The 269,680-nt window shown below is 41.5% G+C and overlaps 5 protein-coding genes across 9 annotated transcripts; 3 read left to right on the top strand and 2 right to left on the bottom strand.

Annotated features, from left to right (window-relative positions):
* Positions 1-9,363: 9,363 nt before the first annotated feature.
* Positions 9,364-18,848, bottom strand: BLOC1S6 (biogenesis of lysosomal organelles complex 1 subunit 6). Of its 4 annotated transcripts, XR_011364550.1 has the most exons (6): positions 18,387-18,838; positions 16,379-16,526; positions 15,549-15,636; positions 14,690-14,776; positions 9,934-10,368; positions 9,364-9,528 (listed from the first exon to the last, which is right to left on the bottom strand). XR_011364550.1 is itself a non-coding variant. In XM_069983349.1 (5 exons), exons 1-5 carry the CDS (start codon positions 18,457-18,459, stop codon positions 10,249-10,251), a joined length of 513 nt encoding a protein of 170 aa, XP_069839450.1. In that variant the 5' UTR covers positions 18,460-18,842; the 3' UTR covers positions 9,541-10,248. The 4 variants fall into 4 exon arrangements, 3 of the variants coding, with proteins under 3 accessions (XP_069839450.1, XP_069839437.1, XP_069839458.1); XM_069983349.1 differs by lacking the exon at positions 9,364-9,528 and having other exon boundaries at positions 9,541-10,368; positions 16,379-16,523; positions 18,387-18,842; XM_069983336.1 differs by lacking the exon at positions 9,364-9,528 and having other exon boundaries at positions 9,541-10,368.
* A 149-nt stretch (positions 18,849-18,997) lies between these two features.
* On the top strand, positions 18,998-40,923 carry SLC30A4 (solute carrier family 30 member 4). The gene is made up of 7 exons (XM_069983297.1): positions 18,998-19,450; positions 25,964-26,110; positions 32,304-32,457; positions 32,854-33,061; positions 35,211-35,316; positions 35,614-35,748; positions 38,166-40,923. The coding sequence occupies exons 1-7, from the start codon at positions 19,087-19,089 to the stop codon at positions 38,312-38,314; spliced, it is 1,263 nt and encodes a 420-aa protein (XP_069839398.1). The 5' UTR covers positions 18,998-19,086; the 3' UTR covers positions 38,315-40,923.
* On the bottom strand, positions 40,882-54,053 carry AFG2B (AFG2 AAA ATPase homolog B). The gene is made up of 9 exons (XM_069983309.1): positions 53,962-54,053; positions 51,418-52,482; positions 50,483-50,668; positions 49,180-49,338; positions 47,482-47,691; positions 47,089-47,313; positions 42,356-42,484; positions 41,234-41,359; positions 40,882-41,098 (listed from the first exon to the last, which is right to left on the bottom strand). Exons 2-9 carry the CDS (start codon positions 52,480-52,482, stop codon positions 40,940-40,942), a joined length of 2,259 nt encoding a protein of 752 aa, XP_069839410.1. The 5' UTR covers positions 53,962-54,053; the 3' UTR covers positions 40,882-40,939.
* Positions 54,054-81,359: 27,306 nt separating this feature from the next.
* Positions 81,360-267,346, top strand: ATP8B4 (ATPase phospholipid transporting 8B4 (putative)). Of its 2 annotated transcripts, none has more exons than XM_069983371.1 (29): positions 81,360-81,672; positions 89,024-89,093; positions 104,387-104,454; positions 129,313-129,371; positions 146,177-146,290; positions 147,113-147,211; positions 153,783-153,844; positions 180,230-180,302; positions 183,174-183,244; positions 187,219-187,301; positions 208,076-208,234; positions 209,169-209,257; positions 209,384-209,580; positions 225,088-225,296; positions 227,843-227,886; positions 230,027-230,192; positions 234,409-234,597; positions 241,501-241,616; positions 243,443-243,607; positions 245,970-246,081; positions 250,283-250,388; positions 250,472-250,619; positions 254,681-254,864; positions 258,293-258,516; positions 261,079-261,162; positions 261,914-262,159; positions 263,100-263,238; positions 263,825-263,955; positions 264,911-267,346. In XM_069983371.1, the coding sequence occupies exons 3-29, from the start codon at positions 104,427-104,429 to the stop codon at positions 265,190-265,192; spliced, it is 3,579 nt and encodes a 1,192-aa protein (XP_069839472.1). In that variant the 5' UTR covers positions 81,360-81,672; positions 89,024-89,093; positions 104,387-104,426; the 3' UTR covers positions 265,193-267,346. The 2 variants fall into 2 exon arrangements, with proteins under 2 accessions (XP_069839472.1, XP_069839483.1); XM_069983382.1 differs by lacking the exon at positions 81,360-81,672 and adding an exon at positions 86,491-86,519.
* LOC138783605 (piggyBac transposable element-derived protein 4-like) lies at positions 99,445-101,007 on the top strand. Its single transcript, XM_069958504.1, has one exon. The coding sequence runs from the start codon at positions 99,445-99,447 to the stop codon at positions 101,005-101,007; it is 1,563 nt and encodes a 520-aa protein (XP_069814605.1).
* Positions 267,347-269,680: the final 2,334 nt, after the last annotated feature.

Here is a 269,680-nt window from a genome sequence, read left to right as displayed (position 1 = left end):
ATACTATACTGTGTGTCAGCCATACTACTGATACCCCCAACATACTATACTGTGTGTGTCAGCCATACTACTGCTACCCCCAACATACTATACTGTGTGTGTCAGCCATACTACTGCTACCCCCAACATACTATACTGTGTGTCCACCATACTACTGCTACCCCAACATACTATACTGTGTGTGTGAGCCATACTACTGCTACCCCCAACATACTATACTGTGTGTCAGCTATACTACTGCTACCCCCAACATACTATACTGTGTGTCCGCCATACTACTGCAACCCCCAACATACTATACTGTGTGTCTGCCATACTACTGCTACCCCCAACATACTATACTGTGTGTCAGCTATACTACTGATACCCCCAACATACTATACTGTGTGTCCACCATACTACTGCTACCCCAACATACTATACTGTGTGTGTGAGCCATACTACTGCTACCCCCAACATACTATACTGTGTGTCAGCTATACTACTGCTACCCCCAACATACTATACTGTGTGTCCACCATACTACTGCAACCCCCAACATACTATACTGTGTGTCTGCCATACTACTGCTACCCCCAACATACTATACTGTGTGTCAGCTATACTACTGATACCCCCAACATACTATACTGTGTGACCGCCATACTACTGATACCCCCAACATACTATACTGTGTGTCAGCTATACTACTGCTACCCCCAACATACTATACTGTGTGTCCACCATACTACTGCAACCCCCAACATACTATACTGTGTGTCTGCCATACTACTGCTACCCCCAACATACTATACTGTGTGTCAGCCATACTACTGCTACCCCCAACATACTATACTGTGTGTCAGCCATACTACTGATACCCCCAACATACTATACTGTGTGTGTCAGCCATACTACTGCTACCCCCAACATACTATACTGTGTGTCAGCCATACTACTGCTACCCCCAACATACTATACTGTGTGTGTGAGCCATACTACTGCTACCCCCAACATACTATACTGTGTGTCCACCATACTACTGCTACCCCCAACATACTATACTGTGTGTCAGCCATACTACTGCTACCCCCAACATACTATACTGTGTGTCCACCATACTACTGCTACCCCCAACATACTATACTGTGTGTCAGCTATACTACTGCTACCCCCAACATACTATACTGTGTGTGTCAGCCATACTACTGCTACCCCCAACATACTATACTGTGTGTCCGCCATACTACTGCTACCCCCAACATACTATACTGTGTGTCAGCTATACTACTGCTACCCCCAACATACTATACTGTGTGTCCACCATACTACTGCAACCCCCAACATACTATACTGTGTGTCTGCCATACTACTGCTACCCCCAACATACTATACTGTGTGTCAGCCATACTACTGCTACCCCCAACATACTATACTGTGTGTCAGCTATACTACTGATACCCCCAACATACTATACTGTGTGACCGCCATACTTCTGCTACCCCCAACATACTATACTGTGTGTCAGCTATACTACTGATACCCCCAACATACTATACTGTGTGTGTCAGCCATACTACTGCTACCCCCAACATACTATACTGTGTGTGTCAGCCATACTACTGCTACCCCCAACATACTATACTGTGTGTCCACCATACTACTGCTACCCCAACATACTATACTGTGTGTGTGAGCCATACTACTGCTACCCCCAACATACTATACTGTGTGTCAGCCATACTACTGCTACCCCCAACATACTATACTGTGTGTCCACCATACTACTGCTACCCCCAACATACTATACTGTGTGTCCACCATACTACTGCTACCCCCAACATACTATACTGTGTGTGTGAGCCATACTACTACTTACTCTAACTACTTTAATAAAAACAAAAAAAGGGGAAAAATTGGCATCATCGCATGTGTAATTGCACTATTAAATTATCACCTTCCTAAACTCGCATGGTATACAGTGTTTGCAAAAAAAACAAAAAAAAAAAACAAGTAATGCAGTGGTACCTTGGTTTAAGAGTAACTTGGTTTAGGAGCGTTTTGGTTTAAGAGCTCACAGTTTTTCAAAATTGTGACTTGGTGTAAGAGCTCCCTGTACTGGGTGGGAGGGGGAGTGGGGGAGGGACATGGTCTGCATAGCGGGGTCTACAGCACTGTACTCTGACCCAGGAAGTCTCCCTCACCTTCCAATCATAGCAGATCCACCTCAGGCTGGGGCTTACATCAGGGGACAGGACTGTGGAGGTAATCTCTTCATAGCTGTAACCCCTCTCTCCCCGGACAGAGAGCGCTGCATGTATATGCCTACATCTCCCTGCTCATTCCATCATGCTCCCTGCAGTCTCTGTCCGCCCTTGAGTTTCCCATCCTCTCCATTACTGTACAGTAACTTATAATATCACATATCCTGCTGTTTCTGAATGTTTGTTTCATCTGTTTTACATGTTATTCAGAATAATAAATCATTATTTTGGGGGTGTGGAACCAATTGTCTGCATTTCTATGATTTCTTATGGGAAAATTTGCTTTGGTATAAAAGAGTGGATTTGGAATACAAGCGCGGTCCTGGAACGAATTATGCTCGTAATCCAAGGCACCACTGTACATGCAAACACGGTACCGAAAAGCTGCAGACCATGGTGCACAAAAATAACTCTCAGACAGCCCTACAGGTTGAAAGATTAAAAAAGTTATGGCAATCAGAATACAGCAATTTTGAACAGTCTTAAAATTGGGGAGCATTATATCTGCAGTCGGGGGGGGGGGGGGGGGGGGGGGGAGGGGGGGCAGCATTATATTGAATTATTATGGGGGTTATATGCTAAGTACCGAAATGGTATCAAGTATCAAAATAAAAAAGTTGGTATTGGTATTAAACTCAAAAATCTGGTTTCGTGACATCACTAATGTATATAATGGCATGCACTGTGTGATGTGTGTGCGTATATATATATATATGTGTGTGTGTGTGTGTGGGGTGGGTGTATATATGATGTCATGCTTTTTGTGCATTAGGTCCTCCTGTTCACATGAAAAAAATGTTCTAAGGGTGCCTTAACACACACTGGATCTGCAGCGGATGATTTGATTTGGAGCCTCTTCATAGAGGGCAGGGAATTCCCACCCACTGGGGGCGGGCCGGTTGACCTCCAGTGCTTCAGCACGGCCTGGTACCGCTGGATAGAATGGCGCCATACACAGGAACCGGGCCGCGGTTCCTCATGACGGCGCCGTTCTATCGGTGTGTTAAATTCAAGAGGATGTTCCTGGTGGTACATCCTCTTTAAAGGGGTGTTCTCACCTGCTAACATGCAGCACACAGCAGTGAACTGAATTTCTGTAGACGAGAAATTTCCTTTAAAAAAAAAAAACATTCTAAACATTCTATGCTGTTTGCATATGGTGCCACTAAACGATTGCATATGTGACTGGCAATGTGCATGCATCGTTGGTAACATACACGGGTTTATGCAAAGTCGCTGTACTAATGTTAAAGGTTTGGCGCTGGTTGTGTCTTTGTATGTAGGGTGGGCCCCTAGAATCAGTTTCCCTGGTGGGCCCAAGGTACCCAGTCCGACACTGATTGGGTCTGATGCATAGCGCTCTCCTTCATGGCTGCCATCATTTCAGCTCAGTGTGAACCAACCTCTATTAGTGAGATCCCACTGATCCTTGTCCAGCATAGGAGAGCTCTATGTGTATCAGCCAATGTGGCCTTGTGCAAGTGGTGTTACAGTGTGTGTAGGTGTTATTAGTCACTATAGATCTTCCTATGAAGTTTGGCCACTAGGTGTCACTACCTTTAGCTCCACTGCCGGTTTTGTCAATGAATGAGTGTCAATAATTATTGCAATTGTGACAGTGACTGGGAAGTGAGGGCCAGAGTATCAAAGCTCTGCTCCCATGCTGCCACAGCGCAGGCGGCAACAGACATCAAGAGATACAGAGGCTGAACCAATCCTATATACTTTGGGGGCCATTTATGAAGGTTATGGCCGGGCGTACACCAGGTAGAAGATGCAGATTCGCCCCCACTCCCTGATGGGCGGGCGGTGGGGTGACAAGGCGGCGAGGAGGCATGGCCTCCTCAGCACCTCATTTATCATGCTTTACACCTGCCCGTAAATCATTATCCAAATCTACACCTGATGGAAGCAAGTGCAGATTTGGTACACCACATGGCTTAGTGAATTTGGCCTGGAAAAAGGGGACCCTCAGATTCCCCCTCCCTGTGGATTAAGGCCACAGAGCATGCTCAGACACACGTATCATACAAAGCATAGGGCCTGGAGAGGTTCATTGTATCTATGACCAAGGCTTGCTGTAAATCATGGTACTCAAAATGCCTTGGAGGCAAGGTGGCAACCCCATAATAATGTACTGTAAATAAAATCAAAGAAAAAAAAACTAAGAAAATAAAAGTAGATTCCTCTACAGCAGGGGTACTCAACAACTTTTACTGAAGGTCCACTTACCGGGGTCTATTGTCAGGTGAAGGTCCGAGCTGAGCATCAGTAGGAAACGCGTTTTGTTACTTTTCACTAACATTGTTGAACTATTTACATACACTTGCTTATTAGTGGGAAAACTGGCATTTTGTTCTCTTTCACCAGCCCTTATAAATTAGGCACAATGGGGGTGACTGCCCCAATAGTATATAGCCCCCCTGTGCGCTCTCCCCCAGTAGTATATACCCCCCCCTGTGCGCTCTCCCCCAGTAGTATATAGCCCCCCTGTGCGCTCTCCCCAGTAGTATATAGCACCCCAGTGCGCTCTCCCCAGTAGTATATAGCCCCGCATGCGCTCTCCCCCTGTAGTATATTGCCCCCCCATGCACTCTCCCCCTGTAGTATATAGCTCCCCCGTACGCTCTCCCCAGTAGTATATAGCACCCCCGTGCGCTCTCCCCCGGTAGTATATAGCCCCCCCCCCCCCCGTGCGCTCTCCCCCGGTAGTATATAGCCCCCCCCGTGCGCTCTCCCCCGGTAGTATATAGCCCCCCCGTGCGCTCTCCCCCTGTAGTATATAGCCCCCCCGTATGCTCTCCCACATAGCCCCCCTGTGCACTCTCCTCCTCCCACATAGCCCCCCTGTTTGCTCTTCCCCTTGGATACAGCATGTGACATTAAAAAAACACACACACTTTTACTCACCCTGGTCTGGCGTTTCCTCTTCTCTTCCCTCTTGTGGCTACACTGCAGCGGTCACAAGAGGCTGTTTTCCCCTGTCCTGGTGCCAGCGCAGTAACGTCGCTCGAGCGTCGACACCAGAAGGGGAGTGCAGCCTCTTGTGACTGCTGCAGCCACAAGAGAGACTGATAGGGAGGGAGCTAATGGCTCTCTCTGTCAGTGCTGCCGCCGCACGGTAAATATGAACGCTCGTTACAAGCGCTCATAATTACTGTGCAGGGAGCAGAGCTGCAGCAGGGGTCCGGACAGCTGGCCGCGGTCCGTCAGTTGAGGGCTCCTGCTGTACAGCAAGGGTGCACTACAGTCTGTGACCCATTATATTGCTGTATATAGCCCCTAAACAGACATTTCTATTCATTGTCTCAATAGTTCACAAACAGGTGGCTGTCATTAGACAGATGTATGCTCCTGATTGACTGGATGCAGATTTTTTTATTCTTGGATTGGACATATAAAATACTGTACATGCCAGGCCCCTCTGCTGGTTGTTCAAATGTATTGTTATTAGAAGAGGAGCAACATGCAGCTCTGGAGCATGGGAAGCTAAGGCTGTGTTAGGCTAATCAGGGCTGTGAAGTCCGAGTGGGAGCTAGTTTTGTACTAACTCTTACTCCAGCTTTAAAATAAAAATAGCATTTAAAACAATAAAGATGTTAGGCTTAATGCTCCACGCTCCCTCTGTGTCACCAGTGTCCCACATTGACTGCAGAGTCTCGTCTTGGGGGTCACAAGATTATCTTGGAAGTGGAAGATTTGCAGTCAGCAGGGGACACCTGTGAAACCAGAGGATGACACCAGGGCAGTGCAGAGAGGGAAGCATAGGAGGATTATTGTTTTATATACACCAGCAGCAATATATGTTAAAAAAAAAAAAAAAAAAAAAAAAAAAAAGACTGACCGCCAGACAACCCCTTTAACTCAATGAAAGAGAACATGGTGTCTTTATTACTTCTCTTGCACCAGTTTCTGCCAGTTTAATGCAAAGAGTCGAGTGAATAATAGCACAGTAAATTTTTCTATTCTGTTACAATGCTACGATGTGCATGCACTGGTGTGCTGTCAGGTATCTCCTCTCTACAGTATAGTGTGATACTACATGTCCTGTACTGCTGTGTGTGTCTAGTATCTACTACCTACAGTACAGTGTGATACTACATGTCCTGTACTCCTGTGTGTCTAGTATCTCCTCTATACAGTACAGTGTGATACTACATGTCCTGTACTGCTGTGTGTGTCTAGTATCTCCTCCCTACAGTATAGTGTGATACTACATGTCCTGTACTGCTGTGTGTGTCTAGTATCTCCTCCCTACAGTATAGTGTGATACTACATGTCCTGTACTCCTGTGTGTCTAGTATCTCCTCTATACAGTACAGTGTGATACTACATGTCCTGTACTGCTGTGTGTGTCTGGTATTTCCTCTCTACAGTACAGTGTGATACTACATGTCCTGTACTGCTGTGTGTGCCTAGTATCTCCTCTATACAGTACATAGTGATACTACATGTAATGTACTGCTGTGTGTGTCTTGTAGTATCACACAAGACACACACAGCAGTACATTACATGTAGTATCATACTGTACTGTATAGAGGAGATACTAGGCACACACAGCAGTACAGGACATGTAGTATCACACTGTACTGAATAGAGGAGATACTAGGCACACACAGCAGTACAGGACATGTAGTATCACACCGTACTGTAGGGAGGAGATACCAGACACACACAGCAGTAGAGGACATGTAGTATCACACTGTACTGTAGGGAGGAGATACTAGACACAAACAGCAGTACAGGCATGTAGTATCACACTATACTGTAGGGAGGAGATACTAGACACACACAGCAGTACAGCACATGTAGTATCACACTGTACTGTATAGAGGAGATACTAGACACACAGGAGTACAGGACATGTAGTATCACACTGTACTGTAGGGAGGAGATACTAGACACACACAGCAGTACAGGACATGTAGTATCACACTGTACTGTAGGGAGGAGATACTAGACACACACAGCAGTACAGGCATGTAGTATCACACTGTACTGTAGGGAGGAGATACTAGACACACACAGCAGTATAGGACATGTAGTATCACACTGTACTGTAGAGAGGAGATACTAGACACACACAGCAGTACAGGCATGTAGTATCACACTATACTGTAGGGAGGAGATACTAGACACACACAGCAGTACAGCACATGTAGTATCACACTGTACTGTAGGGAGGAGATACATGTGCTGTACTGCTGTGTGTGTCTAGTATCTCCTCTCTACAGTATAGTGTGATACTACATGTCCTGTACTGCTGTGTGTCTTGTATCTCCTCCCTACAGTACAGTGTGATACTACATGTGCTGCTCTGTACCTGTGCCAAAATGAGTTGCTCCTTTGGGCACCAGGTGAGGGCCTCTTCATTTTATTTATTTGGGACCCTGTGTGATCTTCACAGGACCTGAAAATGCTCCAGTCATCTACATAGAAAGAAATTTAGAGTCTCTTGTAGCTTTATCTGACTGTTGTATGTAAGGAGTTGCTGTATCCTTATTAGTTCGCTGCCTATTTTCCTTTAAATTAATTTTTTTTTTCATTTTGGGGAATTCAGAACCAATTACCAGTTTTCCTATAGAGTTTTGGTCTCAACATACAATGGTTTCAACATACAATGGTCTTACCAGAACCAATTAAAATCTTATGTTGAGGGTCCACTGTATATATTTATTTAGGGTGCGTTCACACCTACAGGATCTGCAGCAGATCTGCAGCAGATCCTGTAGGTGTGAACGCACCATTAAAAAAAAAATTATATATATATTTTTTTTAACTGCCAGATTTATACGACAGTCTGTTAGACAACTGTTCAAATTTTGCCTGCTGATGTTAAAAAAAAACCCTATCATACTGAGATTGTTTAGTTATTCATAATCAATAGCTGCCAAAGTCCATTCCAATTAGATTCTACCTTTCATTTTCCAAGGAGTCTGTGAAGAATGAAAAATAGAATTTGATTGGTTGCTAGGGGCAACTGAGACAGTTCTACTTTCCACCACTTTGATAAATCTTCCTCCATAAATCGTAGTTTACTCTCTATGCAAATGAGGCGGTTTAGTGCACCTGGGATGGAATCGCCACCCCCAGTGCACCAATGAACCACGTCCAGCTTGTCCCTTCTAATAAATATTGAAGCAGCGCTCTGCAGTGGCATCACTGCCTGCCTCTGTGAATGAATATTCATCCAGCGCTCATCACTGTATAGTGCAGGATGAATATTCATTAAAAGAGGCAGGCAGTAACATCACTTCAGAGCATCGCTCCAATATTTTTTAGAAGGGGTGAACCGGCTGAGGGTGGTAGGGACTTCCCGGTTGAAAGGTAAGGAAACTATCAACACCCTCGGTGCACCAAGCACTATAGGGACATAACTGCAGGTTAGCCTCCTGTTAGTTTCTCTTTAAGTCATTGGTCAATATCGTCATATTTGCCAGGCCTATAATATATATATATATATATATATATATATATATATATATATATATATATATAGGTATCTCGGTTTTCGAACTTAATTGGTTCTGGAAGGCAGTTTGAGAACCAAGCCATAGGAAATAATGTAATGTGTTTAATTGGTTCCAGCACCCAACAATAATTAGTACAGTACCCATATACTACATTGTACAGTGCCCAGTATAATCCCTACAGGACAGAACAGCACTATACTGTACAGGACATTACAGAGCAGCACTATATACAGTACAGGACATTATACACAAGAAACATTCAACAAAACAATTATATTACAGTATTAGCCAACTCTTCACTCATCCTTTACTGTATACCAGCACTGTAACATATATGAGATGGTGGTGCACTGACTGTACTACTACTGTACTGTATATGCACTCCAGCAGTCTTATATAGTACTGTACTGTATGTGAAGCCTCACCAGTGCTAAACTCACCAGGTATAACCCTCCCTCCACGCTCGCAAAAATGTTCAGATACCGAGTACTTTAAGACTGGGCGCCCGAAAAGTGTTTGAGAACAGAGGTACCACTGTGTGTATATTATATATATACACACACAAACATACATATTTTTAACCTGCAATCCTGCATTTTACATACACCTTCAAAAAAGATACAGAGACATGCTGGCACACACTGAATAATGGCATTAATATAAAGCAATGTTTATTTTAGGCTTAGCATTTACATACTAAAATGGATTGTTCCATATCCACCTGACAGACAAGCAGATGGAATATATTATTGAACTAGAAAGATGAAGCTGTAACAGTGTAAGTGCAAATGACTGCATCCAGGGTAAAGGCCTGTATAAAAAAAACAAAACAACATCTGGTGTTCAAGCAGGGAAACACAAGTCCTAGACGGTAACTGCTGATGGTGTCTGATTAAGTCAGTGTGCCACAAATAAAGAGAAAAAACTAAATTGTGTTCTTAATATCAGCAGAGATATTAATTGTCCAGAGACATATATATGTATATATATATATATATATATATATATATATATATATATATATCTTAACCATGAATTCTGTATAAAATAGGACATTCCCACTCATTCACATGATTACGTACCTTGGCACAACTTCACCTCTGCTAAGCAAATATCTGAAAAGCAGTCTAAGGCTCAGAAAAGACATTAGCACTGTCACAAGCAGACGATCTCAAGGAGCTTGTGTCTGTAGAACAATATATTCTGAGAAACTCACCATCACAAGAGTAGACCTTTCGCCAATAACTTTCTAATACAGACTGTAGTCCCACAGTGGAGTAAATGCTAACAGGACGCTAAGCGGTGCAAACTAAAGATGAAAAAAATTACATAATAAAATACATAATCATGAGAAAACAAAAAATACTAAAATCTTACACACTCATCTATAAACATAATATAACACACAATGTAGAAGGAAAGACTGAGCCGATTTCATTCTTCTGTAGGGTCTGAGCAGTCTATATAAGCTGATTGAGATGTGGCTTGACTGGTGCAGTTCTAAGCAGACTGAGGCCTGTGCTGCTATATTTCATGTCCTTTTTGCCGGTTTAGCAGTCAACTGTTTTTCTCTTTCCAGCTCCCGCTCTCGCTGCTGTTCTTGTTTTAGATTTTCCTCCTGCTTTTTCTGCTGGAGCTTCAATGCTCGCTTCTGTAATAAAGTATGACTATTATCAGCAACATCACCTTGTAAGGCTGGGTTCACACTAACATTTTTCTTATTTGCTAACAGATCCGTCCATACTAATTGAATGGATGCTGAGCATACTGATGCAAACTGATTGCAAAATGTTCACTTTTTTTCATTGTCCATTTGCATTTTGACTTAAAAAAAAAAAACCTAACTTTTGTCCATTAGTCAGCATCAGTTTGCATATCAGTTTATTTTTTTTCTTCGGTTTCTCCCTTCTGCGCATGCTCTGTGAAATAACTGATGAAAACTGATAACTTGCAAACGGATGTAAACAGAAATACCTTCTGTTTAGATCTGTCCTCATTGACTATAATGTAAAAAAAAAACAACAAAAAAAAACAAAACGGAAGTGCACTTTCCAATTGTGTTTCGTTTTTTCAAACGGAGGGAAAAAAGCTGCATGCAAGATTATTTTTTTTTTTGGTCACAATAATGGAACCCTGACAAACGGAGCACAATAAAAATACTGTGTCATTTGCAGGGGAAATATTCGGTTAGCTGCAGCTTCTCCAAACAATACTAGTTCACCAGAGACAATGCAGTGTTGTCTGTGGTGAGGATAGTCTAAAGTTACTTTGACATTTCTAATTTATGTTTTATAAAAATTCTATAGTAAGAAACATCAACTGGGACTCACAATCTAAATTAAAGAGGAAGTCCGGCAAAAAATTTTATTACGGTATTGTATTGCTCCTCAAAAGTTATACAAATCACCAATATACACTTATTACAGGAAATACACATAAAGGGGGACATTTATTAAGTCTGGCGTTTTCTGCGCCAGACTTAAAAATGTCCCCGCAGCTCCGAAGGTACAGAGATTTATATAGAGGCGGACTGTCTCTGCCAGAGCTGGAGTAGGTCTCCTGCTTGTTTCTACGCCAAAAGATTGATGAATGAAGTGGACCTTGAGTCCCCGCCCCCCTCCTCGCCCACTCCACACACCCTCCCCGCCCCCATGGCGTACAGGTCGGAAATGGGCCTGATCCAAAAAATTTATTTGCAAAACAGCCATTTGCGAATAAATTTATTCGCATCGGGTCCATTTCCGACAAAAAATACGCATTTTCCCGTTGATACATCTCCCCCAAAGTATACTACTGCATAAAGGCTTCAATTCCTGGATAAAATGGTGATGTCACGACCCAACTCCCAGAGCTGTGCGGGCTGTGGCTGCTGGAGAGGATGATGGCATAGGGACACTGAGCATCCCTCTGCCATCATCCTCTCCAGCAGCCACAGCCCGCACAGCTCTGGGAGTTGGGTCGTGACATCACCATTTTATCCAGGAAGTGAAGCCTTGATGCAGTAGTATACTTTGGGGGAGATGTATCAACGGGAAAATGCGTATTTTTTGTTAGAAATGGGCCCGATGCGAATAAATTTATTATCATCGGGCCTATTTCCGACCGGGAAAGTGCAGGGACAAAAAGCACTTTATAAGCATTTCCAGTAATAAGTGTATATTGGTGATTTGGTGATTCCAGGGGAAGGTCGGCAGCGGCAGGGGGCAGAGGGATGTCCCTATATGTACATACAAGCTCTGCTGAATTACAGCATCTTCCTGATGATGTAGCAGAGCAGAGTTCCACTGCGGAGCTGCCATGTTCCTGGAGCAAAATTACCTCCAGGAACATGGCAGCACTGTAGTGAAACTGAGCTCTGCTACATGCTACATCATCAGTAAGACGCTGTAATCCAGCAGAGCTTGATTGCAGTACAGACATTACAGTGGCAGTCAGCTATTCTACATGGGCTAGAATCTGGCTGAGGCTTATACAAGTCTACAAGACCAATAGGAATTTATACGCCCACATATTTAAATTAGCCCTGGGAAAGGAGACCAATTAGGAAACACTTTATCACTGCCAGAACTGCCCAGTGACATTAAACCTTCTCTGACGTATTGGCACAAAATGGAGGACAGAGAAATGAATGTGATGACAGTCAGAGAGATTTTTAGGACTACAGAACTTCCTGTGCAGCTGGAGAAGGGGTGAAAGTCAGGGAAAATGACCATTCTGGTACTGGAAGCATATGGGGGATATGAATAACTTTGGCAAAAGGGTCAGAATGGGAGAAAATGTTTAAAACTGTACAACCCCTTTAAGTTATGTTTATTCCCAAGTCAATTTCGTACAGAAAACAGCAAAACCGCACTGTATATATCCAACAGATTCTCACTTCGGGACCTCCACTCTGTCCCATTCAATCCAACATATCAGAAATAATAGTGAGAAAAAACTTGGTGTGTATACACCGGTACCTTAGCACCTCCGGACAGCTGTCCTACATATATCCGGACTCTTTAGGAAAAGGAATCCCCGAACTCTGGTCACAGATCCATATGTACTTTATTCAGGGTGCTGGTACAAGCTGGATCTGTCACCAGAGTTCGGGGATTCCTTTTCCTAAAGAGTCCGGATATATGTAGGACAGCTGTCCGGAGGTGCTAAGGTACCGGTGTATACACACCAAGTTTTTTCTCACTATTATTTCTGATATATTCCCAAGTCAATATAACGTCTAATGTGATCTGTTTCAGCTCTATCCAGCCTTTTTCAAACAATGTATTATGTCGCTTGGGAATACACATGACTTCTTCCGGAGTGCAAGTGAGTGCCAGTTTGCGATTTTTATATTGAAATGTTGCTGCCCGAAACGTACACCACATCACAAGTAAAGTACCGACCAAACTACTGTATAAAGTCCTATTAGTCAGCATGGTCATCAATAACTCAATGCCTCTTAACTGCACCTGCCAGGAAAGACTCAGGAGCCATTCACATGTCTGCAATATACGGTCCGTGCATGGACTGTATACTGCGGACCAGACCTCAGAACACACTGTGTTGGAACAGTAGCACAAATATTAAAACAGTTTCAGGACTTCCGACACTATAATGAGAGTTCCGAGGTCCAGTTCAGTCCGTACACAGACCGTATATTGTGGACGTGTGCTAACATATACACTCACCGGCCACTTTATTAGGTACGCCATGCTAGTAACGGGTTGGACCCCCTTTTGCCTTCAGAACTGCCTCAATTCTTCGTGGCATAGATACAACAAGGTGCTGGAAGCATTCCTCAGAGATTTTGGTCCATATTGACATGATGACATCACACAGTTGCCGCAGATTTGTCGGCTGCACATCCATGATGCGAATCTCCCGTTCCACCACATCCCAAAGATGCTCTATTGGATTGAGATCTGATGACTGTGGAGGCCATTTGAGTACAGTGAACTCATTGTCATGTTCAAGAAACCAGTCTGAGATGATTCTAGCTTTATGACATGGCACATTATCCTGCTGAAAGTAGCCATCAGATGTTGGGTACATTGTGGTCATAAAGGGATGGACATGGTCAGCAACAATACTCAGGTAGGCTGTGGCGTTGCAACGATGCTCAATTGGTACCAAGGGGCCCAAAGAGTGCCAAGAAAATATTCCCCACACCATGACACCACCACCACCAGCCTGAACCATTGATACAAGGCAGGATGGATCCATGCTTTCATGCTGTTGACGCCAAATTCTGACCCTACCATCCGAATGTCGCAGCAGAAATCGAGACTCATCAGACCAGGCAACGTTTTTCCAATCTTCTACTGTCCAATTTCGATGAGCTTGTGCAAATTGTAGCCTCAGTTTCCTGTTCTTAGCTGAAAGGAGTGGCACCCGGTGTGGTCTTCTGCTGCTGTAGCCCATCTGCCTCAAAGTTGGAGGTACTGTGCGTTCAGAGATGCTCTTCTGCCTACCTTGGTTGTAACGGTTGGCTATTTGAGTCACTGTTGCCTTTCTATCAGCTCGAACCAGTCTGCCCATTCTCCTCTGACCTCTGGCATCAACAAGGCATTTCCGCCCACAGAACTGCCACTCACTGGATGTTTTTTCTTTTTCGGACCATTCTCTGTAAACCCTAGAGATGGTTGTGCATGAAAATCCCAGTAGATCAGCAGTTCTGAAATACTCAGACCAGCCCTTCTGGCACCAACAACCATGCCATGTTCTAAGGCACTCAAATCACCTTTCTTCCCCATACTGTTGCTCGGTTTGAACTGCAGGAGATTGTCTTGACCATGTCTACATGCACTGAGTTGCCGCCATGTGATTGGCTGATTAGAAATTAAGTGGTAACGTGCAGTTGGACCGGTGTACCTAATAAAGTGGCCGGTGAGTGTATGTCAATCTGCTTTGAATACAGAAGGTCCACCATCTTATTTGTGTTTATAATGGTTCGACTGATTTGGTAGGTGTTAGGATAAAGTCTTGCTTACTTTTAGCTTAGATGTCTTTTCATGCAGCAGAATCATTTCCTTCCTAATGTTCACTAACTTATTGTGGTAATACTTGGCTTCTGAAAACTAAACAAATGAAACAGAAAAACTTTTTACAAATCTAACAGAGGAATTTACATTTTTTCCCCTTAGCTTTCCCCCTCTCAGCCGACATAGCCCTCACCCACCCTCCGCCGGTAACCTCCCAGATCTGGCCCCCATCACCAACCCCCCAGCCTCCCCCACTGCTGCACATCCAACTCACTTCCCTGCCGTTCTGGTCTGGGCTGCCAGCTCACTGCCGCCCCCATGTCCTACCGACTCGGTCCCGGATGACGAGAGCTGCTGGGGGTGACATCCGGGACCGAATCGGCAGGACGCGGGAGCGGCAGCGAGCCGGCAGTCCGGGACGCCAGAGAAGTGAGTTGGACATGCAGCAGTGTCCTTGGTCCCCAAATTTTTCCATAAACAAAGTCTATCAATAAAGTGTAGTTTTTACTTAACATTGCATCTTCCATACACTGCAATACAATCAATAGGCTTCTACATATACTACGCCCCCTGCTGAACACGCCATAGGAATTACACCTGATTCGTGATGTCATGTCACGAAAATTTGAACACTCCATGATCTACCAAATTAAGGGAAATAGCCTTATATGTGTATTTACCATAATTAATGTATATAGTAATTTGTCTATTTTTCCATAAGAAATAACATATTAAAAATACTTTTGGCCAAACTTCTCCTTTAATATGAACTTCCTCAGTTACAATCACAAGTAATCCCCTGCTGAAGCATATTTCAGGAAATTTCTACATCCCTACAAGCACTTTAAGAACAGTTATGTGAACTTACCAGAGCATTGATGTCAAGAACGGAATTGCACTCTCTAAATTTGGAAATTTCCTGCTCAAGTGTGTCTAATAATACCACTTGATTCTGCCTGCAACAAAAGATATAGGTCATGGCTGTGCCACTTCAAAGCTTCACATTATACTATAAAATATTATTATTTTTGCTACTACTTTTTCATGTATAAGCTGCATTCTAACGCATTCTTCATAGAAGTTTAAAAAACACATGCAAATTTAAAAAACTTACATACTTCAGAAGATTTTCTACTCTGAAATACATACATGTTGTCAAAAACTCTTAGGGCCCTATTACACGGCCCAATCCACAGGAGGAAGAGAGCACAGACCTGTAAAATCAGCACTCGCTTCCTCCTTGATCCCCCTCGCTGTCTGTGCTATTACACACACAGACATCGAGTGGGGAAGGGAGCACGGTGGGGGGTGATGGAGTCTGGGCTATTTTTTAAATTGATTTAAATGTTTTTATTCAACTTTTTTTACAATGTAAAACAGACATACAAGGGTCCTCCAACGTGGAAAAACATCCCCCACTCCACCTAACTCGGAACAATAGTCATCCATTGATGATTCAAGGGGAATCAATAGGAGAGTGCACAAAGAACTTTTATTTCAAAGATGTCGGCATATATGTCGGTGTTTTTCTATAAGACACCAGCTTGGCTGTGCAGTAAAAAAAAAAAAAAAAAGACCCATCAATCTCCCTAAAACTGTGCCCAAAAAAGCTTTAAAATAAAAGAAAAAGCCCTAAAAAATGAAAAAGAAGATTGAGTTTTTTGGATAGTGTGAACAGGCAGACTGTCTCATACATACGTGAGCTCCTGTAGGGCTAGCTTTGAGTTTTGAAGGTTGGGCAAGTAGTGGGAGATGAGGCCTTCGCTCAGCTGTTCCACAGCACTTGAGTCCAGAGAAGGCAGATCGTCTGGTAATCCTTCATCAATGACCTCAATACTTTCTCCTGCTGAAATTGAAGACAAAGACTAATGGTGCGTTTACACAGAGAGATTTATCTGGCAGATCTTTGAAGCAAAAGCCAGGAATGGATTTCAGAAGAGGAGAAATCTCAGTCTTTCCTTTATGACCTGTTCTCTGCTTATAGTCCATTCCTGGCTTTGGCTTCAAAGATCTGGCAGATAAATGTCTCTGTGTAAATGCATCATTAGAAACAGCATCATGTTGAAAGCATACCCAGTCCTACTAATACATATCAGGACTTACTCATTTACTAAAGTGGAAATTCCTGCAATTATGTTCTGGTATTTACCACAAAAGAGACACCCAGTAATAAATCCAACAACACTTATAAAGCACAAAACTGATCATTATTAGTGTTATTTAAGGAGATTCATGCTATTTGAAAGCCTAATAAAGAACTGAACAAAAAAAATCCTTAAAAGCGAAACTCCACTTCTGCACTGGAATATGGGCACGCTTCACTGTCACAATAGAGGGATTATGTAAGAAGACACAGCACATTCTTCTCCCATGTGACTTCGGCACAAAGTGTTAGCCCACATGACAAAATTAGCAGTCTTAATAAAGAACACATTTTACTGATTATAGTTGCCTACGAGATCACTGGCAATGCCCTAAGAAAATGCAACAGCTAAAGAACCAGCAGTTGGGTAAAACTATGTATACTAGTGTTGAGCGTTTCTGTCAAAACGTTCAGGATTGGCAATGTTTGGCGGATTTCTATGTCCATTATGCTCTATAGAGAGGGGAGGGGCAGAGGATGGCGTGAGCACAGAGAGAAGAAAAAGCAGCCCAGCACAGCGCATCATCCTGCAAACTTATCTTATCAAGTTTTCAGATAAGCAGTGACCCTTCTGACCTGCGAATCCAGAGTTTTATCTGCCCAGTCTCCAAACTACAGGGCTCGTTCTCTACTCTTCCTGCTCACTCATTGTTCAGGATTGTTCAGCGGGGGACACAGAAACCCATAGGAGGACACCATGGAAGATGGAGAGGTAAGCATTAGAGATGAGCGAACCTGGAGCATGCTCGAGTCCATCCGAACCTGAGCGTTCAGCATTTGATTAGCGGTGGCTGCTGAAGTTGGATAAAGCCCTAAGACTATGTGGAAATCATGTATATAGTCATTGGCTGTATCCATGTTTTCCAGACAACCTTAGAGCTTTATCCAAGTTCAGCAGCCACCGCTAATCAAATGCCGAACGATCGGGTTCGGATGGACTCGAACCCGAACCCGGTTCGCTCATCTCTAGTAAGCATAGCTTCTTGATTGTTTACTTTATACTTGCAACAGTATATAAAGACTTTTCCTTCCCAGATAGCCCCTTTAAGTAATATGTCTCTCCCTTCAGTCTCCAGCAGTTGGTATCCTTCATAAAGGATATGCGACTCAATTAACCATAATTCTAAACTGGGTTGTGAAATTTATACGAAAATGTTATCATTTAAAGTGTACCTGTGAAGCTGCTCTCCTGCCGCTTCTTCAGATTCAGTATGGAGATACACCGGTCCACCATGAGCGTTCAGGTTGCCGAGGCAACTGAAAGGTGCCCAGCGAGTTCTGTGCATTTATAAATAATAGGGCCAGGGGGGCCATATAATTACCATGGTTACCTAACCATCCTGGACTCACTATGCCAAAGGCAAAGAACAGGCAGATCTGCTTTACAGGTAATCCTCAGTGGTTTACAGCAAATCCTCTGAGGTCAGTGGTCAGCTGCATATATATATATATATATATATATATATATAGGCACAGTATGGCTGCAGACATATAAACACAGACAAAGGCTGACATGGCATTGTGGGGGGACACTGGTCACATGACAGGTCACTCTGCACCTACCTGCAGCATTGTGCCCTGGGGAGGAGGTGCTGCCATCTACCGCCGGAGCATCACTTTGCCCTTCTTCCTCCATGAAATCCGGCCCTTGCTTCCTCGGAGGGGACACATACAGCTGACTTCAGCCGCAGCCTGCCTGTGACACGTGATCCACAGGACGAAAAACCCGGAAACAGCTCGCTCACTTTCTCCTAGTTTTGTTCATTTAAAGTTATTTTTAATAAAGTTTAGACGAAAAAAAAAATGGAAGTGAACATAAAACTCTGTACATACACCCACCCACCACTAGAGGTCTCTAATACATAAAATTGATATACAGTATACTAGTGTAGTGGTGTATGTAAGGAGTTATATGACGACATGGGGCTGCCCAGCTGTAATGGAACTACAGGGCTCATCCGGCTTCTCCATACGGTTGGCTTTAGCAACGAATTGTGATATGCGCGCCGCTTTTTAGGGTCAGTCACGTGATAGAGTTTAAATGCGCGTGCACAAACCAGTGACTCCAGTGTGTTTCCGCGAACCATGTGACCTGCGTAGTTTTAATGGAGTCACGTGATCACCTCTGGGGGGGGGTGGGGCGGGTCTCCTGAGCTGTCATGTGATGCGTTGTTGTAGCGGAAACCCGGAAGTGGTAGAGTACTGTACCTGGGCGAGAGAGAGGGACGGGTCTCGAGTTGGCAGAGAGCAGAAGGCGACTGCCATGTGGCGGCCGCAGGCCTGGTGGAGCGCTGTACGGTTGAAGCTCCGCAGAGGAGACCAGCCCCCGTACCTGAGCGATGATGCGGGCTTTGACTACCCGGATGAGGTGGCCGCGGAGGACGAGTTACCCCGCTTCAATAAGCTGCGGGTGCTGGTGGCGGATGACACCCCGGCTATAAATGGCGGCCCTCTGACCGCGTCCTCGGATGATGACTCCCTGCTGGAACGGGAGGCCCCGCAGCCCCGGACAGAGCCCTGTGACGGCTGCCGGCAGGAGCGGGAGAAGAGGAGGCAGAGTATGGTGAAGAAGAGGCTGGGGCTGGCGGCGGTGCTCTACCTGCTCTTCATGGTGGCCGAGCTGGTCGGTGAGTGACCTGTGCCCTCCGCCCTATACCAGGGATCAGCAACCTGTAATGTGCCACCCTGTGCCCACCGCCCTATACCAGGGATCAGCAACCTGTAATGTGCCACCCTGTACAGCCCTGTGCCCACCACCCTATACCAGGGATCAGAAACCTGTAATGTGCCACCCTGTACAGCCCTGTGCCCACCACCCTATACCAGGGATCAGCAACCTGTAATGTGCCACCCTGTACAGCCCTGTGCCCACCACCCTATACCAGGGATCAGCAACCTGTAATGTGCCACCCTGTACAGCCCTGTGCCCACTGCCCTATACCAGGGATCAGAAACCTGTAATGTGCCACCCTGTGCCCACCGCCCTATACCAGATAGCCGCAATCTGTAATGTGCCATCCTGTGCCCACCGCCCTATACCAGGGATCAGCAACCTGTAATGTGCCACCCAGTGCCCACTGCCGTATACCAGGGATCAGCAACCTGTAATGTGCCATCCTGTACAGCCCTGTGCCCACTGCCCTATACCAGAGATCAGCAACCTGTAATGTGCCACCCTGTACAGCCCTGTGCCCACTGCCCTATATCAGGGATCAGCAACCTGTAATGTGCCACCCTGTACAGCCCTGTGCCAACTGCCGTATACCAGGGATCAGCAACCTGTAATGTGCCACCTTGTACAGCCCTGTGCCCACTGCCGTATACCAGGGATCAGCAACCTGTAATATGCCACCCTGTACAGCCCTGTGCCCACCGCCCTATACCAGGGATCAGCAACCTGTAATGTGCCTCCCTGTGCCCACTGCCCTATACCAGGGATCAGCAACCTGTAATGTGCCGCCCTGTGCCCACTGCCCTATACCAGGTATCAGCAACCTGTAATGTGCCGCCCTGTGCCCACTGCCATATACCAGGTATCAGCAACCTGTAATGTGCCGCCCTGTGCCCACTGCCCTATAGCAGGTATCGGCAACCTGTAATGTGCCGTCCTGTGCCCACCGCCCTATACCAGGTATCAGCAACCTGTAATGTGCCACCCTGTGCCCACCGCCCTATACCAGGGAGCCACAACCTGTAATGTGCCACTGTGTACAGCCCTGTGCCCACCGCCCTATACTAGGGATCAGCAACCTGTAATGTGCCACCCTGTACAGCCCTGTGCCCACTGCCCTATACCAGGGATTTGCAACCTGTAATGTGCCACCCTGTGCCCACCGCCCTATATCAGGGATCAGCAACCTGTAATGTGCCACTGATTACAGCCCTGTGCTCTTCGCCCTATACCAGGGAGCCGCAATCTGTAAGTGCCACTCTGTACAGCCCTGTGCACACCGCCCTCTACCAAGGATCAGCAACCTGTAATGTGCCACCCTGTACAGCCCTGTGCCCTCCGCCCTATACCAGGGATCTACAACCCGTTACCTGCCACCCTGTACAGCCCTGTGCCCACCGCCCTATACCAGGGATCCACAACCTGTAATGTGTCACCCTGTACAGCCCTGTGCCCTTCGCCTTATACCAGGGATCTACAACCTGTTACCTGCCACCCTGTTCAGCCCTGTGCCCACTGCCCTATACCAGGGATCCACAACCTGTAATGTGCCACCCTGTACAGCCCTGTGCCCACCACCCTATACCAGGGATCAGCAACCTGTAATGTGCCACCCTGTACAGCCCTGTGCCCACCGCCCTATACCAGGGATCCACAACCTGTAATGTGTCACCCTGTACAGCCCTGTGCCCTTCGCCTTATACCAGGGATCTACAACCTGTTACCTGCCACCCTGTTCAGCCCTGTGCCCACTGCCCTATACCAGGGATCCACAACCTGTAATGTGCCACCCTGTACAGCCCTGTGCCCACCGCCCTATACCAGGGATCAGCAACCTGTAATGTGCCTCCCTGTGCCCACTGCCCTATACCAGGGATCAGCAACCTGTAATGTGCCGCCCTGTGCCCACTGCCCTATACCAGGTATCAGCAACCTGTAATGTGCCGCCCTGTGCCCACTGCCCTATACCAGGTATCAGCAACCTGTAATGTGCCGCCCTGTGCCCACTGCCCTATACCAGGTATCGGCAACCTGTAATGTGCCGTCCTGTGCCCACCGCCCTATACCAGGTATCAGCAACCTGTAATGTGCCACCCTGTGCCCACCGCCCTATACCAGGGAGCCACAACCTGTAATGTGCCACTGTGTACAGCCCTGTGCCCACCGCCCTATACTAGGGATCAGCAACCTGTAATGTGCCACCCTGTACAGCCCTGTGCCCTCTGCCCTATACCAGGGATTTGCAACCTGTAATGTGCCACCCTGTGCCCACCGCCCTATATCAGGGATCAGCAACCTGTAATGTGCCACTGATTACAGCCCTGTGCTCTTCGCCCTATACCAGGGAGCCGCAATCTGTAAGTGCCACTCTGTACAGCCCTGTGCACACCGCCCTCTACCAAGGATCAGCAACCTGTAATGTGCCACCCTGTACAGCCCTGTGCCCTCCGCCCTATACCAGGGATCTACAACCCGTTACCTGCCACCCTGTACAGCCCTGTGCCCACCGCCCTATACCAGGGATCCACAACCTGTAATGTGCCACCCTGTACAGCCCTGTGCCCACCACCCTATACCAGGGATCAGCAACCTGTAATGTGCCACCCTGTACAGCCCTGTGCTCTTCGCCCTATACCAGGGATCTACAACCTGTTACCTGCCACCCTGTACAGCCCTGTGCCCACTGCCCTATACCAGGGATCCACAACCTGTAATGTGCCACCCTGTACAGCCCTGTGCTTGCCGCCCTATGCCAGTGATAGGTGCCCTGCATATCCCAGTGCTCACTGCCTTATACCAGGGATCACCTGCTGCTCCCATGGTGGCTGTCAGGGTATGATAGGAGTTGCAGTTATGCTACAGGTGGAGAGAACCACAGGCTGGGGAACACAGTCTCAGACCTGGGGGGAGGCTTTGGCTTTGGTTAGTATGGCCTTCAGTACAGGCGGGCTACAAGTCTGGAGACATCTGGAATTACAAAGTCTCAAATTAATCCAGACTCGGAGAGTAATGGTCCCTTTACATGGAGCGATAATTTACGCAATCAAACGATTAACGATTTTGAAGTAACAATGTGTTTTTTATAACGATCAGTGTTTAGATGGAGCGATAAATAGTTCATAAAGTCTTGTTTTAAGATCGCTTAAGCTCATCTCACACATACGGTAAGTCGGTGAAAGACTATTTAGATAATTTTAGAACATGTTGAAAGATCAAGATGAACAATTTATTGCTCGACGCTTGATCGTACGCTGTGTTTACACAAGCCAATTATCGGTCAAATGTGATCTTTATTGCAAAAATTTGAACGGTATTCGCTCCGTGTAAAGGGACCATAAGAGTGCCTTTACACAGAGATTTATCCAACAGATTTTTGAAGCCAAAGCCAGGAAAGGATGTGAAGAGAGGAGAAATCTCAACCTTCCCTTCATGACCTGTTCTCTGTTTATAGTCTGTTCCTGGCTTTGGCTTCTATGATCTGTCAGATAAATCTCTCTGTGTTAAGGCACACTTAATTAATGACCAATTTATTTTATTTGGGTTGATTCTCTTAACTAATGCTACGTTTACACGGAACTATAATTCGCCCGATCGTACGATTAACGATTCGCCCGATAATCGTTCCGTGTAAACGCAGCATAAGGGTTCATTTACACAGAAAGATTATCTGACAGATTATCTGCCAAAGATTTGAAGCCAAAGCCAGGAATGGATTTAAAAAGAGAAGAAATCTCAGGCTTTCCTTTATGACCTGATCTCTGTTTATAGTCTGTTTCTGGCTTTGGCTTCAAATCCTTGGCAGATAATCTGTCCGATAATCTTTCCGTGTAAACGGACCCTTATCTGAGACTATGTTGTGTGCCTGTGTAGATCATTGTTCCCCATCTGTGAGATGCCACATGCCAGCTTTTGGCTTTTAGGGCATGATGGCATTTGTAGTCTTACAAAAGCTGGACAGCCACTGGCTGGGGCACACTACTAAGTGGGACATCTGACAGTCATGAGCACAATTGCATGTATCCCATTCAAGTTAGAATTCCCTGAACTCCAATTGAATGAATCAAACATTGTTTTGTCTAGTCTTATAAAAAGTTGTTCTGCTTCCCAGGGAAGTCTGGGATAAGATAATCCAGTGTCATCTCAGACTTGGAAATCAGAGCACATTAATGGCCTATTCATTAGATTCGGTTTTAGGTAATTGTGCCCCACCCGAATGGCATATAATCATACATTGATGAGTGTAATGAAACACCCACTCTTTGCAGAGTGACTGGATCAGCTCTTAGGCCAGAGTAGTGTTCTCCAACCTGTGGCTGTTCAGATATGGCATTTAGCTGCAATTTCAGCAACCGTGCATCAAAAGGAGGAGATTTATCAAACTGGTGTAAAGTGAAACTGGCTCAGTTGCCCCTAGCAACCAATCAGATTCCACTTTTCATTCCTCACAGAGTCTTTGAAAAATGAAAGGTGGAATCTGATTGGTTGCTAGGGGCAATTAAGACAATTCTACTTTACACCAGTTTGCTAAATCCCTGAACACAGCCTAAGACTATGATGCTGCCAATGGGCTAGGGTTACATAGGCCTACAACACTAGCTCCTCACATGACCAAACGTTTCTGTGTTTTTATCTGCCGTCACATGACTGTTTAAGATTTTTGATTTGCCTATAAACCAAATCACAGACAGGTCACAAGCAGATCGCTGTCAGTCACGTCATACATTGCGCTGCAGATGGTAAACTTGTGTTTGCCCTGCAATAAGAAAATCCATCTGGTTTGGATTTTAGTGACTGCATTGAGAATTGTTAGATATTCTATCACAATGCAATGTTGCATTTATACATTGCATGACCTAAGTGACGTAAGTAGCACTAGCCCTAGGGATGAGTATATCTTGTAATAGGAAGCAAAAATAATTTTCTGGCTACTCCCTGGGAAAATACAGGTTAAGCCTATATTCTGATCAGACTGGTTTTGCTGAATAGGAGCACATCAGACTCTTTACAGCAGGTTACATGCTCCGGATGTTGATTGAATTCAGTAAGATTCATGCTGATGTCTGAGAGCTGAGATACTCGCGTAATGCCTGACAGAGGGGGCTACATTTAGACCCCATTCAGTGATAAATAAGCTATTGTTTTCAGCGGGGTTGTTTCAAATTTGACCAGTTTTTGACAGTCAGATGTTCTGCTCTACACTGGCAATCATAGGGAGTCATCTGCAACATAAGTTGGTTTACACTGAGTAAATGGGGCAGTATTTACAGTGGAATCCCGCCTGTTCAGTGTCAGTAGGCTTCTCTGTGGGAGGGCTTACATGCCTCCGCTCTCTGCTCAATGAATTTATATGTCATCTGACACTGAAGCAGGCGGGATTCCACTGTCAAGAGTTCCGCCACGAAATTCTGCCCCATTTGCACAGTGTTAACATACCCTTATAGGCAATTTCCTTTTATGTCCACCTCACAGATGCTCTGGGGCACTGTCGGCACTGACTGAACATATGGGTAAAAAGAACTATACCAGTATTCTCACCTGGGCAGTTATGGCATATCCACTGGCTTTGCCTTTAAATGTCTGATGGATGCATATATGGGACCCACACCAAGATGGAGGGACCCCGCTGACCTGGTTGTGGCCTCTAGAGATGGTTGGGAAGCTGAAAAGAGCTGAGTTGGCAATTTCACATAGCTTGTAAAGTCCTGTTTTGAGGATAATGGGAGTTGCACAAACCACTTAGTGCCATTAGCTATGATAACTCCTGAGTTCTGGAAACTTTGTAGCTCACTATGCTGTTTACGTAACTACCATGACAGTGGTGCTGTCATTTGCAAAACTTTACCCATGTCCTGTTGCAGTGGGTCTCATTTTGATAGGGGGGAACTTCATCTCTAAATAAGGCATAAAATAGATGTTTATGCACCTATGACAGATACCACATAGTGGTATATGCTAACAAATGTATACCGTTATTCCTTATGCCAAACCCCTGCGTATAAAGCCTCTGCCAGGTCATTGGGGCTCTATGCACTCAGGACTATCCCAGCATCTGTTTTAAAGGGGCAATCCAGCTCTACGAAAACATGGCCACTTTCTTCCAGTAACAGCACCACTCTTGTCTCTAGTTTAGGTGTGGTTTGCAATTAAGCTCCATTGACTTCACTAGAACTGAGTTACAAAATCCCACCCAACCTGGAGACAAGAGTGGTGCTGTATCTGGAAGAAAGTGCCCATGGTTTTGTAGCACTGGATAACCCCTTTAAATGCAGGCTTCCAGATCACTGCTAAACGTTGCGTGAACCAGCCCTAACTTTTCAGTTTGTTGTAGAAGTACCCATGTACTGTTGCTAGTTTCCTTACAGCGAGCTTTTCCATATTTTCTGCACTGGTTACATAAGCGTCCTGCCTAATAAAGTCTTATTAAAGAATTCTTTTAAACCTACTTAACTTTTTAATCCTTTTATAACAGGTGGTTATATTGCCAACAGCCTTGCGATCATGACCGATGCCCTTCATATGCTTACTGACCTCAGCAGTATTATTTTGACCCTACTTGCTCTGTGGTTGTCGGCAAAGTCTCCAAACAAGCGCTTTACCTTTGGATTCCATCGCTTAGGTATGTATAACGTTAACTAGTTTAATGCAGTAAAATACATGTCAGATTTACAGCCACAATAAATGTTATAAGTTGCTCATGTGTAACTTTGACGCCACATTCTCATGTATCTCGGAACACATTTTGACAAATCCACAGCCCATGCATTCACTAATAGCGCTGCAATGTTAATAATCGGTCCTGACAACATCTTATAGCTAATGGCGCATGGTTTTGGCCACATGTGTCCCTAGGTATGTTAGAGCATGGCTTTCCTTAATTTGAAGTAGCGAGTGAATGGGGTTTTCTGGGATAAAACACTTTTGGTATATGTCACATCTAATACCAGGAACTTCTCACTGGTCAAATTAGTACCAATGCCTGTGCTTTGCTCTGCCCTCTGACCTTAAAGGGAATCAGTCACCATGAAAATGCCTTCTAAGCTATTAGCATGATATTATAGAGCAGGAGGAGCTGAGCAGATTGATTTATAACTTTATGGGAAAATATTCTGTTTAACTTGTAATTTATTGATTGAAATCTCTGATGTTTTCATGCCAAGGAGTCCAGTGAGTGATCCGAGTTACACTGTAACTGGACTCCTTAACACAAAATGAGCAGGGATTTTAATCAACAAGTTACAAGTTAAGGTGGTAATACACAGCCTGTCAGGTCACCTCTGGCTTCCCCCTGGTTCTCCGCTCACTGCCTGCGCTATTACACACACAGACAGTTACACTAGGTTATCGGCCTAATAGGTTAGTAATTGGCTGATAAGGCTGATAATCATTCAATGTAATAGGGCTTTTATACGGACTCCTTTCCTACAAAGATTCCTATCAGTTTACTTAGTTCTTCCTGCTCTATACCATGATGCTCTATAATAACATAACAAGATAGCATTATCTTGGTCACAGGTTCCCTTTAAGGGGTGATGAGCTATAGTAGCAGACAGCCATGCAGACATGGACAGGACTGTGTTCATTAGTAGACTAAAGTGATAAGTTGTCACGTTGGGATGACCTCTTTATCTACAAAATCAGGATTTGTTCCTGAAAGGATTATACAGAAAAAGCCCTGCAGCAGGGCATACTTAGGGTACTATTACACCAAGCGGTTTTTTTTTTTACGATTAACGATAAACTATCTCAAACAAACACTATGGAAAACGAATGAAAATCGTTTGCCCAATTACATGGAACGATGATAGTTACTTATGATCGTTCTTACGTACGTTATGTTGTCGCTATTGCGTATGTTTTAGCTATGACTTATTACACAAAACGATGCGCGAATGATCAAACGATAAAAATAGGTCCGAATTCTATCAAACGACCAGCGATTTCTCATTGGTTGTTAAATCGTTGTCTGCTGTTACACAAAACGATTATTGTTTAAATCCAAATAATTTAACCATTTTTGAACGATAATCATTCCGTTTAATACCACCCTTACCTAGTGCGCTGCCGCGGTCATCTGGCATTCTTTTCTCCATTTCTCCTGTCCAGCCACTGTGTCTTCAGGCCCCGCCACCTCTAGCTTTCAGCCACTCTGGAAGAGGCGGCAGCTTAAAGATGCATCGGCTGGGCAGGAGAGCCAGAGAGGAGGATGTCGGATGATGGCAACAGCGCACAAGGTAAGTACGCACTGCAGGAAGATACCAACAACGGTAATTTTTAAAGCATGTTTTGAAGACACGATCAGCTGAGGATTGGGCATTTTGCCTGTCCTCAGCTGATCACTGTTACTTTTATTCAAGCCCATTATCGGTCACAGACAACGCTCCTGGCTGAAAATCACCCCATGTAAAAGGCCCTTTAGATCTAATGACACAGCTTATTTAGTTACATCATTCTGTAATAAATAGGAGTCCCTTCCTCTGGCTTCCTAGTTACCGCAACCCGATTGTGAGTCAGTGAATGGCCTGCCTACTTCATTAAAGGAGAAGTCCGGCTAAAATTTTTATTAAAGTATTGTATTGCCCTCCCAAAAGTTATACAAATCGCCAATATACACCTATTACGTCAAATACTTATAAAGTGCTTTTTTCCCTGCACTTACTACTGCATCAAGGCTTCACTTCCTGGATAAAATGGTGATGACACGACCCGACTCCCAGAGCTGTGCGGGCTGTGCCTGCTGGAGAGGATGATGGCAGAGTAATGCTCAGGGTCCCTCCAGAGCCCTGCGTGCCCCATTGTCCCCCTGCCATCATTCTCTCCAGCAGCCACAGCCCGCACAGCTCTGGGAGTCGGGTCGTGACATCACCATTTTATCCAGGAAGTGAAGCCTTGATGCAGTAGTAAGTGCAGGGAAAAAAGCACTTTATGAGCATTTACCAAAATAAGTGTATATTGGGGATTTGTATCATTTTTGAGGAGTAATACAATACTTCAATAAAAAATTTCACCGGACTTCTCCTTTAAGTCTCTTCTGCCTGCTGATACATAGTTTTTTTTTTTTTTTTTTTTTTTTTTTTTTTTTTATTTCTTAAATTTATTACAAAAACCACAGTATTACCAAGAGAAAAGACAAAAACATCTTACTTATTTAAACCCTGTGCATACTTATTAATCCTTAAATAATCCCCCCCCCCCTCCCCCCTCCCTTCCTTCCAGGTAGAGGTTGCTATCTAGACACCAGAGTTCTCATACTTATTATATAACTTAACCATTTGTTCCCATGCCTTAAGTTCCGGTGATACATCAGCCAACCAATTTCGAACAATTAATAGTCTCGCGACAAAAAGACGCTTATGTATGCGATACTTTCTTCTTTTATCTAGACCCACTAAATGAGAATCATCTCCTAAAATTATCAACCAGGGTTCCAGGGGGATCTTAACCTTTAGCTCTGTATTAATTAATTCAACTACCCCTTCCCAAAAAACTTGGATGTTAGTACATAGCCACATAATATGGGCCCAATCTGCCTCCCCCTCATTGCACCTTGGGCAACCAGATGTAATTCTCTTACCAATTTTTTTTAAGAAACGGGGTGTATAATACAATCTATGTAAAATATTGAATTGCACCACTTGATGATTTTGATTGGATGATACCGATCTCACATTTCTTAGGACTCCATCCCATTGGGAGTTCTTTATCAACCCAAATTCCCCTTCCCACTTCCCACGACTCCGACTAGTTATATCGCCATGATCCAAATCCCTCAATTTTTTATACAAAACCGAAGAACATCTCTGTATCTTGGCTCCCTGAATGATTTTACCAAGTAGTTCAGGGGTTTTACCCACCATAAATAAATTCTTATCATCAGATCTTCTATATGCATTCTGCAACTTAGCATACTCATACCATTCGCCACCTTTTAATTCAAATTCTATCCTCAATCTAGCCCATGTTTTTAACTTCCCTTCATAGAACGCATCACTCACTTTGACAATCCCAGCTTCTCTCAACCTCCCACCATCCACTATTTTACTAACTTCACCTAGTCTGCTGTTGTTCCATAGGGGGGTGATCTCTAATGCTGTTTTAATTCCCATATAGCTTTTAAACGCATTCCAGACTTTGGCCCAGGCTATCACTGTTGGAAAAGTTAACCATTTCCCCTCTAGTAATGTTCCTGACTCAAGGGCTTCTAATAAATCTGTATCTTGTCTCCTATTTTCTCTAAGTATATAGCTACTCAATTCTACATTCTCTCTATTCCAAATTAGACATAATTGTGAGGCTAAAAAATAAAGTCTCCCTCGAAGTAAGGGAGGATTTGCATTCCCAGACCTGCTGATACATAGTTATCTATGGTCTCTGTTCTTTCTTCCGTTGGATAGCTAATGTAATAAATAACATATTTGTAAATCACATCAATTAGCAAAAGTGACTCTTTATCCCTAAAAAAGGCCGTAAAGACATTTTCTTACTGCTCTGAAACTGCTGTCTACTACCTGTTAGGGGATTTCCATCCCTAGCAGCAGAGGGATCAGGATGGAACACAGGAAGAGGGGCAGGGCCTAGATAGTGCAAGCTGCTCCCCAGCATTTCTCTTCTTTATGTGAGCTTCTTCAGCCTGCGAACAGTATATGACAGGTAAATCAAAGCCTCCGTCTTATTTCGTATTAGGCAACTGTCCCTAATAGAACAAAGTCATTCTCTGCTCTTCTACCTCCCAAAGTTCCCACAATCTTTATAGTGCCACATTTCCGACATTTAATCCTCCTGTCATCTCATACATTGCGTCATCATCATCTGGATGCATCTGCCTACCACTCCTATTACTGGGGGGGTTCTCCACCTGCTGTTGTCTCCAAATGTTGTACTGTGTCAGTGCCAGATACAGAGGATAGAGGTAGTATCTGTATGAGTACTGAATGTCTGCAGCAAAGAACAGAGGATGATTAAAGGTCAGGAGTGTTGTATGTATTGCATGGTTGTTACTCACATCTTTGGGGGGTGGGGGGAGTGGACAACAATCGGTGGTGCACTATGAACCAGGCACAGGAGGCAGACTGACAGCAGTAAGATGACAGACACACCACGGTCATTCCTCCTTGTTGTTGTAGGGGTACGCTGAGGTGTTTTAAAGCGCACCTGTCACACTGCTCAGGTTGAAACTTTTGTGTGCACACAAAGCTGATGCCGGAAGTTTGTAAAGAACATCTCGTGCCCTGGTGATTTCCCCAGCATCCAAAACTGCTGACGTCAGCCTTGTCTGCATGCGGAATTTTCAGCCTAAGCTCCGTGACGGGTACGCTGTAATAATTAATTTCATGCAAGGACAGGTGTTACCCGTCAGCAGGAGTAGCAGGCTTGAACTGCCCGCAAGATATAATCAGTGTTTTAACATGATTATTCCTTTATATTTGTAAATGCCATACATTATCAGAATATAAATGTTTGAGTTTGAGAAACACATGTTTCAAGATATAAGATCATAGAAAAGATTTGACGAAAGAACAATATAGAACATGAAAGTCCATAACAGAAGCAATAGTACAATAGAAGTATGTAAGAAAAAAAAAACTTGAGGTCAACTGAAAAAGGATAAAAGATAATGCTGTGGGTAACAGAGATTGAGAAGGAAGAAGTTTCATTAATGTGAGGAAAAGAATAAAATATACAATGTTGCTGTGTTTTTTCAAAGCCCTGGATATGATCTGTTCTGAATGCATACAGCTTTGCAAAAAGCATAATTTACTAAATCCTTCATTAAATGCATCTGTACAGACTACCCTGTCCATAAGTAGTGTTTTTGCACGTAGGTTTATTTACCCTTCTTTTTGGATATATCAGAGTAGTATTTTGTTGGCTCTTTCCAATAAAAATTGATTGTCTGGCCTATTTTCCTTCTTTTCATCAGTGGTTTTAATAAGAAGGTCTCTAATAAGGCTGGGTTCACACTGCAGTTTTGCAATCCGTTTTTTGCAAAAAACGGATGAAAAAACGGATGCATTTGTGTGCATCCGTTTTGATCCGTTTTTTTTTCATTGACTTCCATTGTAAAAGAAACGGATCAAAACGGATCCATTTTTTTAGCGGACACAAAAATAGTGTCAGCTACGTTTTTGTGTCCGTCAAAAAAAAAAAAAGGATCCGTTTTTATCCGTTTTTTTTAACAATGGAAGTCAATGGAAAAACGGATCAAAACGGATGCACACAGATGCATGTTTTTTTGCAAAAAACAGATGAAAAGAACGGATTGCAAAAACGCAGTGTGAACCCTGCCTAAAAGCCTTATGTGCCAGCCAAACCATATTAGGGTTCAGCTTCCCAACAGCTGTTCAGTTTGATCTGGCAAGAGGGCCTCATTTCATCTCTAAACAAAAGGGGGTCATTGTAACTCTGACCAGTCTAAGGATGGGGTGATCTGACCAGAAACATGCTGTGTGTCCTGCATAAATTAAATGAGGTAGTAGGTTAGTAGACATCAGGATAAAATCTATAATGGATTAAGGGTTATCCAGGGCTACAAAAACATGGCCACTTTTCCCCTTCTCTTGTCTCCAGTTCAGGTGTGGTTTGCAATTAAGCTCCATTTACTTCAATGGAACTGAGTTTCCAACCCCACCCAATCTGGAGACAAGAGTGGGGGAAAAGTGGCCATGTTTTTGTAGCCCTGGATAACCCCTTTAATACAGAATACAAAGAAACCCTGCAGGATAACTCCCATGGAACCGAAAGCCATCAATTTTGTGAGATGTATTTCGCTGTCTGAAGTGTTTTGCTCTCACCATCTTTTGTTGTTCTTGCAGAGGTTCTGTCGGCCATCATCAGTGTATTACTGGTGTACGTCCTCACTGGATTCTTGCTGTATGAAGCAGTTCAGAGAACAATTCACATGGACTACAGCATTAATGGAGATGTCATGCTGATAACAGCCGCTGTCGGTGTTGCTGTGAATCTCATGTAAGTTGAACTTTTTTTTCATATTTCTCACAGTTTTTTCACGGTCAGAGAAGAAAATGAATCAGATTCTACATTTTTATAGAAACAAGGCTAGATAATAACATCTATATCAGGGATGGGGAATCTTCGGCCCTCCAGCTGTTGCAAAACTCAATTTCTCATCATGCCTGGATAGCTGAAGCTTTGGCTGTCCAGACATTTTGGGAGTTGTAGTTTTGCAACAGCTGGAGGGCCAAAGGTTTCATATCCCGGACCTATATAAATATAAGATCCATTGAAAGATCACTAAATACATAAAGGTTTTTATCTTTACAAATTGTTTTGTCTTCTAGCGGAACCCTAGGCCTGGTATAAGTTTTCCTTTGTGCAACTAACATTTTGCTTTCCTGTTTCCAGAATGGGATTTTTGTTGAATCAGGCGGGACATCCTCATTCACACTCTCACGGCAGTCCTGCTAACCCACCACCCAGTAGTCATGGACATAGCCATGGCCACGGTCACAGCCATGGTAGCCTGGCAGTACGAGCTGCGTTTGTACATGCGCTCGGAGATCTGGCCCAGAGTGTCGGTGTCCTCATAGCTGCATATATCATTCGTTTTAAGGTAAGATTCCCATTTGCAGTTTAACAATCAGTTTGGCCACATTGAGGAGAGCGTGCTCTATTGTATTATATTTGGCTGTGTAAGCAGGATCGTGTCTCATCCAAGGTTAATGGATTAGCTGTTTCCCAGGCATCAGTTGTGCAGATCAGTTTCAAGATTATTTATTATGTAACCATCGATGTGAAGGTCGCTGAGCCCTTTCATTCTGATGGGAGGTATTCCTTAAAGACATTAATGCCAGTTAACCCTTTTTTGATTGTTACAAAGAAATTTACGTTGGTGCAGAAGGGCACTTATTCTTTCCCTCCAGCGTCATGGAAATGATGTTTTAGATCAGCAGTGACTGATTTCTGCTGTGCTGTGATATGCCAGGGGGAGGCAATAGGCAAAGTTTAGGTTTTCAAAGGGGTCCTGCAGGAAGTGGTGTATTCTTTCCCGTCTGACACAGTGCTTTCTGCTGACACCTCTGTTCAATCGTCTCCTGCTTTGAACAGTTCCTGTCAGATAAAGAGGTTGCAGCAGGAACACTGTGTCAGACTTCTTTAAAGGGGTACTCTGACCAAGCTTACTTTGTATAGAGCTCAGCTGCCGGAAGTCTGACGTCAGTGCAGTATTCCAGTGCCGCCATACTGTGCCATGCCCCATCTGCAGAGGGCATCTCTTGCTTCAGGCTGTGCCGCCCTCCTCTTCAGACATGGCGCCGTGCCTTACTCTGTCAGCTGTACTCATGCTTGTCGCGAGAGTAAGTGACGGCGCTGTGTCTGAAGAGGAGGGCGGCACAGCCTGAAGCAAAAGATGTCTTCTGCAGCTGACGTCATGGCACAAAATGGCGGGTCTGGAACGCAGCCATGACATCAAACATCCGGTGGCTAAGCTTGGCCAGAGTACCCCTTTAAGGATTCATTACCTTAAAAATACAGACAATTAGTGTATTGCTAAGAATACAGTGCATCCAGAAGATATTTTATTTTCTGCCCCTTTCTGCTACTTTTTACTTGCATTGTACAGAAATGCTTTGGCATATCAAAAGTTTTGATCGGTTCATGCACAACTAATTTTGAGAATGATCGGGAAAAAGCGCACAGCTGTGTTCTTCACCATTGGCTTATTGCCATCTCTGATGGTGCGTCTACACAGGCAGATTTATCTGCCAGGTTTTGGAAGCCAAAGCCAGGAATGGCACCCTGTTTATAGTCTGTTCCTGGCTTTGGCTTAAAAAAATCTGTCAGATAAATCTGCTTGTGTAAACGCACCATAAGGGTCCATTTTTACAGAAAGATTATCTCACAAAGATTTAAAGCCAAAGCCAGGAACAAACTATAAACAGAGATTAAGTCATAATGGAAAGCCTGAGATTTCTACTCTTTTCAAATCCATTCCTGGCTTTGGCTTCAAATCTTTGGCAGATAATCTTTCTGTGTAAATGGACCCTAAGTTGTACTTTAAGGGCTGCATACACTTATAATGGAACTTGTCTCGTGCAACCAAAAAGAGATTGTAGGGACTCGGGGAGTCCACAGTCATGTGCTTCTCCCGGCATGGTCAGTGGAGGTCTAAACAATCAGATCTTGATCAATCAAAACTTTTGACAAACCCCTGTAACATCAAAATAAGGACAATTCAACAGCATCCAGTGGAAAGATGGACAAACAGCGACGCTTGGAGCAGCAGTTGCTTTATAAAGACCAGCTGCTGGTCGAAACGCTGCTGTTTGTCCTTGATATGCAATAAAAGCTCATTTGAAGATTAATCTCTCTACTGGATGCTGTTAAATTTTCCCTATTTTTGATGTCTACTTGTTGGTAAACTGGGAATATCAACCATACAGCGTGCATCGCCATCTCTAATGTCCAGGAGATGGATCTGATTCCTGGGTGCTGTCAAGCCTCTGCAACATGTTAAATGCCAGTGACACTTCTTACTGCATACTTTTAATGTATAAACCATTTTTCTACTGTAAGTGCATTATTACTGATTTAATATAAACTGTGTTGGTGCCCGTTTTGGCATAAGGATAGTGTTTTCATTGCTAAAAGGTCATAGTTATGTCCTACATGCTGATAGTTGAGAGATGTTACAGACAGGTACATGTCAGGCCAGAAGTCTCTTATAAATGAATAACCTATTTTGTTCAACTTTTATACTTCAGCCAGAATACAAAATTGCTGATCCCATCTGTACCTACATATTTTCTGTCCTTGTCCTTTTCACCACGGTGCGACTTGTAAGGGACACGGTACTTATTATACTTGAAGGTGAGTGGGAAATTTTAGCTTGGATATGTTTAGGCCATGTTCACACTGAACTGTTGTGTATTTGCAATATGATTTTACACTACAAATGTGCAGCATTTATAGTACATAGATTTTCCAAACCCCATCCCCATATAGCAGAAATACAAGCATACTGCAGTTTTCCAGAACAATACCATGCTTAGTCATGTGCAGAATAGTGGTGGATTTCACTCTTAAGTACACTGGCCCAAGTCTGTAGTTTTTAAGCATTGTATTAAGGTACTTGTGAAATCAGTTTGAATATCTTCTTTCTTTCAGGTGTTCCAAAACACGTAAATGTGGATCAAATCAAAGACGACTTGATGAAAATAGATGATGTGCATTCAGTAGAAGACCTTAATGTCTGGTCACTGACCACAGGAAAGTCCACTGCCATAATCCGTTTACAACTAAGTAAGTACAATTTTAACCCAGGACCATACTGCAGTATGCAGCTCAGTATACCCTGTAATGTATAGTCAAGTTCATCCTTTGGTCCAAGGTAAAGCAAAAAGTACAAATAAAACCTCTCCAATGTGAATCCTTCCCTTTCAGGGAACCTGTCGTCTTAAAAGGCAGCTTCACTGAGTAGATCTAAAACCGGGTCAAACTCAGGCTCTCCAGCTGTTGCAAAACTACATTTCTCATCATGCCTGGACAGCCAAAGCTTAATGCAGTTTTATTACAGCTGGAGGGCCTGAGTTTGACACCTGTGATCTAGAAGAACACAGCGTGCACCCATGAGTGTAAATGGAAACTCGCCAATATTTATGAATATCAGTGACTCTTCAGAATAGGCAGCAGACCACTCATACCTGTGTGTATGTAACTCTTTTTTGCCACCCTCAATTGGGACAGCATAACAAAACTGGCAGGTTCCCTTAAAAGTGTAACTTTTTTTTTTCCAGAAATTAGTAGTATAAGCGATTTTAAGAAACTCTATAATAGGTTTTATTAGGCAAAAAAAGCCTCTTTCTGTACTCAAAAAGCAATTTCCATGCCTCCCCCCTCACTTCTTATCTGTGCATTATCAGACAAACCAGTCTTCATTACAGAAAAGCCAGTGAAGACTGGTTCTGCTGTGTCCATTATATCCCTATGAAGGGGGGAGGGGCCAAGGGAGATGAGTGAGCAGGAAGAGGACACAAAGGTCAGCTGTTTGTAGACTGTCTGGGCACCTAAAACGCTGGATTCAGGGGTCAGAAAGGTCAGTGGTTATCTAGGAACTTGCTGAGAGAAGATTGCAGGGTGTTGTGCTGTGCTCAGTCACTCCTAACAGCCCCTCCCCTCTCCATAGACACATAATGGACACAGAAATCCTGCTTCTTCTGCAGTGAGGGGGGGTAGGAAAACAGCTTTTTCAGTACAGAAGGAAACTCTCTTGGTAAATAAAACCTATTACAGAGTTTCTTAAAATCGCTTGTACTATAGATATTTATTGTTTACAGGAAAATTACCCTGAAATGACAGTTACCCTTTAAGTGGTAGTTTAGATTTGGCAAACAAAGCTTATTTTATTGCTTAATTAAAAGCTGTGCAGTCTTATAATCCACTTAACGGGATCAGTTACTAACCTTTATCAACACTGTAGTCATGTATGAGAAGGCCAGATTTATTGTCTCTGGTAGTGCCACAGTGAAACTTTCCATTCCTAAAAGCAGAGCTCTTGAAAATTGTGAATATTCTAAATAAAATTGTCAAAGCATATTGAAAAGTTGCATTATTGGGTTGCTGTACCTGTAAAACTCCTTTAGTGTTGTACTGGGTAACAGAAAAGATCTGTATGGATTTGGGGAAAATCCATACAGAAAAGGAAAAGAAAACTTCCGATACAGTAACAATTCACTGCCCTGTGATGCTGTGTCTTCAGAGCCCCGCCAGCTGAGGAATTAGAGGTGCAATGTTAGAAATGGTCCCACAGTTAGGACTGAGTATATATAAATGATTTTCCTAATCATCCACAGAGAACGCATGCACCCTTATAGAGGGCAGCACATTTTATCATGCTAAACTAAACCAGTGTCGGAAAGTTGCTGGCAAATCTATTTCAACCATAAGCCTGCTGAAACGGATAGTCTGGTATGAGAAAAATGTTTTTAAAGGGCATCTTTCATGTTCTGGTAAAGACCTTACTTACTTATATGTTAAGGTACGTTCACACTTACCGGATCCGCAGCGTATTTTCTGCTGCGGATCCGCAGCAGATTTCATTTGAATAACTGAACACAGCATCAAATCTGCTGCAGATCCTGTAGGTGTGCACCGTAAATGAGGGTTTAAAGTGCATGGGGTTGGTCCTTTACTCCTCAGTGCATCAATCTGCCTGCAGGGTACCTGCTACCGAATATTCCTCAACTGGTCTGTGGTGGACAAAAGCGGCATAACTGTTCAACAAGGAAGAACACTGATTCTTTGACTTAGGACATATGACATTGGTCATTTGTCATTTCAAAACTGGGGCACACAGGAAAGCAATGCAGTATGCTTCAGCAGGTGTTGGAATAACACTTTGAGTCGCCATTTACTCACCTCCTTGTCATCCAAAATTAAAGGGTTCTCACAGCAGAGTACATGTTCAAACTCATGGCAACTCTGCAGTCCACTACTAAACTGAGCTGTGTATGGATTTGCCAGAGGTCTCAGACTTGCATCAGTTCTGTATACTGCTCAATTAAGCTGTAGACTGTGGAGCTGCCTAGAGTTTGACCTTGTATCCTGCCACATTAACAAAACTTTAATGTTTACCTACAGTATCCTATAAGACTTTAGTGGTAGAATATCAATGATTGGATGGGTTTGCATTCTTCCTGACTTGTCATCTTTCAATGTAGGTCCCGGGTCGTCATCAAAGTGGGAGGAAGTGCAAAACAAAGCCAGACAGATCCTGCTTAATACATATGGAATGTACAAGTGCTTTATACAGATGCAGAGTTACAGACAAGAAGAGAACATAATGTGTGCTAACTGCTCCAGTGCCTAACTCCTGCCTTACCACCCACCCTCCAGAATACAGCAATACTTCGGACCTTAGAACAGATCGGAGGAAGTGATGGTGTTTGTTGCAGTACACATCGTCGGTAGAAGCACACTTTTTCTATTGAAACATGATTCTTTAGCGTATGTCTGAAGAAAGGCTCCATTGCGGACTATCAGACCAATTTTAAAGTGCTGTTTACAGACTTAAGCAAGTTTGCACATTCCTTGGACCTCGGGTGACCAAACTGAAGCCCTGCCCTAAGGACACTAAGTACACTTATGTGGTAATCATATTCAGTTGCTAGTTTTACTGATACTGTGGTTTATTTAATCGATTTGGTTAAACTTAAGTAGCAGCATATATTGGTTAGTATATAGCAGCAAACCAGTTGACACATCAGCTCTGCCTCCTTTAATGTCATGTGCCTCTGCAAAGGGGAAATAAAGCTACAGCTTGTATATTACTCCATCCCAGAGCACACACACTGTCTCTATACACACCACCCAGAATAGGTTAATCATATACCTTTATAGCCTCAGGAGGACACAGTTTCCAGTCTTTACAAGACCTTTGGTCCTAGTTTTCTGCTAGTAATATAGCAGTATTACAACACTCCTGTATCTTACTGGACCTAGTAAAGAACCCTAACTCTGTAGATTCTTATGGGTGAACCAACTCAATGCTATTAAAAGAAGCTGGAATGTCTTCTTTATCAGTGTTTTTAAAATTTGCACTTATCCACTGCTGTTAATATACTATAATGACAGCAATACATGCAGAATAAGGTAAGCAAGGACATGGACAAAATGGGCCATGCAGATGCCCACCCTAAGATGCTGGGACTTTCTGCATAGGGTTGATTAAAAAAGGTAGTAAACCATTTTTATGTTTGCAGATTTCTTAATGCGAAACACTTGTTTATTTTGTATGGCTTGTCATGTGAACAGCAGCAAGGGTATTTCTTGTACCGAGTAGGAAGTTTATAATGATATTTTACTTGGCCACTAAGTGGCGCTGTTCTGCGTTAATGAATATTTCATTTTATCCTTCTAGAGCAAGTAACATGACTGCTCACACTCTTATTAGTACAGGAGAATATGCTGCAAACTAGTTACCATACAATAACTTATTTCCATTTCTCTCATCAAGCATGCACACTAGATAGGAAAGAAAAGCACATCAGTCTGCTCATGTGCAGTGACCACCATGTTTTTTTTACTACACTACATATGGACAGTGTTATACCCAGCTGGAAGGACTGGATTTTTTTTGTTTTGTGAGTGTTTGACAAAAGTTCTCTCCAGTAACTTTCATCATGGGAAACTGTAAGCCTCTTGATTTTTACATACATGATGTAAAGGGTGAAGACAAACATGCCAACATGAAAGGATTAGTATTTATTTTACCCAAGGTATTTTGGAGGATAGTATTAACATTGCGTTTGAACATCACATTAATACTGCAGGCTTCTCTTTTCTTAGGGCCTATTCCCACGTCCCATATTTTGCAGATCGTACTTACAGGGAGGCTCTGTAATGGAGTGTTCCCCTGCCCGGGCCTCTCCGTGGCACTGTAGTGACAGAGATTCAAACAATTTCCCAGCTCCTGGCATGATATTGATACTTCATTCCAGGCAGGAAAACACTTCATTACAGGGCTTCCCACTCTCTAGTGTCTGCAATACGGGACGTGGAAATAAGCCCCTTAAAGTGTACCCCATCTTATAAACTACTTTTCATAAATCAATGATACAAGCAAAGAAACCTAATAGAGAGAAAAAAAAGCCTCTTTCTGTACTTCACCCACACACTGATCACTTACTTCGTAGTCCCCGATTAAAGGAAAAAAAAAAAAAACATGATGCAGGCAGGAGACAAATATTCAGTTTCATTGAGGGATTACTTGCAGCTGCTACTCACAGGTCTATGGAGAGGGACTAGCTAGGAAGTTACACAGAGTGCTGCTACTTGTAACATTTTACTGTCTCCTCCCAGTGCTGGTTAGCAACACTGTTTGTTATAGCTGTATAATGTCCTCCATACTGCTGCTCCTATGTATGTGTCTTCCCCCTCTTCATAGACATCTATAGGCAGTATGTAACATGGTCTGTTAGTGATGCTGGATACCTGCCTTCTTTCTGCTTTCTTGGAAGGATTTTATCAATAAATTTAGAGTTGTTTTGTAATATAGCACACAGTTTCTTATATCTGGTTGTACTATTGATCTATTGGAAAGTGTTCATAATGGGGGATATACTTTTACTCCTATAGTATTCATCAAGCCATATTTTATAACTATTGTACTAAAAACTGCCGAGTTGCTACATGGGCGTTTTACTGCTGTATATAGATATACTGATCTGTACTTGTTTTCTAACCACATCTCTATATGCACTGAATGTGTGTATGAAGTCATTGGTGATGCAGATAAGACGTGATTTGTTTCTGATAATGGGTTGTATCAGTCATTACTGATTTTCTTCCTTTTGCAACAGATTTACAAGATAATTCTGAAATTTGTACTGAAGTTACTGACCTTATTTCTGTAATAATAAGGATGGTACTGAAGTTGCACAATAAAGTGTGTTATAATAAAATATTTATTACACAACATTCTTGGCGTTTACATTCATTTGTACAGGATTCCTGTATGACCACGTAGCTTCTGGAAGGCAAGGAGCTCACGGGCATTCAGGGATGGAGCATGGGATGATAAAGCCTGTTGAAAATGTTCTTTATTCAAACATGTAGCCTGCAATCCACTTGCATGTAATGCAACTAGGGCAGCCTGCAGATGGAAACATTTTACATTAGTTCTATACATGCAATGTGCAGGACTTCTGACAAAGGCTTAAGGATACTATAATTCTTGCTAGAGCACTGTGTGGGGCACAATAATGGAAATGGTTTTATACAATCTCACCTCTTTACAGAGATTCTGAAGGTCAGCCCCTGAGTAGAGGTGAGTAGAGGCAGCCAGGCTCTCCAGACTCACATCAGTAGCCAGCGGCATACTACGTGTACAGATTTTTAGTATGGATAGACGGGCCTGCAACACACAGGAAAGATGTTCAGAAGTGTTATGGTTCCGTACAATAAATACATTTTAAAAAGCCTGAAGTTGGCTATACACATTGGACTCATTGATCAATCACAGAATGTTCCCTTCAGTCACGTACCAAACTGGCATATGACTGTATATTATACAAAACACTGTGTGAGCTTAAGAAAAGTAGCAAATGATTGGCCAATCTCATTTTTGACAGACATTATTCTGCTGTCCACCAGTGAAAGTGTGGAAGAAATTTATTAACCACCTCTGGCCAAATCACAGCAGTCAGGCATTTCTTTTTTTAATCACAACCTAATGGGAGTTCTAAGCTATTTTAATTAGTAGCAACTACATTATTCCTCCTCACAGTAATATAAGGATTACTTAAATTGTTCAATAAGGCCCCCCCTTTACATGTCTGTGAAATTTACCCAAATTTTTTATCTGGAAATTCTGGGTTCTATTGGACACTGATACCCTTCCTGGGTATAAATACTTATCCTATCTAGCCCTGCTGCAGCTTGTCATTGTTTACAGCTATGTACTGTCAGACAATGAAGTAAACTATCCGTGTCACTGAGGTAAATTATTTTACTCTGCACAATTATTTTATTTTCAAAAGCAAAGTGCAAGTTGTGACACCCAATAATGCAATGCGAGTGCATGCCCCAGGAGAAGCGAATACCAGGTAGTTCCCAAAACCCACCGCACATAGATTTATCAAACATGTTGTAAAGTGAAACTGGCTCAGTTGCCCCTAGCAACCAATCAGATTCCACCTTTCATTCCTTACAGACTCTTTGGAAAATGTAAGATGGAAACTGATTGCTTGCTAGGGGCAACTGAGCCAGTTTCACTTTACACCATGTTTGATAAATCTCCCCCATAGTGTTTGATAATGTAAGGTTGTGACAAAGTACAGAATATTCTTTGATATGGCAATATGGTGCTATGTGCATAATTGCAATAACACTTAACATAGTGTTCTGATACCTTCTCATCAGGTGGTGGTATGTACAGGAGTTTGTCTAGTCGCCCAGGCCGCAGCAAAGCATCATCTAGGACATCCGGTCTGTTTGTTGCTGCCACAACCATTACTGATTTATTCAGAACCTCCTTAAACTTAGAAAGAGGAAGAATTACGATATCTAGTGAATAAGTAAAAAAATTGTTTAGAAAAAGGAAAAAGGGGGAGAAAAATTGTCTTCCTATATTCCCACTAATATAAGAGGGGCTCAAATATAGTTATAGTTTTTGGACTCAATATATTTGAAAATACATTCATTTGGCAAACTTGCTTCCCTCTAACATGCTGCTCTTTCCCTCCTATTGTTGACAGCAAGTCTAGGTTCCCAACCACCATTCTGCTCTAAAAGCAGTGGTGTGGCTGGTGTGTGATAGAAGTATATATTATATAGTGGTACCTTGGTTTAAGAGCATTGTTTTGGTTTAAGAGCTCCCTGTACTGAGTGGGGGAGAGGCATGGTCTGCATAGCGGGGTCTACAGCCCTGTACTCCCACCCAGGAAGTCTCCCTCACCTTCCAAATCATAGCAGATCCCCTTCAGGCTGGGGCTCACATCAGGGGACAGGACTGTGAAGGTAATCTCTCAATAGCTGTAACCCCTCTCTCCCCGTACAGAGAGCGCTGCTTGTATGTTTCTACATATGTCCTGCAGTCTCTGTCAGTCCTGATTGGTCCATACCCCTTCTCCATTGCTGTCTTGTGACCACACAGACCTCTGACAGCAGCAGGGCTGTGGAGTTGGTAAGCCGCAGCTCCGACTCCTGAATTTTATCAGGACCGACTCCTGCTCCTCCATAAATTCCCAGTCATATACCAGGGGAGTTATCACACTGGCTCAGCAGCTTCTCCCTAATGTCCTACATGATCCTGGGTCGACTTCTGAGTGAATAAAGCAATACTGTATACAAAGCAGATTCTCCTGTGTGTGCAGTGGATGCAGCCAGTCTCCAACCTCCATGTCCTGAACTACTCAGAACTAGACTAGATGGAGCAGGTGGTCTTTTCCTGCTGACAATCTTCTATGTTTCTAACTAAATATTCACCATACTTAAAGCGACTCTGTACCTACAATCTTTCCCGCCAAACCACTTGTACCTTCGGATAGCTGCTTTTAATCAAAGACCTGTCCTGGGGTCCGTTCGGCAGGGGATGCAGTTATTGTCCTAAAAACAACTTTTAAAGCTGCAGCGCTGTGTCTAACGGCCGGGGCTTACATTTATATATGCATTAGGCTGGCACCACCTCTCCGTCCTTCCTCCCCTCACAAAGTGATATAGGTCACTGTGGGGGCACGCAATAGCGCACATGCACACACACACACACACACACACACAGCCTGCTGCAGCCATAGCATATACACACAGCCTGCTGCAGTCATAGCGCACACACACACAACCTGCTGCAGCCATAGCGTGTGTGCACGCACACACACAAAGCAGCAGCCGTAGAACACTGATGAAAAACACACAATCTTCTTCCAGAGAGAAAAGAACACATTGAGGACAGAGGTTACTGCTACACTACTTAGGTCTTCTCCTCCTCTATATAATACAAGATATCTTCATATTACACTGATGCTCATATACAGTCATCCAGCATCCAGGAAGAGAACACCACAGATCTCCCCCCACACAATGGACTCTTCCAGCTCAGAAACAAACTTTTCCATAACCATCCTTATGTAATAGGGCCAGTGTCCTATTAGAATGTTGCTCACAATATATATTCATGAGTAAAATTCATATCAAAGTTCAATTCTACATTTTTTAAAGCTGGAGTCAGTACATTTTTTTCCGACTCACCGACTCCAAAACTAGCTCCAACTCCGACTCCACAGCCCTGGTAAGCAGCCCTGCTTCTCTATACTAGCCTGTTGTACTACACTACTGCATTATGGGGATCTGCAGTTCCATCCTCTATCTACAAACTGCAGCTGTTTTTCAGGTTTATGCAGTTACTATACATTATACTCCACATGCTGATTGCTATACTGTACAGTAACATATCACATATCCAGCTGTTTATAAATGTTTGTTTCATTTGTTTTACATGTTATTCAGAATATAAAGTCATTATTTTTGGGGTGTGGAACCAATTGTCTGCATACCAGTGATTTCTTATGGGAAAATTTGCTTTGGTTTAAGAGTGGATTTGGATTACAAGCACGGTCCCGGAACCAATTATGCTCGTAATCAAAGGCACTACTAACTATTGTATATATATATATATATATATACATACATACATACATACACACACTATATATATATATATATATATATATATATATATATATATATATATATACACACATATAGATACACTCACACTACACCTCTATATAATAGCTCCAGTTAAATGATAAATGAGATATAGATCCTCTCCCCTTCCTGATGGCTATATAGAGCTGTCAGCAATTTTGGTAGCTTATAACTGCTGATGGATTCCCTTAAATATATATATTATATATATATATATATATGAGAGAGAGAGAGAGAGAGAAAATACAGAAAAAGTGAAAACTGCACTGTATGCCGCTATATGACTGCCTGAAGTGACAGACCTAATATGAAACCACACTACTGACAGTACTGCCTTCAATACCTTGTGTGGATTACATTCACAAAACACATTACTGCCCCTGATTAATTCTGACATTAGTGTCACTATTCACATCAGAAAGGGAATAAGCATCATTGTACTGGTTTATGAAGACCCACACAGGTATTGTTTCCATCAGTTTCTCAGCAGTACAGCCTCCAGCTTTGGGTCTGTAAACATAAAGTTGACCTTATATACACAAAGGTTTTCATGATTGTAATGTACACTAAAGGGCGTACTATGTTCCATTTTACAATCAGTTCTGAAATGTTCTTACAGTTTTTCTACAGGAAACTGTGATCACTTTTTACATGCGGTTTTACCACCTTTTTTCTTTGTTCAATGACAAATACAGAAAAAAACACCATATAAATGCCACAAAGTCACAGCCTAGCTTAATAACTGAGAAGCTTACTGTCACAGTGTATGAACAGCTCGACTCCAGGGAAAACATGCCAATGGTAAACTTTGTCTTACTTAGAAACAGAGAAGATTGTCGGCTAAAAAAGACCACCTGGTCCATCTAGTCTGCCCTTTTAGTATTTCCCTTCTTATTATCTTAGGATAGATATAAGTTTATCCCAGGCAGGTTTACATTCAGGTACTGCATATTTACTAACCACTACTACTCTTTCAGTAAAGTAATATTTTCTCATGTTGTTTCTGATCTTTCACCCATCTAACCTCTCACTGTGTCCTCTTGTTCTTGTGCTCAGTTTTTTTTTAAATTAAAAACACTTCCCTCCTGAACCTTATCTTGTCCTTTAGCATGTTTAAAGGTATCAGTCATGTTCCCCCATTCTCTTCTTTCCTCCAGACTACACAGATTTAAAGCGTAACTGTCATTTCAGGGCCATTTTTCTGAAAACATTAAATACAACATTACAGTACAAGCGATTTTAAGAAACTCTGTAATAGGTTTTATGTACTAAAAGAGTTTCCTTCTGTACTAAAAAAGCAATCTCCCAGCCTCCCCCCTCACATCAGATGAAGCAGGATTTCTGTGTCCATTATGTGACTATGGAGAGAGGAGGGGCTGTTAGGAGTGACTGAGCACGGAGCAGTCCTGCACAGCACAACATCCTGCAATCTTCTCTCAGTAAGTTCATAGATAAGCACTGACCTTTCTGACACCTGAATTTAGCGTTTTAGGTGCCAGGAGAGTCTACAAACAGCTGACCTTCATGTCACCTCTTCCTGCTCCCTCATCTCCCTCGGCCCCTCCCCCCTCCATAAGGATAGAATGGAGAGAGCAGAACCCGTCTTCACTGGCTTCCCTGTAATGAAGACGTGTTTGCCTGATAATGCACAGATAAGAAGTCAGGGGGGGAGGCTGGGAGATTGCTTCTTGAGTACAGAAGGAGGCTTTTTTGGCTGATGAAACCTATTACAGAGTTTCTTAAAATCGTTTATACTACTGATTTCTGCAATAAAAAAAAAACGTGACAGTTACGCTTTAAATCCTTAATTCTTTCCTTCTTTGGGCCCATTCTATCTTATCTATTTTAGGTGCGGTCTCCAGAACTGGACACAGTATTCCAGATGATGTCTCGCTGGAGCTCTATACAGCGAGCTCGCAGTCTCCCTCTTCCTACTGTTTATACCTCTACTTATTCAGCCCAGCATATGAATGGCTTTACATACCGTCTGGTTGTATTGGTGACTCATTTTAAAGCCATCAAAAAACACTACCCCTAAATCCTTCCCTTCTAAAGTCTTTGCTAACACAGAACTGCTGTCTAAGGATTTATACGTCCTGTAAATTATGGACCCTATGGATGGAGAAGCCCTGTAGTGGAATGTTTCCCCAGTATAAATATCATGCTGGAAGCAGGGAAACTGAATCTTCATGGCACTGTAGTGACAGAGCTGAGCGGGGAAATATTCCATTAAAGGGCTTTCCCATCCATAGGGCCTCTAATTTATGGTACGTGTGAATAAGCCCTTACTTTTGTAAACAAAGCAAGCTGTACCAATATGATCTGGAAAGAAAGCTAATGCACATGAACACCAGCACAACAACTAAACTGTCAGAAAAGACTAGATAGTATAATAATATTTCCTCCCCCTTCCCAGACTAAGACTCTTTTAGAACTGACCTCTTCATCGTTGGGGCAATGCTCATGATCACCCTCCATCAGTAGTTGTCTGCCTCTGCGTTCAGTTACCTTGAGCCCGACACCATCAAGTTCATTTAGCAGAACAGAAAGAATTCTCTCTTGGACACCAGAACTTGTTCTGCTTTCTGAGCGACACCCCACAATTGCATCAATCTCATCCAGAAACACAATGGCTGGAGTACTTGCTCTTGCTTGCCGAAAAAGCTGTAAAGATAGAAGTAAACATGCTACAAGAGATAGATATAATATAGATACATAGTAACCATGCTACAGCAGATTGATATAATATAGATACAGATTATATATAAAATCTCAAATCAAGTAAAGAAATTAAAAGGCAAAAATGCTGCAGCAGATATCCTATATTCTTACCTGTGCCAAAGTCTTCTCCGAGTCTCCCACATAGGGCGAGAAAAGATCAGCACCGCTAATAGAGAAAAAGGAGCAATGGCAGCTGGTAGCCACAGCCTTCACCAGTGTGGTTTTGGCACATCCTGGAGGCCCATACAGTAGAACTCCTTTGGGCAGGGTTAGTCCCATCCTCATGAAAGCATCAGGATACTTCATGGGCCATTCAATGCTCTAGAAATAAAGACTAACTTTACTGTATACCCAGTTATCACTTTTAAGTCTCCTATAGATAGGAAAGCATAAGATATTATATGACTATATGGATGCAATAATTACAGAATGAAATAAAACAATAAATACAGTGCATTTAGAAAGTATTTTAACCCTTTAAAGTGTTACTGTCATTTAAAACTTTTTTGCAGAAAAAAAAAAAACACTCAAAAGCCCCCTCACTTCTTATCTGCGCATTATCAGGCAAAGTCATCTAAATTACAGAGGAACAAAGTAAAGAGTCCATTATGCTCTATGGAGGAGGAAGGGGTCGAGGGGGAGAACAGAACAGACAAGAAGTTGTACCGTTTGCAGACTGTCTGGGTACATAAAACGCTGGATTCACAGGTCAGAAAGGTCACTGCTTACCTGGGAGTTTGGTGAGAGAAGATTGCAGAATGTTGTGTTTTGCAGGGCTGCCTTTTCTACTCTCCTTGCTCACTCATCCCCCCCTCAGCCCCTCATCTCTACATAGAGCATAATGGACACAGAGATCCTACTTCTGAAGTGAAGAGGGGGAGGCTGCAAAACCTCTTTTTGAGTACAGAAGAAAACTCTTTTGCTTAATAAAACCAATTACAGAGTTTCTTAAAATCGCTTTTACTATTGCTATTAATTGTTTTTTTTTTAAAAATGACCTTTAAATTCCGTTTTGTAAAAGGACCATAAAAGCAGGTTAGATGCGCCTAACCTGTTAGTATCCCTTTAAAGGGAACCATTCACCCCGTGGCCCCCGGCAGAAACTGACATACAGTGACATAAAGGTCAATATACTTACCACATCGCTCCCGGTCCCGTCCCGGATCCCGTTGTTGACACGGAGAAATCGCCGATTCTTCTTCTCCCGCCCATTATGGTAATGAGCTGAGATGAGTCCAACGTCCATAGGAAACGACGGACGAGTCCAACTTATTCATGAGGTCCTCTTCTCGTCGCCGCCCATCCACGCCTCCTGGAACTTGATTGACGTCTTCAGTCTTCTGCCGAATTCCCGCGCAGGCGCCGCTGTGATGGTCTCGTCACCTCTTCTGCGCCTGCGCGGTAAACAGGATACGGTCTTCGAGCAAATCGGCGCACGCGCAGTAAACAGTGAAGCTGCGGAGCGGCTTCAATTGTGAACTGCACATGCGCCGAAAACGACTGTCACAGCGCCTGCGCGGGATCCGGCGAGAAGAAAGAAGACGAGGAGGAAGAGGACCTGGAGTCAATCAAGTGTCGGAGGCGGGGAGAAGGCTGGACTTCGGACCCGGCGGCGCTCATTACCATAATGGGCGCGAGAAGAAGAATCGCCGATTTCTCCGTGTCAACAATGGGCTTCGGGACGGGACCGGGAGCGATGTGGTAAGTATATTGAACTTTATGTCACTGTATGTCAGTTTCTGCCGGGGGCCACGGGGTGAATGGTTCCCTTTAAGGAAAAGACAACAATCTGAGAGAAAAGGATTTTACCTGTTTTAATACAAGTTTAATATCTTCCAGGCCACCGATCTGTTCCCAATACACTGGCTTAAATTCCACCTGGCCCACAGCACTCCGTGCAGAAGTGGGGCGTATCTTTTTGAAAGCTTCATAGAAATGTTCTCTTCTTATTGGATTTACTTGGCAGTCCTGAAAAAGGACACAGAACACAATTATCAAAACTGCTTTATTTCTGAATAATATTATTTAGCCAAACAATTAGGCAGACCATTATTCTGAAACACCTATGGTAGACAGCACCCTCTCGACACTGGGTGTTTCAATTACCATACCAAGTGTGACACAGCTAACCCATGCTAGGCTAGCTGCAACAGTAAGTTATTTGGGGGAAGGGGGATCCAGGTAAGTAGAGCTTCTTCATTATGTCCCCCTTCCACTGCCTGCAGGCACATTTTCGTGTTGGATGGACTTCTCTTAATTCTATTAATTTGATCGATTAGATCAGGAAACACACAACAATGTTTAAACCAGAATCAATTTAAACATATTTGTTTTACTTGTTATAGCACCTCCTGGTGTTCTTTTTATTTCCTCTTCGAACGTCCATCCTATGTGTCCAGTGGTCACACATATTCAATGGCTCTTTTCCACATTAGGTGGATGTTCCAGACACAGGGACATTTTTTTAAAATGATTCTAAATAGATTTTTAATGGAATTTTTGAAGTGAAAATTAAATGGAAAAACTTCTTACTCATAACATGCCGTATACATATTAGGGTATACAGACATAGGGAAGGGATGCTCTCCATGTAATAGCACTTTGTCTCCGTAGCAGCCACTTCAAAATGTGCTGATCAGAACAGTTGGCTGAACAAGTATTGGGCCGACAGTTCTCTCAGGACCACCCATCCATGGTGTACGTTTCTGCTTCTGTACACTCCCCATAGGGGGATATTTATAAAACAGGGTGTAAAGTGAAACTGGTCCATTTGCCCCTAGCAGCCAATCAGATTCCTCCTTTCATTTTCCAAAGAGTCTATGAGGAATGAAAGGTGGAATCTGATTGGTTGCTAGTGGCACCTAAGCCAGTTTCACTTTACACCATGTTTCATAAATCTTCCCTTATATGTCCAGGATCTTGCATGGAAGGACATGGTTATATAAGCAAACATAGTCATATGCTTAGTCACAGTCCCTAACAACGTCCCTCAGGGGCCATATTGACAAGTTGTGCTTTGCAAAATTTATGCCACGCTCAGTCTATTGGAATATTAAGAATAAACTTCTGCTTTAAAAACTATAAAAAAAAGAATCCACATGCTTCTTCTTACCTGCTGGGCCTGGAGTACCACCTGCATGGCAGAATCTCTACAGAGGGCAGTAAGATCGGCTCCAACATAGCCTACCGTCATATCAGCCAAAGCATCAATGTCCACGTCGCTGTGTATAGGGATGTTTGATGTCAGTACTTCAAGAATGGCTTTCCTTTGACTTTTAGTAGGGGTCCCTATAATGATCTGGATTAAATAAAGCATGTACATTATATCACATGGCAGAGAAGAAAATGGATGATGTAGATACAGGTTTATGGCAGTTATATTATTTTTAGTGGCTACAATTTGTTAATTCTGTTTCATGGTTGTGTGAAGGCTATAAAATCATGGCACATTCAAAACATGAGGAAAACGAAGATGCAGAGCAAGATCATCTAATCTTTTTGTAAGTGACCATTAAGCCTATACCAAGTGTTTTATTCCAAACTGGCACCTGGGTTCTCAGCATCCAGTGGGCTCTAAGTCTGTCTCTCTATTCCCTCTTGTAGGGACTGGCTGCTTTTCTTTATGAACCTAATCACATGTAGAAAACTAAGACAAGTCAGTCGGACTGGGTTTCTCCCCAAGGAATGGCGAGGTAATAAAGAGAAATCAATCATTGTAAGACATCCAAGGAGCAATAAAATGCTTAAAAACATACACTACATACCTAAGGTACAACCACATGCTGCAGATTTACCACTACAAAAAGTCTGGGATGTATATACTTTTATATAGCGTAGAAAGAAATACAGTGGGAGACAAAATAATAATAGTAGTAGTTAAGTGCATACCAAGGTCCCCAAAAGTGTACAGATTTTCATGTGTAAGATTAATCTGAAATTTGCATCAGGTCCAGACGGATTGTTTTTTTCCCAATACAAAACAGCTGCATCAAAATACAAACAGTACTTGTAACAAGGTTATGGGTGACATGTACAAGGGGTATTTACCTCTCTATCAAACCTTCCAGGTCGTCTGAGTGCCGGGTCTATGACATCTGGCTGGTTTGTAGCTGCAACAATAACCATCTTGTTGTCACTGTGAATCCCATCCATTAGTGTCAAAAGTTGGGCAACAATTCGGTTTTCAGGGGCATTATTGGAGTGTCCTCGCTTAGGACACAAAGAGTCCACCTCATCAATGAAGAGGATACAAGGACCACAACGAGAAACATTTCTGGCATTATCAAAAATCGTCCGCAAATTCTCCTCAGCTTCTCCAGGTCTTGATCCGTGAATTACTGGCCCATTCAGGCTTATAAGATAGGCGCCTACTTGTCTTGCGACAGCCTTTACCAAGAGCGTTTTACCAACCCCTGGCGGTCCAACTAAGAGCAGGCCTTTTGGACAAGCAAGGCCTAACTTACTAATGGTCTGTGGGTAAACGAAAGGTAAGCTAAGAATCTCCTTTAGTGCTGTACATGCCTCATCCATTCCAGCCACCTGAAATTGGGAAGTATTGTCCGCTGTTTTCTGGTACCACTCCAGGGTGGTGGTCTCTTTAATGTGCACACTTGTTTTTGCCGTTACTAATCCCGCTCCTTCTGATACTGGGTCTATATCTAAAATTTCTACATTCACAACAGGTGAGTCTTCTGGAAGGGTTATCACATATTTAGGCATGACATACACATTTCTTAATAAGTCTCTGACAACCTCGAGCAGAACTGTTCCAGATACTTTGATTTTTTCTTCCACGTTTTTCAATACAATTTTGACATTCACTTTTTTTAACTTGACAGAATTCAATCTTTTTAGTCGATTTAGGGAAACTGAATTCTTATAGTCTATCACGGGTTTAGGTGAGGTGGCACACATGAGGTCAGCTTGTAGGAAGCCATCAGACAGATCTCTTCTTGGCCAAGCAGTGCACAAGCAGCTGCCACTAGGTAAAGATATCAGAAGTGGGAACCCAACCTTAACTCCCAGATCAGACATTGCTTTGGGTCCCAGTCTGCATCTCTGCGTTCCTTGGTCTTCATGATTCAGAGGCAACAACCTGAGTACCGTTTCCATCTGTGATTAAACAAAACACACACAAAAATGACTTACAAAAAAACACATCTATATCACACCTCAAGACTTAAATATATCTTCTATAGTTCGTCTCACTTCTCTGCAATGTTTTAGTCAGTTCCTTTCACCACTTGTAATTCTCATGTACAATGCTAAAGAGCAGTCCGTAGAGCCTCATTAAAGAGTCTCAAAACACAGGACTAGCCATATGTCATGTACAATGCTGGAGAGGTCCCCTTTCACCATTCTGACTTATAAGTATGTGATGGTGATTGCACAGACACCTAAGCTATGCCAGAGGGATCACCCACTGGAGGATGCTCGTGATTGATGGCGTCAACTTACACTATAGACCTGATCCTGGCTGTAAAACCCTAAGGGAACTGTCAGATTGATATTGCCCTTAAAGGGGTTGTCCAGCAGAAATCCCCTTAATACTCTTTGAATGCTCAGAAGAGCTGGCTGCGCCCTTATACCTTCCAGCCAATCTTGACTGATCTCCTGAGTGCAGGGGATGTCATCCAAATCCAGGCACTTAGTGACATCAATGAAGCCTGGCTGGGAAAGAAAAGGGTGCCACCATTGTAACAAGAAACAGCCTTGTCTACATCTCCAAGACTATACACATCTAATACAACACGAGTGCTAATAAAAGTAGTTTCAATAAAAAATTGAGACATATATAGATTTTACCTGAAAATACCTCTAAGCGTCTATAATGTACTGGGGAGGCAAAATCAAGTTGTCAGGTTACAATTATTGGAACAAACAAAAAAAAAACCACCTAGGGTCTACAATGTAATAACAAATATTTTATTACAAGTTTAATGTGACCTTATGTGCTTATCAGATTTGGAAGGACCCGAGCGAAAGGCATTTGTTCACTGGTGACTAAAATTGTTGGAAAACATGGATACAGCCATACTCCTTAGGCCTGCATCCAACACTAATCAAATGCTACACACTCAGGTTTGGACAGACCCAATCATGCTCAAGATTCGCTTATCTCTGGTGCTGATCCAACTGCAAGATATGGTCTAACCAGCTGTCAGGGCATGATGGGAGATGTAGTTTTGCAACAGTCTGGGAACAGTGCACTTGAGGATTAGGATTACAAGTACTATATCATCATGTCCTAGTATATTTTCGCTATACGTTCCTTGTCACACACATTTTAGGTAAGAGGTATATAAGGACCCCAATAGACATGACTGTAAGTGACAAGCGGCCTCTCCAGAGGGAAGGCAAAGGTTTTAAAAGTCAGATAATGTCATCACTGGGAAATTGTGATGCTGCAATGTGTAATAATACCCTGGAAATCCCCTTCACAGCACACAGACTACAGGGCCAATATGTTACTGTATAATACATTGTACTGAACACAGCTCCATACACTGCAAGTATAATACAAGCACAAAGTACAAGAAACAGTCCTAGACAGGAACACCCTCGTCTCCTGCCGCCCTGGTTATTACTAACCTTACTACAGTGCAGACACACCACGAAAATCACATGGCTACACAGCACAGTAAAGAGCAAAAGCGTCTGTGTGTACGACAGTGAAGCCCACGTGTTCTACCGCTCAACTTCCGGCTGTCACAGACGTCACAGCAATGCAGGCCGGGAGATGTAGTTTTAAACTCTAATAAAGATTTCCATACTGTTAGGATTACTTCGCAGACTGTCTCTTGCGGGGAATCTGAACGGTACAGTGTATTTCTTATAGTTTCACCTCCTTATTATTCCTTCTCATTTATTTTTATGAACAAAATCGATTGACATTCTGTCAAATGACCACGAGGTGGCAGCAGTGTCCGCCTATTTCAAGTAAAGCAACGCTGTTGAACAGAAGATTGTAAAAGACAGATCCTGCCTCTTGATAATATAGAGAAATTGTAATTGCTCTATTGTTTAAAATCCACAATGGGAATAAGTCCCCAAATGTAATTACACTTACCTGGCTTATAGTAAGTGTCTATTTGTTGCACATAGCAGCATTTTACCAGAGCACTATGAGAGATGGTAGGTGAGCTCTGATTGGTTGCTTTGGACACCCATGTTTTATTGGGGTATTCCAGGAAAATCTTTTTACTTTTAAAACTGCTCAGGGTATAAGAAAAAAAAAAACAACAACATTTGAACAGGTAAAAAAAAGCGCCTGTATTTTGCAATTTTTGCAGGTTGTAATCAATTGCAACCATTATTCTATTTGGAGTACGCATTGCAGGCCAATTTCTATTGAATTCAGTGCATTATTTCACTGTGTGACAACTTTCATACATTTCGAGGGACAGTTACTATTGAGTCTAAAAGGATTTTTCTACAGAGTATTCATCTATTTTTTACCCAGCCAAATAGGACTAGTTTAACAAGATGTTCGTAAACATGTGAAAAAAATAGTCACATAAAAATCTCAAAAATATTAATCTGGTACCAACCAGATGTAGGCCTGCACCAGTTTGTGTGACCTTTTAAAAAGTCACAAATGATAAATTGGGCGCAAATCCCGGATTATGTGAATTTTGGGTGAATACTCAAAACAGGCAGATTTAAAAAAAGTGGCATTTAAAACAAATATTCTACAATTTCGTCAAATACTGGTTCATGAATAGAACCAATCATTCACCTAAAATTAGGCGCAAAGCCCTTGATAAATTTCCCCATTCTTTCCTAATAAACACTGAAAATATTCCGTTAGGATGCGTTCGCACGCTACGGATCCGCAGCGGATTTCTCGCTGCGACTTTGCAGCGAGATCTGCTGCGGATCCCTGCCCTTTACGCTCTATGGGCAGACAAACTCGCAACAAGATGCACATCCCGCTCTGAGTATGTCTGCAGCCCACCCTGTTAACCCCCCAGCCACCGGAGCATATACTTCACCTGCTTCCCGCTCCGACTTGCTTCGGGGCTCCTGGCATCTTAATGTCCCGCTCAGCCAATCAGTGCGCAAGCCGGAGCGGGGAGCAGGTGAAGTATACGCTTCGGTGGCCGGGGGGTTAACGGGGCAGGCTGCGGACAGAGTTTGTCTGCCCATAGAGTGTACAAGGCAGGGATCTGAAGTGGATATCTCTGCAAATTCGCAGCGAGAAATCCATTGCGCATCTGTTACGTGTGAATGCACCCTAAAGGATGCACAGGTTTTTTTTTTGTTTGTTTAAAGTGTCAAGATATTAAATGGCAGTCAATAGGAAAATATAATGCTGTACAGTAGAGATGAGTGCAACTCGAGCATCCTCAAGTCTGATCATGCAGCATTTGAATACCAGTGGCTGTATCCATGTTTTCCTGGACTCCCTAGGGCTGCATCCAACTTCTTCAGCCATCGGTGTTAAAATGCAGAAGGATCGTACCCGAGCATACTCGAGTTTTGCTCATCTTTACTCTACAAACAATGTTTTTTTTAATAGACTTCCACTGGTTTAAAAAAGTGTACGTATAAGGCTATGTTCACACACTTTCAAAATGACGGCCATTTTTATTAGATGTTAATTATTTGACTGCAAATAATATAGCCAAATAACATCCATCAATTATTAAAGAGTAACGCCCGTAATTTGCTGTTAAATGGCCGTCCAATTGAAACATTCATTTGTGTGTGTGATTTTATGGCTTTTTTTTTTATTAACAGATGTTCTTGAAGAATCCCATGACTTGTAATGCGCTAAAAAAGACACATGAGCTAATTTACATTTTATTAGGATAAACAAAAAAAAAAACACACAAACTGCTTAGTGGAGGACAAAGATATAAGCAGTTTCTGTGGTATTTAGGGTAAAAAAAAATGTTTACCGATATGAATGTGTAAAGGTTTTTTTTTAGTTTACTATTGGCTAAAATAATGCACTTCTTTTTTCACATGGTACCATAATGGTAGTTTTTAGAGATAAGCAAATTACAGAAATAACTGATGCCACTCAACGCCGCTCCTCCCCGGGTGCTGGGAAAAGCTGGGTCCAGTCCTGGGAAAAGCTTCCCAGGACAGTATTCAGCTTTTCCCAGCACCTGGAGTAGCATGGCACTGAGTTAAATGGCAGCTGGCTGATGAGCGGATTGCAAAGATGATGATGTGTTTAGCTTTTTATTATTATAAATTTGCTCATCTATAGTCATTTTCTATAGGCAGTCCTACTGTTGATTTATCCACTGTAGTCTAGAAACAAGGCACAGTCAGGCCTGAAGGTTTTTCATGTGCTGCTAAGAATCATCTTACAGCTCTATACCACCTATGTAGCCATTACAGAGCACTACTAGAGTTTCGTGGGGCCATAATGTACCTTCGCATGACTCTAATTCATATGTATATGGATACAATAGAAAATATAAACCATGGTAGGTTCCATCAGACACTATATCATTAGAATTAGAATTACTTCTCTACATTGAAGCCTAATAAAAAAAAATACAAATAAATGCAGCAACAGAATGAAAAAAACAAAAACACAAACACTATTATAAATGAACTCTTGTGTTCAGCCTTTGAACAGGTTAACTTGTGGTATTGAGAGCTTAATTCAGCACACCTCTGCCAACTCGAGTTGCCCGCCACATTCTTGCAAGATTAAAAATGGAATAGCGTTCCTTTGTTTCCAAAGCTTAACCCAAATATTAAACTCTTTGGATGTGGGAAATGAAGAGATTTACTTCAATACACATCCCCAAGTAGCCTGAGAAGGAGATGAATGTTCTGATCATTGCAAGGAGGAACATTTAGTATCTACATAAAAAAAAAAAAATCCCTATCCGAAGTCGCACTATGTGTAGAAGCAAATCTGGCTATTCCAGTAATAATGTTTAATATTGCAGTAAGCCTGATCCTAGCAGAGAGCATTCCAGGTCAGAGCGGACACGCAAATAAACATCACGTTCTTCAGAGCACTATTCATACTGTTTAGATGAGTCGGGATTAGAAAAGCTTTCACTTGGAGATGAAAAATTACACAAAAATACAGTTTAACATGAAAGTATTAGATGTTCTAAGATTTGTTACAATACTTTTGAGTTTTGAGACATCAAGGAGGAGTCTTAACAACATGGTGTAAAGTAAAACTGTCTCAGTTGCCCCTAGCAACCATTCAGTTTCCACCTTTCATACCTCAGAGATTCTTTGAAAAATGAAAGGTGGAATCTGATTAGTTGCTAGGGGCAACTGAGGCAGTTTCACTTTACACCATGGAGAGAAAGAAGCTGCTGCACCTCACACCTATGGCTGACACTGATGCCTCTTGGCTACATTTAAAAACCAACCCCAGGATGTTGGTAAATAATTTAATGAAACCATATTGCCTCATGTACCACGTGCAGGTCCCCTGGCCCACGTGAGTCCCTACACTAAATCAACACTGTCGGTCAGCGACCACCAACCCCGCAAGGCGAGCTGCAACCCCGAGAAAAGAGCTGCTGCACCTCACACCTATGGCTGACACTAATGCCTCTCGGCTACATTTAAAAACCTCCCTTCCCTGCTTGCACTCACTTTGAAGGGTTAGCAGTCACTGACCGACACAATGTTGATTTAGTGTAGGGACTCATGTGGGCCAGGGGACCTGCACGTGGTACATGAGGCAATATGGTTTAATCAAATTGTACACCAACATCCTGGCATTGGTTTTTAAATGTAGCCGACAGGCATTAGTGTCAGCCATAGGTGTGAGGTGCAGCAGCTCCTTTCTCTCTCCATGTCCATATTTCACTTTACACCATGTTTGATAAATCTCCCCCTAAGTGTGTTTGATGGAAGATGGTGCAGTAAATAGTAGAACTAGTCATGTCAGCATTTCTATGAGCAGGTAGGACATATCCAATAACTATGTACACTCAGTGGCGGTCTTTGGCACCAAGCACCCCAAGCGATCGCTCGGGGCCCCCAACATCCAGGGGGGCCCCCACGGCCCGCTGTTGTGCTCAAGACCGCAGGACAGGGCCACTGCCCCGCTCGCTGCTACCATCTGAACTGTAACTTTGAGCACTCGTAATAAGCGCTCATAGTTAAATGCAGCAGCACTAACAGGGCAGGAGCCATTGGCTCCCTTCCTGTCAGTCACTCTTGTGGTTGCAGAAAGTGTTTTCCCTGCGGTCACAAGTGGCCGCTTTGTCCTTGTGGTGCCGGTGCTCCAATGACATCACTGGAGCATCGGCGCCAGGACAAGGGGAGTGTGGCCTCTTGTGATTGCAGGGAAAACCCTTCCTGCAGCCACAAGAGTGAGGAGAAGAGGAGACGCCCGGACCCAGGTAAGTATAAGTTTGTTTTATTGTGTTATATACTATATTTTTTAAAGAATGAATTGTTTTTAATATTGTATTTAATAAAGATTATTATATTTTGGCTACATAAGTTCAGCATTTTCTCCTTTCTTTTTGGGCAATTATATGGGAGGGGGAGCACACAGGGGTCTGTTTAACTGGGGGAGCGCACATCGGGGGTCTATATAAATGGGGGGAGCACACAGGGGGCTATATAACAGGGGGAGCACACATGGGGATATATATAACTGGGGGAGCACACAGGGGGTTTATATACAACTGGGGGCAGCACACAGGGGGTTTATATACAACTGGGGGCAGCACACAGGGGGTTTATATACAACTGGGGGCAGCACACAGGAGGTCTATATACTTCAGGGGGAGCACACGGGGGGGGGGCTATATATAACCGGGGGAACACACAGGGGTCTATAAACTACTGGGGGAAGCACACAAGGGGTATATACTACTGGGGGCAGGACACAAGGGGTGTATACTATAGGGGGCAGCACACAAGGAGTATATATAACTGGCGGTAGCGCACAAGGGGTATATACTACTGGGGGCAGCACACAGCGGTCTATTGTGGAGCGCGTGTCGAGGGGGGGGGGGCAGACATAACTTCGCTTGGAGCCCCAGAAATGCCAAGACCGCCCCTGTGTACACTACAGAATACATTATTCTGACATATATCATTTTCCTTTCTTTAAATTGACGTTGGCAGATAGATAGTCACACATCTGTCAGCTGCATTTAATGCTAAGAGCTGCACACCTGCATTAGACAGCTGTAAGGGTCTCAAACTGTAATGGGTTAAGTGACACAGTCAGGCACTCCTCACTTTCTCTCACCTCCCAGACATTCTCTGATTGATATACAGAGACCTGTACATCATTTAAGGAAGAACTGAAAGGTGAGGAGGAATGAGGCTGTGTAACTTGAGCAGCTTGGCTCCGCCTCCTTGACACATTCATCTGAGAAATACAGAGGACATGTTATAAGCCTGGCACCACCCTCAGCTCCAGGAAATATAGTTTACTTTCATCCCGTAACAGTTATCCAAAGTGAAGTGACCTATACTACAGTAACCCAGTGTAACCACTACACAATCAACTGAGCCCGCTTTTTATGTATATGCTGGAGCTGCATCTCTGGTGAACAGCTGATCAGCAGCATGCTGTTGGAACCTTGACCAATCACACAGTCTGTCATTCACTTCGTTCACATCTACTGTGCTTGATTTTATGTTCTGATAAGTATTTTAACCCTTTATCATATGTATTGAGCTCCGGAAAAAAAGTGCTCTAAAATGATAATCCTACTCATCAGAAGCATGCTTGAAACTTAGAAATCACCCGCCTGAAAATCCCACCATAAAACCACACAGCACACTCAGGGGCGGTCTTGGCATTTCTGGGGCCCCAAGCGAAGTTATGTCTGGGCCCCCCCCCCCTCGACACGCGTTCCAAAACAATAGACTGCTGTGTGTTGCCCCCAGTAGTATATACCCCTTGTGCACTACCGCCAGTAATATATACTTTTTGTGTGCTGCCCCCAATAGTATATACCCCTTGTGTCCTGCACCCAGTAGTATATACGCCTTGTTTGCTTCCCCCAGTAGTATATAGACCCCTGTGTGTTCCCCCAGTTACATATAGCCCCCCCGTGTGCTCCCCCAGTTGTATATAGACCCCCTGTGTGCTGCCTCCAGTTGTATATACCCCCTGTGTGCTCCCCCACTAGTATATAGGCCCCCTGTGTGCTCCCTCAGGGGTATTTAGCCCCCCTGTGTGCTCCCCCACTTGGATATAGACCTCCTGTGTGCTCCCCCACTTGGATATAGACCCCTGTGTGCTCCTCCAGTAGTATATAAACCCCCTGTGTGGTTCCCCCAGTAGTATATAGACTCCCTGTGTGCCCCACCAGTATTATATAGACCCCTTGTGTGCTGCCCCAGTAGTATACAGACCCCTGTGTGCTCCCCCAGTTATATATAGACCACCTGTGTGCCTCACAAGTAGTATATAGACCCCCTGTATGTTTCACAGTAGAATATAGACCCCCTGTGTGCCCCACCAGTGGTATATAGACCCCTGTGTGCTCCCCCAGTAGTATATAGCCCCCCTGTGTGCTCCCCCACTTGAATATAGACCTCCTGTGTGCTCTCCAAGTTGTATATAGACCCCTCTGTGAAGCCTCAGTAGTCTATAGCCCCCCTGTGTGCTCCCCCTGTGTTCTCCCCCCATTTATATAGACCCCTGATGTGCGCTCTCCCAGTTAAACAGACCCCTGTATGCTCCCCCTCCCATATAGTATATAACACAGTAAAACAAACACTTATACTCACCTGGGTCCGGGCGTCTCCTCTTCTCTTCACTCTTATGGCCGCAGGAAGGGTTTTCCCTGCGATCACAAGAGGCCGCACTCCACTTGTCCTGGCGCCGATGCTTCAGTGATGTCAGTGATGTCAGTGATGCAGTGGACTGTAGCGTCGGCACCACAAGGACAAAGCTGCCACTTGTGACCGCAGGGAAAACCCTTCCTGCCGCCACAAAAGTGACTGACAGGAAGGGGGCCAATGTCTCCCGCCCTGTCAGTGCTGCTGCATGTAACTATGAGCGCTCATTACGAGTGCTCATAGTTATAGTTCAAATGGCAGCAGCGAGTGGGGCAGCGGCCCTGTCCAGCGGTCTTGAGCACAAGAAAGGGGAGTGGGGGCCCCCCTGGATGTTGGGGGCCCCAAGCGATCGCTTGGGGTGCTTGGTGCCAGAGACCGCCACTGAGCACACTCTCCACACGAGAACCCAGCCTAGAACTATGCTGCAGGCAGTGCTTAACTGAACTCTTTATATACTGTACCTCTATCTGTTTAGGCATTGGTGTTGTGGAGATGGTGGTCACCACCTAGTGCTACTTCATTTAAGTTCGGGACCCACAAATCAGAAAAATGTATACTAACTCCTGATGTTAGTTTTGATTGTTCTGAGCAGTTGATCATTGTGTATAGTGTGTGGATGTGCATCTGTATATTGTGCCTGACACTAATACACTGTAACAAACTGGTATGACTTGCAGAACAATCTTGACTAGTTCCTTGACTATTCACCTTTGCCTTCTGCCCCTGCAGTGGATTGTTCAGAATCTCCTTTCTCTTCAGGACCTTTCTTCCTGCTGTTGCACTTAATAATGTCTATTATTGGCCGTTGTCTGCTCTATGGTCTTTCTCAAAGTGTACCACCCGGCCCTGGCTGAAGCACTGGAGGTGGACCGAACCACCCCCAATGGGTGGAAACCCCCGTCACTCTATGATACAGCTCCACTAATTCTAATGGAGCCGCATCACAGAGAGGAGGGGTTTCCTCCCACTGGGGGTGGGTTGGCCCACCTCCAGTGCTTCAGCCCAGGTCTGATGGTACATTCCCTTTAATATTCACTTTTTATAAGTGAAGCAGTATCTGGCTGCTGTTATTTTGGCACACCAGGTGTATGGAAATTATACCCTCAAACCACTGATTACAGGTTCACTGAGAGAAAGGAATCTAACCTGACTGAATATGCTCTTTATAGTAAAATAGTTCTGTGTACTCTATCCGTAGGTGTATCCACTGTGCTTACTGGAAGCTGCTCTTGTGGCACTGATCTCAGTCTATCCGACTGCCGTCCTGCTCTTTATGCTGAATGGAGATTCCATTCATAAGATGGCGGAGCATGGAGGAGCATGTGACCAAGCACCTCCCTTGCTGTCCATAATAGGCATACACAGGCTCAGGCGAGGACGTGGAGGGTGGAGCATGGTGATGTGCTCCTCCATGCTTGGCCAGCTTAGGACTGGATCACTGTTAAACATACAGATCAGGATGGCTAATTCCTTTAACTACTTCATGTCAGCCTTTAGGCTATATACGTTGGCTGGAGCTGCAATGTGCAGAAAGGCCCGCTATAGGTGACTGATACCAGTCAATTCTCTTATCGTTTATGTTACGCTTTCATTGCCAAAAGGTGTTAAACATTTACAGAATTGAAATAGCTAGATGATAGGTGCCACACCTGTTGGGTGTCCGATTAGTTTTGCAGCAGTTGGAGACCTAACCTCAGTTGCTTCCAAAGTGACTGTGCTAATAGAGTCTGGCACAGGCAGACTCTATAAGCAGAGCACCATTCTCTCTGATCTATACAATGGTAAACCATTGGAGAATTCAGGGTAGGCAATCTAACCAATGCTTATGAAAAGTCCCTAGAGGGACTTAAAAGGGACTTAAAAAAAACAACTCCCATAATAAAAGCTCAAATCACTAATCTTTTGCCATTTTTCAAAAACAAAATATAAAATATAATGTTATTGATCCTGCATGGTAAATGGCATATGCCAGAACTGCAGATTTTTGTTCACATCATACATACGTGAACAAACTGTAAACTATAGGTCATGGTGCAAAAAATACGATGTCTCCTGTTGCTGTTATGACTTTTAGTCTAGTGGGAAAAAAATTAAAACTTAAAGGCGAAAGTAAACCTGGTCACAAAGGGATTCATTTTAATATGCTCTGTACATTATTGTGTGCCATTGTACTTTAAAGAAAAAAAATAACATTTCACCAATGCAACAACGGCTGTGATCTATACAAAACATATGTTGTATGTGTATGAATGGAATCCCGACCGGAGTATATGCACATAGTATACTCTCTGGCTGCATGAAAAACTGACATGTCAGTGTTCTACAGCAGCTATACATTGAATAGCGGCTGCAGAGAACATGTCAGTTCACATAATGGAGTGCGCTCCATTCTGTGCAGCAGTGAATTGGGATGCGGGCGCACAGGGGAGTGCCCACACTTGAATTCACCAGCAATGAAGATCATCTGGTCGGTACTGCAGTACCGGCCAGGATGATCTCCAGTAACACAGAACGTCCGGTGTTATATGTAGTGTGAACCCGGCCTAAAATAGTATGTCACATGGTATATGTTATTTGTGCTGGTCTGCTGTATAGGAAACCACAGTCTGCACTACCTTCTTACAGTATATGGCTATGTTCACACTACGTATATTTGAGGCTGTATGTTTGAGGCTGTATAGCAACCAAAACAAGGAGTGGATTGAAAACACAGAAAGGCTCTGTCCACATAATGTTGTAATTGAGTGGATGGCCGTCATTTAATGGCAAATATTTGCTGTTATTTTAAAACAAAGGCTGTTGTATTGAAATAATGGAAGTTATTTACCGTTATATGGCGGCCATCCACTCAAATTACAACATTATGTGAACAGAGCCTTTCTGTGTTTTCAATCCACTCCTGGTTTTGGTTGCTATGAGGACCTGACATGAGGACCAGATATAGCCTCAATTATACATAGTGTGAACCCAGCCTAAAAGAAAGTATAGTGACTCTGTTGGCCTCCATTGTGTCAGTAGGTATATGGCCTATGGCTATATTTGGTGTATGCATACACAGAACATGTTCTCCTGAACTTGGTGTGAACATAACTTTATATGTGAGCCCAATTTATTAGACTAAAGTACTATACAATTACAGAGAAATATATTTTGTAGAATTCAGGATACTCATTTTTTATTCAAGTGAAGTGAATACATAAGTCATATTCCATAATGCAGGCTTCTTTAATTATTACACATTCAAGTGTTTTATGGATATTCCCTTTAGAACTGTAGTTCCCATCACTGATAAATTATTTATAGAGTAGATGTTACCCCATCTCTTGACAGTTATATATCAAGAACTAAACAGCGAGGCTCTTTCACAAAGGATCCATTAAGTCAGACTATTAAGTATGTGATTACTTTATTAATTTCTCCCAAGAGAACTCATCTGATTTTACATTGTTGAATTAAACCTATAAAATATGTTATTTCCATCTAACATGCTTTTAGAAGCATCAACCCTAAATTAGACCATTCTGGTGAAACAATATACGACATATAGATGATTTACATGTTGACGTACATGTAACATGGAACCTTTTGTAAACTTCCTCCATAAACATTGTAAAGTAGTGCTACATAATAATGTATCTTTTGTAACATTTTAAACAGTCCCTCAGATGGTAAATCCTAGTGTATACATATAGCATATTGGCAATAGGGCCCAGGACCTAGTTACATCTAGCGTCTATGAGACCTAGTGATTTTATTAGATTGCATCATAACTAGCTTCACTGTACATATACTTATTACTTGTCAACGTTAGCATTTAACAAGACCCAGACGTGTAACTTGACATCATTAAAAGCTTCTCAACTTGTGTTCCCTGTACTCCAAGTAATACACACCAAATCTCAGGGGGGTATTCACACTGTCCTAATGCAAGGCCTTTAATGTGCATCGCTCTTTATAAGCATAGCCTCTGGGGTCATTTGATGTGATTTATTTAAACAGAATGTATTGGCAAGATTTTTTTTACTGGTTAAAGCCCTCGCTTTAATCAGCTGTCGGCAGTGCATCTCTTGGGCCAACCAACGTAAATTTTTGGACATGTTGAGAGAAAAAGTCTCTATTACACGGGAAGATATCTGCCTTATTTGGCTGATTTGAGCTCAGCTAAGAAACTACAAGCAATACAAGACTATGGAGGGGGAGGATGATGGGAGGAGTGGTGCTTGGAGACAGACACATAGTGCAGGCAGAGAGAAAGACAACACTATATCCTTGCAGAGCATAGCACCACTAGACCACACTGATAGCAATATACATACACTATACTATTTTATACAGGGACACAAATTCAGGTATACATATACACACATTCATATATACTTGTAGACACACAGTGCAAGCAATTTAAACTGTACCTGTCATTATAACTTTCAAAACCGAAAATCAACAGTAGATAAAGCAGGTTTGCAATTTACATTAATTTTTTTTAGTAAGTTTTCATGGAAAACACTGCACTTCCTGTGTTAGTCTCTTTTTTCCCCCCAAAGAGTCTAAATACAGGAAGTCCCATGTTTCCCAGGCCACCTGAGCGCTCACAGAGAGAAGGCAGTCATGTGACTAATGGACACATTGAGCCGTGACTCTCTGTACTGGCCGGAATTCCTGTGTTTATTTTGTTTTTTTTAACCAGCACAAGCCAGAAAATCTGCCTGCAGAATGCTGGACCTGGATTTCTGGTTAGTTCAGCTTTGTTTTACAGCATGATAACAACAAAAATAATAAATGTAAATTGCAAACTTGCTTTATTTCACATCAGCTTGGTGTCCCGGAGGCTATATACTACAAACATTTTAAAGGTTCAAGTTTGCTGTGTCCCTAAGAATAAGTGGGGTTAGTAACGATAGAGGGCAGGTTTTTTTAGTGGACAGACTTTTAAAGTGATTTATATTATTATTAATGCACTAGCACTTTGGATTAAATAATTATGTATCATGCTTGCCCAATGAATTTTCTATGTATATAATCTGCCTATTTACATTTTTTCTTATATGTTATTGTACTTAATTTCTTCTCATTTCCTCCGGGCCACTGTTCTTTTAAATTTTTGGTTTCTTTCTTTTTTAACAATCATGTTTTTATGTGTGTAAATAATAAAGATGTATTTCCTTGGTACCTAAATTCAGCATTTTTTTCTTTTTGGAAATATTAGTCTAGCTGTAGTAGCGTAACAACTTCATGCATATAATTATAGAATATATATGATAGATTTATGAGAAGTAATTGCATGTGGTCAAATTTGTGGATATCTTTACGTAGATCTCCATACATGTTGCTGCTTTTAACCCTAACATACAATGACATCTACCTCTACACATACACACATTTATTTTAACTTACCTGTTATAATGATTTTTAAAAAAACGTTTTTTTCAAGACAACAAACTAATAGTCTTCCACGTATGTAATGATGAAAAGCCAATAAGATTAAACAGTTTGTGTCAGGATCGGGCGATACAGACAGGACAAGACAGTGGGCCTTAGGTCTGAACCCACCCACTGTCACCTGCCTACTTGCCTCAATCGGCCCTAGGCGGCCGTGGACAACTACAAAGACGTTCCCTACACTCATAAAGTGCACACAGAACGAGACGGACGAACAAACATTAAAGAATAGTAAACAAGCCGGTCAAATCCACACAGGCAGCACAGTACAAAATCAGCAGGCAGAGGGACCGACAAATAGTCAGGCAGAAGGTCAGATAACAAGTCGAGCAACACAGAGGGATTAGGAGAGGGGTTCGCAGGAATAGACAGGGGAGCTGGGACCAGGAGTTAACCTAATTAGCCAGCACTGGGACTCAGTCTCTGCTTTGCTTTTATGCTGACCAAGAGCCCGGTCTGGATCCTCATTGGGCCAGCGCTCTGCTCTTCCAGGTACAGACAGGCAGAGAAACCTGTCAATCACAGCAACAACACAGGTGTAAAATCAAGACCAGGAGCTTCTCAGCTTAACTCCTGCATAGCCAGAAGCTGAGAAGCAATCGGGTGTGGCACACAAAAGCAAAGCACCAGGTCCAGTTCACACAGGCTACTGCAGATTCCTGACAGTTTGAGTGGTTCTTTTAAATATTCAAACCTATGGACATTACCAAGAACCACCCACAGAACATGTTTTATCTGCAAAAGACTTATTAGACAAACAGATATGCTCACAATCGGTGAATTACCAATAATGATTTTTTAAACATGTAGAAAGACAACGATGAATGACTTTTAATTCGTGGTTTGAGTGGTAGGTGTTATTACAAACGCAGATAATCGTTTATTTTTGGTTGTTAAAGTGAATTTTTACATAAAATCGCTCTGTGTAATAGGGCTTTAAGTGTTTGCACCTCAGGGGGTTTATACATAGCGTAGACTGCTCACTAAAGCTTTATTATGCCCTCTATGCTGATGCTTTTTAAGCTGTGCACAGAGACATAGATTACCCCCTCTGTGTGTGCAGTGTATGGCAGACATCAGAGATGTTAGGCTCTGCCACCAGCTCTCTGAAAACTGAAAAGTACAGATTTATAAGGCTGGGTTCACACTACGTATATTTCAGTCAGTATTGTGGTCCTCATATTGCAATCAAAACCAGGAGTGGATTAAAAACACAGAAAGGCTCTGTTCACACAATGGTGAAATTGAGTGGATGGCTGCCATATAACAGTAAATAGCTGCCATTATTTCAATATAACAGCCGTTGTTTTTAAATAACAGCAAATATTTGCCATTAAATGGCGGCCATTCACTCAATTTCAACATTGTGTGATCAGATCCTTTCTGTGTTTTCAATCCACTCCTGGTTTTGGTTGCAATATGAGGACCACAATACTGACTGAAATATACGTAGTGTGAACCCAGCCTTAACTTGCAGAACAGAAACCTGCTGAAAATGCCAAGTACAAGGTGCATAATGATTATAGTGCCGCTTTTCATGCAGAATCACTTTATTGCTTAATATTTTGTATTTTTTTGTGGGTTAACTCTCCTCACATTTGTTGTCAGTTAAGCGTGATCAATACGCCTTGTTACAGTTTCTGGCCTTAGTTGATTTGAAAAAAAAAAAAAAAAGTTTAAATAATTGTATGTGTAAATGTGTGTTGCAATTTTTGCTATTTTTATATGACAGATCCACACATTATGATAAAGACAAGCAAAAGACAAAACAATGAAGATAATATGATGCTCATACAAGCGTCACAGCTTCATCACACTGATCGGTGGGGTGCTGAGAGTCAGCGCTGCACCCCTTTAATTCTGAGGGTTAGTGGGGTCCCAGAGGCCAGACCCCCACCAACTATTTCCTATTTAGAGTGCATGAGTGAGAGTAAATATGTCTGTTGATAGATGCAGACAAACACTTTATATGATAAGAAATTAAAAGAATGACTTATTTGGAAAATTAAATAAAGTGAGATGTACTAAATCTATAACATGATGCATCCTCAAGAAAAGCATGTGGTCAAGAGATTCCACTAACAGCATATATTCACATGTTCAGTCTATCACTGTCTTGTGACATGACTTATAACAAAACATCAACACTCATGCACACAAAATATAAGAAATGTGTGTGTGTGTGTGTGTGTGGGGGGGGGGGGGGGGGTGTTATCAAATCTTGTGTAAAGGAATAGTGGTGCAGAGCAAACAACTTTCATTTCCAAAAGAGGGTGCTTTCACAGACACAAAATCATCAGCAGATTTTACGCTGCAGATTCGTAGCTAAATCTGCTGCGGATCCAGTGTCAGTGCATCCTTATGAGAATACATACTCGCAGCGGGATTGACATCCCGCTGCGTTATGTAAATTAACCCCCCGGTGTCCGGAGCTTACATCACCTCCTCCCTGCTCCTCCTTGCTTCGTGGGTTCTCAGCAGGACACCCTGCTCAGCCAATCAGTGGCTGCGGCAGGTCGGCACACTGATTGGCTGAGTGGGACAAGCAGACGCCGAGAACTCCCTGAAGCAAGTCGGAGCGGGGAGCAGGTAATTTGTGCTCCGTCCGCCGGGGGGTTAACTTACATACTCGCAGCAGGATGTCAATCCCGCTGCAAGTATGTATTCTCATAGGGATGCACTGACACTGGATCCTCAGCGGATTTCGCTGCGGATCAAGTGTGTGTGAAGGCACCCAAAAAATGAATCCAATCAGATCTGATTGGATGCTATGGGCAACTGCTCCACTGACACAAGACTTGATAAATCTGCCCAGTGATGTTTACATATATACGCATTTATATGTATGTATGTGAAATACAATACATATAAAGTACAGACAATTTAATAAAATACCTATTGACATTTTAGATATACAGTAGATTATTACTTAAAGGACAAGTGCCATGAAAAACTTTTTCCCAGTAATTGAAGCACATTACAAAGTTATATAACTCTGTAATATGCTTCAATCACCTATCTGCCTCCCTTCCCTGTCTTTTACCCCCTCCACCCCCCACCAGGAAGTGTCCTAACTCACACAGACCTGATTACTGCCGTCACCGTCACCAGGCAGCTCCTTCTTGTGAGGATGAGTCATCAGCAGGAGGGCTGCTCTAGGTCCTGTTACAGCAGCCCCCCCTCCCCAGTCCAAGTGATGGCTTGCAGTTGTTCAGCCAATGGGAGCTGAGCAAGCCTGTCACCTGACAAGGCAGGGGAGGGGGGAGGCTGGTGTAACAGGAGAAGGAGCTGAGAGAAGAGCTTGGTGACGGTGACGACAGTAATTAGATCTATATGAGTTAGGACACTTCCAGGTGGGGGTGGAGGTGGGAAAAGACAGGGAAGGGAGGCAAATAGGTGATTGAAGCACATTACAGAGTTATATAACTTTGTAATGTGCTTCAATTACTGGGAAAAAGTTTTTCATGCAACTTGTCTTTTAACTGAATTATGCCTGGCCAGTGCAGATAGCACATACTATCATAGAGAACAGCTGCCATGGAACCCTGCAAGTAAGCATGCTCTCCTATACTCAGAGGTGAGGTGCAGTTAGTGATGACTTTTAATGTTGGAGGTGAGTATAGAAAATATAATACAGTTCACCACTCACCACTGCTCCATCTGCGCCACAGCTGCTTCAGAGGGGTGAACTGGAGAATCATCCTGCAGCAAAATCCACAGTTTTTTTTTAAATGGAGTTTAAGGATGGAAACCAGGGGAAACCTTTAATTCTGAAACCCAACCTCGTCCGTGTCAATCGATTGTAGCTTAGAGAATCCACATTGTGGGTGGTACATTACAATAAGAGAGTCACCAAGTCATGAATCCCAAAGGCAATGCTGCATCTACTCCAATGCCTATTGATGTTTATGAACTGAAGAAAAAAGTATCCCATAGGAAATTATATATATATATATATATATATATATATATATATATATATATATATACACAACAGAAAAACAACCACCCCACTCCCCCATCCAGATAGCAGAAGTATATTATGTTGAAAAAGTAGCACCGTACAAACATCCCCACTACTTTGTACATTTCTGTCTTTTAAAAAGCAGAGCTGTGTGCACAGAGACACATCCCTTTAAATGCTGTAAAAAAAAAAAAAAAAAAGCTAAGGCAAGATGGCAACCCACACACACAAGAAAAATAAGAATAAAAAAAATTACAGTCAGAAAATAGAAACAGATTAGAAAAAAAATAACATTTTCATTTTCCAAATGTATGACATCTTTCATTTTAGTAGTGTATTCAGCAATAGAATCAGCAATCAGCTTTCTGTCATGAAAAAGTATTTTAGCAATGGCAATAAAATGTCCCTTAGTGGGCCCAGCAGGAGCATAAAAATCCAGCGGACACACTTTGGGTTCAGCCAACAGTTGTGCATTATATACTTGAGCTATAAGCCTCCCTCAAAAAGGGACCCAACAGTCAACACCTCCAAAACATATGCAATAAATTCGCCATTCACGTCACCACAGCTGCAGCGTCTTACACCAATTTTACAGAGAAAGGCCTGTGTTCTATACACACAGCGGGGCAACCTGTGCACCTCCCAAAAAGACAATCCAGAACCTTCAATCATAATCATGAGTTATAGGACAAGATCTATTTCCTATTTGGTTTTAATATGTAGGGGGATTTATGAAGACATGTAGATATGAGACCTTTGATGTTCCTGGGTGCATTAATTACCTCAAGGGAAAAAAAATCACATTTTAATAAATCGAGGAAAGAGTCCTGACACTTATTCAATATGTAGAGGAAGCAAGTTGCTGCCAGCCATTTCTGGAATTGGTTTATCTCTTGGAAAAACAAACTTCAGGAATGTTAAAATCCAACATACTCAACCCCCCCCCCCTGATGTCTGAACTGCAAAGTGTTGGGTTTCCTCTATATAGAATAGACTGCTGGAGGGACCTGACAACATTTATGTATGTGTATGGGAAAAATAAGACACGGATGGTGCATATAAAATTAATGATAGAAACCAATGGATCACAAAACCTTTAATAATATTGAAATGTATGTATTATCTGATGGCCAAATAAAAATATATAAAACAAAGCTGTCTCTCCAGAAAATATCTCGTCCCCCCAATGCTACTATTATATATGATATTTTCCTTTGTTTCCCATCATTGCTGGTTATCACTCCCTGATCTCCACTTTCTGGTTTTGTGAGTTTCTGCGTTATTAGAATGCTCTGTGCCAGAAATCTGAGTTTATGGATTACTGGTTTCAAGGAATTTTACTATAATTGGTAATAGTCACGTTCAGAGACTATAAGCAATGATATTGATATTAACATTTGCTGTTGTCACAAATGCCCCTGGTATTCCGAACCTTTATAGTGCAATGAGGGAATAAGTTACTTGAAGGATTTATATCACGTTGGAATCCGCACACCATGTATTAAATACAGACTTAGAAAAGATTTATTACATTGATGTTTTGGAAAGTTGCAGTACTGTTTTTTCTCAGCAGAGGATTTAATAAATCTTTTCTAATCACATATAATACCAAGTGTGGCTGTTATGTGTGGAGGATGCAGTAGTATGGCAATCAATCCATTTTTAGGGTATTAAGACTACAAAAATGTCTTTTTTATTTTGCATTGACACAGCTATATAAGGAGGTCTCTGTGTCTTTGGAGGCTCGCGCACCTCCTCTCTCCACGCGGAAGAATGGACAAGAGCCTCCCACAGACTGCCAGTATGACACAGAGGCTGGCGAGATTCTACGGCGGAGAGTTCTGCTGCAGAATTCCACCAGTTTTACTCCAAGTGAACTCAGCCTTAAACCACATACACAATAGCTCACATTTTTCAAAGGGTGTAAAATATTAATTGGTGTAAACTTCCTATAGCAACCAATAACAGCTCAACTTTTAGCTCTGGTAAATGAAAGCTGAGCTGGGATTGGTTACTGTGAGCAGTTTATACTGGTTTCTATTATACACCCATTAAAATATCTTTCATATCTTGACATTTTGCAAGTTTGTGGTTCATGTTAGTCTTTAAGATTTGGGAATTTAAAAGGGCTATCCAACCTTACAAAATGTATATGCTCTCTTCAGGAAAGGCCATACTGGGCACTACTCCCAGTACCTGTTTCAAAGCACCAGAACACTTGCAGTCTGCAATCAATGAATTGTAGTCTGCTAATAGTCTAACACATTTTAATTATACTGGTAGAAGATAAAACTAAGCAAAGAATAGGGCAGGGGTCCTTAACTGGCGGACCACGGTCTGAATGCAGACCCCTGCTGCTCTCTGCAAAGTAAGAGCCATTGGGTCCCTCCCTGTCAGACTTCTTGTGGCCGCAGCAGTCACAAGAGGCCACTCTCTGTCTCTGGTGTTGGCGCTCAAGTTGATGTCACTGGAGAGCGGCCTCTTGTGACAAAAGGGGAGGAGAAGAGAAAGTGCCCGGACCAAGGTGAGTATAAGTGTTTTTTTTAATGTTATATGCTATATGGGAGGGGGAGCACAGGGGTTCTATATGCTCCTGTGGGAGTGCACAGGGGAGCTATATACAACTGGGGAGCACAAAGCGGGGGTCTATATACTACTGGGGGAGCGTACAGGTGGCTAAATGGGAGGGGGAGCACACAGGAGGTTTATATACTACTGGGGAGCACAAAGCGGGGGTCTATATACTACTGGGGGAGCTCACAGGAGGGCTATATACTACTGGGGGAGCACAAGGGGGCTATATACTACTGGGGAGTGCACAGGGGGATATATACTACTGGGGGAGTGCACAGGGGGATATATACTACTGGGGGAATGCACAGGGGGATATATACTACTGGGGGAATGCACAGTGGGCTATATACTGCTGGGGGAGTGCACAGGGGGGCTATATACTACTGCGGGAGCGCACAGGAGGCTATATACTACTGGGGAAGCACATGGGGCAGCTATATACTACTGGGGGAGCGCATAGAGGGGCAATATTCTACTGAAGGAGCGCTAAGAGGGGCTATATACTACTGGGGGAGCGCACAGGAAGGCTATATACTACTAGGGTAGCACACAGGCGGCTATACACTACTGGGGGAGCGCATAGGGGGACTATATAATAGCTGGTGAGAGAAAAAATGCCAGTTTTCCCACTAATAAGCATCAATTCTGTATGTAAATAGTTCAACAACGTTTGTGAAAAGTAACAAAACAACACGTTTACTACTGATGTTCAGCTCAGACCATCAACTGACAATAGAGAAGTGGACCTTTACTAAAAGTTGTTGAGTATCCCTGGAATAGGGTATTCTGCTTTGGTAGCTTCACACATACCGGAATTTTGCATATCGGAGTTTGCAGTGGGATCCCCAGAAGCAGACTGAAGCGCGGTCGGGTAAAGTATTCATTTACAAACTGGCAGTGGAATGACTGCAAGTATGTAAAGCTATGCAAACTGACAGTACCAGGAATAGCAGTGGATTTTGCTGGGAACTCGCAGTGTGAAATCCGCTGCGATTCCGGTATGCGTGGACCCACCTGACACATTAATGAGTTTGGTAAACTAAATCCCTGAAGGGTAAAGGGTTCTTGAAAGCCAGACAATGATAGTAAATTAGCCCCATAATGTCTAATGGGCAGTTTTATAAGGAAGTATTTTGTCATAACAAAGTCAGATCTGTTCAATTGATGCATATGCAACATAGGAGGGGGAGACTGCATATACTAAAAGTTCCTTTAGCGATTTTGTTTCGTTTTTAAATTTTCTTAAAAAAACATATGTTTGCAATATTTTCAACTAGATTAATAATATTAATAATGTAAAAATACAAAGCAACTATAGAAATGGAGGTGGAAAGGTATTGGCCAGTTCAAAATTATAGTTTTTCTTTAGCAATTCCAATGGAGCTTTTCACACAGATCCTTCTTACAACGGAGACATCACCTGCCTGAGCCAAGAAATTAAAGACGTAACTGGGCTGTCTTCCTGGGAGTTCTTTGTAATTTAATGCACATGTCTTCTTATAAGTAATAAAATTACTCTTTCTGGTTCTTAGGATCCTGACATAATAATGGCAAAACAATTGCATGTCGACAATTTAACTTCGACTTTAAGACGGCAGGGAAGGATACAACTTTAAAGGAGAAGTCCCCACCAAAACAAAAAATACAGTGCAGGCAGGGGTGTGTGATGTTCCTGGTAAGTTTGCAGTATAATCCTGTGTCCAGTAAAGCCGTTTGGATAATTGGGGGCAGGGCTTCCACCCCAAGAGTGCTGATCCGCTCCTGACCGCCCTGCCCCTTCTTATGATTATCAGAGGAGTGGGTTGGCCAGGGGGCTGACCAGATTGTTGCTAGGGATGGTAGCCCCACCCAAGTTCTCTAAATGGCCTTACCAGAAACATAAATACACTACAAACTGCATGGGAACAACCCTGAGGAAGAAGGTAAGAGACTTCCTCTTCGGCGCAATAGGGGGCTATTAGTAAGTTGGATTTGTGTAACCTGCTGATCGTTCCCCTTTCAATGGGTCCGATGCTAGTATATGCACATATACATCGGCATCCCACTTTGACAGGTTGCAGGTATATACATTTAACATACTCTTAATTAAATCATAATTTGAACTTTTTGTGATTTTTTTTTTTACTGATTGAGGCCGAATATTGACATATGAACTTTTTTTTTCTAACCTGTTTTCTGATTTACATTTTAATTCCATTTTGTTCTGCTAAAACCTAAATCAGATAAGCTTTCCGGCTGTATATTATAAAGATGTGTGTGGTGGCCATTTAAGAACAGTAATGTACAACTGTACAACATACTTTTCATTCAATTTTCCTCCATAACCACAGTGTTTAGAATATGGCAAAATGTCATTTCCTGAAATTGTTAATAAGATAACACCAGGAGATTTGAGAAGTAGCTGAAAGGTATGTTTATTAGAAAATGTAATATTTTCAATTTTAGGCATATGCACATACTTGGAGGATAGTCATCAATCACTGACAGACATCTTAACTCCGAAACAAATACATGAACATGTTAGATGTGACAGAAAAAAACATGTTTAATAACTGAACGTTCTGGCCCTATGTTTTGCGCCTCAAACATATGGATATAAAACATTTTAATTAATGGCTTGTGTTTTTTCCAGGGAAAAAAATATGAAGTCTCTAAGTGAAGGTTGGCACTGTAAGTGACCTCACCCAGTTCCAGTATTACATCCCAGCAAACAACCACAGCTCTTCCTTTTGGTATAGGTCACCTGCTTAGTAACTAGCCACTTATTCTCTTTCTCCAGACCTCTGTTGTGGCCCTGCTCCTTGTCACACTACACAGTGGCATCTGGATGACAAGGAAAGGTTTTGACAAGAAGATGACTTCAGGTTTCCTGGCTCATGTTCCTAATGAAATGCTACTGACGGTTCATGATCCTGACCTCCGCAGTGTCTCTGCAGCTCCTGTTCCTATCTTAACTGTCTGTATGTATGGTACCTGTTAGGGTGAGACTTAGAATAAAGTCTCCCCGCTATACCTGGGTGCTGCCTTTTACTGCAGCTGGTCTGGTCTGTGGGTCTCTGAACCATAATTCTCTAAGGTTTGTGTGTCATCAATGCAGATATGATGCCAGTCCCATCTGGGGTGCCATTAACTGTGGGAAAAAACCCACCACCAGTCTTAGCGGGACTCTAAAATTATCAGTAGGGTATTTTTACAAGCTTGGGAGACATGACACAGACACAGGATTCTGTGAATCAAGCTCATCATTTATTGGACAAAAACACATATTTATACATAACAAAGAAAGTCGGCATCCAACCAAGAAGGACATGGGCAGTGACCAAGTTCCTATTGGTTAGATGTTACATACATATTAATTCTTGTTCTGATTGGAGTGAGTGTCAATTATGTATTCTGTTACTCAGCATGTGAGCGGCTAAGATTAATTGAACAACTTCTTATTTTCAAGGTATCTGAACCATGGGTGTTGTTTACATATCTTGCAAGAGCGGCCATGATATTTGTTATTTGCTTGTCCTTGCCTTATCTTTACTTTAGGATCCTCAGACCCTAAAGTAAAGAACGAATTCCACTAGCCATAGACATAGTAAATAAAAGAGCCTAGGGGAAAACAAGTTCTCCTTATAATAAAGATAGTAAATAGAGCGGGGGCCTCTTTCCCAATAGTTGCATACACAGCTTTATACACATTTTAAGACTATAGAATGGAAGAACAGAGACATATAAAATAGACTCTCAACTCCACAATAACACATATAAAATAGACTCTCAACTCCACAGTACCTCTTGTCCAACTCTTAGCTTTGCTCCAGACTATGCTCACATCATGCCTCCTGGCCTCTCCCATCCTGACTGCTATACCAGTGATGAAATCTGGATAAGCTCCGACTCTACTACTAATGTTACTAATCGGTGCCTATTCTAGGGGTATTAACCAGGATATCATCCTGTGGCTAAGGGTACTATTACATGGGCTGATGAAGGCCTGATAATGAATGTTTACTGGGCCTAATACACGGCCCGATAATTGTTTAACAAGGGCTGCAGGGACATTGTTACCAATGTCCTTGCAGCCCTTGTTTAAACTTTATACATTACCTGTCCTGGTTGCAGGGGTCCTCTTGTTCTGTGCTTCTCCCCGGGTCCGCGCGCTCCAGCTTCTGAGCGGCGGTCCCGGCCAGTGATTGGCTGAGCGGCCTGTCAGCTGAGACAGGCCACTCTGAAGCTGGAGCGCGTGGGACCCAGGGAGAAGCACAGAGCAAGAGAAGCCCTGCAGCCTGGATAGGTAATGTATTCTTCTTTGCATATTGTCAGCGCCGCACACCGCTATTATAGGTCACAACCTATATTAACGATCAGCCGATCCAACATGGTGTGTGGGAAAAAATATTAGCTTTTTCCAGTAAATGGAAAGGGTACCTGCTGCAGCCACCACTTCTTCCTTCCTGGTAGACAGAAAAAAATGTAATGGTGGGAACACTTAGACCCTGCCCATCCTGCAATTATAGTATAGAAGTTGGTCTGAAAGGGCCTGTAGCTAGATTGGAACACAACCTGACAGTCATGTTCTGTATAGGGACGATACAGTATGTTTTTTAAGCTAGAATGTTCAGCTATGTAAATTAAAAAAAGGTTGGGTGAACATCCCGAGCCTCTAAATGTAGATTGTAAATCTGACCTTTTAAAAAATTTCTAGTTTTTTTTTTTTAACTACTGTTTTCTCACACATCAAGGTAGACATACTAAAGGATCATGCATGTGGCTTTATTACAACTTGCTATATATACCTTTGATTTCATGTGGAGGCTTTTTCTGTCTTGTGTAATGGAGCAAAGTCAGAGCACATCTGCAGTATAGTCTCATCTGATCACATCAGAGCTAACACCATCTTCTCACACAGAGAAGAGAAAGATGTGTCAGTGCTGTGGTCTGGCTCTGCCGTATGACCTTTATACTGGGGGCTGAAGCATCTTCATTGCTGAACAAAGGCATCAGTGATCTACTCAGATGTCCGAGATCTAACAGTTGATCTTGTTGGATTATGGTGCGTTTACACAGACAGATTTATCTGACAGATCTTTGAAGCCCAAACCAGGAACAGACTATAAAAATGATCAGGTCATAAAGGAAAGACTGGGATCTATCCTCTTTTCAAATCCATGCCTGGCTTTGGCTTCCAAAATCTGTCAGATAAATCTCTGTGTGTAAACGCAGCATTAGATTCCACTCCTGTCAGACAAAAGCAAAAAAAAAAAAAAAAATGCTGCAGCAAGTACAACACTGGACTGGCTATAAGACTGAAAAAACATCTTCTGATCTTATTGGTTACAATTTCCATTTTGGCACATCTTGGTAGGGCTGGGATACTGTGCAGACAGGACAAGGCATTTGACTCCACATGTGACATCCACTAACCAGGCTGGTCATTGTAGGGGATCCTGGTGTGGGGTATGTTCTTGTGGCATCCAATCAGTGCTACTCCACCATACTCAGAATGCCATGATGGCTCTGACTATGCAGATAGGGCAGGCGAGTGATGTCATCGTTCTTGTTGGTAGTGGGGTGAACATGGTACAGTAGTGTGACTGATATATCTTATTATAGTGTGAGGTTAAGGCATCATATAAAGCCGCATTACCCAACCTGTGGCTCTCCAGCTGTTGTAAAACTTTCATGCCAACATGGTGGGAATTGTACTTTTGCAATGACAGGAGAGCCACAGGTTGTGGAGAAATAATATAGACCACTATGGTTCCCAGACGTAATATGGGAACACCTCCTTGGCTTATGCCCTTCAAACACTTGGGGGGGGGGGGGGATTTATCAAACTGGTGTAAAATAGAATGGTCTTAGGTCTTGGCAACCAGATTCCACCATTTTTCAAAGAATCCGCGCCCCTGATTGGTTTCTAGGGGCAACTAAGACCATTCTACTTTACACCAGTTTGATAAATCTCCCCCATAGTGAAAAGACTTGATGCTAGATCTTCCCTGTGTGTTATGGAATTGTATTGTAAGCAGTTTCCCCCTTTTTAAGCTCTGCTGTAAAGTGAGATGTAATCCTAGACGTGGCAGAACAGGTTGGGTTCACATCAAGATTTTATAATACTTTGGGTGGTACCATGTATACCTTTGACTACATTTTGCCTTCTTCACATTTGTATTCTTTATGCTGGATGGAATAGCATTGCATACCATGCTTTTCTGTCCTTGAAAAACATAAAGACGTATATTTTTTTTTCTTTTCCAACAAAACAGTCAATGGGGAACTTATATAGATAAGTGCAGTCTTTGGCTATGTTCCCACACAGTATTTTCGGTCAGTATTTTTTAACCAAAACCGGGAGTGGATTGAAAACACAGAAAGGCTTTGTTCTCACACTGTTCAAATTTTGTGTGTGGCCATCATTTAATGACAAATAATTACTGTTACTTTAAAACAACGGCCATTATTTGCCATTAAATGACGGCCATCCGCTAAGTGTGAACATAGCCTGTGTTTTCAATCCACTCCTGGTATAGCAAAAATACAGTGTGGGAACATAGCCTTGCAGTTCAATATGTTTAAGGGTAGCTTCCCACGTACCAGATTCGCAGCGGATTTCACACTGAGAGTTTGCAGCAAAATCCGGTGTGAATCCTGGTACTGTGATCTTCAATGGGGTAACATACAGCAGAATGAAAATTTTGCTGCAGGTATGTAACCCGGCCCCTTTAACTCCCCACCGCCTCCAGCATACATTACCTGCTCCACGCTGTGGCTGCATCCGAGGCTCCCAGCTCCTGTCGGTCCTGCTCAGCCAATCAGTGACTGCAGCAGGGCTGTGCACTGATTGGCTAAGGGGCACCGACAGGCATTGGGAGCTCCAGATGTAGCTCCGGCGCCAAGCAGGTATCATATACTGCGGGCGGTGGGGAGTTAAAGGGGCCGGGTTACATACTCACAGAAGAATGAAAATTCCGCTGCAGGTACGTTACCCCATTGAAGATCACAGTACCAGGATTCACAGTGGATTTCGCTGAAAACTCGCAGCGCGGAAGCCACTGCGAATCCGGTATGTGAGAAGCTACCCTGAAACGTATCAATTTTTTTTTTCCGTATTCAATAATTTTATTAAGAAAAAGAGTATACAAAAGTATTGGGGAAGTGCCGATAGCATCACATTTCCAACAATACAACAGGAAAATAAAACAATTGAGCGTACAGGCCATAATCCAATAACACTTCTTCAAGATACATCAGTAGAGATGGTTAGTGCCTAAACGACATAACAAGTGAGGGAGAAGCCAAACGGCAGCAGAAGACCCCATAAGAGCACATAATGTTCCTCTAATTATTAGGGAAACCCCCCCCCAAAAAAAAACAACTCCCATCGTAATAAGCCTGTTACGGCAACTTCAAGTAAGAACCGAAAGAAAAAAACAAAGAACAAGTAGAGATAAGCAGAAAAGTATGAGAACGTAACCAGAAGAGGAAAGAGACAAGAGGAAAAGTAGAAGAGCCAATGCCAATACAGACCTTTCACAAACCCAAAAAGAGGTGTCCCAAGCAAACAGCACTTATAGGGACCTCAGACTAATGACCAGGGCGGGAGGAGAGACTACTATATTCCGTTGAGTCCAATCAATTTTTTTACGGTAAGACACGCGCAATAACAGGACTTCTGCAAGAAGAAGAATTTATAGGAAACTATATGATTTTATTTAAAAACATATGCAAACATATAGTTAGTGCTGTGGAATCTGTTGGTGCTATATAAATAAACATTATTATTGTTAGCTACATGGTGTAAACCATTTACATATGCAATGAAAGACAATACGGTTGTTTTCATGGTGTCAATGGGATTGTTCAATCTCTCCAATGTGTCAGTGTGGATGCCGGACCAGATAACATTTCCTCCAGCGTTTTCCTGTCTCTGAAATGTCTGTAGTAACAAAGAGATGCAAAACCCAATGGCAATTGCCTCACTTGGGGTAAGGCCTTGTTCACACCTGCCATGAAGGCTGTGCAGGACCATAGTACACTGGGCACCAAGGATCCCAATGACTATAATAGGATCCATGGGAGTTATGTCTGCTCTCCCTTTATATAGTAGGATTCCCAGGCCTGCTTGAGCGTCTATTTGTCCATTGTTTAATGGAGCTGCCATGCAGGTGTGAACACAGCCTAGTTTTTGCACCAGAACCGTCTCCCCATTGGACTGATAGATGTGAAGCTATTATAATGAAGGGGAATGGTGTAGCCATCCCTGTACCCTGGTGAAGTTTACCTCAGCCCGCAGCAGTAGCAGCCGGCACCCCTGGGTGTCCCCGTATGGGGAGAGGTGAGGGCGGCTCAGGTGAGGGCAGGGAGTGACGGGAGCCCCGGGAGACCCCGGAGCAGCAGCGCCGCCGGCAGTGACACGAAGCAGCAGAGCACACAGGCAGCGGAAGCTCCGAGTCCCCGTGTGTGGAGCGCCTCCTCCTCGGGCTGTGACTTCATCCTCAGCCCCGGAGCTCCCCATCCGACCCAGCGCGGCCCCACCCTCTCCTACTGGAAGATGACTGTTTACCTAACGGACTGTATTCCCGGTAAGTGGCCCGGGGAAGGTGTGATGGGTGACGGTGTCCCGGCTCCCCCTCCCCATTGTATTGTACGAGCCACCTCACACACAGGCCCGGACGCGGGGGGCAGTGGGGGGCTGCTTGGCGACCCCCCCCCTAATGTACGCTGTGCTGCCTCCACACGTGACCCCCCGTATCACCCCGGTAACCCCCAATTGTAACGTGAGGTAACCCCCCCCCCCCCCCCAGCCCGGTGTGTAAGCGCCCCTCCCCCACACAGGACCCTGCATTCATCTCCAGCGGAGGTTCCTGTGTTTACATAGAGGAGTGATGCCGGCTGTGTGTGCTGCTGCGGGGATGGAGTGTCAGCCTGGTGGCCAACACACTATACATTGTGTATATACATTGTATATACACACTACACAGCCCGGGTGATTATACATTGTATATACACACTACACAGCCCGGGTGATTATACATTGTATATACACACTACACGGCCGGGTGATTATACATTGTATATACACACTACACAGCCGGGTGATTATACATTGTATATACACACTACACAGCCCGGGTGATTATACATTGTATATACACACTACACAGCCCGGGTGATTATACATTGTATATACACACTACACAGCCCGGGTGATTATACATTGTATATACACACTACACAGCCCGGGTGATTATACATTGTATATACACACTACACAGCCCGGGTGATTATACATTGTATATACACACTACACAGCCCGGGTGATTATACATTGTATATACACACTACACAGCCGGGTGATTATACATTGTATATACACACTACACAGCCCGGGTGATTATACATTGTATATACACACTACACAGCCCGGGTGATTATACATTGTATATACACACTACACAGCCCGGGTGATTATACATTGTATATACACACTACACAGCCGGGTGATTATACATTGTATATACACACTACATGGCCAGGTGATTATACATTGTATATACACACTACACAGCCCGGGTGATTATACATTGTATATAACTACACACTACACAGCCCGGGTGATTATACATTGTATATACACACTACACAGCCCGGGTGATTATACATTGTATATACACACTATATGGCCAGGTGATTATACATTGTATATACACACTACACAGCCCGGGTGATTATACATTGTATATACACACTACATGGCCAGGTGATTATACATTGTATATACACACTACACAGTCCGGGTGATCATACATTGTATATACACACTACACAGCCGGGTGATTATACATTGTATATACACACTACACAGCCCGGGTGATTATACATTGTATATACACACTACACAGCCCGGGTGATTATACATTGTATATACACACTACACGGCCGGGTGATTATACATTGTATATAACTACACACTACACGGCCGAGGGATTATACATTGTATATAACTATACGGCCGGGTGATTATACATTGTATATACACACTACACGGCCGAGGGATTATACATTGTATATACACACTACACGGCCGGGTGATTATACATTGTATATACACACTACACAGCCCGGGTGATTATACATTGTATATAACTACACACTACACAGCCGGGTGATTATACATTGTATATACACACTACACGGCCGGGTGATTATACATTGTATATAACTATACGGCCGAGTGATTATACATTGTATATAACTACACACTACATGGCCGGCTGATTATACATTGTATATAACTACACACTACACAGCCCGGTGATTATACATTGTATATAACTACACACTACACGGCCGGCTGATTATACATTGTATATAACTACACTCTACAAAGCCTGGTTATTATACATTTTATATGGCTACACAGCCCGCTTATTATACATTGTATGTGACTACACACTACACAGCCCTCTTATTATACATTTTATATAACTACACACTACGCAGCCCGCTTATTATACATTGTATATACACACTACACAGCGGGGTGATTATACATTGTATATAACTACACAGCCCAGTTATTATACATTCTATATAACTATACACTACACAGCCAGTTCATACATTGTATCCAGCTACACACTACAGAGCCCTTTCATAAATTCTATATAACTACACACTACGCAGCCCGGTTATTATACATTGTATATAACTACACACTACACAGCTGGGTTATTATACATTGTATATAACTACACACTACACAGCCCGGTTATTATACATTGTATATAACTACACACTACACAGCCCGGTTATTATACATTGTATATTACTACACACTACACAGCCCGGTTATTATACATTGTATACAACTACACAGTCCGTTCATAAATTCTATATAACTACACACTACACAGCCCGGTTATTATACATTGTATCCAGCTACACACTACACAGCCCGTTCATAAATTCTATATAACTACACACTACACAGCGGGGTTATTATACATTGTATATAACTACACACTACACAGCGGAGTTATTATACATTGCATACAACTACACAGCCCGGTCATAAATTCGATATAGCCGGGTCATACATTGTATCCAGCTACACACTACACAGCCAGGTTATACATCTATACATTTACTCATTTATCTAGCTACTTATGTTTGTATGTCTATGTCACGTTTCCTGTCAATGATTAGTAATTACATATATGTAATGGGTTATTGGTTTATCCCTTTGTGTGGAGTATTTCTGTGGATGTAAATATATAATGGGTTTTTGTGGTGTCCCTACATACAGTACATGGGGTGTACTACTGCTGGGTAAAGGATGTAACAATGGGCTCATTATTCATTGTGCATCATCCTACCATGTAAAACGGTGTGTCATGGTAGGTCGGCACCTCACGTGTCACTATACCTGATCCCTACTGACAAGCAAGTTGGAGGTGTCAGATAGTCTATGTAATGTACAGTATAGATGCCCTGATACATGAGCCCTAGGTACAGTCATATCTGTTTCATGCACTGTGTATACTGTATATGTTTTATCCTATGTTTACTGTTTGTTTTATTCTTTACTGTATATGTAGTGGTGTATGCCATACAGCAGAATCCATTGCTCATTGACTTACCTTAGAAAAAAAACACAAATACTGTTATAATTTTATTTTTTGGTTTGTATATAGCCAACTATGGTTTGTATACAGCAACATTAAATGTACACACACAAAAAAAACAGCCTATGTGATGTCTGGTACAGAGCAACTCACAATATACCACTATAATAGTGAAATCTGGAGGAACACAGGTTACATGAACTGTCTGCATAGTGACAACATAGGGTGGTGACATTGCCTCTTCCTCTTCTGTGGCATCTATAACTGTAAGGGTTACCAAAGCCCAGAGCCCCGCAGGGATACTGTGAGTGACACAAGGAGGGGGTAAGTAATGGCTGTGGTACAATGGGGGAGTATTAATGGGGGTACTGTAGTACTCCAAGTTTCTCCAGCCCACTGCTGCCCTGTTAAACATAGATGACATTTTTATTAGTGTGCATATACGGGGCATTGTCCAGAAAACTTTGTGGGTACCACTGCATGCTGTATGTAATTGAATGTTTTAACTGCGTCTTAACCATTAACTTTATTTTGAACAGCAAAGAAACAGAGGGGATACATGTGCTCATCTGTATATGAGGAAAAAGGCTAGGTCTGCATCTGGGTCGGTTCGGGGCTTTCTTCACAAATTGTATTTGTCAGTGGCAAATGGAGCTGGCCATTCTACTGCTTTATGGACACAAACAGTTCTAACAAAAAATCCTGCTGGTTTTCAGTAGCATTGTAACAGGACAAAAAAATGCTGTAACTTTTTTTCATCCCGTTATATAAAGGACTCTGCAAAGGAGGCCCCAACATATAGATTGCATACTATAGACTAGAATAAAAACAAATACATTAAACTGATTCTATGAATGGATGTTGCTGAATGCCAAAAAAAAAAAAAAAAAAAATGCATTGCAACATATGTTTTTTCTGTATGCAATGTTTCTTATGTATATAGCAAAATTAAATGTAATGAAACAGACAGTGAAACAAAAACACAGTGTAAACTTAGTCTATGGCTAAAAACACATGACGGATTTCACGCTGCGAATTCGCAGTGAAATCTGCGGATCTATGGCCTGTCATTCTCAATGAGAAGACACACTCGCCTCAGGGGAGTATGCCGCAGTGCACTGATCGGCTGCCCACCAGGAGGCCCTGAAGCAGCATGAGCGGGGACCTGGTACAGTATCTTCGTGGGCTGCAGGGGTTATTGGCGCTTAGTTTGACATAGTCACAGCAGGATGACAATCCCGCTGCGAGTATGTCAGCCCATTGAAGTCAATGGGCAAGTATCCGCAGCGGATTATGCTGTGATTTTGCAGCGAGAAATCTGCTGCGGATACGTTGTGTGTAAAGGCACCCTAGTACTTAAAGGAGAAAAAGAAGTAACCTGCTGATATCTTCATATAGCACATGGGGCACTAAAGATTAAGATACGTTTTTTTACCATCACCCCCAACGCAGTTTCTGTGATATTAGGATTTTATCTCCTGTGCTGTGGTGCACTACTGCCCTCAGTGCACTGATTCAACCCCCTACCCCCAGCCATCCTGTCCCTCTTAAAAATCAGCAGAGTGGGCCGGCTGGGATGTATCGGTGCACCTGGGGCTTTAGTTCTGCCCCTAGTGCACTTTTTAGCATATGAAATAAACTAATGTCACAGAAACTTATCTTCATCCTCAGTGCCGCGTGGCCTATAGAAAGATATCAGTAGGCTACATACTTTTTAACCTGCTGATAGTTTCCCTTTAATTCATTCTAGATTGGTGTAAGACACAACATAATTGAACACAATGAAAAAACAAGTCAGAGAGGTAAAGGGGTGTGGGTGTCAGATGGAACGGAACCCCCCTTCCCCCACCAAATTATGGGATGCTGATGTATACATACAGGTATAAGCTCCATTGACTTTAAGTGTGGGTTCGCACATACAGGATCTGCTGCAGATTTGAAGTTGCAGATTTGCTTTGAGCTCCTGCAACTTCAAATCTGCGCCATCAAATCTGCTGCAGATCCTGTATGCGTGAACCCACCCTAATAGCCTGCTTTTTTTCTCTGAATGTAAATGTGTGGTTTGCTGCACTTTAAAGTCAGAGCCTAAGGCCTTATTCATGTGCCCATTGTGCAGCCTGTAATTGCGGACTGCACTACAAGGCCGGGTTCACGCTACGTGAAAAACACGCGCGGAATTTATAACAATGGCCGTACTTGCGCAAACAACGGCCGTTGTTTTACAAATAACGGCCATTGTTTGCACAATGACGGTCATTGTTAAGAAGTACGGACGTGTTTTTACGTAGTGTGAACATAGCCCAAATGTGCATCAGTAGTTCATGGACCACTACTCAGCAAATAGCAATTTGTGCTAAAAATGTGGGTCCGTACTAAGATTTGTCATTTTTTTTCTTTTTTGCGTCATAGATCATGGCCCCGTACACACATACAGATATGTGAACAGGGCCTCTGAAATCTATTGGTAGTATGTTCTGTCCGCAATTGGTCCGTTTTTATTTTGGCTTAAAAAAACTGACTGACTTTTGTACATCAATTTGCATCCGTTTGCATCAGTCAGCATCCATTTTTCTATTTGTTTATTTTTCTTCTTTGGTTTCTTGCTACTTCTGCGCATGCTCAGTGCAAAAACGGATGAAAACAAACAGATGTGAACGGAAATACCTTCCATTTTAGATCCGTCCTCATTGACTACAATGTAAAAACTGAAGTGCACTTTCCGTTCGTGATCCTTTTTTTTAAACGGAAAGAAAAATACTGCAAACACAATTTTTTCCTCTGTTCAAAAAAACGGATCTTGAACGTATTGCATGCAAACGGAGCACACTAAAATATCATGGGAATCTATGGGGATTTTAACGGATCCGACAGTTTCCGTTTTGCTTACTACAAAACGGAAAAGGTAGGCTGAATGGTGCCCGATGGTCAAACGCGGATGAGAACGTAGCCTTAGGCACATTGCAAATTATGACCACATTGACCATTCTTTCATTTTAACCTTGTGTGGGGAATTACCTGTTTTTATATCTGGTTCAAATGCCAAAAATAGGCGATATCTGTGTAAATATTATGCACAGTGTTATAAGATCATTTCACAAGGGAGAGATCTTATCGATGAGCACAGCTAGTTTTCCACTGTGGGAAGTTGGTATCAAATGATTTGTGATCATCACATGGCCTGTGTTCATTTCATTACTGGGAAAACGCAAACGAGAATTGTCATGTATAGCCATTCTACATTGTGTAATGTATTAGGCTCTATGGGTCAATTGTTTTATATGTCAGTCACACTACAGATGTAGTCTGTTACTGTTCCATGGAAGCAAAGAGTCATATGTCAGAGTAGTTTTTTTGATACTGAACAAAGAACTGAGTAGGTTGCTAAGTGAATAAACTCTGCCTTGAATTGTATGGAAAATGGCACATTACATGTTACATGAAAGTCTACCATCTGTGGGGTTTTTTTTCTCAAAATTTTCTATAGACTTTAATGGCAAAATAGTACTTTTACAGACGTATGTAAAAAATTTATATATATCTTGAAATATATGGCTTTTTTTCAAGCAAACAAAAATGCAGAAAAAAAACAATGCGTGAGAAGAAGACCTTAGGGAGAGAGTATTCACACAGGCATAGCATAGCTCCTTCCTGTCAGGGGAAAGCAGGTAAGCAGCTTTCAGCACCTTGATGTGATGCGGGTGGATCCCGTATTTGTCGGTAACTTCACAGCTCACATATGAAGCCATAAAAAGCCTGTAGTTAAATGTTAGTGAGGATTTTGATGCTTGGGTTTCTTCACCAGTGGAGCAGGAACAATGTTTTAAAGTTTTTTTTAAATTGTTACTGACCACAATGTAGCATTTGATCACAGTCTTTGTGCTTTAACTCTGTCTTACCTTTTTGCGGTACATAAGGACAGGTTTCTATTTGTTTGGCTCCCAATGTTTCCCACAAAACCTTGCAGGAGATATTGGACATGGATTGTCCCATTTAGTGGGGTAATTTATGTCTCAGTTTTCTGATGCAGTTTCTATATGAGTTTCATGTCAAGAGGAGTTGTGTCAGTTCTTTTAATGTTGCTTATGCAGATTTTGCAATAATGAAAAACATTGGGGTGCGGTTATGCGCAATTCACATAACATCATGTAATCCATAATGTAGTACTGGCATACTGTACATCAGCTACTCTGTATAGGTAAGTTCATTCTTCAGGTAAGTTCATATATAAACCTTATGTGTGTGGGCCTAAATAATATGCTGCTATTTTACAAAGTCTTTTTTTTTTGTTTCTTTGCTTTTGTTTTAGATTCTGTGATCTTCCAATGTCTTCACTGGAACCTTAAGAGATAGGCTCTGTCTTCATGGGGCTGTACCAGGTAATTTGTTATCATAACTCAGTTATTTTACTGTATTTTTTTTATACGCCCTCATAACATTCATTAACACCTTAAAGACCAGGCCAGTTTCCATTTTGTTTACTTTTGTTTTTTCTCACAGTCATAACTTTCATTTTTTATCTACAGAGGCGTTTTAGGGCTTTTCTTGTGCAGTACCAATTGTACTCTGTAATAACAACATACATTTTGCCATAAAGTATACTGTAAAAAAGAAATAAATCAATATTTGAGTTGAAATTGAACAAAAATAAATAAATACAAAATACAATCTTGTTGTGGAGAGAGGGGGGATTATTGTGTCATTCAGCATGTGGTAAAATTGACATGTTATTAGTATTCAGGTCTGGATGATTACAATGATACCTAATTTGTATACAGTGGTACCTTGGTTTAAGAGTAACTTGGTTTAAGAGCGTTTTGGTTTAAGAGCTCACAATTTTTCAAAATTGTGTCATGGTTTAAGAGCATTGCTTTGGTTTGAGAGCTCCCTGTACTGGGTGGGAGGGGGAGTGGGGAAGGGGCATGGTCTGCATAGCTCGGTCTACAGCCCTGTACTCCGACCCAGGAAGTCTCCCTCACCTTCCAAATCATAGCAGATCCACTTCAGGCTGGGGCTTGCATCAGGGGACAGGACTGTGGAGGTTATCTCTCCATGGCTGTGACCCCTCTTTTCCCGGACAGAGATCGCTGCTATACTATGCCCACAATTGCCCTGCTCATTCCTTCCTGTTCCCTGCAGTATCTGTCAGTCCTTGTGTTTCCCTATCCTCTCCATTACTGTACAGTAACTTATAATATCACATATTCTGCTGGTTCTGAATGTTTGTTTCATTTGTTCCACATGTTATTCAGAATAATAAATCATTATTTTTGGTGGTGAGGAACCAATTGTCTGCATTTCTATGATTTATTATGAAAAAATTTGCTTTGGTTTAAGAGTGGATTTGGATTACAAGCACGGACCCGGAACGTATTATGCTCGTAATCAAAGGCACCACTGTATATCTTTTGTTCTTACATGTTCTGACCTTTTATAACTTTATAACTTCTTGATCTCTTTCTATTCAATTTTATCCTAAGGGTGTATTCACACATGCCACATCGTAGTGGATTTCATGCTGTGGGTTTCCATAACAGTCTGTAGAACTCCATTCCCACTCCATTCCCACCATGCTTACCTGTCCATGTTTTACTGGCACGCTCTTGCATGCTTTTTCGGGTCCCTGCACACTGACAGCATGCTCGGCCAATCACTGCACTGTCCCTTCACAGCCTATGATTGACGAATTGGGCCATCACCAAACAGAGACCCAGAGAAGCATTAAACAGACGGGTAAGTATGTTGCCGAAAGCTAAGTAGGTAATTATTACAAGTTTGTGGAATAATACATTCCATGGACTGAAAATGTGAGAATGGACTATAGAAATTAGTATCGCAGTGGATTTCACTGCAAAACTCACAGTGTGAAAACCACTGGAATACAGTATGTGTGAGTCCACCCTAATGTTCACACATGGCAGATCAGTGGCCGTTCTGTGACACATCTATCTCACAGAACGTCCGCTGTCTCATTTGTTCAACGTTCAGATGTCAGCAACACTTCTTTTTATTTGGAATACGAGCACACTTAGGTGTGTTCGCACTCCAATTAGCCATAGCAGATAATGTAAAGTATGGTGGGAGCCGCACTTTACATTGTCTGCACAGTATTTCATGCGGCTGCTGTTCAATGAATAGCGGCCGCACAGAATAGACTTGGGAGTTTTTTGTGCGGCCGCATTTAATCCTTGCCGGACTGTAAACAGTGTGTATAGTCTCTGTCCGGGATTCCACAGTAGTAGCCACTGTGATTAAACAACGGCCTTTGTTGCAAACACAACGGCCGTTGTTAAATAAAAAAATACAGTTTGTGAACGAATGTTACAGTATGTGACCACAAGCGAACATGTGACTTTTTTTATTAATGTTTTTTGGTTACAGCATTTACTGTGTGGCACCAATAACATTTAATATTTTAATGTTAATTGTTTGGGCGACGATACTTGTTTACATCAGGAAGCGCATTGTCTTGTGTTCTGTGTCATCAGCCATATAAGGTTTCCTGGTTCCAGTGTGTACATTGATTTACCCATGCAGGTGATTGTGTGTGGTACTAGAGCTCAGCCCTATTCACTTGATTGCATCTGTACTTTAGACCATAGCTGTCAATTACATTATGCCATTGTAACTGTCCTGCCCACAATCCTAGGCAGCATTACAGACAGCATGGTAACACTAGTACTGATGAAACTGTCAAACTGGTTTGGTACTTATCAGAGAGATGTCCTTCTTGTCTTTTTGTGTAAAAAGTTGTCAGGCCGCTAATGATAGGAATCAGGAAAAATATATTGTTACTGTTGTAAAAACAAAACTTAAAATCAGTGTGGAATTGGCCATGTGTATTCTTATTGCTGATTTTGCTGTATTTTTCATGTTTCTTATGCATTTTGGCTCTAAGGGTAGCTTCACACGTACCGCATCCGCAGCATATTTCATACTGCGAGTTTGTCAAATACGCTGCGGATCCTGGTAGTGTGAAGTTGAATAGGTCACATACCCGCAGCGGAATTTTCATTCCGCTGCCAGTATGTGACTCGGCCCCTTTGACCCCCTGCCGCCCGCAGCCCCAGGTCCTGAGCATACATTACCTGCTTGGCACAACGGCTGTGTGTGAGGCTCCCGGCTCCCCTCGCTCCCCATCAGCCAATCAGTGCATGGCAGCACTGATTGGCTGGTGGGGACCAACGGGAGCCTCACACACAGCCGCGGCGTCGAGCAGGTGATGTATTCTCCGGGCCGGGTTAAATACATGTAACCCAGGTACGGATATGTAACCCCATAGACCTTCACACTTCCAGGATCTGCAGCAGATTTCGATGCAAACTCATAGCGTGAAATCCGCTGCGGGTCCGGTACGTGTGAAGGCACCCTAAGGCCAGTTTCATACATGCAGTATCGCAGATTATTGCACGCTGCAAGTTCCACACCAAAATCTGCTGCGATAATCTTTCTTATAATTTTCTATGGCTTCACATACTCGCAGATTTTTTTATTCCGCTGCAAGAACGTAAAGCCCCTTCCCACTTAACCCACCGCTGCTGCTAGGCTAATACCTTACCTGGCCATGCTGTTCTGCCAATCAGCATGAAATCCGCTGCAATACTATATGTGTGAAACTGGCCTAAGCATCTTTTTAGATGGACAGACCTATGTCTGATACAGGCACTGATCTGATAGATTGGCGCTCCTTTAGGGAGCCTTTTCATGACACAATAATTGTGCTGGCCAGTCACGTGGTGCTTCACTCATATCATTGTTGACCGCACATTAACTTGTGTGGTAATGTGCGGGTGACCTTATTGCACACTGTGAGAATTTTTATCATCCAAACGTTGCACAATAGCCATCACATGGCATAAGTACATGTGCCAATTTTAAAGGTTAAAAACTGTGACCTTTCCCTGCCTTAACCTGGGCCCCGCTTTGTTATTTGGACTGCATCATTTTGTTATTGCATAAGAAATATTAATTAGAAACAGAAACTTTAATTTATTAGATTTTTTTCTTTAGTTTCCAGACAATTCTGTCTAAAGGAAAGGTGCTTTATACAGGGAATCTATTCCCTTTAACACCTGTCAGTGTCTCCATGTATTATTCATGTGTTCTCTGTCACTTGCACAGCTTGGCCTGATGACCATCTTGTAGTTCGCCCTAAACCCTTATATATTTTTCATGCTCTACATTAGTTAGAATGCCTTCCATTAAAGGGGTAGTGCGGCGGTAAAAAATTATTCACAGACTAACACACATTACAAAGTTATACAACTTTGTAATGTATGTTATGTCTGTGAATGACCCCCTTCCCCGTGTCCCACCACCCCCACCCGTGTACCCGGAAGTGTGGTGCGCTATACATACCTGTCACGTGCCGACACCAGTCTCCGATCTTCAGCGAGTGGCGTCTTCTTCGGGCGGCGTCTTCTCCGAGCAGCGTCATCCGATGCTCAGCCGCGATTGGCTGAGCATAACTCTGCTCAGCCAATCGCGGCTGAGCAGCTGATGACGCGGCCGCGTCATCAGCTGCTCAGCCACGATTGGCTGAGCATAACTGTGCACAGCCAATCGCGGCTGAGCACAGTTGTGACGCGGCGAAAGTGGGTTGGGCGGCAGCGACTCGGCCGTCCGTCCGAAGATGACGTTTGGCACAAGATGGCGGACGGCCCTCGACACGGATCAGGTAATGTATAACGCACCAACACTTCCGGGTACACGGGTGGGGGTGTTGGGACACGGGGAACAGGGCGATTCACAGACATAACATACATTACAAAGTTGTATAACTTTGTAATGTGTGTTATTCTGTGAATAATTTCTGAGCGCCGCACTACCCCTTTAATACTAGTATTGGTAAAATGAATAGCAGTTTTCCACAAATGAGTCACTTGTGGAGGTAAGAACAGTGCAAGAAATGAGACAGGAAACCCTTTTAGTAGTTTCTGTTATGTTGCTGATTTAGTTCACTTCACTTGAGAACCATAACCACATCTAAAGTCAGGACTGTGTGGCCAGATATATGGAGTCAGAGCGACCAAATCCTTGTTACAGTTTTTTTTGTTACCGGAAAGACTATGTAGGTCTCCACTTGGCTGTCCCATTGTTAAAATCAAGACGGCTCAAATCTTAACCAGTTTATGGGTGCTTGTGGTTTTACTAAGTATTGTTACAACGTATTACAAATATAATTTGTTTAATTCGAGGAAATTAGTAACCACTAATGTAGGACAGAGCCCTGACATTCTGGGCAGTCATATGGCAGGAAGCAGCAGCCTAAAGATTGAGTGTACAAGCTGTCAGACATAGACAGGGAATCTTCTCATTTATTTTTCACTTGTGAGTAGCATTCTTTGTAGTTTTTTCTCCTTTCCCAAGGCATTTCATACTGATATTTAAAACTTTTCATCACATGGACTTTTCCATGCTTTAAATCATGTGATTGTTAGGCAAGAAGGTTTATGGAAAAAAGGACAATTGTTCTCTGTTGTTATCATTATTGAAGATCACTAAAATCAGCATTGAAAAGTTAGCTTTTTCTGTTTTACATTATGAGGCCAGGTTCACACACAGTAAAATAAAAGCTAAATACCACTTTAATCTTTAGTGATAATGTGTGAACTAGAAAACAGCTGCAAAAGCAGGCCATAAGTCATAAGCATGTTCATTATTTATTAACCCCTTCTGGCACCACAACGTACAGTTACGGGGTCACGCCATAACCCCTCTCTATACTGGGCGGCTATCAGCAGCCGGGGACCGGGGCTATTAGTCGGCCTGGGCCGATCGCTGCACCCAGATAGTTAACCATTTCAACGCAGCTGTTAAAACAGACAGCTGCAAAACATGCTTTTAAATTCTGTAAGACCCCCTTACCTGGTAGTCTAGTAAAAAAAAAAAAAAAAAGCTTTTCATTAATAAAAAAAATCCCATGATAAAAAGGTTAAATCGCCCCCCTTATGCCATTTTATAAATAAAAAACCAACATATTTGCTATTGACGCATGCAGAATCACCCAAACACTTAAATGATGACATTCCTTATCTTGCATGGTAAATGGTGTAGGAGCAAAAACCGCCAAAGTGCGAAATTGCTGATTTTTGGTCACCTCAAATGCAGAAAAATATAAATAAAAAGTTATCAAAACTTTGCATGTACGCAAGCAAGCTACTGTTAGAAAGTACAGATCACAGCAAATAGTCCAGCCCCGTAGAGCAAAAAATAAAAGCGTTATAAGGATGGTAATAGAGCAATTTTAAACACATTTAGTTGTTTAAAAAAGTTTAAATTTTTAAAAGCAATAAAATAAAAGTTATATCAAATCTTCCATAACTTTCTCCAAATAAAGCGTATAGCCACAAAACCAGTTTCAAAGCGTTGAAAGCTTACATTAGGGGGCTGTTGTGTAGTGATATTACCTTTTTTCGTAAAGAGGCAAGAAGGAAAGAGAAGGATTGTATAGAGGAAATAGAAGTAAAATCTCATATTTATGCCCAGGATGGTTCACATGAAAATCTGGTCAACTTAAATCAAGCCCAGGAAGCATTAAAGAATTTGGTATGGGAAAAAGCACAACATGGTATTTTCTTTAGGGGACAAAAAGCATATGTAGAAGAGGGTAGACCGAGAAAATTTGTCCTTGACCTACTCAACGCACAGCTTCATAAAAGGAAGGAAATAACACAAATAAGGAATGACAGGGGGGAAATTGTAACAGACAGGCATGCAATTATGGAGGTTTTTAGAGAGTTCTATTCCAGCTTTTACAATGTGGATCACATGGTAGATATGAAAGAGGTCGAGGGGTATTTGGAAGGGATCCTGCTCCCAAAATTGTCTGTGGAACAAAAAAACAAACAAACTACGTTCACCCTTAACATTGAATGAATTAGAGAATGCACTAAGAGCAGTTAGGAATGAATCCGCACCTGGATCGGATGGCCTCCCTTATGAGATCTATAAGAAATATAACAAGGCCTTACTTCCATTTATTATCTTTGTGGTATTTAATACCGCATGGGAGACTGGAGAACTGCCTCAATCTATGAAGGAAGCGCTGATAATGGTTATTCCAAAAAAGGCTAAGGACCATCTAGATCCGGATGCATATCGACTAGAGATGAGCGAACCGGGTTCGGGTTCGAGTCGATTTGAACCCGAACATTCGGTATTTGATTAGCGGGGGCTGCTGAACTTGGATAAAGCTCTAAGGTTGTCTGGAAAACATGGATACAGCCAATGACTATATCCATGTTTTCCACATAGCCTTAGGGCTTTATCCAAGTTCAGCAGCCACCGCTAATCAAATGCCGAAAGTTCGGGTTCGGATCGACTCGAGCATGCTCATCTCTAGTATCGACCAATTTCACTTCTGAATGCGGATTTTAAAATTCTCGCAAAAGCCCTGGCAACAAGGTTATCGGAGGTTATGACATCCTTAGTGGGGGAGGAACAAAATGGTTTCATTTCAGGGCGTTCAACGTTCAATAACAGAATAAATGTTCCTTAATAAGCAGGTAACAATGGGAGAGCAGTGCTTAGTTTAGACGCAACCAAAGCTTTCGATAGGGTCACTTGGCAGTTTTTGTTTAGAACACTTGAGTTATTTAATGTGGGTGATTATTTTGTTAGATGGATCTGCATATGTTATAAGAACCCGATAGCAAGAGTATTGGTAAACGGTGAGGTCTCTGAAGCTGTGGAGCTGAGCAGGCAGGGCTGCCCTCTGTCGCCCCTGCTCTTCGCCCTAGCAATGGAACCCCTGGTTTGGAAGATTAAGGGAAGCACAGAAATCGAGGGTTTTGGCTTGGGGGTAGCTTGGATCATTTGCTACTTTATGCAGATGATGTTATTTTGTTTTTTTTTTTGAAGAACCCTCAAAATGCTGTCCCGAAGTTTATAGATATAGTTGAACAGTATGGTACCCTTGCTGGTCTAAGTATAAACTGGAGGAAGTCATCCCTTTTGAAGTTGGATAACGGTCCCGTACAGTTAGGATGTGATTTAAAGATAGTGGAGAAAGAGGTTTATATTGGATACTTGGGAGTAAAGGTATCGGGGAACGTACAAGATTTTGTTAAGTTAAACATCAATCCTCTGCTCCATAAGTTGGAGCAAAAGTTGTTTGTATGGGAGAAATTCTCCTTAACGATGGCAGATAAGATTATGTTGGTTAAGAGTGTGGTCCTCCCCCAGATCTTATACTTACTTTGAGCCGCCTTCATTAATATTAAAGATAAGTATTTCAAACGGATTGAAGTTATTATGAATCGCTTGATCTGGGGAAGGAAACGAGCCCAGATTAAACAACACTATTTATGCCTTCCTTGTGATAAAGGGGGCTTATCACTACCTAATTTTAGACTATATTATCTAGCGGCACAATTAACAAGAATTAAAAGTTTGATAAACACTGATAGAGGGAATAGGTTAAGTTCACAGTGGAAAAAAGATAGTTACACTTTGCTTTGCTTTTCAGAGAAGTTGGAAAGTATTCAAGAAGACACTCAGGGTCACTGGCTCATTGAGTAGTACACCGCTATGGGAAAATTGGGATTTAACCCCTTCCTGCATAATCACGTACTGGCACGTCCAATTTAAACATGCCTTGCTGCATATGGACGTGACAGTACGTCTCTGCTTTGATCTCTCATTGTAACAAATTGCACAGTGATAGATTGGTAACTGCTACTGTCAGAGCTCACTGGCAGAGCCTGCTCACGGACACAGGACCAATCAGCACTGTCCCATGTCAGCGATCGCTGTGATTGGTCAGTGAAACACTCAACCACATGCGCAGATACAGATGCACAGATTGCGCTGTTTACTTTTTCAGAGAAGCTCATTACTGTGTTACTTCTTCTCTGAGACAGTAACTGTGTGGATCTGTGTGTGACAGGAGAGAGAAACACAAAAAAAAAAAACACTTCTGATCACCCCCAACACAGTGCGATCTCCCCCTGCTTGCCTGGTCCTCTGCTTCCTGGTGCCGACAGTCCTGCTGTGTGGCAGTTCATCTGCCTGTCTGCTGCTTCAGCTTCACCTGTGACCTGGGACATCAGTCTCTGCTCCTACTGTGTCTCGTGCTGTTTTCAAGATCCCCCACAGTGCCCCCCTCTTCCTGTCTTCAGCCTCCTCCCTGCTGCTGTGACCGGAGTTTGTCAGTGTGCTGATAAGCTGCATGTGAGCTGGTCCTGTAGTGTTCTCCCCAGCAAGAGACCAGTGAACAAGTCTCTGCTGCCAGGATCCCCCCTAAAGTGTCCCAAACAGCATCCAGCCTCCTCCTTGCTGAACCTCTGCAAAGACCCCCAGAATCCTCACCCTAAAGTGTCCCTGCACCTGTCTGACAGGAGCTCCTTCTGTCTGTGTCTCTACTGCTCTGTGACAGGAGCTCTGCCTGTACAGTGTAGTGGCAGATTCCTGTGTCCTTTCTTGCAGAGAACAAGTAAAAAGAAAAAAGGTTTTTGGTCCCCCTGTGTCCCCTGTTGCTGGTCCCCTTGTGTCCCCAAGTCCCCCCCCCCAAGTGTGCCAATCTGTCTCACTGCTGACAGGAGCTCTGACTGTGCAGTCTGGTGGCAGAGTCCTGTTCAAGTGTACTGTGTAAATGTAAAAAAAAAGTGAAAGAAAGAAGAAAAGCATATCACCTCCATAAGTAAATCCCCCCCAGAGTTAGTGGATCATCTGTGATCCTGTGCTGATCCTCTATTACAGCCACTGCTCCCTGTAATCTCCCCTGTGGTGACAGAGTTGCTGTGTGCCATAAAAAAAGTATCCTTGACCTGTCACCCCTGTCAAGGTTTTTTTTTCTAATAAAGCAAAGAAAACTTTATATTATATAACTAATATAGTTAGTTATAGTACACACATAGGTGCCCCAAGTATTTCGGCCACCTGACTTGCCACCCCTGTCGAGTCATCTTACGTTTTTTTGTTCTTGGTTTTATTTATAATAAAAAAAAAAAAAAGAAAAAAAGAAAAAAAAAATTGTTCTATATCACTATCACTTTGTCACTCAGTCCCTCAGTCACCCCACCAGTGTGTCGCCTGTACCTCTGAGCCTTCTGCTATAGTGTGCAGGTGCTGTGGTGACAGTTGCTGTGTCCCCTTTGCTCACCCCTTCTGCCACATCTCCCTGACCTGTCACCCTGTCGTGTTTTTTGTTCTAATAAAAACTTAAAAAAAAACTATATAAAAAAATTGTTATAGTAGGCAGGCATGTTTCCCAAGTATCGCAACTACCTGACTTGCCACTCCTATTGATACATCTTGTTTTCACCTGTTCTGATACATCTCCCTGACCTGTCACTTATTTTTAGTTCTAATAAAATAAAATTAAAAAAAAAATTGTTAGTTATAGCAGGCACACAGGTGTCCCAAGTATCAAAGCCACCTGACTTGCCACCCCTGTCAAGCCATCATACTTTTTCTTCTTAGTTTTTTTTTGTGGTAAAAGAGAAAGGAAAAAAAAATTCCTTCTATAGGGCTGTAAGGTGACCGGTTGTCACGTTGTCACTTTGTCACTCATTTTTCTCAGTCCCTCAGTCACCCCCCACCGCCTGTACCTCTGTGCTTTCTGCTGTAGTGTGCAAGTGCTGTGGTGACAGTTACTGTGTCCCCTCTTCTCACCCATCTTGACACATCTCTCTGACATCTCTATCTCCTGTTTTATTTTTTTAATAAAAGTTAGTTACAGTAGGCACATAGTATCAAAACCACCTGCCTTACCACACCTGTGTAGTCATGGCCAGAAGGTTATTCAGTGCAGAGGAGGCCTATGCTATGGTGTGTTCTGACACTGAGACTGCTAGTGAGGATGGGGAGGAATTTCTTTGCTCTTCTTCATCTTCATCTAGTGAGAGTGAAAGTCCCCCCGCCCGTCGCAGGCGACTAGATCTACCTGCTGATGCAGGTCCCAGTGAATCCACTTGGGTACCCGTTGGAAACTACACCCCTCAGATTCCCACTTTTAGTGCCTCCCCAGGGATCCAGGTTGATACATCGGACTTCAGAGAAGTCGACTTTTTTAAGTTGTTTTTCTCTGAAGATCTTTTGGCCCACATGGTCCATCATACAAACTTGTATGCTCAACAACGTATTGATAGCCACCCCACCTCCTATTTTGCCCGGGTACAAAATTGGACCCCTACAAATTCTGTGGAACTCCAAAAATTTTGGGGGTTGTTGCTAAATATGGGACTTGTAAAAAAAACAGGGATCAGGGACTACTGGTCCTCAGATATTCTGTACAATACCCCCTTGAACAGTACAGTGATGACCCGTACCCGATTTGAGGACATTCTCAAATGTCTTCACTATAATGACAATTCCCGCTGCCCACCCCCACAAGACCCTAGTTATGATAGGTTGTATAAAGTCCGACCTGTCATCGACCACTATGCTACAAAATTCAGTCAAGTGTATACACCCTCCCAAAATGTAGTGGTCGACGAGTCCCTGGTAAGTTTTAAAGGGAGGCTTCATTTTAGACAATACCTGCCAAACAAAAGAGCGAGATATGGTATAAAGATGTATAAAGCTTGCGAGAGCTCCACCGGATACACCTTCCGGTTTCAAATTTATGAGGGGAAAGATAGCAAAATTGAGCCCCCAAATTGCCCCCCAAACTTAAAAATTAGCGGTAAAATTGTATGGGACCTTATCTACCCCATACTGGGAAAGGGATACCATCTATATATCGACAACTTCTATAATAGTGTTCCCCTTTTAACAACCCTTTCAACACAATCGACTCTTGCATGTGGCACGATCAGGAGGAATAAGAAGGGCCTCCCAAGAGCTCTGCTGGGGCAGAATTTAAGAAAAGGCGAAAGCAGTGCCATGTGTAAGGATAACCTTATGTTCTTAAAATTTAAGGACAAGAGGGAAGTTCTGTTTCTATCCACCATCCATGACTCCAGCTGCAGGCCAGCTGCAGTACGTGGCTCCAGCACCCCAATGAATAAACCAGTGTGCATTTTGGACTATAACCGCTTCATGGGTGGGGTGGACTTGTCTGATCAAGTCATCAAACCTTATAGCGCCATGCGTAAGAGCAAAACATGGTATAAAAAGCTGGCAGTCCACCTCACCCAGATTGCACTTTACAATGCATTTGTTCTGTCTAGACATGCAGGAAGTCGTGACACCTTTCTCCAATTCCAAGAAAAGGTGATCAAGAATCTCATCTTTGGGGATCTCGGGGAGGGTGTTGCATCTGGAAGCAACGTCTGTAGGATTGTGCCTGGCCAGCATTTCCCCTTATTAATTACACCCACTGAGCGCAAAAGTAAGCCACAAAAATGATGTCGGGTGTGCTCCAAAAGAGGGTTCAGAAAAGATTCTTTATACCAGTGAGATACATGTCCCACTAAACCAGGGCTCTGTATCCATGAATGTTTTAAAACTTATCACACATCTTTGGAGTTCTAGATTTTTTTTATTTTATCCTTTTTTTATAGTGCCCATTCTGAAACATTCTGACTAAAATCTGTATAACCCTATTTCATTTTTCACTATACCCCTAGATGAATACCCAGACAAGTGTAATTTTATTTTTGCTCATACAAAATTGAAATATCTGTTCAAATTCTCACTATACCCCTAGATGAATTCCCAGACAACTGTAATTTTATTTTTTCTCATACAAAATTGGAATATCTGTTCAAATTCTCAAAGCTAAAAATTCTCACTATACCCCTTGATGAATTCCTTGAGGGGTCTAGTTTTCAAAAAGGGGTAACTACTGTGGGTTTCAACTCTACTGATGCCACAGAAATGTTGCAAAAGTCACATGGTGCCTGAATCCAATTCAAGCAAAATCTGTGCTAAAAATGCTCAATGGCGCTCCTTCCCTTCTGAGCCTTGCCAAGTGCCCAAACAGTATATTAGGATCACATATGAGGTGTTTTTTTATTCGGGAGAAATTTTTTAATACATTGTGGGGTGATTTTATCTCTTTATTCTTTGACAAATGGCTACTTTTTTTTTTTAAAGGTAGAATTTTTTTTAAAAAAAGTCAATTTTCACTTTCTCCGCCTGATTCTAAAAGGTTTCCTCTAACATTAAACGCTCACTATACCCCTAAGTGAATTCCTTAAGGGGTCTAGTTTTCAAAAAGGGGTCACTTCTAGGGGGTTCAACTCTACTGATGCTCTACTGACTCACAGGAATGTTGCAAAAGTGACATGGTGCCTGAATCCAATTCTGGCAAAATCTTTCATTTTGAGCCCTCCTGTGTGCCCATGCAGTGGTTTATGCGCACATATGAGGTACCATTTTACTCAGGAGAACCTGCATTACAAATTTTGGGGTAAATTTTTTCTCTTGTTTCTCGTGAAATTGAGAAATTTCAAACTAAACGAACATATTATTGGAAAAATTCGAGTTTTTCATTTTTACTGTCTAATTTTGAATACTTTCCTCTTAATACCTGTGGGGTCAAAATGCTCATCCTACCACAAGATGAATTCTTTGAGGGGTGTACTTTCCAAAATGGAGTGACTTATGGGTTTTTTTTCTCTCTGCTGACACTACAGGGACTCTGCAAACGCACCTGGCGCTCAGAAACTTTTTCAGCAAAATCTGCATTGGAAAAGCTATTTGGCACTCCTTCCCTTCTGAGCCCTGCTGTGTGCCCAAACGGTGGTTTACACCCACATATGGGATACTGTTGTACTCAAGAGAACCTGCATTACAAATTTTGGGGTGCTTTTTTTTCTCATGTTCCTTTTGAAAATGAGAAACTTTAATCTAAACGTATATATTATTGGAAATTTTTAATTTTCCATTTTTTATGGCATAATTGTGAATACTTTCCTCCAGCCCCTTTAGGGTTAAAATGCTCATTATACCCCTAGATTAATTCTTTAAGGTGTCTAGTTTCCAAAATGGGGTCACTTATGGGGGTTTCCAGTATACAAGCCTCCTAAATCAATTTAAAAAGAGAACTGGTCCCTAAAAAAATCAGTTTTGGAAACTTTCACGAAAATGTGTTAATTTGTTGATAAATTTCTAAGCCCCGTAACACCCTAAAAAAGTAAAATATGTTTATGAAATGAAGCCAGAATAAAGAGGACATATTGGTAATGTGACTTAGTAACTAATTTATGTGATACGACTTTCTTTTTTTAGAAGCAGAGAATTTCAAAGTTCATAAAATGCAAATTTTTTTAAATTTTTCAGGATATTTTGATGTTTTTCACAAAAAAACACACAAAGTAGTGACCAAATTTTGCCACTAACATAAAGTGGCATATGTGACGAAAAAACAATCTCAGAATCGCTAGCATACGTTAAAGCGTCACTAAGCTATAAGCGCATAAAGTAAGACAGGTCAGATTTTGAAAAATGAGCCTGGTCATTAAGGCCCAAATAGGCTTAGTTTTGAAGGGGTTAAAAGAGTTTGTAAAGATACATAATTATAAGGTATGGCAAAAAATAGGGGTGAATTTGATGTCACAAATTTTTGTAGATTGTGTGTTGAAATCATTCGAAACACTAAACAAAGAATTTGGGGCACCAGAATCATATAGATTTTTTTATTTGCAAAAATACGATGTGTGGATAAAAACACAAGACAGAGATTTATCAATTTTACACACACCGTTTGATTTATTATATTACTGGTACTACAGGGGGCAGTCAAAAAATTCTTGCTAATCTGTATAAGGGTTTGATGATGATAACAGCAGAGAAAACTAAACCAAAAAATAAAAAGTATTGGGATGAGAAACTGGGGGAAATTTCAGAAGAAACATGGGGATCCATTCTCTTTATATATAACAAAAATCTCGGAAAACGAACCATAGATTAATTCAGTTAAAGTTGGTATATAGATTGTATTATACACCTAAGATTTCAAATAAGATAAGGCGAGGAGCACAAGATATGAAGTGTTGTTTAAGATGTGGTATGGAAGACGTGGACCTTTATAATATGGGAATGTACGGTTAGTGAATAAGGGTTTTTTTTTTTTTTCTTTTACCTTCTCTACTCTCCATCGTGGGTTCTGGGGGGGGGGGGGGGGCTTGGGTTGGAGTGGGGGGGGGGCGGTGAATAATGTTGAAAATTTTGTAACTACATGACAGGACTGCGTCCCAAGGGGATTTTGTTTTTGGATTTTTTTGATGGCTACAATAAAATTTTTTATAAATAAAAAAAAAATAATAAAAGTTATATAACTTGGATAACATGTCAGTTTTACAACATGGAGAACAGCGTAAACTCGAAACCCACCTGAAATTTGAAAAATAGCTTATTTCTTTTTATTTCACCTAATTTTTTTTTTGTTTAATTTTGCAGCATATCTTATAAAAAAAAATAAAGCATGTCGTTACAAAGTACAATTGGTATTGCAAAAAATAAGGACCCTTTTGTGACTGTAGGTAAAAAAAATGAGTGCGCTATGGTGTTTTAAACACAAGGAGGAAAAAAAAAGAAAGTGCAATGAAATTATTATTATTTAACTACGGCTTTTGTTCTACACAGTGTGTGCACTGCTGTCCAATTTTTAATTGACTTTCATGGAGCACATTATTATATTGAAAATATGTTCTTATTTTAACCTCAAAATTACAGCCATATTTTACTTTTATTTTCAGCGTGTGAACATAATCTTATTGTTGACGTGTTATGTATATAAGACATACATGTAGTTTGATAATTAATATTTTATCATTTCCAGGTATTACCGTAGCTTTGTGGGGAGTTGACCAGATTCTACAATGATTTGTAAAAAGACGAAAACACTTGGTAGGTACCTTTTTCTGTAAAATCCTTTATTTATGCATTTAAATTATGTCACTTGCACAGTACTGGGTACCCAACAGTGCTGGGTACCCACGTGTGAGCCACAAACTGCTGGGTCATGGGTTCAGTAAACAACCCAACTAAGCACTGAGGAGAAAGTGGTCATCTTCTCTTTTAGTGGAGTAAAAGACCCTCTCCCCCAATATGACAATGATAGAATAGGTATAGAGAGGTACCTCAGTTTAAGAGTAACTTGTATTGAGAGCGCTTTGCAATTTCAAAATGGAAACTTGGTTTAAGAGCATTGCTTTGGTTTAAGAGCTCTCTGTACTGAGTGAGAGGGGGAGTGGGGTAGAGGCAGGGTCAACAGCTCTGCACTCTTAACCCAGGAAATCTCCCTCACCTTCAAATCATAGCAGATCCACTCCAGGCTGGGGCTTGCATCAGGTTACAGGACTGTGGAGGTAATCTCTTCATAGCTGTAACCCCTCTCTCCCCAGACAGAGAGTGCTGCATTTATGTGCCCACTTACGTCCTGCTCATTACTTCATGCTCCCTGCAGTCTCTATCAGCCCTTGTGTTTCCCATCCTCTCCATGCCTGCTATAATGTGCCTGCACTTACACTCAGCCATTCACAGTGCTGCATAGAAAAGTTTCCGTCACTGTCCTCCTGCACAGCTCTGTGATTCTCACTTCCTTATTGGTCCGTGCTGAACACCCCCCTGCCCCATTGCTGTCATGTGACCAAGCAGACCTCAGACAGCAGCCCTGCTTCTCTATTCTAGCCTGTTGTACTGCGCTACTTTTTTATGGGGATCTGCAGTTTTATCTTGTATCTACAAACTGCTGCTGCTTTTTCAGGTTTATGTAGTTACTATACATGATATTTCACATGCAGATTGCTATACTGTACCGTCAGGGCCAATTCTAGGTTCTATGCTGCCTGAGGCGAAAATTGAAACTGCGCCCCTTCCCCCGCAAACACAACTATATACCAGCAGTGAACATTGCATATATAACTACATACCAACAGTGCATACAGAACTATATATAACAGAAGTGCATACACTAAGGGTATGTTCACACTGAGTAAAACAGGTGGAATTCCGCGGTGGAACTCTCCGCCGGAGGATCCCGCCTGTCTCACTGTCCCATAGTCCGTCTATGGGAGAGCGCGCGCTCCTCCGCAGCCGCCGCTCTCCGCTCAAAGAAGTAACATGATACTGCAGCGGCGGCTGCAGAGGAGCAGGTATAAGTGCCAGTCTTAATGGTGGTGACATATGGGGAGCCAAGTGTTAGAGACCCCCAAATAGTATAGGTCTCAGACTGCCTAATACTGCCAGCTTCAGACCCTCAATAATACTGTTAGCCTCAGAGACCACCTTACCCATATCATCATACTACTCCCCCCTTCATCCTCCATCATCATACTACTCCCCCCTTCATCCTCCTGCCCTATCATCATACTACTACCCCCACCTTTATCCTCCAGACCCTCCATCATCATACTACGACCCACTTTATCATCCTCCTGCCCTTCCATCATCATAGTACTACCCCTCTCATCCTCCTGCCCTTCCATCATCATAGTATAACCCCCCTCATCCTCCTGCCCTTCCATCATCATAGTATAACCCCCCTCATCCTCCTGCCCTTCCATCATCATAGTATAACCCCCCTCATCCTCCTACCCTTCCATCATCATAGTATAACCCCCCTCATCCTCCTGCCCTTCAATCATCATAGTATAACCCCTCTCATCCTCCTGCCCATCCATCATTATAGTACTACCCCTCTCATCCTCCTGCCCTTCCATCATCATACTACAACCCCTCTCATCCTCCTTCCCCCTCCATCATTATAGTACTACCCCTCTCATCCTCCTGCCCTTCCATCATCATAGTATAACCCCGCTCATCCTCCTGCCCTTCCATCATTATAGTACTACCACTCTCATCCTCCTGCCCTTCCATCATCATACTACAACCCCTCTCATCCTCCTGCCTTCCATCATCGTAGTACTACCGCTCTCATCCTCCTTCCTCCTCCATCCTCATAGTACTACCCCTCTCATCCTCCTGCCCTTCCATCATCATACTACAACTACCCCTCTCATCCTCCTGCCCTTTCATCATCATAGTATAACCCCTCTCATCCTCCTGCCCTTCCATCATCATACTACAACTACCCCTCTCATCCTTCTGCCCTTTCATCATCATACTACTACCCCTCTCATCCTTCTGCCCTTTCATCATCATACTACTACCCCTCTCATCCTTCTGCCCTTTCATCATCATACTACTTCTCCCTTCATCCTCCTCCTGTGCCTTCATCATCATACCACTAGCCCCTTCATCTGTATTTAAAACAAAAAAAGCCATACTCACCTCACCAGTATGGACCCTCTAGTCTTCCAGGGACTCCTCTCCCGCTCTGCATGGGTGACATCACTCGCGCTCGGCAGGGGGCGGGGCTTCCCACGACAGGGGGCGGAGCTTCCCGGGACATGGTTTTGCCGGGGCTGTCTCGTCAGAATCAGGACAGTCCCGGCAAAACCTGAGGGCCCCCACCTGCTCCCCTCCTCACCATCCACCGCTTCTCCTTTCCCTCGGTGACAGGAGAAGACGCCACACAGGCCCCTTCCCCAGGCCAGGTCACAGCGCCATACACGCTCTCTGTTGTACAGCATTGTGACCTGGCCTGGGGGAGGGGCCTATCACCCAGCGGATGCCGTACAGTACAGGAGAGAGGATTACAGTGTGAGTGGGGGCGTCTTCTCCTGTCACCGAGGGCCCCGAGTCTGGCGGCAGTGCATCCCTAGAAGCTGCAGAGCCGAAGCTTCTAGGGATGCGGAAAGGGGGACACCTGAGCGGGCGGCGGGAGTCAAATGACAGGGCAGAAGTTGCCGCCCCTAAAGGGACCCCAGAATGTGCCGCCTGAGGCGGAATACTCATTCCGCCTCATGGCAGAAGCGGCCCTGTGTACCGTAACCTCTAATATGACGTTTAGCTGTTTCTAAATGTTTTTCATTTGTTTTATATGTTATTCAGAATAAAAAAAATCATTATTTTTGGTGGTGGAACCAATTGTCTGTATATCAATAATTTTTTATAGGAAAATTTGCTTTGGTTTAAGAGTGATTTGGATTACAAGCACGGTTCCAGAATGAATTATTCTCATAATCCAAGGGACCACTGTATTTTATTTATTAGGGGGTTATTAACAAGTAACAAGCGCACATCGGGGGTCTATATAAATGGGGGGAGCACACAGGGGGGCTATATAACGGGGAGCACACGGGGGCTATATACTACTTGGGGCAGCAGAATGGGGTCTATATACAACTTGGAGAGTACACAGGAGGTCTATATCCAAGTGGGGGAGCACACAGGGGGGCTATATACTACTGGGGGTGCACACAGGGGTCTATATACTACTGGTGGGGCACACAGGGGGTCTATATACTACTGGGGGAACATACAGGGGGTCTATATACTACTTGTGAGGCACACAGGTGGTCTATATATAACTGGGGGAGCACACAGGGGTCTGTATACTACTGGGGCAGCCCACAAGGGGTCTATATAATACTGGTGGGGCACACAGGGGGTCTATATACTACTGGGGGAACCACACAGGGGGTTTATATACTACTGGAGGAGCACACAGGGGTCTATATCCAAGTGGGGGAGCACACAGGAGGTCTATATCCAAGTGGGGGAGCACACAGGTGGGCTAAATACCCCTGAGGGAGCACACAGGGGGCCTATATACTAGTGGGGGAGCACACAGGGGGTATATACAACTGGGGCAGCACACAGGAGGTCTAGATACTTCTGAGGGAGTACACGGGGGGGCTTTATATAACTGGGGGAACACACAGGGGTCTATATAAAACTGGGGGAAGCGAACAAGGGGTATATACTACTGGGTGCAGGACACAAGGGGTATATACTATTGGGGCAGCACACAAGGAGTATATATTACTGACGGTAGCGCACAAGGGGTATATACTACTGGGGGCAACACACAGCGGTCTATTGTTTTGGAACGCGTGTCGAGGGGGGGCCCCAGACATAACTTCGCTTGGGGCCCCAGAAATGCCAAGACCGCCCCTGCTTGCATGCTTCCAGCATGTCTACCACCGCCCCATCCTCTTTTTTTATTTGTACAGGCTCAAGTGAAAGCTGCAAGTATATACAGCTTTCAATTTATCTTTTTCTAGATCACAATCCTTGTCTTGTTCTAAAGACGAGATTCAGAGCTAGTACTCAGAGCAGCATCTGTCAGTTGGGGAACTGCTGGGGGTGGAGGAAGTGTCTGAATATGCAACACCCTGTAATGACAGCCCCGCACGGCTACTTAATTACAGTGCGGCACATATTCATACAGTTCCCCCGCTCCCAGCATCTTATGACAGATGCTACTGGGGGGGACTTTGTTACAGGCATTCCACGTCCGTGTTCCGTGCGGAGCTTGTGAATGCAGCCTTAGTAGCAGCTCACTCTGAAGTCACACTGCTGCTCGAGCTATGTTAGGGCAAAGTACTGGTATTCTCTTCCTGTTGTCTAAGCACAGCTTGGGATAATCAGGGGGTTCACTAGTATTGGAAACAATATGCAGCAAATATACAGGATGTATTAAAATTTTTGTTGATCTAAAGTAGTATAACTGAAAGCAAAAATAAGTGCAGTGATATGCAGTAATGTATAATATAATTTCTGACACTTTCATAGCCAATACACAAAAAAGTTAACTGTGTGTACATGAAAATGTACCCACCCCCCTTTTTTTCTTTTTTGGGGCATGTTATGTAACAGATAAGTATCTCTATGTTCAGCACATATTCACACATGTTCAACTACATCTAGAGTGACTTCCTTTAATAGACTTAAATGTGTCTCCTGAAGACAAATGACAGCTTTTTTTTCAGTGGGTATACAAACATTCTTTGCTTTAATGAAAGAAACATGAAATCCCAATAGCAAAATGGCTCTTTCGACATTTTTAAAGAAGACCTGAAAAAAACATTGGCTTGTAGCTCTTTACTTGTCCATTGCTGTGGTTAGTAAGGCATGAACGCATTTTAACCTAATTTCCAAATTTTACATGAGCTTCAACATTAAAGGGGTATTCCCCCAAAGCTATTTTTGTATTAATACGCTGCCCACCCGTAGCTTTCCATCTTTCCAATATAAAGTTATTATGGATTCTGCACAGTTTTGCTGTTATCCAGCTGCATTCACCCCCAGGGATTGCAGAGAATCATCAGACCTCAGTCCAACCCGACACGCTCCCTGCTCCTGGCCCCCACCCTCCGTGTCGGCATCACGTGTCCTCAGTCCCAGCACAGTGAAGTGACTGAGAACACTGATGCGGTGGCTGCTGTTAGAGAGGGAGACAGTGATCAGCGCAGCTGTGACTGCATCCCTCTCTAACAGCAGCCACCCGGTCACCCCCAGCCCAGAGCTCACCCCGTGTCCAGAGCCCCCCCGGCAGCACTCACCCGCAGAACACAGCCCCCCGCCCCACAACCAACCGCCCCCCCATCACCCGTGGCATCCCTCACTCACCCGCAGCATAGCCCCTGCACTCACCCGCGCCCCCCCCCCCGCGGCAAGCTCCGCCCCCGCAATTGCCCACGGCAAGCTCCGCCCCCGCAATCGCCCGCAACCAGCCCCACCCCCCGCAATCGCCCGCGACTAGCTCCGCCCCCCGCAATCGCCCGCGACTAGCTCCGCCCCCCCCGCAATTGCCTGCGGCAAGCTCTGCCCCCCCCCCGCAATCGCCCGCGGCAAGCTTCGCCCCCTGCAACAAGCCCCGCCCCTCGCGATCGCCCGCATCACTGCCAACTCAGCTCTGCTACACCAGCGTCCCCGCCAACTAAGCTCTGCTACACCGGCGTCCCCGCCAACTCAGCTCTCCTACACCGGCGTCCCCGCCAACTCAGCTCTGCTACACCGGCGTCCCCGCCAACTCAGCTCTGCTGCACCGGCGTCCCCGCCAACTCAGCTCTGCTACATCGGCGTCCCCGCCAACTCAGTTCTGCTACACTGGCGTCCCCGCCAACGCAGCTCTGCTACACCGGCGTCCCCGCCAACGCAGCTCTGCTACACCGGCGTCCCCGCCAACTCAGCTCTGCTACATCGGCACAGCCATCTCAGCTCTGCTACACCGGCGTCCCCGTCAACTCAGCTCTGCTACACCGGCGTCCCTGCCAACTCAGCTCTGCTACACCGGCGTCCCCGCCAACTCAGCTCTCCTACACCGGCGTCCCCGCCAACGCAGCTCTGCTACACCGGCACAGCCATCTCAGCTTTGCTACACCGGCACAGCCATCTCAGCTCTGCTACACTGTCATCATCTCCTTCATTGTCTCAGCTCTGCTACTTCACCATCATCAGGCAGAAGCATTGCATGATGGGAAATGTAGTTTCCTATCTTGGATATAGACCATGTTTTAGAAAAAGTTGTAACTCAGGAACGGCAGCAGTCAGAAAGATGGGAGACGGCTCAAAATACTCAGGGGGACTTGGTGAGTAAGGCCAGCTAGGTTTGGGAGCATTTCATTTTTTTAGCTCTTGGGGGGAATACCCCTTTAATAATTAATAGAAATGTGCAAGTACCAATTTGATCAAATATGACACTATTTCTATTTTTAATCGAGTATCGGAGCGAAAATGCTGTAAAAATTTGATTCTCCTCCCACTATGCCTGGTGCTTTTTTTTCTAGCCAATAACTAAATAACTATGCAGGGGGGGGGGTTTACAGGCCATGGAAGAACGCAGGCATCGCAAGACTAGTGTCTACACACATTGGCTGGCTTACTCAAGTGATTTCCAAACTATAAGAACTTGGCTTCTGCTGCTTGTTATCAAATGCAATCTTGAACCTGGTGAGGGAAAGATCCTGGAGTAGGGACAGTGAAGATTTAGCTGATTGTAGGCAGACAAGACCCCAAAAGCCCTTCTTAGGGCTGCCACAATACATAGCACAGCATAGAGCTCTTAATAAACCGTGAATAGACCGTCTACCAGAACATCAGCTGCAGTGCTTATTCTTACAGACAGCTGCTGTTTATTCTGATTAGGCTTCACTGGATATATTTGCTCATACATTCTAATTGTTGCAGGACAAGTTGAAGGATAGATTTTGGAGTAGTGACAGTAAGGATTTTCACAGATTTTAGCCAGGCAAGACCCCAAAAGCCCTTCTTAGGGCTAATACACAGCAAAGTGTATAACTCCGTCCATACAGTGCATAGACTACCAGGACATCAGCTGCTTAGACAGGCACTCAGCTTATAATTCTCCTGTATACACCTGTTATAATTTTGTGTTATATTCAAATTGTCGCAGTACATCTTATTGCGCTCTGTGCCACGTTTAAAAAAAATATATACAGGCTACCGCCATACGTCCAACTTTATAAGCATAGTATATTTGCCAGTGTTGGCTCAGTTCCTATTAGCTAAAAATTGTCGCAGGACAGTTTATTGTGCTCTGCGCAAGGATGAAAATAACCAATAACTGTGGGTATCGCCTGCCTCCAGGATGTGTCTGACCACATCACACAAACACACAATGACAGCAGTGGGTGCTGTTTGATTTGCCCCCTCATCTATGCCATCTGTGGTTTAACCCCTTGCCGCAAAATGACGTTTGGGGAACGTCATGTAAAGTAGGTACTTAATGCAACATGACGTTCCCCAAACGTCATGTTGTTCCTGCCTCCCCCCGCAGCCCGTAAGTGAGATCGGGCAGCGGGAGGAGGCAGGATCACACCACATCCCTCTGCTGCCTCTGCCCGGAGGGGAGCCGCGCTCCCCCCGGGCAGTTAACCCCATAAACGCCGCGGTCGATGCGACCGCAGCGTCTATGGGGGAGATGTGGTGTTTGCCGCCGATCGGGCGGCGGGAGGAGGCTGCAAGACGTTGCCTCCTCCCGCCGCCACTGTCACAGTGTCCCCTGGCCCCCCTTCCACTGCCGCCGGTACCGGAGATCGCCGATATCAACATTATACCGGCAATCTCCGGTACCGGCGCCGCCGACAGCTTTCATCTCCCCCCACCGTGAATCCACGGTGGGGGGAGATGAAAATGTAATAATCAGACCCCAGATCAGCCCCCCTAGTGCCCCGATCACTAACCCGCTCCCTCCCCGGGCGGCCATCAGATCCAAGATGGCCGCCCCCATCCCTGCGAATAAACGATGTTTATTCGCAGGGATGGAAATGAAAGAATGATCAAAGCCCCATGCTCTCCGCCACCGGAGGTAGCGGAGAGCATGGGGCAGTGATCGGGGACCCCCCTGTGGGGTCCCGGAACAGGCGATCGGCGGTATATACTATATACCGCCGATCGCCTGTTCCCAGTGCTGCCGGCACTTTTTATCCCCTGTCACCATAAATCATTGGTGACAGGGGATAAAAAGTGTCACCGTGCCCCCCCCCAAGTCGCCCCCCACCCCCCCAGTCACCCCCGTCCCCCAGTCACCCGCCCTTCCCATTATACGTTACCTGATCCTGGAGCTCCTTCCTCTTCGGTGTCCTGGCTGCTTCTGATGTGCGCATGTGCGCCAGAAGCATCCAGCTCTGAAAATTTAAAGTGACAGAGACCAATTTGGTCTCTGTCACTAAACTATGATTACTGTGATAGAAAATATCACAGTAATCATAGTAATATAGTGAAAATGAATATGTAAAGTACAAAAAGTGACAAACACACAAAAAAAAAACACACACACTTTTTATTATAGTAATAATTGCAGTTTACTCCCAAATTACCCCTAACCCCCCCAGATTACCCGTAACCACCGCACATTGCCCATAACCGCCCCAGGTTGGCCGAAATCACGCCAGATTGCACGTAACAACCGCACATTGCCCGTAACCACCGCACGTTGCCCGTAACCACCGCACGTTGCCCATAACCGCCCCAGGTTGGCCGAAATCACGCCAGATTGCACGTAACCACCACACATTGCCCGTAACCACCGCACGTTGCCCGTAATCATGCCAGATTGCCCGTAACAACCACACGTTGCCTCTAACCACCCCAGGTTGCATGTAATCACAACAGATTACCCGTAACCACCCCAGGTTGCCCATAATCACGCCAGATTACACTTAACCACCGCACGTTGCCCGTAACCACTGCACGTTGCCGGTAACCACCGCACATTGCCCGTAACCACCGCACATTGCCCGTAATCACGCCAGATTGCACGTAACCACCGCACATTGCCCCTAACCGCCCCAGGTTGCCTGTAATCACACCAGATTACCCGTAACCACTGCACGTTGCCCCTAATCGCCCCAGGTTGCCCGTAATCACGCCAGATTACACGTAACCACCGCACGTTGCCACTGACGGCCGCACGTTGCCACTGACGGCCGCATGTTGCCACTGACGGCCGCACGTTGCCTCTAACCACCCCAAATTGCCAAAGACCCCCTCCAGATTGCCGTAACCAACCCAAATTACATATAAGCACTTCAGTTTATCCGTAACCAACCCAGATTGTCCGTAACCACCCCACGTTGGCCGTAACCACAGCAGGTTACCTGTAACCACCCCAGATTGTCTGTAACCACCGCAGATTACCCATAACCACCTCCAGATTACCCGTAACCACCTCCAGATTACCCGTAACCACCCCACATTACCTGTAATCTAATTTTTTTATTGTATTTTAGTAACTGCGCTATTCTAATAACTGTTTCTAGCTGCAGTTTTGCTCCAGCAAATTGGCGCTCCTTCCCTTCTGAGCCCGTCTGTGTGCCCATACAGTGGTTTATGCCCACATATGGGGTACTGTTCTACTCAGGAGAACCTGCGTTACAGATTTTGGGGTACGTTTTCTTTCCTGTTCCTCGTGAAATTTAGAAATTTCCAACTAAAGGAACATATTACTGGAAAAATTCGAGTTTTTCATTTTTACTGTCTACTTTTGAATACTTTCCTCTAATACCTGTGGGGTCAAAATGGTCACCACACCCCAAGATGAATTCTTTGAGGGGTTTACTTTCCAAAATGGGATGACTTATGGCGAGATTTTAATACGCTGGCACTACAGGTGCACTAAAAAATGCACCTGGCGCTCAGAAACTTCTTCAGCAAAATCTGCACTGAAAATGCTAATTGGCGCTCCCTTCCTTCTGAGCCCTGATGTGTGCCCATGGAGTGGTTTATACCCACATATGGGGTACCGTTCTACTCACGAGAACCTGCGTTATAAATTTTTGGGTACATTTTCTCTCCTGTTCCTCGTGAAATTGAGAAATTTCAAACTAAACAAACATATTATTGGAAAAATTTGAGTTTTTCTTTTTTACTCTCTACTTTTAAATACTTTCCTCTAATACCTGTGGGGTCAAAATGGTCACCACACCCCAAGATGAATTCTTTGAGGGGTGTACTTTCCTAAATGGGGTGACTTTTGGGGGGGATCTATTCTGCTGACACTACAGGGGCGCTGCAAACGCACCTGGCGCTCAGAAACTTCTTCGGAAAAATCTGCACTGAAAATGCTAATTGGCGCTCCTTCCCTTCTGAGCCCAGCTGGGTGCCCATACAGTGGTTTATGCCCACATATGGGGTACCATTCTACTCAGGAGAACCTGCGTTACAGATTTTGGCATGCAGCTTCTCCCCTGTTCCTCGTGAAATTGAGAAATTTCCAACTAAACGAACATATTATTGGAAAAATTCTAGTTTTTCAATTTTACTGTCTTATTTTGAATACTTTCCTCTAATACCTGTGGGGTCAAAATGGTCACCACACCCAAAGATGAATTCCTTGAGGGGTGTACTTTCCAAAATGGGGTGACTTATGGGGGGTTTCTCGTCTGCGGACACTACAGGGGAGCTGCAAACGCACCTGGCGCTCAGAAACTTCTTCAGAAAAATCTGCATTGAAAAAGCTAATAGGCGCTCCTTCCCTTCTGAGCCCGGCTGTGTGGCCATACAGTGGTTTACGCCCACATATGGGGTACCGTTGTATTCAGGAGAACCTGCGTTACAAATTTTGGGGTACTTTTTTTCTCTTGTTCCTCGTGAAATTGAGAAATTTCAAACTAAACAAACATATTATTGGAAAATTTCGTGTTTTTCATTTTTACTGTCTAATTCTGAATACTTTCCTCTAATACCTGTGGGGTCAAAGTGCTCATCCTACCCAAAGATGAATTCTTTGAGGGGTGTAGTTTCGAAAATGGGGTGACTTTTGGGGGGATTCTATTCTGCGGACACTACAGGGGCTCTGCAAACGCACCTGGCGCTCAGAAACTTCTTCAGCAAAATCTGCATTAAAAAAGCCAATTGTCGCTCCCTTCCTTCTGAGCCCTGCTGTGTGCCCATACAGTGGTTTACGCCCACATATGGGGTACCGTTGTATTCAGGAAAACCTGCGTTACAAATTTTGGCATGCTTTTTTTCTCATGTTCCTTTTGAAAATGAGAAACTTTAATCTAAACGTTTATATTATTTGAAAATTTAAATTTTCAATTTTTTTACGGCCTAATTGTGAATACTTTCCTCCAGCCCCTGTAGGGTTAAAATGCTCATTATACCCCTAGATTAATTCTTTAAGGTGTCTAGTTTCCAAAATGGGGTCACTTATGGGGGTTTCCAGTATACAAGCCTTCTAAATCCATTTAAAAAAAGAACTGGTCCCTAAAAAAAATCAGTTTTGGAAATTTTCACAAAATGTGATAATTTGCTAATAAATTTCTAAGCCCAGTAACACCCTAAAAAAGTAAAATATGTTTCCAAAATTATGCCAGAATAAAGAGGACATATTGGTAATGTGATTTAGCAACTAATTTATGTGCTATGACTTGCTTTTTTAGAAGCAGAGAATTTCAGAAGTTCATAAAATGCAAAATTTTCAAATTTTTCATGATATTTTGATGTTTTTCACAAAAAATACACAAAGTAGTGACCAAATTTTGCTACTAATATAAAGTGCCATATGTGACGAAAAAACAATCTCAGAATCGCTAGCATACGTTACAGCATCACTGAGCTATAAGCGCATAAAGTGAGACAGGTCAGATTTTGAAAAATGAGCCTGGTCATTAAGGCCAAAACAGGCTTTAGAGGCAAGGGGTTAAAGGGGTGCAGGAAAATTTTTCTTTTGCTTACAATTTGGCTTTCTGTCCATGCTAATGTAGAGGAAAGAAGGTTTCCTTGTATTGTATTTTTTTTCCTCTTTAAAGAGAGGTTATATTGTGTTTGCAGTGTATTGTTGAGAGTCTGTAATAGTGGTGTAACACTGCATCTTGGGTGTGTTAGGAGCACCCAGACATGGTTCCCCGGCTGTCTCAGTTGCATTCCAGAAGTGTTTGCATCAATGTCTAAGATGTCATTTGTGGATTTGGTGACATTGAAGTGGTCGAATTTAGTTTTCCAAGAAACAAGCATTTATCTCACATTGGGTTTCGATATTCGATCGACTTTTTAAGCATCACGGTCTATTTCGAGCTTTCGAATATTTTACTACTTGGTCATCTCTAATAGCTAATAACTAATTAATAATGCTTGATACTAAACAAATTGCAGGAACTGACCTAGTAGCGATCACTGAGGTAGAATAGGTGGAGCCTTAGAGAAGTGTTACACAAAAACCCTAGTATGACCTATTCTTATAGGACCCTGTCCCAAGATAGCTGTCCTTAATTGGGCACTCTCTTCTGGAACTTCCTGTCTATCTCTATGCTTATCCTAGTTCCCCAAAACCGTATCAGTAACCAAAGGGGCCATAAAATCCACTATATCCTTGCACAAAATGTTATATACTAAAAGGTGGGTATTTACTAAGACTGGTGCCTCACGTAAACTCTTGGGAGATTTATCAAAGGGTGTAAAATTTAGACTGGTGCAAATGGCCCTCTGCAACTAATCACAGCTCCTCTTTTATTTTACCAGAGCTGAAAGCTGAGCTTGGTTGTTGTGGGCAGTTTCCATCAGTCAAAATTTTACACCTTTTGATAAGTCTCCCCCTTAGTGTTTGGCTTAGTGTTGCAGCAGATGAGGATTTTGTAAAGCCTCTCTCTCAAACTTTGTTCTCTGGCGCATTTGTCTATATTGTCTATATTCACCTTTCACACTTCCCAAGGGGTTCTCCCATTACATCTTCGGATCACCTGTTAAATACTTTGGCTGCTACTTCTAAGTTGGACTTGTCTTGACAGTGACAGCCTGCTTCAGTCAGTGATTGGCTGAGTTAGCTGTCACTCCTGGGACGAGTTTGTCTCAGAAGAAACGGCCAGAGTTTTAAGTGGGGGACCTGATGATCTTACAGGACGACAAGTGTGTGTGTGTGTGTGTGTGTGTGTGTGTGTGTGTGTGTGCGTGTGTGTGTGTGCGTGTGTGTGTGTGCGGGGGGGAGCAATACATTGGCTTGCCTTGGGTGCTGACAATCCATGCTACGACACTGATCCACATGCCTGTTAGTAGATCTTACCTGTATAAAACTTATAGCATTCCGACCTCACGTAACTTTAGCATTATACTTATTATTTGGTGAAACAGTCATTTGATATAAGTTAATATAATATTTTAATAAGCTTGAAGTGTTGGACTGTGTAATGTAGCTAAGACTCTTCGCTTATCTTACCTCTAAATGTAATTTCAACCAGACAGTTGAACTGTTGTTAGTGAGGATGACACAATATTAATCATTCTGATGTTTTCAAGCAAAGCATAAGCTTCACACACCTTGTGACCATCAGGTAATTGTGAAATCATGTGGTCATTGTGGAACATGTGCCCTATTGAATGCTAAGGAGAGTCCATTTTGCAGTATGTTTCCTCCTAATGGTTTATTTTACCAACTTGAACATTTTACAGTGCCCAAAGTTTTTACATTTATCAAAGACTTTGAGACTCAAGTGTGTGTCATTGCTGCCCCCTTTACCAGATGTCATTGTATTCTTTGCAAGGATGAAGGTACACTACACTAAGGGCTAAACTGGTTTCCTCTATTGTTTGTGTCATCCCACTGTTTTATACACAACACTCCAATTCCTGAGCTAGCTACCTCAGGGGCTACTGACCTATCACAGAGGGTTATTCTATCTTTTATCCAATCGGAATACCCCCTGAAGGCCAAGGTAATATATAGTGGGGTTGGGTCTTAGTCAGTTTAGTTCTAGTCAGAGTGTGTATGAGAAGCAACACTACAGAGAGCCTGCTGAAAGTATTCTTTCTGGGCCTGGCCAGGCGACCAGGCATCCAGGGCCCGTGTGCGGGACTATTATCTTATTTCTATATCCTGATACCCTAGCCATGTCTAGCTAAAGAACCGCAAGCAAGGGGCTGTGGAACTCTTGAACTATATCCTATCCACGCTGGGCTGTTGTTGTCTTTTCTTATCCTGAGAATAATTCCAGGTACAAGTCAGTAGTCAATATAGTCAATAAGTGCATAAGCCGAGTCTCTACTGCTAACACGCTAGGATTCCTAAGGGGTACCTCTGATGGCTAGCTCTACTTACACGGTGGGGCCTACATCACTGGATCTATGTAACTCTGTGCCCATTGACAGCATTAGGTGGAAGTTCATAACTGGGAGTGTAGGTAATTCTTTTCTAAGACCCATGGCTGAATCATAGTAGTCTGGATAAGGATCCCACTTATACTCCACAGTTTTCCTGAATTGCTTCAGTACAGTTACACAACCTCTAAGCCTAGTTCCACTTGTATTACAGGTTTAGGTACACAAACTCTAAAGTCACTTCATTTCAACTCCCACTACAAGGCTATGTTCACACTATGTAAAAACAACGTCTGTATTTCATAACAATACACAGCACAACAATGGCTGTTGTTATGAAATACGGCTGTTGTTTTTACATGGTGTGAACATAGCCCAAAGGTGATTTCAAGTTGCTCACACCAAGGTCTACACTAAAAAGCTTATTGTCTACACAGACTGTACCAGTAGTCCTACACAATTGTGTCCAGCTGCTAAGCTGTGTAAAGTATTGAAAACCTTATCTATTCTGCTTCCAATATATCAACCGTCCTGTTGTATCAAGAGAATGTACAAAAGTCTATCGTTTGCAAACTGTGAAGATCGTATTTTATGTTATCTGCCAAAGTTTCCAAAGTAGAGACTTTAACTGGTTAAGTTCTGGAGCGTGTCTCTTCTGTATCGTGCAATTTTACACAACTAACTACAACTACAACTCCTAGTAGTCTGCCAGTGCTGAGTCAGTGTGTCCAGGGGTGGTCTTCTGGTCCCACTCTTGGCCACCGTGACACATGCCTGTGTGGTGCTTCCAACCTTTGCTCCCCTGGGTTGCTGACTCTCAGTCGCTGCACAATGAAGGTAAAAATTGCAACACAGGGTAGTTTGTCTTCATGGTTTATTTTTGTGCTCTTCTGTCTGTTCTTCTTGTTTTATTTATTTATTTAGGTCTTAGAGCTTTGGTCTTATAAACTATAAATTGTAATTCACTGTATTAGATGGTCTTAAGTGTTCATTGCTAGCACTGCATACATAGCCAAAGGTCCTACAACCCCTCCTACCTTACAGCAGAAACCAAAGGTGTGTAGTAAACACATCTAAATATTTTATCAATAGGCATCATGATGGTAGTTACAGGAAGCTGTTTACTAAATCATCTTCTGCTTTTACAACCTATGCAGTAATTCCATGTGATATGCTGTGTTTCACCATATTGTAAGCCTGTACTTACGTAAGGTTGCATCTTTGATATATCTGTCCGTAATCCCCATTACCTTACTGGAAATTGAGCACAATAAAGTGTGTAGTGTTGTTTCTCTATTTAGCCAGACCATCTATGACAACATGCATCTATTAAAATGTTCTTACTAAGCCACATCAGTAGATGCTAGTGTTATTTCCAACAGTGCATTGTATGCAATAAAGGAGAATTTGCTCTGAGCAGTCAGAAATGCTAATGGGACTAATGTCTCAAAAGCATTTCCTTGTGGCTGCCATATCCCCAGCAGTCACAACAGCTACAGCCGTTCAGGCTGGAATCTGTGCACTCTTTAAAACTTGCAGATGGAAAGAGCATGTGAGGCTTTGTTCTGACACTTGCGTTTTTGTTGCCTTTCTTTGTTTTTATAATCAGAACCTAAACTGTCTAACTGAACTCTGCAATGTTATCAGCATTACCAGGCTTGTCAGATTGCTTATAATAAATAAAGACTGGTGCTAAATGATATTTTACCAGCTGCTTCTTATGTGCCTGCATTTATTAAATGCGGTTTTGACATGTGTTTTTAATGCGTTTTCTCTCAAGTTCTCTCTCAAGTTCTCAAATGCAAATGTGGGAACACAGCCTAAATTGACTGTATGGGTTCTGTACAAGGCTTAATCAGATCATTTATGACAAGAAAAACACCAGAAATGCAACAAAACTGCGAGAGTGGGAACACAGCCTAAAAAGGTTTTGGGGGAGATTTATCAAAGGGTGTAAAATTTAGACTGGTGCAAACTGCCCACAGTAACCAATCACAGCACCTCTTTCCTTCCACCAGAGCTTGAAGCTGAGCAGTGATTGGTTGCTGTGGACAGTTTGTACCAGTCTAAATTATACACCCTTTGATAAATCTCCCCCTTTGTGTTCAGAATGCATTCTGAACGGGTCAAAACCACACGCATATTTTATAATGAGAATCTGTCAGCACTCAGACACGACCCAAGTTGCTGACAGTGTTATGTAGGTTGCAGAACCTTTTTCAGCATGGTACATGTAGCTCATCCGTCCATGTAGAAATGTGCACTCTTAGTGTGACCAAGTGTTAAAGAGGAGTTGCAGGTGCTCTGTCATGCCTCCTCCTTGGTTCATCTTCCCTCCTTCTTTTGATTAATAATATTGTCCTCCAGTTCCCACTCTGCTGATGACACGCACATGCTGCATTCAAAACTCATTCAAGTTCAGTCAGGAAGAGCAGTGCACGCGCATTGCTGGAAGTAAGCTTCACTGATCAGTAAGCATGTGCCGCTCTTCCCGGCTAGGGTGCTCGAATGAGTTTAGGATGTAGGACATTCGCGTCATCAGCTCTGCAGGAACTGGAGGCCAAGATGAAATTATTATTCAAAAGGAAGAGGGAAGAGGGAAGAGGTGTGACAGAGCGTGGCACAGCCAGAGAGCAGCAACTCCTCTTTGACACTTTGCACATTGTCTGCTACGGGGAGGGATAATCTATAGGTACCATATTGAATAGGGTGCTGTGATCAGCAACTCCGGTTGGGTCCGAGTGCTTACAGATTCTCTTTAACCAATAGCCGCACAGTGTTGCTGATAATCCAGGCAACATCATGCAGCTATTGGGAAAGAAATGGGCTGTGTTTTTTTATAATGTTTAGAAAATTTTCCAAATGCGAATGTAGAAATACAACCACCAGGCCACCAGCATATTTAATACATGAATGGAGTAAGCTGCTGTCCCTACTGCCTTACAGAGAAGAACGTTTTCTGAGTCTGGCATTTTAAGTAAATTTTCCACAGATGCAGAAAGGAGGTCCTCTGTAAAGAAGATGCAAGACAAATGACTAATTTCAAGTGGCAAATTTGCAGCTCACCAGAGGATCCGTAATATAAAGGATACTGATAAAGTGCTCGGTAGATATATATTTTACCTTTATTAATGGACAAATGCATACAGAGATGCAGGAGGCACTGATATTACATATCACAGTTTTTTCACATTTTGTAAATATGGATAAGCCATCCAAATAACCTGGTACAATGCCACATTTACTCAGGTTTCCCTGAGGCTTTGTTATTACATGTATTTTCATTGCGTTACTGCATCACTTAATTGCAGTAATTAATCATTTCATTCCAATACTGCATCATTTCAGTACACTAACTAACCACTTAATGGCTGTCCAGCCATTCTTCATTGAGTTACTGTAATGAAATTTGGTGTGAGAACATAACCCTCATATAAAATGTGTAGAGATAATTGAACTTTAAGTAATTTTGGGTTCCTTTCAGCCCAATAGTTCAGCATTTGAATCCTGCTGCCTGGAGAAGAGGCATACAGACCTAGGGATGCCTGGAAAACATGAATACAGCCATGGATGCTGCTATGAAAGCAGTTTCCTGATAATTCAAGGGGCTATCCAGCTAAGAGCTAAAAAATATAATGCTCCCAAACTGGTCTTACTCACCAAGTCCCCCTGAGTATTTTTAGCCGTCTCCTGTCTTTCTAGCTGCTGCCATTCCTGAGTTCCAAGTTTTTCTGAAGGCCGATCTATATCCAAGATAGGAAACTACATTTTCCATCATTCATCTCCCTGATTGGTACATTTGCGTACTCTCCCTTTTAGCTTCCTTTCCTGAACACTGCTGTCATTACTATTGCACAGTAAACCGAGCCTTTTTTTTTCTGATTTTGCATCACATCACTCCGGTATGTATTCCATACTAGCTGATGATGTAGCAGAGCTGACACGTGCATGGTGTAGCTATGTACTGCATAACGTAATCTGTTTACCAGGGTTGGGGGTCATAGAGTAGGTTTAGATCTCTGCTTGCTGACTGTGAATGAAAACATTCTAGTTCCATCCAGACTCTATGATACCTGCATTCATTGACATTAACTGATGGAACTATAACTTTTTGTATTACAGAAACCTAAGCTCAGGGACACATGCAGGTCTATGGAAGCAGCACTTTCACTAGCAGTGAAAACAGGTGCATGGAGATGATGCAAATGATGTCTCCTGGGGGCTGGGTTACTAAGACAATAGACAGCTAATCTGGCTCCTAGTGAGGAGATCACGTGTCCTGTGTCTACAAAGGGTGGGGGGGAAGAGGGAGCAGTGTGTTGTCAGAGAGGACACAGAGAAGATGATTTTAGATGTCTAGAGCAGATGATTTTGAGAAAACAGGGAAAGTGTACAAGAGGAAAGGGGTATAGTTTAGAATATTGTTTTTGTTACCCGGATAACCCCTTTAATAAAGAATAAAGCTTTAATATTCTCATAATACAAACCTTAATAAGCTTGATATGATATTGACGACTTTCATGCTCCTTACGGCCACAATACCCTACGGTAATGAATTTACAGTAAATCATTAAAGAGTCCTGTGGTAAGGTGAGTCTGCTTCAGATGAAATGCTGGAGATCTGGACCTTGTACCTCTAGTGGATTTGCCTGACTGCTTTTGCACTCTAGTAGCGTGCATGTCCTAAACTATTTTACTAGGGTTATTTTTCAAAAGCATCTGCACTTATTTAACATTTCCATGTGCAAATTTTTGTGATTTTCTCCAATGTTTTATTTGGCCGTGTTAAATATTGTCACCATTGAAAGAAAGTATTCACGCAAACTGCAAATAAACTAAGTATTTCCTTGCAGATATTAGTCAAACAGAATCTTGTTTTAGATAAAGAAGCCTAATCTTGTCACCACATTTTGGCTATGGAACTTCTTTGCAATCAAGTTCTGTATAAGTGTTTTTGCCAAATCTGATGAAGATCTGTAGTTTATATTAAATCATCCCTTTAATGAAAAGCACACATCATCTGACATTCTGGACACCTCTCCTGTAAACTACAGCAAGCTGTTTGGACTTGATATTGGCAGGAATAATGCCTGGTCCCCTAAAGTGGGCCTAAGAGCTAACAAAATGCCACCCACTTCTTAGAAAGCAGCCATGTGGGAATCTTATTTTTATAGATACAGACTTTCCTTAGATTTAAGTTAAGGCTGCCTTCACACATAGCGAGTTTGCAGCAGATTTTACACAGCCTGTTTCCCAGCAAATCTGTTGCTTTACTCATTAACACCACAGTTAAGCATTATCTGTTCATTATTTTTACCAGCAGCTAATTAGTTAAATATAGCTGTCACTAAATTCTCGCAGTGGATTAAAAATCTGCTGCAAGAATGCAGGGTCATAGACTGTAAAGTTACTGAGTAGCGCATTACCTGCGAGACTCGCAGCGTGAAATCCACTGCGACCTTGCTATGTGTAAACGCACCCTGAAGTTGTCTTTGGACCTTTTGGGAGGCATTTATTAAGTCCGGCGTTTTTTACGCCGGACGTAAAAATGCCCCCGCAGCTCCGGCGCTACGGAGATTTATGTAGAGGCGGACTGCCTCTACATAAATCCCGTGCGCGACGTTGCGCACCGCCGAAAACCTACGCCAGCTGAGGACTGGAGTAGGTTTTCGGCGTACATTTTGGCGGAACGGATGATAAATCGCGCGGACTCTGAGTCCGCGCCCTCCGTTCCGCCCACTCTCCGCCCCTTTTCCGCCCCCTTTCCGCCCCCTGGCGTACTCGGCGGAAAGTGCCGATTTGCGAATATTTTATTCGCAAATCCGCCATTTTTGCTTAAAAAAAGACGCAAATCGGCACTTTCCGCCGAAAATCAGCCAGTCGCCGGATGATACATGTGGCCCTTTGTCTTTTTCTAGTTGCAATCCATAATAAATTTTGCAACAAATAAGCTGTGAATCTACAGCAGAATCAACAGGTATTACATATGGATGTTGATACAGATTTACTGTACCCCTATACTTCAGAGTGAAGATCTGCAAAATTGACATATTGCAGATTTGTAAATTTGCCCCACAGGTCAGTTTATGTGTGCAAAGGTTTCACATATCTCATCCACATGTTCGGTTCTGTAATCTGCTGCAGATTTTATTTACACAAATCTGCAGCAGATGGGTGATCTCGACCTTTAGGCTGGGGCTACTCTGTAGTTCCTAGTTGCACCAACCCTTATCTCATACAAATGAATGGGATCATGTTGCTACTGACAAATGCCTGTGTCCCTGCAGAGACAAAAAAATCTAACTACGATGGATTCTCTGTGGCGGTGGGGTTGTGGTCACAGCAGCCTGTTGGTCACAACGTGACCTGGCAGTGTGGCATGCCAGCTCCTGGTTGCATGTCTAGGAATCACTGTGTATTCCTGGCCAAAAGAGTCACTGTCCTGATATGTTTCCTCATGATGTCCTCATTTCAGTGTGAAGAGATGCATCTAGGTTTGGGGGATCACCCCACACCCCACAGCGACTTCTGTGTACCAGCCCCATTTTCATTAATTGGGCTTGTGCATGGAACTCACTTGGTGTCCCATGCACTTTTGGAAATTCGAAATCTTTTATGATTATGCTGATTTACCAGGGGCTTTTCTGCAACATTTTGTCATGTGCAAGTTATGGTAAAATCACAACCTATGTGTTTCTCTGTAGATTCACCACCCATGACTCCATTAATTCACAGTAAAAAAATTAATCTGCAAAGAAGTGATTGGGGAAATTAAAGTTTCAGTTTTAGGCAAAATCTGTGAGAACAGAAACAAAAACCAAAGAGCTCTTTGTGCATACCAGCAATTTTCTTGGTCTGCTAATCCTAAGGCTGTGTTCACACATTGAATTTCTTTTTTTTTTTTTTGCCTTATGTGCAAAAGTGAAGGCATGACATTTTTTTCACAATTGCAACAAAAATTCATAAAAGCACAGTGTGTGCCTATGAGAATCTCAACAAAATACGAGAAAAAAAATCGTACTAGATACAGCGCTGTCCCAATAACAATCCAAATGTGCACCATAGGTCTCTATTTACCTCCTGAAACACGTAAACTCTGTGCTGTGATAATAAATTATATATGTAATGTTTTTATGGTGCACATTTGGATTCTTATTGGGACAGCGCTGTATCTAGTACCATTTTTTTTCTCGTATTTTGTTGTTACTGTACGGGCCCTGTCGTTGGGAGTATCCTGTCCACGGTATCTTCGGCTTTGCAGTCCCGGATCCTAGCCACCTGCTTACTTTCCTATCCTCACGGATTTACAGCTACCCCAGAGGGGTGATATGCCTACAGCCCAAGGGGCACAAAGGTGAGTGGAATCACCCACTCCCCCTATTCTAGTGTCATCTCGGTAAGACACGAGGCGCTGGTGCCCTTGTTTTTTCTTTTTCTATTTGCAGCCTATGAGAATCTGTCACCTAAGATCTGTATCCATTTTTTTACCAGCGTTGTTTGCATATTTTTCTATCTAATTAATTTTTTTTCTGTTTTTTTGAAAAGCACCATACCTAGAACGTGCTACAGTTTGAGAAAATAAGTGCAATTGACCAACAAAATGCAACCAGTAAAACACCACATAGTTTTCTGTGCATTTAATGTTTCACTATAGATTTTCATGTAACATTTGGCTAAAACATTGGGAAAATGTCAAGATAAATGTCATGAAAAGTGTTGAATTAAAAAATATCCTAATGGGTTATATATAAATGAAACATGAAGGATCTTAGCAGTAAGAGATCTACTCTAAGGAAAGTGTGTTTCCTTATGAAAGGAAAGCTTTCAGTATAGCATATTGTGCGACAAGTGTGTGTGTGTTATAACAAGGATTTTCGAACAAGTCATCTGTGGTGTAAGGACTTCTTCAGTATAGCGCGTTGATCTCTTGTTGTGCATGTCCTGTACTACTTGTGCAGTCATTTTTTGGTCAATAACTGCATTATCCAGCCTTGGCATTGATTCCCAGTTATGCTAATAGGGGTATCTGAACAGCTGGGTTGTGTGAGTGATCCAGAGAGCGAAAGAGAACATAAGAGCCATAGCCAGTACTTGGTGCTCATCACACTTATGTGACAGCTTTATCTGCTGCAGACCGCATAATGTGGCACAATTTTTCATGTGGCTTTCAGGCACTTTTTTTTAAGCTCCCATTGGTTTCAGCATAAGTTTCCAAGTTTGTACTGCTCTAAAAAGACACATGTCACTTCACTTGGGGTGTTCCCATTTCAACTAATGTAGCTCATCAAGTTAAGTATTTTTTGCAAATACATTATTATAGCAAATGTGTCTTCTGATATGCCACTCGTTCCATCCCTTTGTTGATAGCTCATTACCTATGTTACTTACATTCACTCTGCTCTAAAAGCATTGGTCAGGCTGCTATATATCAGTCTGACCACTGCCTTTAGAGCAGAGTGGTGTTCGTTAACCTAGAGAATGAGCTGTCGACAGGGGAGTATATCAGGAGAGGGAAACAGATTTGCTAAATGAATGTACAGTGTTACCTTGGTTTAAGAGTAACTCGGTTTAAGAGAGTTTTGGTTTAAGAGATCACAGTTTTTCAAAATTGTGACTTGGTTTAAGAGCACCCTGCACTGAGGGGGAGTGGGAGTGGGGGAGGGGCATGGTCTGCACAGGGTGGTCCACAGCACTGTTCTCTGACCCAGGAAGTCTCCCTCACCTTCCAAATCATAGCAGATCCACTTCAGGCTGGGGCTTGCATCAGGGGACAGGACTGTGGAGGTAATCTCTCCATAGCTGTAACCTCTCTCTCCCCGGACAGAGAGTGCTGCTATACTGTGCCCACATCTGCCCTGCTCATTCGTTCATGCTCCCTGCAGTCTCTGTTAGTCCTGATTGGTCCATGCTGGACACCCCCCCCCTCCCCACTGCTGTCATGTGACCACACAGACCTCTAACAGCAGCCCTGCTTCTCTATTCTAGCCTGTTGTACTATCCTATTGCATTATAGGGATCTTCAGTTCCATCCTCTATCTTCAAACTGCTGCTGTGTTATCACGTTTATGCAGTTACTATACATTATACACCACATGCTGATTGCTATACTGTACAGGAACTTATATCATCACATATTCAGCTGTTTATGGATGTTTGTTTCATTTGTTTTACATGATATTCAGAGTAAAAAATCATTATTTTTGGGGTGTGGAACCAATTGTCTGCATTTCAGTGATTTCTTATGGGAAAATTAGCTTTGGTTTAAGAGTGGATTTGGATTAAAAGCACGGTCCCGGAACGAATTATGCTCGTAATCGTAATTGCAAAACTAGCTTGAAAAACTCTACAAGTAAAGTTGAGATGCAAATACAGGGGGGGGGGGAATAAACAATTTTAAGATATGTCATTAGTGGAAATCAGTGGTTATTTGCTTTAAAGTGTTGCAGAAGAAGCTAGACAGGACATCATTTGGGGATGCGTTGTTTTTCCATTTCACTTTGGCCACTTTTGCATGTTAGTATTTAGGTCAGTATTTTGCATTAGTGTTTGTGCAAGTACTGTACTGACAGAAAATATTGACGCAAATACTGCCTTCTAAAAGTGACTTTACTTGGATCTTATTAACCAGTATACAACTCACTGGACTCCAGGAAACTCTTTGACTGACTGAGGATTGTCTGAAATAAAACCCAAGCCACCTTACCCCTTTTCTGTCTTCAGTCACTAGAAACTTGATATTTGAAGACATTAATAAAACTGTCTATTCATAGTCTAATTGAATGTATAAGGGCAGCCTGAGGTGGGGAAGAAGGATGTGGCATGTCAGATTTTATTTACACCTCAGTTTAATTCCTGTGGAAACAAAGGATCCAGTGTGTATTAGATTAACATGCCTGATGCTTCTTTTTCTACAAAACCTGACATGAGGAATGGTTGGTAGGTACCGCTACATGTTAGATTTTGGGCCAAATCCCTTGATATTGACAGATTCATTTAGCTTATGCCCAGTGGCCCAGTTTTAGCGTGAATACAACTGGTTACTCCAGATGTATCTCAACCTCATTGAGAAAAGATTTGAAGCACATTTATGTCATACAGATGTCATTTGCTTATTATTGCATTATTATAAGGTATTTTAAGCTTTTGTTAAACCAGAATACTTACATGTAATTGAAGAACCTACGCACAAAAGCAGCTTATAAAAGTACAAGGTACAAAATCTGGCAGTCAGGTGGTGAGATGTGAAATGCTGGCAAATTCCAAGCTGCTGCTGCTGTGTGGTCCAGACCATTGGTTTACTTTTTAATCATTACTGGTGTTTTCTGTAGGCGGCAACAGCTTACAAGTGTTTTTCTTTTCTAGAGGAGGAACGACGAGTGAAGGCCAACGATCGTGATTACAATGAGAAGTTTAAATATGCAGTGAGTATTATTTATTGCCTGATATACACAGTTTCCTGCCTGGAAAAATTGGTTCACTCATCATTAGAAAACATTGTCTGAAAATTATTATGCATATTATCTGTCTATTTATATCAAAGGGTTCTGCTAACCGTTTCACATTCCCCTCATATTCATGGTTGAAGTTGCAGTTTTTCTTTTGTTTCTGACAACCATCTGTGCAGTCTTCATAACCTTCCACGTCTGAAAAAATTCCTTTCCGTCATCATTTGTTGGAATCCATTGATTGAACTATATTAACATTGCAGGAGGAATCCATTGTCCTTTTTAGTGGGAGTAAACCCTCTGGCAGTTCAAATAATTTTAAAAGAACTTTTGCACATGTTTTAATGCTAGCATTTCTTTAATGTTTGCACGTCTTCCCGATGTCTTGTAATAGGCGTGTGCTTTGAAAGGTGGTTATGAAGTTGGAGTTTAGAATAAAGAGCAGCTGCCACGAGACTGGTGCTCTATAAACTGGGGCAGGTAGAGTTCCATGAAAGGTTAAGCATTTCTGTTTTACAGCTTCTTAGGATACTCTTACAAGCAGAGCCACTGGCCGTGGTGTCTGTGAATTGCAGGCACTAGTGGCCATGCTTGAGATACATGGATAATTGCAGGCTGGAATTATTGGGATCACAAGTGGTAGCTGTGGCCAGTGGTGCTGTCTGTAAGAGCGTTTTGTAAGTAAAATTAGATGGGTTGTATGTTGCATCCATCATCCAGCTAAGCTAGACATCAGGACATAATTTTTGCCAGTGGCTCTCCTCGTAAAGATATTGAAAGATTTTTATACTGTGTTATTGATGTAGCTCTACTCTGTGCCAGTTGGATATATTGTTTAGCTCTGATTACTCATCTAAGAATTAAAAGGAATATATTATCAACAAATTACCTATCGTTACCTATTTTCTTTCAAAGTCTACATTAAAAAATTCTGCAGTCTGTAGTTTTCACATTGGCCACTTGGCCCCAATAAAAGGCTACTGCCAATTTTATAAAAAATGCTTTCTAGCTTGTGCTGAGTACACTTGGTGTATAGTCAGCAGTCATTTCACAATTATCAGAGGGAAAATATGGAAGCAGATAACAAAGGATCACACTACTGATAATTTGTAAAGCCCCTTTAACACCGGCCGATTGTTGGGAAGTAGTGTTGCTACAAATGCTCCTTCGGCCGATAATCGGCTTATGTGAAAGTGTCAGCGATTAGCCAAGGAGTGGGAAAACACCCAATCCTCAGCTGATTGCATTTTTTGCACGGCTTCAAAATTTATCACTGTCAGCTGTGCATCTCCCTGTGTAAACAGGATGTCAGGCTGATAGCAGTATATTTAAATGGCCGCACAATTAATTGTACCTTCTAAAGGTATTGCAGACAAGTGCCGATCTGATCAGCGCTCACTTGCGTCCCTGCATAGCCCCCTATTGTTAGGCTGTGTTCACATTAAAGGGTTTATCAAAGATTAGAAAAACAGAGTTGCTCTTAATAGCACTATACCTGTCCTTACTTTGTGTGTGGCATTGACTTTCTGAGTTTTCTTCTTCTCTGCTTCCATTTGTGAAGCTCAGACAGCAACCTAGATTTATTAGTGGAAATGTAGCAGAATTATGGTTTGAGCTTTACTGACTTACATGACCGTTTTCTATAAGCTTTAGACACTTTGTAGACACTGACCAAGAAAGGTTAATAGTCTATTTTATTTGCTATATCAGGCAGCGAGTGGAGAGCTGCGGTACACACCATCCAAGAGATAGATTGCCTGTGTCCCATTTCAATAGGAGCCATGTAGTACCTACCTAAATGCTGACTGACGTCTTGTCTAGTTAATCAGAATGATCAAAAACTGTACAAATCAGTTCAGAGTTGAAGCGTTAGGGTTAATAGGAATAACTGTGTCTGTGCAGATCAAAACCTGAAATGCTGATGACATTTACCAGCATCCAGAGCGATCAAGACCGATGCACAGCTAGCATGGGTGGATAACATATTCTTACTTTTAACTTTCCACAAATCTAGAAACTAACCACAACCGCTATTCTGTCCAGTCCCTTGAAATATACCAGAATATTAGGTTAACCTTTAACATGTCATGACTCAAGGATCAGAGGGGTATTTTTAACAATGCAAAATGTAGGAAGCTTTAAGGAGTTTCATACCATAGACATTTATGGCAGTCAGAACTGGGAGAAATATATAGAGAATGTTTGTCTTCCTCTAGTTCACCTGTCACCCCCCCCCCCATCATTTTCATTTCCACAGGCCTGTATGGCACTTGCCTCCTGCAAAAGTCCTCCCCTACGTGCCTGAGACCGGAGACAACAAGCCTGTCAGCCTAAAAAGATGTCAGGAGGAAATTTAACACCTGAGTTTTCTGCAAGATGTCCTCACATATACCAAGCCTTAGGTCTTTAGTGTTCCCCTTAATGCACCCCTGAATTGTTTCAGCCATATGCATGGTTTCTCTGATGCATTTGCACAACTAGAGTGGAGGGTTTCCAGAGCGTATAATAATACTAGAGAACATTCCTGGTACAGTGCACATAATAGGCATTACTATTCCATAATTACGCTCCTACTGCAAGTAGAACAAATAATATTACTGTACAATTTGAAGTAAAAGGGAAGTCATAGGATAAGAAAAGTAGGTATGTGTAGCTATTTGGTTGTGTATTAACACTAAGGGGAATATTTTTTGCTGTTTTTTTTTTTATTTAATAAAATTATAGTCATTCATTTAAAAAATGAACTGTTCAGTCTAATGTGATGCCAGTCTTTTGTTTTACAGAATTAATAATAGATAGGGCTTTGTCATAGTTCAGATTTATTATCCTTTTTTTTGTTTATTATATTTATTTAGGTAGTACCCACATATTCCAGAATGCTTTTCAGAGATTGTCATCACTGACATCAGTTACTTCCTCAGGCTCACTATCCAGTTCCAGATCAGTATATTTTTAGGGTGGGTTCACACGTACAGAATCTGCAACTTCAAATCTGCTGCAGATCCTGTACGTGTGAACATATTCTTAGTGTGGAAGGAAACCAGAATAGAGGCAGACATGGGGAGAACATAAAAACTCCATGCATATCTATCTATCTATCTATCTATCTATCCAAAGGAATCTATTTTAGGGTACAAACCCACACACTGCGATACGCAGCAAATACGCAGCAAATACGCAACAAATACGCAGCAGATTAGATCTAAATAACTGAACACAGCATCAAATCTTCACCATCAAATCTGCTGCGTTTTTGCTGCGTATCTGCTGCGTATACGGTGTGTGGGTTTGTACCCTTAAGATAATATGAAAGGAGATTCTAAAAGGGCAGACTAGATGGACCAGGTTGTCTTTTTCTGCTGACAATCTTTTGTGCTTGATATATTGCTCATTGTTGGGTTTGAACTTAGGACACTGCAACAATAGTACTAACCAAAAATGTTTGCTAACTGTGTTTTTGTCCCCTTAATTTGCTATTTATCAATATACACTTGTGACCATAAATAAACCATTTCTGCTCTTTGGAGGGACTTGCTGCTTTCCTACCAGAAGTTCTTCTGTCTTGTTTCCTCTCTATTTCACTCCACTGGCGGACAGAGAAGAGGAGTTTATTTACATAATGTAATGTAGATGTGTAAATGAAGCCTCAATCTTTCCTTTATATGTGTCACTCATGTTTAATCTGTTTCTGGCTTTATATTTAATAATTGTATTTTAAAAACCTGAACATGCAAACCCATTTTATGGGAGCCATTTACTAATTGTAAAGTCTACCATTGCACCTGCATATTCTTTTAAGACTAAGACTGGGTTCACACACGTATATTTCAGTCAGTATTGTGGTCCTCATATTGCAACCAAAACCAGGAGTGGATTAAAAACACAGAAAGGATCTGTTCACACAATGTTGAAATTGAGTGGATGGCCGCCATATAACAGTAAATAACGGCCATTATTTCAATATAACAGCCGTTGTTCTAAAATAACAGCAAATATTTGCCATTAAATGGCGGCCATCCACTCAATTTTAACATTGTGTGAACAGATCCTTTCTGTGTTTTCAATCCACTCCTGGTTTTGGTTGCAATATGAGGACCACAATACTGACTGAAATATACGTAGTGTGAACCCAGCCTAATAATGCAAGAACCCTGGGATAAAAAATGTCTGTAGAGAAAAACAAAAAGGAAATAATACAAGGTCAGTCTGTACATATGTCCTTTTTCTCCCATGGGAAAAAACTAAGCAGTGAAAAAGGGAACAATTTGCTTAATAGTATTGTCAATTTGCAGCATGCCATACTCATGTTATTATTCATCATACATTGTATGGCAGGTTTACAGTTAATTGTAAGAATAAGTGTTAGCATGCTGAGGTAGATAGACAGTAGGCATCTTTGTTAGTATACATTTGATAATCAGAGTTATTTATAAACCAGGGATACTTACAAAGCTGGTATATTATATATGAGGCCAGCAATGGATGGACGGGTCATTGATGGCTGGTGAGGCACCTACATCTTACACTCAATCACAGGCGAGATCCCATGAAAAGTGAACACTAGAGATGAGCGCAACTTGAGCATGCTCAAGTCCAATCATTCTGAATTTGAATATGGATGGCTAAAGAAGTTGGATGCAGCCCTAGGGAGTCCTTGAAAAGATGGATACAGACTTAGTTTTTTGTTGTTTTTTTTTAAACACTGCACGAAATCCTTGTCAGACCATTAAGTTATATGTAAAATTATAGTACAGTAGTAAATTGCATCATACTGTGTCCAGTAAAGGGGGGGGGGGGGGGTGACGTAACATTGTTGCAATAGTAATCTATAGCTGCCTGTGTGCTTACTGAGTTTCCCAGCAGCCCAGAGGTTAAGATTTGGGCTTCCCCTTTTCATTGCTCTTACCTAATCATTCTCTCTCCAGCAGATAGTGACAGTAATTGGATGCAGTAGAAATCCCTGGCTGCTCACCATTCCCTTAGGGTAGACATTTGATACCTAGCACACCTCCTCTGTGTGTTTTTGCAGCATACAGAAAACCTTGAAAGAAAAAATATGCTTGCTTGTTCTTCATGGAAATTTTACTGTGACAGCTAAATATCAGTATCGGCCTTTTAGATTGTATCAGCAATGAGAAACTGGATAATATGAACTTTACTGCAGTCTTATAAAGGCAAAGGACCATTAATAATTCACTCACGGATCACATAATTTCAGTGTTTTTCATACAGCTGGCACACAAAAGCAACATTAGCCAGTTCGATTAAACAGTATAAAGCCAAGCTAATTGTACTTATACTTAAAGAGGGAACATTTTTTAAAAATTGAAATACTGTATGTATTTTGTATTTTAGTCTGCGTGCTGTATAACACACTGTACTATATGTAGTGTCGTTTCAGTGGGGTTTATAACTTTGGAAATATTTTAGTGTTCCCCTACCTGTGGCTCTTTAGCAGTTTCGAAACTAAAGCCCTGAGTACAATGAGAGTTCTGGCTTTGCAACACCTAGAGAGACGCATATTGGGGAACATTATCATGAGTGTAAATCATTAAATAAATCCACTCGTATGCTGGTCTTAATAAATGTCCCCCTTTGTGTGCCTTGTGTTTATTCTTCCCCTGACTACCTGAGTTTAAGTGCTTATTCAGGTATAACAACCATCCCTGATGTGGTCATATTGTGTACACTGGGTCAATATTTAATCATTTACACAAGACACTGTTTTTAGATGGCAGAACGGGTTTCTATGAATAAAAACATACATAACCTACAATGACTGCCCCACTTTTTTTAAATTGGACTTTTTTTTTTCTTTTAGCAAAAATCTAACAAACATCTTCTTAAAAAGATGATGCTCATAATTACATCAGTTACAAAAAAAGTCCCACCCCCTCCCTTTCCTCACCATCCTTCCTCTCCGACTGCTGAGTTAGAAGAAAGAAAGAAAAATGGCCAGCCAGTTTTCATTTTTTTTTATTTCTAAACTTAAGTTATAATACCTCTCGTAAACCCTAACACAACTATCCCAATTTTCTATACTTAGAGCTAAGGGCGATATCCAATTACGAACCAACAATAACTTTGCGTAAAACTCTTAGGGCCTGTTCACACTGAGCAAAACAGGCGGAAATTTAGAGCCGAAGCTTCGCCGCAGACTCCACTCGAAATCTCGCCTACCACACCTGTCTCAATGAAATGTCTTTGGCGCCTCCACTCTCTGCCGCTCTATGCTCAAAGAACTGACATGTTTTGTTCTGTGTGAACGTACCCTTATGCTTGAAGTCCATCCCAGTATTGCTAACAGGGAGGTCCTGGGCAAAAACTACACCAGATCTTTACCATTTTATATACCTGGTTCCAGAATTCGTACAGTTTACAGGCCAACAAGGTGTATAAATCCTGCTTCTTTTTCCCCACATAAAGGAAATCTGCCCTCTGACCATTTTTTGATCTTATACAGGGAGACTGAAGTGTAGTACAAGCTGTGGATAATATTGAACTGGATTATCCGATCATTTCCAGATGCTGATACCTCCTTGATATTTTTTATATTCTAGTTCAATCTGGTACCCGAGTCACCCAGATGTCTTCCTGCTGGATATACATTAACTTTTAATCAATTGCCCTCAAATTTTTTATTGATCAGCAGATCAGAATTTATTAAATAAACCCTATTTGTCCGAATCATAATATCAAAGGCATTGCTCAACATACCATACTTTATTTTTTCAGACAGATTAAATTCTGCTTTAATGTTTTCCCATCTTTTCATAATCCCTCAGTACAATACACCCTTCACTTTCTGTCTCCCTGCACAGGTTTCTTAACATTCCAATCATCTTGATCTCTGCTAAGTTCTTAATCAACCATAAAGGCGCAAAATCAAAAAATATTCAATGTTCAATATTTTCTTCAGTTCTTTCCACATTTTTACTATAGTTTTCACCATAACCCAGTTTGACATCTCTCCCTTCCAGTTTAAAAATAGGATGTTATGTTTTTTTGTGTTTGTTTAGAGATTTATCCATACTTGGAGGAGAGTCTTCGACGGGAAGACTGCTTATGGCAGCCATTCAGTTGTTATGGATAAGTTAGGAAGGAGGAAGGGGGGTAGGGGGGGAGGGACCAGGGCTGCACCTGAAGGTAGAGTGATGGGAAAAGTCGTGCCTGGTGTTTTTCCCCCCTCTTTTATTATTTGTAATATGGATATGGGTTGGTCGGTATTTGTAAACCAGGTTGAATGGTTGAATAAGGGTGTCTCCCCCCCTCAGAGTCTAGTGAGTTTAAGAGGAATTGTATGGAACATGTTGGGGGTTGCAGGGAGCATCAGTCAGTATATATAAGGATGTAAACATTAGGTGCCATTAAGTAAAAATTGTATTCTCTTTTTAAATGGGATTTGTAATAAATTGTTAGTTAATAAAGAGTATTTTAAAAAAAGCAGTTTGATATTCTCCTTCTTAGAGCATTCCTGCTTCTTCTAAAACATATCTAGCGTTAGAGACCCTATACCTTTGCTAAAAAAAAAAATATTATTTGATACCATGTTGTGAGACAGTATATTTGAGAAGCCAAAAAACAGAAATCCCAACCCACCTTCATTCAGGCCCTCTTGCAGCCCCAAATCAGAGAGTTAAATTCCACTCTTATCCTCCTCAAAAATATTTCCTTTATCCAGATGGGGGCAACCCTGAGCAACTATAACAGTTTGGGAAGACAAAGGGGGTGATTTATGAAGGATGCGCCACAGGCGTACGCCAGGAAGAAGGTGCAGATTCGCCTCTTCTCCCTGGCGTTCACCTCCCGTACACCCCGCTCGCCCGATGGGTGGACTGGCGGAGCTTGCGGGGGCGTGATGAGGTGGGAAGGAGGCGTGGCCTCTTCCAGCACCTCATTTATCATGATTTACGCCTGCTCGCAGGCGCAAATCATAATGCAAGTCTACACCTGCTGGAAGCAGGTGTAGATTTAGTACGTTGGGCGCAGGTTCAGGCTCCTGGCTGGCCGGAATCGCTAAGAAGCGTACGCCTCTTAGTGATTCCTGCTGCGAAAAGGGGCGGGGCTTGATATAAGACCAGCATACTTGTACACTGGTCTTCATAAATCCCCCCCAAATTGTTTTGATCACTACAATCCCATCCATTCTTGAGATAGGGAGCCTTTGCCAAATATAATTTTTTTCCCATTTCTTCAATAACTGATGTTGTAGTCTTTAAACTCCTAATTTTTTGGATATTTTAATCCCAAAGCATCTAAAACTACCTCTATTTTCCAACAGTTTCAAGGGGTTTTAAGGCATTTCCACTTAGCATTAGAATGGATTTGGCCAAGTTTATTGCTAAAGCCCCTATTCCACGGCCTTACTCTGATGAGCAAACGAGCGCTGTCAGTGCTCGCTTGCTCCTGGTTCCCTGCTCTCCACCACCGCCATTACACGCGGCGGCAGCAAGTGAGTGCGGAAGGGGCTGCGGGGAGCTGCAGGGGGCTGCCCGGGTGATCACTAGATCATCAGGGCAGCCTATAGAGGATAGTGGCGGTCTGCTGCCGCTGCTCCTATTCCACGGAGCAATGGCAGCAGATCGCTGCTTTCACATTTGTTTGTTTTTCAACATGGTTGAAAGACAAACGACTGCAAGGATCAGCCGACATGAACGATGTCGGCTGATCATTGCCTTCTATCCTACGGGATGATTATCGGCCGAATACGGCCGATAATCATTCTGTGGAATAGGGCCTTAAGCCTGAGAACTTACCCATACCCTCTATCAAATCCATAACTTTAAGGACACCCACCCTCAGGTCTCTCAAACCATATACGATTTTCCACAAAGTTGGAAGGACTGGTCAATATTTATGTAATGTGTGTTGCCAGCTTATGAATATAATGTCTGTATCTTCCATCCTGCAATTGATCTAGTTATTTCTGGAATTACTCAAGCTAATTTCTGGCTTCCTTCTGTCTGTCCAGATCTGACAATTACAGTTTACTGCCTCAATGTCATTATCTCTTTCAAGATCAGTTGTGGCTCTGTAGAATAATCCATACCCTGGGGATATCTAAGCCCTCAGTGAGGTTGTTAATGGCCTGATCAGGTTTCATCTTGAATTATAATTAGAATTCTCTCTGTAAGTCACCGGGATTGATTACATGCCTTGTGTATGTATGTGTATATATATATATATATATATATATATATATATATATATATGCAATCTAGTTCCATAAATGTCGTTTACAAAAATTACAATCTATGTTTTGTTATTGTATATAAACATTTGTATTGTAAATAAGCAATTTACATTTCTTTTGTTCCTTTCTGCTTTCATTGCTTGTAATATACTTTAACTTTTTTTTGTTTCCTTTTTTAAAATGTTATAGAATATACCAGTGCTTTTGTAAAAAAACAAAACACTTCAGTTATGTAATAAGAATAATATATTTTTTTCATTTTTAACCCCTAGACGACCCAGGACGTAGCGTTAAGTCATGGAAGTCTGTCACCAGACAACCCTGGACGGAACTGTACGCCCTGGGTGTGTCTCCGGCTATAAAGCGCGCTCCGGAGCGGAGTGCGCTTCACAGCAGGTGGGGGCCGGCTGCAATCAGCAGCCGGGACCTCACCGGTAATGACACGCTGCAGCGATCGCTCGGCCGCGTGTCATTAACCCCTTAAACGCCGCGACCGTGGCGTTTAAGTGTAAGTGACAGGGGAGTCCCCTGTCACTTACCGATCGGGACCCCCGCAGTGTGACTGTGGGGGTCCCGATTGTTAAAACGGACCGCCAGAGGTCTCTCACCTTCCTCCGTGCGGTCCGATCGGCGATCTGCTGCACTAAGCCTGCACAGGCAGGCTCAATGAGCAGATCGCCGATAACACTGATCAATGCTATGCCTATGGCATAGCAATGGTCAGTGTAGAAATCAAAGTATTGAATGTAAAAGTCCCTCAAAGGGATTTTAAATGTGTGTAAAAAAAAAGTTAAAAACACTATTACACTACCCCAAAACCCCTCCCCCAATAAAAGTTGAAATCACCCCCCTTTCCCATTATATAAATAAAACATATAAAAATAAATAAATAAACATATAATATACCGTAGCGTGCGTAATTGTCCGATCTATTAAAGTATAACAAGCGTCATTGCGAACGGAGAATGGCGTAGACGAAAAGAGGGAAAAAGTGCGCGGATTACCCATTTTATGTTACATTATATATATAAAAAAATTCATAAAAAGTGATCAAAACGTCCGATCTTCACAAATATGGTGTTAATAAAAACTAGAGATCATGGCGGAAAAAGTGAAGCCCCATACAGCCCCATAGGGGAAAAAATAAAACCGTTATAAGCGTCACAATAGGGCCATTATATTATTAACTAATTGCCAAAAAAAAGGATTTAATAAAAAAAAATATATAACATTAGAGAATCTGTGTAACCTGCATATGGTTGTGTTCGGGCTGACCTATAGAATAATAGTATCATGTCGCTGTTACCATATAGTGCACGTAGACACAGGACCCCCCCAAACGTTACCATATTGCATTCTTTTTTACGATTTCACCTATTTATATCTTCATAAATAATATATTTGGAATTCCATCATACATGTTATGGTAAAATGAAAGACGCCATTACAAAGTACAACTATTCCTGTAAAAAACAAGCACTTACATGGCTTGTAGATAGAAAACTTAAAGTGCTGGAGCTCTTAGAAGGGGAGGAGGGAAAAACGAAAGCGCAATGATCAAAATTTGCTCGGTCCACTGGGTCATTTTGGGCCTGGTCCTCAAAGGGTTACAGTCTGTTTTTCCTTTTCCTAATTATGTAACTGAGATCATCACTTGTTATAGTTCACCCTCATGGAATTGTGATATTGCGGTGAAGTGTTTGGAGTTAATTCCAGGAAATGCTGCTCTTGCTGGTTATTACTGTGACTTGAGATTGCACCTTGCTGTGTGTGCTAAGGATTAACAAAAAAATTAATGATTTTTTTTTCAAGGATTTGTGAAGTCTAAAAAGTAAATTGAGCACAAGAGCATTTTACTGTCAAATTGTGGAACGTCAAGACTTAATTTTGTTAATAGGTGTGTCACATAATTTGTAAGGATTGTTTCCTATTGAAAAAAATATTGCTAGTTTTAGTATTTATGATTTTAAGCTGTTATTACTATTAGTCACTTTTAATAAATCTCTCTTAGTAAAAGAATGTGCCCAGTCGGTAATTTACAATATACATTTAAAGGGATTCTTTGTTTTCTTTGTGGTCCATAAGGGAACAATGTGGAATATAATTGGGGCTAATGCAGTGATTGAAGGGGAGTCTAATTAGGGAATGCTGTAGGCCTGGAAGCTGGGTATAAGTCCATTCCAGAGACCTAATACGGCACATAAAAAGTCTTGGAGATTGGGGTGAGATGTCCAGATTATGAAAAATGTTAGTTTTAGATCATTGGCAGAATGTACATCTTTGGTAGGATTATGCAGCACTGTGTGCAGGTAAGACCATGGGTCAGGATGCACCAATCCCCTCCCATATGGCTTACATCCGACATGCTCCCTCCCCTTTAATTGCACATATCCCCAACTTGGTTGCCTGGAATAAAGCTCAGTTTACTGTATTGTGATTTCTCCTGTAAATCAGGCTGTAATTAAGAGCTTTCTTGTTTTTCCCTCCTATCTGGATCAGAACGCTATCTTCGTTACATATGCCTTTATTCCTCAAGAATATATGAGTATCATGAGTTGACATTGATCTAGTGTTTTTGCTTAGCCTGATCAACGGATTGTTTTGCAGCTGGAACATCCCCCTTGGGTTTACAGAGTGCTCAGCAAGTCTTCTAAGAAGCAGCTGATTTTCCATAGCTGTATAATGTGCCATGACATTTGTTTGGTCTCAGGGTAGCTGCACGTCTCTGTCATAAACAGCCAGCAACATAACAAGCTGGTACTAAGGTGTCTAACCATAATTGCATATTTCATCTCATCTTATTCAGTCCTTTTAAAAGTGAATCTGTGACTCCCCTGACTGCCTACTGAGCTGACAGCACCGCTGGATAGATATCAATGAAAGCATTCAGAACATACCGGTCTGTGTTTTTATTTTCATAAAAAAAAACTTTATTTGGGCAGTGATTGGTGTCAAAGAGGTGGAGCCTATTATTCCCTGTACTCTTTTGCTGCTATGCCTCACAGTGCTGTATGCACACCCTCTGCATAATCAGCCACGTACATGCTGCGTACAGCACAGTGAGGTGTAGCGGTGCTAGGGCCTGGGGAATAATAGACTCCATCTCTTTTACAACCTTTTACAACTTTTTTTTATGAGAATAAAAACACAGACAACTAAAAATATGTTCTGAATGCTTTTATCAATATATCTATCCAGCGGTGATATCATAATCGAGAGTGCTCAAAAATAAGGATTCTTTGGTTTCTGTTTGTATGCTTTGCTTCACCACCTGTAAACTTGTGATCTTATTATATAGTCTCAAATCACAGTTTCTGACATTCTCATGTTAACTTTTTTTTAGCCAATTCCCTATTAGGCTGGGTTCACACTACGTATATTTCAGTCAGTATTGTGGTCCTCATATTGCAACCAAAACCAGGAGTGGATTAAAAACACAGAAAGGATCTGTTCACACAATGTTGAAATTGAGTGGATGGCCGCCATATAACAGTAAATAACTGCCAGTATTTCAATATAACAGCCGTTGTTTTAAAATAACAGCAAATATTTGCCATTAAATGGCGGCCATCCACTCAATTTCCACATTGTGTGAACAGATCCTTTCTGTGTTTTTAATCCACTCCTGGTTTTGGTTGCAATATGAGGACCACAATACTGACTGAAATAGCCTAAGGCTGGGTTCACACTACGTATATTTCAGTCAGTATTGTGGTCCTCATATTGCAACCAAAACCAGGAGTGGATTGAAAACACAGAAAGGCTCTGATCACACAATGTTGAAATTGATTGGATGGCTGCCATTTAATGGCAAATATGTGCTGTTATTTTAAAACAACGGCTGTTGTATTGAAATAATGGCAGTTATTTACTGTTATATTGCGGCCATCCACTCAATTTCAACATTGTGTGAACAGATCCTTTCTGTGTTTTCAATCCACTCCTGGTTTTGGTTGCCATGAGGACCAAATACAGCCTCAAATATACATAGTGTGAACTCAGCCTTAGGCTGCGTTCACATTACGTATATTTCAGTCAGTATATTTCAGTCAGTATTGCAACCAAAACCAGGAGTGGATTAAAAACACAGAAAGGATCTGTTCACACAATGGTGAAATTGAGTGGATGGCCGCCATTTAATGGCAAATACTTGCTGTTATTTTAAAACAACGGCTGTTATATTGAAATAATGGCCGTTATTTACTGTTATATGGCGGCCATCCACTCAATTTCATCATTGTGTGAACATATCATTTCTGTGTTTTTAATCCACTCCTGGTTTTGGTTGCAATACTGACTGAAATATACTGACTGAAATATACATATACTGACTGAAATATACATAGTGTGAACGCAGCCTGTAAGTGCAAAGAACTAAATGGAGCACATTAAGTATATGTAATCTAGTATAGAGTAAAACTACTGTAGCTGCATACCCTAAACCGGTGTTCAGGGACAGCTACTGTTAAGGGCCTGTTTTTGTGACTGTAGGATTGTTCAGAGCAAGGCAGAATGATCTAAACACATAAATAAATAAAGATAGATAAATAGATAGATGATAAGATGGTGATGTAGGCTGGAGGGGCTGGTTAGAGATGGGGATGTCACTCAGGGGGCAGGACTAGAGCTCAGAGACAAGATCCAGCAAAGATTACTGAGACAGCAGAAAATGGTGTTGTCTTGGGACAGAGGAAAGAGACAGGGAGTAGATGACAATAATACATTAAAAAAGAAGAAACAGCAAACTAGTTATGTTTAAAAAGAATTTTCTGATAGCAGAACACCCCTTTTCTGTAAGGTTCCATTGACACGGCCCGATGTGCGACCTTGAACACTTAGAATGAAGCACTTTAAACACTTAAAATAGAGCACTTGGAATGGAACACTTGAAACACTTGTTTCTCAGGCAGATTGACCGCCAGGGGAAGACTTCAAGGTGGCTCAAGCTGGATTTACAGGAAAAGAAAAAGTGAGACTCTGATCAGAGAAAACGCCCCCTGTGAGTCACTGGATGTAACTGCGCTCTGTTATAGTGTCTGTAGATAACTACCGTATGCATGTATTGGGGCCCTTGATACTGTGTAAGGGCACGTTCAGGGAATTATACTGTGTGTAGAGCACTGATTCTGATAATGCTGTGTCCAAGCGGGGGTGGGGGATGCTAAAAGCACTTTGCACAGGGCGCCATCTACCCTAACAGGCTCTTAAGAGTAAGGGTACTTTCATACAGTACTAATCTGTTGCAGATTTTTTTTTAATCTGCAGGAGAAAATTGGTAGCACAACCACATGCCCACAGCGGGGAATCTGCACCAAAAATCTATTTATTTCAATATTTGAGTTGTAGATTTTTGCTGTAGTTCTGCAGAACATCCACAACATTGAGAATTTATTGCGGACCTTGTTTCTCCCATTGAAGACAGTAAAATCCAAAGCATGTCTGACCTCTTTGAAAGTAGTCCAAAGCCACGTGGCATATTTTTTGCAGATGCAGCAGGGAGAAGTTGTAGAATATACATAAGCAGCAAAATGGATGAGATTTCAAAAATCTCAATAACATGCTGCAGAAATCATTGACCTGTGCTGTAGGTTGTCAGTTTATTTTGTGGATACACTGAGTGTTTGTCCCTGACTTTTTCCAGTTGACTCCATTGGGGAGGTCACATTCCACAATAACAGATACAGCTTAGAATGCATTGGGATTGATTTATTATGCCTGTTGCGCTTTGTGTCCATGTAGCATGTTAGTTTGTGCCAGGGCGGTGGAGTCAGAGTCAGGGCTAGTTTTGGCTGAGGTCAGAAAAAATGTACCGACTTCGACTCCAGCTTTGAAAAATAGCAGAGAATGACCACCTGCTCCATATAGTCTATTTTTGAGTTCTTCAGGACATGGTGGCCGGAGACTGGTCACATCCACCGCACACACACAAGGGAATTTGCTTTATATCTTTGCCTTATTCACTCAGAAGTTGCCCCAGGATCATGTAGGACATTAGGAAGAAGCTACTGAGACAGTTCTTCTCTACACTATTTTGATAAATAACTCTCCTGGAGTCTGACTGACCATTTATGAAGGAGCAGGAGTGGGAGTCGGTCCCTGATAAAATTCGGGAGGTGGAGTTGGAGTCAGAGCTGCGTCTTAATGACTTCACAGGCCTGCTTTGTGCCCAGTATTTGAAGCAATGGGCCAGAAAGAAGAAAGCTTTGCACCATGGTTTCCATGTTAGTTCTTTCTTTACAAAAAGTGTTAGTCTAGGCTGAGTTTACTCCTCTTGTTGTCAGTAATGGGGTCCTCTTTGGTAAAATACTTGCAACTCATTTCCTTGTAATTACAGGTGATGTTCACAACTTTTATGTTTTAGTTACTATAAAATAATAGACATATTCTTTTGTGGGCAACCTTTTTTCCTTAAAAAAAAAGTATAAGTTATTGATTTACATGTTAAACCCTCTATATTTCTGTGACATCTTTATGTTTCTATTAAACCAGAATCTGTGCATTATATTGTGCATCCACTTTAAAGCACAATTTTTTTATGCTGAGAACATTTGTGATTCTTGAGTTCCCCCTACAGGACATTTGTGTATTATTATTATTTTTTGTTTTTACCAGTAACTACTGAAAATTTTTAATAGAATTGGCCTACATAAAGAAGTTACTTTTGAGTATTTTTCTTTCTTTCTTAAATATTGTAAGCTTCATGCTTCATAAAGCTTTGTGTTTTCGGCTGTATTTAGTATGTTACTTGGCACAGTCGAATGAAAAAAAACACATCACTTAGTTGATACTGAACCATATTATACAATACAATGCAGACAAAATTGCCACATTTGAAAAACCATGCTTGAATGTATGTAATGCAACATTGTAAATTCAAGCAATGGCCAAGAAAATGTGCCGGAAAATAATAAACAAAGTAAATTTACCCATTCCCCGTGCCTTCTTATCAGTGATCTCGGGTCCCGCTAATGGCTGCTGGACGTAATTTTCGGCTGGAATCAGGGTGCGTCACTTACCTGGCTCTTCGTGATGCAAAGTCACGGCTCAGCTGAACGATTGGCCACTCAGCCAGTCAGTGACGGGAGTGGTGTCCCACCCTAGTCACTGATTGTGCAGGCAATCACTTAGCCGGGCATGTGACGTTGCAGCTGAAATAGCTGTAGGGCACCGGCGGCTTTCAGTGGGACCTGTGAGCGGCTATATGGGGCAAAAGGATGGGTAAGTTTACCTTGTTTATGCTTTTCTCTCTTTTTTACAATTCCCTTTTTGGACTGCTCCTTTAAAGAAGAAACTGTCAGGTTCTGGCAACTTCAATCAAAGGTTTAACGACAGTTTAATAAATAATGACTCCTACAGCCTTGTGCAAATTGGAGTAATATTCTCATTCCTACAAGTCAGTTCATGTTCCATTAGTTTGTAATTTGTTCTTTTCTGTTGGTCATGGAATGCAATTTATCATTATCTAAATTACTATATATTACTTACAAAGTTGTGAACTAGAAATATGAGCTTTTAAAATACAAGATTAAATATGTGATCCTAAACTAGATTCTTTGATGAACTAACCAATATGTTCATGTCTTTTCAGAACAATGGCATCAAGACATCCAAGTACAATGTTATTACGTTCTTGCCTATCAATTTATTCGAACAGTTTCAGCGGGTTGCCAATGCATATTTTCTTTTCCTCCTAATATTACAGGTATGTGTAGCCATATGGTGTCTACTTTTCACACTTAAGTAGTAACTTGTAAATGTAAGGTATACTAAAACTTTTATAGCTCTATTATACATTAATGTAAGATTAGGTTTTATTAGATCCTTATTACTCTCTTAGTAAGTTTCTCCGTTTTTACTGTTCACCACTGTTTTGTGTTTTTTTTTTTTTTTTTTTAGTTGGGAACATCAACATTTTTAAACAAAGGAAAGACAGGAGCAGACACATTGTCTTGTTAGCCTATTCAGATGCCAAAGGGGCATGCTGCTGTCTTAAAATCTATTCAGATTATCTATTTGTTTTATAGCTTTGGGTACCTGCTATCAGTGCAAGTTATTTTACATTCTTTTACATATTTTACATTCTTTTATGAGACCTTATTTCTAATATGATGTGACAGGTAGACAGGGGAGGCTTATACTAGGCAGTCTAAAAAGATGCTAGATTTATCAGTGGTGCTGTTTGATAAATATGGTGAACCTTTAGGTTGTCTAGTCTTTTAGACCAAGTTAGCCTAGTTTAGTATAAAATGTTATGCCACATTGTCATTCAAAACATTCATTACATGGTTCTCCATAAAGAGAATGATCTCAAACCCCCCTGTCCTGTGTTTTTTGGGAAGTTAAAAAGATGCTTTCTGATTGGTCTTGCTCAGTGATCCGCTTGGGTAGCATTACCTGACCAAAAATATACAGATACTCTTAGAACTGCTGCGTCCTTGTTAGTAGAGTATAATGTAAAATAGCTAATGGGTAAGTAATTTATATTGAGTTTTTCTAATAGCATGATATGCCTTCCTCATTGCAGCTGATCCCAGAAATCTCTTCCTTGTCATGGTTTACTACCATTGTGCCTTTAGTTCTTGTATTGACCATCACTGCCGTGAAAGATGCCACTGATGACTATGTAAGTGTTTTCTATATACTATTAATTTGGGCAATATTGTTAAAGGGTAACTTTGAGCCGGTTCGACAAATTTAACCTGATGATAGCCCCCTATTGCACATGGGGTGCTGAGAAGGAAGGCAAGTCTCTTACCTTCCTCTTTGGTGCGGTTCCCATGCTGTTAGCAGTTTACTCCTTGGCTCAGAGCACTGTTAGGAGACACCCCCTATAGTGCCAATCTTGCCTGCCCGCTCCATTGATTACCATTAGAAGGAGCAGGCTGGCTGGTGCTCTGGTGGTGCGGTGCTCTGGGCTGAGGAGTAAACTGCTGATAGCCTGGATATGGCGCCGATGAGGAAGGTAAGAGACTTACTTTCCTCTTTGGTGCCCTATGTGTAATAGGGGGCTATCAGCAGATTAGATTTGTAGAACCTGCTGATAGTTCCCCTTTAAAGGGGTTGTCCTACATAAATAAAAAATGTAAAGGGGGTAGTGTAAACATAATGGGTTATAGACACCCGTTGTGGGGTCCGTAGCTGCCTCTGGTCTTGTTTATTTCCTGGTTCCTATGATGTCATGGCAACTGCTCATCCAATTTTTGATTTTTTTTAAATTCAGTTAAATTCTTTGTTTCCACAGTATTTAAAGAACTGTGAGAAATGTAAAAAAAACACAAAGGGCAGGGGGTGGTGTGAACATAACAATCATAGGATACTTACCCACCCTGGTGCCTCCACAGGAAAGCGCTACTGCTCACGGTCAGACTCCATTGTGGGACAGGGACTACTTGCTCAGCCAGTCAGTGACTGCAGAGGTGTCCAATCTCAGTCGCAGCCTGACACTGACTGGCTGAGCAGGCATTTCTGAGCCAAATCATGATGTCACTGGAGTTAGAGATCCACAAGACTGGTGGGTGACTGTGAGTAGTGTTCCAACTGAGGTGTCACAGGGACGGGTAAGTTTACCTTGATTGTTAAACTTCCACCACCCGCTGCCCTCTGTGATTTTTTACATTTATCTGGAATACCCCTTTAATTTTACTTTAGTAAAAGGAAGTGCAAGGGATGAATTTTGGGTTGTTTATGTCCTACAATAATTTGAAAATATGACCAAAAAACACAACTGTAATTTTATATGACATAATTATAAAATGTAATTTTATAATCACAAAAGCAAGTTAACAGGTCTAAAAATACTTAAAGTGACAATCTGCCCACCCCAAACCGCTTGTACCTTCAGATAGCTGCTTTTAATCCAAGATCTGTCCTGGGGTCTGTTCGGCAGGTGATGCAGTTATTGTCCTGAAAAACAACTTTTAAACTTGCAGCCCTGTGTCAAACTGGCGTGGCCTAGAGTGTCTGTGCATTAGACTGGCACAACCTCTCTGTCCCTCCTCTCCGCCCTCTTCATCATTAGGAATGCTCCAGGCAGATTTTCTACTATTCATCACCTGTGTCAGCACTGCACATGGGCTGGATCGTTAAGGCATCTGTGCAGTGTTCAGACAAGTGAGGAATAGGAGAATACCTCCCTGGAGCATTTCTAATGATGAAGAGGGCGGTGAGGAGGGACAGAGAGGTTGTGCCAGCCTAATGCACAGACACTCTAGGCCATACCAATTTGACACAGGGCTGCAAGTTTAAAAGTTGTTTTTCAGGACAATAAATGCATCACCTGCCGAACGGACCCCAGGACAGATCATGGATTAAAAGCCACTATCCGAAGTTACAAGTGGTTTGGGGGGGACAGACTGTGGTATAAAAACTGGTTAAAACTCTAAGGGACAGAAAAATTGGACTTAATGAATTTCATGAATATTTTGTAATACATCCAATACAATTCTTGAAAATAGAAAACATTGGTGCCATCAATTAAAAGTTTGCATACAGAATAGAATAACTACAGAAAAATACATTTACCTTGTTTTTAGGTATGCGCTATGCAGCTTGTCTTGGTTCTCTTTGTGATAAAAACAACTGAAGTCTTCCACTGGATGGCACTATATGCTCTGGGTTTAGCTTTGGGATAAAGAGAGTTGGACTGGATAGCATGTAAAATATTGACTCGTAACAAGTTTTTCTGGACACATTTGTGTGTCACGACATTAGGTTGGATGTGTCACAAGAATGTCTGAGTAACAGAGGAAAACTCTTAAATTAGTTATGCAATGGGGATTATAAGTAAACTATATTTCAACTCTGTGTAGCAAAGTCTAGTTCCCTTTAGTTTTCCAATATAAATGTATTTCATGCGGTTTTATCTATTACAATATTTAAAGTTTTTGCTAATTTGTACAAAGATAAACTGTGTAATTTTTCTCCTGTCATCCTATACGTTTTATGGTCATTAGGGAAGTTGTCATTTACAACCTAAATTACAAAATATTATATTGTTCCTTGCAATGCATTTTAAACATGCCATTTATTTCATTTAAAGTATTGAAAAGGGGTTTTATATAAAAAATGCAGTCACTCCTATCTATGTGTAGATCAATCTATAAGCCTACGATTCATTCTTCCAGGCTGCTTTTTCTGCAGACAGAAACCCTCACTGCCAATAATCAGCTCGTGTAAGGGGCCAGCTATCATCCGATGAGAAATCTTTCATTCGTTGGCTCATCTCATCTTTTGTGTGGACATTAAGATTATCGGTAGTCACCTGCACATCTTCCTTTGAGGAGTTGCAGAGGGAAAAATCTACCAAGTTCAGCTTTAACCTTTAGAGGACCAGGACAATTTTAATTTTTGCATTTTTTTTATTTTTCCTCCTTGTGCCTAAAAGGCCATAGCACTTGCATTTTTTTCACCTAGAAACCCACTGCAAAACCCGAAAAAAATTCATTTGTTGTGAAATTGAAAAAAAAACATTTGGGGTTTTTATCATTTTTACACCACTCGCCCTGGGGTAAAACTGTCTTGTTATATATTTTCCTCAAGTCGTTACAATTACAATGATATGTTACATGTATAACTTTTATTTTATTTGATGGCTTGTAAAAATCGCTCTATTCCCAGGCTTATAGCGCTTTTATCCTTTGGTCTATGGGGCTGTGTCAGGTGTAATTTTTTGTGCCATGATGTGTTCTTTCTATAGGTACCTTGATTGCGCATATGCAACTTTTTGATAACTTTTTATTACAATTTTTCTGGATTTGATGCGACTAAAAATGCGCAATTTTGCACTTTCGTATTTTTTGCGCTTACGCCGTTTACCGTGCGAGATCAGGAATGTGATAAATTAATAGTTTGGGTGATTACGCACGCAGAGATAACAAACATGTATATTCATTTATTTCTTTATTTTTTATTTATAACATGGGAAAAGGGGGGTGATTTCAACTTTTTATTAGGGGAGGGGGCTTTTTATTAACAACAACACTTTTTTTTTTTTTTTTTTTTACACTTATACTAGAAGCCCCCCTCGGGGACTTCAAGTATATGCACACTGATGTCTCATTGAGATCTATGCTGTATAGTTATACAGCATAGATCAATGAGATAGGCACTCGATTGCTTCCGTCTGCTGCAGCCGGAAGCAATCGAGTGCCGAGTCGGGATCAGCGCCATTACGGCCTGAGCCGGATGTGTGAATCGCTCCTCTGGGATATCACGTAGGCAGCGCTGGACGTACGGGTACGCCCAGGGTCGTTTAGGGGTTAAAAAATAATCTTTTAAAACTTAATTATTGAGCTTCCATAAGAATTTTATTAATGTTAATCATTAATATAGTTTATGTTCTATCAACGTAAGGCCCGTATTTATAAAAACCATAAATATAAACACTTTCTCAAATACATTTAGTTAGAAAGGTTAAAGAATATTCTCCCTATATCAGTAATAAAGCACTGGCCCTTATAACATAGATTAGGGTGGTCAGGGAAAAGTCGTAGCTCACTAATTGGCAGCTTGTTTCTGAACTGTAAGAAACACAGGAAAGATCTATGCTGTTCTCTTCCTGGATGCTGGATGATTATATATGAGCAGTAGTAGGTTACAAAGATATCCTGTGTAATGTAAAGGAGGAGGAGGAGAAGAAGCCATAAGTAGCGTAGTAGTAATAGGTATACTCTTGTGTTCTCCCTCTGGGAGGACGTGATTTGTTTCTCTTTAGTGGGCCATGGCTGCAGCAGGCATGTGTGAAAGACAGAAATTAACCTTTATAAGCAGCAGATGTCCATATCTAGCAGAATAAACATTTACAGCGAAGTCTTAACTTAGTTTATAACACTTTACAAAGTCATACCCCCTTCACACTTGGTATCTCCCAGAGTGGGGGAATCTCAGCAGCTCTCTTTCTCTCTACTGAAAGTAATGCAAACACTCTCCCTGCAATACTAAGGGAAATCCTCCAGCTTTCTTTGCCTTTCAAGGAAGAAAGGATATGCAAAATAGCCCTCACACCACTTAGGCAAATTGTCAGTGGCTGGCAGGCAAATTTTAGCCTAAGGGGGCAAGCACACAGCAGTGGCCCATGAGTCGCGGCCAATCCTCAGAGTATGTTCACATGTAAGGAGAACATGGGCCAAACCTAAAAGTCCCACAGGTGAGGTCTTCTTAGATCTGAAATGTTCTCTTTCCCTTTTCCTCTCCATCTGGCCCAGACCACTATGATGATTTCTTTCAGCTGCGATTCATGTTTTCAGTACCTGCCAGACAAACACCTTAGGCTCCACACTTTTCCAGCAACTTCCTTCCCTTTTTCCCACCCGTAAGGTCCCAAACAGTAGTAATTCCACTTTTTGGTGTCATGCACAGTAAAGTGATTAGTAAAAATGTGTCCTGCTATGCCCTCAATATAGGAATAATGTCCCCTGCTGTGCCCCATATAGTAGTAATGTTTCCTGCTGTGCCCCTCCATATAGTAATAATGCCCCCTGCTGTGCCCCTATTTTTATAATGTTGCGTGCTGTGCCCTCCATATAGTAATAATGTCCCCATGGTTCCTATATAGTGTTAATGTTCCCTGTGGCCCATAGAGAAATAATGCCCCCTGTGCTGTGCCCCCATAGTAACAATGCCCCCTGTGCTGTGCCCCCATAATAATGCCCCCTGTGCTGTGCCCTCATAGTAATAATGTACCCTGAACTGTGTCCCATAGTAATAATTGTGCCATATATTAATAATGCTCCCTGTGCTTTGTCTCCATAGTAATAATGTCCCCTGTGCTGCTGTGTCCCATAATATTGCCCCCATGCTGTGCCCCCATAGTGATAATGTTCCCTGCATTGCTGTGCCCCCATAGTAATATTGTTCCCTGCATTGCTGTGCCCCCATAGTAGTAATGTCCCCTGCATTGCTGTCCCCCATAGTAATAATGTCCTTTGCACTGCTGTGCCCCTATAGTAATAATTTTCTATGTGCTTTGCCTTGATAGTATTAATGTCCCATGTGCAGTACCCCATAGTAATAATGTTCCCTGTGCTTTGCCCCATAGTAATAATGTGCCCTGTGCTGTGCCCCTATACTGAATGCCCCCTGTGCTGTGCCCCCTTACTAAATGTCCCATGCTGTGCCCCAACACACTCACACAAAAAAAACCTCATACTAATTTGGTCATGGAGCGGGTCCCTCTCTTCTGTCTCTCTTCACTCTTCACTTCAATCTGTGAGCCGGATCCTCCAACAGGCGCAATCTCTGTGCCTGCTAGAGAGATCCAGCTCTGCACAGAGGGATGTCCAGCACTAGAGGAAGATAGGTCCTAGGAGAGGGGATCAAGGGGGGGGGCGCGATCATTTACTCAGTTCCTCAGATGACATGCCCCTGTGTGACCCCAAGTGGGAGGCATATAATTTGCTAAGCTGAGTAAGTGATCGTGCCCCCTGAACAGTAAGGTTATAGAGACAGCCCTGATAGTGGCCGTTGCAGCTCTTAATATTCGCTCACCACAGCCCTTATCTGCGCTTTGGGGGAGCAGCCCAGGGGACATATGCCACCCTGCCCTCTGGCCCAGCCCACCCCTGCAGAGTGTTGTCTCTATACCTTACCATCTGTAAACTTATCAGTAGTTGTCAGTCCAATTGTTTTGTACCATTTGTACATGTGCCCAAAACCAGGTAAATTACAGTGAAAATCAAGGGTAAGTCAAGTTATTTTTGTTAAAATTTTCAGTAACTTTTTAGGACCTTTAAGACATCTAAGGCTTTTACGCACCATTCAACTCCAATATCTCCTCATACACTTTATTGTCACAACTTCCCTCTCCTTATTCAGGATACTGCTGCCCTCCTTCATAAGTGCAAATCTCCTTCCTTCTTGTCATTTATAAGCTCAGTATCTCCCACTCTACGGCAATGAGCCGCAATGGGGGTTCATTCTTTACTCTGAGTGACCTAATTGCAGAGACCCTCTGAGTCAGCCTTACTTATTTCTCAGTTTTATTTTTTCCACTCAACTTACGTGGAAGATTAGACTATTATTTATGTAATCTATTTTTCTTCCATTTTGTAATACCTTGTTACAACCTGGGGCTCTTCCTATTACTTACCTATTACTTAATGTCTATTGTAAGAATTTTTAAATGAATAGTTAATTTAAAAAAAGCAAAGATCTAGTTGTGGTCTTCCGTAATTTTTTTTTCTATTGTAAATTGACAGTTTCGTCATAAGACTGATAATCAAGTGAACAATCGTCAATCGCAAGTTCTTCTTGGTGACAGGTAAGAAAGTCTTTATTTTTTTTAAGTTCCCATGTATATAGACCAAGTTAAAAAAGGTCATGTTCATGTTGGACCATTTTTAAATAATGTATGTATTGCAGATCTAAAGAAATTTATATAATTTATATCTTAACTTTTTGTGTTTCATAATTAACAATCACTTAATTTGTTTTTGTTTGTTTGTTTTTTTCTTTACTTGGATTTCAAAAAGTTACCTGAAGTTTTATGATGACTGGGGTTCATTGGACATTTTGGATGCTCACAGCACATCTTTTCTATACTTTTTAGTAGAGTTTCAGGGTATTCCATAGTCCGCCTCTTCTCTTATGTGGTTATCTGCTCTTCTTTATGTTGTTATAAGTGAGAAATGTTTGTGTGCGCCAGCAACAGCAATATTATATAAAATATGAAGAACATTGTTTTTTTTTTTAAGGGGAACAATGTAATAAAGGGCATTCGGTTACAGTGCAAATAGGTTTGTCATGAAATACTCCTAACCTATGTTTCCAACTAACGATATCTTCAGAGTAAAGCTCTGATGCCTAAAAAGTAATTTTGTTGTACCCAAAAGTATAAAAACATGCAGTAGACTTCAGTGTCCTGTCAGGTCCATCCATAAGAGTCTAGGTATTCAGTGTATGTATCAGTAGCTTTTCCAGGAGTTATGTGAATACACCCTAACACTCACAGGAAATACCTTTATTTTTGTCTTTAAATATTAACTGTATTAATCTGAAAGTCAAATTAGCAGTATACTTACTCGTTTTCTTTCTGCCATGTCCGAATTGTGCTTATGCCTACACTGTTCTTTTTCATCCTTCTTTATTCCTTGAAAGTTCAGGGTGTACTCTTAAAATGAGATATCAGAGAAACCTTTGTTCCCATTTGAATTTGATTTACAAGTACTTGTCACCTGTGCTATGTAATTGAAGTGCCCTGTATAGATATTGTGTAAGTATCTATCAAAGTGATCTGCTTCTAGCTGTTAGTAGGTTCTGCATTAGGCACTGGGTGTTCTAAAGATACTGTTCACTAACTGTGAGCAATTTTATGCTAGGACGTAATAATATAAAACAATATTGAGAAACATTTAATAGTATTGAGAGGCTGTTATTACTTCCAGGCTAACAGATTGTGTTTCTAGTTTGGAAACGTTTCCAAGTCCCATTCCTTATAGTCCTGTGAAGGTTATACTAACAACCACTGAGATGTTTATTAATTGTATTCATAGAACACATTTTCTTTAACCCCTTGGCGTCATCTGCTGTACATTTACGGCAGATGGTGCAAAGAATTTATTGAGCAGGCTCAGGAGTGATCAAAAAGTCAAAAGAATTCTAAAAAAATGTTGCCATAGCGGGGTGAACTGTACTTTCTATTGGTACCTTTTCTTTCAAAAGTTTTTAAACAAAACTAAAACTGTATACGTTTTGTATTGCCGTACTTGTACTGACCTGCAGAATACATACAACATTTACATACTGTATGGTATGTTAATGGAAACCAGTGATTAGTTTCAAAGCTGCCTGAACCACAGGCAACGATAACAATGATCTGCGATTAACTCTTTATGGATGCATGGTTTGGGCACCATTAAACTAATAACATGTTCCCTTAAAACAGTGCCGCTAATATTGTCTGTGGTTTAAAGGGATAGTGTGTTGCTAAACAATTATTCACTAAATAACACACATTACAAAGTTATACAACTTTGTAATGTATGTTATGTTAGTGATTGGCCCCCTTCCCCGTGTTTCCCCCCACCCATGCCACCCCCGAGAGTGTAGTGCTCTATACTCACCTCATCCGTTTTAAACCCCGTCCGCCATCTTGTGACAATGATATAATCTGATGACGCGGCAGAGGGCGCCCAGTACGAGGGACAGTTGGAGCGGTTCGGCCGCCCGGCCGCCCGAAGATTACATTATTGTCGCAAGATGGCGGACGAGGGTCGACACGGATCAGGTGAGTATAGAGCACTACACTTCCGGGTCTAGCGTGGGTGGGGGGAAACACTGGGAAGGGGACCATTCACTAACATAACAAACATTACAAAGTTGTATAACTTTGTAATGTGTGTTATTTAGTAAATAATTGTTTAGCGCCGCACTACCCCTTTAACCTAAGGGTTGAATGGAAATCCAGTCAAACATCCTACTGATATGTCAGAAATACACATAATTAGATTTTTTAATTGACATCTCTGTCAGAAGAGCTTAATAAAGTAGTCTAAGGCTCCTTTTACACAGGCATATTATCGTCCCAATGAACATTCATAAGAACATTCATTCCAATAATCGAGGAATGTAAAAGGATCAGATGGCAAACAATAAAGAAACAGGTTGTTGGCAGATTGGATCTTTTGTGCAGTCAATAAAATCATCATTATCACCCCCCAAATAAGTTCGCAAGTGCTAATTGCTGCAGTTTGGATAACAAAGCCTGGATTCTCTGATGTTCATTGCAAGATACCCTTTGTTCCTGGGCCATACCTAATGCGCTGACAGTGTGCTGTAGCTGGCAGTCCCCTTGTGAGCATGGTACCTTTTGGTAATCTTTTCATGCAGCGGATTATGCACAATATCAGGTCTCCTATTGTAATGAAGAGCCAAACAGGAGTTGTTTGTGCTGTACTCTGGCACACCTCACCACTCTTTCCTCCTTCCTCTCCTTCATGAATAATCAATGCTGCCCAGCCTCCTTCTCGCTCAGCTGTCAGCCAGTGTCTCTGATTGCAGATCAGTTCTCTGTAGGCAGTTATGTCTTAAAGAAACGCTCAGATATAGTTGCATCCTAATAGTAGACTCCTTATGTGTTGGAGCTGTGGTCTAGGGGTAACTCACCTGTCTAGAGAACACCAGCAGGTCTTTCTTTGGTTCATATCCACTGATGGTAATGATTGGATCTTTTTTTTTTTTTTAAATACATTTTATTACTCAAAATAGCATACAATTCAACAAACAGACCTCCAAGGTTATAGTACAGAAAAAAAGGCAATTGACCATAATCTTATTTACCAGCAGGAATGAGTCCTTAAAGAAAAAGCAAAAGCAAGAAGAATAACATTCCACATAGGTGACCCGCTCCAACATTATTCCGTTGAGCCAAACAGTATAATGACATGAGATTAGTGTCAATGAAAAATAACTATACCAAAAAAGAGATCAGTACAGGTAAGAACATAAGACAGACGTAGACAAAAGAAGAAAGGAAAGGAAGAAAGGAGGCGGAAAGAGAGAAAAAAAGGAAAAAAGGAGGGGGGGTGGAATGAGGGAGAAAAAGACATAGAAGATGGAAGGAATAAGGACGAAAGGTAAGGGGAAGATTAGGGAAGGGGGAGAGCCAAACAGCATGGTCTCCTAAGCCACTAAAATGTCCCAAGAGAACCATGTTTTAGTTAATATGGATCTCTCCCAATTAGACACCGCTGTCAACTTCTCCATCTGTCTAATAGAGAGAAGGCAGTCAGGTCCCCAACAGAGGGAGGTATTGTATCATTTTTAAGGCTATGTTTACACGCAGTATTTTTGCAACAAAAACCAGCAGTGCATTGTAAACACAGAAAGGCTATGTTCACACACTCTTGAAATTGAGTGGATGGCCGCCATTTAATGGCAAATACCAGACAATATTTTTAAACAACCGCCGTTGTTTTAAAATAGCAGCATATATTTTTAATTAAATGGCGGCCATCAACTCAATTTTAACAGGGATATGAAGCAAAGAATAAACTGCTGGCAGGTCTCTAGACAGGTGAGTTACCCCTAGACCACAGCTCCAACACATTGGGCTCAGAGATTCAACTATATCTGAGTCAGGGCAGGACGCTGGGCAGCATTGATTATTCATGAAGAGGAGGGAGGGGAAGGAGTGGTAAGGTGTGGCACAAACAACTCCTCATTGACACTTCATTACAGTAGGAAAACTGAGATTGTGCATAATCCACTTCACGGACAAATTACCAAAAGTTACCATGCTCACTAGGGGACTGACAGCTAGAGCACACTGTCAGCACTTTAGGTAGGGCCCAGGAGCTGATAGATTCCCTTTAAGATATTTTCCCTATGAACATGCAGGAGACTCTCACATAATATTTAATATTGTTGCCACTTCCCTACAGTTTAGTATAGAATCTGATGTTACTGCTTACCATGACAGCATTTATAAACCTGCTTTCATAGTTGAGGTAAATTTGGCCATTTAGTACCAACCTAAATGTTGAAGCCTCATCAGTACTGTTTTATCATTTAACAAACACTAAATCTCAGCTGATCATCTAAATGTTAGAAAGTTACAAAAATTTTAGTTGAAGGGTTATATCATCATATAAAAAAACCCAAGGAGACAGAGATGCACGGGAAAATGGGAAAGAGCTGCAACGCTTTGCTTAATTCTAAGGATTGGCATGGGCTCTGGGAGTCGCACACCCACCAAATCTCATTCCAGTTAGAAAGTGAGGCCATATTTTAACAACATGCTATTAGTTTATATGGTGGAAAACCCCTTTAAAACTGTTTCAGAACACAGAGCACACTGTTAATTACTTTAACAGAGGTTAGTACTGTGTTTTGTATGGTTGACACAGCTGTGTTGTCACTATGGATTTCAGTAGCTGGAGGGAGTTTTGATGTTGTGTGCACTTCAGCCCTTATGAATGTGGTTGAAAAGCATCTGTTTTGATTTTGAGTTTCTGCACAACTTCTTAAGAAGATGCTGCTGCCATTTTCAAGGTATAATACGTGGTAATCTTTTTCTCCTACAGGACATTAATGTCCTGTGTCGGATTGTAACTAAAATACCATCACCATGTGGTTGAATGACCGCAAGACGTTCTAAGGCACAAAGGTATGTGGGTCAGTAGAGGGGGACTTAACACCTACTGACTATAAGAATCCAGCCTAACTTGGATAGCTATGTATAAATTAGTAACTATATGCATCATTGCTATTTGTTTCAGTGGCCAGAAGATGATGCCATTAAGCTAAACAGACCTTTCTTAGACCTCCAGGTCTAGATGATCACCCCCTCCAGGGGTGTATCTTATAATTGCATTTTATATGCTTCATCAGACTTACTGAGAGGATGCCTTGGCATCACCAACTCAATGCAAGCATCAAAATTATTACTCAGTCCACCCTTCATTTGTCTCCTAAACTCTGTACAACACTAAAATCAGTGCAAAAAGATTCAATAATGTTCCTAAACCAGAGATTGTAGTAGCCAGGGAAAATACTGTGCAGCTTATAGTCACTTTTGTGAAAACTTTCCCCCTAGCTGTGCCTCAACAACAACTAGAAATAAGACAAGAGGGAAAAAAAAAAAGGAGCCGGGAGGATGGCGCCTCGTGTAATCCTGTTACATGAAAATGAGTGAAATAAAAGTATAGGTGGACTCTCACCTTTTAGCCCCTTGGGCTTTGTGCGTATCACCCCACTATGGGGTATCTTGTAGCGTCGGATGATGGCTGCCGGCCGAAGGATCCAGGAAACGGGACTCTCCCAGTGTCGGGACCCGTGGTTTCATGCAGTAGACAGAAGAAAAAAGTACCTGGGTAGGTATCCTGGCGCTGCCAAAAAATCCTTCACAACGAGTAGAGTATAAAACATAAAATGGCTGATTTATTGGATAAAATCAGTAAAAATGTACATAAAATAAGCAATTACGCATTTCGGGAGATGCAACTCCCGAAACATGCAATCTGATGAAGGGAGATGCAACTCCCGAAACGCGTAATTGCTTATTTTATGTACATTTTTACTGATTTTATCCAATAAATCAGCCATTTTATGTTTTATACTCTACTCGTTGTGAAGGATTTTTTGGCAGCGCCAGGATACCTACCCAGGTACTTTTTTCTTCTGTCTACTGCATCAACAACAACTAGGGGGCACCTCATTGGTGAGGCCTGGCTCGCAGTTTGGGAAGAACTGGTTTAGACTTTAGATGGCACTGTGAATGCACTCACCAGCCTGGGGGTTGAGGGAGAACAATGTTCTAACCAGTGTAATGTATAACTCACTGTCAGCACCCACATTGAAGCACTGTACAGAAATGTACAGTGTTATGTGGGTGGTACGAAACCAAAAGAGAGCAGTTCCTGCTACAATGACTGTACAGCAATGTAGAGGCAGGGCTGGGAACTGTTTTGTTTGCACACAACAAACCATCACTATAACTGTGTAATATGAGGGCACAGGACTACTTTTAAACAAGTTCATTGTTTATAGGGGAAAAAAATCTTTCTGGGATGTGCTGCCTACTAGTAATGAATCATTCATAGAAATAATAATAAAAACAACAGATATGGGAGCACAAAACCATGACATTTTATAGTAGAAGCACGATTTCTCTGACTTTTCAACCGTGTATAAGTTACATCTAGGTGTAGTAGACGTGGTAAAATGCTTTTGGCATCTGAACTGTTAACCTTACAAGTTTTGTTTTGTTAAAGTGAATGTACCACTTTCACCACGTAGATCCTGGTGGTGCCATCCGGTTCCTGCAATCTGCACTGGCTTCTCTATTTGGTTTATATGGTCTATATGAAAATTCGGTCACCAATTTCTCCTTCCCTGCGTGACTCGCAGCCTTTTGAATCGAGTCCGGCCCCAGTCTGCCTTTGTCTCAACGTGTTAACCAGGGGAGGATATATTTGTGCATTGGGGGGTTCTGGATCCACCTTCAGTACACCAAGGGACCTCATTTGCATATAGACAACACCACAGGTCTTGGGAACCACACAGCGGTTTGCAAAGTGGATGGCACCCCAGGATCTACGTGCCAGCACAGACCAGATCGTAAAAGTTTTTTTTCTTTTTTAACAATTTCAGAATAAAGTAAAAACAATCATTTTCCATGTGTAACCATGATTTCACTTTTTTTCTCATGTGTAAATAATGAAATGTAATGCTAAATGGGCCTGGGCCTTTTGCATCCTAGCAATCCGGGAATTCATTTTAGACCAGAGTATTACATAGTTACATAGTTAATACGGTTCAAAAAAGACACATGTCCATCAAGTTCAACCAAGGAGGGGATGGATACAGGGAAGGGGGGAGGAGTGATAGGTTCTATACATATGCATTTATATTATTTTGGTCTAAGAACTTGTCTAGGCCGGTTTTGAAGCCCTCTACTGTTTTTGCTGTGACCAGCTCCTGTGGTAGACTGTTCCACAGATTTACAGTTCTCATGGTAAAGAAGGCTTGTCGCCTCCTTTTTTTTCTCCAGGCGGGGCAGTGCACTCTTGTCCTTTGAGGGGGTTTTACCTGGAACATCTTTTCCCCATATTTCTTATAGGGGCCGTTTATATATTTAAATAAATTAATCATATCTCCCCTTAACGTCTCTTCTCTAGACTAAACAAATTTAATTCTTTTAATCTCTTCTCATAACTAAGATGCTCCATTCCCCTTATTAGTTTAGTTGCCCGTCTTTGTACCCTCTCCAGCTCTAGAACATCCCTTTTTAATGCTGCTGAGCTTTAGAATCTCTGTGTTGCTTCTAAATATTTCATGGCATGGTATGAAAGTAAGCACAAATTTCATTCTCCTGGTGGCTAAAGCCTTTTGGCCCCAGTGTACTTGGAGGATATAAGGATAAAGGAGTCTCTCTTTATCATTCAAAGTCGTAGTTGTTTTCTATAAGTACGTTTTTGCGGCAGCTGCGGTAAGGTAATCGCCAAGTATTTATGTACTTTTACAAACCTTTCTGTGGAATCTGTACCAGTGACTTATCCATAATGTCTTTGATTTGTTACATTGCACGTCATTCATTAACATTGTGCAAATAGGTAGAAATATATTGACTAATATAAATGTTCTGTTTAATTGCAACCATAGCACTCCAAAGTGAACAGCATGAGCTTGCTGAACTTTCCTGAAGCAGATGTCTTATATCGTACCTTAATTATTACATATTGCATGTACAGTCAGAGCCCTTTTAGTGGCATGGATATGTATTAAAATTAGCCAAACATGAAAACTGGTTCCAGGATGCCCACCAATGACCTATTGTTCTACTTTGGTTTGGAGTCTTTATTTGCTATTCACATCTGGCATTCTTGTTTATCAAATCTTTCTTGGCTTGATCTTTTAGTAACATTTTTTGCAGATGAATTTCGTGTTCTTTCGTCCCCCTCTTTCCAAATCACACTTTTAACAAGGTTGAGATGCACAGCTTGATATAACACCTGACCATTTTTTGCGCTTTTTTTGTGCTCTGCTTTCCTATAACCTTTAAAGCTTTTTGTATAATATACACACACATATATATATATATATATATATATATATATATATATATATATATATATAAAATCCAGAAATTGCGGCACCTCCGTATCGTGAAAAACGTGTTTCTTTATTTCATATCAAAAAGATTTACAAACAAGTGCACTTGTTTGTAAATCTTTTTGATGTAAATCTTTTTGATATGAAATAAAGAAACACGCTTTTCACGATACGGAGGTGCCGCAATTTCTGGATTTTGTTTGAAGTAAGGACGTGGTTCCAGTCCTTGTTGTGAGCACTCCATCACCGTACCTGTGAGTGCACTCCATTCTGCCTTTTATATATATATATATATATATATATATATATATATATATATATATATATATATACACATCATCACTGAGTGTTCCAATGGTCAATTAAAAAATACCTTTTATTATTTCACTTAAAATACCAAACACATTATTATTACACAGCCATCACCTTTAAACTTTGTGCCACCAATTTTTTCACAAAAGAGTCTGTTTGGGCGCTATTCAGACCTTATAGCATATTTTTGGCTCCCAAATCGTCCTCTTCTTATATGTTAGACAGAATATATTCTTTCAGCACATAAAAGTCTGTTTGGGTACTGTTCAGACCTAGTTGCGTTTTTGATATGTTTTTTTTGTCTGTCAATGCGTTTTTTGCACCCAACTCTTCCTCCTATTGCATATTATACAGTACATATTAGTACAACCATTAGTAGTGATTGTTATCCGTGTGTACTTTCCAGCTGTGTTCCCATATTGCCCATATTATTTCATATTGCACTCATATAATGGTCACAGTCTTCTGTATTGCACTTTAGTATCACGGTTATAGACCGTGTGTGTATGTGTGTGTGTGTATATATATATATATATATATATATATATATATATATATATGCTAAATCAAGAAGACAGCAGCTGATAAGCACAAAATCAATTAGCTAATAGGTGACAAAATATCAATCACAAGCATTTATATGCAACGAAGTAGGGCTGGGTCCGCGGAACCTACACCACTAGATGCACAGTCCTCCCGGGGTACGGCTCTATCCCCCAAAGTTACTTAGAGAAAAAGAAGATTGAGGACAGCATCGTCTTCCAAACACGTGCTGAATCTTTATTGTGCCAGTTTGCATAAAACAGTGCAACGTTTCAGCTCGTTATCTTGAGCCTTTTTCAAGCATATATATCAAGTAGGGAATGTGGGCATTTTTATGCTTATAGCTTGTGCTGCCCGACTATGTCTTAGCTGATACCAGTTTTGGGTGCATCTGCACGTATATACTTCTAACATGTTATTTATTCATTTCTGTGCGTCATCATTATGTTACATAGTAATCTTGTATAGAAGACAGAACTAATTGTAAACTTCAGTAGCTAAGATGGAAATATTGCATTATTATGTTATTATCAACATTTACTTTTCTATGGGCACATATAAGTTGTAAGTGGAGACAGGGAGTGACATGTAGCTGGGTTTCTCTTCTTCCAATGAACCCTGACCCTTGCAAAGCACATTGACAGTTATTGAGTGTTTTAAACTACAGCACACAAAGCTGGGAATGGCCTGATGAGATGTCTTGTACGGACGCGAAACGCACTTTGCATCATAATTTATTTACTACATTGACTCAATCAAAAGAGTTGAAACCTCCAGAAGTTATCCTTCCCTGTGGCACAATGCCAGCTGGGAAGTTTCCACTTTTTTCTAAAGCCAGGAGATCAAGGTCTTTATGCATGGATTTCCTAGAACCTTAGCCCAGAAGGAAGTCTGGGTCTGCAGTCTGTTTTAAAGTTTAGATACCATATTATAGTAGACATTATCAGTGTACCATATACCATTCACCTGATGTATTTAAATATCAGGTGAATGGAATATCTATACCTGACTTCTGTCTTTGGCTGCCTGTACAGATGCAGATTTAGCTCAGCTATTTTGATGCAGTTTTTGAAGCCAAAACCAGGAGTTGGATTAAAATTATGTTAGAAAAGTAGATTGTCCTTTAGGAGGGGGTTCACACTTTTTGTTGTGTTTTCAATATGTGTTTTTTGTTTTGGTTAATGAACTCACATTTATAGACATGGGAGTTCCCCAACTAAAACCACATGCTAAAAATGCACAGTGTGAACCCAGCCTTATAATTTTAATCTTTTAATGATCCACACCTGGTTTTGGCTTAAAAGTAGAGATGAGCGAATTTATTGTATTAACAAAGCTTGCTGCCTTAGAACTCTGTGCCGCTCCGCTCTGGGTGCCTGTAAAGGTTGGATTCAGTCCTGGGAAACTTCTCCCAGTTTTCCAGGGCTGGATCCAGCATTTCCAGGCACCCTGAGTGGCACAGAGTTCAAAGGCAGTTGCCCAGTAAGCTGGCTGCCACTGTAAATTCGCTAACCTCTACTTAAAATGTACACAAAAAAAATTGAAACCAGCATGTGTACAGCACCTTTTAACTTCTCCTAGTGTAGCCTTGTATGTAATTAGTCAGATATAGCCAGCTAATTATTTTACTGATCTAGAAACTGGATGTCTAGGTTACTGAGAGCGGCAAAATAAATATCTGGAGACCATATGGGCTTGAAACCTTCTCAACATTTAAAAACAACATTCTTTGGCAAATGAAATAGAAAGGTTCATTTATTACATACATGTTGTACTGAGCCAATAGTGTGTACTTTATAAAAAATAAAATAAAGTTCGCCCTTTTTTTTAGTATTTATGGTGATCCTGATAAATTTAGGATGCACCTTGTGCTGAAACATATGATAGAGATAATTCAGGAGAGTGTATGCAAGAAATTCCAAGCTGTCAAATGATACACCATGACCTGATAAATTAAATCTAAAGTAAAGCACAATCACAGCTGGTTTCTTATCATATTTTGATTTGTATATGCAATATGTTTTGCATACAAAGCCAAACAATGGGGTGCCTATGAGTGGCATTTTCCAGCTAGAAAGTTATATATATTATTTACGTGTAATGCCTACTTCTGGAAGCCAGCCGCTTCCCCCTACAAAGGATAACACGTCCGGCCCTGTGCCCAGCACAGGCTCTGTGCAACAAATCAACAGCAAATCTATCTGTGAGAAGGCGTAAGTCATGATCAAGTCCATAATGCTCTATTTATCTAGACACACACACACACACACACTGAAGGACCTATTACACGAAGTGATTATTAGCCGTTAAAGCTGATAATCGTCTTGTGTAACAGAAGACAATGATAGGAGGAACCTGCTAATAAGTATTTGTATTTTTTTTGTTTACACTAGATTAGATTATTACTTATATTTTTACAACATATACAGTGTTATGTTTCTGTGTGTGTATGTGTTTTTATTGTATGTATATTATATTATAGTAATGTAATAGTAGTGTGATCACTTATGGTGCATTTACACAGACAGATTTATCTGACAGATCTTTGAAGCTCAAACCAGGAACAGACTATGAACAGGGATCAGGTCATATAGGAAAGACTGGGATCTATCCTCTTTTCAAATCCATTCCTGGCTTTGGCTTCCAAAATCTGTCAGATAAATCTCTGTGTGTAAACGCAGCACGAGTGGTTTAGATTTGAGTAAACATCTTGGTGTACTAATATAGCATCTCCTTATTAAGAGATTAATTTGTAGAGCAGGCAGTTCTGTTTTTTACATCATCCAATGTTGCAGCATGACAGGTCACGGTGCCATTTGCTGTCTGTAGCTGTAGATTACCAATCAAGGAATTAGAAAAAATAAATCTTATTTTTCTCTTTGGTTTTCCTTCATAAAAATTTTTCATGGAAAAAAGTAATTTTGTTGATGAGCCATCCAAGCCTGATCTGTATGTGGTTGAAAAGCTGAAATGCCTAATCTAGGCAGAAAGCAGTCCTGGTATAGTGAGCGGCAGAGGATTTAGATATTACATGAGTTTATAAAGCATCGAATTATAAATATTAGACTGACTCACATGATATGAGACTGACAGAAAAATAACTGGACCACTCAATTACTTTCACGTACTGAAATAGCTTTTGTTTAGAGATGATTTTCAGAGTTCAGGAAAGGACAACCATGTCTACAACTTGTATTATCCCTAAACCAATTCAAGGCATCCCAAGATAGCTTAGGCTGTAATAGCAATTTACTCTCATTATGAAATATTTTCACTCCTTTCCAAGTTACAAAATTTGTTTATCCAGTACCGGTTTTCACTGACTCAGAGATGACACAAACAGTGTTTTGAGCGGGATATCTTTCCTGGAAACATGTTAGCGAGAAAGTTTTAGGAATAGAAAGTAAACGAATCGTGCTGTTCTAAGGTACAGCTCCATATGCTGTCATCCTACCAAATGTGCCTCTCAGGCAAATGCAGGATCATACTTGCATTGTAAATGCATATACGTACATACAAACATATATTGACACATAAATACTGTGTGTGTGATTGATATATATATTGTGGGAGATTAGCTCTGTAGAGTCGGGCAGACAGCAGGATTGGCAGTCAGAGACAGGGACACAAACTTTTATAAAACAGCGATGCTCCTGTTTGTTTATTGAAACCAAAAGAAATTCAGCCTTACATACAGGCACAAAGTAAAATAAATCCTGCTCGCCTGAGCTCTAACTAACACAGCAAATCCTAGCTATACAGGTGACTTGCTACCAGTCACCCAACATAAAACAACACAAGTTGGTACAATACCAGTGTGGCTCAAAGTCCCAGCAGAAGCTTTAGCAGCCCTGACCCTCTCCACAGCCAGGAGAGACCTCCATGCACAGCCACACCTCTATACACTCTGTGCCTCCACTTATGAGACCTGTGATCAGTGGCCTCCAGCACCTGGGCTGACTTGGCCAGATAGAAAAACCTGGACTGGCCAGAAAGGGAATGACAGGCCCCACTACCAACCTGCCTGTCATTCCATAAAAATCCAGGCCCTTTTACAGCAACTAAAACAGTCCCATAGCAAGTAGTTTGCTATGGGTTTTAACTTTCCTGGATTCCTCCATATCACCCAGCTTTCCCTGGATGAGGTATGGACTTTCTGGAACCTAGTGTTCACATATGACAGGTACCTCGGGGAGATATAGCGATTCCCAACCACAATCCCTGTCACTGTCTCACAATATATATATATATATATATATATATATATATATATATATATATATATATAATATATATATATATATATATTTTTTTTTTTTTTTGTGTGTGTGTCTGTATTAAACCAGCACCAAAAGTCCAAGCCCTGTATGTCATCAGTTTGCATGGAGCTGTATACTGTACTGTAATAGGTATGGTGTCTGGCGGTATAGAGGTGTTCTGCTTGTTGCAACCTTTTAGAGCATTGATCACTTTAAACAGATTCTCATATTTATGTCACACTTTTATTTGTGCTTCACCCATCCCTGCAATGCAAAATTTGATGTACATTTGTTTAGATTACATTTGCTCTACTTGCACAGTCATTTTAAAGTGTCACTGTTGTTTAAAATGTTTTCCATAAAATAATAAGTATAGGCATAACAAGTATTTTTCTAATACTGTATATCTTTATAATTTTTTTGGCCTTTATCACTATGTAAATCATCTGTATACTTGTCTACACCAGGGGGCGCTCTTTCAGTGTTTTACACTCGACTGCTCAGACTGTAAAAATCTCGACTGATTTAGATTAAAAAAATAGTCGAAGTTACTCCAGTCCCACCCTCCTGCGTGTTCTCTTGTGAGGCCGTCATTTGATTAATAGCTCACACGAGCGCACTATCATACCAAAGTCTGTGAGCTGTGCAGGTGTGCACATTCACAGACAGAAAAGAAAGGACACGTTTTATCTGCCCTGGTCCTTACCACTGCTCTTGGCCTGACTTCCCCACCGCTTCCAGTCTCACAGCTGCTCCTGGCTGCATGGGTGGTCCCTGCCACAGCTCGTGTAGGAGCGTTCAGCCACTGTGCAGAGAGGGGAGGGGGGGCTCTTCAAGTGGCTGACAGAAGATTTATTGAGGAGGGATGCAGAGGCAGTTTTATCAGCATTCAGCAGCATTGTATTGCTTTCCCTGCAATGGAAATTCACTTGAACACACAGGGGATGGCTATACAGCATACAGCTAATTGGTCGAAGAGCCGTCTAAGGGAATGTAATGGGGGTCGGCTGGTCGTGAGTGCTCCCGAGCAGCAGAGATCTCCTGTTCAGCATCAGCTCACAGGCAACATCATCGGAGGGCCGGCACGCCCCCTGCAAAAGAGAGAACAGGAGATCAAGTTTTTTTTTTTTTTTATCATGCTGTAAAACAAAGCTATACTTACCAGAAATCCAAGTCCAGTCTCCTTAAGGCAGCTTTTTAGTCTTGAGCTGGTTGTAAAAAAGAGACTAAACACATGAAGTCCTGGCCATCTTAGTGTCACTGCTCAATATGTCTATCAATCAAATGTCTGCCTTCTCTATGAGCGCTAAAAACACCTGGGAAACACTAGACTTCCTGTGTTTAGACTTAAAAAAACACAGGAAGTGCTGTGTTTTGCATGATAACTAAAAAGCAAAATAGGGGACTATGCTTTGAAAGAGGAGTACCTGCGGTGTTTCTTTATACGTTGTAATTAGAGAGGAGACATTCAGATTCATTTTGCTTTGTATGAAGCAAAACTGATCTGCGCCCATCTCCCTCAGCCAGCCAGCTCTGAGGGAGGATACCGCCAGGGGACAACCTGGAAAATGCCTGGAAAACATGGATACAGCCATAGGTGTTTTTTTTTTTTCTAGATGTATTTTTCTCCCTTTCATAGTAATCTGTGTTTTAAGTCTGGCATTACGTTTACAGGTATGTGAATGTCTACGTCCATGACATAATGTAACCTCCGATTCCATTTGTTTTTACGATCCGCCGAGCATTTATTCTCTAACACGCACTAGGGAAATATGACAGCAAATTCTGATTGAAAATTGTGGCATTTTCTTGTCTTGAACCTGGCTGTCAGAGCGTATTCTCATTTTAGCTTTATTGCATTGTTTGCTTTCTATAAAATAATTACAGTAAGCTTCATCCCACTGTAAAATTTATGTTGGTAACATATTATGTAGACCTTCACCTTAAATAGAAATTCAGGAAGGCTTTATCACAGTGTGTGCCTTATTTAATCCTCCCTGCATTTTAAAGTGCAAAGTCTGGCTTTCTATTTCAGTGTCTGTTTATAGGAGGCATTGTAAGCCAGTGGTAATTATAATCTGTCTCAGGGGCTCTATACCCTGTCTGTTTCCATGCAGATTTTCATTCTTAAAGTTGTTTATTGTGACACTTTTTAAACTAAAGAAATCCTTTGATTTGAGAAGTGCTTAGAAAGTCACTGGCCTTGCTCGTTCCTCAATATATGCTCCCCCCCCCCCCCCTTAGATTTACTTTTTTTTTTTTTTAAGGTCACAAATGACGATACATTATAACAACTTCCAACTAAGGATCACATCGGCTGGTCAGTTTATTTTCCCAGTAAATCTACTGTTCAGGGAACTGTCTGATTTACAGGGTGTATAAGGCTGGACCCTTTAGAAAAATGCAAATAATAATAATAATTTTATTTGTATAGCGCCAACAGATTCCGCAGCGCTTTTTTCTATGCATACAGTACAGAGGTACATAATACACAGTTAAATAATTAGAATAAATAAAAACAACATAAAAAATACAAAGTATAAAGGAGACCTGCTCGTTGGAGCTTACAGACTAACAACTTGGGTTGACACCAGGCATAAGTGCTTCATTTGTCCATGGTCCAGCCATTGTACATAGTTGGAGATACAGGATGAGCCAGTAACAACGCCAATATCTGATTGCAAGTAAACATATAGAGTGCAGGAACCGTCAGAGATAGAGCGGGGGAAACAGAAGGGGGAAACAAGTTTAGGGAACATTATAAGCGAGCCTGAAGAGATGAGTATTCAGGGCACGCTTGAAACTGTGAATGTTGGGTATGAGACTGATGTCTTTGGGTAGGACGTTCCAGAGAACTAGTGCTGCACGAGAGAAGTCTTGGAGGCGGGAATGAGAGGTTCTGATTATGGAAGATGTTAAGGTTAGATCATTTGCAGAGCATAGAGCCTGGGAAGGATGATAGGTGGAGATGAGGTAGGAGATGTATGGAGGGGCAGAGTTGTGGAGAGCTTTATGGGTGAGGGTGAGGAGCTTGAAGTGGATTCTGGATTTAATGGGTAACCAGTGCAGTGACTGGCACAGAGGAGAGACGTCGGTATAGTGGCTGGAGAGGAAGATGAGCCTGGCTACTGCATTAAGGATAGACTGGAGAGGGGAGAGCTTAGAGAGAGGAAGACCGATTAGTAGGGAGTTACAGTAGTCAAGACGAGAATGGATCAGGGCGACAGTCAGAGTCTGCGGTGTCAGTGGTGAGAAATGGACGGATTCTGGTCCCCCTTATGTTATAAGAACACAGCAGACAAGTGCCCATTTTTACAAACACTAAGGGTTTATGATGGCAGTAAGTAAAAGAGCGTAGGTAGATTGAATTGTGCCCACACCTTGGTATATTTGGCACTGTCTAAGGGCTGTATTACATGGCCCGACCCCACACTATAAGTGAGTGCAGATCTCATGTGGCTTCATTATTGTGCAGCAAGGGCTGCACAAACATTGTTAGCTATGTTCGTGCAGCCCTTTCTTTGATGTAAAAATATTAAGGAGAAAACCCATTCAGGCTTTTCCGGTTACCCCCAGCCCTTGTTCCTGTGTTCCCAGCTCACTGCAGCCACCTTGGGGACTTCTGATCCGTCTCTGAAGTGACAGGCTGCTCAATCACTGGCCAAGATGGGATAATGCTGAGGCCACTGCTTGGTTGAGCAGCCTGTCACTTCAGAGACTGGTTCAGAAGTGAAAGATGCTCTGGTGAGCAGAGAACACAGGAACAAGGCTGTAGTACATCAGGGGGGCCTGGACAGGTAAGTATAATCTTTTTTTTTTTTTCTTTACACTAGTATCAGCTGTCAGTCATGCATCACTTCACATAGTAATATAAAGCTGGAGGCCAATGTCTTTTAAACACATTTAAAAGACAACAATCAGCCATTGAGCTCTTTGGCGGATTGTTGTCTTTATTACAAGGAGCAACAATCTGCCGAATCAGCCTGATCAGGCAGGTTATTGCTCTGTGGAATAGGGCCTTAACATTGAGCAAATAAAATTTGTTTCTGCCATGAGCACATATTGATCTGGCCTCTCACTATCTCATATTTTTTCTTTATGGCAAGCCACCAGAAAGATTACAAAATTTACAGCTAATATGTCACGGTTTGTGGATTCCACGGTTTTGTAACATTTTAGTAGCTTAGTTTATGTAACAAAAGGCATGAGCTGATTTATAAATGTATACCAATGTTGTAAAGGGTAAATTTAGCAGTTTTCATACATTATTTTATATCATACATCATGGTGCTTGTTCCAGTAAAAAGTGAAGTTTTGTCATCTGTGGATTGTGCTACCTGGGCAGGGCTTCTTGGGCGCAGTGCCACTTTGCCCCACTCACATTGCCACCATAGGCCCCATCCCTCCGTGGCATTGCCGCTTAGGCCCCGCCCCTGGCAATGTGGGAGGGGCTACGTGGCGCTGCGGCCGTGAAGCCTTGGTGACAGCCAATATTTCATAATTTTTCATAATTTAGAGGCAATTTGCACCCAAAATTTTTAAATCAACATATATTAATCATTTAGATTTTAAGGCAATAGCGAGATATTGGTAGTTATGCTTTACAGTTATTATTTACAGTATTTATTAGTATTTATTATTTACAGTAGTTATTTGCTTTACAAAAATATAGATTTTTTTATTTTTATTTGTATAATGGCTATTAATGATATTCACAGATATATAGTATCATTGCAAGATGTAGTTGTGCAACATGTTATCATTGACATGGTGCCACACTGAGACATATTTGGAAAACCTATGCTGCGTTTACACAGAGCGATAATTCGCCCGATCGTACGATTAACGATTTCGAAGTAACGTTTTTTTTTATAACGATCAGCGTTTAGATGGAACGATATATCATACGGAAAAATCGTTAAGCGATCGTTTAAGCCTATCTCGCACATAGGTTAAATCGGTGAACAACTGTTTACACGGAACAATCTGCGAATTTTTTGTGAACAACGAACGACGATTTAAGAACATGTTGTAAGATCAAAATGAATGGTTTCTAGCTCGTTGTTTAATCGTTCGCTGCGTTTACACATACGATTATTGTTCCATGTAAACGCAGCACTAGAAAAAAAATCTTACTCTCATAATGAGAATGTGAAAATAGAACGTAAATTCTAAAATTTTTGCCTCTTGCTTCTATTTCTTATCACTTTCTCCCATAATGGGGTCATGTTCTGTTTTGTGTATTTAACTATTAAAACTTTAATAAACTCAGAATTTAAAAAGAAAAGCTGATATTTTTCAATGGATTAAAGTGCCTTTAGATGGCTGAGTCATATATGGTAAGCCATTTTTTTTTACAGTTTGCTCTAGGGTACATTTACATGCCACCCATTTGGTGTAGAAATTTCTGTAACTTCGCCATTCCTCAGGAGCTATCAGAAAGCCATGTTCCTGTTTCCAAAACAACCTCTGAATGGAACGGATTTTCAATCACAAAACTTTCTACAGAAAATCTGTTTTGTTGTAGGCGTATGAGTGCTGTCTAATTCAGAAATATTAAACCCCACCTAAAGGACCATTAAAACAACCTACTTGACTGAAGTGAATTCTTATGTGGTCTTGATTAGTGTTTTTAACAGCATGCAAAGTATTGTGCAAAATATTGGGTAATAACTGACCTATCTCTTGACATTTGATATTGCCATTGCTCCTAAATCTGCGTAGGATCTGTACATGGTGAACAAATTGTGACTTTAATGTTTTCAGGATGTGCAGCCTTGGAATCATGCACGTGAAAAATGACTGCAGACAATATCCAAAAACACTGTCTCTGATGAAGGCAAAAAAAGAAAAGAAAAGCTCTGAGCAATGCATGACATTATCAAACGAAGTTTCTTAATAGTAATTTTCTATAAATGTATGAAACTATTGGAGCGTGACAGGACAATATTATTTTTAATGATTAATTGAAACAATATCTTCATTATATTGTATTGCTAGTGGCCTATACTATTGTTCCAAATACACTTCTTAAGGTACAGCCCTCTACAAAACCAATGTGGATTCCATTGAGCATTATTTGTGAGCATTTTGGGTGAAGTATGTGGTTTTTATAACTGCCATATGATCTGAGGTACTAACCTGGCCTCAGATAAAACAAACTCCGATTAAATCCTTGGCTTGTGTGCTCACATATTACTGAAGCAGAGGTCTCTTCTAAGAGTTCTCACACCAGGGGTTTCGAGCATGAAATGATTATAGCTTGGACTGCACTGAAGGCACTTATAGTGTTTGCGCCTTCTTTTTTTGTGTTTTTTTTTTTAAATCAATTTCTGATTAAATATGGATTTCAATATAGCTGAACTTAGACACGCTACAGTCATTTCCCATTGCCTTTGCCACAACTCTGCTGTGCATAGCTCTTTCTTCCTTTCCCAAAAAGCTGTAACAAGACTCCACCCATTGAATATAGTGGCCAGTTTCTCTCATGAAGTGTTGCTTGGCCAATGATTATTAATGTATTTCCTTCCTGACTTTTACAGGTCTTTTATTTCTAAGCTTGGTTGACCTTTAATTATTTCTATACTGAACATCATTCTGCTGAGCTGTTTGTATTTGTTGTTTTGCCATTTTTGATTTAGAAGGCATATTGAAATATATTTAAAGTGCCCCGTCATTATAAAAAAAATGTAAATGTGGCAGATATGTGTTAGTAGATTTGATCACTTGGGGTCTGAGTGTTCACACCTATGCTGATCTTTAGATATAGCTGGGAGAACTTTTCGGAATCCGGAGGTGAAGTGCATAGCCGACTGTTTTGCCCCAGACCCCAACTGATCAAAACTTTTTACATCACATGTCCAAAGCTTTTATATAATGTCAGGGACACTTTCAGCATATGTTCATGTGTGTTGAAGCCTCTTTTGCATATTTGTTTGTTTTTAAAAATAGTGTTGCATGCAAGTCATAAATGGAAGTCTCAAGCAGATGTGAACACAGCCTTAAACTCCAGTCTCCTAGTTAAATGGGTATTCTGGTATTCTTGTTTTTAAGTTGACCGGTGTCAAAGTTTATACAGATCCGTATACTACTTCTGTTTAAAAATCTTAAGTCTTCTACTGCTTATCAGCAGCTGTATGCCCTGCAGGAAGTGGTGTATTCTTTCCAGTCAAACGTGGTGCTTTCTGCTGCCAAATCAAAACAGATCATCTTCCTAACAGGGATTAGGTCACAGCTCCCCAAACATGTCTATGGGAAGGGTAGAGGTTAGAAGTAGTGATGAGCGGACCGTCGGACTTTTAGTCCAACGGCATCTGTGCTTTATTATCATGCCTGTGATCCCGGCCGCATAGTTGCGATCCTGCGAATATGCGGCCAGGATAATATCCTGGCCGCATATTCCTGGGAGCGCAACTATGCGGCCGGGATCACGGGCATGCCGATAGAGCGAACTGCTTTCGGACCAAAAGTCCAAAAGATTCGCTCATCTCTAGTTAAAAGGTGAGGACTATTGTCACCCCAGTGCTGATTTCACAGCTACCATTGTTCACAGTACTGTTCTAGTAAATCATTCATGCTGCTGCTGCTGCCGCCTAGGGTGTGCAGTAAAGGTCTAGAGGAGCAGGATCCCCTATCCTGTGAGGCACAGTGTTTGGGAGACATCGTAGAAGCTTGTCTCCTCACACTTTTTCATTTGCTGTTACAACAGGACCTCAGTTTATTACCACTGCTAGACAGTAATCTGGTGAGTATACTGCACCACACTTCCTGGGGGGGGGGGGGGGACACTGGCAAGGGGGCCATTCACTTACATAACACACATTACAAAGTTGTATAACTTTGTAGTGTGTGTTATTTAGTGAGTAATTTTTAAAAGCCGCACTACCCCTTTAATGTGTTGTACTTAGTCAGTGAAAATGTCCAGGAAAACCTATTTAATGACTACAACATTTCCTACTTACACACCCCCTCCTCTCCTTTAAAAAGAAATAAAGCTTTTTGCATGTTTTTTCTGTTCCTGCACAATTTCTTGCAATGAAAGCTCAGCATAGATAAAGCTGGAGCCGCAATAACGTGACATCAAGTGTAACGTTATGATAGGTGTGCAGGTTTGTATAAATGGTTGATATAGTGCCAAAAGAAGCGGACTGAAAAGTATTCTGTAATGACTATGAAAAAGTAGCAAGAACAATGCAGAGCTATTGCTTAGAATGCATGACCTGACTAGCTGAAGTTTGTTGTTTGGGCTGAGCAGTTTAACTATATAAATTAGTCTCCTTAAAAGGTATTGAAAAGTTTTATTTCTAAACGCTATCAAAATATCATTATTTTGTCTAGTGAAAGCCATTGATTCATAAACAGATGGAGGGCTGCCTAGTGTTGAACTGAAGCACATTGTTATATTGTCTCCTCTGCCAAAGACCACACGCAGAGTTCTCTTTTATTGCATAAAGGTGCATTCGTATTCACTTACATAGATTCTATTGTCCTTTTTCTGTTGATCATGGTGCTCTGTGTAAATTTACACACAGATAGCGTTTCTTTTTCTTCAGTACATAATATCCTGACATGCCACTGGTTTATAATTACAGTAGGCTCCATTATTTAGAAAAAAAAAACGTTTCCATGTACTGGATTTGCCTCAATTTAGAGAGAGTTTGCCACTTTGTGAATGCTCCATTAAGTGTGGGCAGTATAATATAGCAGCAGAAAGCGGTAAGCTTATAAGGGCAGTAGGAATAAGGCTGTCAGTCAGATAATTGGAATTTCTCTCAAATGTTTCATATACCAGTCTTAAAGGGAAACTAATAGCAGGGTAGCAGAGTGTTACCTGTTGTCATGCTTCAACGGCACACTGGATGCTGAGATTTAAGGTAGATTTTTTTGCCTTCATCCTCAGTGCTGTTTTTGTTAAATCTTCAGTTTAATTAATATGTAAATTAGTCATTTAGTGCACTGAGGGTGGGATTACTGCCCTAAGTGTACCAATTTGCCCCACCTACTAGCTGGCTTCTTATGAATATTGAGACTGCTGCTTCAATCTTGAGGCGGATGATAAACTTATGCAAAAAGATGATTTCATCTGTCTACATTGACTTCAATAGAAAATTTGTGCTGTCCATGCGTGATCTATTTTTATTTTTAATAGGAATTTGTGCAGCAACTGAGCCAAATGGGTGCCAAATTGAGACATTTTGTTTCCCACTGAAATCATTGGGATATACATATTTCCATTTTTTAAGTGCCTGATCACACAAGACAAGTAGAGAATGCACCCTTAGATGTCAGCTGGGCATAAATATGTGTGTATAATGTCACTGGATACTATGCAGAAATAGAACAGCTGGACATGTTGCAGTCTGTTTGTTCCTTCTCGTGTCATATGCCATTAGGGGACTGACCAACTGTTCAGTCAATACAAAATCAACTTCTCATTTTTATGGTCAGCTTTAGAGAAGCAGAACATAACAGAGCATGTCATTTTTATTGCTTTGAGTGGTGAGGTTCCTCAGTTTTTATATATGGTAAAAAGTTTGATAATTCTCTGTAGCCAGTTTGATTACAGAGAATGGCCACCACTCCATTCTCTCTCTATGGGACTTTTGAATGTATGACCCATATGAAGTGATGGCTAAGCTGCTTTGTTCACAAGAGAGACAATGGACATACTTTATCTTAATTATAAAAGTTCCAGCAGCTGAACCCCCTTTTATCAGCTACAGGAAATAACATTTAATCTTGAGATAACCCTTATAAAGTGTTCCTTTCATTTGCTAACATTTTTAACTCAGAGACATGGCCAATGTTTTTATTGGTTGGGGTCAGACCCCCACCATTCTCTAGAAGCCAAGGCTAAACACCTCACTGCGATCTCAAGCCCTCTGTTGGAGATATGCTCCATAGACATACAATTAATCCTGTCTCCTGAAAAGTTAGAGAATTGGGGAGTAAAGTGCTTAGCTGCGCTCTTCTCCCAGGTCATTCTAATGAATGGTGGGGATCTAAACACCCAGACCCTAAGGAATCAAAACTTTTAAAGGACAACTCCCACAAAAATTTTTTTTTGCTCATTTAACACACATTACAAAGTTATATAACTTTGTAATGTGGTTAAATACCCGGCCTGGCCCCCTTCCCCCACTTTCGGACCCCCGACCCCCCACCCCGGAAGTTAAGGAATTTATACATTACCTATTACGATCGTCACGGTCCTCTTCTCCGGGGCGGCATCTGGTGACGACGACGTCAGAGCCGAGGGGCGGTCCGGGTCTTCTTCCTCCTCGGCGTCTTCATGCAAAGTGAATGGGGATGAAAAGGCTGCTGGTGCACATGCGCACCAGCAGCCTTTTCATTGGCTGGAGCGCATCACATGGCTTCCAGCTTGCTCAGCCCTGATTGGCTGAGCTTGCTGGAAGCCATGTGATGCGCTCCAGCCAATGAAAAGGCTGCCGGTGCGCAAGCGCACTGGCAGCCTTTTCCATCCCCTGGACCCGGAAGTTGGAGACATCGCTGGATGGCGGAAGGCGGCGACGGAGAGGCGGACGGCGGGCGAATCGAGTGGCGATCGTCACCGGAGAGATGGTGAGTATGGTGTCTGTGTGTGTCTGTGTTTTTTTTTTTTTTTGGGGTCCCGCGGGAGTTGTCCTTTAATGTCTCTAGGACATTAAGTTTTTTCAAATGACAGGGACATTTTAAAGTGTCACTGTCATTTTTTTTTTGCGTGTGTGTGTGAGCAGAAATCTGTAGTACAGGTGATTTTAAGAAACTTTGTAATTAGGTTTATTAGGCAAATATGCCATTATCTGCATTCAAAAAGACCTTTCCCAGCCCCCCTCCCGCCTCCTCTCTCTCATTCCCTGCTGATTATCAGTTAATTGTGTCTTGTTGCATCAGACGTGCCCCTGTCTGTTCTATGGAGAGGGGATGGGGGAGGAGAAAGGAGGGAGATTAGTCGGCAGTAGAGAGCAGGGAACAAAGGATTACACAGCGGGAGCTTTGTGAAAGCCAGTATTCAGAGATCAGAGAGGTCAGTGCTGACTTAAGAGAAGATAGCTCAGTGATGTAGCTTTAAATTAACTCTTTGTTGTCCTGTTTTGGTGCCTCATCTCCCTCCACCCCTCCCTTTTCCATAGAGAACAATGAAGACGGGGAGAGAGCTTTAAACTGCTTTTTAATGATAAAAAAAAATGCATTTTTCAGCTAATAAACCCAATGACAAATTTTCTTATATTCGCCTGTACTATTGATTAAAAATCAAACGACAGTGACACTTTAAGTTGTTGCTCCAAGTTCCCAGTCTATTCTATGTAGGTATAAAAAAAAAAAACAGACATGGAAACCGTTAATAAGACAGTATGGGGGACATTTATTAAAAAACGCTGGACTTATAAATGTCCCCGCATCTCCAGCGCTACGGAGATTTATGTAGAGGCGGACTGCCTCTACATAAATCCCGAGCGTGTCGGTGCGCACAGCCGAAAACCCTGAAAGGTGGAGTAGGTTTTCGGCATATCTTTCAGTGTTAAAAATGATAAATTGCGCGGACTCTGAGTCCGTGCCCCCCGTTCCGCCCCCTCCACACCCCCTCCCTGCCCCCCCGGCGTACTCGGGGGAAAGGGGCGATTTGCGAATATTTTATTCTCTAATGGCCGTTTTGCGAATAAAATCTTCGCAAATCGCCCCTTTCTGCAAAAAAGTACGCAGTTTTGCCTTGATACATGTCCCCCTATGAGTATTAGATATCAAACTCATTTTATAGTAAAAGGGAGGTGATAAAATTGCCAGTACACTAACCTTAAGAAGATGTGCAGCAACACAGGATTGAACGTTCACAATAAAATACGTGTGTTGAAAGTTTTCCAGGACAACATGTACTTGGATTGATATAAAAGGCACTGCCTTCCACTCTGTGGCCAAATGATCTAGTAAATCAATATGGTGACTGTGCACAGTATATTTAATAGTGGAATAAATATTTAGGATTACTTAAAACACGCCCAGCCAGTTCCATGTAAATGTATGATAAGCATCGTTCTAAGATGACAGATGAGCATGAGAATCGTAGAATTGCTATATATATATATATATATATATATATATATATATATATATATGTTTGAGTTCTGAAACACCTTATTTAAAAGATAGCAATTTGAATATTAGCATATTTATGCTTGCTGTGTTATTTACATACCTACATTCCCCTATTTCTGTCTATATTGGCCTTTGTCATTGAGGTCTCATTGTATGTTTGTATATTTCCACAATCTATATAATACGGATGTAGGATGAATGTCATAAACATGCAGACTCTGTCCAGGCAGTTAAATTCTTACATTTATAAAATAGTAAAGTATTGCCGTATCAGCTTTGTATGTGGAAAATAATCTTTTTCACTGCATTTGTGTTTAGGACCATGATGAGAATATATATGCTGTCTCGGAAGTAGAGCTATACAATGCAATAAATATTTCAAATCCGGGGCATTGTTGTAAGATGCTGCAATAAAACATTATCTAGCCCAGTTTATACTAGTGTATTGTGCAGTTTACGTTTGGATGGAATAACATTTTAATTTATGGTAAATGAACACGAAATAATAAGGCAGTAAGCAGTTAAACTATAAGCTTACTTTAGCTCTCTGCTGTTTTCAATAAGAAAAGAAATGTTTCAGTTAATTTAGCTTTTCTCCCTAAAGTTGAATTTTGTTCTTGTGTAGAAATGATTTGGAAATATTCCTAAACAAATTGCTTGTATGAACGTATGGGAAGGAAATTCATCCTCGTTTGCACTTTGTTCACCAATTTTCTTTCCATAGTATCATATTAGGGAGCCCGCCTGGAATGTCATGGTTTTACATCTTGACTGCTCATGTTCCTTTGTTACAGAATTACTGAGGCTTCAGCCTGATTGAAAATGGCAGCAGGAATTCTGTGAGACGAAATCAATTATGTCTTTTTATTTCCCTTTGTCTTTCACAGACTGCAAAATGAGAAGTGGATGAATGTAAGAGCGGGCGATATTATCAGACTGGAGAACAATCAGTTTGTGGTTGTAAGTAATACTTTCATTCACATCACGCTATGTATTCATGATTTAACTTTATGTTGATTTAACAAAAGGAGGTAGGATATAGGAAGATTAAGTACATCATGTAGTTAAGGATTTGAGTTATTAGTCACACTGCACACACCTTAAATGGTTAAATAGGCCTGCTTAGCACCCACACGCACCACTTTTCCAGATGTCTGTGTTTTAAGGTGCAACTTTTTTAATTTCCATATTTTCCCTGGGTCCAAGCAAATGGTAGATATGAATAGATATTTCAGTGAAATGCCAATTGATAATCATCAGTCCAAACTTTACGCAAATGTAGGAAAAGCTAAACTGAGTTCAGTGTGGACAGGGTTTTTTGGGAATGATGTACAGGAATACCATAAAATATACTAAAAACAGGATAGATACGTTTTATTTTATATTACTGTTCAAAAATGAACTCAGTATCTTTACTTCACCTCTGCCTGCAGTACTGTGTAATCACCAAAAGATGGCAGAAATGTTGTGCGACAAACGTGATTATTCCTAGGTTGTTCCTTCAATGTAATGGTTCTACAGAACAATCTATAGATACTGATTGTATAACTGTTTGATAAGTTCACTTTTCTTTATTTTTCATGTCTTTTCATGTTTGTAGCTAAAAAGAGAAAGAAAAAAAATCTGTGATTTTTAAGGTTCTTAAATTACTTGCATCATGGTTATCTATGGATAGCCATAATATTAAAAACATATGCCTTATATTGTGTAGGTCACACTTTGCTGCGATAATAGCTCTGACACATCAAGGCATGGACTCTGAATGTGTCCTGGGGTATATAGCATCAAGGCATTAGCAGAAGATGCTTAAAGAGACTGTCAGTAGGTTTATGGTGTCCTACCTAAGGGTAGCATAAACCAACAGAATGCTGTATCACTTACATTGTTCTGTGCAACTGATGCAGAGATATCTTCCTGAGTAACATGGACAATAAGTTGTCCTTTACATTATGTGCATGAGCCCAGTAGTCCGCATTATTCAACTGAAGCAGGAAACTCCCAGCTGCTGATTTACAGTTATCTATCCATGCTGTGTATAGGCAGTCACCTGTCAATCAGCAGCTGGAGGGTGGGGGGAGGGGTGTGGCAAGAATTCTATTCTCCTACATTTTAGAATGGCTGAACAAGTAGAACACTGATCTGTTCAGCATTTCTGTCACTAGTTCATGCTGCCCTTGTTTAAGGTGGAATAAACCTAGTGACAGATTCCCTTTAAAGGGAACCAGCTAGATTTGTTTTACTGATTAGAGACAGATACTGGAACATATTCGCTTTTTTTCCAATCTTGATGTTTTTAGCATTTTATTTTTAGTACTTTATGGGTGCTGCCATCTTGCCTGAGTTTGTTTTAAGTGCATTTAGTGACATGCTTTATGACAGACTTCATGGACATAGATAAAATGAACATCTGGTAACCCTATTCTTATAAGGCACACTTCTAAGCACAAGTGGATGAGGGAAGCTGAGATGTTATTGTCTTTGCTATCTACTGGGGTCATCTTTAACTATAATGCTGACCCCTACTTATCATCACAAACAGAACCAGAAGTCCTCGCTGCGGATCCTGTCCCTATACTTTCAATGGCAGACAAACACGCAGCAGGTATGTACATCCCTGCTGTGAGTTTGTCCGCAGCCCGCCCCGTTAACCCCCCCGGCCGCCGGAGCTGATACTTTACCTGATCCCGACTCCAGCTTGCTTCGGCAGTTCCTGGTGTCTTCAGCAAGCCGGAGCGGGGACCAGGTGAAGTATATGCTCCAGCCAGCCACCCGCCCGCAGCCCTTTTAACACCGGCCGCCCGATCAACCCCCCTGCCCGCCCTGGCCGCCCAATCGGGGGGGGGGGGGGGGGCGATCGGGCGGCCAGGGCTGGCTGGAGCATATACTACACCTTGTCCCCGCTCCGGCTTGCTGAAGACACCGGGAACCGCCGAAGCAAGCCAGACATCCCTGTACATCCCTGCTGCGTGTTTGTCTGCCATTGAAAGTATAGGGCCGGGATCCGCAGCGAGTCTCGCTGCAGATCCGGCAAGTGGGTTTGTAGCCTAAAACAATAGAGCATTCTCTGATAATACATTCCCTTTAAAGTCCTGCATATTGCATGGGTGGTTCCCCATGATGCTATTAGATCTGATTATGATATAAGGAATTTAGAAGCCAAGCTAACACCTGGAAATATTTGTCAAGTTTATCAAACCATTCCTCTACAGTTTTTACAGTGTGGAGGGACATATTCTTTTGCTTAAAGACAGCACTGCTATTATAAAATACTGTTATCATGAAGGAGAGTACTTGGTCTGTCACAGTGTTTAGCTAGATGGTACATGTCACAGTAACATTTGCATAAATGTTAGGATCCAAGGTTACCCAGCAGAACAGTGCTCCGTACAGCTGACAATTTAGTGCCCCTGTCTGGTGCCATAGTGTTTTCTCAGCAACAGACATGCATAGGATACCATAAGGGGGGCCTACATAATATTAAGCAGGTTCTATTGATGTTATAGCTGATAGACACTGGCTGTGGTATGTGGCTCAGTATTCTTTTTATACAATACAAAACAGTGACAGTTTACAGAATACCGATATACAATAGTAATTTCTGTTTGTTTTCCTTTACGCTTTCATTCTGTAATTGTGATGTTGTCTTCATTATTTCGAGGGTGCGGTCACTGTAAACTCAAAGTAATAAAATAATGTCTTGGTAAACAATGAAAAGTAATTGGCCACTGTACACCAAAGGAATCATGTTAGCTGTGGCTGCCTGCTGAAATTGATTTACTTTTCAGTTTGCAATAAAGCAAACACATAATTATTATTCCTTCTATTTAACAGGCCGACATGCTCCTCTTGTCCAGTAGCGAGCCACATGGTCTTTGTTATGTGGAAACAGCAGAACTTGATGGGTGAGTACTTTTTGTTGTTGTGGTCGCTGCTGCGGGCTGGCCCGAGGCAGAGTGGTGTTCTGTGGGCAGTAGCTCTGCCCCCAGTGCTCCAGAGGGCCTTGCTAGATGTGGTATTAAACTACAAATTACACAGAAAAGGCACTGAGTATGAAGGTAAGAGACTTACCTTCATTCTTAGTGCCTCGTATGCTATAGGGTGCTATCAGCATGTTGGATTTGTCTAAATTTTGGAGGACATGTACTAAAGAGTCTAATGTTTGGGACTTTTCTAATGTGGATTGGTGTTAATTTTGTTCCAATATATTGTGTGTGATTTATGGAAAATTTGCACTGTGAAAGTAAATGCGTCTAAGTAAAAAGATAGCAAAAAAGTCGAACAAATTCACCTGGTACTGACCAGACATAGGCCTGCACCACTTTTGTGACTTTTAAAAAAAGTTGCAAATGATAAATTGGGCCCAAATCCCAAATAATGCAAATGTTTGTGTAAATACTCAAAACAGGCAGGTTAAAAAAAGTTGGATCTTGATAAATTTCCCCCTAAGGGTATGTTTACACTAAGAAAAAGCGCAGAATTTCAAGTAAAATCTGCTTCAAATTCGGCCTGTTAAATATGGACATAGCATTGCCCTGTTGTTTTTAGTTCGATTTGCGCTCTGTTGTTTTCATGTCGGAATTTCCGTGCAGAATTTTGAGGTGTGTGTGGAATTTGTAATTTTTTTTGGGCAGATTCCGCTAGAGGAATCCTGTAAAAGGCAATGGGACTTGAATTCTGCATTCCGCTCAGATCTGCTTCTGATTCGCTCTCCAACACTCTCGGCTCAAAGAATTGAACAGAGAGTGTCAAGAATTGTCAATTCTTTGAGCGGAGAGCAGTGGCGCTCTCCGCCACTTTTGCTCAGTGTGAACATACCCATATTGTTTAAAATCTCTGCCCATTTTGGGTGTGGAGCCCAGTGCACAGAATCATTCAATGATAGGATCACTCACTGGGCTCCTAGGGGTCCATTTACACAGAAAGATTATCTGACAGATTATCTGCCAAAGATTTGAAGCCAAAGCCAGAAACAGACCATAAACAGAGATCAGGTCATAAAGGAAAGCCTGAGGTTTTTCCTCTCTCCAATTCCTGGCTTTGGCTTCAAGTCTTTGGCAGATAATCTGTCAAATAATCTTTCTGTGTAAATGCACCCTTAGTAAGAAAAGATCAGAGATTTCAATCAACAAATGCCAAGCTATTCTGAACCTGTTTCCTGATACCATCTTTTAGTTTCGGTTATGTCCTCTGATGAGAAAAGTGGACCTACAGCCCAAACCAGCTGTGGGACTGGAGTGGAGGAGGCTGGATATTCCTTACCATGGGACCTCTTGGCTCATGTAATTGGCTGAGATGGTACAGTATAGTTAAAGGGAAACTATCAGCAGGTGAGAAGTATCTAACCTGCTAATATGTCCCTATAGGGCACACGGTGTTGAGGATGAAGGTAATTAGCAACTTCTTTACTATGCTAATTAGGCATTTTGGCGCACTAGGGCAGGGCCAATACTAATGAATATTGTGTATCCCCGCCCCTAGTGCGCCATAGCACCCTGTGCCCTATAGGGACATGTCAGCAGGATAGGTGTTTCTAACCTGCTGATAGTTTGCCTTTAAGTCTATAGTATGTAACACACCAAAACTTGCTCAACGTGGTTGGAGGATTAGGAAACTGATTAGTGGATGCAGAGGCCTCTACTGATCCTCAATGTACTCTTAAAATGTAATAATCTGTACTGTAGTATAGAATGTTTGAATCTCTTGAAATTCTGTTTAACGTTAAAGCCCCTATTACACGGTTCAATTCAGAGGACCAAAAGAGTGCTGACCTGTCAGGTCAATGCTCACTTGCTGCTCGTTCACCGCTCACTGCTGGCGCTATATCACACGCCGTCAGCAAGCGGGTGATAGCGGTGGTCTCCTGCTGTCGCTTCTATTGTGCAAAACATTGGCAGCAGATCGCTGCTATTGTGAATATTGATTTTTCAACATTTTGAAAAACAACGGATCAGCCAACATCCTGCATCCTATAACACGAGACGATTATTGGCCGTGTGCGGCCGATAATCGCTTTGTGTAATAGGGCCTTCATGTAATAGAGATGCTAATTTAGGCTTTAGAAAAGCTACATAAAAACTGAGTAGTATACATGTTCCAGCTGATGTACATTTGTGTATGATCAGTTGACTGTCGCCACAGCATTATTTTGCTTTAATGTAATAGTTCTAGTCAACCTTGTAATTGATTTCATGTTTAGTTATGAATCTTGTTTAACATTTTGAGTAACAATTGTAAGTATTTGTTTGTGTGCTACATCATAGGTAATCAGCTGCGGCTAATGTCAGGCGGATGGAGTATATTCCTATTGTAAACATTAAAGTATCAATGAATGAATGATGAGGCAATTAAGACCACAAAACAGCTAGTAAAGTTTGATTACATTCCTGACAGCAGCTTTTTTCTTCAGATATTACATAGATGACGTTTCTTATGTTTACAATAAAATAATTTTACATAATTTATTTACAGTTATATATTTATTCAGCAATCATAGTGTTTCAATTTATTTGATTAAATTCCCTTTGGGTTTACACTTGGTTTTATATTACGGACAGCACAGTGAGTTAGCACGGTTGCTTTGTAGTCCTGGTGTTCTGAGTTCAGATCAAGCCAGTTGGCATCACCTGCATAGAGTTTGTATGTTTAATTAAAATCCTCTCTTTTTTTCAGTGTTTTGTTTTTTTTCTCCTGATCTATCTACCTGATTTGAATTATGTATTAGGCACTGGGCAGTACAATAATCACTAATATTGATTCCTGGTAAGGAGGAGTACTGGATATACTGTAATGACAAGTATATGTAATACAAAGTAATTACACTAATGATATAATAGATACCCCATGTAATAACACAGTTACCCCAATAGCTACCTACTGTGTAACCAAATAAGCCCAGGCTACAATAAAGTGTGCTTGCAGTGCAAACCAACTTACCCACTTACCCAAGGCATGCTTCACATTATGCTTTTTAACCCCTTAGTGACCGCCGCACGCATATTCACGGCGGCCACTAATGGGCTTTATTCCGATGCGTACGCCTTTTAACGGCGGGCGCATCGGAATAAATTACCGCCCGGCGGCGGCAGCAGAGCGGGTGATCAGCGGTCAGTGGGACCGCTGACACCCTCCTGTAACTGCCCGGAGCGGAGGATTCTCCGCTCCGGGCAGTTTAACCCATTTAGGCAGTTTAATACATTATTGCTAACTGGTCAAAAACTATTTACTAGGAAAAAGTATATTGTATGCTGGGTACTTTGTGCAAGATATGTAGTATAGTATAAAATTAAATGATTGTGTTTCATGTATTGGCTTTATTTTGCTTTTACATTACTTTTTACATTACTTTTACATTATCGTTATAATAATTTCCAGTGGAATACTTCTTATTTTGGTCTAATTTGAATTATCTTTTAAAAATGCCTTTAGTTTAATACAATATATTCAATATAATGCCTGTAATGTTATAAATGAAAATCTTTAATAAAATATCTTTAAAAAATGGATTGAAAAGCTCATTTAAAATAGTCAAACTACCAAAACCTTTTTTGTGAAGCACATGCCTCCTCATTGTAATTATAGAGAGCACCCTGAACAATAACAAACCAGTCTTTGTATATGTGTGGAATGACAGCTCCAGGGCATAAATCAAAGCAAGGTACCTCTAATGGCAATGTTTATGACAGAATAATATCACTCTGTATCTCAGTAGAAGGGTATTGTTAATGCTGGTGTGTAACTGCTGGTAATCATTGTCACTTCTGGTGGCTACAGGCCAAAATAGTGTTATTGTTTCTGTGTTATACAGTACAGGTGGATAAGACGATTAATACTAATAAAGGTTAATGTGACAGACTGTATATCATTGCATATTTTTCAGAGAGACCAATCTGAAAGTTCGGCAAGCTCTGCCAGTAACTGCTGACCTTGGAGAGGATATTTCCAGGCTAGCAGAATTTGATGGTAAGTAAAGAATTTGAGTTTAGTAATGTTTTGGATTGAAACTGTTGCATGAATCTCAAAAAATGTTGTCTTAGCACATTTATTAGCCATCAGATTAATCCTCATGAAAACTAGCTTGACAGGCTGGGAAAGGGGAGTATGGTGCAGGGTGGCTCTATACACAGTGGGCGTGAACTGCTATCTGCAGTGATGCCGATCATTTAACCTCATAAATGCTGCTATTAAAGCTGGCTTATGGTGGTTTTCTGACAGGTGCCCGTCCTGTCAGACCTCTCATTGGCACCCCTTAAATGCAATGATAGTCCATTAACATAGCAGCTTGAGGCCTTCTAAAGGCCTCAGTGGCTTCTATGTTAACTTTACTAATGGAGTCTGCTGTGTAATAGCACTTTGAGCTATATAAGTTTCCTACCAGGGGGACTTAAAGTGATATTGTCACCCCCTTTCCATGTAAGGAGGTCTCGGCACCATTCTTAAGCTTATATTGTAGACATTTCATATGTTACCATATAAAGGATTTCTTTGTGGTTTCTCCCCTCAAAAATGCATGGCATTGTTGGTGGACAGTGTCCTAGGGGCGGGGCTTAGCAGCCATTGAACCCCATATCTCTGCCGTAGGCCCCGCTCCTCTGCAACATCATGAATGTCTAGGCCCCCTCCCCCTATACCGACAATGTGGGCTGGGCTAAGTGGTGATGCTACCGTGAAGTCCCGTCCAGGTGGCACAAACCTACAACAATAAAAAGCTTTTTTTACTGGACCAAGCACCAAAAAATTTATTATAAAGTAAGGTATGAAAACTGCAGAATTTAGGCTTTGCAGCTGTGTAGAGTAGTCCTCATACAGAAATGGGGTGACAGTGTTACTTTTAGAATGGCGCTGAGAACTCCCTATATATAAAAGGGTGACAATATAACTTTAATGGTGCGTTCACACCTACAGTATCTGCAGCTGATTTTCTGCAGCAGATTTCATTTAAATAACTGAACACAGCATCAAATCTGCTGCAGATCTGCTGCAGATCCTGTAGGTGTGAACGCACCATAAAAAGTCTAAAAAAAAATCAATATTTTCAAAAGTTAAAAAAATTGCTTCCTAAATATACCTTAAATTACCCTCTTTTTCATATTTTGCTGTTAAAAAAGTTTTCATTCTAAAATCCATACCTCTTTTTCTATATACAGAGATATATCAGGTCTTGTTTTTTGCAGGACTAGTTGTACTTTCTACTGACTCCTTTTATTTTACTCTAAAATGTATGGCAAAAAAAGAGATGGTTGTGCGTGAAAATCCTAGTAGATCAGCAGTTTCTGAAATACTCAGACCAGCCCTTCTGTCACCAACAACCATGCCACGTTCAAAGGCACTCAAATCACCTTTCTTCCCCATACTGATGCTCGGTTTGAACTGCAGGAGATTGTCTTGACCATGTCTACATGCCTAAATGCACTGAGTTGCCGCCATGTGATTGGCGGCCGGTGAACAGCTCCGACTGTCCCGAATGCCGGCCGCCCTCTGCAGCATCATCCGATGCTCAGCCGCGCTTGGCTGAGCATAACTGTGCTCAGCCAATCACGGCTGAGCACAGTTGTGACGCGGCGGAGGGGGGACAGGCGGCAGCGACTCGGCCGTCCGTCCGTCCGAAGATGACGTTTGGCACAAGATGGTGGACGGCCGTCGACACGGATTAGGTAATGTATAATGCACCAACACTTCCGGGTACACAGGTGGGGGTGGTGGGACACGGAGAACGGGGCGATTCACAGACATAACATACATTACAAAGTTGTATAACTTTGTAATGTGTGTTATTCTGTGAATAATTTCTGAGCGCCGCACTACCCCTTTAATCTATACTTTATGCTAAGAGAACACTTTGTGGCCACCTCATTGATAATCTGGTGTATTTGAAGACTAAATGCGACATGTAATAAGAGGCGGTTTGTGTATTTTCGGCGGAAAGTGCCGATTTGCATATTATTTTATTTACAAATGGCCGTTTTGCGAATAAATTATTCGCAAATCGCCACTTTCCGCCGCGTACGCCGAGGGGGCGGGATGGGGGGCGCGGACACATAGTCTGCGCGATTCATCATTTTTTAAACTGAAAGATAAGCCGAAAACCTACTCCACCTTTCAGGTGGCGTAGGTTTTCGGCTGTGCGCACCGATGCGCACGGGATTTATGTAGAGGAAGTCCGCCTCTACATAAATCTCCATAGCGCCGGAGATGCGGGGACATTTATAAGTCCGGTGTAAAAAATGTCGGACTTAATAAATGTCCCCCTAAGTCTACACATAGAAGTGTTAGTACATCTGAACAAAGTATTCCAGGTTTAGAGTATTTGTGTATCTTTCCATACTGCCTGGTTGCACTCACTTTAAGGATTTCAGAAATTGCCACCAATGCTACAGGCCTCCCATTTGTCACTGCTTTTTGCTTGTTCCTGTGAATTGCTGACCCCAAAGGGACAGCTCAATCAGTGGCTGCAGTGGTGTCCTGTCTCAGTCAGTGAATTGGCTGAGCAGAGCAATTCCTATGGAGGAAAATTAGTAACCAGGGGGAGGCCAGAAGCATCAGCATGGAAGCTGCTTTATTATTTTACACCATCCCCCACCTTGTTCAATTTTTTCACTCTAGACAACCCTTTCAAAGATGATCATATGGAAGCAGTCACAATTTATCTCTATTTATTTTTTAATCAGAACATTCTAAACCAATCTGGATGTTTCTTAGGAAATGTGATTTCTCTTGCCTTGAAGTTTGAAGAGGGATTTTTGGAGAGGTTGTTTGGACATGAGTTAGAATACGAAATAAGTTGGTAAATTTTCCAGTGAACAGAATAAAAAGTTGAAAAATAATACACTAAGACTTTGAGAGCTGTCATGTTGATATAATGGTTTCCAAAATCAACGCATCAATTAATAATAGCCACATATTTTCAGGAAAAGGACTTAGCCTTTTAGTAATGCCATTGGACTAGTAAAAGAGAAAAGGATAACTCAAAGTAAATAATTTTGACAGTAAAGTAAATTTTACTAATTCGTGATTCAATGTTTATACCAAACCACTGGTTATTTTATTTCCCTTTGAAGACCTATTTAAATATTAACCTCTTAGCGACCCATGACGTATCTGACACGTCATGGTGCCGCGGGGGGGTGTTCAGAGCGGGGTCCCGCAGGACTGATTCCGGCTGACATGTGCAGCCGGGCAGTGCCTCTATTAGCCGGCGCGGGTCCCGTTGCAAAACCTGACAGCTGCACTTAGAGGCTTTGAACCACATGTCCCTGGTGTCTAGTGGGGGATCTCCCCCCGCGATGCGATCGCGGGGGGGAGATCCGTTCTTCTGCCCGTTCCAGGGCTCAGCGTCGGAATGACGCTGATCCCGGCTCGGCAATAGATAGCTATGGCCTGCAGCAGGCCATAGCAATCTATCACCGATCTGATGGATCTTTGCTGTGTATATACACAGCATTGATCTCTATGAGAGACCAGTGCTGTCTATATACAAGTCCCCCAGGGGGACTTCTAGTTAAAGTAAAAATAAAAGTAAAAATGTTTTTTTATTAATAAAAAATCCCCTCCCCTATTAAAAGTCCAAATCACCCCCCTTTTCCCATTTTATAAATATAAATAAACAAATAAATAAACATATTTAGTATTGTCGCGCACGTAATTGCCCGAACTATTAATTAATCACATTACTCATCTCGCACGGTAAACGGCATAAGCGCAAAAAAATTCCAAAGTGCAAAATTGCGCATTTTTGGTTGCATCAAATCCAGAAAAAATGTAATAAAAATTGATCAAAAAGTCGTAGGTACCGATAGAAAGTACATGTCATGGCGAAAAAATGACACCTCACACAGCCCCATAGACCAAAGAATAAAAGCGCTATAAGCCTGAGAATACAGCGATTTTAACCCCTTACGCCCTCGCGCCCTGGTACTTAGCGCATCAGGGCGTAAATTTACGCCCAATGTTTCCCCGATCGCTGCGTGTTCGCACACAGCGATCGGGGAAGATGGCCTGCTATATATCATAGCAGGCCATCTTCGCTTCTCGGCACGGGGGGTGGTTAACACCCCCCGTGCTTACGATCGCCGCTATTGGCTGATCAATTCAGATCAGCCAATAGCGGCGATCGGAAACTTTCCGGGTCATCGGTGACCCGATGACCTGGAAAAAAATGGCGGTCGGTGCTGTCCGAGGACGGCACCGACCGCCATTACTGTAAAAAGTAATGGTGGTCACGGTGCCACCGGCCCGATCGCCGTGAACGGCCAGCCGGTAGCGGCTGGCCGTTCACGGCGATCGGGCCGGAGGCACGGCGATCAGAGTCCCCCAAAATAGTAAATACCTGCTCTGGACCCCTCAGCTAGGTAGCTGAGGGGTCCAGAGCAGGTATTTGTACATTACTCACCTGTCCCGGGGTCCTGATCGGCGTCTTCCGGGTTCGCGTCGTCCTCTGTCTTCTCATTCGGTCTTCGGCTCTTTCCGGCGGTCCCCATCGGCTTTTTTCGGCTATTTTCGGCTCCAGCCTCGTCTTTTTCCGGATTATGCGCTCTGCTGCCCCCTAGCGGCTGATATGTGTAATACACTTATCAGCAGCTACAGGGATGTTCAGAATGTAGAAAAAGTTTTGGGTTTTTTTTCCCACATTTTTTTCTTCTATTTTCCGCACCCTATTGCCGCTGAGTGTTGATCAGCATCGCACGAAAGTGCGCTGCTAATCAGCAACTCCTCCTTTTTTGCGTAGGGTGTTTTTTTTCTATATCCTACTGCCACGGTCTGCTGATAAGTGCCGCACATAAGTGCGGCATTTATCAGCAACGCCTTTGTTGGCGTAGGTTTTTTTTATACTTACTGTAAAAAAAAACACGTAAAAAACACTACATTACACCACACTACATTGAATAAAGTTTGACACTACACCACTACATACCCCATATACTAGTCCCCGTATAAAGATGGCCCCCAGGGTGTTTTCGGCGCCGGACGCATACGTTATTATTACCTCCGACACCGAAACAGCCAGTGAGGATGAATGGGGGGATCCTTCTTTCCTCCATTCATCCTCATCATCCAGTGACATGTCTGGGGGGTAGCGTAGCGTACGCTGCCCCCCAGACACATCTTTTCTGCCAGTACCGTCCCAATAAGAGATGACGGTATGGCGTGAAATTCTACAAACTCTGTGAGCGTACCTCTGGGTACTCTTACAGATTTAGGGTACGTGCACACTGCGGAATGGCGAAGGATAACCCTTTGTGCATTCCGCAGCTGGCACCCGCCGGCGGACTGGTGCAGGTGCATGTCTCTACCCGTGTCATAGACTCCATTCTATGCACAGGCGGATTCCATCGTCCATCCAAAGAATGAATACGTTGGACGGAGAGCGGAATCCGCCCGTGCATAGAATCTGGAGACGTGTGCCTGCATCACTCCGCCGGCGGGTGCCAACTGCGGAATGCGCGAAGGGTTATCTGTCGCGATTCTGCAGTGTGCACGTACCCTTAGAGTGTATGTAGGAAGGGACACCCGAATCCAGCCCCCAGATGCCCCCTCCCCCCCCATCCTCGGAACAAGCGGGAGGATCGTCCGGGAACTGATATTCCCACTGCTGGATAAAGGTTACCACCTGTACGGGGATAACTTTTATACCAGCACCCCCTCTTCCGGTCCCTCGCTGCCCTGTAGCTTTCGGCACGATCCGAAAATATCAGAAGTAGTAATAGAGCCCTAATATTTAGCAGCAATGGAGCGGACCCAGCGCTTCTGGATATGAAGGACCCCGTATCGCACCAGGGCAACATTTTCCAGGTGACTTCCCCCACACTGGAAAACAGGAGACCCCAGAAGAAGTGCAGAGTGTGGCGTAACAGGGGGATCAGGAAGGACACCATTTTCCCGTGTGACACCTGTCCTGATCACCCCTGGCCTCTGCATACTGGATCGCTCCAAGGCGTACCACACGTCATTGGGGTTCTACATTATCTAAATTCTGTCCCTTATTCCTATTTCAGGGGTCACGTTGATCCAGGGATTATTCTGATTGCCATTATGGAGTTGGGAAGGAATTTTTTCCCTGTGATGAGGCTACTGTCGTCTGCCTCACGAGGGTTTTTTGCCTTCCTCTGGGTCAACACAGGTTGAATTTGATGGACACCTGTCATTTTCAACCTTATAAACTAATAATTGGCCTAATACCCCCAAATAAATTAGAATTGTCCCTTTTCCCCAGCTAAATAGGTATGGCCGCCATTCCCATTAGAGGATGCCATGATGCAATTACAAACCCTCTGTGCGGCCAGGACAGTAGAAACCCCCCACAAGTGACCCCATTCTGGAAATTACACCCGATAAGGAATCTAACAAGGGGGGCAGCGGGGATATGGCCCCCTGGTGACGGCCACATTTGGGACGTGAAAATGAAAAAAATGGTATTTTTTATTTTCTCGGCACATGTTCTACGTAAGTGCCCGTCACCAGTGGGGTCCATATCCTCACTGCACCCCTTGTTAGATTCCTTTTGGGGTGTAGTTTCCAGAATGGGGTCACTTGTGGGGGGTTTCTACTGTCCTGGCAGCACAGGAGCTTTGTAAATGCGACATGGCCTCCATCCTCCATTCCAGCCTCTAAATGGCGCTCTGTCCCTTTGGTGGCTTGCCCTGTGCCTATATGGCACATTATGCCCACATGTGGGGTATTTTCGTACTCAGGGGAAACTACCCTACACGTTTTGTGTTCATTTTCTTTTTTAACCCCTTGTGAAAATGGAAAAAATCAAGGCTAGACCAACATTTAGTGTAATTTTTGTAAAATTTTTACTCTAAATCATTAATCTTGTCATGATTTTTTCATTTTCACAAGGGGCTAAAAGATAAAAAAAAAAACACTAAATGTGTAGCGTAATTTCCCCTGAGTATGGAAATACCCCACATATGGACATAAAGCGCCATGCGGGTGCAGGGTAAGCCTCCGAAGGGAAGGAGCGCCATTTGGTTTTTGAAGGCTGGATTTGGATGGAATGGATTTCGAGGGGCCATGTTGCATTCAAAAGGCCCCTGTGTTGCCAAGACAGTTGAAACCCCCCACAAGTGACCCCATTATGGAAACTACACCCCTCAGGGAATGTAACAAGGGGTGTAGTGAGCATATGGACCCCACTGGTGACGGGCACAAATGTGGAACAATGTGGCGTGAAAATGAAATATTAAATTTTTTACACTTTAATGTTGGTTTAGCCTTTTTAAAGGTTGGTTTATCATTTTCACAGGGGGTTAAAAGAGGAAAAAAAAACTAAATGTGTAGAGCAATTTCCCCCGAGTCCGTAAATACCCCACTTGTGGACATAAAGTGCCATGTGGGCGCAGGGCAAGCCTCCGAAGGGAAGGAGCGCCATTTGGATTTTGGAGGTTGGATTTGGCTAGAATGGATGATGAACGCCATGTCGCATTTACAGAGCCCTCGTGCTGCCAAAACACTGGAAACCCCCCATAAGTGACCCCATTCTGGAAACTGCACCCCTCAGGGAATCTAACAAGGGGTGCAGTGAGGATATGGACCCCTTGATGACGGGCACATTTGTGCCATGAAAGTGAAAAAATGAAAATTTTCCCTTTCACGTCACATTGTTCCACATTTGTGCCCGTCACCAGTGGGGTCCATATGCTCACTGCACCCCTTGTTAGATTCCTTGAGGGGTGCAGTTTCCAGAATGGGGTCACTTGTGGGGGGTTTCCAGTGTCTTGGCAGCACGAGGGCTCTGTAAATGCGACATGGCCCTTGAAATCCTTTCCAGTGAAATTCAGCTTCCAAAAGCCAATTGGTGCTCCTTCCCTTTGGAGGCTCGTCCTGCGCCCCCTTGGCACTTTATCGCCACATGTGGGGTATTTCCGTACTCGGGAGAAACTGCGCTACACATTTTGTGTCTTTTTTTCCCTCTTATCCCTTATCCCTTATCTTATCTTAAGAAAATTAAAAATTGAAGGCTAGAACAACGTTTTAGTGTAAAAAATAAATTTTTCTTTTTTCACGCCATATTGTTCGGAAAATCTGTGAAGCACCTGTGGGGTCCAAATGCTCACTGCACCCCTTCTTACATTCCTTGAGGGGTGTAGTTTTCTAAATGGTGTCCCTTTAGGGGTGTTTTTTAGGTTTTGGCACCCCAGAGCCTCTGCCAACCTGAAGTGGTACAGTCAAAAATGACCAAATATAACGGAGGCATTGAAATTCACTAGGCGCTCCTTTATATCTGAGGCTTGTGGTTGCGTCAAGTAGCGCAATAGGGCCACATATGGGGTATTTCTATAAACTGCAGAAACGGAGCAATAATTATTGGGGTGCATTTCTCTGATAATAGGTTTATAATTATGAAAAATATTGGATTACAATAAAATCTCTGCACAGAAATTTTTAATTTTCAAATTTCTTACACACTTGGCTTTTATTTCTGTGACTCCCCTAAAGGGTTAAAACACTTTCTGGATATGCTTTTGCAGAGTGTGGGGGGTGCAGTTTCTGAAATGGGGTGCTTTGTGGGGCTTTCTAACATACAGGCCCCTCAAATACACTTTAAACCTGAACAGGTCCCTAAAAATATCTGATTTTGAAATTTTACTGAAAATTTGGAAATTTGCTGCTAATGTTTTAAGCTTCCTATTGTCTAAAAAAAATGAAAGATCGTTTAATAAATGCTGCCAACATAAATTAGACATGTTGCTAATGCTATTTAATATATAATTTATGTGGTATAACCACTTTCTGTATAAGCAAAAAAGTTTAAAAGTTGGAAAAATGCATTTTTTCACATTTTTTCACATTATTTGGGGTTTTTTCAAAAAGATTCGTTATGAGTATCGACTCCAATTTACCATAAATGTAAAGTACAATATGTCACGAGAAAACAGTCTCAGAATCAGCCGGATAGGTAAAAGCATCCCGAAGTTATTAATGAATAAAGTGACACTGGTCATATTCATAAAATTCTGTCATTAAGGCCATTTCAGGCTCTGTCCTTAAGGGGTTAAGGAACGTATATTTGTAAACAATGGTTTAAATTTTTTACAAGCCATCAGATAATATAAAAGTTATACATGTTATATATCGCTGTCGTAACGACTTGAGGAACATGCATAACTAGTCAGTTTTACCATAGGGCGTACGGTGTAAATGCAAAACTCCAGGAAATCAAAACAAATTCCTTTTTTTTTTCAATTTGAGGCTCGGTTCACACGTTGTAAGAGTGCGGCTGTATTTGCGGCTGTAATTGTGCGGCGGTATTTTTGGTGGTTCGTGTGTATGCTTGGAAGTATAGGATATGCGGCTGCACAGTGCACACTATGTATGAATCTACGGCCCTATCGTAAACGGACCCGTAAAAAATGAACAAGACCATTGTTTGCGGCTGAATATGCGGCCGTGGATTGACAGGCGGTCCGTACGGAGTACTTCAAAAATAGCCGGCAATGATGCCGAATGCCGATGCCTCTAATAGTTAATATATTAAATTAATCAAACACATTTTCTTTGTAATCAAGACACTTTCGTTGATCAATAATTTATTTCTAACGAATCCATCATTTTGCAATTAAATATACTGTTAAAAAAAATAGATATATAAATAAATGTATATTTATCTATATATTTATTTTTTGACAGTATATTGAATTGCACAATGATGGATTCGTTAGAAATAAATTATTGACCAACGAAACTGTATTTATTTCAACGAAAATGTGTTTTTTTAATTAAATATTAATTAGTACAGGAAGCTCTATAAGCCGTTAATTCATATGCCGGCAATAGAGCATTCTGTACTAATCATCACTTTACTTTAATGAAAACATCAAATGTTTCTTCTAATTATGTTATGACAATAGCATTATTAGAAGAAATATTTAGAATTATATGTGCGCTCAGCTGATTGGCTGTTCGGCTGAGCGCACATATAATAAGCCGGTCCGCAGCACACTGACTTCATTGTGCTGCGGACCAGCGAAGAGGACGCATCGGGGTGAGTATAGAGCTCTCCCCACCCCCTCCCCGGCACTGCACCCCTCCCAGCAAGGAAGGGGGGTCACTTAACCCCTTCCTTGCTGGGATGGGTGCAGTCTGACATCAGTCTGGCCCCCAGGGGGTTAAGGGGGATGCAATACATCCTCCCTTAACCCCTTGGGGGCCAGACTGTAAGCAGCGATCTGTAAAGATGCTGCATACTGTAAGGAGCACAACACCGCTCACAATGATGGGTGTTGTGCTCCTGTTTGTGTGTTTTTGTGTGTTTCTCCCTTTTTGTTTTTCAGATATCGGTATCCTGGGGATTACGTCGGATTCCATGGACTACGTCGATGACCAGCGTTTTTTTAATGTTTTTTTTAATAAAATGGTCAATGAGGGGTGTGGGGGTGTTTTTATTTGAATAAAAAAATTTGTAAACTTGTGTCTTGTCTTTATTTCTTTACTTTATAGACTTAGTAGTGGAAGCCGTCTAATAGACGGAATCCATTACTAAGTCGGGGCCTAGTGTTAGCCGGTATAAAATGGCTAACACTAACCCCCCATTATTACCCCAGTACCCAATGCCACCAGGGGTACTGGGAAGAGCCGGGTGCCAGTGGTCCCGGAGCGTCAAAATTGGCGCTCCTGGACCGGGCGGCAGCAGGCTGGTAAGATTTAGGCTGGGGAGGGCCTAAACCAATGGCTCTTCCCACCCTGGTGTTACCAGGCTGCTGTCGCTTGGTTTTTAACCCGGCTGGTTCTAAAAATAGGGGGGACCCTATGCGTTTTTTTTTTTAAAATAAATAAATGATTAAAAAAAAACGCATAGGGTCCCCCCTATTTTTATAACCAGCCGGGTTAAAAACCAAACGACAGCAGCCTGGTAACACCAGGGTGGGAAGAGCCATTGGTTTAGGCCCTCCCCAGCCTAAATCTTACCAGCCTGCTGCCGCCCGGTCCAGGAGCGCCAATTTTGACGCTCCGGGACCACTGGCACCCGGCTCTTCCCAGTACCCCTGGTGGCATTGGGTACTGGGGTAATAATAGGGGGTTAGTGTTAGCCATTTTATACCGGCTAACACTAGGCCCCGACTTAGTAATGGATTCCGTCTATTAGACGGCTTCCACTACTAAGTCTATAAAGTAAAGAAATAAAGACAAGACACAAGTTTACAAATTTTTTTATTCAAATAAAAACACCCCCACACCCCTCATTGACCATATTATTAAAAAAAACATTAAAAAAACGCTGGTCATCGACGTAGTCCACGGAATCCGACGTAATCCCCAGGATACCGATATCTGAAAAACAAAAAGGGAGAAACACACAAAAAACACACAAACAGGAGCACAACACCCATCATTGTGAGCGGTCTTTACAGATCGCTGCTTACAGTCTGACCCCCAAGGGGTTAAGGGAGGATGTATTGCATCCCCCTTAACCCCCTGGGGGCCAGACTGATGTCAGACTGCACCCATCCCAGCAAGGAAGGGGTTAAGTGACCCCCCCTTCCTTGCTGGGAGGGGTGCAGTGCTGGGGAGGGGGTGGGGAGAGCTCTATACTCACCCCGATGTTGTCTCTTCGCTGGTCCGCAGCACAATGAAGTCACTGTGCTGCGGACCGGCTCATTATATGTGCGCTCAGCCGATCAGCCAATCAGCTGAGCGCACATATAATTCTAAATGTTTCTTCTAATAATGCTATTGTCATAACATAATTAGAAGAAACATTTGATGTTTTCATTAAAGTTAAGTGATGATTAGTACAGAATGCTCTATTGCCGGCATATGAATTACCGGCTTATGGAGTTTCCTGTACTAATTAATATTTAATTAAGAAAACACATTTTCGTTTAAATAAATTCAGTTTCGTTGGTCAATAATTTAATTCTAACGAATCCATCATTGTGCAATTAAATATACTGTCAAAAAATAAATATATATATAAATATACATTTATTTATATATATATTTATTTTAACAGTATATTTAATTGCAAAATGATGGAATCGTTTACATTTAATTATTGAACAATAAAAGGGACTTTATTAGACAGAAAATGTGTTTTATTAATTCAATATATTAACCATGAGACACATCGGCTATAGTGCAGAGGATCGCAAACCCCGGTAATAGCGATTCATGTAAACTGTGTTCCCTGCTTTCCCAGATGCATCCAGAGGTGTTTCCATCACTTTCTTAACATTTTATTTGTTATTTTTAGTTGAACCAGATTTCCAAGTAAATGACCGTATGTTTTGAGCCGCATGTCTATTTTTTCCCACGGCCGGAGTTTCACCCGCACATTTACAGCCGCATAAAAAATACAGCCGCACAGTTACAGCGTGTGAACCCAGCCTTACAGCGCAAATGATTTTTTTCCGGTTTCTCAGCATATGTTATGGAAAAATAATGCCTGTCATTGCAAAATACAATTGGTTTCGCAAAAAATAAGGGCTCATGTGGGTCTCTTGGTGAAAAAATGCAAGCGCTATGGCCTTTTGAACATAAAGTGGAAAAAGCAAAAGTGCAAAAACGAAAATTGGCTTTGACCTTAAGGGGTTAAATTCCAGTGTGTAGCATTACATAGGAAGCAATTATCTGTATTTGACCTTTCTTATATTCTGAGAACCTTTTTATCTTTGTATGATGTGGTATATTATTACTATGCACTGTGTATTAGATTGCTTTATATTTTTCCTCACCACTTAAAATCTGACCAGATCTCAATTTAGGTATTTTATACTCGTATGCAGTTCTCTTAAAACTGAAAGTATTTGCATGCCATCACTTCCATCATGAAACCCAAAATGATTTTTATTATTCATTGTAGGATTGTTGGCAAAGCCATACAAATCATAATTTTTGACCAATGGGGGTAAACTGCTCCAGAAACAGCTTGTGTCTAGCACAGATGCAGCCTCCACGTTTTACAACTACCTAAACTATAAATTAAGCACAGTTTCCACAATTTCCTCCAACTCTTGCTTTAAAAATTCATTGGGCTTGATTTAATTGACAGTCTGTGCCAACAAGTTGTTTACAGTCCGGTCATTACTTATGCTAAGTTTAGTCATAACAGGTTTAATCCCATTTGCTTGCCTAGGAAAATATAGGACATGTTGCTGGAGTTTGCTGCATAGTATCCTCAGTTTACAGTCTTCAGATTAGTCACCTGCAGAACACTGTAGCGACAACAGGGCACAATTGAAGCGGCAAGATGAGTACCTGGTCAGTAAATGGGTACAGTAACTGCCACGGCCCCAAGCTAGGTAGCAGAAGAGCAAAGCAGAATTGTAGTCCGATATAAGCCTAGGAATAAGGCCAGATTCACACGTCCATGATATGCAGTCTGTAAGCTGGTTGTATATCACAGATAGATCCCTTTACCTCTAAAGGACTCCCTGATTCATAATTCATTATAATGCATTGAGCTCCTGAATGGCCACAGCTGTATGCTACTGAACTGACACAGCTGTGTCAGTGCAATAGTGTAGAGTTTAACCCCTTGACGACCATGAGCATACATTTACGCTCCCCTCAGCCTAGGAAACAGGTGTAAATGTACGCCCTGCTGGGGTACCAAGCTATGAAGCGAGCGAGGAACGACTGCTGTCAGCAGCCAGGTCCTGGCCGTTAATGCCAGGATTGCTGATTTTTTTATTAAATTTTATATATAAAAACTGATTAATACACATATGATACTAATAAAAACTAGAGATCGTGGCACAAAAAATGATGCCCCATAGGTGAAAAAATAAAAGCGTTATAGGAATCACAATAGGGCCATTTTAAATATATCTATTTGCCCAAAAAGTTTTACTGTTAATAAAAATATTAAAACATTTGAAAAGCTTTTGAAAAACTGTGTAAACATGGGTATCACTGTATTTGGACTGATCTATAAAATAAAGATATGTCAGTTTTACTGTAAAGTGCATTTTCAAGTGCACCTGTTCCTGAAAAAAACAAGCCCTCACATTGCCCTGTAGATGGAAAAATAAAAGCGTTATAGCACTTAGAAGGTGAAGAGGAAATAATGAAAACACAAAATTGAAAATAAGGGAGGTCATTGGGACCATTTTACACTCTGTCCTTAAGGGGTTAATTGTTTCGGAGCTCACTGTACCATAATAAAGTATGTGCAGGAAGTCCGGTAGAGTTCAGTTTCTTGTTATACGCCAGCTTATGGACCGTATATCACGGACGCATTGAATCTGGCCTAACAGTGAGTAATCAAGCCATTTGTAATTTTTATCCTTCACAGAGAATACATTGTACTTCTCAAAATGTTCAGCCTTCTTTAATCCACCTGCCTTCTTGCCAAGACATCTTCTTTAATGCCGTTAGAAATGTAAGTTCAAAGAAAAAAAAAGTGTGTTTTAGATTAAGTGAGTATGAAAGTACTTTTGGGTTATTTCATTGTGAACTGATTATAATTAGGTAGTTACTAGACTTAGTATTAAATCTAAAAAGATCCCTCTAGAGATTAAGGGAAAGCAGATTATTTTTATTGACGTTTGATGCAGAAGGTTATGCACCATGAACAGGGCTATCCAATATTTACCTTCTTTGTCTTTAATATCTTGTTTGCATGACTTTTGTGGGTATGTGTGTATATTTGAATCTTGCAGTAAGTATGCAATACAATTGCAAAGAAAAATAAGTCTTAACCCTTTAACCCTTTAAGGACCGTGCTAACTTTAGTTTTTTCCTCCATGTGCTTAAAAGGCCATAGCACTTGCATTTTACACCTACAGACCCACATGAGCCCTTATTTTTTGCGTCACTAATTGTACTTCGCAATGACAGGCTGAATTTTTCTATAAAATATGCTGCGAAACCAGAAAAAAATTATATGCGCAGTGAAATTGAAAAAAAAAAACGCAATTATTTTTCTTTGGGGGGGCTTCATTTTTACGCCGTGTGTCCTATGGAAAAACTTAGTTGTTATATATGTTCCTCAAGTCATTACGATTAAAACGATATATAACATGTATAACTTTTATTGTATCTGATGGCCTGTAAAAAATTAAAACCATTGTTAACGAATATAAGTTCCTTAAAATCACTCTATTCCCAGGCTTATAGCGCTTTTATCCTTTGGTCTATGGGGCTGTGTCAGGTGTCATTTTTTGCGCCATGATGTGTTCTTTCTATCGGTACCTTGATTGCGCATATGCGACTTTTTGATCGCTTTATATTACATTTTTTCTGGATTTGATGCGACCAAAAATGCGCAATTTTGCACTTTGGGATTTTTTTGCGCTTACACCGTTTACCGTGCGAGATCAGGAATGTGATTAATTAATAGTTCGGGCAATTACGCACGCGGTGATAAAAACATGTTTATTTATTTATTTTTATTTGTAAAATGGGAAAAGGGGGGTGATTCAGACTTTTATTAGGGGAGGGGATTTTTTTATTAATAAAAACACTTTTTTTTTTACTTTCCCTTACAGTAATATGAAGCCCCCTGGGGGACTTCTATATACACAGAACTGATCTCCCATTGAGATCAATCCTGTGTATATAATAGAGCAATGATCCATCAGATCGGTGCTCTATTATAATGGTCTGCTGCAGACCATCTGGATAGATTGCCGAGCCGGGATCAGCGTCATTCCGACGCTGAGCCCCGGCTGGCTCATTAGAACGGATCTCCCCTCCGCGATCGCATCGCGGGGGGGGAGATCCCCCACTGGACACCAGGGAGAGGGGGCACAGCTGCTATTCAAATGCAGCTGTCAGCTTTGACAGCGGCATTTGAATAGTTAATTAGCCGGGCGCGGCGATCGGCCGCGCCGGCTAATACACGCGGTCCCTGGCTGCACTTAGCAACCGGGGACCGCGCGCTGCAGAGAGGGGGCACGCCGGGAGCCCTCTCTGTTTACTCTGAACGGCCGCATGACGGGTATACCCGTCATGCGTCGTTAAGAGGTTAAGGACGGAGCCAGTTTTCATTTTTGCGCTTTCGTTTTTTCCTCCTCATGTTTAAAAGGCCACTGTGCTTGCATATTTCCCTCTACAGACCCACATGAGCCCTAATTTTTTGCGACACTAATTATACGTTGCAAATACAGACTTAATTTTTTCTATAAAATATGCTGAAAAAACAGAAAAAAATTATATGTGCAGTGAAATTTGAAAAAAGGCGCAATTCCTTTTATTTTGAGGGGTTTTATATATATACTCCGTTCGCCCTATGGTAAAACTGACATGTTATCTATGTTGCTCAAGTCAGTACAATTACAACGATATGTAACTTGTATAACTTTTATATTATTTGATGGCTTTTAAAAAATGTAAAACTTTTAAAATTGCTCTATTCCCATCCTTATATAGCTTTTATTGTTTGGTCTATGGGGCTGTGTGAGGTGTCATTTTTTGCACCGCTATCTGTTCTTTCTTTTGGTACCTTGATTGCGTATATGCGACTTTTTGATTACTTTTTATTACATTTTTTCTAGATTTAATGTAAACAAAAATGCACAATTTTGCACTTGGGCGTTTTTTTGCGCTTACGCCGTTTACCATGCAAGATTAGGAATGTAATCATTTAATAGTTTGGGCGATTACTCATGCGGCGATACCAAATATGTTTGTTTATTTATTTATTTTTATTTATAAAATGGGAAAAGGCGGTGATTCAAACTTTTATTAGGGGAGGGATTTTTTTTATTAATAAAAACACTTTACTTTTGTTTTTTTTACATACAGTCATTAGAAGCCCCCTGCATGACTTCTATATACACAGCACTGATCTCCCATTGAGATCAATGCTGTGTATATAATAGAGCAATGATCCATCAGATCGGTGCTCTATTATAATGGTTTGCTGCAGACCATCTACATGGTTTGCCGAGCCGGGATCAGCGTCAATCCGACGCTGATCCCCGGCCGGGTCAGTACAAGGGATCTCCCCTCCGCGATCACATCGCGGGGGGAGATCCCCCACTAGACACCAGGGACAGGGGCCAACACCACTATTCAAATGCAGCTGTCAGCTTTGACAGCTGCATTTGAATAGTTAATTAGCCGGCCGTGGCGGCTAATACCCGCGGTCCCTGGCTGCACATAGCAACTGGGGACCGCGGGCTGCAGAGAAGGCTCACCTCGGGAGCCCTCTCTGATCCCCCTTAATGGACGCATGACGGGTATACCAGTCATGTGTCATTAAGGGGTTAAATGAGCGAGGTTATGGGTACATCAGCATTGATTACTCTAATTTTGGTTATTGAGTATAAAAAAAACTTGGTTAAGTTCTATGGCATTCCACAAATGTCTCCTACTTCATTCAAGAGCGGGGATTGTGTATGTTGATAGGCATTCATTCAAGACCTGATGTTTTGCTAATTTGAGTTTGATTATCTTGAAGTTTTATTTAGTTCAGAGCCAAATTGTAGCAACTTGAGATGAACAGGAGCGATAAACTTGTGGAATGGTTTGTAATAAGGATAGAGTTTATTGTTTTTGGATTTTAACCATGACATTAAAAATTATTTTTCCTGAAGATCTTTCTTGGTCTGCCTTTGCATAAGTTTGCTAGTGGGTAGGAAAACGATAACCAATAATTATTTTTTCACTTTGCCACTTAATAATGTCTTGGGACCTTAGACCCATCTCTTTTGTTGTCCCAATTAAACAAAGGTTTAGAATTTTTTTTTTCTGTTATTTTTTCTTCTACCCTATTTCATTTGTGGAGAACAAATGTGGTCACGTACTATAATACAAAGTGCAGGTAGCATGTATTACACCACACTAGCAAATGTACTGTAAATTATGTTCACACTACATCCATTTCCCAACAGATCAAAACTTACACTGACACACCCTATTCACTATGTTAGGGTCCATTGGCGTTTTCTTGGGTTTCTGATCTTTTTGATAGAACAGTATAGCAATAGGCTTAATGTTCCCCTACAAAACTATACACTACTATTTTAACAAACTAGAGAGTAAAACTAAAGATGAGTGAGCCATATTCCCTTTTGCTTCGTACAAACGAAAACTGATCTGCGCTCATATCCCTCAGTCTGCACACTCCATGCAGAGGGAGGATACTGCTCTGGGACCGCCATACAGCTATGGCTGTATCCATATTTTCTAGGCGGTTCACGGGCAGTATCCTCCCTCTGCATGGAGTGTGCAGCCTGAGGGATGTGTGCGCTGATCAGTTTTGCTTCATATGAAGCAAAACAAATCTGGTTCACTCATCTCTAAGTAAAAACATAACATAAACATAAGTGAATAAGAAACTTAGTAATATATTTTATTATAGAAACATACTTTATCCCTGCCCTGTCCTGCCACCTTCACTGATCAATTCCTCCTGAGAGGCAAGATAGATTATTACATCACTGAGGGTCAGATTACATGCTGCTTATCAAAAACTGTGGAGAGAGATGGTGAATTGCTGGAGAGAAAAGCTGAGAGAGACTTTGGCTGCAGCTTGTAGCTTGCTCATTTGGGGCTTAGTAGTCAAGTGGGCAGTCCTGTTTAGTGATGGACAGCCCTTTATATAAACATTTATGCACATACCATTGTCAGTGACTGACACAGTAAATGACTCTTATTCTGGACCTTTTCCCTACAAAACTATGTGTCATTCTGTTTAGTCTCCCCGCTTCACAACACGCTGGCTGCAGAATCGACTTTGTTTTCTGTGTGACAGGTTCCTTTTAAATCTGATTAACATGCATTGTACTGTTCCTTGCTGCCTGCAACAAATGTGTGAAGCCAAACTCATGTATTCTTATTATTATGTGTAAACTCATGTTTTCTTAATATTATATGTATTATTAAAATTTACATATAAATAAACATGTGGAATTTGAATTCATTATGTATGCAAATCTATGCAAGTGTTAGAGCTTTTAATTCCAAGGCTTCAATTTGCATGTATGTTTTTTCTTAAATTTCATACAATTTGTATTTGAATCTTCCATAGAATAAATGTAAACCTTCTGTCTTTTCCCAGGGAAAAACATGTGACACCAAAAAATTAAGAAAAAGAAAAAAAAAGATTGCATGCTTGACAATGTATCTGAATTTAGAATTCAGGCATTGTGAAATGTAGAGCCTGTCAAATCATTGCTCGTGTGAGCTTGGAAAATATTCAGTCCAGAGCTTAAATTAAGTAAATAAAATAAAGGTCAAAACAAATCTGCAAAAACATGATTAAAAAATAGTTCTTTAGTCATAAAATTTAAAGCTACATGAGAATGTTTCTGCTTGTCTTTCATGTACATACATTTTTCCTTTATTTTTGTTGACTAATGTAATACAAATGAACATTTTTACAGCATATTTATATACTATTTGCTAAAACAAAATACTAAATATACTGTATAGCTTGGCCTGTCAAGACAGAGACTAGCTAGCGTCTGTAACTGCCTAAAGGATTACATTTACTAATTTTAACTTTTTCCAGGGTTTATTTCTTTTTTTTTTCCCCTTCACTTTTTACACTTAAAAAGTATAAAAAAATAAATAAATAAAAAATGACAATTATTTTTTTTAAGGTATAAAAAAGATGGTTATGGGGTGACTGTGTAATAACTGTGTATAAATATATAAGGAGGCAGTACAAAGATCTCTCCCATTATCTATTTATACTTCGGATTGTGTCTATAATAAGGGGGCATCCTCTATGCCTGGAGGAAGAAAGTTTTTACACCAGGACACACAGAATTGGATCCTGCTGTTATGTACCCAGAGGTGTAGCAAAATTGATTACAAAGTTTCTTGCTGATTCATTGCGCCAATTTTTATTTTTGCATCTTGTTTTTTCCTCCTCGTGTTAAAAAGGCCATAGCGCTTATTTTTTCACCTACAGACCCGAATTGGCCCTTTTTTTTTGCATCACTAATTGTACTTTGCAATGTCAGACTTAATTTTTGTATAAAAACAAGCTTCAAAACTGTAAAAAAATTATATGTGGTGAAATTTTGAATAAAATCCATTTTTTTTTAAATTTTGGGGAGGGGGGGGGGGATTGTGTTTATCTGCCCTATGGTAAAACTGACATGTTATACATGTTCCTCAAGTTGTTACGATTACGATATGTTACTTGCATAACTTTTATGTTATTTGATGGCTTTTGAAAAATTTTTATCTTTAAAGAAAACTAAATGTTCCTTAAAATTTCTCTATGAACATGCTTATAAAGCTTTTATCCTTTGGTTTATGGGGCTATGTGAGGTGTTATTTGTTGCGCCATGATCTGTTCTTTCTATCTGTACCTTGTTTGCGTATATACGACTTTTTGACCACTTTTATTGCAATTTTTTTTTAGATCTAATGCTGCTAAAAATGTGCAGTTTTGCACTTTGGAATTTTTTTGCGCTCACGATGTTTACCGTGCGAGATCAGGAATGGGATAATTTAATAGTTTGGGCAATTACGCACGTGGTTATACCAAATATGTGTATTTTTTATTTATTTATTTTTATTTATTAAATGGGAAAAGGGGGAGGATTTGGATTTTTATTAAGGGAGGGGATTTTTTATTAATAAAAACACTTAAAAAAAAAATCACATTTATTAGAAGCCCCCAGGGGGACTTATATATACACAGCACTGATCTCCCATTGAGATCAACGCTGTGTGTATAATAGAGCACTGATCCATTGGATCGGTGCTCTATTACTTTGGTCTGCTGCAGACCAGATCTATAGAATACCGATTCGGGATCAGTGTCATCCTAGTTAAGAGAGAAAGGCATACATTTGAATAAATTAATATTCACAAATGTTCTTTTTCCACAGGGGAAATCTTATGTGAGCCTCCAAACAACAAACTTGACAAGTTTAATGGAACACTAATCTGGAAAGACTGCAAGTATTCTCTAAATAATAGCAAGATGCTTTTGCGAGGATGTGTCCTAAGGAATACTGAATGGTGCTTTGGGATGGTCATCTTTGCAGGTATCTTGCTTGTTTATAAAAACTTATGAATGTTAATGAAAGGTTTAGATGTATGTATTTTAGAGTGTAACTTTTATAGACATTTCAAGTGTTTGGGGTCTGGGTGCTGGGACCTCCACAAATCAATAGAAACAGCAGGCAGAAACGCAGCTCAGCACTGTTTCTTCTTGCCGTCACAAACTCATTGAAGACGGGCCTCTTAGAAAGTTTCTTACTATTGGCACCCACACTGATTAAAACATCTAACATTTCTCTATGACATGTTACAATTTTTCTGAAATGCCAGTAATACTTAAAAGTTTACCCTTTAATATCAAATAGTTGTATCTTGTTTTCCCCAGAGTTTTGTGCAGTATGTTTTAGTCTGAGCAGGAGATCCACTCTTCTTTTTGTGATTTTCTCAGAAGAGTCTATAAGCCTCTAAATGATCTTTGTACTTGTGCAAAATTGCTTGAACTTACCTTGTATATGCTGTTAGAAAAGTCTGAAAGCAGTGTTCTTTGTGTAGGTGAAGGTAATAAAAAAGGTAGAGATGAGCAAACCTACAGTAAATTTGGGTTTGTGTAAAACTAAGCTCTCAGCATTTGAATCTCACCGCCTGGAGAAGATGGATGCAGGCCTAGGGTTGCCTAGAAAACATGAATACAGCCCGAACTTAATGTAAGTTCGCTCATCTCTAGTTAAATGTTCATTAAAATATTAGTTTTTCTACAGAAGTTTTTCATAGACATCATATTTTCTGGCTTCTAATTGCTACAGTCAAATAACAGTGTTCCTGTTTACTGTTTATTTAGCATTATACAGTACATTACCCGATGAATTTGTGATGAAACCGACATTTGCTTGAAACCCAAATATAAAACATTGAACATTGAAATATGAACATTGTAGTTTTGGTGCACCACTGATGACTGACTGTACTTTGTTGTCACAGGACCTGATACTAAATTAATGCAGAACAGCGGAAAAACAAAGTTTAAAAGAACTAGCATTGATCGCCTAATGAACACACTAGTTTTATGGGTATGTTACTCTCATAGGTAAAACTGCTTGTGTGTCATGCATGTAAAGTGTATGTGGGTGTGAAGATTTACAATAAATAATCTATTATGTACACAGTTTTTAATATAATTTTTGTCTGAATTTCAGATATTTGGCTTCCTGGTATGCATGGGAATCATTTTATCAGTTGGGAACTCTATTTGGGAGCATCATGTAGGCAACCGCTTTAGAGTCTACCTTCATTGGGATGAACTGGTGGACAGCTCTGTGTTCTCAGGATTCTTGACATTCTGGTCCTACATTATCATTCTAAATACTGTAGTACCAATTTCTCTCTATGTAAGGTAAGTCTAATAATCACATAGTAAAGGAATGGGATACAGATATATATATATATATATATATATATATATATATATATATATATATGTTTGTTATATATGCACGATAATCCTTATTGATAGTCGTAACCCTTTCATAGTTTTGTGTCTTTTCTTTAAAATATTAAATCTCACCTTTAAAAAATAATGGCTACCGGCAGAGAATCAAGAACCAGGACTTCATCATTCAGGATGCCATACTGTATTTGCATCAATTTTAGTTTCAATCCATAGTGTTGTCTTTTCTCTAACCTTTTCTATATCAGACCTCTTCCACCTATATTAAGATGAAGCTTTCATAGTAAAATAAGCTTTCTTAGTTTCCTTTGTTAGAAATAACCATTTCATTGAATTGTGTCAATGATTTTGTTTCCTTCCTGCTTCATTCAGCAGCCAGCAGGTAAGCAGTAGGGGCAGCATTGTCACTCCTGCACCTGAACACCCAGGCTTGGCATACCTCATGTAATAGTCACCGTAGTTTTGTCCCTCTGTCAACGTATAATTCACCCATTATCACTTATTTTCTTTTCCTCATAAACGTATGCACATTTTCCCTAAATTACCTTTCTGTAGAATAGTTGCCTAGACATGCAGTATAGTTTGGTGTACAGTACATGTGTGTGTATCTGTTTGCATACACTGTAGTGGTTATGAGTATTTCAAAAAGAATTTAAAATTCATATTTTGTAAAATATAATTAACTAACTTATGTTTCACAATTTGCAGTATTCTCAATTGGGGTGTGTGTGTGTGGGGGGGGGGATTTAATACAAATGAATGCTCAGACACGGTAATGTGTTTTCAAAATATCTTCTTAGACTTACTTTAGTGATTATCCAAAAGCAATATAAAAATGTCCAGCATTTGTGCAGGAAAATTTACATCACCCACAGGTGCGGACACACTAAATGGGCTCTGTCTTCATGCTAAGCAGAAGCGCTGGTAAAGTCCATGTGCCCTGTTCAGCAGAGACCTCCGTTCTGTCCGGGAGGCCCGTAGCTAGCGTAGTCACGCTACGTTTCGGAGGCCCATCCGGTTCATACATAGGTAAACATTATAACTTAATTCCCATAGACTTTTTTTTTTGCTTTTTTTCCCCTCTAGTATGTTTAAGAACACCGTTGTTTTTGCATGACCGCAGGCCTACTTTGTAGTAGTGTTAATTTCTAGTCTTTCTTGGGGTCTGTAACCACCAGAGTAACACTTGAAATCCTTAGGAACACAATGTCTGTTTAGGATCTTTTTGATTTTATATGCCCAAGACATTTGAGGTGTGATATGGATTACACACAGCACAGGCAATAATTTGGAAATAGTTTTACTTTCTAAATGAGATTCCAGTAGCTTAAAGGGGGTCTTTTACTTTACATAAAAATTGTATTATGTGTAAGATGTGCCATCACTGTTTGTAATGGCTTAAAGTGACACTGTCACCCCCTTTTTGCATTTTGACTGCTCTCCACAGGTGAAAAGGGTATATGTTACAGCTTTCATTACTTATTTTATATCACACCTCATGTTGCTTGTTCTGGTAAAAAGTCGTTTTTATCACCTGTGGATTGGTATTTGTGGGTGGGGCCTCGCAGCCTATGTGCCACATCGCTCCGCCCCTAGCACCACTTAGCCCTGCCCCATCCGTGATGCGATCTCCGCATAGGCCCCGCCTCCTCAGCAGCCATTGGAAGGGCCAGCCTAAAGCGGCGATGACGTCACAGATGGGGCGGAGCTAAGTGGAGCTAGGGGTGGAGCAATGTGGCACATAGGCCCCGAGGTCCCGCCCACAAATACCAATCCACAGGTGATAAAAACAACTATTTACCAGAACAAGCACCATGAGGTGTGATATAAAATAAGTAACGAAAGCTGTAACATTTACCCTTTACACCTGTGGAGAGAAGTCAAAATGCAAATAGGGGGTGACAGTGTCACTTTAAATTCCCAATAATCTGAAGAACAAAATTGCCAATAGGTGCCTGTAGAGGAAAGATGCAGATTCTAGTGCTTCTCTTTTTTGTCGCTGTTGTGCAATTTTTTTGTTTTTATTAGCCAAAACAAATAGATAAATGAGCAGTTTGGTGCACTGGGGGTGTTTCTCGCCCCTTCAATGAACTGTTCTACCCACTCGTAGGTTTGTACTACGCCTACTACTTAAGTATATTCATATAGGCATAAGTAGTGATGTCTCCCTTCTCATCCCAGATCTCTCTACGCTTGCACAGTAACACTAGACCAGTGCTGTATTGGAGCTGTTACTGCAAAAGATCTAGGAAGGGAGATTTCACTACGTATGCATATATGAATAGTCAGAATTAGGAGGCGTAGTACAAGCCGATGGGTGGGTAGGACTGTGCACTCGGGCCAGGGAATGCCCCCAGTACATTAAACAGGCTCATTTACATATTTACTTTGGCTAATTGGCTGTACCAATTCATAATTTTTAACAATTCATTAGCCAACTTAGACAAGTAAATATGATTAAGGCATATTCCAGTCTCAACTTATATAGTTTTTTTTTTTTTTTGTAAATACAGTGGTCCCTCAACACACAATATTAATTGGTTCTGGGACGACCATTGTAGGTTGAAACCATTGTATGTTGAGTCCATAACTCTATGGAAAACTGGTAATTGGTTCTGAAGCCGCAAAATATCACCCCAATAGATAGATGAAGCAAGTCCTTACATACAACAGTCAGAAAGAACTACTGGAAGCTGTAAATTACTTCCTATATAGAAGACTAGAGTGTTTTTAGGGTCCTGTACAGTTCTGTCAGGGTCCCAGAAAAATAAAATGAAGTCGTCCTCAACTGGTGCCTAACGAAGCAACTCATCCTGGCACAGATAAAGAGCAGTACAGGACATGTAGTATTACATTGCAGTGTACAGAGGAGATAGTAGATAGCCAATCACTACAAATTTTCAAGTAAAATGGGCACTTTTATTGATAAAGCATCTACTTATTCACATGTCCTGCAAATCCTGACTGTCTGTAGCATTGTATGTTGAGTCTGGTCTCAAGTTATGATGGTCCAAAAAGGAACATTGTATGTTGAAAATATTGTGTCCTGAGGCCATTGTAACGCCCTATTCACACATCCTGTTCCTGTCCGCAATTGCGGATCCACAGAAAAATAGGACCAATGTATTTCAATGGACCCACACACACATCCGTGTTGTGTACTGGGCTGCAATCCGTTCCGCAAAAAAAAGGACAGGCTCTAGTACGGACAGTAACTGACACACCCAATACAACTCTATAGGGTCCGTATTTTTTTTACGGATGCAATACGGATGCAATACGGATTGAATTTGCAGATTGTTACTGACTGAAATTTGCGGATTGGAAAAATATACTGACGTGTGAATAAGGCATAAGTTGAGGGACCACTGTACTGTACATTTAGCACACTTGCCTTCTCCTGGTATGGCTACTCTTTCACTCCCATTTTGACAGCTTGTTATCTGGGTTACTGACCACCACTGTCCTTTAAAAGCAGTGGTCAGGCTGGTGTATATATAGCTATATAGAGACAGTGGGGGAGATTTATCAAACATGGTGTAAAGTGAAACTGGCTCAGTTGCCACTAGCAACCAATCATATTCAACCTTTCATTCTCCACAGACTCTTTGGAAAATGAAAGGTGGAATCTGATTGGTTGCTAGGGGCAACTGAGCCAGTTTCACTTTACACCATGTTTGATAAATCTCTCCCAGTGCGTATATATACTGTATAATATATGTATACTATAATTATATACACAACAGATGTAACACTGTGTTTAGAGCAGAGTGGTGGTCAGTAACCTAGACAACGAGTGGGAGGAAAAGAGTAGCATTTCAGGAGGCCCATCTTTACAAGGGCCGATGCTCTAGAAGGCTTTTTTTAATGAAACATTGGGGGAGATTTATTAAACATGGTGTAAAGTGAAACTGCCCCTAGCAACCAATCAGATTCCACTTTTCATTCCTCACAGACTCTTTGGAAAATGAAAGGTGGAATCTGATTGGTTGCTAGGGGCAACTGAGCCAGTTTCACTTTACACCATGTTTGATAAATCTCCCTCAATGAGTTTTAAGGGACGGGGGAGGTTTACATTGAGAAAGGAAGCTCCGTGTAGATAATAGGAGCAGAAGTATTTTCACAAGTGACTTACCAAAATGTTAGAAATCACATATGGAAAGAAGTTGTTTGAAAACGTGTCCATTTAAGCATTGTTCGTTGTGAGGTCATGTTTACAGGGGCATAGCCGTCTTGCTAATGTCAAATGAAAATATACAGGAGACCCTAAAGGGAAACTAACAGCAGGTGAGAGGTATCTAACCTGCTGATAACTTTATCCTCAGTGCCCTGTACCCTATAGGGAGCTAAGTTTCTTACCTACATTTTTGGAGCTGAGATATTCACTGGTTAGCCCTATGCAAATAGGCTGTTTTGGTACACTGGGGGTGGGGCCTACCCCTGTTCCGCCACTAGTGCACCAAGCAACCCATTTGCGTAAAGATTAAAGGGGTATTCCCCCCAAAATAAAAAAAATTTAATGCTATTCTTACTCACCAAGTCCCCCTGAGTATTTTGAGCCGTCTCCCATCTTTCTAGCTGCTGCAGTTCCTGAGTTACAAGTTTTTCTAAAACATGGTCTATAATCAAGATAGGAAACTACATTTCCCATCATGCAATGCTTATGTCTGATGATGAAGTAGCAGAGCTGAGATGGTGATGGCGTAGCAGAACTGAGATGATGATGGCGGCGTAGCAGAGCTGAGATTGTGATGGCATGGCAGAGCTGAGATGGTGAGACGGTGTACCAGAGCTGAAATGGTGATGGCGTAGCAGAGCTGAGATGGTGAGACGGTGTAGCAGAGCTGAGATGGTGAGGGCATAGCAGAGCTGAGATGGTGATGGCATAGCAGAGCTGAGATGGTGAGACGGTGTAGCAGAGCTGAAATGGGGATGGCGTAGCAGAGCTGAGATAGTGAGACTGTCTAGCAGAGCTGAGATGGTGAGACGGTGTAGCAGAGCTGAGATGGTGATGGCATAGCAGAGCTGAGATGGTGAGACGGTGTAGCAGAGCTGAGTCGGTGAGACGGTGTAGCAGAGGTGAGATGGTGTAGCAGAGCTGAGATGGTGATGGCATAGCAGAGCTGAGATGGTGAGACAGTGTAGCAGAGCTGAGATGGTGATGGCATAGCAGAGCTGATGAGACGTGCAGCCGCAGTGACCGCATGTGATGGGGGTCAGTGAGCCACGGGCGACCGGGGGGGGGGAGGAACAATTGATGGACGGAGGGGGGGGGAACAATCGATGCAGCCGCAAGTGACGGGGGACAGTGAGCTGCGGGGCGCGGCGCTTACCGGTGGCCCCGCGCCGCGAGCAATTGATGGACTTGGGGGGGGGGGGGGGGGGTTGACAGTGAGTGACGGGGGACAGTAAGCCGCGAGGCTGCCGATAAGCGCCGGCGGCCCCACGGCTCTCAGCAATTGACGGGGGTGGGGGGGGGGGGTGGGGGGGGTTTGACGAGCTGCCTGGAAGCGCCTGCGGGCGAGCGGCTCACAGCAATTGATGGACGGGGGGGGTGCGGGCGAGCGCCCAGCAGCAGCAGGTGATGGGGGATAGTGAGCCGTGGGACCGCCGGGAAGCACCGCGAGCAATCGATGGACCTGGGTGGGGGGTTGACAGTGAGTGACGGGGGACAGTGAGCCGCGAGGCCGCCGATAAGCGCCGCAGGCGAGCGGCCCTGAACAATTGATGGATGGGGGGGGGGTGCCGCCGGTAAGCGCAGCGGGCGAGCGGCTCGGAGCAATTGACGGAGGGGGAGGGGGAGAGGGAGGGGTGACGGGTCACAGTCAGGGGGTGAGCTCTGGGGCTGGGGGGGGGGCACACGGTACCGGTGACTGCTGTTAGAGAAGGAGTCAGTGACAGCTGCAACAGCCACCGCCGTCCTCCTTCACTTCAAATTGGCTGGGATAGAAGCGCTTACCCGGCCCATTGAAGAGAAGGAGGACACGTGATGCCGTCTCGGATGGTGCGGGCCAGGAGCAGGGAGCGTGTCGGAGTGGACTGAGAGCTGATGATTCTATGCAATCCGTGGGGGTGGGGGCACCTAGATAACAACAAAACTGTGCAGAATCCTTAATAACTTTATATTGAAAAGATGGAAAGCTACGGGTGGTCAACGTATTAATGCAAAAATGAATATCTCGGAAATGGCGCCCAGGATAAAGGTAAGAAACGCACCTTCGTCTTTGGTGCCCCGTACCCAATAGGGAGTTATCAGCAGGTTAGGTACCTAACCCGCTGATAGTTTTTTCCTTTAAGACAGTCCAAGGCATTGTTAAAAATCTGGAGCATTCTTAGACTGTCTAATTCTAAGCCTGCACTTTATTTCCCCCACAGAGTCTTTTTTTTATAAAACATCTTTTCTACATTTTCTGACATGAGTGTCAGGTAACGTTTTGCGAGGCTTTAGAGAAATATTCTTTATTTTTCCACTAAGGTTGTGGAAAGGGTCTGATCTGTTGTTTTTTTTAATGAGCTAGTTTTATATCAGTATTTCGGTATTCAGTTTATCAGTATTCACACAACACCCCCAGTAAAGATGTTTTACAACACAAAGAACCAAAAAAAAGTTAATCTGTCTGTTGGATCTGTCAATGGGGTGTCGGTATGTACTAAGTTTTTCTATGGAGGGGGCCCTATGATTTTGTAGGGACTGCAGACAAAATACATCTACAGAAGTATATTCACTCATTTAGTTATAAATTAAATTATAATTAATCTCTATTTTATATGTATAGCATACAACAGTTAATTGCTGAGCAGGCAAATGTTCGTGTGTGAAGCCTACCAGGATGAACATAGGTATTCGTTTTCGTACAAATGAGATTACTCTTTCTATGTAGCAATCCAGGATATGTTAACTCATTTTATACCTGGGATCAGGGATTACATACTTTTCTGCCAAATTCATATGTGAAAAAGTGATCTAAACCTGATGTCTAAAGTCATGGGGGACATTTATTAAGGTACACAGTGGCCATTTTCTGGCGGAGAGGGGCCAGATGCAAATACATTTATTAACACACGCTTTTTATACGCTTTTTTAGGCTTTTTATACCAGAGGGGCAGAACGGGGTTGGGGGGGGGGGCTCTGCGATTCCCTACGTGCGCATGCTGGTGCACACAGAATTTATGTAGAGGCAGCACGCTTCAGGGACATTTTTAAGTTCTTCATATTTGTGTCACCCATTTTTGTAAGTATCAAGAAGGTAGGGAGAACATATTATAGTGAACTTTTGCTCTGTTCACTTACCCTACAAGAGCCTCCCTTTTAGCATGCACATAATTTGTTGCATCTTAAAATAAACAGACTTCTTTTGTGTATAAAATATGTTTTTTAACAATGCCAAGTCAAATACTTTCATGTCACAGACTACAATGTCAAGCTAAATTCATATTGAGCAGAGTTTACAACATTTTAAGTGTGTGGCATTGTCTTCAGCTCTACATCTCATGTCTACACATGGTTATTTTTCTCATATACCATTTGTTTTTTTACAACATCTGAAAGGGGTTGGTAAATGTGCTATTGTCCAGCAAGAAAATACTCACACACTTCCAAGACACAACACTTTCTTGCTTTCTCTTCTTTCGTATCATCTTTGTCCAGCTATGTTTTTACCGGCTTTTGTAGTTAATTGGCTGTATTATTTTACACTAGCAGTATCTCCAAAACACTTTTAGATTTTGGCACCCTCACAGAATACTAACATGCAGCAATATGATGTGGAAAAAATACTACAGAGATTACATCCCTTTCTCTATATTTAGATGTGAACTTGTTTTATTAGCCTATAGAGAAAAAAATGTTATAATGGGCCAGAAAAGGGGAGAAGCCCAATAAATGTATATGACCTCCATTACTGTTAATATATATTTTAACACTATGATATAGGTACATTATTGAATTACTCCTCTTACCCCATCTAACAAAGAATGTATGATAATAGTGTGAAGTGAATGGGTGTGAAGTTGAATGGGTCACATACCCACAGCGGAATTTGCATTCCTTTGCAGGTATGTAACCCGGCCCTTTTAACCGCCTGCAGCCCTCGGCCCTGAGCATACATTACCTGCTCGGCGCCGCGGCTGTGTGTGAGGTTCCCGGCTCCCCATCAGCCAATCAGTGCACGGCATGCCTGATGACAGGTCAAAAGTAATTTTTAATGACCTTGACTCTTTAATTTACTTTAGTTAGAACTAGAACATTCCCCTAGAAAACCACTCCCTGCTTAACATAGCATATATACAGTTAGTAGGTAAAACAATTAAAAATAAATGAGCATGTCGGAACAAATAAGGGATATTAGCTAGATTCTATATTTAATTTGTAAGTGTACTTCCCATTTAGATAATGTCATCATTCGCGTATGTCCTGTAGCATATTGGATGCATGTCACAGACCACAAATGTCTCATCAAGCAGAGCTTCTAGCTTTTGCGGACCATCCTTGTAATTTATACTGGCAATTTGAAGTTACTGTAACAGAAAGCCTTTGTAAATGATTCTTGCGCTTCAGTCACTCATGATTTGTTTGGTTGCCTTCATTTATGATTACTTAACAGAAAAAGCAAAACATTCTAAAAATGAAAAAAAAAAAAAAAAAAAAGTTGTTACCTATAAATTCCTATGGTGCCTGATATTAATTTTTCCCACAAATAATAACATTTGTTATCTTTCAAAGTCTCATATATTATTATTTTCTTTAAACCATGGTCATATGAATGAAATTTCTACTCTTATTACATATTACATAAGATCTAAGATACCATCTAAATAAAGGAACTGTAGCTTTATGGGATGAGAAAATTCAGGGGGGAATTTATCAAGACTGGTGATCTTGTACATAGGTCTTACATAAAGCGAATTTACTAAGAGGTGCATGCTGCATAGCAGGTGGATCTGAGGCTGCTGCATGACAGGCATGAAAATAAGATTTTCACCATTATATACATGTTAGCAAACGAAAGGGTATGTTTACACATATGTCAAAACACCCCCAGCCGCAAAATCCCGCCCGCCGCAATGTTTTTATGGGAGGGCTTGCGCACCTCCGCTCCCGCCACTCTTTGCTGAAAGAATTGACTTGTCAATTCTTTGACCGGAGAGCGATGGAAGTGGAGGTGCGCAAGCCATCCCTTAGCGGCACTGAGGCAGGTGGGATTTCTCAGTGTGATCGTGCTTTAAATCATGATAAATTGGGTGCCGGAGGAGACCACGCCTCCTCCCTGCCTTCCCACACTCCCTGTCCACTCACCAGGTGAACAGAAAATACATCGGGACAAATGCACAGATTTTCCAAACATACTTTTGGATGATTTTAAATTGGGTTACAGCTGTCTTGGACCTACAGGTTCTGCAGCTCCTAAGCCCTTTACCAAAACAACTCATGAAATACAAGGGCTCATGTATCATCCTATAGTGGCAGTTTTACTTTTAAACAGGCAGTTATTTAAAGAGGATAGTAGGGTCTATATCAGTAACCCTAGTTTCTAATGTGGCAAGATGTCAACTGGCAAGATGTCAAATGCCTGCACCCAGACATTTTTCTTTACTGGCTGTGGACAGACCTATACTGAATTATTGTACTCTCATTAATTAAAACCCTTTAAGAGCAGTCATGCTTTTAAAAATTACCCTGCAACTGGACAAAAGACTTGCATGGCATAAAGCGTTAACTCTTAGTATAACATTTTTGTATTTTGTAGTAAAAGGTTCTCTTTATTGAATATGTTGGCTTCATATCAGTAGCAAATAAAGTTTTGAACAACCAACACAACAAACAAAAAGTTAAATGGGAAAAAAACTACTGCAAATTTGGGTAGATTTGCTAGTACGTAATAAAAATAAGCTTTTAAAATTTTGGAAAAACAAATCCGAAATAAACCAAACTTTGTTTTGGCTGCTTCCACCTCTTACTCCTAGGGTTGAGCAACTGAATTGGAGTAGCAAGCCTACTTTTGTGCTTTCTAATCAGAACTTAAAATGGGTGGTAACAATTCTGAATATCACAGTGTAAAGGCAGTCTCTGAAATGGACCAACCTTCTGTTTTTCATTGGAAGCATTTTCTTCTTGGCTTAAAATGGCCACATGGTAGCTTATTGATACGAAACTTGGTATAACCACTTTAAGAGGGCTATTTGTTAAAGTGTACCTGTTGTTGTAACTTTCAAAACCTAAATCAACATTATATGTGATATAAAGCCTATTTGCAATTTACATTAATTATTATTTTTTTTAGTTATCATGCATTTAAACAAAGCTATACTTACTTGACTGGCATAAAGCATCAGGTCAGGTGCAGGAGAGATTTCTGGCAGTTGGTCTCTTCTTCCCCTCCTGCGAGTCACAAATGGGTGGGCATGGACCACAGTGAGGTATAGCAGTGCTAGAGCCAAGGGAATCCCAGCCCTGCCTCCTTTACCTTGAATAACGCCCTGAATAACACCCTTAACCCTTAAACGACCCAGGGCGTATAGTTACGCCATGGAAGTCTGTCCCCAGACGACCCAGGGCGTATAGTTACGCCATGGAAGTCTGTCCCCAGACGACCTAGGGCTTAACTGTACGTCCTGGGTGTTTCTCCCGCTATGAAGCGTGCTCCGGGGCGGAGCGCGCTTCACAGCAGGTGGGGGCCGGCTGCAGTGAGCAGCCGGGACCTCACCGGTAATGACACGCTGCAGCGATCGCGCTGCCGCGTGTCATTAACTCCTTAAACGCCGCGACCGCGGCGTTTAAGTGTAAGTGACAGGGGGAGTCTCCGGTCACTTACCGATCGGGACCCCCGCAGTGTGACTGCGTGGGTCCCGATCGGTAAAACGGACTGCCGGAGGTCTCTCACCTTCCTCTGTGCGGTCCGATCGGCGATCTGCTACACTGAGCCTGCACAGGCAGGCTCAATGAGCAGATCGCCGATAACACATATGGCATATGTGGCATAGCAATGATCAGTGTAAAAATCCAAGTACTGGATGTAAAAGTCCCCCAAAGGGACTTCAAATGTGTAAAAAAAAAAAAAGTTAAAAACACTAACACACTACCCCAAAACCCCTCCCCCAATAAAAGTTGAAATCACCCCCCTTTCCCATTATATAAATAAAACATATAAAAATAAATAAACAAATAAACATATAATATACCGTAGTGTGCGTAATTGTCCGATCTATTAAAATATAACAAGCTTCATTGCGAACGGTAAACGGCGTACACGAAAGAGGGAAAAAAGTGCGCGGATTACCGATTTTATGTTACATTATATATAAAAATTTTTTATAAAAAGTGATCAAAACGTCCGATCTTCACAAATCTGGTATTAATAAAAACTAGAGATCATGGCGGAAAAAATTACACCCCATACAGCCCCGTTTTATTTATAATTAATTGCCAAAAAAAAGGATTTCATTTTTAAAAAATATATAACGTTAGAGAATCTGTGTAACCTGCATACGGTTGTGTTCGGGCTGACCTATAGAATAATTGTATCATGTCGCTTTTACCATATAGTGCATTACGTAGACACAGGAACCCCCCAAACGTTACCATATTGCATTCTTTTTTTGCGATTTCACCAATTTATATCTTCATAAATAATATATTTGGAATTCCATCATACATGTTATGGTAGAATGAAAGACGCCATTACAAAGTACAACTATTCCTGTAACAAGTAAGCCATTACATGGCCTTGTAGATAAAAAACTGAAAGTGCTAGAGCTCTTAGAAGGGGAGGAGGGAAAAACGATAACACTAAGATCAAAATTTGCGCGGTCCACTGGGTCATTTTGGGCCTGGTCCTCAAAGGGTTAATAAAGGTATTTGATTTAAGAAAATAAAAACAGAGGCAACAAAGGTATGGTCTAAATGCTTTAATTGATATCTATCAGTGCTGCCAGTTCGGAAGGCAGTCGGGGGGTGGGGGGGGGGTTGATTTAAATTGTTAAGTTATTTTTATATTATTTTATTTATTTTTTGGTATCAGACAAAGGAGATACCTTACACAACTTGTAAATTGTTTCTTCTATTATAAAATGTATATAATTCTCAGTGTCGAAAAGTAACATCCTCCATAAACCTAATAACTGGCCACCAATTATCATAATATAATATCTGTCTTTAATCCGTTCAAGACAGAGCCCTTTGATGCACAAAAGTCCAGGTCAGATAAATGCAATGTTCCTCTCCGCCTTCTAAGAGCCATAGCGCTTTTATTTTTCCACCTACAGGGCTGGATGGGGTGTCATTTTTTTGCGCCATGATCTCTAGTTTTTAGCAATATTATATTGGTGTAGCAGACAAATTTTGATTGCTTTTTATAAAAAAAATTTTGTGATATATAATTTAATAAAATCAGCAATCCTGGTGTGTTTTTTTTTCCTGTTTACGCCGTTCACTGTGCGGGAACAATAATGTTATATTTTAATAGATCAAACAATTCCGCACGCTACGATGTGTAATATGTTTATTTGTTTATATTTATATGTTTACAATGGGCAAGGGGGTCTTTTAAACTTTTATTGGGAGGGGGTTTATAAGGTTTTTTTTAATACTTTTATAAAACTTTTTTTTTTTTTTTTACTTGTTTATCACTGTAAAGTATGCAATCATTAGATTGCATATACTGGTCTATGCTATGCCATAGCAAAGATCAGTGTTATTGGCGATCTATGTATAGAGCCTGTCTGAGAGCAGACTCTATACATGGATCGCCAAACCGACAGGACGGAGGTTAGGAGCTTACCCCCCGCCTGTCGGCACATGCAATTGAGACTGCGGGGGTCCCAATCACTCTGTGACAGATGCTAGATTTGTCACTGAGCACCTTAAACGTCGTGATCGCTGTAGATCACAGCGTTTAAGAGGTTAATGAGAGTCAGCTGCAGGATCGCAGCTGACTCTCATTACCTCCAGGCCCCGGTCATTGATGTGAGCGGGATTGCTCTCGATGCAGCACTCCCGCTCACATCAGGTAGTCAGGAACATATATATACATTCCTACTGCACAGGGTATGTGCATCAGGAACGTATATATACATGTTACTGACGGGAAGGGGTGAAGAGTAACAGTCTATTCTTTGGATATGATTTTGTCATGTACTCGTTCCTGGTGTCAAGTCTATGACTAGAGAAATCCGAAATGTTCATGTTGTTTTTCTTCAGACATTATAATGAAAACATGGATTTTTGGCTCATTGTCTTTCTGTCATTGCCCAGTTAGGCTTCAGTTTACAGACAGATAACATTCATAACAGATGGAGCCATCCAGATTTGCATTAGCACACTACTACCACTATGTTTTGTCTCTTGATGTACAGTATGATGTTCTTCTCCAGCTGTAATGAACGCTGTATGAGTTTAACACCAAACTTAATAAGACCTCTTCTGGCCAAAACATTCTCCTTATCTGTCTATGGAGCATTAACACAAGAGGCCTATAGATGCCTGATATTCTTCTGGGATGTTTTATGACTACCCTGACTGGTGTTACTGTGTCTTTGAAGAAATTTTGGCAGATCACCAATCTGAAGAAAAAGATACATCATTGTTCAACAATGCTTTGGCTCACATTGATGGGGCCCCAAAACCGTACAGTAACTTTTTCTCAACTGATATTTCAAAAACTTTCCTTCAGTTCTGGTGTAGTTGAAAAAGGTAATATTAATACATGGTGCATTCAGTTATCTTCAATTTATAATAGGTGGCTATTGGAGGTCAGTTACATTTTACCATTGGTATAATAGGTGGTATATATCTATCCTGATTAAGTACATAGGGAAAAAAGTCAAATTCTTAATGTTTTCCAATATGAAGTCTGATTTAACCATTAGAAACCATTCACTGTGTCCTCTACAATATCACAACACCTTTTCACTGGTGTGCGGAATCTAGTACATGCTTATAAATGATCAACAGTGCCAATGTATGTAATATAGTTAAAAATATATCCCATGTTTCAGAAAAATTTGGTCCAGTGGGGTATTTTTACTGTTGTGGTACAACATGATTTCTTAAAAGTGCTCATTCGGTATTATTCCAAGCAGCCATAAAGTTAAAACCACTGATAGGTAAAGTGACTACAATCTTGTAGCTGTGGTGTAATGGGTGGGCTATATCAGAAAACAAATAAACAATTACTTGTTAAAGTTGATATGTTGGCCCAGAAGCAAAAAACTTGTCCTTTTGAAAACCTTGTTTTTGGCCAAATATCTTCTCATAAGAGCATGGACCGATGCTAATCCCCCGCATGTAAATAAGTGGAATTCCCAAATTAAAACAATTATGGAATATGAGAGGTTGTATCATCAAGCGAATAATATCAGGAAAAAAAACAATTTGGGTAATATGAATACAGTAACCTAAGGGAAGCTGTTTTAGTAGTCCAGAACTATGATATGCTGTTTCTGGGTTTGTTGGCTTCCTGATCAGTCCCATGGGGTGGGGTTGGGTGGGGAAAAAAAAAAAAAGTTGATATGTTGGAAACAGTAAAAATAGAAATGGATTTTTAGCGTGTCTGTGGTCCGACAGTGTCGGTTGAATTGTCCTCAAACATTCATTATAATGGCATTGTTCTATCAATTAAAGCTATTTTATTCCACATAAATTGAGGCATATTTTTTACTTCACATGAAAAATTCGATTTTTTTATTATATTGAAAATAATTAAACTGTATAGCTGACTTTTTTTTTTAAAGAGGTTATCCAGCGTTAGAAAAACATGGCCACTTTCTTCCAGAGACAGCACCACTCTTGTCTCCAGTTTGGGTGCAAGTTTTGCAACTTATCCCCATTGAAGTGACTGGAGCTAAATTGCAAACCACGCCTGAACTGGAGACAAGAGTGGTGCTTTCTCTGGCAATGGCAATGTTTTTCTAATGCTGGATAATCCCTTAAATATGTTATAGCCTCAGTTTCCCTGATTCCAATGGTGTTTTTACTACTACTACTATCACTATTTGTTTGTCTATACTTTTCACTGAAAGATGGACAGGAACTTTATTACAAAATAGGATGTAAATGCTATTTTCAAGGGACATGATTAGAAACTTCATAATCAAACCCTCCTAAACATGAATCATGCCTTCTCAGCCTCATATCACACTTCCTGAATCTAGCATTCACGTCCCACTTTTCAGCAAAGTTCCCACCCATTGAATTATTAGGTGGAATTATTAGGTCCTCTCTGAGGATTATGTATTTACAGCATGTATTTGGGGTAACTAAGAATAATTCATCATGCTTTTCCATGTACCTCATTGTGAAAAGCATGCTTATATATACATCACCCCATCATTTTATTATAAATGATTTTTTTGTGCCATTGTTATTTCTAATATATAGTGCAATGTATTTAAAAGCCAATTCTTGCTCACATCCTTTGATTTTCTTTTCTTTTTCTTTCTTTTTTTTTCTTTTTGAAGTGTTGAAGTTATTCGGCTGGGACATAGCTACTTTATCAACTGGGACCGTAAAATGTTCTATTCTAAAAGAGGGACCCCTGCTGAGGCTCGGACTACAACCCTTAACGAAGAATTAGGGCAAATAGAATATATATTCTCAGACAAAACGGGGACACTTACTCAGAACATCATGACATTCAATAAATGCTCAATCAATGGAAGACTGTTTGGTGAGTAAAATAAGGGAATAAAATAATTGTGTCCATAAATCAGGGTTCTTTGCATTAGTTCCTTCCTTGGGATTTAATGTGGGTTTATATCATGATGGTGCATACATACTGTATATATGCTAAAAACCCACTTCTAATTGTATTGCCTAAGTAAAATATTTTAATCCTACTTGAGATTGAGATTCACTATCATCACAGTGGCAAAGTATGCTTTGTCTAGTGACTGCTCTCTGTCAGCATACAATGCAGGGATGATTGTCAGGCAGAGAGGCCACTAACGGACCTCTCTGCCTGTCAGTCATGCCCACACTGCTCTCCAACAGGCAAAGAGCGGTGACTAGTCACAGGTGGCTTGCCCACCCAGATGACTAGTTTTAGTTCCAATTTAGCAATTTTTCGTTTACATGAGCAAAACGGAAACGAAAATGTTTTATGTTGATGAATTTTTACAAATTCGCTAGGAATTCTGCTTCCTCTCTACAGCTAAAAAAATGTTTAGCTGTTTTAGTGTGATTTGCGAATATTTGCAAATTTGCAGGGAAATTTGTGAATTTTTCAGCGCTTCACTCGTCTTTACATTTAATTTATAAATCTAGTGAAGTTACTGAAGGAGGAGACATTTGGTTTAAGGGTTTTTCACACATACAGTACAGGATCTGCAGCAGATTTGATGCTGCAGATATCAATGTAACTAAATGACCGAACACAGCATCAAATCTACTGCAGATCCTGTATGTTTGAATGGACCTTAAATGGTAACTGTCTTTTAAACAACTTATTGCATTTAATAGTCTATGTGATTCCTAACATTTTTGTAATTCACTTGATTTACTAAGAATGACGACTCCTTACCCCAGAAAGAAAACCTATACTCTTCGCTATGAAGTTTCTCACTTCCTCGCATTTTCTGTCCACTGCCTGTTAGGCTCAGTCTGTCTCTAGTAACAGGGACCTCTAAGATAGAACACAGGAAGTAAGCACAGAGCTTAGCTATTGCTATGTGCAGGAAAGAAAGCCCAGAGTGTGCATGTAGAGAAGAGAAGAGAAGAAACTAATGGCTAAGGGCCCTATTACACGGGACGATTATTGTGCGAAAATCGTTAAATCGTTCGAATTTAAACGATCATCGTTCTGTGTAATTGCAGGCAACGATCGAAAAATCGTTTGTATGTCATTGATTGTTCATTTAGATCTGGACCTAAAATTATCGTTAATCGTTCGCTAATCGTTCGTGGTAATTCCACATTCAGTCACTCAAGTTCCGCATTTTTTCACTAATAGTTCAGTGTAATAGCACATTGTCATTGTTTAGCTGGGATCAGAAGGAATAAATGATCGTAATAACGATCATAGTAACGATCGTAACTAGCGATTATCGTTCTGTGTAATTTGGTGAACAATTTTAGGTTAACGATAAACAATCTAGTTTGCAATTGTTTTTTAATTAGTTGTTAATCGTTAAAAATCGCTCCATGTAATAGGACCTTAAAGCTAGGAATGGATTTGAAAAGAGGAGAAATCTTAGTCTTTCCTTTATGACTGATTCTGTTTTTAGTCTGTCCCTGGCTTTGGCTTCAATGATCTGTCAAATAATCTATTGGTGTACCATTACTGTGTGTGTACTACTGGCAAACAGCTGAGCTGATATAACAGCAGTGAGAGCACAAAAACACCTTGCCACCCCTCAGCAGTGTTAGTGTAACAAAATCACACCGTTTTTAAAATATTTTTTAAAAACAAGTGTACTTAGCATTGCTTAAAGTTACTCTGTACCCACAATCTGCCCCGGCCCCCCCAAAACCGCTGTCCTGGGGTCCATTTGGCAGGTGAAGCACCTATTGTCCTAAAAAGCAACTTTTAAACGTGCAGCCCTGTGTCAAATAGGTATGGCCTAGAGCACCTGTGCCCTAGGCCTGCACCACCCCTATGTCCCTCCTCCCCGCCCTCTTCATCATTATGAATGCCCCTGGTCAGGATTTCTTCTAATCATCACCTGTCTGAACATTGTACATGTGCTGGATCGTTAAGACACATGTGCAGTGTTCAGACAAGTGATGCCCAGGGGCATTCCTAATGATGATGAGGGCAGGGAGGAGGGACAGAGGGGCGTTTCAGGCCTAGGGCACAGACACTCTAGGATACGCCAATTTGACACAGAGCTGCAAGTTTAAAAGTTGTTTTTTAGGACAATAACTGCATCACCTGCCAAACGGAACCCAGGACAGATCTTGGATTTTAAGCAGCTATCCGAAGGTACAAGCTGTTTGGAGGGGGCGGGGGTAGATTGTGGGTACAGAGTCACTTTAAACAACTATACAGTGATTCTGTTGTGTGATTAGCTATTTTGCTATTTGCCACACAAAAGTATTCTGTTGTATTGTGTGTAGTTTTTTTTTTTTTTTCTGATATGCTGTTTTTATGCTTCTTCGCTTAGTTTGCCAGAAACCGCATTAACATTTTATTGAGCATACTTCTTTGAACATACAAGCTGTTGAAATTTGTAGATGTTGAGTCTTAAGACTCCTTAATGATTTTTTCTTTTCTAGGTGAAGTGCGTGATGAGCTGGGTCGGAAAGTGGAAGTTACTGAGGTATTAATTGTTCTCAGTTTTGAGAAATCATATTTATTATTGCTTGTTATTTGTGCATTTTTATGTGTTGTAGGAAAACTGACAAAACAATGCTTTCTCTAGATTCAGGTATACAGTTGTTTAACCTAACAACTTAGCTGAAGCTACTGTATATAAAGATAGACCATATGCAAAGCACACTTTTCCATAGTGTATATTAATCATGTGCTTTTAACTTGGATGGATGACAATGCTGATATACTGTACAATGGAAATATTCATCCCAGCCAAAATGCATGCCAAACATATTACTTTTTATACATAGTCCAAAAGTTGAATTTTAAAAATGGACCCGTAAAGTTTTTATTTCCTAAATACGGACATACACTCACCGGCCACTTTATTAGGTACACCATGCTAGTAAAGGGTTGGACCCCCTTTTGCCTTCAGAACTGCCTCAATTCTTCGCGGCATAGATACAACAAGGTGCTGGAAGCATTCCTCAGAGATTTTGGTCCATATTGACATGATGGCATCACACAGTTGCCGCAGATTTGTCGGCTGCACATCCATGATGCGAATCTCCCGTTCCACCACATCCCAAAGATGCTCTATTGGATTGAGATCTGGTGACTGTGGAGGCCATTTGAGTACAGTGAACTCATTGTCATGTTCAAGAAACCAGTCTGAGATGATTCTAGCTTTATGACATGGCGCATTATCATGCTGAAAGTAGCCATCAGATGTTGGGTACATTGTGGTCATAAAGGGATGGACATGGTCAGCAACAATACTCAGGTAGGCTGTGGCGTTGCAACGATGCTCAATCGGTACCAAGGAGCCTAAAGAGTGCCAAGAAAATATTCCCCACACCATGACACCACCACCACCAGCCTGAACCGTTGATACAAGGCAGGATGGATCCATGCTTTCATGTTGTTGACGCCAAATTCTGACCCTACCATCCGAATGTCGCAGCAGAAATCGAGACTCATCAGACCAGGCAACGTTTTTCCAATCTTCTACTGTCCAATTTCGATGAGCTTGTGCAAATTGTAGCCTCAGTTTCCTGTTCTTAGCTGAAAGGAGTGGCACCCGATGTGGTCTTTTGCTGCTGTAGCCCATCTGCCTCAAAGTTGGAGGTACTGTGCGTTCATAGATGCTCTTCTGCCTACCTTGGTTGTAACGGTTGGCTATTTGAGTCACTGTTGCCTTTCTATCAGCTCGAACCAGTCTGCCCATTCTCCTCTGACCTCTGGCATCAACAAGGCATTTCCGCCCACAGAACTGCGGCTCACTGGATGTTTTTTCTTTTTCGGACCATTCTCTGTAAACCCTAGAGACGGTTGTGCGTGAAAATCCCAGTAGATCAGCAGTTTCTGAAATACTCAGACCAGCCCTTCTGGCACCAACAACCATGCCACGTTCAAAGGCACTCAAATCACCTTTCTTCCCCATACTGATGCTCGGTTTGAACTGCAGGAGATTGTCTTGACCATGTCTACATGCCTAAATGCACTGAGTTGCTGCCATGTGATTGGCTGATTAGAAATTAAGTGGTAACGTGCAGTTGGACAGGTGTACCTAATAAAGTGGCTGGTGAGTGTACATCAGTTATATTTTCTGACAGTATGTAAGAGGCATGTAATTGGAAGGGGATACATTGTAAGGTAGTAGCACTATACTATTGTCTCTGTAGAGACAGGAAAAGCTAGAAAACATTCTGTGTCAAGAGGTGCGGCTGCTGGATGTCCATGAATGTTTGTAATAAAAAATAAATCATTGCCTATAAAAAAAATATGGCCATAGTTTGTCGATGTGCAAGCACAGCTGCTTCAAATAAACTGGGATTTAGATTATAACACTTGATTCTCATGAGAACTTTGAGACATTTTAGGTCAGTGACTGTCCAACTAAAGCGCAATCCAGAACGCAGTCACTAAAGATTAATAGGGATTAACCTTCTGGCAGTCATACAATTTATTGTCTACAAATATGAATTATGATTGTGGCATTGCATTGGATTGCTTTGATTTCCTCCGCATTTTATTATTTATTGGAGATTACCATCAATGTCTTTTATTTTGGATACATTTATTATAATTTACTGGTTTGTGCTTGCTGAGAAATATCCTGTTATCTGCGCTCATGTCTTTTCCAGAAAACAGTTCCAGTGGACTTTTCATTCAACCCTCTTGCTGATAGCAAGTTTCAGTTTTATGATCACAGCTTAATCGAGGCTATAAAGCTAGAAGAGCCCTATGTGCAGGAATTCTTCAGATTACTCTCCTTATGTCACACAGTAATGTCTGAAGAAAAAAATGCAGGTTTGTATTCCTTACAGTCACCAGTGGATTTAATACTGATAACTGGATCCAAGACTGTCACCAGAAAGAGATTTCAAGCTCTTGGATTCGGCCAGTCTATAGTACAGTTTCTGTTCATCAGCGTTTTATTTCCCAATGCAGTCAAAGTTATTGGCTTCACTTCTTGCACTTTGTGTTCCTTTGAGAAAAATATTATTTAATGATCCCTAAGTTTTATTTCAACATTTATTTTGGCAAGTCACTATTGTCAGTTTAAATTATGTGATAATGGTAAATTTTCATTTGTTTCTTTTAAAGAGCTTTAAGGGAGAAGAGTTTATTAGCTTGACATGGTTCTACAGGGTTAAGGACCAATAGAAACTGAACTGCTAGTGAGTGGGAATCAATGTAGTCTATCTGGCTTACCCTGAAAATCTAAATTTTGATCTCAGCTGACCAATAATCATGTGTATGAGATAAGGCTGTTCAGTTTTTAGGATATAAATGAGAACGCTAACTAGTTTTATCCTATAAAAATACATTGCACCCGCCTGTCAGTGACTGCGTTTTGTAAAATTGTAAACCACATAACAAAGTTTCAGCAATCAGTTTTCATTTAGAGTTTGCCTTAGTTTTTAAACTTGAAAAACATGCAACAATGCACTGCAGTGTCAAATCTGATGTTAATATGGTTAGTTCGCTGTAAAAGAAGAGTGGAGTGTACATAGCATAGGAATGTGTATTAAAGTTACAGACTGTGAGAGCGGCTTAATGTGTGTGGGACCACTGCAGTAAGAGCAGTCCCACACACATCAGTAACCCCTTAAATGCTGTGAGTTATAGCAATTGCAGCGTTTAACCCCTAGATGACCCCAGGCGTACCTGCCTGTGTGTAGTGAGGCGGATGGCCCCCCCAACCCCCCCCGCGCGCGTGACGCGATCGCGGAGGGGCGATCCTCTTGGCTTCTTACCTGGGCCGGGGTCTGCACCGTAATGAGGGGCTTCTAGTATAGGTGTTGTTATTAATAAAAAGCCCCCTCCCCTAATAAAAGTTTGAATCACCCCCCTTTTCCCATGTTATAAATAAAACTAAATTAATAAATAAATAAACATGTTTGGTATCGCCGTGCGCGTAATCGCCCAAAATATTAATTTATTTACTTCCTGATCTTGCACGGTAAACGGCGTAAGCGCAGAAAAATCCCAAAGTGCTAAATTGTGCATTTTTGAACGCATCAAATCCAGAAAAATTGTAATAAAAAGCGATCAAAAAGTAACATATGCACAATCAAGGTACCGATAGAAAGAACACATCATGGCGCAGAAAATAACACCTCACACAGCCCCATAGACCAAAGGATAAAAGCGTTATAAGCATGGGAATAGAGCAATTTTAAGGAACATATATTTGTTAACAATGGTTTGAATTTTTTACAAGCCATCAGATAAAATAAAAGTTACACATATTACATATTGTTGTAATCGGAATGACTTGAGGAACATGTATAACAAGACAGTTTTACCCTAGGGTGAACGTCATAAAAACCTAAACCCCCCCAAATAAAAAAAATGTTTTTCCCATTTTTACCACACATTTAATTTTTTTTCTGCTTTTGCAGTGTACTTTATGAAAAAATTCAGCCTGTCATTGCAAAGTACAATTAGTGGCTCAAAAAATAAGGGCTCATGTGGGTTTCTAGGTTAAAAAATGCAAGCGCTATGGCCTATTAAAGGGGTAGTGTGGCGCTAAGAAATTATTCACAAAATAACACACATTGCAAAGTTATACAACTTTGTAATGTATGTTATGTATGTGAATGGCCCCCTTCCCCGTGTTCCCCGACTCCCGCCCGTGGACCCGGAAGTGTAGTGCATTATACATACCTGATACGTGTCGACCCCCGTCCGCCGTCTTCTGACAGTGATGTAATCTTCGGGAGGTCGGCTGACCCGCTCCTGCCGTCCCTCATGCCGTCCCCCCTCTGCCGCGTCATAACTGTGCTCAGCCGCGATTGGCTGAGCATAATTGTGCTCAGGCCGCCCAACCCCCGCTAGAGCCCCGTATACTTACCCCATATCGCCATTACATTGATACCAGTAATGTGTGTGGATTCTTCATTTTCTGCATAACATAGGGCTTTGTTCTTTTGTACACCTATGAAAATCAGGCATAGTAAGAGTTAACATAATCAGATACCCCTTTCACTGTAGCAGAAGGGAAATCAGTGGTGGTTTGTGGAACTTTATTCTGTGTGTGTTCTTGGGATAACCGTGTGTTACAGTCATTTGCAGTTTTAGTAGAGGGGAGGGTTAACCAGGATGCAGATTTCCAGTTACTGTAGGTCGCTATGTACTGATCCACCATACAGAAGTTATGCTATTTGAGCGCACACTATTTATAATTTAGCTACCTCGTGGCTTTTAGGTCAGACACGTGTTTGCAGTTCTGGAATTTTCTGAATTTCTGTGACTCATTTCTGATACCAATGAAATTGCTCATGATCTGTATGTTTATGAATGGATCCCACACATCTTCCCAGTGACCTTTTTCATTGGCATTTATTTGACCAAAAAAGGATGTTTTCCAATTGTTTATAGATATTGCAAAACTTAAATGTTTTATTTCCTTCCCGTTTAAGGTGGATCCTTACAGTTTTATTAGTTAAATATAACAATTACAGGCTTCTGGTAGGAGATTCCCTTATGTCTACCACAGTTTAGTTTGGCTTAGATCATGGATGTTTCAGCAGTTATTCATTTTTCTTTTTTTTCAATTCAAAATATTTGAATTCAGTTAGAACGTTTAGTTGCATTGTATCCATTTTTATACATACGATGCATGGTTGTGTTCAGCAGTTTTTTTTAATCTTAAATCACCAAAATGTTACTATTAATTTGAATAATAATTACAAATAGAAAAGGATATAGAGGTGTAACAGATCTAAAAAAAACACATCAGCTGTAGAGTGTAGACTCATGCTCAACTCATAAGGTACTCTGAGGGTATAAACCCACACACCGTATACGCAGCAAATACGCAGCAAATACGCAGCAGATGTGATGGTGAAGATTTGATGCTGTGTTCAGCTATTTAGATCTAATCTGCTGCGTATTTGCTGCGTATCGCAGTAGTAAATACGCTGCATATACGGTGTGTGGGTTTATGCCCTGAGAAAGTAAAGTAAACTATATTACAACACTAATTATATTTACCAGTGTCCTTCATAGGCCTGCACATTGGGACACCCTGGGAGTAGCATAGGAAGAGGGGTAGATTCGTCTTCATAAAACCTCAATGAATTATCAGATTTCTTCATTCTGGGTGTGGGTATGGGGTTTCCCAATAGTATTGTTCCATTATTTTGCATTCCACCTTACCATTTAAATGAAGCTAACACCCTAATACAGGAGCAACCCTACCAAAATGGTCCTAATAACACCTTACCTACATCCTGTGTTCCAGTCTGCCATTCACCTTATTCATGTAACGTGTTTTGATTTTGTAATGTTGCTTGTATAGTGCTCTGGAATCAAGGGCATTTTAAAGTAAATAATAATAAATCCTCAGCTAGAACAAGTTTACAGATTTTAATCCATTTATTATCCCAGTGTGTTTCTACCAGTTTTAAATATGGTTTTATCAAATGCTGCTGTTTGTCTCTAGAATGTATATTGGGATATTTTAAAATCAGTGTACATAGTTACAGGTAGTTTATTGCATGTTATTTTATACTGGTATAACAAGTCCCTTGTCTCTCACAAAAATATATAGACTAAGATCCGTTCCTTAAGAAGGTCAATAATTAAAACATGATTTTTGAATTTCCCATTGTAAATTTTATGCTGCATTTTTTTTTCATTTTTTAAATCTATACTCTGTAAATTGGAGCTGTACAGTGGGGCAATAGCAGTTTTACCAGGCCACCTTCATGACACCTCATTGATTTCCCGATATTTGTGTTCTATTTATCCAGTATATTCTAATAATTATTCTAAATATTCTAATTATTGTTAGTAGAATCTAATTATTAGTTGTTCATACTAGCATTCATAGTTCATTTTCATAATCTTTGACTCTCAAATTCTGAAAAAGACAAAAAGATAAAAACCCATCTTAAGAGGTCAGTGGGATACATACATATACCTAAAGATGTCAGGTATTGTTGCTTTTTAATCATATTTTTAATAATATTTAGCTTTTGAATGATCTTTTGTATCCCTTTTTTTAACTGCACAGGGGAACTTGTTTACCAAGTTCAGTCTCCAGATGAAGGCGCATTGGTTACTGCTGCAAGAAATTTTGGCTTCATATTCAAATCTCGAACACCCGAGACCATCACTGTGCAAGAAATGGGGAAAATCGTAACTTACCAGCTGTTAGCCATATTAGACTTCAACAATGTCAGAAAAAGAATGTCTGTTATAGGTAATGTATTTGTTTTTTTGTAATACTGCCTTTTAATACTACAGCAAATACCCAAACACTGTTAATTTAGGTAGGTTTGAAAAGGTAAACTGAGCTCACATCTTTGTTGGCAGCTCTAATTGTAGATTCAATCTTATTTGACAGGAATAATTGCACAGCATGTAGCGCTGTTCTAACAAAACAGCAGATTCCATTAGAAGACACCGGAGAGGAGGTGGCTGAGGTAAACGACGTTCACTCACCTCCCCGGTTCCAGGGGCGGGTCCTGCATCGCGGTGCTCCGGTTCCAGGCCGCTTCCTGGTGTCTGACACGGGCCTGAGACGATACGAGACAAGAGGACTTGAAATGGATCCCGCCTCCTTCACTGACTTGCTGAGCGGACCTGAGACGTCACATCTCGGGCCCGTGTCAGACACCAGGAAGCGGCCGCGAACTAGGGACCGGAGCGCCACGATGCGGGACCCACCACTGGATCCGGGGAGGTGAGTGGACGTCGTGTCCCTCAGCCGCCTACTCCCTGGTGTCAGGAAAAAAAAATAAATAAATAAAAAAAAAATATATATATATATATATGTGTGTGTATGTATATATGTTGGTGTGTGTAAATAAGCATGAACAGTAAATAAGCAACAAGTAACAAATAGAGACTTTAAGGGCTGGGAGCTCCAAGGTCCAGTCGGCAGAACCCCATTTGTGCAAAGACGCTAAGTCCTAGCTTTTCTGTTTGCATGCCAATATAGATCTGTTTGATCTATATTGATAATTAAGTTTTATTGTTCTCAATACATTCCACTATGGAATAAATAAAGATTTTCAACTGGAATATTAAATTCATTAAGCTCTGGGATGTGGTCTTTTAGTGTTCTCTATTTATATATTTATTTATTTATTTTAAATATATACAGTTACAGTTCTGTACTAATAGATTTACAGTCTGACAATTCAGTGCAATTCAGTTCACTTAATTGTCAGATCATAGTGTTAAAATTGGACTGGCACCATGTTAAACAATACTATGGTGAGTGCAAGTCCTAACAATTCAAAACACAAACATCCAAGAAAAAGAAAAAGGATTGAGGCACGTGCGGCTCCTCTCTCCGCGCTGAAGAATGAACATGTTCATTCTTCAGCACAGAGATATGCTGAGGGATGCGACGAGCACGCCTCCCATAGAGTCTCATTATGACACGGAGGCTGGCAGCATTCCGCGGTGGACAATTCCGCTGCTCTTGCTCTGTGTGAACGGGGCCTTACTAGTACAGCCTAACAGATCTTTTATGGCAACCACGGAGACCTTAAGAGGACCTTGGGATATCAGACAAGTGACTAGCTTCTCACATTGTGGGGGCTGCCAAACAAAATCCCCAAAATCTGAGGCACCTGTCAAACATTAGACTAGATTCCACAATCGCTGTTGATCATGGCATCTTAACAGTTAAACGGACAGCATCAGACTGATTTCTGATGATGGTAATTGACAATGGCAAATAGCAACCAGTACCAACCACATATGGAGTGAGCTTGGCCTCTGAACCTGTCCCATACTTGCCCATCTGATCCATGACATGCATGTTGTTCATGAAGATTGTTGTCGTTTATAAAGAGAAGATTACAAATTTACAGTTTACTGTCAGTTTCTAAAAGGTTAATATGTTTCTAAAAAATGGGCACTGTAACAAAACAGTAGCCACATTTTGCGACCAAAAGAAGTCAGTTTGGCGAAGAGTTACAAAGTTTCTCTGTATGTTATCTGGGCAGTTAAATCTATTATCATGGTGCATGAAAGAAAGTTAAACAAAAAATCATCTTTTCAACTGCTGTATTTCTCTATACTTTCATATTGCACATTAATTATTTATTTTATTATTTTATTAGGCCATTATTTATTAACATGTCATTTGGCTTATCATCTGTAAACCCGACAAAATGTTGGGGGATCTCTCAATTTTAGCCAACTTAGATGCCTATCCATCTGACAGAAAGAGATTTTGCCATCATTTTGAATATGCAGGAACTACATTCTGTTCTGGGAGATGAAAATTCCAAACTGATCAGAATCAGATCTTTCTACTAAAGAAAAGTTTAGCAAATGTGTAGTCTCTTTGATTTCTGTGTCCATAAGATTTTGTCTTACTCTATTCCTAGAACTGTGAAACTCTTCTTTGGCTTGTTCCCACATTCAATCCATCATCTTCTCCCTGCTTGCACCTCTCATATGTCTGGCTGAATATTCCCTTGCAGACTGTGTCCTCTTTTCAAGTCTTTAGTATTAACCTTTTATCTTTAAGAATATTTACTTTTACCCAATGAATAAGGTGTACAGTTCATTTAAAAGTATTCATAGTAAACATTTACATATTTCTAATAATAGTTGTTCCCTATAACATCACAATAACAAGAGGTGAAAGAAGTCCTAATTTCCCTCCTACTTTTACACTTCAGTTTATTGTTCTTTCTGAGCCAGGAAACCCATTACTCTTAGATGATATTTCTTACAGTTTAGTTGAACATTTATATGGGCTATGTGGAAAAAAATGTAGCTCCTAAAACACAAATTGGCTGTAAGCTGCGGTTGTCCTCAGAGATTTTCTAACCAAAACCATGGATAGACGAGAAATCTCTGTTATTCATCACAATTCTCTATCCACCCCTTTCGTGTCTGCTAATCCACATGGAGACAAGTAAGACCCGTAAACATATATTTGCCTATTCAGAGTGAATAGAATCTGTAGAGTAAGAGAGAAAATAAGTCTACAGTCAGTTTATTCTACTTACAGTATATATTGACAAATTTAGGCCATTAAGTAAAACACACACTGTACTTCAACAATTACTTAAAGAGATTCACTGTAATATTTTCTCTTGTTTATATGGGGTTAAAAAATGGCATAAATGTTTAATCCAACCTATGTCTGTGCATCCAGAGTAAAAAATAAATAATGTAGACAGATTTTGTTTTCATAGATGGTGAATGAAAATGTAAAACTACATTAGCAAAAAAAAGTTTTTCCTAAAATATGGTTGAAATATTATGTCCTTTTCTGATGATATGTTCCCTTAAGCAGTTACCTACCATGTTTCTTTGAAAATAAGGACTTGCTTCATTTCTAGGGCTTTTTGGAGAAGGCTTGAAATTAGGGATGGTCCGAACCTGCCGAGGTTCGGGTTCGTATGAACCCGAACGCTCGGCAGCAGATTCCCGCTGTCGGATACGGCGGGAGTAACGCCCTGAAAACTGGGATACAGCCTATGGCTATGGCTGTATCTCAGTTTTCCAGGCGGTCCTCCCGCTGGATTCGCCTGCTCCACGGAGCGGGCAGACAGCGGGAATCATTACTGAGGGTTCGGGTTTGTACGAACCCGAACCGAACTCGGTTCGGACCATCCCTACTTGAAATATAAGCCCTACTCCAAAAATAAGTCCCAGTTACTGTCAGAGTAGGTGACATTGAATATTAGGGGGGGGGGGGCAGGGGGTACATGGGCCAACTATTTATGCAGGGTATAAACTATGGGGACTACCTGCAGCAGGGATGTATACAGTGTGGGGAAACAACTACAGGGGGAAGTTATACAGTATGGAGGCCTAACTACAGGGGAACTTACAGTATAGGAGCCTATACTAACATATAGTGGGGCTACAGTATAGGGGTATAAGCTCTAGCCCTTTTTTCAAAGAAAAAAAATATATATAATAAAATATAAGACCCTGTCTTATTCTGTAGTCAGCATAATGTTGTTTGTGTTTATTTTATCTTATGAAAAGGTATAGGAAATACTCTCTGTCACCAGTATTTAAGGACAACAGTAGTTGCCTTCCAAGCACTTCCCAGACATGCTCTATTAGCGAGAGGTCTGGTGACCTGGCAAGCCATGGGAGTACGTCATATCCTTGAATACATTATTGGGATTTCCGCAGTATGTTAACGAGCGTTGTCTTGCTGATAAATGACACCTGGGCGACATGGGTGCATATATTTTTTTGTGACAGTGTATATGCTTTTACATGAAAAATAATATATATATATATATATATATATATATATATATATATTTTTTTTTTTATTTTTTTTTTTATAATATATTATACTATAATTATATTATTTTTTTTCTTTTATTTTTACTTTTAAATGTAGTTATTTAGTTACAGATTGTTTCATAATATGCAGGTGGGTTCTGAGGGGGGCTCCCACTCTATCCTGTCCTTGGATGCTGAAAAGGCTTTCGATAGGGTAGAGTGGGTGTTCCTTTGGGCGGTACTTGAGAAAATGGGCTTGGGGAAGAAATATGTGGAGATGGTAAAATTGCTGTATGATGAACCACGGGCAGTAGTTTCAGTTAATGAATTAACATCAGAAGGGTTTACTTTAGAGAGAGGAACCAGACAGGGGTGTCCATTGTCCCCTATGTTTATTTTGGCAATGGAGCCCCTGGCTGTAAAGATAAGGGAGGACCCTGAGATAAGGGGATTTGGAGTAAGAGGGAAGGATGATAAGATAAGTCTCTTTGCAGACTATATGTTATTATTCTTAGAGAACCCCGAAATCTCACTAGAAAAAACTATGAGGATAATGGCAGAATATGGCAGTCTAGCAGGATTAAAAATTAATTGGGAGAAATCTACGATGATGCCCCTCTCTGGTCCGTGGCTTGACCAAATGGTCCCACAGCACATTAAGGTTAGAGTATTGAGGAAAAATGATTGTTTTAGGTACCTAGGAATAAAAGTAACAAATAGGGTGAATGAGTTCATAGGAAATAACTTAGTTCCAGTAATGAAAACTTTAAAGGAGAAGGTTGCAGTATGGGTGAAATTAGTTAGAACAAAAATGGATAGGATAAGGTTGATTAAATCAATTATATTGCCCAAACTATTGTATCTGTTTAACTCCACCCCGATTTGGATAGATGAGGCATCCTTTAAAAGAATGGAGCAATTATTAAATAGATTAATTTGGGGGAGGAAAAGGATAAGAATACGCCTCAAGAATTTTTGCCTCCCTCGGAGTAAAGGGGGTTTTGGGGTCCCAGATCTTAGATTGTATTTCCTAGCAGCCCAATTACATCTATGGTGGGAGGGAGATAGTATACCCTTTGTCCAGTGGGTCTTGAGGAGGGGGAAAGAGGTGAGAGGAGGGATAATTGAGAAATTGGAGTCTGGACAGCTGGGAGATAGAGAGTGGGACGAATTTTCCTCGGTCAAAATGTGGGTAAAAAGTTGGAAGTTGATAAAAAGAGTGCTCAAAATAACAAGATCTATAAATAAAACACCATTATGGGATAATACTAACTTAGATAAAATTGTGAAACTAAAAGATATAAAGGGACTAAGGGAGGGGGGTATAGAAAAAGTGCAAGATGCATTCATAGGAGGCAAGTTGAGATCATGGTTGGATCTGCAGAGGGAGTACGACTTAAAGTGTCACTGTCGTGAATTTTTTTTTTGCAGAAATCAATAGTCCAGGCGATTTTAAGAAACTTTGTAATTGGGTTTATTATCCGAAAAATGCATTTTTATCATGAAAAAGCAGTTTGAAGCTCTCCCCCCTGTCTTCATTGTTCTCCTATGGAGAGAGCTAAAGAAAAGACCAAAACAGGACAACAAAGAGTTAATCTACAAATCCCTCACGGGATATCTCCTGTGACAGTCACCAGTGACCTCCCTGAGCGCGGATTACAGCTGTCACCCAGCTCCGTGCCTGTAATCCTCTGTTATCTGCTTTCTGCTGCCGGCTAACTCCCTCCTTCCTCCTCCCCCCTCCCCTCTCCCTAGAACAGACAGGGTACGACTCCTGCAACAAGTCACAATTTTCAGATTTTTCAGAGTGGATGAAAAAGAGGAAGGAGGGGGGGACCTGGGAAAAGGCTTTTTACATGCAGATAATGGCAGATTTGGCTAATAAACCCAATTACAAAGTTTCTTAAAATCGCCTGGACTATTTATTTCTGCAAAAAAAAAAAAAATACGACAGTGACTCTTTAAAGGGTATAAGCTGGCTGGAATGTGGGAGATTAAAATATGCCTATTTGGCGTCGGAAGAGAAGGACCTTTTTATGTGCAAGAGCCCCCAGAGGTATTAACATTGTTAGAGAAGAGAGATAGAGAAAAGGGATTGGCAAGGATATATGCTAAATTAAGAGAAACTAGTTATAATGACATGACCATTAAGAGTAGGGGTAGATGGGAAACGGATTTAAGAGTATTTTCAGAGGAAGGGTGGCAACGAGTCTTGAAAAACATTAGGTCAGTATCTTTAAATAGTAATCATCAAATGATCCAATTTAATATTGTCAATAGACTATACTATACCCCATCCTTCCTGTTTAAAATAAGGAAAAGAGATACCCCCAAGTTGTGCTAGATGTGGAGGAGGGCCTGCGGACTGGTTACATTTAATGTGGGACTGTCCCAGAATAAGGGAGTATTGGAGTGCAGTGGTAGAAGAAATAGTAAAGGAGGTGCAGTCTGAGATCTTGTTTACACCAGGTTTGGTGTTGTTGGGGGATGATACCCAGGTCGAGAGGAAAAAGGATAGGGGGAGATTGAACAAGCTACTATTTGTAGCTAGACTACAAATAGTTAAGAATTGGATATCCCCAAAAAATCCGAGTCTGATGGGGTGGAGAAAAGCTTGTGGATTATATGGAAGAGACGAGGGGAGAGGAGAATGGGTGAGATTATTATGAGAAGGAAGAGTAGGAGAGTCAAGATATAATAACTATGGAAAAATGTAAAAGATAGAAAGTAGGATAGTATACCGTGCTCAGTTGGGGGTGGGAAGGGATTGATAATTGAATTGTAAGATTTTTTGTATGTTCCTTTTATAAAATAAAGATATTAAATAAAAAATAAAAAAAAATAGTTATTTACAGCAATTAATGTATGTGTTATTTTTCACCAGTGCGAAATCCAGAAGGACAAATTAAACTTTACTGCAAAGGTGCAGACACTATCCTGTATGAGAGGCTTCATGTTAGCAGCGAAGAATTAATGTACATAACCTCAGAACATCTCAATGTGAGTATGCCATTTCGTTGATAAATATGGCATTTTTATAGATTAGTTTAAGTTTAGATCAATTTTATGTCTAAAATGTGTGCACCACACTTCATCTCTGTTAATCCTACTTTTTTCAGCACTTTTACATTATTTTTGTAAATATGGCTTACGCCAAATGTACTCTTAGCCTTATACTGACAGTAACGTATTAGGCATGTTTTGTATTTATTCCACTAGGTTCCTTCTACAGGGCAGTTTAGCAAGGTCTTCTTAGAGCTTCTAGGACCATGTACATGAATATCAGTACAACAGAGTTCAGTCTTCTAGACAAGAGACAGACGATCAACTGTATTTCCTCCATCCTCTGGGTTAAATTGAATTTAGCCAGTCATTCCAGAAGACGGGGTTATTGTAGCCTTCCAGTGTCTGGAAATGACTTGCCTTACTACCTGCAGAAAAAATCCAAAGCATATTTGTTTTCTGCACAAACCTGGGAGAATGAGGAATGAAGAGAAGAGCAATTGACAGAGACCAATGTGTCCCATTGCCAATAACCTGAGGTGGTTAAAAGTTTCTAAAAGGGGGATATTTGTTTACAAGTCCGCCAGATATGCAGATGTGTCCCCCCTCCTTTAAATCTTCAGCAAGCCAAACATGTTTTAACTTTTGAATGCTTTTGGGTGAAAATTAAAGCTGCGCTCCAAATTACAGGCTTCCAGAGGGACTTGAATTTCTCTTCCCATGCCCAAACAAATGGCACTGTACACACGTGGTATTCCAAAGAACTGTGGGCAATTCATGACCATGAGCAGGATCAGGTTATCAAAAACAAGGGTCAGGGGGAGAGAAAGGTAGAGAGACCCAATTTTACTGCTTGCCCATCCCTAAATTTTTAGTAGTAGTATACAAAGCAATAAAAGATTGCAGTTGACAATATGTTTTTAGCGCAGGGGAACTGTAACAAAGTTGAGCATCAACCACACAACAAAGGAGAACTGATTCATTTTTAACCCCTTCACGCCAGCCATACGGCTTTATACTTTGCACATACCCCGTCTAGCAGGAAAGTATATAAAGTTCCTGACAGTGAAGGGGTTTTAATGTGTGCAGGGCCATTTTAATACGATCGGGCCTGCACACATTACTGCCCCAGACCCAGGCATAATGACAGACAGCCGCGGTCCTGCAGCTGCCTGTTATTAAGCGCCTTAAACGCTGCGATGCACAGCGATCGTGATGTTTAAGGTAGTCAGTGACAAGAAATCTATATCAAAGCATGCGGAATTGTCTAATCTATTAAAATGTAACAATATTGTTCATGCACGGTGAACAGTGTAAATGAAAAGCGGGAAAAAACACACCAGGATTGCTGTTTTTTTTTAAATTATATTTAGAAAATTAAAAAAAAAAATCAACATTTTTCTCTTACACTAATATACCAATAAAAACTAGAGATCATGACGCAAAAAATTACACCCCAACAAGCCATGTAGGTGGAAGAATAAAAGCACTATGGCGGAAGGAGGAACACTGCTTCAATTTGACCTGGACATCCGTGCATCAATCACCTGTAGTCATGAAGAGGTTTATTACAACTTTTCCAATAGTAAAAAAAATGTGTTTTAGGAAATTAAATTACTGAAAAATGTATACAAACTCTGTGCAACGGTTCTTACCCTTTTATGTGTGTGATGTACTGTATTTGTTGTGCTAGTAGCATAATATGAACAGAAGAATAAAGTTTATCACTTGTCTCCATTTTCAAAGTTGCTACTTCAAGTAGTTTTATGTGGATTGTTACACTTCAGTAGATTGCATGAATAAATACATATAAAATATTTCAGGAGTTTGCAGGTGAGGGACTGCGGACATTAGCCCTGGCATACAAAGACCTCACTGAAGATGACTTCAGGTGGTGGCTTAAGATCCATCACGAAGCCAGTACTACTATGGACAACAGGGAGGAGCGGCTAGCAGCTGCATATGAACAAATAGAAAGTGATATGACGGTATGTTCTTAATTCATAGCTCTGTTTGTTTATGCAGGTTAATGTAAATGAACATGACTAGTTTATATACTAGGTTGATTTAGTTAATGAAAAAAATACACATATTTCAGAAACAAGAATTATAATATAAGCACGGTGAAGTAGGAGGCAATGAGTCACTATGCGAATTGAGTGTTCAGGGGGTAGACAAAATAAATGAAACACCTAGTAATTTAGGAACTAGTTGAGGAATAAATACACGGCATTGGGTTTAAAGTTGATGCCCTCTGCATTTATAGATCCATATGCCTCATTTAAGGAACTTTATCAAAAAGAGTCTCAACAAAATGTAAAAGATTAGTGTTTTAGATTTAAAGGTGTATTCTCATCTCAGCCTATTTTACCCAATCCGTGGGATAGAGAAAAACAAGCTGGTCACTGGAGGATTATTTGCTGTGTCTTCCACCAATCCCTAGAATGGGGGCGCAATCATCCTTGCAATGAATGTGTTCACTGTGCTTGTGTGGCCAACTGCCCTACATTGATTTCCCATGGGGCTGCCAAACATCTTCAAATGTTGAACTTGGAAATGTTCTGTGGTCCCATATTAAATAAGTGTAGTGCAGGCTGTGGTGGCCGTAGAGGTATAGTAAGGGCTCTGTTCTTTATAAGGTGGTTGTTTCCCTGTTTGAAGGATTGGTGGAGGTCCCAACATATGAACCCTAGTAATCATCTTGTTTTCCCTAATTCTATGGATAGGGGTTAACAAGCTGAGATGGGAATACCCCTTTAAAGGGAACCAATCACGCCGAAATTGCCCCCATTGAAAAGGAAACGTTCTGGTACATCACCCAGCACGCTTCCCAAACATCCCCCTGTACCCTCTGTCCCCTTCCTTTGTTACCCTGCAATCTTACATTTGTGAAGTCCCACGCCGTATGCTAATCAGCCCCAAGTAGTCATGGTGGGCTGAACTAGTCATGGTCCTGGGCGTAGTTATCCGGGTCCTGGGCGGCTTCCAGCACCGTAATCACGCATCTGCGCTCCGCCAACGTCATCTCTGGCTTGCGTTCCACGTCGGCGGCGCGTCGCGTCTCTCGCACACCGCTCATGCGCAGTACGGCGGGAGAAGACGCTGACGTACTGCGCATGCGTGGCGTGCGGAAGACAACGGTGGGCCGCCGTCGTGGAATGCAAGCCAGAGATGATGTTGGTGGAGCGCAGGTCTTTGAATCACGCCCCTCTGGGCGTGATTACGGCGCTGGAAGCCCCCCAGGACCCGGATAACTACGCCCAGGACCATGACTAGTTCATCCCACCAAGACTACTTGGGGCTGATTAGCATACGGCGCGGGACTTCACAAATTTAAGATTGCGGGGTAATAAAGGAGGGGACGGAAGGTACAGGGGTATGTTTGGGAAGCATGCTGGGTGATGTACCAGCATGTTTCCTTATCAATGGGGGCAATTTCGGCTTGATTGGTTCCCTTTAAGTAAAATTTGCTTTATTTATTAGGAGCTGCACACTTCTTAATCCCGTACACCAGCAACTGCCTTGGCACTGCATTTTGAAATCTATTTCAGGCCTGAGCAGGTGTAGATTTTAACAAGTTTCTGTCATTTTACTGGCGTAAATCACAGTACAGGTGCTGGAATGTTGAGACACACCCTCTTTACACCAAATTCCACTCTTTTTTTCTGACATGATAAGTGCAGCGTAAACCCACTGAAAAGATGCACGTTTTCGGCATTGGTGATAAATTTCTCCAAAAATGTGTAGCCTGACCCCATAGTCACACCCTCTCCATCAGTCATCTATGCCTTACTTATGTACCAGATGGACATTACAAACAACTAAGGAACAGATGGTGGGGATTATTACTGTATGTGTCAGGCTACACATGCCTTTATTTGTCATGTCTGATCATATGTACAGTTCGTTATAGTAAAACAGGGAAACATACTTGGTCCTATGAACTTTGTAATTCATGTCCATTATAAGACTATGAATCAAGCTACTTAAGGTAACAGTGGTTAGATGTAGGTTTTGTAATCTTGACATAATTTTTTAAAGTTTTGTAATGTAGAAGTCAAGTGCTAATCTCTTTTGAACATTTTTCAAATTTCTTTGATTTCTTTGAAACGTTAATCCAAATACAACTGCAATGAATTTTTTTAATGCCTTTTGTGATGTTTGTTAGCTTGTCTACCAAGTTATCTAAAATACAGATGTAAATAAAAAATGGATACCCCTTTAGTTGTGTAATGATATGGTTTTATTTGGAAAAGTTATTGGCATGTTACATGGAAATTATTGCATGTTCCATTGCTCACCCTCATTGCTCTTGTAAAAACATGGCTGCTATCATGTGATCTGCTTTAGCTACTAGGTGCTACCGCAATAGAGGACAAGCTACAAGAAGGAGTGACTGATACCATCGCTAGTCTCTTACTGGCAAATATTAAGTTGTGGATTCTAACCGGAGATAAGCAGGGTAATGCTGAAAACTGTGTGTTATTTACTGCATCATTGCTTCTAGCATGCTAATACTAAGTAATTACTTACAGCTTCTAAGACTCTATGTTTTGTTTGTATTATGAATTACTGAGAAAAAGAATTGAGGTTAATTAAAAATACAAAAACTGTGCGGCAGTTAATAGCGTTGGTTTGCAGCACCCGGGGCAAGGGAAAGTATTATTCCTCCTAGTGCCCCTGCTATTGTAGTTAACCCTCTTTGATGCCCCTTGTACCTGATGTGAATCCTTAGTGATGCCCAGTAGCCAGAGTTAACCTTCAGTGATACCCCTGGTAGCTGTGGTTAACCCCCCTGTGACGCCCCTTGTAGTCTAGTTAACCCCCAAGTCATGCCCCTTGTAGTCTAGTTAACCCCTAGTGATGCCTCTGGTAGGCCTAGTTAACCCCCCCAGTCATGTCCCTGGTAGCCTAGTTAACCCCTCCCCCAGTCATGTCCCTGGTAGCCTAGTTAATACCCAGTGCTTGTCCCTGGTAGCCTAGTTAACCCCCAGTGCCTGTCCCTGGTAGCCTAGTTAACCCCCAGTGCCTGTCCCTGGTAGCCTAGTTAACCCCCAGTGCTTGTCCCTGGTAGCCTAGTTACCCCAGTGCCTGTCCCTGGTAGCCTAGTTAACCCCAGTGCCTGTCCCTGGTAGCCTAGTTAACCCCAGTGCCTGTCCCTGGTAGTCTAGTTAACCCCAGTGCCTGTCCCTGGTAGTCTAGTTAACCCCAGTGCCTGTCCCTGGTAGCCTAGTTAACCCCAGTGCCTGTCCCTGGTAGCCTAGTTAACCCCAGTGCCTGTCCCAAATAAAATAATAAACATCCCACTCACCTTTCCTTCTCCTGTAGTCTGCGCCCATCTTCTTTTTGCAGGCGGCGTGCGATTAAATGATGTCATGTCCCTGGTAGCCTAGTTAACTTCCCCAGTCATGTCCCTGGTAGCCTAGTTAACCCCCCCCCCCCCCCCCCAGTGCCTGTCCCTGGTAGCCTAGTTAACACCCAGTGCCTGTCCCTGGTAGCCTAGTTAACCCCAGTGCCTGTCCCAAATAAAATAATAAACATCCCACTCACCTTTCCTTCGCTCCCACGCTGCCCAGGTCCTCTTCTTTCTCCTGTAGTCTGCGCCCGTCTTCTCCTGCAGGCGGCGCGCGATTAAATGATGTCATGTCCCTGTTAGCCTAGTTAACTTCCCCAGTCATGTCCCTGGTAGCCTAGTTAACCCCCCCCCCCCCCAGTGCCTGTCCCTGGTAGCCTAGTTAACATTCAGTGCCTGTCCCTGGTAGCCTAGTTAACCCCAGTGCCTGTCACTGGTAGCCTAGTTAACCCCAGAACCTGTCCCTGGTAGCCTAGTTAACCGCGGCCTGTCCCTGGTAGTCTAGTTAACCCCAGTGCCTGTCCCTGGTAGTCTAGTTAACCCCAGAGCCTGTCCCTGGTAGTCTAGTTAACCCCAGTGCCTGTCCCTGGTAGCCTAGTTAACCCCAGAACCTGTCCCTGGTAGCCTAGTTAACCCAAGTGCCTGTCCCTGGTAGCCTAGTTAACCCCAGTGCCTGTCCTTGGTTGCCTAGTTAACCCCAGAACCTGTCCCTGGTAGCCTAGTTAACCCCAGAACCTGTCCCTGGTAGCCTAGTTAACCCCAGAACCTGTCCCTGGTAGCCTAGTTAACCCCAGTGCTTGTCCCTGGTAGTCTAGTTAACCCCAGTGCCTGTCCCTGGTAGCCAAGTTAACCCCAGTGCCTTTCCTTGGTAGCCTAGTTAACCCCAGAACCTGTCCCTGGTAGCCTAGTTAACCCCAATGCCTGTCCCAAATAAAATAATAAACATCCCACTCACCTTTCCTCCGCTTCCATGCTGCCCAGGTCCTCTTCTCTCTCCTCTAGTCTGCGCCCGTCTTCTGCAGGCGGCGCACCTTGAAATGCCGTCATCGTGCACGGCTTCCAGGAGAAGGAAGACGTGCGGCACTCTGGTGGGGCAGGGGACGGCAAGCACAGCATCCTCCTGTGTCTGGCAGCTGTCATGCCCCACCAGAGTGCCGCACATCACAGGGGAGCCGGCCTGTGGGCCGCATCCGGCCCCTGAGACCTCCAGATGCATGGACGATGTGAATGAGCAACAGCTTGTTTCCCACGCTGACGTGCATGCTTCCTCCCAGCCCTGACGTCACTACATTGCTTTGTCCTTTTAAAGGCAAATAAAGTACATACAATATAACAATTAAAAACACAACAACAAGAACATGACATCCTTAGCATAGGTGACACCATAATGACACCTAATTGTATCCATTAGAATCAATGGAGCCACGTCACTGAGGGGGTATTGGCATACTGCTCTGTATATTGTGTTATGGATGTCCTTAGAGTCTGGATGGAACTAGAATGTTTGAATTCACAGTCAGCAAGCAGAGATGTATACCCTATACCTATACACTACACCCCCACCCCTGGTAAACAGATGCCTGTTATGCAGCACATAGCTACACCCAGGGGCACCACCCACTCCCAATCTTTCACATGAGAAGCCCCGTCACCCCTCTCCCAGCCAGTTCGTTTACCCCGGCAGCTCTCATCATCCGCCTCCAGTCTCCACTCCGCCTCCCCCCCCCCCCTCCCCGACAGATTAACTGGCCACCTGATAAACCCCCCCAGCACGACCCCCACCCACCCCAGGTACTAACCCCAAAGTGCAGAGTGGAGGCGGATGATGAGAGCTGCCGGGGGTGACATCACGGACATAGTCTGCAGGACGCGGGGGTGTCGGGGGGTGACAGGTTCCCTTTAAGTTTAACTTAACTAAAATGACAGCAGTGGGGTAGATTAAGCCGCTCCCTCGGGGACCGCAGAATCTGCTGCCTGAGGCGGAATACTCATTCCGCCTCATGGCAGAAGCGGCTCTGGCTACACTATGCGCGCGTCAGCTCTGCTACATCATCATCTAGTAAAGAATACATACTGGGGTGATTTCTTGCAAAATCAGTGAAACACACAGTTTTGTGTTGAATACAGTACTGTGGAATAGTAATGACAGCAGTGGGCAGGAGAAAAAACTAAGAGGGCGAGTACGCAAACGGACCAATCAGGGAGATTGGACCAATAGGTCTTGATCACCGTTCTGATTTGCATGGATACAATTAGGTCTCGTTATGGTGTCACCTATGTTATGTTCTTTTTGTTGTCTTTTTAATTGTTTGTAAGTATACCTTTAAAAGGAAAGAGAACCTTAGTGACATTAGGCCGAGAAGAGACATGCACACCAGGGGGCAAAACAGGCTATTGCCTATTCACTCATTCGTGTTCTTGATGAGTGCCTTATCCTTTCATCTTCTTCTGGAGAGAATGTAGCCCCTGCCCACTGAACACACTGCTGCTGAACCCACTGCTGCTGGGCTTATACATTACCTGCTCGCGCTTCAGCTTGGTTCTCCGGCTCCTGACTCCCTGGTGTCCCACTCAGCCAATCAGTGCTGAGTGGGACAATCAGTATATATATATATATATATATATATATACCAGACAGTCCTATGAGATTAACTGTATTAGTTGAGCTGGGAATACCCCTTCAGACCAGTTAAATTTTTTTTATAGGTTTACATACTCGCAGCAAAATTTTTATTCTGCTGCAAGTATGTAAAGCCCTGTCCCCCTAACCCACTGTTGCCCAGTGAATACTAAACCCATCTGTGCTCCGGCCTGCTTCTGTGGCTTCCGGCTCCCTGATGTCCCGCTTAGCCAATCAGTGGCTGCGGTGGGACAGAACACTAAGTGGCTGAACGGGATGTCAGGGAGCCAGGAGCCACAGAAAGACGTCCGTAGCGCGGACAGGTAAAGTATTCACTGGGCAGCAATCTTGGTCTAATTTTAAAGCCACAATCTATCCTGAGGTAAAGGAAACTGAAAGGGGAGCTGCTATGTTACTATCAGACACATTCTATAGCTGGTCCTTCTTCCCCACACCTACCAATTTTTGAGGACCATCTTTTAAACTCATGGCTATGCCCTTCAGTAAAGATGTTTTTATATAGAATCAGATTTTGCTTTTGGTTTCAGGTTGTCCCATTGGCTGTAGTATAAGGATACACGACCTGCATTTAAAAATATTGTGCACTAAATGTACTTAAAGAAAAATGTAGGCCTATTAACTAACTTTTTAGATTTGCAGTTTTAATAATAGTTTTAAATGTTTTTACAGAAACGGCTATGAACATCGGGTATTCATGCCACATGCTTACTGACGACATGAATGATATTTTTATAGTATCAGGTCGTACTGTAACTGAGGTGCGAGAAGAACTAAGGTAGAGGCTTAGATCATTATTACTGTCACATCAAATGGAGACCAACTGAAACTGGTGTCAGAACTACATATTTTCCATTGTAGGAAAGCAAAAGAGGCTACATTTGGACAGAGTGTGAGCCTATTCAATGGGCATCAGTTTTCTGAGAAAACAAGTGAACCAAAGCTCCAGTCTATCTATGAGGAAACTGTTACTGGTGAATATGCATTAGTCATCAATGGACATAGTTTGGTAAGTCTCTGCTTTGAAGATGTTTTTACTGATAGATCACTATACGGTATGTGCAAGGCCATAATATTAGTTTTATGTACAGCTAAAAGATTGACTATAAATAATAAATATTTATCATACTAAACAGGCACTATTTACTATATCTACCAGACATGAGACAATGTTTGTCTCTGATGACTGGTAATTTAGGTTCTGTACACATGTCCAGTGATCTGGAGCCACTATTGAAGGGAACACAAGATGCGTCAAGCTGAAACTGCTGAAGTTAATTTATCTTAACCAGACCTCACTGAAAAGATGAGCAGCTGATCTTGCAGTTTTTATTTTGACATTGCGTGCAGGGAGAAGCAAGAAGTAGCACTCACCCGTAGTTGACAGCTTAGCGGCTTTATTGTTCCACGGAGAGCGGGGAGGTGAAGAGGTTAGGTGTGGACGCGCTCTGGGACGGCCGTTTTGGGGACACACCCCCTTTGTCGACCAGGGGGTGTGTCCCCGAAACGGCCGTCCCAGAGCGCGTCCACACCTAACCTCTTCACCTCACCGCTCTCCGTGGAACAATAAAGCCGCTAAGCTGTCAACTACGGGTGAGTGCTACTTCTTGCTTCTACCTTCACAAATTGACATATGTTCTCTCCATTGTCTGCACCCCCGTACAGCAGCCGTATGAACGGACAGTCAGCTGCAGAGTTCAGTAACAGAGCCTCGGTCTATGCAGTGCATGTTTTGGTGTGGTGTGGGTCCCTACATCTCACTCTAGCATTTATTTTGACATACTGTACACTGGGACATTTGAATCAACCCTTATTCTACATTTGATGGCCCATAGCCCCAAAAAATTACATTTCCACCACCTTTTCTGATTGATACATACACCAGTGCTAATATTACATCTTGCAGCTTTGTGGGTTTTTTTGTTGGTTCGTTTAATTGTTTGTTTTTTTTGCAAGAAACTGCCTTCAAGGAAGCCTTACAGCTAACATTTACTTAAAGAGGTGGTGCCAGAAAGAAAACTAGGTCTATACTGGTGTGTTATGTTAAATGAAACCTGTTTTAAGTTTAAAAGCATTTTTTGAAATGTATCATTGGAGAGATGTAGAATTACTAATCCCCCTACACAGGGCCGTATTAACAGCTGCTGCTGCCCTAGGCACTAAACCTGAAGACGCCCCATCTTCACTCCCCATCACATTGATATCTGATCATTCTTAGGCTGCGTTCACACATTTACTATACATCACCACATGCAGCAGATACCAGACCCTCATGCGGTAACCAATAGGTGTATAGTCAACAATCCTGGTAACAGCACATGACTACTGGGGAAGAAATTGGAGCGTGGTTTCCGCCACATGCATACCCCCAACACCACCACCTTGAAAACACACCAGATTTACTGGCAAGTCTGAAGGGGAGGTGGGAGAGTAAAAAAATAAATAAAAAAAAAAAGTTTTTTTTTTCCCCCCTGCTCCCTGGTGCTGCCCCCCTGAAAGCTGTTGCCCTAGGCACCAGAATACGGCCCTGCCCCTACATTATGTGCCTACTATGGGTTGGGTCACTCATGCTCAGTTCCAACACAGTCAAACATAGTCACTTGATCTGGCCCATTAGTACTGGCAGTTGGTTTTTACTTCACATGCAAGCAAGCAGGATTATGGAAAAATGTTTGCACTGGTGCATGGCAACTGCAGGGTCACAGTTCAGAGAGCAATCCCAGGTAGTGGTCATATACCTTGGGAATATAAACATTACAGGGATGGAAGTTATTTTACCGAACACAGCAGATCTGTACATATATACATAAGCATCTGACCTGCTAAAGCTTAGTTTCTTATCTTCATCCTCTGCACCATTTTCACATATTTGTTGTTTACTCCATATGCTACTGAGGCAGTTTGGCATACTGGGGGCGAGACTACCGTGCACCGATCCTTCTGGCTGTCCCACCTCTTTTAATTAATTCAACTGGCGCTCTGCAGTGATGAGCACCAGAGTGCTGATAGTTTCCCTTTAAGTTTTTTTTTTAATAATAATTTCTTTTTATTAAAATGTTATTAATATACTTACTGTAGAATGTACTCACGCTTTCTTGCAGCTGCATGCTTATCCTTTCTGTCATTATTTCTGAATTCAAGAGTACAAACTGACCTTCTAAATATTGTAAAAGAGCCTCAATATCCCATGTGCTATGGCTATAATCCCTGCACTGCAGTTCCAGTAAATCTAGAGCTTGTATTCTTGCCAAAAGAAATTTGTTTTCATTAGGGAATGTGTTTCTTGTACTAATATTGGAACGCAAGTTACTGAAGAGAAAGGCTTATAATCAAGCATTTCACCCTATCATTATGTTTGACCTAATTCTCTGGTTGATGATAAAATGTTTCACTAATAAGTTATCTGTAGAGAGCAAGAATATATATTTTTTTACTATTTAATTCTGTTAATTGTTAATTCTGTTGAGGTACTGTATACTAATCACAAAAGCTCTTTGATAAAATACTTTAGCATAGATTTGAGATGTTTATTTTTAGTCTATAAGGTGATGTCTTACATTAGAAAAATCAGGACTGGTCTTGTGCATGGGATGTATCTCATACCCATTTATGTGTATGAGACCTATGAGACCACATAGCTCCCACACAACAATTGTACTGTGTCTTGGAAAGCAGATCCTTTCATCTAATCTCTAATAACCTCCTTTAAAGGAGAAGTTCCACCTCAGGGTTTTTTATTTTTAACTGATGGTGGGACAAAAACGACACTAACTTCTCCCCATGTCTGTGATCCGCCATCTTACCGACCCCGGAACCACAGCCAGGCTCCGGAATCTCCTGTGCTGCTGAGATCACGACTCCGCTGTTGGACTGGCTGCTCAGCCAGTCATTGACTGGAGCAGAACACCACTCTAGTCACAGATTGGCTGAGAGGGTCAACTTTAACAGTGTTAAAAGAGAAGTCTGGCCTCAGGTTATTTTTTTTTTTTTTTATAAATGGCTGGGAACGGGGGTGGGGACAAATGACATTAACTAACCTCTCCCTATGCCTGCGATGCGCCATCTGACCAGCATCTTCCTCCCGAGTTGTGATAACATCACAACTTGGGGGGAAAATGCCTTCCGGCAGGGGTCCTGGGGGCGGTCAGATGGCAAATCACAGGCACGTAGGTAAGTTAGTTCCATTTGTTGTGTCCACCCCCCACCCCCCCCGGCCCTGCCATTTAAAAAAAAAAAAAAAAAACCCTGAGGCCGGACTTCTCCTTTAAAGAGTCACTGTCGTATTTTTTATTTTTGCAGAAATCAAGGCGATTTTAACTTTGTAATTGGGTTTATTAGCCAAATATGCCATTGTCTGCATTTAAAAAGCCTTTTCCCAGATCCCCCCTCCCTCCTCTTTTCCATCCACTGCAAAAAATCTGGAAATTGTGACTTGTTGCATCAGACGTACCCAGTCTGGTCTATAGAGAGGGGAGGGTGGAGGAGGAAGGAGGGAGTTAGCCGACAGCAGAAAGCAGATAACAGAGGATTACAGGCACAGAGCTGGGTGAACGCTGTAATCAGAGCTCAGACAGGTCACTGGTGATGGTCAGAGGAGATAAAGGGCGATGTATTTGTAGATTAACTCTTTGTTGTTCTGTTTTGGTCGTTTATTTAGCTCTCTCCATAGGAGAACAATGAAGACAGGGGGGAGAGCTTCAAACTGCTTTTTCATGATAAAAATGCATTTTTCGGCTAATAAACCCAATGACAAAGTTTCTTAAAACCGCCTGGACTATTGATTTCTGCAAAAAAAATTTCACGATAGTGACACTTTAACTTTGTTAAAGTTGTTTATCAACTTCTTTAGCGGTTTCCATAGTGCTGCTTAAGCTGCTGTTCTTCAGCATGCCTTTACAATAGGGTGTAGACAGCATCCTGTTTAAAAAGTTTCTGATTTAGGGCAATTCAGCTCAAAGCACAAGTATATAAATTTGTCTGGATGATGTTACATGCAATTGCTACAGGTATATTATTTGCTAGCACAAAATTCTTAATTCAAAAGTGAGAACAATGTTGTTGTCTTCACAGGCTCATGCCCTGGAAGCAGACATGGAGAAAGAATTTCTGGAGATTGCCTGTATGTGCAAGACTGTGATCTGTTGCAGAGTGACTCCTCTTCAGAAAGCCCAAGTGGTTGAATTAGTAAAAAAGTATAAAAAAGCAGTCACTTTAGCCATTGGGGATGGTGCTAATGATATCAGCATGATAAAAAGTAAGCTGACAGCCATGCATGCTATACTTCATATGTTTGCCCTCTTTCTTATAGCCTGTCTTTTTAGGCTTCAGTTTAATAGCTTTCTAGATCACAAAACTACAGTGTAGTGTAACTAGTCAAGTTGCTTGGGTACCATAGTCTCTTGAGCCATAACTGGCTAACACATCACATTCAGATATACTGTACATGAGATAAACTAAAGACATTCTGTGTATTATGACCCCCCTTTTAAGCAGTGCTTTAATACTTAAATATATATCTGGGATATATCTGGGGGAAAAAATGTACAAACTAAGCATTTAGGTAAAAGTGTACCTTTCGTTATAACACTCAAAATTTAAATCAATAGTACATGGGAAATAAAGCAAGTTTGTAATTTACATTTTTTTTAGTTGCCATGCTTTAAAACAAAGATATACTTATCTTAAATCCAGGTCCAATCTCCTGAAGGCATATAGTTCGAATTTAAAAAAGAAGTCCCACGAACAGTAAAAAACAGCAGGCGGGGGTGGGTGAGAAAACAAACAAACAAGTGAAGTCACCCGTCCCCATACCTCCGTTATACCACTCTGGGGTCCCAATCATCACTGCCGACTGTCATCTTCTGCAGGAAGCCGTGTAATCATGTACCTGGCTTCTGCAGCAGAAACATTACGGCCTGGCTGAGCGATTGCCTACGCAGCCATTCAGTCACTGAGGTGGTGTCCCACCGGAGTCACTGATTGGCTGGGCAGGCAATCAATCAGCCGGGGACCTGACATTGACGTAATTCCACATTTGTTCCCTTTGATTCCACATTTGTTCACTAATTGTTCAGTGTAGTTCCACATTGTTCCTTCTATTGCTGGGATCAGATGTAGTAAACTATCATAGTAACGACTAGCATTCTGTATAATATGGCAAACAATTTTAAGTAGCTCTTGTTTATTATTAATCATTAAAAATCACTTTGTCTAAACACATGAAGCCTGACCAGTACATTGTGTCATGGCTCAATGTGTCTATCAGTCACATGACTGCCTTCTCTGTGATCGGTCAGATGACCTGGAAAACATGAGACTTCCTGTGTTTAGATTCCTAAAAAAAAACAAAAAAAAACAAGAAGTGCCGTGTTTTCCATGATAACAAAAAATAAATAAATATAAGTATGAATGTAAATTTCAAACTTGCTTTATATCACATCTACTGTTGATTTAGATTTTGAAAATTATAACAACAAGTACACTTTAATGGCAAATTCTACAAATGAGTAACAACCCTTATGCTTACCATAAAAAAGTACTTGCACAATTTGTCACAGATTTAAAGGGTATTCACACCTGATGTGTGCGCAACTTCTTCGTTAAAGAACAACTCTGGGTAAATAAAAAAAACAGTGTAGGCAAGGGGAAACGGGAACATAACAAAGAATCTATACTTCCCTTCCCATCCCCATGCCCCTACACCACCTCGCTCTCATTTTCCGGTCTTCATTTTTCTCTTGTGTTTAAGTGTCTTCACATCTTGGCCGGAAGGGCCTGCTAAGCAAGTCAGTGAATACAGTGGTGTCCCGCACCAGTCACTGACTGGCTAATCGGGCATTTCTCAGCTGGGTTGTGACTATTTCAGGACCTAGAGCTACAGGAGGCCACAGTTGTCCATCTTTATTATGCTCCTGCACCCCCCTGCCCTTACTGTATACCCCCAAGTTTTCCTTTAATAAATTAACACTTATGGTGTATACTATAGATATGTCAGGTGGAAATATTCCTTTAAATACTTGTATTTTGTGTCTGAGGAAGACCTAAGCAACAGGGTAGAAAAGGGATCTGTCTAGAGAGTGTTGAAACACTTGTATAAGTGCAATGTAATGCCTATGTAAATGTGGTGGTCCTTTGCAGACACTAAGCACAAGAGGATGCCTTGAAAGGTCCTCTAGTCGAAAGTCTTTGCAGGTGTCAGGTTTGCAGGGGATATATACAATGCCAAGCAGGTTGCTACATTCACCAAATCTGTTTTTACTGTGCCTGATAATGAAGTGCACGGAAACATATATGCTGAGTAACATTTACTAAAAAGCTCATTAACACATTATATAACTCAAAAGGTTTAATTGGAAGGAGCTTGAAAGAGAGCATTACAGTACAAGGATAATTAAGCATTAAAGCTATTAAAAAATTGCCAGAAACAGCATTTATCTGCAATAAAAAAAACTATGTTTGAAGGGTATGGCAGGCCTCCTTTTATATTAAACAGGCACAAAACAACTATTGCTGCTGTAAAAAAAAACTGTTTCAGTACAGTGGAAAAGTTCGAAAGCAAGTGGAGTGAAGTATGTGTCTATGGGTTGGATTTGTCCACAGCAAACCCACTGTGGGTTTCTCAAAGTATGCATGGGAAAAATCCAAAGGCCAAAAGTCATTGCATCCATGTTCAGATTGTGCCAGCAATGTAATTCAGTGGAGCTAATCTGCAGCTTTTCTGTACTGAATCTACAGCAATCATGAACACACTCTGGGTTTCCTAATTTGCAACTTGTTCATTCCGCAAGGATTATTTCTAGACCATGTGAATTGGGTATAAATTAACATCTTGAATTCCAGCAGAATATTTAGGCACAAAATCCACTTCTGAAATCCTGACACAATTATGAGCATGTGAACATGACAAGTTTCCGAAGCAGCCCCAGAACATTGAATATGGGTCCTTTTAGATTTTTTGTCGATCAGCGACATCAGAATTTCTTTACAGTGCCTTTACACAAATCAAGCGCTTGGGCTGCCGCAACAATCCTTATATTGTTTGTGCAGCCCTGGAAACTGACAGCATGGATATGTATATATCTGTGCTGTAAGTTTCCAGATAACAAGCAGTCTATATTTACCACGCTGCTTGTGATTCAGCATTTGGCTTCTCTAGTCCTCCAGCCGCATGTATCTATAGGCCCTGCCTTTTCTGGCTGTCAGTCATTCCAGAGGAGGCCTGGAGATACAGCCCAGTGGCTGGAGGACTGGAGAAGCCAGATGCCTGATCACAAACAGCATGGTAAGTGTAGACTGCTTGTGATCTGGAAACTGACAGCACAGATCTATACAGATCTGTGCTTTCAGTTTGCTTTTATTATTAGACACACATAACCCTGTTTACACAGGAAGATGTGTGTCCAACAACGATAAATTTAAAGAATGTTCTAAACAGACGCTCAGCCAAGGATCAGGTGTTTATCCCGGCCTCAGCTGATTGCCGTGACTTTCACACTGGCCGATTGTTGGCAGCAGGAGTGTTTCTAGCTCCTGGCTGATAATCGGCACGTGTAAAAGGCCCTTAAAACATAACTGTAATTTGTCAGAAAGTATGGTAACTAAAGATCACAAATCTCTCCAACTTTCTTATAAGAGAATCCAATTTCTCTGTTAACTTTTGTCTCTTTTTTTTGGTGATTTCAGGTGCTCACATAGGTGTTGGCATCAGCGGACAGGAGGGCATGCAGGCAGTTTTAGCCAGTGATTACTCATTTGCTCAGTTTAGGTACCTACAAAGACTGCTGCTAGTTCATGGGCGCTGGTCGTACTTCCGAATGTGTAAATTCCTTTGCTATTTCTTCTATAAAAATTTTGCCTTTACACTAGTGCATTTCTGGTTTGGATTCTTCTGTGGGTTCTCAGCACAGGTGAGTGCTAATATTGTATAACAGCATAGGTTGAAATTACCAGCACTGGTGTATAGTATAATTTGTATTATAAATATTTTAGATTTTTTTTTACGCGTTTGCTTGTCGGTTTGCACACTTAGTGAAGTGTCACAGAGTCTCCTGCCTTCCATGATTGATGTACCAGGCTTTACATCAGTGAAAATAGTGTGGCGGTTGGGAAGAAGGAGGCATACCACTGCAGTTCAGCACTGCCTCTGACACTTCAGCTTCAAAAGAAAACTGCAATTTTCTAAACGTGCAAATGGCCATCCATCAAGCTATGGCTGGGTTCACACTACGTATATTTCAGTCAGTATTGTGGTCCTCATAGCAACCAAAACCAGGAGTGGATTGAAAACACAGAAAGGATCTGTTCACACAATGTTGAAATTGAGTGAATGGCCGTCATATAATGGCAAATATTTGCTGTTATTTTAGAACAACGGCTGTTATATTGAAATAATGGCCGTTATTTAGTGTTATATGGCGGCCATCCACTCAATTTCACCATTGTGTGGACAGATCCTTTCTGTGTTTTTAATCCACTCCTGGTTTTGGTTGCCATATGAGGACCACAATACTGACTGAAATATACGTAGTGTGAACCCAGTCTATAGGTGTAATTTGTTTAATCTCCTCCACTCCTGTCCCAGGCTCCCCCATCTGCTTTTAATGACTGTTCTAGCTTTTATCCAGAAGACCACTAGAGCTGGGGAGTAGATTAGATGAGTTCAGTGCAGAGAGCTTAGGGCACTGAACAGAAGTAGACCATCTATATGGCACTTGCAATCAGAGGGTGAGCATGCATAAAGCTTTTTTTTCTTCAGTTTGGTGCATTTTTTGGCCTTCAGAAACCCATTACAGATGATCTAAAATCAGACAAAACCATGATGCCCCCTATTTTTTTACCGATAGCCTCACAATTGTACCAGGCTTATCAGGAACATTGTAAGGCTATTGGTGAATAGATGGGGACGTGGTTTTGGACATGTATGGTTAATCGTGTATGTGTATTTTGTAAGGAGAAGGGGGAGGGGCATGCCTTTGCCAGATACCACTGACAGCAGCCTATCTCCCCTGAGAACAGAAGGGTTAGGCATATTGAAATTCAGCTTCCTGATCTGTCATCTAGTCCCACCGAAGTTAGTGGGTTCAGCAGACAATAATAGAATATGTATGACCAGCCTAATCTGTAAATTATATTAGGATTTTAGCCTAGATTCACTGATAGCTAACAGATCTTGAAAATAGAGAGAAAACCCTATTTAAGAATCCTACACATCGCATAACAAACTGTATTCTCATTAACATACCCTATAATAATTTTTCTCCAGGAGCTTGTCTAACACTGTTTCCAGCTGTTTTTCTCTACTTTTTATCTAGTTTTGTCTAAGACTGTGCTCACACATGATATTTATTTTGCATTATTGATGAATTTTTGGGCTTACTTTACATAATAATGTGTTTTTGCCTTGGTTTTATGCTATTTTGCTGCAAATTGTGCAAACATGGTAAACTAATACAATCGCTGCAAAAATTGCACTATTTTACTGCAATTGCACAATTTGCTGCAAAATAGTGGTAAAAATACATTATTAACGTAAAATGAACACCATGGGTGAACTCAGCCTATTTTGTTTAAGGAAACCCTTTTTTCCTTCATTCTAAATTACTAAAATAATAATCTTTTCTGTGTCCTTAGAAACAGGTTGATATTAGCATTGGCTGCAGCATGCTGTCTGTTTTTCTCCAGAAGAGACTGGTCGTCATTTGTTTGTAATAGCACCTCATAGATTAAAACTGATCCCCGCAAAGTCTGAAATTAATTATTCAATCTGGGACTGTTTTTTGCCAAACCGTTTTAGGAGAAATAACTCCTTGGGTGGTTTTTTAATGAAATTACATTTGAGTGCATTAACAACAGAGTCTATCAGTCTATCAGACACAGATAAAGCTCAAGCAGCCATGTTGATCTTTACAAAAATAGAATCCTTGGCAGGCACAGAAGCATTTTATTGATTCGAAAAAACACCAAAATAGGCAAAATTACAAATAGGTCCAGTGATGTATTGCTGATGATTGCATCACCCTTCAACAAGTAAGGTCAAAGAATAGTAGGTGATAAAATGAGATGGTCTGAGTGCAAAACTATGTCATAAGGGTAAAAAAGTTATAGAAAATTATTCCATTATCTCCTATTTAGGTAGGTTAGGCCCTGAGGTCCCTTATTATACATACTGCATGAAAATATCAATCTTTAAAGCCAAAAGATTAAAATATAAAAATACTATGCCCTGAGCTAGATACAGATAGATATATCAAAGGTTTAGAAATCTAAAATACTTTTGGAAACGATAGTGGTGCTGCATTGGTGGTGGTGCATTCTTAGCCAGACTATCAATTTCTGAGTGCGCGTATGCAGGAGATATTCCACTCAGCATGAATATTTATGTTCCTGTTCATTGATTTATTTGAATAACATTGTAGTTAATTCTGCTTATATGAAATAAGACAATTTACACACATTTATTTTTTCTCCAGACCGTTTATGACCAATGGTTTATTACACTTTTCAATATTGTGTACACATCACTTCCTGTGTTAGCGATGGGACTCTTTGATCAGGTATACTAATAATTTGTCACCTTCATTACTTGTTTATTTGAACGAGGATGAATTTCCAATGAACCATGAGATGAGATACATGTATGCTAATAAATTATTTTTCTTTAATGACAACACAGCGCTGCAGGCTGGAATCAAGCCTCGCAAAAAAAGTTGTGCTCTTATGTGTTACATGCAGCACAAGGTTAATTTTATGCGCATTCTGTGTGGGTGTACTTGAACAATAAATGTGCTGTATATCAGACTCATTCCCAATACTCACAGTTTCAAGCGTGCCCTAAAAACTAATCTCTTTAGGTGCGCTTTTAGCATTCCCTAAATTTGTCTTCCCTTCTGGTGTCCCTTCAGCTTTTACTCTATATCTCCAACGGTTCCATGCACTTATTACCTGTTCTCAGAGATTGGTTGGTGTCTCGCCCAACACTTATAGGCACTTTCTGATTCTATGTACAATGGCTGGACTATCAGCAAATAAAGCACTTACTGCCTCTTATGTCACCTCCAGTCATCCTAGTCGGTATGCTCTTGCGAGCAGGTCCCTTAGCCCTTTTGTATTTTTATTTTAATTATTTAATTCTGTAATGTGTAAATTCTGTATCATGTAAAAAAATAAAAGCGATGCAGAATCTGTTGGCGCTATGCAAATAAATAATATATCTATAGATAGATAGAGATATATGTTTTACAAGGATGCAACAATGCATTCAATCTATATTCATATACAGTACATTATGCGTTTATCTTTCTGCAGGATGTGAATGAGCAAAATTGCATGGACTACACTAAATTGTATGAGCCAGGCCAGCTGAACCTACTGTTCAACAAGCGGCGGTTTTTTATTTGCGTGTTACATGGCATTTATACTTCTTTTGCCCTATTCTTTATACCTTTTGGTGCATTTTTTAATACTGCTGGTGAAGATGGAAAACATATAGCAGACTATCAGTCTTTTGCTGTTACTGTTGCTACAAGTTTAGTAATAGTTGTCAGTGTCCAGGTGAGATATTCTTCTTTATACTTTTTGTCTTAGGGTATGTCCATATGGGGTGGATATACAGATGTCAATCCACACATTGAGACAAATCTGCATCAAATACATACATGTCACAGGGTCATTTTAAAAGTTTTTATTGGGAGAATGAGTGGAGATCAGTGTGTTAAACTTTTTTTATGTCACTTATCCATCCAGGCAGTCCCATGGATTATAATGGCGCTTATGACATGTTTAAAGTGACATGTGGCATGTTTAATGGCATATGCCAGAGCACTGTTAAGAAATGCCCTAATACATTATGATCCAGTTCTTTTACAATAACAGTTAACAATCATCAGAATTGTTGTTGCAAAAAAAATCCTGCTCCCATTTTGGCAGACTACAGACTGTTTTTTAGTAATATGCTATTGTAATCTAGACTAAAGATTTGTGTTGTATATGATGGCCACATGGTTTTGGTGCAGCAGTTGAGGCATCTTAATTTATAACCCATATGAACATTTTTAAGTGAGGGGGGCCTTTAAGATGCTACCTCACTTTTCTGGCTTACAAATTCTCCAATTTTTCTGCAAGCCAGTTTTAAACCAACTTTTTTGAGTTTTCAAACTTTTTGAATCTGTTTTCACCATTTTTAAAAGAAAAGAAGGTGGGACTTAGTAGGAAACCCATGGTTTACAATAATTTCATCTAGAAATTTGAGTAAATTATTTGAGCTGATTCTGGCACTGGACGCTAAGAGGTACACCAAATTTATTAAGAGGATTGAGCCTAGATTTAGTGCATCTTGCTGCAGTGCACTTTCACTTCAAACATTTGTAAATTTGCAAGACATTTGCAAACCACACATGAACTGGAGACGAGTGGGGCAAAAGTGGGCATGTTTTTGTAGTGCTGGATAACCCCTTTAAATAGTAACTGAAAATTGTTTGTGGTTGTGTTACAGATTGGTCTAGACACCAGCTACTGGACAGCTATTAACCATTTCTTCATCTGGGGCAGCCTGGCTGTGTACTTTTCCATCTTATTTGCCATGCACGGGGATGGAATTTTCGACATTTTTCCTAGTCATTTCCCTTTTGTAGGTAAGTTGACTAAGAGTACTGCATCTTGGTCAGGTTTTTGTTAAATGAACAATAGCACTGTGTAATTTTTCGTGTTGTTCATCTCGGGTTGTACTTACCTGGGTTTAACACCCTCTAAGGACCAGATTATTATCTTTTTATTATTATGTTGTGATATATATAACAATAGAATTTAATATTCTCATGACTATAAGAAGCCATTGACTAAATGAAATTGCCCACGCAACAATTCTGAACAAATGTAGTGTTGAGAAGAACAGTTTATCATTAATCACAAAGTGGCCCATATGTATCTGTCTGTCTGAGACAAAATTAGAACACATTTTTGTCTCAGACAGATAGCAACCAATCACAGCCCTTATGTTTCCACCCTGCACTGTGGATGTTTACTCAGTGTGCTCAGTAAAAGACATAATCAAATTGCATTTTCACCAAATTTGAGTATTCTATAGACTTGGCCACATTTCTTTTTTGTAATACTTGTTACCTTTTTCCATGATTTTGAAGCACAATTGAGGACAGTTTAAACTGGTGTGGACCTTGAAATGTTCTTGATAATGATTATCATTTCCTCTTTTTTTAACAGGAAACGCAAGAAATTCCTTAAGTCAAAAAAGTGTTTGGTTAGTAATATTCCTGACCACTGTGATTTGTGTCATGCCTGTGCTGACTTTCCGCTTCTTGAAGGTGGATTTAAGACCAACACTCAATGATAAGGTAAATTATACAATGCGTAAACTGTTTACATTATCAGACTAGATTCACCCTATGAGAAGCATTTGTTGCCAGAAAAGCCTAATGTTAAATTAAATCTAGCAGCAGGATAGATGGGTCTAATTATTTAAAAAAGTGAGCTGCCCCATTACATATGAAGAAAAAATAGGTTTGACTGGTGACTTTTCATTTACAGATTAGGGCTATGTTCACACATAGTATAACATATTATGCAACGGACAGTGTTATACTGCCAGGCGGCGTTTGGCACGTTCCTGCAGCCCATACCGCAGTATGGGCTGCAAGAACATTATCTTTTTACGTCGTTGGGTGTTCATGCAAATCAATTAAAGGGAACCTGTCACCCCCCGTGCCGGAGTGACAGGCTCCCGACCACCTGCTACAGCCCCCTATACTCACCTGATCCCGCTGGGTCCTGCACGGGGGGTGACAGGTTCCCTTTAGCCATTGACTACAATGTAAAGTACGGCCATCTGCCGTACTTTACATTGTGTGAACAGCTGTTGTTTCCAAACACTGTTCGGTGAACAGTGTTCGAAAATAATAGGCATGTTCATTATTTTAACAGCCGTTCTAAAAAACAGACGTTAAAACAACTATGTCGGAACACAGTGGATGGCATTGCATTGAATTCAATGTAATGCCGCCGCTGCAGTTAGGAACGGATGCTGATTTCATTGCCATCAGCATCCGTTCTTTTCTAAAAAAAAATAACGTTGTGTGAACATAGCCTAATAAATAAAATATCAATAGTAAAGTAACACTTAAATAGGAAAGATGCACAACAGCAGTTTTCCTATTCTATTAAAGAGGTTATCTGAAGCTAGAAGCTATATCTTTATTTAAAAAAAAAAACAGACTGGTCAAGCAACCATCTTTATCATGTCCACAAATAACCTGTTTCCTTTTTTCCCCCCTTCCTTAAATTCCTTTAAAGGTTCGATATTTGCAGCAGGCTAAGAAGAAGCGGAAACCATTGGCGAACCACATGCGCAGGGTGCATAGAACTAGCTCCAGGAGATCTGGCTATGCCTTTGCTCATCAAGAAGGCTACGGTGAACTTATTACTTCTGGTAAAAACATGCGGTTAAATGAACCTCAGTCTTCATCAGGCTTAGCAAGAACAATGCTGAGCAGCACAAGCTGGATAGAAAATCTACGAAAGAAGACAGCAGAAAATTTCAATAGCTTCAGCAGTGACAAGATTTCTAAATTATAATAAATATACTGGGGCTTTTTTGTTCTTTTGGGTTTTGTTTTTTTTTAGTTTTAAGTTGTGGCCATATTTTTGCACTGTGTTACTGAACACCAAAGGAAGATGATGTACATCTTCTATAAATGGATCATCCCGAAAAAAGCAAAAGTCCTGTTCCTTATAAACACAGAATGTCACCTCTTAATATAAAACTTTGTTCAGGAAAAGGACCTTTGAGAAGTTCTCACACCTTCCAAACTCCATTCCCAAATGATTATGAAACTTCATACTGTGATACAGGACAATATTGCGGCACTGTAGACTTGTCATTTTGTGACCAACAACTGTTTCAAACTGGTAATTCATTGAATGTTGTGGGCATTTGCCTTCTGAACCTTTACAACATTTTTCTTTGGAAAGTTGTAGGGTATTAAACGTGCAGTTTTAGATTTTTCTAGTGTCAAAACCAAATTTGCACAGTTTCTCAATTCATAGAGCATTCTCCCTGATAGTAACATAGTTTTTTTCCACTTCAAGAAAGGTTACCTCCATAGCTACTAACACTATTTTTTAACAAGCAGCTGGTGGTTACATAAAATACCAAAAGGCGTAATACTCATATATTTATCCCTTGCCACTCCTGTTTCTTTAGTCCCACTCCGTTGATCACTGTTTACCAGGGTCCAGCAATGTGTGTGAACACATGACCTCTGTCAAAACAACATTACTATAGCTGAGTGAACAGAAACCATTTGGAATAGGAGCCACAGGGGATTGGTATTACTCATTTTGTTACTTTATGTGATTTTTTTTTTGTTATTTTATAAAATGAATAGCTGTTTAAAAAATATAAATAGAATTTAAAAAGTATGAGGAGATTGATCACTATTCAGAGCCATCTTCAGCTTTTTGTGAACTCTGTATTTTAAGTCATTAACCCAGTTTATCACTGGTTATAATGACTTTCCTATAAGACAGTTTCCCATTAGACAGCAGTACATAACTTTGGTTTGGCAAATGTCTAACGCGTGCTATAAAGCAGATTGCAATTCTGAATTACGTTCCATGTGGAACTTATCACATTCTTTCCGATATATGATGAATGTTTATTTTCCATTTTAGCCTTTTCAGCATTATGAATGTAAAAACAGGTGCCATGACTGTACATCAGGTTATTAGCTAAGCCTCTGTGCAAATATCATAATCTAAGTTCTGCTAAAGTTGAAAGAAAACGTTAATCTTCCAATCTAGTGCTGGTTACTTTTAGTCACATTCTATGTTTGTTTCACACAGAAACTTTGCATTATCTGTGTACATTCACCAATGAAACCATGTTCTCAGGGGGATGTTCGTTTATATCATATTATAGCCATTGTGTCTAAACCTTTGATCAACTTTTTGTCTTGCTTTAAAGCTGGTTTGTCAGCACTTTTTAGCTTCCAGCGCTAAAGCTAACAGCTTTTTATTGATATGCTTAGATGCAACAGCAAAGGGGCCATTCCCCCGACTAGACAACACTTGCCTACAGCTTTGTAATTTCCCTTCACTGCTCGATTGACTGCCAGAAGGCTGTCTTTCCTAACCTGCAACCCGGTGTTGTGCAAGTGCTGTTCACCAATGGTGCCCCTCATGCAAATTGCTACATTATTTCTCAAGAGGCTTCAGAGGTTGCGTACTGAGCAAGCATAGAACAACAGAGGAGGAAGCCAGGACGTGCATGCAACACACCATGGGTGAATGCCACTTGCACAACATTTCAAGTCAGAGGCAGGAAAGGCAGCTTAGTGTTTGTCAAGAAGGGAAGGGATTTTACAAAGCAGCAGAGATGCAGTGCTGGTAAATGGCTGTGCTGTACTATTCAGGCTCTGGTAGTCAGGGGAACGCCCCCCAAGTCTTTTGTGCCTAATTAGCACAATAATAAAAAGCTGAAGTTATTGGTGCTGGAGGGGACAATAACAAAACAAAGGTATGCCCTGTTTAAATGCAGTAGCTTGCCATGTTTTTAGTTAAGTATGTTAAAAAGTGTTAACAGGTCAACATTAACCTCAATGGGCTTTCCCATAATTAAAGGAGCAAACCTGAACCCATGGATCGATCGGCGCCGGCAGGGGGAAGCCGTTCAATCCAGCGGTACCGGCCGCTGCTGAAGCACTGGAGGTCGTCCGGGCCGCCCCCCAGTGGGAGGGAATTCCCTCCCCTGTATGACGCGGCTCCATTCATTCTAAGCGAGCCGCGTCATACAGGGGAGGGAATTCCCTCCCACTGGGGGTGGAAAAAACGAACCGCGGCACCGGCTTCCCCGTGCCGGCGCCGATTGATCCATGGGTTCAGGTTAAAAAGGATGTACCCGGTGGTACATCCTCTTTAAGGGTGCATTTACACAGAGAGATTTATCTGGCAGAATATTGAGGCCAAAGCCAGGAACAGACAATAAAACGAGAACCGGTCATAAAGGAAAGACTAAGATTTCTCCTCTTTTAAAATTCATTCCTAGCATTGGCTTCAAAAGTCTGTCAGATATATCTGTCTGTGTAAACGCACCATATGCAATTTGAATAACACCCATTATGAGACATTAATAGGAGTTGCACAAACGGCATAGCACCAAAAGGTATGTAAACAGGGTAGCTTGTGGGGCTGGAAATGGCCAGGAAGACATCCTTTTTTGTTCTTGGGGAACCAGAGTGGGAAAAGTACTGTTAGAAGTGCATTGTTTTTGTAGATTCTGCCTCCAGACCCTTATTTAGCACATTAACAAAATTATTTCAGAGTTAAGACTGAGTTTACTCATCAATTTTACTTTTATATTCTGTCATAGGAGAACAAAAATGAGTGCTGAGTGTGTCACACCACAGACACCAACAGTGCCCAATGGACCCCATTGACCAATGGGGTCCACCTGGTTCTGTCATCTTTTCTTAATACGAATAGCATTGCATACCTAGCTATTCTTTGTATTAAGTATAAAGGAATTTGTGATGGATGCTATGATGTGAACATAGCCTAAATTTCTGCATTTTGTGGTTTCAGCAACATGTTAAAGAACATTACTCAGCTAGGCTAAATGTAGTGTCTATATTTCAGTTCCAACCCAGCAGTCAGGTTGCTGAGATCAGCAGAACTGTCAAATGTTTTGATCAGTCGGGGTCTAAACAAAGCATATGGATTACAAGAGATCTAAATGTTTGATGTGTGTCTGTCAAAAGTTGTTGTTTTTTTAAATGACAGGGACACATTAATATAAACAGTAGTATTGTTAACTTGACTATTAATTTGCTTTAATTTTGTAAATTGAACTAGGAAATTAGTAACTACAATTGAATTACCTACAGTTAGCACCATCACTGTTTGCTGGTATATGAGCAGTCATTATGCTGTTTGTGTTTAGCGTTTAAGGAGTGCTTCTTGTTTGAAAGTTATTTCAGAACATAAAAGAATGCTGCTCCATTTACTTGGCTTAGGGGCCATTCATGTCACATTTTGTCTGAATGCCATGGATATACATCGGAATACCATCAAAAAGGTCTACATAATATAGTCTACTCCAACTGAATGGTGGAGTAGATGCCCATGCAACCAATCAGATTGTGCATTGTATCACTCACTTTTTACAGGCCCTTTCAAAGCTGAAGGTGTGCCATCTGATTAGTTGTTATAGCCAACAACTCTAATTTCTTTGCATCAATTATAAAAATTCTTTTCCATGCGTATTCTACTCTTCTGACTCCATTGATCGGTTGCATTTTACCCACTGTTTGTGGGTTTCTGTTTGAATCTCAAGAAATAATATGGGCCTCACAATGTAATTATATATATTCTGAGAACATTTTATATAGTCCATTTTATTGCATGTGGAGGCAGCAGCGTTTACCATTTATTCGCTATTCTATTGTGATGTTGTATGCTATAGCATTGCAAAGCACGATGGCATGGATAAATAGCTTCCAACCTGCTTTTAAAGCCAAGCGCTGCATATGGATTTGGACAGATTCTTTACATTGCTAATCTCACATTTTGCATTTTATCAATATTGACCTAAGTGAAACATTAAACTGCAGGTCAGGGTCCTGTACTACAGCTTACAGCATGGGGTGGAGATTCTACCGTCACTCATTCCAGCACTGTGTGATAACAGACAGTAGTTGTGTGAAGTTACCAGATGAATACAATACATTGTATTCAAGTTATTGTATGTACATCACTTACAATATAATGGAGTTTGTGCCATGATCCCAGGTCGCTAGGTTCTGGTGACCTCACAAAAGCATTGTGGCAAATATTAGTAATGTCATTTATCCTTAAATGATGACATACTTCTATTTTTTCAGGATGGCTTTAATTATAGCCATTAGCAGATTATATTTACATTAAAGGGAACCATTCACCCCGTGGCCCCCGGCAGAAACTGACATACAGTGACATAAAGGGCAATATACTTACCACATCGCTCCCGGTCCCGTCCCGGATCCCGTTGTTGACACAGAGAAATCGACGATTCTTCTTCTCGCGCCC

Source organism: Dendropsophus ebraccatus, chromosome 1, assembly GCF_027789765.1.
Source record: "Dendropsophus ebraccatus isolate aDenEbr1 chromosome 1, aDenEbr1.pat, whole genome shotgun sequence".
Lineage (NCBI taxonomy): Eukaryota > Metazoa > Chordata > Amphibia > Anura > Hylidae > Dendropsophus > Dendropsophus ebraccatus.
This window is presented reverse-complemented; position numbering and strand designations above follow the sequence as displayed.

What these genes read in the sequence shown, in the direction of transcription:
- BLOC1S6 (XM_069983336.1), bottom strand. Translation starts at nt 18,459, where the DNA reads ATGGAGGAAGAAGGGCAAAGTGATGCTCCGGCGGTAGATGGCAGCACC. An exon ending in TTCTTGACATCAATGCTCTG is followed by an intron (nt 14,777 to 15,548) that starts GTAAGTTCACAT and finishes TCATTTGTTTAG; the next exon opens with TTTTCAGAAGCCAAGTATTA. An exon ending in AAAAGACATCTAAGCTAAAA is followed by an intron (nt 10,369 to 14,689) that starts GTAAGCAAGACT and finishes ACTTTATTACAG; the next exon opens with AAGCGAGCATTGAAGCTCCA.
- SLC30A4 (XM_069983297.1), top strand. Translation starts at nt 19,087, where the DNA reads ATGTGGCGGCCGCAGGCCTGGTGGAGCGCTGTACGGTTGAAGCTCCGC. An exon ending in CTTTGGATTCCATCGCTTAG is followed by an intron (nt 26,111 to 32,303) that starts GTATGTATAACG and finishes TTGTTCTTGCAG; the next exon opens with AGGTTCTGTCGGCCATCATC. An exon ending in GGTGTTGCTGTGAATCTCAT is followed by an intron (nt 32,458 to 32,853) that starts GTAAGTTGAACT and finishes TCCTGTTTCCAG; the next exon opens with AATGGGATTTTTGTTGAATC.
- AFG2B (XM_069983309.1), bottom strand. Translation starts at nt 52,482, where the DNA reads ATGGAAACGGTACTCAGGTTGTTGCCTCTGAATCATGAAGACCAAGGA. An exon ending in CTGGAAGGTTTGATAGAGAG is followed by an intron (nt 50,669 to 51,417) that starts GTAAATACCCCT and finishes TATTTAATCCAG; the next exon opens with ATCATTATAGGGACCCCTAC. An exon ending in TTAAACTTGTATTAAAACAG is followed by an intron (nt 47,692 to 49,179) that starts GTAAAATCCTTT and finishes CTTTATTTCTAG; the next exon opens with AGCATTGAATGGCCCATGAA.
- LOC138783605 (XM_069958504.1), top strand. Translation starts at nt 99,445, where the DNA reads ATGGCCAGAAGGTTATTCAGTGCAGAGGAGGCCTATGCTATGGTGTGT.
- ATP8B4 (XM_069983371.1), top strand. Translation starts at nt 104,427, where the DNA reads ATGATTTGTAAAAAGACGAAAACACTTG. An exon ending in GGAAAGTGGAAGTTACTGAG is followed by an intron (nt 227,887 to 230,026) that starts GTATTAATTGTT and finishes TGTCTTTTCCAG; the next exon opens with AAAACAGTTCCAGTGGACTT. An exon ending in CGATGGGACTCTTTGATCAG is followed by an intron (nt 261,163 to 261,913) that starts GTATACTAATAA and finishes ATCTTTCTGCAG; the next exon opens with GATGTGAATGAGCAAAATTG.